The sequence below is a fragment of the Lutra lutra genome, chromosome 6 (assembly GCF_902655055.1).
Source record: "Lutra lutra chromosome 6, mLutLut1.2, whole genome shotgun sequence".
NCBI classification, from domain to species: domain Eukaryota; kingdom Metazoa; phylum Chordata; class Mammalia; order Carnivora; family Mustelidae; genus Lutra; species Lutra lutra.
The window spans coordinates 20050031-20280567 of NC_062283.1; the positions used below are offsets into that span (position 1 = coordinate 20050031).

General features: G+C 42.3%; 3 protein-coding genes and 1 long non-coding RNA gene across 8 annotated transcripts; 2 read left to right on the forward strand and 2 right to left on the reverse strand.

Annotated features, from left to right (window-relative positions):
* Positions 1-44226: 44226 nt before the first annotated feature.
* LOC125102670 (uncharacterized) lies at positions 44227-69357 on the reverse strand. The gene is made up of 2 exons (XR_007128165.1): positions 69129-69357; positions 44227-44699 (listed from the first exon to the last, which is right to left on the reverse strand). It is a non-coding gene; the product is annotated as an uncharacterized LOC125102670 (long non-coding RNA).
* A 24150-nt stretch (positions 69358-93507) lies between these two features.
* On the reverse strand, positions 93508-118967 carry RIOK1 (RIO kinase 1). The gene is made up of 17 exons (XM_047734060.1): positions 118677-118967; positions 115706-115919; positions 113838-113928; positions 112583-112652; positions 110901-110943; positions 108799-108891; positions 107932-108044; positions 107750-107830; positions 106307-106393; positions 105719-105856; positions 105043-105146; positions 104728-104834; positions 102136-102201; positions 99038-99157; positions 98164-98217; positions 95998-96150; positions 93508-95108 (listed from the first exon to the last, which is right to left on the reverse strand). Exons 1-17 carry the CDS (start codon positions 118745-118747, stop codon positions 94998-95000), a joined length of 1716 nt encoding a protein of 571 aa, XP_047590016.1. The 5' UTR covers positions 118748-118967; the 3' UTR covers positions 93508-94997.
* A 200-nt stretch (positions 118968-119167) lies between these two features.
* Positions 119168-169601, forward strand: CAGE1 (cancer antigen 1). The gene is made up of 15 exons (XM_047734777.1): positions 119168-119269; positions 120167-120384; positions 123496-123583; positions 127125-127642; positions 130499-131557; positions 138470-138580; positions 140767-140791; positions 140831-140877; positions 142845-142925; positions 157230-157334; positions 158138-158208; positions 164990-165058; positions 167949-167988; positions 168199-169301; positions 169515-169601. The coding sequence occupies exons 1-14, from the start codon at positions 119257-119259 to the stop codon at positions 168340-168342; spliced, it is 2589 nt and encodes an 862-aa protein (XP_047590733.1). The 5' UTR covers positions 119168-119256; the 3' UTR covers positions 168343-169301; positions 169515-169601.
* Positions 169602-180176: 10575 nt separating this feature from the next.
* Positions 180177-217969, forward strand: SSR1 (signal sequence receptor subunit 1). 5 transcript variants are annotated; one of them, XM_047732961.1, is made up of 10 exons: positions 180177-180356; positions 183744-183856; positions 187546-187633; positions 188953-189215; positions 190951-191027; positions 191813-191891; positions 193539-193632; positions 193905-193919; positions 203489-203552; positions 217806-217969. In XM_047732961.1, exons 1-10 carry the CDS (start codon positions 180278-180280, stop codon positions 217828-217830), a joined length of 897 nt encoding a protein of 298 aa, XP_047588917.1. In that variant the 5' UTR covers positions 180177-180277; the 3' UTR covers positions 217831-217969. The 5 variants fall into 5 exon arrangements, with proteins under 5 accessions (XP_047588917.1, XP_047588918.1, XP_047588919.1 ...); XM_047732962.1 differs by lacking the exon at positions 193905-193919; XM_047732963.1 differs by lacking the exon at positions 217806-217969 and having other exon boundaries at positions 203489-205857.
* Positions 217970-230537: the final 12568 nt, after the last annotated feature.

The window sequence follows — 230537 nt, forward strand, 5'->3', positions numbered from 1 at the left end:
TACCATCCACTTGGTACAGATGATAAGTCTGAGCCAGAACATTCCAGCAACTTGCTCCAGGGCCCCTCCCAGTTAGGTGTGAAACACACTGTAGTCTCTGGGACCAGGGCTAAGATGCAGACCCAGTCAGGCAATACACAAAAAAACTGCCTTTATCATCTGGAGAACTGTTAGATTACTCTTTAAAAAACACCATTTAAAGATCTTTATAATAAATATTTGTCCTCTTCCCAAGCAATGCCCATTAACTTACCTTCCTACACAATAAATCCCAAAATGTTTGTGAACTGAAAAGAATGAAAATGGAACTACATTTACGTGTCCTAAAGGGAGTAGTAAGTTTTCTAAAAGTTCCCATATTATAGGACCCCCAATCACACCTCACTCTTTAGGCACAAATCTCCAACAAAACGTGCTGTTCTTGTTCTTCTCAATCAACCACAGAGTTGACCAGATTAAATACCATGAGGTCAAAGTTTACCACTGTTAGCACACTCAATAATTCCCATCACTGTCTCAGTTTAGACTCCTTATTAATAAATGAGAATATGATAAATTTCAAATTCAAATGATCACACTAGCTCTGATGTACAGACAAGAACGGTGTTTCTTCTGAACATTGAATCTATAGCTCAAAGTCTTTATCAGCACAAATGGCCCATAATATCCACTGGTTGGAGGGAAGAAAAGCCATTTGGGGTGTCAGTGCATAAGGCATGTAATTTAATTTGGGGTGTTTTGTTACCTCTCTGCGTCTCATTGGTTCAGCAAATAATTATAACCTACTGTATGGAGGGCCAGTGTTAGGTTTTGGAAAATACGAAGATGAATGAGGCATTATCACCGCCCTGAAAAATATAGTAAATCTTCAATTTAAAAACCTCAGGGATTTCTTTATTCTTATGCTGTGCAATGAGAAGATCATGCAATTGCACAGGAAAATTCTCCTTAAAAAACAAGACAAATCTGTAAACCACAGTCCATTCATGACAAAAGCTCCACCTAACTCACATTGGACCCAAACGCCCCCAGACTCACAGGGCTGTTCCATCTCTTTACAAAACAGAGGAAGAGGTGAAAAATACAACCCACCAATTACACACCTCTGGCTACCTGTTACTTGGTAGCCTATCCTACAGCTTCCTGAGCTCTTTAGGGCATTTCCAGGAAGGGGATTGCTTTCAGCTAACCAAACATATCAGGTTTGGGAAGACAATGGCTTCCGTTTATCTTTCTCCAAGGATGATAAAGGAAGATAAAAAGATGAAATAAAAGATTGACATGATAGATGGAATCCAGACATATACACATGAGTTGTCTAAATGAGGTCACCTCATTGAAGGCTGGAGATCAGAAAACCAGAGTTCTGATCTTAGTGCTACAATTTACTTGGGCAGGAGATCAATTTCTTCACATGCAGAATGGAAATAATAATCTTGCCCTGCTAGTTTTATAATATATGAACATTCTTGAAAGCAGAAACATTGTATAAAGCTAAAGTATCACCCATTAAATCGAAAGCTCTTGGCTAGATAGAAATTTTAGCTTTTAGTGTTTCTTTAATCCCCCATGAGTCAATAAAACTCCCTTTTGCAGATGTTTAACCTTCATTCACTTAAAAAGCAGTTTTTAGGGGCGCCTGGGTGGTTCAGTAGGTTGAGCCTCTGCCTTTGGCTCAGGTCATGATCTCAGGGTCCTGGAATTGATCCCCGCTTCCAGCTCTCTGCTCAGCAGGGAGCCTTCCCCCCCCCCAGCCCCCGCCTCTCTGCCTACTTGTGAACTCTCTGTCAAATAAATAAATAAAATCTTTAAAAAAAAAAAAAGTAGTTATTAAACATCCACAGTGTGGGATGCCTGGGTGGCTTAATCAGTTAAGCATCCGCCTGCAGCTCAGGTTCTGATCCCAGCGTCCTGGGATCCAGTCCTGCATTGGGCTTCTTGCTCAGGGAGGGGAGTCTGCTTTTCCCTCTGCCTGCTCCACTTCTCCCTCTCCCTGCATGTGTTCTCTTTCTCTGACAAATAAATAAATAAAATCTTTTAAAAAATAAAAAAAAAAGATAAACATCTACTATGTGCTTCACAATAGGCTCAGCGAATGATCACACGAAGATGAATAACGCGGGGCTCCCTTTCTGTAGGATATCAAGCCTGCCGTAGGAAAACAGATCATTCCAGTACGTTTGATACATTATTACAAACACATGTTTATAGAATCCTGCGAGCAGAGCAGAAGGGTTTAGCCTATTTCTTATAATGAGGCTTAAAAAGTGCCCCATCCAAAATCTGGCAAAGCCCTCACTAGCTGACCTAACTAAGGTCAGCTATTTTTTTCCCCGGCCACTTGTAGATATGTCCCCTTGTACTGTTAGAGACAGATCACTGACATGTAACTTTCTCTCTGGCTGACCTTAGAGATGACCTTGTGGTTAGGTAAGAGGCATCAGTCAGATCCTGAGCATATTTTTAAAACTAAACGGAGCACCTTGATTTCAATGAGATTCGGAGGGGTCAATTTAGTTGCTCAAAACCCCGTGGGAACTCTCTCATATCTCTTTGTTGGTGAAATGATATCCCTGGGCCACAGAAAAGATCTACAGCCCATGAGTTAAAATAGCTGTTCCTCCTGCCAGGGGAACAGTATTTTAACAAATCAGAACTACAGAAGCTAGGAGTGGAACTATAATGTGAGGTAAAGAAAATACCTATTAAAATACCAGATAATATAATCTTTGGTTTAATCTTTGCTTTTTCTTTCTTGTGAGTAAATTACAATCCTCCAGAAATCATTAAAACTGGGTTCTCAGTATCCGCAAAATAAGACTGAGCTCTCCTCCTTAAAGTTGAAACTACTCATTGAAGAAGACAATTTGATAAACCACATAAATTTCATTTCGGAAGTAGGGAAATGTTGGCAAAACACATACATTAGCCCAGAACTCTCTTCATTATCCTTGGTTCAAATGACCTTCAGGAACAGGAGAATTTTCCTGTCCGTAGTGTTTTTTTTTTTTTTATTTTTACCAGGGGAAGGGGGTTAACTTTTAAAAATATTAAAAAAGCTGAGAGAAACTTCTCGAATACGTTTTCTGTCACTGTAGTGAAAAGATTCTTTGTTGTTGTTGCCATTTGTTTTGGTTTTAGCACAGGTCATATCTAATAAATGGTGCTATCTTTTATGTTTTAAGAGTCTGGTTTTTGTTTGGTTTTGGTTTTGGGTTTTGGGTTTTGGGGTTTTTTTTTTGGTTTTTGGTTTTGAGGTTGGTTTTGTTTTTTTGTTTTTTCTTTTGACTGCCTCTAACTGGATAGCACAGATATTGGGGATCCATCCATGCTTTCCCGCCCAAACCTCCTTTGCTTTAAGACCCCAAGTTGCAAGGTTGAGTGGCTGGAGGTTAAGGGTATGGATGATGGTGAGCACAGCTTTGGACCACATCAGGACCATTCACAGCCTTGGCCAAACGACTTCTCACCCGCCACGCTAAACAATAGCTCACACTAATTTTCAGTGGATAAGGTGCAAAGTCAATAAATATAATATAGGGGCCGAGTAAGTTAGCCTTTTAAATATACCCTCAAAGTAATTTTTTAAGCTTATCGTGATTGTGAGGAACTGTCGGTCGATCACATCGGGACAGGAACACTTACTTAAACTTCTTAAATAAGTCAAGATGCAGAAGATTGCTGGTAAACCCAGTTATCCCCAAACACCGCATGGATTCATCACATGCTAATAGCCACGTGAAGAAAATTATGAATACCTACTTAGACTTATGGAAGGAATTCCAAATTGATGTTCTAGGGAGAATTTCAGAAATAAAAGCTGCCTTAGAGAATCTTTATATAAATTTTAAGAGCCTTAGAACTCTCTTTACAAAGGAAGCCCTGTGAGAAACAGCCAACAGCGAGAACAGGTTGTCATAGTGTCAGACTGGTAATAGCTTGGGGGGAGCCCACTGTCCCCCCACAACACCTCTGGTGCTTTGGCCCCAGAAAGATTTCCCCAAGTCAAGTGCCATATAAATCAAAACACACATTTTATTTTACTTCATTAAGATTTTTCTAATCATTTTTTTGAGAGAGAGAAAGCACGAGCATGAGCTGGGGGTAGGGGGAAGGGCAGCGGGAAAGAGAGATGCAGACTCTTCGCTGAGCATGGAGCCCAATACGACGTCCAACCGACTGAGCCACCCAGGCGCCCCCAAAACCCACATTTTAATAAAAGAAATTAGTGAGTCCCAGAGAGGTTAAGAACCTTTTCTGAGTTGCTTAATATCTAAGATATTATAATTCTGTCTGTTTCACTATGACCTTTTCACTATGTCATGACCTTTTCACTATGTCAAAATTCTTGCACAATCAGACATGAAAGCATACATTTCTGAGCAGTAGATTGGTATCAATTTAAAACCAAGGAACTATCCTATTAATTGTTATTTTCCTACACTAGACACATAGGATGTCTGGAAAAGCAGTCACTATAAAATTATCAGCCTGTTCTACAAAGTCACACCAAAAAAAACTTACTCATTATTTTTAGTCCTATTCCTATAGGTGAGGTGAGTGTTTTACTTGGTGTCATCAAATCACAGAGCATGTTTTGTTTTGTTTGGATTGATTTTTGTACAAATACAGCTTCCATCATTTAGAAAAAGTGAAATGAGGGGTTCCTATACAAACAACCTAAAATCAGAATGGGAATGAAGCTGTAAATGATCTCACATCTAATTTGAGTAGAGTATAATGCAAAGGACATGTCACCTAGTCTCTGAAGTGACCATCTTCCAAAATTCTAGATATTCATAGGTAAAATAGGACATTCCTGCAACCATTATCATTTTATCATCAGGAAGGATTTATTGTACTTACATTGTTTCCTTGCTACAGAGAGAAATGTCCGCATGGGTTTAAAGAATAAAGGGAGTTTAAAGAATTAGCTCCTGTCTTTAATTATCTTGACATCTGAAGCATCTAACACAGTTGACAAAACATGAAACATAAACCAAGGCTAGTAGTAACAAAAATCCAAGAGTGAGCTTCTAAATAGAACAGGAGCTGGTGGGGAAAATTCTCAGCTTTAACGCATCTCATAATCTAGGGTCACAATAGTTTCATTTTGTCAGAGACTTGGTCAGATCACACATCTCAGGGAAGAAACTCTGTTCAAACTCTTGCACTGCCCATAGAAACAACGAAAGTAATGCGAAGTTGCAGTCCTTATCAGGGTCCTGCCTGTGAGGATGCGGGGGGGGGGGGGGGGGGGGGGCGGTTGTAAACCTAGATGTGACATGAGAGTTTGCTAGCAAATCACGTAAAAGTCTTGCTTAGAAGGATAAATCTTAAGTTGGGGTTTTCCCCCTGACAACTATAAAAGTTTGTTTGCTGTAAAAAACTCAGAAAACGTGGGATGCAGAGAAGCTAAGAAAATTTCATCTATAACTACACCATCCGAATGAGGCAATCACACTATGCATTTTTGGTAGATTTCCTTCCAGTTTTTTTTCAGTGAATTTTTTTTTAACCTGATGTCAGATTCTATATACAAATTTGTATCCAGCTTCTTAATTTAGCATTATACCGTGAGCGTTTTCCAACCTCATTTAAAATGTCTTATCATCAATGCTTTAAAAGATGCATGCCAGGGGCGCCTGGGTGGCTCAGTGGGTTAAGCTGCTGCCTTCGGCTCAGGTCATGATCTCAGAGTCCTGGGATCGAGCCCCACATCAGGCTCTCTGCTCAGCGGGGAGCCTGCTTCCTCCTCTCTCTCTACCTGCCTCTCTGCCTGCTTGTGATCTCTCTCTGTCAAATAAATAAATAAATAAAATCTTAAAAAAAAAAAAAAGATGCATGCCATTTTGTTGTTTGTTTTTAAAAAGGATCTTTCAACGTGGCAAGGCGCAGATCCTGAAGCTTCCTATAGGAGTGATTCACGCCGTTTAGAATTTTTCACATCAATACCAAATAGCATCCACTGTGGATGGGAAATGAGACAGGGAGAGGCAGATCTGAAGCAGTGAGCCATCATCTTATGGAGGGCAGTTACAACAGCCACCAAACATGTTTAAGAAAACAATCCTGCCCTGTGGAGGGTGGGGGCAGCAAGTCCTTGCAGGGTCTTCCAGCAATCTCTCTGTCGTGCCCAGTATAAGGGTTGCAGACATCTGAAACCAGAGGTTTTTCTCCTAAAACCTTTAGTAATCCGTAGATATTCATACTTCGGAAGCTCTAAGAGCCTGGGCTATTTCTGGTTTCCTTAATCAGCTCCCCAGGACTGAATGAACTGAACACTCATCTCCAAATGAGAAACCTTCCCTTCAGCAAGATTTGGATTCAAGAAAAAATCAGGCAAATCAGGAGGAGAACCTATAGGACTGTTTCTTCTGCCCATTGCAAGAAATGAGTACCCACTGCAAGAAACCTAACTGGATTTGATTTGTACATTTTTCATGATTTGCAGAATTTTCACCTGAAACTTTTAAACCATGCTGACATCAGACAGAAAGGTTTCAAATTTAGGAAATCATTATAGCACAGTTCCATGGCAGTTTCAACAAACCCCGTGAAGCAGTTTGGTCTTGCAAAGGTGGGTGTGGAGAGCTACACATCATTCTCATTAAACCTGTCTGGCGGCTCCCTGGAGTTTTACCTGCTTGGCAATTTGGCTTCAGGTGGAATCGAGCAAAGCATCTGGAATCCTTTCCCACCGAGGTACTGAGGAGAAATGTCACCCGTCATCTCTAAACAACCTTTTATTTTGTTTTAACAAATAAGGAAAAAATAATCTCATGATTTAACATTAGAATTACTGCATTCTTAAAACAAAAATCAATATCTCTCTTGGGTTCGTAGCCCTGAGAAAATATGTACTATGTCAAAGGATTTTCTTAAATATAATATATTGAGTTTGGTAATATACCAAAGGGTTTTTTTAAGCCTCTTTTTTTTTTTTAACTATGGAGGGATTTGTCTTTGTAAGAGGGAACTACATTAACATGGAAAATATCTCGATCCCATTGTTATCATTAAAAATAAATGTTAAGAAAATGGATGTAGTCCATTTAGATAGTCATAGATGTAGAAAGAAGACAAATGTATTGTAAAGTAAAACAAACAAATAAAAAATTGGGGGCCTTTGGCTGACTTAGTCGGTACAGTGAGCAACTCTTGATATCAGGGCTACGAGGTCGAACCCCATGTTGGGCGTGGAGTCTACTTAAAAAGAATAAATAAATGAATAAATAAATAAATAAAATTTTCAAGAGTCATTCCTTTTTTTTTTAAAGGCAACTTTTAAGCCAAATATATAGTGTGATCAGATTGTTTACATTAAAATGTATGGGTTAGAGGGGCACCTGGGTGCCTCAATCAGTTAAGCATCTGACTCTTGGTTTCCTCTCACGTCATCTCTCAGCATGGTGAGATTGAGCCCCACATGGGTCTCCTAGCTTAGTGTGGAGTCTGCTTGTTAGAATATACATTTCTAATAATAGAGCTATAAAATAAAGGTATGCGATTTTGTAGGGAAAAGGTAGCTTTTTGTATCTAAGCTTTTGTATCTCACCTAGAAAAGGAAAGTGAGATTCCCCAATACCTGAGTCTTAAAATTTTAGTATTCAACAATATGAGAATAATAATTCTAATTCCATTTATTGTACAGAAACTTACATGGGTTTTCTTCAGTTTTAAAAATTGTAATAAAAAATACATATATGGCATAAAATTTATCCTTTTAACCTTTTTTGAGTGTACAATTCAGTGGGATTATGAACATTCACAATGTGTGTGACCATCTCCGTCATCCATCATCCCTCCATCACCACCACCACCACCATCTGTCTCCAGAACTTTCTCATCGTCCCAAACAGAAACCCTGTCCCCATTGAACACTATACCTTCCTCCCCTCCCCTAACCCAGCCCCTGGGAACTCCTAACTCCTATTCTATTTTCTGTCTCTATAAACTTGACTGTTCTAGATTCCTCATGTAAGTGAATCATACAATATTTGTTATTTTTTTGGTCTGGCTTATTTCACTTAGCATAACGTCTTCAAGATTCACCCATGTTGTAGCATGGGTTAAAACTCCCTGCTTTTTAAAGGCTGCATAATATTCCACTGTATGTAATGAGCACATTTTGTTTATCCATTCATCTGTTGATAGCCTTTAGGCTATTATGAATAATGCTACTGTGTTGTTTTTTAAGTAGTAAAATTATTATAAACTTATTCTTTTCCTTACAACTTCCCCCTCCTCCCAGAATTCATAACTGTACTTTTTTTTTTTGCTTTTGCTTAGTTATCTATTATCATTAATTTGTTCCTCAACCCTCTCCTAGCTGAGTAAATATTTTCTCAACACAAAGATTCACAACAAGTATTCTATTAATTTCATCTGTTTAAAAAAATCCTTCCTGGGGTGCCTGGGTGTCTCAGTTGGTTAAGCATTTGCCTTCAGCTCAGATCATGATCCCAGGGTCCTGGGATGGAGTCCTGCATTGGGTTCCCTGCTCAGCAGGGGAGTCTGCTTCTCCCTCTCCCTCTATCCTTGCTCATGTACTCTCTCTCTCTCTCTCTCACTCTCTCTCTCAAATAAATAAATAAAATCGTACAAAAAATTCCTTCCTGGTTGGGGAGGTGGGAGGTGGGTGAAATCAGAGAAGGGGATCAAAATGTACCAACTTGCAGATTCAAAATAAATAAGTCATGAGGATGCAAGGTACAGCCTGGTGACTATACTTAATAATACTGTGTTACAATGATAAAAGGTGCTAAAAGAGTAGATCTTTAAATTTCCCATTGCAAGAAAAAAAAATTTTTTGTAACTATGTGTCGTGATGGATGTTACCTAGCTTTGTGATCAGAAAAAAAAAAAAATTCCTTCCTGAAATCTTCTGACTTGCTCTAATCTGAGCTGACAGCTCTTCAGACCTGCTTCTCCACAGTCTACCTGGGAGCTCCCTTCACTTCTTTTCCCTGCCATGTTTGTTGTACTGTCTGTTTTCTGGATCCCATGCCTTTCACTCTCTTGGTTTATTCCCTCGTTTTGATAGCACTCACGTTCCACCAACTTTACTTAGAAGAAGTGCATGGGAAATACCTTTCTGGAGAACCTGTGTGTCTGAAAATATCCTTATTCCACGACATACTTGACTGATTATTTAGCTGGGTATAGAACTCTAGATTGGAAATCACTTTCCCTCAGATTGTCAGAAGCATTGCTCCCTTCTGTTTGCAGAGCTGCTTTTGGAAAGGTCCAAAGCAGCTCTGGTTCTTTGTATGTTTTATGAAACTTTCGGTAATCAGGACATTCTCCAGATTTTAGATAAGAGCATTTAGGGAGTTCAATACTCTTCTTGTTTGGTCCCCAGTGCAGGAGAAAAAAGTGTATTATGGTTCTCAGAGAGTTACTGCCCAAACAAAGTCAGCGGTCAGTAAACATGGTGTTTATTAGAAGAAGAAAGTAGATATTTCTTTTAATTTAACAAATATAGTAAATAAATGAATGAATTCTCCTAAGGAGAAAAGAGTGCACTTTCCTTTTTTCTTTCCTCCCTCTTTCTCCCTTCCTCTTGCCCTCCCTTTCTTCCTCCCTCCCTCCCTCCCTTCCTTCTTTTCTTCTTTCTTTCTCTGTGTTTCTTTCCAGACATGGTTCCTTTATCTGGGAAAAATAATTTCCTCCACAGAGACAGACCTCTTTCTTGGAAACGTAAGAAGAACAAGCAGCTTGCTCTGACTCTACTTCCCAGGCTCAACCTGCTTGCTTCTGGTCAAATGAAAACGGAGTGGCAAAGAGAGGTCCACAAGACCACCCTAGGGACAGGAGAAGGAGGAGTGGCCCAGTCTGGCTCTCACCTCACCAGGCTTCACTTGTGCTCTCTATCACCAGAGAAGCCATCCAGCACCTGCTGTGGAGTAGATTGCGCCATTCCTTTCTCCACTCCAACCACACACCAGCACCAGACTAACCTTCCAAAAAGTTCTCCCCATATCATTATCAAACTCTTCACTGACTCCCCACTGTCAGCAGATGAGATACACAATCCCCAGCCTGGCATTCTATGCCCTCTACAACTGTATCCCAATCTACTCTCTACAAATACTGTGTTTTCTCACTTCTGTACCTTGGTTCACACCCATCCCCCTACCTTTTCCACACATTCTTCTAAGTTCACCTCAAATATTGCTCTTCATGAGCCCCTCCCAGGTCACCAAAACTTGTAGTTCCTTTTCAAAATTCATCTCGCCATCTATCTGTCTACTCTTCCATTCCTTCATCCAGCAAACATTGGTTGTTTTGTTTTGTTTTTGAGTACTTATTATGAGTCTGGCGTTGTGCTCCTGCTAGATTCTAGGGAAGCAAACATAAAGAAGTCATCCTTCTGATGCTGGCAGGATTGACAATCTAATAGAACAAATAGTAGCTACCGTTCACTTAGCAGATATTGTAGACTAGGTGTAGCAGAATGCATTGAAAACACTTCATCACAGTCATCTTCACAATAACACTGTGAGGGAGGTATTAAAATCTTGATTTTATTGATGATAAAATGGAGGTTTAGCAAGGTCAGGTTATCTGCCCATGGTCACTCACATGGTAATTAGCAGAGCCAGGAATAAGAGTCTATAAAAACCTGTCCTAATGTCCACACTCCTAGGTGAAACACTCTCTCTCACCACATTACCCAGCTCTTTCTCTCTCTCTCTTTCCCCATTCCCTCCTCCCACTCTCTCCTCTGAGCTCAAAGCATTTGACAATTGGTCATGTACTACATGTTTTTTTCTTTGCATTTTCTTAGTTCATTATTTAATTTTTTTGCATACTTATACTGTCTTTCCCCAATTAGAGTTGCAAACGCCAAGAGACAGGGGGAATTGGGAAACAATGTAGTAAAAAAAATATTGTGACTTTTACCCAGTAGGATTAATATATTTGTTCCATTTGTAATAGTTTTGTAATGTCAGCACCTCACTATTTTATGGAGCTGAGAGGAGCTCATCCATGAAATAAATATAAATCACTCACACTTCCAAACAATGACCGCCACACTTTTAAATTATGAGGACCATTTTATTGTTAAGAATTGCAAACCAGCACGTAAGCAAAGTTATGCTTCTGACAGCAACTGATGGAAGAAATACATAATGACAAAAAAACTTCTATGAATTTAATAATGCTTTTAAACTTATGTATATTTTATTCATCACAATTTCATATCTTCATACTTTTGAAAAATAATATATGTAGGTATAAAACTTTCTTTGCACAGTTATAGATAATGCTCGCAAACCCTTAACACACGCTTCTCACCTCTGCAGGCACCCACATCCCACAGACTAGGAACCACTGATCCATGAGTTTGCTGACCCTGAGCCACGAGTGGACAGGGTCATGTCACCCTGTAAAGGAGGATTCTTCTCTTCTGAGTCCAGAATTCTTTTATGGGGAGGAATCTTAACTTAGGGCAGAGCTCTGACATTTATTTGTCTTCTGTATTCAACAAGAATACAAAAAGAGCCTGTGGTCTCAGTTCACTGATTATCCAATACAAGTAGTAGAAGTGTTAATGGGATTAACAGTAGTAGATTCAGTGGGTCGAATTTATATACAATTCAGAAGTTCATTTCAACTGGTGCTTACCTCTCCATGGTGCAGATCTCAGAAAAATCTGCCCAAATGGATATGGGTTCAGTCAAAGCTGAAAATGTGCCTGTTGTCAACTGATAACAGGAAGCTTGCCACGGGAAGAAGAGAATCAACCCCCTTCCATCTCATGCCTTCTGTTGAAACTTTCATCATAAATCTTTGGATTTTATCTAAAGGCAAAGTCTATATTATCTGGCTAGAGAGTGTTTCTGAATGGACCAGCAAGAAATCATTGTAAGAATCAAATATACGATTTACTGTATAGTAGGAAAAGGTTATTCAGTACTTTTTCTCGTGTGGGAACCTAATGCTTCCTTAAAGAGGCCTAAAGATCCTCCTCACATCAGACTTTAAACCATAGGCAACACCCAGATGTAGACTATGATTCTCACTATCCTGGTAGAGCTGAAAGGAGTACATCCAGTAAGTGATTGCCTCCACAAAGAATCAGGCCCATTCATACAGGGCTGCACTACAATGTTGTTACTTAACTGACAACTGAGATGAGGTTTACTTTTAAAAGTAATAATGATAGGGTTTACTTAAATCTAACCAACCCAGAGCTTATCCTTATTTTTTAATAGAGAAACGTGCACGTGCACAAAATTATTATCTTCATCCCAAAACTGGGTTTAGACCTCTCATCAGGCGCATGTCATAATGAAAAGCAACAATCCTCTATTTTAAGGAGCCACGTGTTTCTTGTACTCTAAAGGTCAGATCTATAAATAATCCATTCGGGGTTCCAAGTCTCTATATCATATGAAGCGCTGAACCTCTCCTTGGGAAGTCCAGCCTTAACGCAATGCCTGGCACATAATAGGGCTCAGAAAATGAATTAATGAATAAGCTAATGAATGGGATGGCTATGGTTTCAGCAAACAGATGTATAAACACAGACATTGCACCATCATCTTAAGAGCAGAGGCTCAGACTCAGGCTGATAAAACAAAAAGCCATACATGCCAAAAGCTGGTTTTCTACTCATTTTCCCCTTCCAGGTATAGATTTCTTACAGCCTTTTTTAAAAAAGTCCTTCAGGGCACCTGGCTGGCTCAGTGGGAGCGTGCAACTCTTTTTTTTTTTAATTTTTTATTTTTTTAATTTCTTTTCAGTGTACCAGAATTCATTGTTTATGCAAGAGCATGAGACTCTTGATCTTGGGGTTATGAGTTCAAGCCCCACCTTTGGGTGTAGAGATTAATGAAAAAATAAATAAATAATCTTTAACATATGTTTCTTTCTCTTGTATGAAAATATACTATAATTAATATTAAAATGACACCATGGAATATTGAATTCACTGACTAGTTTTAATAATAGGGATTTAGACTAATCAAAGGTTGTCATTTTAATGGAAAACTTAATTGATGGTGACATAATGGGTTTTCATAAAACATGGATGATAGTTTTTTTTATTGAGGTGTAATTGGCATAAATATCTCATTAGTTCAGGGGTACATCATAGTGTTTGACATGTGTACACACTATGAAATGCTCCCCATGACAAGTTTAGTTACCACCTGTCACCATAAAAGTTATTAAAATGTTATTGACTCTATTCCCTATGTGATACTTTTCATTCCCGTGACCTATTTTATAATCGGAAGTTTGCACTTCTTAATGCCATACACCTATTTTGCCCAACCTCCCACTCCCCTCCCCACTGTGGTAGCCAACAGTTTGTTTTCTTTATCTATGAGTCTGTTTCTGTTTTGACTGTTTGTTCATTTCTTTTGTTTCTTAGATTCCAAATATAACTGACATCATACAATATTTGTTTTTCTGTCTGACTTCTTTCACTTAACATAGTACCCTCAATGTCCATCTACATTGTTGCAAATGGCAAGATTTCATCCTTTTCTATGGCTGAGTAATATTCCCTTTTCCATATCCTCACCAACACTTAATTTTTGCTAATAGCCAATCTGACAGGTGTGAGGTGGTATCTCATTGTGGTTTTGATTTGCATCTCCCTGATGATGAGTGATGGTGAACATCTTTTCATGTGTCTGTTGTCAATCTGTATCTCTTATTTGGAAAAATGTGTATTCAAGTCCTCTGCCCATTTTTTCAAAATGGATTGTCTGGGTTTTTGCTCCTATGTTACATGAGTCCTCTTTATATTTTGGACATTAACTCCTTTTAGGTATAAGATATGCAAATGTCTTCTCCAGATAGTTAGTTATCTAGTTGTTTCGTTGGTTTCCCTTATTGTACCAAAGCTTTTAAAATTGATGTAATTCCATTTGTTTATTTTAGCTTGTGTTGCCCTTGCCTGCTTTTACATCAAAAACAGAAGTAAGAGGCACCTCGCTGGCTCACTTGATGGAGCATACGACTCTTGATCTCAGGGTTGTGGGTTCGAATCCCACACCGGGTACAGAGATTACTCAAAAATAAAATCTTAAAAAGAAAAAAGCAGAAGTAAAAAAAGGGGGGGGGGTTCCCCGAGGTTGTATGTGTCTTTTGTGTGAGAAATAGTAGAATCGATTCAAGGCAGTGTGTGCAATTGTGATTAATTCCAGAGAGCAGGATGTGTTGAGGAAGGTTTGTATGCAAGGATAGCACAGGGTAGAAAAAGACTGTCTACTGAGGACATAAAAAGAAAAAGGAGAAGATGAACAGGAAAAAAATAGGAAGGTACACATGTGTGCACATCTTGCTTCCTCAGTGGCCAAATGATTAAACAAAAAAGACTGACCCCATCTGTGGGAAAGACTTTTCTTAGCCTTTGTGTTCTTCGGTTTTATATCAAGCTGGTCCAACTTATAAGACACAAAGAGAAGGCGAAATAACTAGCATTCTATAGAATTGAGATTGCTAAGGTAAAAATATTACCAAGGAAATTCTCTGTCCACAGGACCAGATTTAAACTGTTAAAATGGAAAAGTTCAATGGCAGAAATATTAGTGTACGGTGTTAGGATTAGGGTAGTGGCTACTTTGGGGAGTAACCAAGGAGACATCAGGGAAGAGTCTTTCTCGTGTGATGGTAGGGTTCTAGTTCCCTGGAAATAGAACTCAGTGTGTGCGTGGGTGTGAATATTCATCCAACGGTAACTCATGATTTGTCTATATTTACATATGTATACTACACTTCAACAAAAAAACTTTCTTAAAAGCTTATTTCAAGACATTGTGTTGGTAATTGAATCCATATAAAGAATAAGCAATTTCAAAGCTATACGTATTTTTCTTTAAAGAAGATGCCTGAGGGATAGATACTAACAATTAGGAGAAAGAGTGCCTATTCATGAATCAGGCATTTTGAGCTTCCCAAGGAGATGAGAAACTAGTCCCACGTAATTAAAGGAAGTATAGAGCTACACTTACTCTAGGGCCAAAACCGACTGTAGAGAGAAAAGTCTAAGCCTCTGTAGGTCACAGGGTCAGCTAACCTGAACTTCCCTAATTGTTTTCTTTTCTAGTATTATTAAAGGCCTTTTTATGGTGCTGGTAAACAATGAATACAGATTAGTGGCCATTAATCAGGGACGTGGATCCCCTAATGGGGTTGGCTCGGGGGTAGTTTCTGTTAGTCTTATTTAGTAGTTGATTGATCATCAGGGATGACGGAGGTATGACTACAGCTATACCACAGCCATGTTCTCACTCTGAGGGAAGCATTCCTCTCACTCTCCACCCCACACTTAGTGGGTGAAGAAGGCAAAGGCAACATAGCAACACCGAGGTCCCACACTCGGACCTTCAGATTTGACTGCAGCCCTCTTTCAAGCTGTTCCGTACAGGGCCCTCCTCCACTGATCTGAAGGGCAGCCTTGGGACAGCTGTCCTAGCTAGAAGCCTTCCCTGTCGGACACACCCCTTTACCTTGTTTTCTCCAATCTCAAGAATTGATAGAAGTAAATTTAAAAAAATTTAAAAAAAGAACTGGCAGAAGAGACAAGTCATTCGTCTTTATGGAAAAAAAGAAACTCTAAAGGATTTTTATTATTTTCATTCTTGAAAGGTAAAAATCGTTGCAGCATTACATGGTGGGGGGACTTTCAAGGGAAGTTTATCAGCATTCCATAAAAGCACACACGCTTCAACATGGGCTTCTTACATGAAGATTCCATGCAAGGTTTCATGAATAGAAAGGAGTTGAGTTGTGTTTTTACAAAGTTTGAAGCCAGTGGCTCTGCAGATGCTGCACTGTCCCCACAAATACCCTGCTGCTCCCCAGCATAGCTTCCGCCAAGATGCCCAGAGGAAAAGGTAGTGCAGCTCAGAAGGCAGGAAAGGGAGAGTTCGAGAACCGATAGGCCAGACGTCATCTGAACCTTCTCATGCAAACATTGATTGATGTTTTAAAAAAAATTTTTCAGGCAAAAACAAACAAAAGATACAGACAAAAGAAAAAGGGGAGCAAAAGGGAAATAAACCAAGAAATTGAAGACTTGCAGGCAGTAAACAGAAACACTAAAGTCAGGGCAGGTCAGCCTCTGATGAAGCAGGAGAGAAAGAAGCCAAATCTGATGAACGTCATGAACCGTCAGTATCAGTGGCATGTACCACCATTCTTGTACAATCCGGAAGGATTGTAGTTCATAAATAAAACCCCTTCATAAATGAAAGATTTTAATAGTACTAGAAGTAACCACATTTAAGAAGTAGAAATCTCATTCCAGGCCTTAAAAAACACTTTTTTTGATAAGTGTAAATACTTCTTTTTTTTTTTTTAAGAAGTGAGTTTGTTGGCCGGTTGTTTCTTTTTTAATAGAACTAGAAATTAATAAGATATCAAATTAAGGGAGGCTTTGATCATCGGCTGGGGCGGCCTAGTGCATTGGCCGTTTTTGATCCTGTAACAAGAAAAATAACCAAATGGCGATTTGAAATCATAATCATGCATTTAACTTGTCGTAAACATCTGCTGTTACTTAACTTTACTCCCTTGTTGTCCTTGAGTAGAATTATTTCTAAAACTGCTCCCTGATCTTGGCTTCTCCTACAGAAGTGGGTGCCCTCTGAGACCTCTCGTTCTCAGGTAACTCAGTTTTTCCTTATAAACGTGTTAATGTGCTGTGAAAGATGGGAAATGTGTGAGCACGTAACGTATGTGATATGAAGTCATGAACTTGTGGAACTTGAGACCTAGCAGATTATCAGTGCTTTAAGATCATGATATTTGAGGGCCTCTATTGTTTTCCACATTTACTGAACTGTAATTGACATACAACATTGGGTGAGTTTAGGACACACAACGTGACGATTTGATACATACATACATGGTGAAACGATTACCACAACAGGGATAGTTAACACCTCCATCATCTCCCATAATTACCTTTGTGTGTGTTGGGGGGGGGTGAGACTATTTAAGATTGGCCCTGCTCTCTTAGCAACTTTCATGTATATGACCCAGTATTGCGTTTGTGGCCACCATGCTGTACGTTAGAGCCCCAGAACTTATTCATCTTATCACTGGAAGTTCGTATCCTTTAACTTACAGCTCCCCATTTCCCCCGCTTCCAGCCACAGGGCAACCGCCATTCTACTCTCTGTTTCTACCAGTTCAGCTTTTTAGATTCCACAGTGTGGGTGAGATCCCACACTATTTGTCTTTTTCTGACTCATTTCACTTAGCATAATGCCCTTGAGATCCTTTTAGAGCCTCTTTTAAGAACAATCTGTCCCCAGATTTTAAGCTGGAAAATCAATAGAATAACTGGGGAGGGGAACTACAATCATGCAGCTTTATATAAATATATATATTTTTATGTCTTTAACTTATTTATTTATATTCAATTATATATTTATAAATATATTAAGAAGTGTAGTAAATATATCTTTTGTGAGAAAAGTCTTCTTTTTTAAAACTTGAAATTGAATATGACATACATAGAAAAATCTTAGCCTATATAAATTCATTGATTTTTTTTATTTTAAATATATATATATATATATATATATATATATATATATTTTATTTGACAGAGAGAGAGATCACAAGTAGGCAGAGAGGCAGGCAGAGAGAGAGGGGGGGAAGCGGGCTTCTTGCTGAGCAGAGAGCCTGATGCGGGGCTCGATCCCAGGACCCTGAGATCATAACCCTGGCCGAAGGCAGAGGCTTAACCTGCTGAGCCACCCAGGCGCCCCTTAAATATATATTTTTAAAGATTTTATTTTTTAAGTACTTTGTATACCCAACATGGGGCTTGAACTTACAACCCCAAGACCAAGAGTCACGTGCTCTACTGACTGAGCGAGCCAGGCACCGCTAGTTTTTCCTAGTTTCAATACTCACACTAAGAACTATATATAAGTTGATCATCCAGTTTATGTTCTGATCACAAAATAAAAACCAGTAAAGCATCAATTAAGGAAGAAAGTCTAAAAAACACTAGAGTGGTAGCCATAATAAGCAGGTGGAAAGGGGCTCCTGACCCAGAGAGGTCAACCTGACTTGTCTGACATCACATAGCAAACGTTTTGTAGCAAACCAAGACTAGAACCATGTCTTCAGTTTCCTTCATGACCTCTCAGCCCTGGGCCGTTTCCATAACCCCAGATGGCCTCCTGGGTATAACTCGTGGTCCTACGCCAGCCATGTATGACTTGCAAAGCCCAGCAGTCAGAAATGGCTTCAAATCTCGATTCCCCCCACACTTCCTAGATTGCTTATAGTAATGATTCTTAACCCTCATTGCGTACCAGAGTATCGGAAAGAGCTTTGAAAAAAAAAATACAATTGCCAGATTCCTTTTCAGAAGATCCTGACTCATTTAATTTTAAAAAACTCTCCCCAGGTAATTCTAATGTGTAGCCAATTCAATGAAAATCACTGCTCTGTGGCACCTGTTCTCATATCTGGGTACATGCTGGAATCCTTTGTTGGTGTTCTGAAAGCCAATCCCCTGGGTCTGGGGTGCAAAGCTTCCCAAGTGATTCTAACGTGTATCGAGGGATGAGAACCATCGCTCCTGGGCTCCCCAGCCATTCATCTCCCAGGGAGGATTTTAGGACCCCGATCCTTGCCATTCTTAAAATTCCAGCACTATCAAGCTTCCCATAAATGCTTGTTGATAGAGTTGCCGAATGAGGATCGGTGCTAACGGAAGAAAAAAGCTCTCTGAGCTGCAGAAACCTGCACATATAATAAACAGAGCTAAAAACATTTGTCAAAATATTAATCTTATCTTTGGATAGAGGGAATTATGGTGACTTTTATTTTCTTCCTTACACTGTCCTATGTTTTCTAAGTTTTTATCAAGTGTGTGTAGTACTTTTTAATGAGAACAAAGAAATCAGTCACTGCTCTATGCTGTGGTCCCCACCCTGGTACACATGGGAATCACTCGGATGAGCTTAAAAAGTCACCTGCCTGAGTCCCATCTTTTTAAGAATTTCAAAGACCAGAGACCTGATTTAAGAATTTACTTGCGCTGAAGCTTGGGGAATGATGGTCAAAGGCTTTTCTCAACCTGTTGGTACACTGGTGAGGAGGGGCAGGTTTGCTCTGCAGTCTGAAAATTCAGCAGGTCTGGCTGTGCTTTCATAAGCACTTTGGGGTTTTGCAATCCTGGCCATGCGCTTGCCAGGCTCAGCAAAGCTGGTATCAGACAGGGGAGGGACAAAGAAGAAGCTGCCACCAAGCAGGCCCTCTATCCATGTGTTGCCACCTCTGACAACATAGGAATGAACTAAACACTCTTTTTATTTCTTTTTTTTTTCTTTTTTCTTTTTTTTTTCTTTTTTTAAGAGAGAGATCACAAGTAGGCAGAGAAGCAGGCAGAGAGTGAGGGGGAAGCAGGCTCTCCGCACAGCAGGGGCTCGATCCCAGGACCCTGAGATCACGACCTGAGCTGAAGGTAGAGGCTTAACCCACTGAGCCACCCAGGCACCCCGAACTAAACACTCTTTATATGGGATCACCACCCTCAACTGATAACGTGAAGAACATGGAGATGTAAGGAGACCGTGCTTATAAAAATTCACGGGCCAGTATCCCTAGACACTAACACTTGACCAAGTTGCCCACAACATTTGTAAATCAGGATGCAAATAGCATATGGTTTGAAAATCAAAAGATGCAAATGACATGTGAATGAGCCTTTCAGAAAAAATCGAGTGCTGAGTTTATGTACTTGGTTTATCTGCTAAGCACAGTGAAATGGGCCAGTGGGGGCTCCTGAAGAAAACCTCAAATTCAGGGGCACCTGGATGGCTCAATGGGTTAAGCCTCTGCCTTCGGCTCAGGTCATGGTCTCGGGGTCCTGGGATCGAGCCCTGCGTTGGGCTTTCTGCTTGGCAGGAAGCCTGCTTCCCCCTCTCTCTCTGCGTGCCTCTCTGCCTATTTGTGATTGCTCTATCTTTCTGTCAAATAAGTAAATAAAATCTTAAAAAGAAAAAAAAACTCAAATTCAGAGTGAGTCCTCTTACCTTCAAGAAACAAGGTTCTCCTTCCTCAGAAACCTCTAAATTGTAAAAGCCATCTATAGGCTACTTTAAAAACAAAAAAACAAAACAAAACAAAACAAAACAAACAACAACAATAAAAACAACCCTAATGCTCAGTTTCCTTTTCCTGTTCATTTCTTCTACCTCTTTCCAGAATTTTCCAGCCTGTTGTGTTGCTTCACACAGACACTCTTCATTCAATACTTTCCTGAAATGAAATTCTTTATTTTAACATCTTCACCCCAAATATCCGCCCCCTTGATACCCACCCCATTTCATTGCCATCAAGAAATCTTACAGTCAGGAAGTTTTATTTTCTGCCTAACCAAATGCCATCTATTACAAATTGAATTGTAAGCAACTTAAGGGCAGGAATCTACTTACTCATCTGTATCCCTCCAAAAGCACATAACTACCGTAGGTTATTATGTATCTGTTGAACAAGTGAATTTCAAACAACAACAGTAGCACTTGATAATGACATCATGTGTTTATTTATATGCCACAATTTTGAAAGCATATGAAACTTGCAGTTCCAAATGGGGGCATCTCCCAGAATTGTGCAATTGACATATTTTGGGAATTTCTCACAAATGCAGTATCTTAACCTCCTGCTTCCTCTCTCTCCTCCCTCCCCCTACCCACCCCTTACCAAATCAGAATTGAGTTTTAACAAAATCCCAGACAATTCCTATTACATTGGAGTTTAAGAAACATTGGTCTCTCAACTTTGACTGCACACTGGAATCATAGGTGGACTCTAAAAATAGAAGATGCCTGGTCACCAACCCCCAAGATCCTGATTCAGTGCGTCCGGGGTGGAGCTGGGAATTAGGATTCTTAAAAGTGGTCCCAGGGGGAGCACCTGAGTGGCTCCGTCGGTGAAGCGTCCAATTCTTGATTTCAGCTCAGGTCATGATCTCAGAGTTTGAGATCGAGCCTGGTGTCAGGCTCTGCACTAAGTGTGGAGTCTGCTTGAGAGTCTCTCACTCTGCCCCTCCCCACCTCACTCTCTTGCTCTCTCTCTCTCTCTCAAAAAAAAGAAAGAAAGAAAGAAAAGAAAAAGAAAAAAAAAGTGGCCCCAGTGTGCAGCCAGAGAGAAGAACCATTCTGAGTGTCCTTGCTGGAGCTTCCCCAAACTCCTACATATTTTGTAAGCCCAGAGCCTCACCTACACAGTGATTTCTTTCTTTACAACTCAGCCTTCCCTGTAGATTGCATTGTTTCTCATCTTCTAAAACATACCTAATGGTTTCATTTGTCCATACATATATATCGCACACCTAGAATTTGTATAAAAACCAAGCCTGTCCTTCAACTTGCTTTCACCCTGAATTACCTAAATTCACTTTTCTGGCTTCTTTCCTCACTGCCCTGGTCCCTAATTTTGCAAGCATGCTCTGGTGCTAGTGTAAGTAGGGCTCGTTGTTTCTGGAGCAGAGGAAAAGAAAACGAATTACCTTCCTCCAGTTTTAAAGCAATGCAGAGATTATTCTGAGACCCAGAGACACCAACAAAAGCTGATTATATTTAAAAGGAAATATATTCTGTTCTTTATAAACATGCCAAGGCTCTCCTTGGCCATCCTCCCTGTAATGGGTAGCCCTTCTAGAAAGTTTACAAGGCCCCCCAGCACTGTGCTTTCCCTGTCTTAACGATCTCAGTTCATCCACCCAATAATGCCACCAGGTACCGCGTGCTGTTATCCCGATTGGGGGGGGGGGGGGGCGAGAAAATAGCGGCACAAAGAACTTCGGAAACTCGCCCAAGGTCACACAGTTTGTCTCCTGAAGACAGGATTGCAATGCAGGGGATACAGAGCCTGCTCAGAGCTGCTCTGTTTCTTCTCGCGAAGCTGGTGTTTTCGGGAACATACCATGATGTGGTTTCAGATTCCAGGGCATGGGGAAGCCTCTTATTCTGCCATGTTTCTCCGCAGACCATTTAGTGCCTTTTTCCACACCTTTTTCCCACTTTAATCTGCGGCCCATAAAGCTGTTTCCCAGGTGTAATGCATTGTCAGATTTAACAGGATTACATGTTTGGACAAATTCCTTCTGAAAGTTGAGCAAGATAAGAAACAAGTTCTGACTAATACAGTGAAGGGCTAACTCAAGAAGCCTTGATAGTTTATAATGAAAATTTCCCCTCCTAACCAAATCCACTTTTAAATGTTAATTGGAAAAAAAAAGAAGATACATTAAGGTAATACATGTAGCATCAGCTAGGAGATGATTTCTTTTCATCTCTTCCAGTTCTCAAAACTTACATCTCTCAACCTTGGCACTATTGGCATTTTAGGCCAGATAATCCTTTATTGTGGGGGCTCCTCTGTGTACCCTAAGATGTTTACCAGTACCCCTGGCCTCTACCCACTAGATGACAGCAGCACCCTCTCCAGCCTGTGACTTGCTACGTGCCCCCTGGGGGTAAGGAGTAGAGGAGCGAATCCCCCCCCCCCAGTTGGGAACCATTGTTCTGAAAATATTCATTGTAATACTACAATTCAAATTTTCCATGTTTCACCCCTAAATATTGTCTCAAAGCTCTCAAGTGTCCATAGTAGGTCTCCCTAGTATTTATCTGCTTTTCTCCTTGTCCTTGGCTACCTGAGTCTTCATCAGATGAACTGCCCAGATAGTCTGCAGAAGGCAGTGATCGGGCTGCTGCAGCAGGGAGCAGAGAGAGGGCCGTGGAGGGTCCACAAATGGTTTTTGTGGTCCACAAAAACCACAAATGGTTCCAGCGGGATGGAGGTGGGCTCTGCCATCCCTGCTGCCCTGACTACAGACCCAGCCTGATCTCTGGGGGCCCTCCTCCAAAGCTTACATGGACAACATGGTAACACCTCAGACATTATTCCAGCAGCTCCGGGTAGAAAAGGGATATCTAATCTTGGGTGGTGTTGATACATAAAACATCTCTGCCCTAAATGCCATCAGCCTAAGGGCCAAGCAAGACTCTGATCTTTTAGCAGAAAAGACCACATTGGACTATATGAAATGAGTACGGTGAATGGAGATGTTGGTCGTCTTTCCATATGCATGTGGGCCCTCGTGGTGCATATATTTATGAATATGAATGCATGTGGTGGGAAATCACTGGTTCCCTGCTTTGGAGCCAGTTGAAAAGGACAAGTTACACAAGGCTGCCCACAGCCAGCTTCTAGTTGACCTTCAAGCATGATGCCTGAGCACCCAATGGTAGGAGCAGCTACCACTGAGCTCTATGTACCAAACAAGGGCTGAGTGCCTCACCTGGGATGTCTCATTGAAACCTTACAATAGCCCTGAAAAGTCAGTGTCACTGTCACCTCCATGAGACAGATGACAAAGTCTTGGGTTGGTCAAGTAATTTGACCAAGCTCATATTTCTAGCAAGGAATGAAACCGGGATCCAAACCTAGATAGGTTGTACCCAGGATGTGTGTGTGTGTGTGTGTGTGTGTGAATTTTCCTTAATTGCAGTAACATGCACATAATATAACATTTGCCATTTTAACCATAAATGGCAAATAGCCTTATAGCTCAGTGGCGTGAAGCGCATTCACACTCCTGTGCCAACGCGACCGCCATCCAGCCACCACAATTCATCTTCCCCAACTGACCCACTCTACCTATTAAGCACTAACTTTCCATCATTCCTCCCTCCCCTCCCTCCCCTCCCCTGACAACCAACGCACTGCTCTGTCTTTGTGAAATTTGAGTCCCCTAGGCCCTCCCTGTAAGTGTGTGTCTTACAGTGTTTGACAAACTACACAGTGTTTGTCTTTTTATGACTACCTTCTTTCATGTGGCGTAATGTCCCCAAGTCTCCCCTGTGTCCTAGCCTGTGTCAGCATTTCCTTCCTCTTTAAGGCGAAGTAAGTTCCATTGTAGGTCTGGACCACATTTTGTTTACCTCTTCATCCATCGACGGACACTGGCACGCTTCCGCTTTCTGGCTATTGTGAATAAAGTTGCTGTGAACACGGGCGTACGAATATCTCTTTGAGATCCTGTTTTCAATTCTTTTGGACCTACGTCCTACAGTGGAATTGCTGGGTCATGCGGTGAGTCTATGTTTAGTATTTTCAGGACTCATCATACTAATTCTCCAGTGCTTGTGCCCTATTTTTACGTTTCCTAGTTCCACTTTCTCCACATCCTCACAAAGCCTCATTTTTGTTTTTGATGGTAGCACCCTGATAGACGTGAGGTGTGACCCCAAGGGTTTAAAGTTAGTCCTATGCCAAGTCTTTCCCTTCTAGACCTTTTCTTTGTCTTCTTTTTTTTTAAATTTTTAATTTATTTTAGAGAGGCAGTGGTGGGGAGGGGCAGAGGAGAGAATCTTCAAGCAGACTCCCCACTGAACACGGAGTCCAATGTGGGGATCCACGTGTGGCTCGATCCCATGACCCACGAAATCATGACCTGAGTGAAACCAAGAGTTGGAGGCTTAACCAACTGAGCCACGCGGGCTCCTTTAGACCTTTTCTTCTTAATTCGGTAGCAGTTGCATACACACACACATGCATGTACACACACACATACACACACAAATGGAAAGATTTTGATCCTAGTACGGTAACTCTTGAAGATTCCTCCTCACTGCACTCAGCTTGTCGTCTTGAGCAAGCTGGTTAGAAGGATGGGAGGGCAGGACTGTGTAATACAAACCCCCACCCCCACCCCACCGCCTCACCCACCCCACCCCACCCCACCCCTCCACCACACACCCCCACCCCCCCACCAACCTCCAGCCTCCCAGATGTCAAAGTATGCTTCTTCCTCTTTTCTCTCTTCTACAATTTCAGGGTCCTCTCTCAATGCTTAGGAAAACAAACAAACAAAAAATACATAAACCACATTTTAAGATAGATCAGCTTATTTTGATTCCATTAATTTAATGGGAATGCTCTCTCGGGAAACCTGTTCTGACTTGATCAAGGGAACTTGGTGTAGGCAAATTCTCCACCTGGCATTCAGAACTTGGGCCAAAGGTGTGGCTACCAAGGGAGACGGGAGTGACTCACACCTGCTTACGACTCAGCAGAGGCCCTACCCTAGGCATGTCCCTTTCTCCTCCTCCCTGTTTTTCCTCTGTCTGCTCCATGCTCTCAGGCCTTCCTTGCTTCCAGGCATCCTGGGAAACAGTGGCTGAAATCACAAGGTGATGAATCATAACCCATCCGACCACTCAAGTGAAGGCAGGAACCACTCTAGAATGACTCCTGCAGTTTCAAGACCCAAGGTCCCAACTCCCAGGCCATGATAGCCTCAGAGCTCTTCCAGTTCAAAGGCCTTGGACCAGAGCTGCTTGTTCAAGAGGGAGGATAGCTCTGAATCTGGACCAAAGCCAGGTTCAATCAGGATGTCAATGAACTTACGCAGCAAGTGAGCCCTGTGAATTGGGTTTTGGATGTAGCCTGACAATTTTTCTAAAACATCATCCAATGTCTGTAGCATTTTAAGGCCAAAAGGGGACTTTTAGATCTAAATATAAAAGAATTTCAGGATTAAAATATGTGTATCATTGATCTTGTCCAAAGTTGGAACTGACTGGTACTGTCTCACCCGAGCCCATTGTTAAATTTTTAGGAAATGTTTGAGCCTGTTGACTTTGGTGGGATAGTCACACCACAGAAATTAACAAACACTACAAATCAGGGCTTCTTTCTCCCCTCTTCCACCATCAAGAGCTGGTTGTTAAAGATTTACCAGCACCCCACTGATCTTATCCATGCCTTTCATTTGTGGGTGAGAAAACTGAGCCCCGGAGAGGGGACATGACTTACCTAGGGTCATAGTATGCATTAGTGTCAGAATCTAGAATCCGAATCTTTTGCATCCTATTTCCATGAGTGGCTACCTCAGGTGTAGCCCAGTCACCCAAGACCCGGCATTCTGCCAAAAAGCAGAGCCACAAGGATGTCCGCACCAATAAAGCACAGGGAGTAAAAGACAAATAGTTATCTTGAAAATAGGTTCTCGGAGGAAAGAGACTGTCCACTACGGGACCCATCCTGAAACTTCCCGCAGTCGCGAGGCTGAGTCATGAACACTCTTCTTGTCATACTTCTGTGGAATTCCACAGGGAAACCTGGACACAGTCCCTTCTTTGGAACGTCCTCACCAAGAAGAGGCTTGGTAGTCCTGGGAGCAAAAGTGGTATGTTTGGTAGATGGGGGAAACCAGCCTGGGTTCAGAAAGAAGACGTTAAGATCCGTAGCCTGAAAATCCATCACTTGGTATACGTTATTTGATTCGCTCTACGTCCCTTGTGATAAAAGTGGTTCCAAAACAGAAGCGAATGAACGTTTATGTTTACACCTTTTTTCCCCCCAGTGTGATTTTCCTGTCCTGGCGCAGCTGATTCGAAGACCTGGTTTAGGCCTTTCACAGGACGGCAAAGGTAGAGAAAGCAGGGCTCGCAAGGGAGGGAGAGATTGGAGAAATGGAAAACCTGACCGGGACACACGTTCCAAATGGGCCTCAGGAGCTGGTTGGTGCTTAGAAAGGCAGAGGGCAGTGAGTCCTGAAGGGACAGGAGGCCTCCCTTCTGCCTGGCTGTCCCACCCAGACTAGTGACCAAGTAGGGACTGGGAGCCACATTGTACGGGATGAGGAAGAAAGAAGGAATCACAGTTCTTCCAAGGTAGGAGAGGAGAGACCAGATGCCTCCAGTTTCCATCGCCTCCACACTCCCTCTGAAACCCCTTAAGGTCGCTCTGATCAATCCTTCCTTCCCACCGGTGCCCTTATCATTTTCCAGAGGACCTTTCTCTGTCCCAGTCTCCTCAACCACAACAATGTTTGCTACATCTGACTCTGGGGGAACCCTGCCTTGTGCTCTCAGACACCCCAAGCCCACACCATGTTATTTCATCCTTTCTAAGGTTTTGCTCTCTTTAACCCATCACTGTACTCTTGGCCCCAAGTAGAGTCAAGGTCTCATCGGAAGACCGACGTGATTCCTAGGGTCACTGATCAAGATGAGACATCACTCATGATGAGCAAAGGAGAAGAGGACACAGACCCAGGGTGGGGCCTTCCTGTCCAGATTCCAGATGCCAAATGCCAGAGAAGGGACTCCTATGTGAGGCGGGCAGAAGGAAGCCAGTCATGTGGAAATAGCCAGGCCAATGCTTGGAAGAGGGAAGCCCGCACAGAGACCCAAAGAAGCTATCCCACCTTTGAGGCCCTGCTGTGGAGAGCCCTACTGCCCTTTGGGAGGAAACCCACCAGGCCCTCGGAACAACCTGGGTGTGCTGGGTCAGAACCTAATATCTCGCAAATCTGCTGTTTGCCATATTCTTTTCTGGTCTCTGTTAGTACTTGGAAAAGTCTTTTATTTCCCCCAAACAATGGGTTTCACATATATACAAAAGGACTGGTGCAGAAACAGGGCAATAGAAAAATCATTTCCCCGAACAAAACAAAACACATGTCTATTGCTCAGTAGCTGTGACCTTTACAGAGTATAGGATAGGAGTCCATGACCTTCATGCAGCAAAAATATGTGTGCCATCTCATGTACAATCCGTTATAGACCCAGCTGGGGTCTTCTCCCATGTCTCCTCCTGGAGTTGTACCTGATTTTTTTTTAAAGATTTTATTTATTTGACAGACAGAGATCACAAGTAGACGGGGGCGGCGGGGGGGCAGGGAAACAGGATCCCTGCCAAGCAGAGAGCCTGATGCGGGGCTCTATCCCAGGACCCTGAGATCATGACCTGAGCCGAAGGCAGAGGCTTAACCCACTGAGCCACCCAAGCACCCCATACCTGATTTTATTAACAGAATAAATTCTGCCCCAATTCTTCCCTCAACCACCTCCTCTATCCATGGGCTGCGCCATAAGGCTGTTTCTAGTCCTTTGCTCTGTGTCTGTCCACTCTACCCTCAACAATGCGAGCCCTTGGCAAGACTTCAGTTATGACCACCAGGAGGACGACCCCAAGACTTTACCTCTGGTCTTGAACTTTCTCTGGACTAACTTTCAACCTTCCTCTGGGCCACCCTGCCTGGAGAGGTGATTGCTGTCATAAGTCAGCATTGCCAAAACCGGACTGAATTCTTTCAACCCAAGCTCAAAACTTTCAAAATGATCTTGGACGACCTCCTCATCTTTAGTCTCACATCTGGTTCTGAAAGCATATCGACCTCATGTGCACTGATCTCTCACACTGCCCTCTTCTGTCCCACATCCGTATCCCCACCCAATCCAGGCTCCCACCTCCTTTCCCGATGCACCATTGCAAACCCTCCTAGCTGGTCTCCCCAGTTCCATTCTCTACCCATCCCAAATCAACCTCGATCAACCCTGACAGATTTCCCTTCCCCAAGCCCAGCCAAGGATTTCTACTCCTCAGCCCAAAGAGCCTTACTCTGCCTGCCATTCAAGGTCACAGATGGTGAGCACACCTTCACCAAAATCTACCGCTGTCTCTCCCTCAATATAACCTCCTGCATGCCTGTCTGTTTCTTCTCTCTAGAATGTTCTCCCTTGCAACATCACCTGCCCAAAGTGCTTTTATCCTCATCTAAAATGACCTGGCCTGCTTGGTTGGACCATTTTCCCAATACCCTTCACCAGATGCCGTGCCTCACTCTTACACACCTGCTGGGGGCTTTGGGCTCCCCATGTCATAGACCCTTTTCTGCCCTGTATCAGCACACAGCCTGTGCTCCCTTCCTTTCTCCAGCTCCTTCTTCCTTTCCCCACCACAGCAAATGTCACCACCTCTCACTGTCCAGGCCAGAAACTTTGGACAATTCCAGATGCTTTCCTCTTTTTCACCCCGCACCTGGGTCCTCAAAAATCTGCCTCTGAGGTAGCCCTTACATCTGTCCTCGCTGCTCATCCTCCCTTGCTCTACGTTAGCTCTGGACACCCCCATCCAGGGAGCTGCGCTGAGGCAGGCAGCCTGCCATCTCCGCTCTGCTTGCTACCTGCATACCTCTGCGGAGGCTGCTTCAGCTTCTCTGAACATCAGTTTTCTCACCCGCAAAAGATTAAAAAATTAAACGTTTATGAATTTCTTTGGCTTGAATTAATAAAGAAATTTCCTACCTGGCCCCTGGCTGCAGGGACACAAGAATAAAGTCCAGTGCTCTCAACGCCCCCCATGAGCTTGATAAAAACCCATGTGATCCCAACTACACTTTTCCAATGCCAGTAACTGTCAGAATAAAATTTTGTTATTGCTTGTGGGTTTTTTTGTTATTTTTGTTTTTTTTTAGTTTCGGGTTTTGTTTTGTTTTGTTTTTGTGTTTTGGGGGTTTTTTTTTGCGTAGACTGTAAGGCCGTGCATGCCGTGGTGCAGCTGTTCCTCTTACTGCTCTGAGGAGCCCCAAGAGAAAAGCAAGCAGTCCGTCAAGTGTGGCAAGCCCTTGCACAGACCCAAGCCTTGCACCGGCTGTTCTCCAGGCCTCTAATCACCCCGACCCACCTCCACTTCGCTCCCTGACGCTTTCCGCATCACCTCCTCGTGTTCTTCAAGACACAACCCAGCCATCACCTGGCTTGTAGGGTTGAAGGCTGTAGGAAGCTCTCCTCTGGATTCCAGTCATCCCACACTTAGTCTGAGTGTGAGTCCCATGTGGGGGCGGGGGGGCTCGATCTCACAACCCTGAGATCACAACCTGTGCCGAAACTGAGAGTCAGACCCTCAACCGACTGAGCCACCCAGGTGCCCCAGATTTACGATTTTACACAAAGCCTGACAGTAAGGCCACATGCTATATAATTTCATCATATGACATATTTATCATGTTCAGAACCCTCCCCAGGAAACGCTCAGTGCGCTCATCTATAAGATGATGTTAGACCAGCTGACCTCCAGGGTCACGTTTAGTTCTATGTTTTTTGATTTCTTGTTAATAAAAATGACTCTTAGGCTAAAGGAATAGAACCCAGCACAGCAGTCCCAGGAAAGGGACCCCTGGTCTCTGTTTCAGCAGCACCAGGATAGAGTGGGAACGACACGGGAGGTTTGGATTCTTCACCGGTTTGAGCAGTTACCACAGCAATGACCTTAGAAAAGTCATTAAAGCCCACCCAGGTCTCTGTTTCTGTGTGTCTAAAACATGGGAGCTCCAGGCATGGCTTCTGTGGTCCTTCCCATCAAGAGTTTGAGCTCTAACTCATCCTTGCTTTCTGAAGGCAACCTAGACCAGTCTTGGAATAAAGTGTATATTCACCCACATTATAGATTTTAAGAGTTTTAGTAAAATTAATGCCATTGATGTTTTTCCTGCTAAAAATACATGGAATACTATGCATATTAAAGAGAATGTGGTAGCTTCTTCTCCAAGAATATACGGAGTGGTGGATGATGCCAATGCTGCAGGAGGGAGGTCTGGAATGAGAGGTCGCAGAGGCAACACTGAGGGCAAGGCCAAGGACCATCACCAATCTGGGTCACCTGGTCAAGGACATGAAGATCAAGTATGTGGAGATCTGTCTCTTCTTCTGGCCCATCAAGGACTTTGAGATCATTGACTTTTTTCCTGGTTTTGGAGAGTATGCCTGTGTCAAGCAGACCCATGCTGGCCAGGCAACCAGGTTCAAGGCATTTGCCGTCATTAGATTTTACAATGGACGTGTTGGTCTGGGTGTTAAGTGCTCCAAAGAGGTGACCACTACCATCCATGGGGCCATCACCCTGGTCAAGATCTCCATCATCTACACGCGGCGAGGTTACCAGAGGAACAAGATCGGCAAGCTCCACACTGTCCCAGGCAAGGTGACCAGCTGCCGTGGCTGTCCCAGGGCACCTCCCACCCCTGCCACCAGTGGCACTAGCATTGTCTCAACCCCTGTGCCCAAGAAGCTACTGATGATGGCCAGTATAGACGATTGCTCCCCCTCAGCCAGGTACTGCACTGCCATCCTGGGCAACTTCGTCAAGGCCACTTCTGACACCTTTCCAAGACCTACAGCTGTCCCACCCCTGACGTCTGGAAAGAGACCGTGTTTACCAAGTCTCTCTAGTAGGGATTCACTGACCATCTTGTAAAGACCCACACCAGTCTCCACGTAGAGGCCCCAGGCTCCAGCTGTGGCCACCCACAGTTTTTTTTGGTTGGTTTTTTTTTTTAATTAAATTTTCTATTTAAATTCAATGAAATTAGCATAGACTGTCTTATTAGTTTCAGAGGTAGAATTTAGTGATTTTTTTTTAAAGATTTTATTTATTTATTTCACAGAGAGAGAGATCACAAGTAGGCAGAGAGGCAGGCAGAGAGAGAGAGAGAGGAGGAAGCAGGCTCTCCGCTGAGCAGAGAGCCTGATGTGGGACTCGATCCCAGGACCCTGAGACCATGACCTGAGCCGAAGGCAGAGGCTTAACCCACTGAGCCACCCAGGCGCCCCAAATTTAGTGATTTTTTAAAAGATTTTATTTATTTATTTGAGAGAAAGAGAGCACACAAATGGGTGGGAGGGGCAGAGGGAGAGGGAGAAGCAGACTCCCCACTGAGCAGAGACCCTGACATGGAGCTCTATCCCACCCAGGACCCTGGGATCATGACCCAAGCTGAAGGCAGCCACTCAACCAACTGAGCCACACAGGCACCCCTAGAATTTAGTGATTTATCAGTTGCATGCAACACCCAGTGCTCATTACTTCAAGTGCCTTTCTTAATGCCCATCATCCAATTACCGTATCCCCCACCCAGCTCCCCTCCAGCAACCCTCCAATTGTTCCCTAACATTAAGAGCCTCTTCCGGTTTATCTCCTTCTTTGTTTTCATCTTATTGTTCCTTCCCTTCCCCTATGTTCATCTGTTTTGTCTCTTACATTCCACATATGAGTGAAGTTGTACATGATAATTGTCTCTCTCTGACTGACTGATTTCACTTAGCATAGTACCTTCTAGTTCTATCCATGTCATTGAAATGGCAAAGCTTCATCCTTTTTGATGGCTGAGTAATATTCCATTACACACACACACACACACACACACACACAGAGAGAGAGAGAGAGAGAGAGAGAGAGATCCACATCTTCTTTATCCATTCATCCATCAGTGGACATCTGGGTTATTTCCATATTTTGGCTATTGCCCCCACATAATTCACATAAAGTGAATTAAAACTGGTAAAAAGAAGAATGTGGTAGATTTGTAAATACTACTTGGAAGATGTCATATGAGTATCACTAGGTTAGAAAACTGAGTTACAAAACAATATGGACTGTAGTCCCCCCTTATCTGCAGTTTCAGCTTCCCACAGTCAACCTCAGTCCAGAAGCATTTGATCCTCCTTCTGGTATGTTGGCAGAAGGTTGGTAGGAGCCTAACGCTACATCACAATGCTGACATTGCTCACCTCACTTTATCTCCTCACATACATATTTGATCATGTCACACCATCACAAGAGGAAGCAGGGTGAGTACAGTAAGATATTTTGAGAGACTACATTCACCTAACTTCTGTTACAGTATATTCCCATAATTGTTTTATTATTATTAGTTATTATTAGTCTCTTACTGTGTCTAATTTATAAATTAAATTTCATCATAGGTATGCATGTATAGAAAAAAACATAGTATATATAGGGTTGGGTACTATCTGTGGCTTCAGACATCCACTGGGTTTTTTGGAACATATCCCCCATGGATAAGGAGGGACTACTGTATAGCATAATACCATTTTTATAAGAAAATAGTGTGTACACATGTAAGTACCCAAATCTTTTCCTCACTCAGTCTTTACTATCTCACTACGCACCACAGTCCACACAGCAGCTCAAGGCAAACATGCAGAAATCAGTCACTCTTGGTTCCTTTCCTTCCTTCACAACTTCGCTCTCTCTCTTCGAAGGAGATAAGGGGAAAGTCACACGGACATTGACCTTGGGAAGTTTTATGAGCTTGAGGGAGAAGACAATGCACAAAAGAGGATGTGAGAATAAATTGGGATGGATGTTATAATTGAAGGAAAGAGAGCCCCGCTGGTTGGGGTGGTCAGAGAAGAGGCCTGAGGGGTTGAGCTGGGCTTGAGGAGGAAGTCGGTCTAGATGAAGGCAGGCAGAGGAGCAGACATGTGAGGGAAGTGGAGGGAATGAGTGTGGCGTGTGAAGGGAGAGGTGCCGCTACTGAGAGACGACTGGCAACGTGCCTGTGTCCAGCCTCTCGGGCTTCCACAACAGAGTACCACAGAGTGGGGGGCATTTAAACAACACACATTTATTTTCTCCATTCTGGAGGCTGGGAGTCTAGGATCTAGGTGCTGGCAGGACTGGTTTCTCCTGGAGCCTCTCTCCCTGGTTTTGCAGATGCCTTCTGCTCTCCAGATCTTCACGTGGTCTTCTCTCTGTGTCTGTGTCCTAACTTCCTCCTCTCATAAGGACACCAGTCAGATTGGATTAGAGTCTACCCTACTGACTTAATTTTAATTTAATCGCCTCTTCAAAGACCCTGTCTCCAAATACAGTCACATTCTGAGGTCCTGGGGGATAGGACTTTGATGTATGAATTTTGAGGGCACACAATTCAGCCAATCACACTGTCTGTGCCTAAGGTGTACCAGATGGCCAGGAAATGGGTGAAAAGCTGAATAAATGTAACACATTTTAATGGCATGTTTATGGTCCTGCAGGAAGTTTGCAGGACACATAAGTGAGAAAGATCGTGGAGATCCAACCTCTAAGACACTCTTGAGCAAAGGAACACCATGATGTTGATGTCATTGTAAGCACATTCAATGGCAATGTTCTGCCCTGTGGTTTGGAGCAGAGGTGAGCCTGGGGCCAGACAGAGCAGGTGAAAGACCATCTCAGTCATTCCAGGTGTGGGATGACAAGAGTCTTGACCAGGGTGGTGACCACAGAATAAAAGCTGGAGACAGATGGGTGTGCCTGGGGGATTGTTTCAAGCACCTGCACCCAGTTGATGTGGCCATGAGGGTCATATGCTACCTTGAGAACAATGAGCCCTCTGGAAACTGGCTACCAAAACCTGCATAAGATGATCTCATAGGTCCTGGGACACCAGTGACTCCAAACAATTCCTTCTGATTCAGGGCCCTCTTAATTTGTCCCCACCCTGCAGCTGGGTCTACTCCGCACTTGAATATGAGTGGGTTGCACTAAGATTCCTATTAGTTGGCAGAGGCATTAAATTCACTCCCACCATGTCTTGGATTTTGTGGTTATCTCCCCTAATCATACCTCTTGTACCTACAAGGAGTTCCCCTCTCTTCTTCCATACTTTTGGAAATTCTACCTGGCTTTCAAGACCTAATTCATATACTTCCTTGTCCACACAACTCTCGGTAGTGCTACAGCTCATGGGGCACTCTTGGCTGAGCCCTAATCACATGTGTTTATACTACAAGATGTGTATGATATTAAATAAGGTAATATGCTCTTGTTTGTGATGTTTGGAACATTTATATGCCATGCAAACCCCCTATGAGACTCTAAACTCCTTGAAGTTATGGATTTGGAACTTCTTATGTATTTGTCATACTACAAAACCTAGTGCATATTAAGTGCTCAACAAATTCATGCTGAGACAATAGCCAACACCCCAAAGGTCCATGTAAATGGAATTAGTGGATGAAAAGGGCAGAGATAGAATATAAGCATATTCATTTCAATTCGTAGACATGGCCTCTAAGTCCCAGTCCCACCAGTTTGCTCTGCACTTCCTGAATGCTGCTCAAAAAACCATGAGCCCCAAGTCAGAAGAGATTCTTAAACCTCCAAAAGGAGATTCATGGGTGGGAACTCAAAGTTGCCTCATCCTCATGTGTATAATGTTGATAAAAGGGTTGAGTGGACCAGACTCTTGGCAGTCTGCATCCAAGGAGATGATTAACCTGTCCTGGGAAGCACCTGTGATAAGGATCATGCATGCCTGAGAGGAGCTGGCACCATGGTGGCCCTCGGGGAGGAAGGCAGTTGTTCGAGTGCTCCCCAAGGGAACAGAACAAAGGAAAATCAGCAAGGGTTTTTTGGAAAAATGTAAAAGTTGATTCTCAAGTGCCTATGGAGTTGCAAGGAGCCATGAGTAATGAAAAGAAACGTGAGAAAGAAGAACTTATCACAAAACTTCAAAACTTATTACAAAAGTTCAGTAATCATTTGAGTGTGGTGTAGGGATAAGGACAGACAGATCAACCAACGGAATAGAATGGAGTCTAAAGATAAGTTCATGTGTCTACGGTCAAACGATTTTCAGCGAGAAAGCCAAGTCCATTCAAAGGGAAAAGAACAGTCCTATCAACAGATGTTGCTGGGAAAACTGGATTTCCTTCCACATGCAAAAGAATGAAGTTGGGCCCCTATCATACACCATACCCAAAAATTAACTGGGACGGATCCATGACCTAAATTAGAAGGTCTAAAACTATAAAATTCTTAGGAAAAAAAACACAGGAGTAAATCTTTATGACCTTGGATTTGGCAATGAATTCTTAAGTATGACATCAAAAGCACAAGCAACAAAAGGAAAAATAGATAAATCAGATCTAGCCATTAAAAAATTAAAAATTAAAAAATTTTGTGCACCAGAGACATTATCAAGAAAACAAAGACAAGCTATAGAATGGAAGAAAATATTCTCAGATTGAATATCTGATAAAGGTTTGCTATCTAGATTATATAAAGAACTCCCAACACTCAACAAGACAAACCACCAAATTTAAGAAATGGGTAAAGGACTTAGACATTTCTCCAAAGAAGATACACAAATGGCCATCAAGCACATAAAAAAATGCTCACCATCATTAATCATTAGTGAAATGTAAATCAAAACCACAGTGAATTACCACCTCCCATCCATTACCTTGGTCATTATAAAAAAATGAACAAATAAAAAAACAGAAAACAACAAGTGTTGGTGAATATGTAGAGAAATTGGAATGAGAATGTAAAATGGTGCTACCACTGTGAAAAACCGGTGTTTCTCTCAAAAAACTAAGCACAGAATTATCATATGACCCAGCAATTGCACTCATAGGTATAGACCCCAAAGAACTGAAAACAAGTATTCAAACAGATACTTGTCCACCAGGGTTTACTGCAGCATTACTCAGTAGCCAAAAGTAGAAACAACCCAAGCGACTAGCCACAGATGAATAGATAAACAAAACATGTGTATATATACAATGAAATATTATTTGGTCCTAAAAAAAGGAATGAAGTTCTGATACAACATGGAGGAACCTTGAAAATATTATGCAAAAGGAAATAAACCAAACACAGAAGGTCAAGTATTGTATGGTTCCACCTATAGGAAACATCTAGAATAGGAAAATTGAGAGACGCGGAAAGGATAATCAGGGTTTCCAGGGAATGGGAGTGGGAGAATGGGGAGTTATGACTTAATGCTTATAGAGTTTCTGTTTGGGTGGTGGAAAAGTTTTGGGAGTCAATAACGGTGGGTGTGCTTAATGTCATTGAATTGTACACCGAAAAGAGGGTAAGATGGTAAATGGTGAATTCTGTTATTTACCTCTTTTTCACCACAATAAAAAAAAAACTTATAAAATGAAATGAAACAGGAATTGGCAGAAGCAAGGAGGAAAAAGAAATGCAACGTGGATATGGCGCTCTTCAAATGCGTAGTTACTGGGACAGTGTATGGTGATGGCCAGCCTTTTGTTTCAAAGATATTTTATGCTAGGCACTACATACAAAAAAAAAAAAAACACAAAAAAAAAACAAAAACAAAAACAAACGAAATAAAATAGGCAGAGAAGACTTGCTCCAGCCAATGTGGGAGAACATTGACCCTTGAAGATATGACACTGACCCATGGGCTCTCTGGGCCACCCCAAGATGCCAAGATATAACTCTAAGGTCACTTTCTATGCCCAAGTTTTATCATTCTGGTCACACTTATTTCCTCTCTCATGCTGAAGCTAAAGTCCCCTATCAAATATGGGAGTATTACTTAAAAAAAATGTCTCAGCTAACAGGTGCCTGAAAACTTGCTTAGCTCAAAAATGTTTATTTTCCCAGCCTCTCTGAGGTATCTGGGTGGCTCAGTCTCTTAAGCGTCTGCCTTCAGCTCAGATCATGATCCCAGGGTCCGGGATCGATACCCATGTAGGGCTCTCTGCTCAGCATGAAACCTGCTTCTACCTCTCCCTCTGCCTGCCACTCTGCCTGCTTGTGCTCTCTCTCTCTCTGTGTCAAATAAATAAAATTTAAAAAAAATATATTTACTCTTCCAGCCCCTCTTCTGCACAAAAAAAAAGGAAAAAAAAAAAGAAAAAGAAAGAGGCAGATGGCTTGCATACTTTTTTAATTTACTTTTTAAGTCAAAACACGTCTGCTTTCTATTCTACAGCATTACAAACTCTGCTATCATGAGAGACAGTGACACAGAGGCAGGCTTCCTTCACGATGGGATGTGACTTTAAGTCCTCCCCTGAGGGTTTTCAGGGGTTCCCCAGCTGTATCAGGATAGCGCTGCTCTACTCCTCCCTCCACCCCTGGCACTGGCTCCCAGCACCTCGGTGTTGCAACCCGACTCTAGGATGCCTAGAAATAGGACTCTAGGAGCATTGAGATAAAGTCCTCTGCAGCGCTTGGCACACAACATCCAGACTCAAAATATGTCCGTGGAACACAGACAATCCCAGTCCCTCTGAGCTGGGGAAAGAAGAAGGAGGAGGTGATTGGGAGGAGAAAAAGTGACCTCCGCAGAATACTAATGAAGTCTAAGTTCAATTTTAAGACAGCACACGTGTTTAAAAGAGAGCACACATGGCCGTTTATTTGCTTCAAGCCTCTTTGAATACATCTGCCCTTTCATCTGAATGATTTTAAACCTTCAGTTGGATTGGAAACCAATTTTCAAGGGTATCCACCATAGAACTGAGGGGCGAGCTGCCTGCAAATCGCCCATGTCCTTAAATGTTTAAACCTACTAAATCAAACAGGCCACCTGCAGGGTGCCTGGCTGGCTCCCTGGGAAAAGCATGGGACTTGATCTCTGGGTCGTAAGTTCGAGCCCCAAACTGGGTGTAGAGATTATTAACAAATAAACAAACAAACTTAAAAAAAATAATAACCAAATGAAATAATCCACCTGGGAAGCACAGATAAGAAGTAATGAGTCGAGCCATTATGATGAAAAATTGAGAGAGACTTAAAAAAAGATATGTACGTCTGTGCAAGTGACATTTGGGTAAGTTTGATGTGATGGCTGGTTTGCTGACTTTTCTTGTGTGTTCATTGCTTTCTTCTGATTTAAATTGTACTGTGCAGCTACACCCCACAGCAGGTCCTAAATACTAATTGCTAAGAGACACTCTTGTGGGGAGATGGATTCAATTAGCATCACATCTTTAATGATCCAGCATATTACATACTTCCCATGTATAATTATATATTTTACGGCATCATGCCATCCTACAGATAAACAAAAAACTTTGAGAACATTTACTAGCTTTTTTGGGAGTGTCCCCCAAAGGGTGTCATTTTCATTTGAACAAACCACTAAGATGGAATAACTCCACTCTTGAGGGTTAACTTGTGGAAGTACCTTCGTTCAGAAATTTCCCTCATGAGTTTTTTTTCTTTTACCATAAAATTGCAGAAATGCCTATCATGCCCACTTGTACAAGGGACAGCATTTATATTCAAATGTATTCAAATCTGTATTTTAGCAAATACATATACAGATTTGAATCATAATGATATACAAATTTGAATAATCCAGAGATTTCGTATTCAGGGAACTCAAGGTAAATCATGGGGTATTGGCCTATGAGTAAACCATTAAAACAAAGTCTGACAAAGGCACAGAGAGCAGAAGTGGACAGGGGTTGGAGGATGGTGATAGCCTGAGAAAATGAAATGGGAATACTGAACACTGGGTAGACGTTTTCATGGCATACAGAAGTCGGGACAATGTTCCAGAAGAGTGAGCAGTGTGTGCCAAGACATGAACAGAGTGGCGGGTTTGGGAGAACTCCCTAGAGATCTATGTTGCTATGAGAGGGAGGTGAGAACAAAAATGAAAAACTTGAGGTAAAGCCTGGGATTTCTCCTCACTACTTAATAAAAGATGCCACCACACAGGCAATTCATCTTCATCTCAAAATACAAACATAAATTGGGTTATTGGATTGTAAAAAGTGATCGAGGTAGAATGAGCAGTCCTAGGAACAACCGAACCAAAAAATCTTCAAGCTCAGCTATACTCTTCTGAGAATCAGTAACCTCAAAAGAAGAATGTCTCTTGCCTTACGACCCCCCCCCCCATCTCCATTTTTTAAACATTTTGTCAGTTTTGGAGTGCCTAGGTGGCTCAGTCGGTTAAGCATCTGCCTTCAGCTCAGGTCATGATCCCAGAGTCCTGGGATGGAGCCCTGAGTTGGGCTCTCTGCTCAGAGCGGGGTCTGTTTCTCCCTCTCCCTCTCTTCCTTCCATCTGCTCATGCTAGCTGTCTTTCTCTCTCTCTTTATTGTGCACGGGCACAACCATGGTGCATACCCACACACACACATACATACTCTCCCTCTCCCTCCTAATTTATTTATTAAATAAATAAATAAAATCTTTTTAAAAATTGTCAGTTTATTACAGGCAAGCCTGGCAGAACAAGGACAATCAGAAGTGGAGGGTATTGGGGCAACTCCTAACGGGCTGAGTGATGCTGCTTTTGGCCAGCTGGTGTCCTGGGTCAAGACTGAGAAGGTGTGGGAGAGTAAGGGGTGCGGGCAGGTAGATCTGAAGCACAAGGAAATGCAATCTGGAGAAGGGATGGTTTTTAGGCAATAGAGTTCTCTTCTCTGTTGCCTATCGGCTCTTCTGCAAGGAAGGCTGCTGCTGGCAATTCTCATTCCGCACCTCATTGCTTCCCCTGCTATGGATATATTTTCTCTTCTAATGTCTTCCAGCATGAACATGTTTCTTCCTGGGTGACGTAGCTGGTTGAGGGGCCAACTCTTGATTTTGGCTCAGGTCACGATCTCAGGGTCATGAGATCAAACCCCTTGCTGGGCTCCAGTCTCAGCAAGGAGTCTGTCTGAGATACTCTCTTTCTCCCTCAGCCTGTCTCCCCTCTCAAAATAAAGAATGTTTCTGCTAGTCAAGGTCTCAGAATGACGATTCCACACAAAGCTTCTAGTGTCTATCCTGAGCCACAAGGGGTTCCCTGCTTCTAATTCCCTGTCCCCCACCCACCGCCCCTAATCCCTACCAAAAAAAGATTAGAAATTCTCTCTGACCAGACATGGCAAAGTTCATTTGCACATTCAACAAAGTCCATTCTTTTTGTATAACAATCATAGCTTTAGGAAGTTATCACAGCATCTAATTGAAGAAAGGGATGAGGAAAGGAGATAATATTTATAAACCTGCCTGTGTTACACTCTGGTGGGTACTCTCAACATATTACCTCATTTAATCCTCTCAAAGTTCCTGTGAAGGAGGCTCGATCAACCCATTTTACAGATATGAAAACAATCACCAAGTCCACAAACTCCAGCAGCCATCCTTACCCAGCCCGGTTTTTTAATACAGTGGTTTAGGCAGGTCTCCAGCATAGGAGATGACTGATAAATGGTAGACGACTCCACGGGATCCTTGTCCCTGACTGAGTTGATCAAGGTTTACCTCGTTTTTCCTGCCCTGTGCTCTCACCCCAAGCCAGTTATCATGTCTCATCTCGGCACTCAAAACGTATATTAATGGAGAACAGAAAGTTCTTCCCACTATCTTTGGCTCTCTAAAGGAAAAGTCAACGTCTTACATGCATTTATTAATGGCCCGCTTCTTCCCACAAGGGGTTTAAAGTGATGTACCACAAAGAGGAGCACTTGGCTGGCTCAGTCAGTAAAGCGTGCCACTCTAGATCTCAGGGTCGTGAGTTCAAGTTCACCCATGTTGGGTGAGGTGCCTACTTAAAATGAATAAATAAATACATAAATAAATAAATATGTAAATAAATAAAGTGATTTGCCACAAAGATAGCTACAATAACATGACTGAGTATAAATAAGAATAAAATAATAGGATCATAGACAACATAAACATAAGTAAAAGTTAATAACAGACAAGGAACAGAAAAATCATAAATTGCAGACTATAAGGAATTATATAGTTACTGTGATTAAGCCTTAATTTTTACTTTTTGTTTACTACCAGTCAAACAGAAAAGGAAAACCTGGTCAGTTACATAGTTCTGATTGTTAAAAAAGAAAAGAAACTTTCTCAAGGGAAGCTTAGCTTTTCTAAAAATTTAGTTTTAAAATATATACCTTATGCATAATTTCATAGTCACGTCTACCCTCCCCAATTCATGATAGAGTACACACTATCCCTATCATACATTCTTACAGCAAAAGCGAAGCATTAAAGGAAAACTCTCTAGACAAGGTTAGACCCTCTGAAACACATTGCATATCCATTATATACTGCTGTGTAACAAATCAGCCCGAAAGTCAGAACCACCACCATTTTATGTGCTCATTCTTCTCAGAGTCAGCAAACTGGTTTGAGAGTAGCTGGGCAGTTCTTCTAATAGTCCTCAAGCCTCATACTACGGAGGTTCTCACTTCACTGGTGTTGGATGGGGCTCTTCATTGGCAGCTCCCTAGGTGATTCTTGGACATTGCCAAGCTTAAGAACCACCGGCATTGTGCATAACCCTAACTCACAACTCAGCGAAAGCAGTTTCTCCCAGGTGAAGTGAAGTTAAAGGACTTTAAGAAAGGCCAGATCCAGATTAGAGAAAACGATAGTGAAAACGAACAGACTCGTATTTCCTGATTGCAAAACTTACAGTTGATGTGTATATTGTACGTCACGTTGTGACAGTCGTACAATGTGAAGATATTAATGTTGCTGAACTGTCCACTTAAAAACAGTTAAAATGATACATTTTATGTTATGACTTTTCTGTTTCACAAGTGAAAAAATAAAAATAAGTAAATAAGACTGAAAAAAATTAATGTTTTCCCACTGAGACTGGGAATAAGGAAGGATATTTTCTCTTAACACCTTTATTCAACTAGAGACTAATCTCTAGCAAGTGAAATACTCAAGGAAAAAAAAAACAACGGGTATACAGATTGGAAAAGGAAGAAGTATAACGGTCTTCGTTTATAGACAACATGATCCTGTATGTAGAAAATTCTAGGGAGTTTCCCAAAAACTCACTAGAATTAGTAAACCAGATCAAGGCCACAGGATAAAAAGACCAATACATAAAACTAATTGCATTTCAATATACTAACAATAAATAATTCAAAACTAAAATTATAAAACAATTCCATTCACTGGGGCGCCTGGGTGGCTCAGTGGGTTAAGCTGCTGCCTTCGGCTCAGGTCACGATCTCGGGGTCCTGGGATCGAGCCCCGCATCGGGCTCCTTGCTCAGTGGGGAGCCTGCTTCTCTCTCTGCCTCTGCCTGCCTCTCTGCCTGCTTGTGCTCTCTATCAAATAAATAAATAAAATCTTTGAAAAAAAAAAAAACAATTCCATTCACAATGGCATCAAAAAAAAAAAATACTTGGGAATAAATTTAACAAAACAAATGCAAGAACTATGCACTAAAACCATAAAACATTGCCAAGATATCTATCTGAAGATCTGAATAAATGGAGAGACATACTATGTGCATAGATTAGAAATCTCAATATTGTTAAGAGGGTGATCCTTCCTAAACTGATCTAGAAATTACATGAAATCCCTATCAAAATCCCAGCATTTTTTCATGGAGCTGGATGACATGACCCTAAAAGTTATACGAAATGCAAAAAACGCAGTCACCTGGGTGGCTCAGTCAGTTAAGCCTCTGACTCTTGATTTCCGCTCAGGTCATGATCTCAGGATCCTAGGATTGAGCCCCATATCAGGCTCTGTGCTCAGCAGGGAATCTGCTGGAGGATTCTCTCCCTCTCCCTCTGCATTCCCCTCTCTATCTCTAAAATAAATAAATAAATCCTTAAAAAAAAGAAATGTAAAGAACCTAGAAGAGCCAAACCATTTTGAAAAAGAACAAAGTTGGAGGACTACACTACCTGATTTCAAAACTTGCTATAAAGCCATAGACATTAAGACAGTCTTGTATTGGCATGAGTACAGACAGATGGGTCAATAGAACAGAACAGAATATTCAGAAATAAACCCTTACCTTTATGATCAATTGATTTACATATCCTTCACATCTTTGTTCATATCCATAATAATATATATGAACAAAAATATATATATATATGAGCAAAGATGTGAAGGATATATATATATATATATCCTTCATATATATTCATATATATTATATATGCATGTATATATATGCACATATATATACATATAATATATATACATATATATACACATACACAGTTTAGGAAGGATCACCCACTTAACATATATACACACACACATATATATATAATATATATACACATATATATATAAGAACATATATATATTTTATATATATAAAAGAACAAAGATGTGAAGGATATATATATTTATATATTTAATTTTAATTTTATTTTATTTATATATTTTATTATGTATATATTATATTTATATATTATTTTTTTTATTTAATTTATATATTTATTATATATTTTATTATTTATATATATTATATATATGTGTAATATGTATATGTACCCTTACATCACAGTATACACAAAATTTCATTAATAGACCTAAAATTTAGGAACTAAATATTATCTATAAAGATGCTAAAATCGGGGCACCTGGGTGGCTCAGTGGGTTAAAGCCTCTGCCTTCGACTCAGGTCATGATCTCAGGGTCCAAGGACCCTCTCTCTCTGCCTGCCTCTCTGCCTACTTGTGAGCTCTCTCTAATCAGATAAATAAATAAAGTCTTTTTTAAAAAAATGCCAAAATCTACCAAAAAAAAAAAAATCCTGACTTACCGCTCTTTGCTTTATTTCACTCAGGCAAATGAAGGCGGCTAAAGATGGGCCAAGTATCTTGCACGGCATTGCCTATTATTTTTAACACGTTCACCAATATTCTTTCTGTGGCCAGATTTGTCGAGCTGAGTCCCTTGGCAGGAAAACCCCATCCCAGCACCCTGACGGACAGCTGCATTGAAAAGAAAGTCAGTGGGATTGTTATGTTAACCCTGGGATACTGAAAAATCCTAGATGGGTTCTAAACTCAGATTTTGTGTTATAGAAGAATAATTTATTTTCCATTGAGAGAATTAAATTAAGAGTTACACCAATAAATTCTCAAACGTAGCTGTAACCATTCACCCCAGCTTATTATGAAGACATCACAAGGAAAGGAAGAGCTTACCCAGGGCTTTGGTTACTGGGTTTCTTAGGCCCGAAAGTGTTCAGAGGGTCCACAAAGCCCCAAGTCAGTAGCCGTGGTTCGGGGGATTTTACCCACGAGGTGCCCAGGTGGGTACAATGTGTGTCTCTCCAGAGAGCCTGGAACATTGCTGATCCAGGACTGAGCCTGCCTCCCTGAAATGCCTTCTAGGCAAGCAGTCCCTCAATTAATCTTCTCAAGGCTTCAATAGATCTGAGAAATGAAAGAACACAGTTCTCTCTCAAGACAGACCTGCAGGTCTGCCCATGTCTTCTGGATCCCTTCCAGTTTCTGGGGAGACTTTCTTTCTTGCAAGTCTGGAATGGGTGTGGAAAGCAGCAAGGCCCTCTTCTCCACCAGTGACAGGATGTGCGTTCGCTTGCCGACACAGGCAGCCACCTGTAAGACCAACACCTTGTTTCTTTTGTTTGGAGATTTGGTGCGAAGCAAAGCAGGTCCCCTTCCCAGGAGGCTAATAAAAGGGAATTTGTATTTAAAACAAGGATCTGTGCCCCAAATACGATTTCCATCTATCTCCCTACCAACACACAAATATTCATTAAAACTAAATTCTAAAATTAGCCATGCATGTCTTTAAAGGATTAAACTCCCCTCTTAGCAAAGTAAACTTAAAAACTCTATTCAGGTTACTAGTGACCTTTCTTCTTTTTAGAATATGTCACTCTCTCATCAGAGACATCAAATCTTCTTTTCATGAATAAAGATGTCAGAATTAAGGGATGTTGGGCAGGTAGTCAGTTAAGTGTCCGACTCTTGGTTTCAGATTGGGTGATTTCAAGGTTGTGAGATCGAGCCCCAAGTAGGGCTCCCTGCTCTGTGTGGAGTCTGCTTGAGATTCTCTCTCCCTCCTACTTGTGTTCTCTCTCTCTCTCTCAAATAAATAAATAAATAAATCTTTTTTTTTTAAGTCACAACTAAGAATTAGAACTCTTAATATTTGTTTGCCCTCACGCTATAATTTCAAGATGAAATTATCTATCACATTAAAGAAGTCATTTTCCAGTAGGGCACACACACACACACACACACACACCTGTCTCTCTCAGATCTATTCCTCGATTATATGATAAATAGATTGGAGAAAATGACAGGATTATTCCCAGTTTGTGACGAAGTTAAGCTTGGCATATGATCCCTGCTTCTCCAGTGTTATTTCTGGATACTTTGCCTACCAATATTCAGTTTCCTACCATTTAAAAAAAAATACAACATTATTCTCATCATCCAGCCCTTTTCTCATATTTCCTTTCATGTTTTATTTTATTTTTTTTTAAAGATTTTTATTTATTTATTTGACAGAGAGAGATCACAAGTAGATGAAGAGGCAGGCAGAGAGAGAGAGAGAGGGAAGCAGGCTCCCCGCCGAGCAGAGAGCCCGACGCGGGACTCGATCCCAGGACCCTGAGATCATGACCCGAGCCGAAGGCAGCGTCTTAACCCACTGAGCCACCCAGGCACCCGCCTTTCATGTTTTAAAAATAGCATTTTTGAAAGTTGAAAATAGAGCTACCCTACGACCCAGCAATTGCACTACTGGGTATTTACCCTAAAAATACAAATGCAGTGATCTGAAGGGGCACGTGCACCCGAATGTTTATAGCAGCAATGTCTACAATAGCCAAACTATGGAAAGAACCTAGATGTCCATCAACAGACGAATGGATAAAGAAGATGTGGTATATATACACAATGGAATACTATGCAGCCATCAAAAGAAATGAAATCTTGCCATTTGCGACGACGTGGATGGAACTAGAGGGTATCATGCTTAGCGAAATAAGTCAATCGGAGAAAGACAACTATCATATGATCTCCCTGATACGAGGGAGTGGAGATGCAACGTGGGGGGTTTAGGGGGTAGGAAAAGAATAAGTGAAACAAGATGGGATTGGGAGGGAGACAAACCATAAGAGACTCTTAATCTCACAAAATAAACTGAGGGTTGACAGGGGGACGTGGGTAGGGAGAGGGTGGTTGGGTTATGAACACTGGGGAGGGTATGTGCTATGGTGAGTGATGTGAAGTGTGTTAACCTGGTGATTCACAGACCTGTACCCCTGGGGCAAATAATACATTATATGTTAATTTAAAAATTTAAAAAAATAAAAGTAAAAATAGCATTTTTGGGGTCCTGGGTGGCTCAGTAGTTAAGCATCTGCCTTCGGCTTAGGCTGTGATCCCAGAGTCCTGGGATCGAGCCCTGCATCGGGCTCCCTGCTCAGTGGGAAGTCTGCTTCTGCCTCTCCCTCTCCTGCTGCTTGTGTTCCCTCTCTCGCTGTCTCTCTCTCTCTCTGTCAAATAAATAAAATAAAATCTTTTTAAAAATAGCATTTTTTCAGATTATAAAATTAATACTGTTTGTTATAAAATTTTAAAATATGAAAAGTTATGAAGAAGAAAATCAGGTTACCCATAATCCCTCCACCAAGGCTTAATCCTGTTAATATTTTTGGTGTATTTCCCTTCTGTATTTTTAAGTATGACTCCCCCCCCCCAAAAAATTACATAGCAAATAAATCAGAGGCAATTTTCCCATTCTTAATCCATATCCATTTGGCATAAGACCACTTATGTTTGGTCTTGAGCTTGTCCCACACTGCCTCCAGCCCTGATATTTGGGTCCCTGCCTTGTGTTCTGTTTCTCCATCCACCCTGACCCCGAGTTCCTCAGCTGGGGCCCCACTTACACTGGATTCCAGGTTTGAGTTTTGGCTATTTGCCTTCAATGCCGTTTGACCCCATGGGCCTTTGGGAACGTGAATTCTCAAGGCAAAAACTTCATGTATCTCTGTACCCAATATAACAAAAATCAAGTAAGACTTCATGAAAATCTACATTCTTCATTATTTTTGATGCTTCTGAAACTAACTGAGAGTTTTACTTTGCCTTTTTTTTTTAAGATTTTATTCATTCATTTGAAAGGGAAAGAGAGAGAAAGAGTACAAGCAGGTGGAGAAGTAGAGGCAAAGAGAGAAGTAGACTCCCCACTGAGCAGGGAGCCCAACGTGGGGCCCGATGCCAGGACCTGGAGATCATGACCTGAGCTGAAAAAGATGGTTAACCATCTGAGCCACCCAGGTGTCTCTTACTTAGCCTTTTTTAAAAGCAGGCATTTCCAAAGACATGAGATACTAGAGAGCAGGCACCATGCTCATTTATAACTCCAGCACTTGGCCCATAGCAAGTCCTCAATAAATGACCACTGAATGCTTAAATGACATTGAACTCTTGCTTCCTGTCTGGGGAAATATAATCAAAGCAACAGTAATGACTATGGTCGGTATCTCTGCGTCCTTTATCAGCCAGAATCACTGAGCTTTAATCACTTAAACTTCTCTGTTCTTCCAGGCAGGGTCTCCCCTTCCTGGCCACTGGCCTCCTCCTCCTCCTGCCACCTTCATGCCTGCTGCTTCTCCCCTCCCTACCTCCCGCCTCCTCAGATGGACTGAGCTCCCTGGCAAGTAGAATGAGGTGCCCTAATGTGGTTCCCATTGCCTTCAATCAGCCTTCAGCGACACCCTTCATCAGCCTGTAGGTGTCTGCCACACTATTCCACCTGCTTCAAGAGAGGTAAGAGCAAAGCCTTTCCACTCTCACACACTGAGAAAAGGACAGGTGAACCGCGAGGTCATTAACAGAAAGCTATTTTCAAAAATTTTGAGGACAATTGTGACCTCTGATGACAATCCCATGTTGGTAACTCAGTAGTCATGGGGTATCTGGTTGGCTCATTCAATAGAGCATTCGACTCTCCATCTCATGGCTGTGAGTTCAAGCCCCACGTTGGGCATGGAGCCTACTTAAAAAAAATTTTCTTTTCCTAAATACTAAACAACAACAACAACAAAAATAACTCAGCAGCTACATTGCCTCGTCTGTGGTTGGAGAGGACAGAGCTGCAAAGGGGACAGGGATGGGGAAGGGAGAACCACAAGAGAGGCCTTGCAAGACTCAAAATGAGACTGACCACAAACTTGGGCAAATAATTAACTTGACCTTCTGCACCTAAGCTTCATCCCACCTTTAAAGTATCACCAAGAGATCCTAGAGATTTTATTATATCCTTTGATTCATCCAGTTATTTAAATTTGGGGCCCAAATTGCTTTTTGATAAACAGAATCACATTTTTAAATATTGCTGCTTGAAAGAACCCAGACATCTCACACCCATTAAGGTGACCTGGTTAAGAAATAAAGAAAGAAAGGAAAAGAAAAGAAAAAAACATGTTGGTGAGGATGTGGAGAAACTAGAACCAAAACAGTACAGTGGTTTCTCAAAAATGAAACACAGAATTACTTCCGGATACTAGAGTTCCGCTGCTGGACATTTACCCAAAAAGAATTGAAAGGAAGGACTCAAAGAGGTATTTCTGCACCCATATTCGTAGCTGCATTATTCTCAATGTCCAAAAGGATGGAAATAACCAATGTGTCCATCCACAAATGAATGGATAAATAAAATGGAGTATAATATTATGTAGCCTTAAAAAGAAAGGAAATTCTAAAGGAAGAAGGAGGAAGAGGAGGAGGAAAAGGAGAAGAAGGAGAAGGGGAGGAGGGGAGGGGCAAGAGGGGGAGGAGAGGGGGAGGGGAAGAGAAGGAGGAGGAAACCGACACACGAGTAGTCATTCGTAGAGAGGGAAAGTAAAATGGCGGCTGCTGGGATGTGGTTATTTTTAACAGATGCAGGGCTCCTGTTCTGTAAGGTAAAGTTCTGGAGACGGATGGTAGTGATGGTTTGACAACAACATCAGTGTGCTTAATGCCACTGACCTGCACATGGAACAGTAGGGAAGATGGAATGTTTTATGCCACCTTTATTTCCTGCAATTAAAAAAAAAAAAAAGGAGCCCTGAATGAGTCCCTTTGTTTTTTTTGGGGGGGTGGGGGTTTGCTTTTTGGGGTTTTTTTAAAGGTTTATTTATTTTATTTTATTTTATTAAAGATTTATGTATTTGTTTGTTTCTTTATTATTTGAGAGAGAGGGAGGGAGATGAGGAAGTGGGAGAGAGAGAGAATCCCAAGCAGACTTTCTGCTGAGCTCAGAGCCCGATGCAGGCTTCGATCCCACGATGTCCTTGAGCTCATGACCTGAGCCCAAATCAACAGTCAGACACTAAACCGACTGAGCCACCCAGGTGCCCCTGAATGAGTCTCTTTGTAAAACCAAAGTATCCTGTGTAAGGTGAGGAATCACACCTTTTCCTCCTAAGCTGTTTTGGGAATTCAGGCTTTTGTGTAAACCTAAAGTCAGTCGTCCCTGAGATATGTTTTGCTCTGCAAGCAGCCCGTCTGCAGTCACTTCTCCAAGAAGATTCTGTGAGAGCCATTCATATACCAACATTTGATTTCATACTTTTCTCTAAAAAATTACTTTGAGAGTCACGGCCATCCACTCACTTCCATTGCTACACAAAGGGCAGCTTAATAACGTCATTCTGGGGCGCCTGGGTGGCTCAGTGGGTTAAGCCGCTGCCTTCGGCTCAGGTCATGATCTCAGGGTCCTGGGATCGAGGCCCGCATCGGGCTCTCTGCTCAGCAGGGAGCCTGCTTCCCTCTCTCTCTTTCTCTGCCTGCCTCTCCATCTGCTTGTGATCTCTCTCTGTCAAATAAATAAATAAAATCTTTAAAAAAAAAAAATAACGTCATTCTGTCATTGCCGCCACCACAGGGAGATGAGGGGACATGGATACACAACCCTCCCCCACCCCCACACACAGACAGAAGTGAAGTGAGAAATTCCTGCTCCTCTCAGCCGGTGGTGGGAGTGCTGGGTTGGGTGAATAATGGCTCCACTGGCCACAAATGAAGCTTCCTCTGACTCATCGGGTAAATGAAGCTGCTTTATCTCCCTTGCCCCACCTACCTGCCTTCCCCATCCTTTCCTCCAGAGCAGTCAGGGACTGAGATAAAAGTGAGCGCACTGCACTCCTAGTGCAAGGAGGCTGCTGAATCAGGAGTGGGCCCAGCCCTTGCAGCATGGCCCCAATAACGCCTAGACCTTGCCTTTCATCCGCGGACCTCAAAGTCCTCAAAAGCATAAGCTGGCGAATCCTGGTGCAGGCCCTGGGAAATGATCTGGGCTATTTCCAAGTCAGAGAAACTAAGGCACAATGGGGGTCATGGTCGCATTGGGTATTAGCACAAGATCATGGTCCAACGAGAACTCAGCACTTCCATGTTACTTTTAACCACCACCCTCCCTCCTGCCTTTTTTTTGGTAATCGAACTCACATAGTCTAATGGGTGGGAAGAAAAGGAATAACAATTTTGTACAAAACGTAATCTGCAAATAACGCAGTGATTTAGGACATCTCAGAGAATGTGTTTGCGTTGCTTTTAGGAAAGCTTTTCTTCCTGAATGTCCCTGGGAGTGTCTCCCCTTTTGGAAAACCTTATTTCTCAGGACGCCAGCGGTCTTTTGGAAGGCAGTCACCTCAGGCTGTAAAACTATTTCCCCGAACTCGAACTCGCTGTACAGGAGTCACGTGGGGGATCTATTAAAATGCAGAATCCAATCCAATAGTCTGGGTGGGGCCTCAGATTCTTGGTCCAAGGACCACACTTTGAGTAGCAAGGAGCTAGACGGGGCAAGCTGCTCGCAGACAATGCCCTTCTTGAAAACGAACACTTGGAGCCTATCCATTCCCCGCCCCTCCCCCCCGCACCAGCTTTCTGGGCGCTTAATTATTCTGAGTCTTTAATCATTCTGAGTTTAATTATTCCGACTCTTTCGAGCCTAATTTGCAAATCATGCTAAGGTTGGCACATCGAGGCACTGGAGGGAGGTGAGAGAGTGGTGGTGGTTTAAAGCTTAAACAAACTAGAGAGACGCATCATCTCTGATCATACTTAACCGTAGTTAACAGACACGATCCTTTAAAAGCGTGGGACCACATATAATTGTGTGCTAAGAGCATTCCAAGGCAACACTCCGAAAAAAGGAGAAACATTAGTAGGAGGTCACTTGGGGGTGAAAAGAAAAATTACCCTCCAACCAGCCATCCCGGGTGTCTCAGGTACACAGTCCAGACACGGGAGAGGCTGCGCAGCGGATACTTATCAGTGTTTGACTTGACCTTTCGCCTCTGCGGTGTTATTCCCGGCCCCCACCGTTGTCGTGGTAACGCTGATAACCCGGTGAGGCTTCTCCACGCCTCCGGAATGTCGGAGTCCTGCGAGCAGTCTCCGTGTTTAGGTCTCCCAGCCTGTAGACGAAGAGGCAGTTGAGGCCCCGGGGCACAATTTCTAAATGATAAGGTGTATGGCAAATCCCGATTCTTTGCAGACACCGCAGACTTCAACCCACCATGGCCAGAGCTGCGCGGGAGGCAGCCGCTGCCGGAGGAGGCTTACCCGGGTTTCTGCCAGACCAGACATCAAGGATCAGAGCCGAGTGTGCATCTGGCAACGTCTACAGCCCGCGGGGCAGTCCATCCGGTGTCCTCCCCCGCCGGGGAAGAGGATTGGGGGATGGAGGGAGCAGCCCCTCCAGCTCTAGCTCCTGCCCTACAGATTCTGCTTCATCTTTCCCTCTCATCCTGGCAAATATTTCAAATGTCCAGAAAAGGGCAGATCATATTGCAAAATGTATATGCCAGCTTTCTCAAATATCGCCATTAAATATTTTGAAAGAAATCCGTGTACAGGTACAGTTAAATGTTGGCCGTGTGCTCCTTCCTGGTCCTCTTGGTCCTCCTCTTTCCAGAGCTGGTCATCATCGTGACTTTGCAATTTGTCATTTCGGGCGTCCTTTATACCCTCACTCCACATGCTGCGTGATAATGAACGTCTGTCATTGGTTTTGCGTGGCTTTCTATTAATGGCATCCCACTGAAGCCATCTTCTTGAAAATGTGTTTTTTTTCACCCAACATTATGTTTGGGACAGGTTTCCATGGAGGTACGTGTAGTTGATTCATATTAAGTTGGTGTATAGTATTCCTCAATATGGATTGAATTGTATTTATCTGTTCTTCTGTTCATGGGCATTGAAGTCCCTTAAAATGTTCACTCTTATAGACAAGGTTGCCATGATCATCCTTGCAAAGGCTCCTTGGACACATGTCCCAGATTCTTTACCTAGGAATGCAGATGTTGGGACACAGAATAGGTGTGCCTTTAACTTTACTAAAAGCAGCCAGTGTGCTCTTCCAAAGTGTCCCAGCAGACATGTCCCAAAGCCGTGGGGCAAGCTCCTATTTCTCCCTGCACATCTTCCTCAACACACAAAATAGTCAGACTTTACTTTCTGGTAGGAAGCAAATGCTCTCCCCATTCCCCTTTATAACAGCCATTGAGATACAATTGGTATACCAGACAATTCACTCATTTAAAGTGTGTATTCAGGGCACCTGGGTGGCTCAGTTGGTTAAGCATTTGCCTTCAGCTCAGGTTATGATCTCAGGGTCCTGGGATCGAACCCCATGACCGGCTCCCTGCTCAGCAGGAGTCTGCTTTTCCCTCTCCTTCTGCCCCCACTTCCCATGCTTGTACTGTCTCTGTCAAATAGTCTTAAGAAAATAATGAAGTGTATAATTCAATGACTTTTAGAAGTATATTCAGAGTTGCCTATCCATCACCACAATCACTTCTAGAATATTTTCATTACCCCCAGAAGGAGCTTTGGCTCCTTTTAGCCATCCCCCCCCCCATTTTTAAACCCCTCCCTATCTCCCTCGCCCTGAACAAATACTGATCTACTTTCTGTCCCTCTAGATTTGCCTTTCTGGACATTTCATATAAGTCACACTTTCATTCTTTTCACAGGTTCCTATAACCTGACAACATAGCACTTTGCTTCATGTCTTTTAATTCTGAAATATTTCAGTATGTGTTTGGTGCCCATCTTAATTTGAATTTCCCTAATTATTAAGTCTCATGAGGTTTTCATATGCTTATTAGCCAACTGGAATTCCTCTTCTGGAAATTAGCATCTTCCATTCTTTCATCCATAGGATTGTCTTCTCCTTGCTTATTTGTAGGAGTTAAATATTCTGTGTATGAATCCTTTTATGGTTACATATGTTATGGATATTGCTGGGAGGCAATGCTCGCTGGATGTCTCCGTGTTCCTGCACTGCCCAGACCTTTCTGAGACACAGATATTGACATGCTACAAAGACAGAGACTGCTCTCTTTCTCCCCAGACCCATTTTCTCATCATTTTCCAAAGATGATAAACCCTGAGCCAGATGTTTACATTCCAGATGGTTGTAAAAACCCAGAGACCTTCCTTGCCTCTCCCCAGAGTTTTGTTGACATTGGAGAGCAAAAGTCTCTCCTTCCACCTCCAGGGTGGGAGGAACAGATGTGTGGCAACTTCTATTCATGCTCCGAGATCCATCATATTAGAGTTCCTCACTGCGTTTCAAGCCCCGGTACATGCAGGGTACATCTGGTCCTCACTGCGTTGTCTGTTGAGAATTGGCACCAAGACCAATATGTGAACAAATCATCAGTCTGTTCTCGGATCCAGAAACTTGATGTTTCCAGCCAGTATAAATAAACATCTGCAGATAGAAAAACAACAGATATCTCCTCCTGGCCTTTGCCTTTGTGTAGGCTATATTTTTTTTTTCACTGTGGTAAAATATACGTACATTAAATTCATCATTTTGGCCATGTTTAGTGTACAATTAATTCAATGACATGATAAATTCACAGCGTTAGGCTATGACGCTGTGAATGGACGCTATCCATTTCCTGAAAGTTTTCATCTTCCCAAACTGAAACTCTATACACATGATACACTACCTCCCCATCTCCTCTCCCTCCAGTCCCTGGCAACCACCATCTACTTTCTGTCCCTCTGACTCTGACCATTCTAGGAAACCCATGCCAGTGGAATCTTAAAAGTATTTGTCTCTTTGTGAGTGGCTTAGTTCACTGAGCGTAAGGTCTTCAAGTCACATCTATGCTGTAGTCTGCGTCTGAATTTCCTTCGATGTCTTTTAATTGTAAAGTGCAAAGACCATAAACTTGAGCCCCTTACCCATTTTTAAATGCACGGCTGAGTGGAACTAAGTAGATTCACACTGTTGTGCGACCATCACCACCATCCGCTCCCAGAACGCTTTTCATCTTGCAAATCTGAAACTCTGTCGCCATCATTTAAGGGTACTTAAGCCCCATCCCCTCTCCCCTCCAGCTCACTCCTGTTTTGTGGCAGAATAATATTATAACCACTCTATATCCATAACATATTTCTTGAGCCATTCATCTGTGAATGGATACTTCAGATGCTTCCACCTTTTGGCTAGTGGGAATAATGTTGCCATGGACATGGGTGTGCGCTTATCTGTTTGATTCTCTGCTTGCTTATGCCTTCTTTTGTTGAAAAAGAAACTGAAGTTTTAACACATTTCTTTTCACCCTTTCCATTAGGGTCTGTGTTTTTTATATTCCATGAAACACCATTTAAAAAATACACCATGCTTGGGGTGCCTGGCTGGCTCAGTTGGAAGAGCGTGCAACTCTTGATCTTGGGGTCATGGGTTTGAGACCCATGTTGGGTGTAGAGATTACTTAAAGAAAATTTTTATAATATATATGTGTATACAAACATATACACATATATATTTATACACACACCATATATATACACATACCATTTTATATATTTAATATATAAAAATATATAAATCATATAATTTCTATTATATAAAGTTATAATAATATAATATATGAATATTATATAAATAAATTTTATATTTATTTTATATAAATAAAAATATTAAATATAAATTATAAATTTATAATTTATATATGTATAAATAAGCATGGCATGTGTGTTTGTATAAATAAGCATGGCATGTGTGTATACAGCTTTCTATAATGGCCAGCCTGGTTTCTGGCTCCCATTGCTCTGTAATCACAATGCTGAAGCTGTTTATCTCCACCTCAGGCTCTGGGTCAGCCTGCCTAAATCAGGACAGGCAGAGAGCTTGCCTTCTGCCCTAGGCCCTCCTGTCAGCACTCTGTGGGCCCAGCCCCAGTCCAGGGGCACCAACCTCTTCTCTGATTCATCTTGCTTAAGTCCTGTGCACTCTCATCGGCTCCTCTAAAGAATGGAGCCTTGTGCCTGAACTCAGGTTTAGGGTCCAGGTCCTTGGTGTGTCCTCTGCCTGGACCACCAGCTTCCCACTCAGATCATCCTGTTGCCTGAGTCCTAGTCGCCTGCCACAACTTCCTCCAGCTGCTTGCTTTAGGGATCTTTTGCAAGGCCCTCCTCAAGTCACTGACGTCTCAGATAACCAGTTGGGGTCAATGCCTCCCCCCCACCCAGCACTGTTTAGATTACAACCAGATGTGCGGACATTCCTTGTGTAAACAAACAGATCATTACTCCCTCTGGTCTTTTTTTTACCACCTACTATGCGCCAAGCACTGCTTGGATACAGACGGACAAGCCCCCTATCCCCATGGTGCTTACAGAGACCAGACCATAAATGGAGAGCAGACAGTAAATAAACATGGGAGCAAATGAAACAATTCCAACCTACAATAAGGCTCTAAAGGTTATGAACAGAGTGTTACACTAGAGAGTGAGGTAGCCAGGGGGCTGCCGTGGTCATTGGGGAAGATCTCATGGAGGAGGAGATAAGAGATCTCAGATATAAAGGAGGTGAGAGTGTTGCAGAAGGAGCTTGCGAACAGAGGCTTACTGTGGCCACAGGCTTCAGAGGCCAGCGAGGGATCAACAGGCCACTGCCCGGAACTGAGCCTCAGCGAAGGGGCCCTACCTCTCCAGCTGGGCCCCTCAGCTCAGCGACCAGCTCTGTTACCCCCAGGACACTGACTGTGTGGTCCCCTTGGACCTCTGGGAATCTCTCCACGGTGGGCCTCAGCCAACTTACTATGGCCATTCCCACTGCCAAGGAAGTCACTCAATAAAATTTTTTTAACAAGCATTTATTGAGGAACTAAAAGGGGACCAGCCCTGAAGATGCAAAAGTAAATAAGCAAAATAATTGAGATCAGGGTCTTGGAGCAGTATTTGTAAATTTTTATGTTCATAGCAGCACTAGTCACAAAAGCAAAATGGTGGAAACAAAGTGTCCATCCGCAGATGAAGAGATAAACAAAATGTGGTCTATACATACAAGGGGATGAACTATTACTCAGCCTTAATAAGGAAGGAAATTCTGACACAAGCTACATTATGGCTAAACCTTGGAGAACATTATGCTCTGTGAATTGAACCAGTCACAAAAAGACAAATACTGTATGATTCCACTTGTACCTGGAGTCATCAAATTCATAACGACAGAAAGTGGACGGGTGGTTGCCAGGGGCTGAGGGGAGGAAGGAATGGGGGGAGATTAGTGTTTCTTTTTTTTTTTTTAAGATTTTATTTATTTGACAGACAGAGATCACAAGTAGGCAGAGAGAGAGGAAGAAGCAGGCTCCCTGCGGAGCAGAGAGCCCGATGCGGGACTCGATCCCAGGATCCTGAGATCATGACCTGAGCCGAAGGCAGTGGCTTAACCCACTGAGCCACCCAGGCGCCCGAGATTAGTGTTTCATGGGTACAGAATCTGTTTTGCAGAATGAAAAAAGTTCTGGAGAGGGATGGTGGAGATGGGTGTACTCCATGCCACTGACCCGAAGGACTCCCATCAACTCTCTGCAGGAGAGACGCCATTCAAACACCTGCACCAAGAGACTTGACGAAACCCTGACAGGGCTTCTGGCAGCCAAGGCCCTCGTCTCTGGGCCAACCTAGCCCTCCCCTTGAGATCCTGTCTGGAAAAACTCAAGGTTGTCAAAAGAATTCGCCCTCAGTTTCAGCTAACACCTAATTAATACCTCCCTTTCTTAGAGTATGTACCAAAAAAAAAGCTTCAAATTGTAAATCTTTCCTCCGTTGAGATGTTGAGATGTATGTCTCTGCTACAACCCGGGAGTCTCCTTCTCTAGGACCTAATGGCTTTTATTTATTTATTTTAATATTTTATTTATTTGAGAGAGAGACAGAAAGAACATGAGCAGGGGGGAGGGGCAGGGGGAGAGGGAGAAGCATTCTCCCCACTGAGCAGGGAGACAGCAAACGGGGCTCGATCCCAGAACCAAAGTCAGACATTTAACTGACTGAGCCACCTAGGTGCCCAAAAGCCATTTTTTTTAAATGTCATCATCAAGAAGGATAGGGCCTCTGGTTTCCAGTCTTTAGAGAAGTAGAAGCCTCCAATAAATGTGATTCGAAGACACAGCTGTCCTAACTCCAAGTTCATTGAAAAATATTCTTACCAGCTTTTTGTAACATTTCACCTTCTGGCCCCTGCATGAGTCCCTGCTGGCTTTCCTTCCCCACTCCTTCATTCTCCCTTTATTTTTATTTTTATTATTATTTTATTTTAATTCCAGCATAGCTACCATATGGAGTTATGTTAGTTCCAGGTGGACAATATAGTGGTTCAATAATTCAGCATATTTCTCAGTGCTCATCAAGATAAGTGTACTCCTGACTCTCTCTTTAAAATCCTGGGTCAAAAAATAAATAAATAAAATTAAAATAAAATAAAATAAAATCCTGGGTCATCCCTGGCAAATCGGGAGGGAGGCTCAGCTGTTTCTCCAACCACAGTCATTAGTGAATAAGATCTGTGAATAAAAATGCCCAGCTGTGTTTAGCTTTGATGACTGTACACTTACACATGTTTAAAATAGTAAGTTTTGGGGCACCTGGGTGGCTCAGTCATTAAGGATCTGCCTTTGGCTCAGGTCATGATCCCAGGGTCCTGAGATGGAGCCCTGCATTGGGCTGCCTGTTCAGCGGGAGTTTTTTTTTTTTTTTTTTTTTTTTTTTTTTTTTTTTTTATAATTTTTTTATTTTTCAGCATAACAGCACCCAGTGCTCCATGCAATCTGTGCCCTCCACAATACCCACCACCTGGTGCCCCAACCTCCCACCCCCCACCCCTTCAAAATTCCCAGATCGTTTTTCAGAGTCCATAGTCTCTCATGGTTCACCTCCCCTTCCAATTTCCCTCAACTCCCCTCTCCATCTCCCCTTGTCCTCCATGCTATTTGTTATGCTCCACAAATAAGTGAAACCATATGATAATTGACTCTCTCTGCTTGACTTATTTCACTCAGCATAATCTCTTCCAGTCCCGTCCATGTTGCTACAAAACTTGGGTATTCATCCTTTCTTTCTTTCTTTCTTTTTTTTTTTTTTTTTTTTTTTTTTTTTTTTTTTATTTTTTTTTTTTACAGCTTTATAAACATATATTTTTATCCCCAGGGGTACAGGTATGCGAATCGCCAGGTTTACACACTTCACAACCATAGCACATACCCTCCCCAATATCCATAACCCCACGCCCTCTCCCAACCCCCTCCCCCCATCAACCCTCAGTTTGTTTTGTGAGATTAAGAGTCACTTATGGTTTGTCTCCCTCCCAATCCCATCTTGTTTCATTTACTCTTCTCCTACCCCCTCAACCCCCCATGTTTCATCTCCTCTCCCTCATATCAGGGAGATCATATGATAGTTGTCTTTCTCCGATTGACTTATTTCGCTAAGCATGATACCCTCTAGTTCCATCCACGTCGTCGCAAATGGCAAGATTTCATTTCTTTTGATGGCTGCATAGTATTCCATTGTGTATATATACCACATCTTCTTTATCCATTCGTCTGTAGATGGACATCTAGGTTCTTTCCATAGTTTGGCTATTGTAGACATTGCTGCTATAAACATTCGGGTGCATGTACCCCTTCGGATCACTATGTTTGTATCTTTAGGGTAAATACCCAGCAGTGCAATTGCAGGGTCATAGGGTAGTTCTATTTTCAACATTTTGAGGAACCTCCATGCTGTTTTCCAGAGTGGTTGCACCAGCTTGCATTCCCACCAACAGTGTAGGAGGGTTCCCCTTTCTCCGCATCCTCGCCAGCATCTGTCATTTCCTGACTTGTTAATTTTAGCCATTCTGACTGGTGTGAGGTGATATCTCATGGTGGTTTTGATTTGTATTTCCCTGATGCCGAGTGATATGGAGCACTTTTTCATGTGTCTGTTAGCCATCTGGATGTCTTCTTTGCAGAAATGTCTGTTCATGTCCTCGGCCCATTTCTTGATTGGATTATTTGTTCTTTGGGTGTTGAGTTTGCTAAGTTCTTTATAGATTTTGGACACTAACCCTTTATCTGATATGTCATTTGCAAATATCTTCTCCCATTCTGTCAGTTGTCTTTTGGTTTTGTTCACTGTTTCCTTTGCTGTGCAAAAGCTTTTGATCTTGATAAAATCCCAAAAGTTCATTTTTGCCCTTGCTTCCCTTGCCTTTGGTGATGTTCCTAGGAAGATGTTGCTGCGGCTGACGTCGAAGAGGTTGCTGCCTGTGTTCTCCTCGAGGATTTTGATGGATTCCTTTCTCACATTGAGATCCTTCATCCATTTTGAGTCTATTTTCGTGTGTGGTGTAAGGAAATGATCCAATTTCATTTTTCTGCATGTGGCTGTCCAATTTTCCCAACACCATTTATTGAAGAGGCTGTCTTTGTTCCATTGGACATTCTTTCCTGCTTTGTCGAAGATGAGTTGACCATAGAGTTGAGGGTCCATTTCTGGGCTCTCTATTCTGTTCCATTGATCTATGTGTCTGTTTTTGTGCCAGTACCATGCTGTCTTGATGATGACAGCTTTGTAATAGAGCTTGAAGTCCGGAATTGTGATGCCACCAACTTTGGCTTTCTTTTTCAATATTCCTTTGGCTATTCGAGGTCTTTTCTGGTTCCATATAAATTTTAGGATTATTTGTTCCATTTCTTTGAAAAAAATGGATGTTACTTTGATAGGAATTGCATTAAATGTGTAGATTGCTTTAGGTAGCATAGACATTTTCACAATATTTATTCTTCCAATCCAGGAGCATGGAACATTTTTCCATTTCTTTGTGTCTTCCTCAATTTCTTTCATGAGTACTTTATAGTTTTCTGAGTATAGATTCTTAGTCTCTTTGGTTAGGTTTATTCCTAAGTATCTTATAGTTTTGGGTGCAATTGTAAATGGGATGGACTCCTTAATTTCTCTTTCTTCTGTCTTGTTGTTGGTGTAGAGAAATGCAACTGATTTCTGTGCATTGATTTTATATCCTGACACTTTACTGAATTCCTGAACAAGTTCTAGCAGTTTTGGAGTGGAGTCTTTTGGGTTTTCCACATAGAGTATCATATCATCTGCGAAGAGTGATAGTTTGACTTCTTCTTTGCCGATTTGGATGCCTTTAATTTCCTTTTGTTGTCTGATTGCTGAGGCTAGGACTTCTAGTACTATGTTGAATAGCAGTGGTGATAACGGACATCCCTGCCGTGTTCCTGACCTTAGCGGAAAAGCTTTCAGTTTTTCTCCATTGAGAATGATATTTGCGGTGGGTTTTTCATAGATGGCTTTGATAATATTGAGGTATGTGCCGTCTATCCCTACATTTTGAAGAGTTTTGATCAGGAAAGGATGCTGTACTTTGTCAAATGCTTTTTCAGCATCTATGGAGAGTATCATATGGTTCTTGTTCTTTCTTTTATTAATGTGTTGTATCACATTGATTGATTTGCGGATGTTGAACCAGCCTTGCAGCCCTGGAATAAATCCCACTTGGTCGTGGTGAATAATCCTTTTAATGTACTGTTGAATCCTATTGGCTAGTATTTTGGCGAGAATTTTTGCATCTGTGTTCATCAAGGATATTGGTCTGTAGTTCTCTTTTTTGTTGGGATCCTTGTCTGGTTTTGGGATCAAGGTGATGCTGGCCTCATAAAATGAGTTTGGAAGTTTTCCTTCTATTTCTATTTTGTGGAACAGTTTCAGGAGAATAGGAATTAGTTCTTCTTTAAATGTTTGGTAGAATTCCCCCGGGAAGCCGTCTGGCCCTGGGCTTTTGTTTGTTTGGAGATTTTTGATGACTGTTTCAATCTCCTTACTGCTTATGGGTCTGTTCAGGCTTTCTATTTCTTCCTGGTTCAGTTGTGGTAGTTTATATGTCTCTAGGAATGCATCCATTTCTTCCAGATTGTCAAATTTGTTGGCGTAGAGTTGCTCATAGTATGTTCTTATTATTGTCTGTATTTCTTTGGTGTTCGTTGTGATCTCTCCTCTTTCATTCATGATTTTATTTATTTGGGTCCTTTCTCTTTTCTTTTTGATAAGTCTGGCCAGGGGTTTATCAATCTTATTAATTCTTTCAAAGAACCAGCTCCTCGTTTCGTTGATTTGTTCTATTGTTTTTTTGGTTTCTATTTCATTGATTTCTGCTCTGATCTTTATGATTTCTCTTCTCCTGCTGGGTTTAGGGTTTCTTTCTTGTTCTTTCTCCAACTCCTTTAGGTGTAGGGTTAGGTTGTGTACCTGAGATCTTTCTTGTTTCTTGAGAAAGGCTTGTACCGCTATATATTTTCCTCTCAGGACTGCCTTTGTTGTGTCCCACAGATTTTGAACCGTTGTGTTTTCATTATCATTTGTTTCCATAAATTTTTTCAATTCTTCTTTAATTTCCTGGTTGACCCATTCATTCTTTAGAAGGATGCTGTTTAGTCTCCATGTATTTGGGTTCTTTCCAAATTTCCTCTTGTGATTGAGTTCTAGCTTTAGAGCATTGTGGTCTGAAAATATGCAGGGAATGATCCCAATCTTTTGATACCGGTTGAGACTTGATTTAGGACCAAGAATGTGATCTATTCTGGAGAATGTTCCATGTGCACTAGAGAAGAATGTGTATTCTGTTGCTTTGGGATGAAATGTTCTGAATATATCTGTGATGTCCATCTGGTCCAGTGTGTCATTTAAGGCCTTGATTTCCTTGTTGATCTTTTGCTTGGATGATCTGTCCATTTCAGTGAGGGGAGTGTTAAAATCCCCTACTATTATTGTATTCTTGTCGATGTGTTTCTTTGATTTTGTTATTAATTGGTTTATATAGTTGGCTGCTCCCACGTTAGGGGCATAGATATTTAAAATTGTTAGATCTTCTTGTTGGACAGTTCCTTTGAGTATGATATAGTGTCCTTCCTCATCTCTTATTATAGTCTTTGGCTTAAAATCTAATTGATCTGCTATAAGGATTGCCACTCCTGCTTTCTTCTGATGTCCATTAGCATGGTAAATTCTTTTCCACCCCCTCACTTTAAACCTGGAGGTGTCTTCGGGTTTAAGATGAGTTTCTTGTAGGCAACATATAGATGGTTTCTGTTTTTTTATCCATTCTGATACCCTGTGTCTTTTGATTGGGGCATTTAGCCCATTAACATTCAGGGTAAGTATTGAGAGATATGAATTTAGTGCCATTGTATTGCCTGTAAGGTGACTGTTATTGTATATTGTCTCTGTTTCTTTCTGATCTACTACTTTGAGGGTCTCTCTTTGCTTAGAGGACCCCTTTCAATATTTCCTGTAGAGCTGGTTTGGTATTTGCAAATTCTTTCAGTTTTTGTTTGTCCTGGAAGCTTTTAATCTCTCCGTCTATTTTCAATGATAGCCTAGCTGGATATAGTATTCTTGGCTGCATGTTTTTCTCATTTAGTACTCTGAATATATCATGCCAGCTCTTTCTGGCCTGCCAGGTCTCTGTAGATAAGTCTGCTGCCAATCTAATATTTTTACCATTGTACGTTACAGACTTCTTTTCCCGGGCTGCTTTCAGGATCTTTTCTTTGTCACTAAGACTTGTCAATTTTACTATTAGGTGACGGGGTGTGGACCTATTCGTATTGATTTTGAGGGGGGTTCTCTGAACCTCCTGAATTTGGATGCTTGTTCCCTTTGCCATATTGGGGAAATTCTCTCTAATAATTCTCTCCAATATACCTTCTGCTCCCCTCTCTGTTTCCTCTTCTTCTGGAATCCCAATTATTCTAATGTTGTTTCGTCTTATGGTGTCACTTATCTCTCGAATTCTCCCCTCGTGGTCCAGTAGCTGTTTGTCCCTCTTTTGCTCAGCTTCTTTATTCTCTGTCATTTGGTCTTCTATATCGCTAATTCTTTCTTCTGCCTCATTTATCCTAGCAGTGAGAGCCTCCATTTTTGATTGCACCTCATTAATAGCTTTTTTGATTTCAACTTGGTTAGATTTTAGTTCTTTTATTTCTCCAGAAAGGGCTTTTATATCTCCTGAGAGGGTTGCTTTAATATCTTCCATGCCTTTTTCAAGCCCGGCTAGAACCTTGAGAATCGTCATTCTGAACTCTATATCTGACATATTACCAATGTCTGTATTGATTAGGTCCCTAGCCTTTGGTACTGCCTCTTGTTCTTTTTTTTGTTGTGAATTTTTCCGCCTTGTCATTTTGTCCAGATAAGAGTTTATGAAGGAGCAAGTAAAATACTAAAAGGGTGGCAACAACCCCAGGAAAATATGCTTTAGCGAAATCAGAAGAGATCCCGAATTGTGAGGGGGGAGAAAGGGGAAAAAAGGGGTTCAGAAAGAAAGAAAAAAAAAAAAAAAAGAAACTATTAAAAAAAAGAAAGCCGATAAAGAAAAAATATAAAAAGAGGAAAAAAATATATATATTAGATAAACTATTTAAAAAACGTTAAAAAAAGAAAACGGTAAAAGTTAAAAAAAATTCAGCAGAAGAAGAGAAAAAGAAAAAAAAAATTGAAAAAGAAAAAAAAAATTAAATTAACTGCAAGGCTAAAAAATCATGGGGAGAAAGCCATGAGTTCCGTGCTTTGCTTTCTTCTCCTCTGGAATTCCGCCGCTCTCCTTGGTAGGTGAACTTGGTCCTGGCTGGGTTTCCCGTAGATCTTCTGGGGGAGGGGCCCGTTGTAGTGATTCTCAAGCGTCTTTGCCCCAGGCGGAGTTGCACCGCCCTTACCCGGGGCCGTGCTGAGTAATCCGCTGGGGTTCGCTTTCGGGAGCTTTTGTTCCCTGAGCGCTTTCCGTAGAGTCCGGTGGACGGGAATAAAGATGGCGGCCTCCCGGTCTCCGGCCCGGAGGAGCCGAGCGCCCGGGGCCCCACTCCTCAGTGCGCCCTCAGAGAACAGCGCCCAAAGACTCCCGCCACTCTGGCCTCCGGCCACGCTCCGAGCTGACCGAGCCTGAGACCGGTTCAACGCAACCCCGAGCTGAGAGTCACTCCTCGGCTCTGTCTCTGCAGCCGGCTTCCCCGTTCTAATACCGGTAAGCTTGCGACACTCAGACACCCCCGATCCTTCTGCGACCCTGCGGGACCTGAGGCCGCGCTGACCCGGCCTGGGCTTCCAGTTAAGCCTCTGGAGCGATGTCCCTCAGCGGAACAGACTTTTAAAAGTCCTGATTTTGCTCCGTTGCTCCGCCGCTCGCCGGGAGCCGGCCCCTCCCCCCGCGGTCTATCTTCCCGTCGCTTTGGATTCACTTCTCCGCCAGTCCTACCTTGCAGAAAGTGGTTGATTTTCTGTTTCTGGAATTGCTGTTCTTCTTCTCTTCAATTTCCCGTTGGATTTGTAGGTGTTTGCAATCTTTAGATAAGCTATTTAGCTGATCTCCCGCTACCCGAAGTAGTCTCAGCTGCTACTTCTCCGCCATCTTGACTCCTCAGCGGGAGTTTTATGTTTTGTGCATTTTACCACAGGAAGACTTCAATTAAATTAAAAAGTCATAGTGGTAAAAAGTTTTTTAAAAATTTTTTAAATAAGTACACAGGTGGCTTTTATTGAAAGAGTTTGCTTTCTAGTATAGAAGAAATACAAGGTCTGAGGAAGATCGTGAAAAGTGTCATATTTGAGGTACAGAAAAGGGACAAAGGTGTCTGGAGTGGGGGTGGGGATGATCACTTCTAGTGGCAGGGTGGGGAGAGGGACAGAAATCAGGGATGCAGCCACAGGGACATGTGAAGGCAGGAGAAGAGTACTCCAGGCCAATGAATGCCTGAGCCAAAGCTCCGAGGTGAGAAAGCTCCAAGGAGGTTCAGGCATAGCAGGTGCTTCTATCTGGTTGGAATTGGAAAGGTTCAATTTAAAAGTATCCACCAAGGGTGCCTGGTGGCTCAGTCACTTAAGCAGCTGCCTGTGGCTCGTGTCATGGTCCCAGGGTCCTGGGATAGAGTCCCTGGTTGGGCTCCCTGCTCAGCGGGGAGGCTGCTGCTCCCTCTCCCTCTGCCGCTCCCCCTGCTTGTGTTCTTTTTCACTCTATCTTTCTCAAATTAATAAATAAAATCTTTAAAAAGAAAAAAAAAAAATCTACCAGAAGGAAATTTTTTAAAATAGCAGAGAATCAAATCAGAAAACATCTTGATTTTGTTCTGTAGGCCAAAGGGAGCCACTAATGGTGTTTAAATGGGAAAAGGAGTGATCTAAAGTCATACAAAAGACAGAGAAAGCCCGCTGCCTCGTGCTCTGTGCTACCTGGAGTACAGAGGTTGGGGAGGGTGAAACCTCACTAAAACTGAGTCAGAGGCCGGCAGGGAGTGCTCTCACACACAACCACGCTCCACCGCAGACCCCCCAACAAGGAGCGAGTACCTGGCAAGGATGAGACTTTACTGCACCAGCGCGAGGAAGAAAGGTTTCCTTCTTCCCCAGCAGCAGCCCAGCCAATGGGAGGCTGTCACAACTCAGCCAGTGAGAAGCCATCACACTGGGAACTTACTCCAATGGGCTTTTAGTTTATAATAACTCCCAACTCCACCCCACCTTTTCTCTATAAAAGAGGGATCCGCTCCGTGCCCACCCTTTTCCAGTGGCTTGGGCATCCCGAGTTGTGATTTTCTTCCCTGTCTGAATAAACTCATTTTTGCTGGTGAAAAACGTTCATTGTGAAGGGTAACAGAAGAAAGTTTGAGAGCTAACACCATTGTCTTGGTGAACTGATGGAAGGGAGCATAAGGGAGCATAGTGAGAAAGGCCACGTCTCAGCCTTCACATGTAGGTGATGGGAAAGATTGCCAAGGAAGGTGGAGCCAAAAGGAATGCCTGGGTTGAGGGCGGGGCAGTGATAGCTCCAACTGGACGATGAAATTCAAAAAGAGGAATATCTCTGAGGGGAGCTGAGCAGTTGAGGTTTAAACTGGTTGAGCTAGAGAAGCTAATGGGAAATCCATTAATTTATAATATAAGACTCGTACTCATTCACTGAATAAATTAAATCTGCTTTATTTCTGAAACTGGAAGGGAGAAGTCCGTGGTAGACTCCAGAGGGTTAATGATTCGAAAATTCCTGCCCCCTCTACTGAAGCTGGATCCCCTGGAAATTGGGTTCATACTCCAGATTGAATGAGACACCCCCCCCCCAAAAAAGATAGAAACTATACAATAACTGTTACTTGTAGGAGCTGCACTGCCAGTTCCTGGGTCAGAGAGTTTGGAGTTGGGACTAGACCAGTGGTTCTCAGACATTGGTAGAACTAGAGTCTCCTGGAGGTTATGCAGAGTCTGCTTGGGTAGGTGGGTGGGGCTTGAAGCTCTGCTTTCCAGCAAGTTCCCTCCCTGGTGATCTCATGCTACTGCTCTGGGAACCCTCGTTGAGTAGCAAGATGCTGGAACACACTACTGAGATGTCGAGAAGGCAGGAGGGGAAGGGAAGGGACATAACAGGAAACCTACCTGCTCCGCCCCAGAGGTCACCTGAGCAACCTCCATCCTGCAATGCCTCTGAGTTTGAGAAAGCCCCCGGGGGCTTGTGGACAAGTGGTGGGAGGGAAAGAGTGGGAAGAGCTCTGAGGTCAGACAGATCTGGGTTTTGGATCCCAGGCTCTGAGACATATTACCTCTGTAACCTGTGGCAAATTACTTCTTCCTCCAAAACGTCAAGCTGTAAGTGACAAAGTCATGGCTACATCCAAGGATGGGAGGTATTTGAGGAAATAAGCATTAAGCCCGGCTCCTGGCATGTACTAGGGATTCTGCTGTAGCGAAAAGTGTTTTTCCTTCGAAATCTGAGAAAAGCCTATTGTACACAACCCTCAATAGACTTGTTAATAGACTACAAACAGGGACAGGGAGATGCGGACAGGGGACAGATTAGATGCTGGCTAAGCTGGTGAGCTCTGGAGCCAGCCCATGGGGGGTCAACTTCTGAGCTCTGTCACTTATTCACCGTCAAGTGCTCAGGCTTCAGAGCTAAGTGGAGGAGGAAAGAATGGCGCATCCCTCAGAGACCCGTAATGAGCATGAAATGTGCAATGCCCTTCCATGTAGAAGCCCCTCAATACAGGAGAGCAGTGGTTATTGTTTGTTTCAAATTAGCACAAATGACCTTTCAGAAGGAAGTAATCAAAGACCAGACGCCTTTGTGCCCTTAGCAGACCACTTGCAATTCTAGACAAGACTCCCAAAGGGAGTTGGAGATTGGAGAGATCAGATTAGCCCAAGAAAGAGTAAATCCTTCCTTTCCCAGCCCATGCACTTCTCAGTCACCTTCCTGGTGTCCTCTCTCCTCTGTCTGCTGATCCACTCAACTGTCCTTCCCCTCTGTGCATTCCCCGTACCCCCTTCCCCACACACCTTTCTCCCTCTACCTCCTCTTTTACCGTGCATTTTCCATTCCCCCTCTGTTTGCCAACATGAGCAATCATCATTGCCAAATTAATTCATCCTGGAAAAAGTTTAGAAGTTGGCACACCCGAGCTTTCTTCGAATAGTCATTTTTGCCATGAGCTCTTCGCCTGCGGGCCAAGAGGTTTGTTGAAACCTGCCCCATCCCTCTTCTCCCACAAGTGTGGATTCGTGGTTTTTTTCAGGCCCAGGTTTACAGAGCACCCCCCCACCCCCGCTGCCACTTCCAGACTCTCTCAACAGAGTTTAGGATCAGCAGCAGCTGGAAGTGTTTAGCTCTAGATAAGATCTGGAGAAGCAGGAGGGAAGTCACACCCACAAGCACTGGGCAGTGGCGAGGGATAGGGGTGTGTGTGTGAGCACGCACGCACGCACGCACACACCACATACACACACACTCAGACTCCTATTCCCTCCAGAAAAACCTTTTTGCCAGGAGTCTCCTGAGAGTCAGAGCAAGCACAAAAAATAGGAAGGAGCTCGGACTCCCCACTCCTTCCCCATCCATCCATTCTCCAGAGAGAATCCCTTTCAAGTGCAGATAACTGGCCTCATTCACAAGGCTGGCATCCTTAGGAGTGAAAGGTCAGAGTTTCGGATCAATCCTTGCTCAGAGGCTGAGATCCTTCTATCATAGCCTGAATGAAACTTGTCTGGGTTTTTAAATTATAAATGTCATTGTCTGATTAGTGGCTAAATGCTCTTTAGTGGAATATAGACACACACACACACACACACACACACACACACACACTTACTGTATCTTTGCCTTTATATTCCCACTCTGAGAATGGCCAGCACCCTGTCTTGAGTAAACATTTGCCCGTCCCATCATCCCACAGTGACCCAGGTTGAAGTTCCGCCCATGTTTCCCCTGGTCTAAACCCGCCACATCTCCCTGTCCCAGCAGAACCAAGCCCTGAGCCTCAGCCTGCCGCATGGACACGCAAGATGTGCCCCAATGGGATCCCTGTCTGTCTTTCTCTGTTTCTCCCTGACCCACCCTCGACTCCAACTGAACAGGTTGATTCACTGTCTTCTGACTCACCCAAGCACATTCCAGTCTTAGCTCAGACCACGCTTCTACTCTCTGTCCCAGAAGGCTCTTTGTTCCCCGATTCCACACAGGTTGACCAAGTCCCCACTATGTGCCAAGAGAGGATACTTCCCGTGACGTGGCTAGGGAGGGTGGTAGAGAAGGGGTCAGACTGTCCTGACAGTGTAAGAAGTGGATAGGGGTGGGGAGCTGGGTTCTGGGGTGGGGGCAGGGGCAGAGCACAAGCCCGTGGGGGCCTCATGGAATGGAATGGGAAGAGTAACATCAGCCATACTTACTGTTTCCAATAAGTGTGGGATACCCCTCGTTGTCCCCGTTCTGGAGAGGAGGAGGGTGAGAGCTTGCAAGGGGTAGAGGTCTATGTGCTGGGAGGGCCTCCTCCAGCACCAGCACCGCCAGATCAGACAGGGCTAAGGGACCACTCCAGGCAAGCAGGAGCTCTTCCCTTCTGCATTTCACTTGGCAAGCGATGGCACGGGCCCTTGTTCTTTGCAGTGTTTTTAAAACTTCGCGTGCATGTTGTATCTTGTCTCCCCAGCTGGCTGTGTCCCTGTGGGCAGGGCACTATTTTGCACAGAGTAGGCAGCCAATAAATACCTTCTGAATGAATAAGTGAATGAAGGTACTCATAGCACCTGGTTATCGACCCGAATCATCTGTCCCCAAAATTGCTCTACAGAACAGAAAACTGCTCTTTCCGACTTCACAGGGAGGACTGCATAGATGGAAGTCATTGGTGTCCCTGATGAGACTTGAGATACTTCAGGTGAAAAAAACACTAAATCTTCCTGGATGGGGGAAAAAAAAACAAACTTACAAAATAAAATCGATGTCACTTCACCACTGGGGCCTCGATCACCCTCCTTTATGAAGCATAACATCGCATTTCAACTCAAAACAAAGAAAGTGGAGAGCAGAGAATACAGGGGAAATTTCCATTTTCTTCTTTACTGTCCTCTCTCTCTTTTGCAGCCTCTAGAAGGATTTCTGAGCTCTGGGAGCATACTGCCCAAATCAGGAGAAAGGTCCAGCAGTGCACAGCTCAGAACTGGCCTCTTTCTGAAGAGTGGGTGGCCCGCCTCCCTCAGGGCTGGGTCACTCAGCAATTAGGCTGCTAGGGCTACACCCAGGCCCCAAGCACCCTCCAGCTTTTGTCTCGGAGAGAAAACGCTGCTGAGCCCTGACGAATCTGCAAAGAGATTAAAAATAATTGAGGGAGGTCTCTAACTCTGTGCTCCTCGCCTTACCCTCGGGGCGGGTGGCTCCCCCTCCCAGGGTGCCTTTGCAGAGTGGGAGGGGGCCTTCTGGGGAGACACCCTCTCAGCGGGCCACACCTTGCTTTAAGGCTGTCCTCCCTGTGTGGAGGACTCTACACCTTTCCTTTTTCCCATTTCTCAACTCCTTGCCCGTTTGCCAGTCTCCGGCACCTTCTCCCACCCCATGCTCACTGTCCTACCTGGTGGCAAAGTTGAAAGCAAAATTCTCTTCCCTTGTCCACTCCTCCTGGAACAGAACCCCCAGATTGTCCCTCAGTTGCGCAGCAAAGCCCATCACTGACACATCAGTATGTAGCAAGGAAGGAGTTTATCCAAAAGGCCACCAGAGGAGGGGATGGGGGGCAAGAGGCTCAGAGCCGCCTCTGGAAGGGAAGAGTTGAGGATTTTTTCAAGGCAGGAGGAACAAGGTCCACAGGAGGGGGAGAGAAGCTAGTGATTCCAAAATCAGATAAGGGAAGTTACTACATCAAGGAGGGCTGGTCTCCCTTCGCTGGTCTCTAAGAGGAGGGGAGTGGTACCAACAGGTTCCATCCCGCTTCTTGATGAAACCCTGACTTCCCACAAAACCACTAAATGAACTCTTGGTTATTGGGAGCGTCAAGCAAGAATAGGATTCTTACAGCCAGAGAGCATTCTGGGAAGAGGCAGAAATGGGAAAGTTGCAGCTTTGCTCATCTGCCCTGTTAACTCTTTGGTTACTGGGTTCACTCACACTCTGAGCAACTCAATTATTTCTGGGGTCAAATACCACCACCCACCCACATGGCAACATCTGTTTGCACACGTGTCCCCTGAAAGCACCAGCTCATTGGGCCCCCAGAGTATCTGGTTCTCTTCCCCCAAACCTGATTCCGTTTCATCAAGATGGGTTGGGTCACTGTCTACCTTGCTCCTGTGGGAGCCAGAAACCCACGCATTCCTCTCCTTTCTCTGAGCCACACAGCCCCTACAGGCTGTCAAGTCTAATCCCTCCCATCCCGACCGCCACGGCCCTAGGGCAGGTGCTCCTCTCCGTCTCACTAGCCTTCAGACTGGCTTCTCCGTCTGCAATCTCTCCCGCAGTCCAACTTCCACATTTTGGCCAAAGGGATATTTCTAAAATGCCAATCCCAGTATGTTCTCGCCCAACCTCAATTCCTTCCGTGGGAATTGTACTGCCTAAAGCAGTTGTTTCTTTTTTATTTTTTTTTAATATATTTTTATTTGAGAGAGAGAGTCAGAGAGAGCATGAGAGGGAATGTCAGAGGGAGAAGCAGACTCCCCATGGAGCTGGGAGCCCGATGTGGGACTCGATCCCGGGACTCCAGGATCATGACCTGAGCCGAGGGCAGTCGCCTAACCAACTGAGCCACCCAGGCGCCCCAAAGCAGTTGTTTCTAAACCTGAGAGCTTTTGAAAGATAGAGAGGACCCGAGAAAAGCTGAGTCAGGATCTCCCCGGACTCCTAGGCAGTGAGCCCTGCCAGGGAGCTGATACTGAAAATCACTTGCCTGAAGAATCAACTTCAAATTCCTTCAAAAGACTTGGCTCCAGCTGTCATCTACTCTTCAGACATCTTTAACAATTTCATTTCCCCAGCGAGTGCACCCATGCTCTGCCCTGCTGTTCTGCTCTCCGAACACCCTCCCCACCTGAAGTCTTCCTTGTGCCCAGGACAAAATCAATTTCATCCGACCTTGGGCCTCCTCTGGACCTTGTAGTCAAGAAACCCCCTACTGTGTCACTTGTCATATTGTACCTATATTGCATTTTTAAAATATTTTTAAAGATTTTATTTATTTGAGAAAGTGGGAGCACAAGCTGGGAGGACGGGTCAGGCAGAGGGAGGGGGAGAAGCAGACTCCTTGCTGATCAGGGAGCGGGATGTGGGGTTTGATCCCAGGACCCTGAGATCATAACCTGAGCTGAAGGCAGACGTTTAACCTACTGAGCCACCCAGCTCCCCCCCCCCCCCACCCCCCGCACACCCTTCCCCACCCCCCGCAGTTTTAAAAAGATGTCTCTCTTTCCAGTTGCACTACAGACTAACTCCCTGATGAAAGTCTTAACTAGCTTTGCGTCCCTCAGCTCCCAGCACAGGGTTGGCACATCACTGGTTCTCAATAAATGTGTATTAAAGGCATGACTACATGGAAATGAAGAGGAGGAGACCCTTCCTTTCCACATGGAGAATTTTATAGAGATAGAAAAATATGAAGAGTTACGGACAATTTCTGCGGTTACTGCAAATTTCCCTGTGCTGGCAAGTCTAAGTGATGTGAGTTGGGAGGAGACTATGCCCTTCGTTTTCCTTCTGTCTCTCTAACTGCTGCTTCTTGCCAGTTTTCCTGTCTTCTTGTGATTCTTCTTTTTTTTTTCTACTATCATAGGTGAAGATATGTATGATCTTTAAAGCTTTCTCAATTAAAAAGAGAGTGACCAGAAAAAGCTGTTGACTGACGACTCGGTGCTACCTCTCCTTTGCCTTCCTTGGCCTGCTTGAAAAGATTCTTGAGAGATCATGAAGATGAAAGAATTAGGCACTCATTCAAATATAATATTTTTTATTTCCTTTTCTCACGGGCTCACACCAATTAAATAAAAGATTTCTAGGCCATTTCTGCAGTGTTTGTATCTCCCTAACTAAACAACTCTGTTAGAATTCGCAATGTACTTCTGGGTAAATATTGTGATAAGCGCATGTGCGCGCGCGTGCGCGCGCGCACGTACACACACACACACACACACACACACACACACACATCTTATTTTGTTCCCTCCTGAAACATTAAAAACAAAGCAAATAAAACCTGCATGGGAACGAGGAGACAGAGAGGGGAGACAAAATAGAACTTTGGAAGCTGGAAATGGACCACTGGCAAGTGACTTAGCTGACCTGAAAAGCTGAACACTGAACAAATGGGAAATGCTGAGCACAACCTGATTTACACCTCAAGAGTCCTTAAAACACTCCAGAAATGGCAGCACCAGGTATCTCAGAAACTAGGGGTGAAGGAGTTATGACTTCCATCTGAGGGACGACTAGGTGAACGCTGTTTAGGAAGCGGTTAACTCCATGGAGTCCCTTCTCCTGCTCTCCAACTCTCTCCCTCCCCACCACCATCACCACAGCAAAATGTGGGAATTCAGCGGAAGGCAAAAAAAAGTCTCTGGACTGGGGGACACCAGGCACAGTTAGGGGTGAGGAGACTCTACCGAAGGGGGAAGAGTGTGTGAATGTTTACACACTGATAATGAAACAATTAAAGGTGCAAGGCTTTCAGATGCTGGGAGCCAGGTTCTCACCACCAACCAGGATGCTGGACTGTCCTAAGGGGGGATCAAGATATCATTTGTCAAGACAGCATCTTTTTGTAAACTATATTGCAAAGATATGGGGAAAAAAGTATATTCATGAAAGAACAAGATCATATGAAAAAGCTGTGGTGAGAGAATTTCTCAAAAGCTATTAGAAGTCAGGATGTTTTAAAAATGAAAACTCAGTTTAAGATTAGAAACCTCCTAGAACAAAAAAGGCAGAGAGATTAAAAATAAGACAGGGAACTAGAGATCCAAGGTAGGAAAGAGGTGACAGGAACCCCATGAGACAATGAAGAGACCCCAGGATGACAGGTGTGCACCTGCACAGGGGCAACCAGGCCAAAGAACTTTTGTGAAGATGAAATTGACAGGGTATTTGATGAAAAGGAATATTTTGGGGAAGGGACCTAGACAATTAGTAGAGAATTTGGGATGGAATTAGTCATAGCCAAGGAGAAAAATAAGCAAAAAATAAATTTTTTAAAGATAGCTGGTAATATTGGGGAGGAAAAATTTCCTACACCCTCTAAGATTCTTTTGGTTGGTCTAAGAGTTAAATTGGCATGAGGCCAAATGTAATTACACATGCAAAGAGAATCCATATAAACAGAGGAGGTTCCAAAGACAGTCAGGCAAAATGAGGTATAGATCATCCTGAAGAGGAGAAGGGGGGAGGGGTCTGGAACTTCAAAGACAGGGAAGACAATTCACAGGAAGATGAAAAAGAATAAATGTTTGGTAAACACATGTTTGCTGTGGCCACTCAGAAACATTGGGAAGTAGGCAGGAATTTTAACAAACAGACTTTGCTAAGCTCCTTCCTGTCTACTACACCTAGTTTATCTTACACTGTAGTTGTCAGTGTTGACACTTCCCTTCCTGGAGCAGATCCTCTGACTAAATTCTTCCACGCAGTTAGGAGAAAGGCCAAAGGTTCTTCCCGAGCCTTCTGTTTCTTAAAAATGATAAGCCTAAAATGATCCACATGCCAAAGAGACACATTAGGGGGTGGCAAATTTTGCTCCTCTGCATTAACTGAGGGAAGAACTAATAGCTGGAAGGGAAAGAAATATGGTTCAGGCTCTTCTCTGAACAGCAGATAGCCCCACTAGCACAAATATCGGAATTCATATGAAATATAGCTGTACTGGAAATGGGGAGAAGAAAGGAAGTGTAAGTGTGTGCGCTGAGGGAGGAACAAGACGTAATTCTCATCTCTTATAGAAGAAGGACAATAACGAATGCCTGAATCTCACAATAAAGCAATAGAAATACAAGCTTGTTAACTGGAGAAATGGGGGCAAATACCCAAGAACTGACTTAAAAAATATAGCAAATACCAAGGGAGGAATAATAGGGGAGTGGGGAAAGCATAGGGAAAGCAAGCTACGACTATTTTCTGTGTAACATGATGATTTACCTAACTTTTTTAAAATAAATACTACATACACTTGACAAAAGGTACAACAAAGAAATATATGAGGTTTAATAGAGGAAAATATGTTTAAACTAAATCAACTGATTAATATAAAGTTTAGACTTTTTTGAGTAAAGAAAGAATCCTCTGGCTAACACCAAAGTGAGTCAAACTCCTCACCTTAACTAGGTAGAATTATTCATTCTTTTTTTTTTTAAGACTTATTTATTTCTCTCACAGAGGGGGAGGGGCACAGAGAGACTGAGAGAAACAGATTCTCTGCTGAGTGAGGATACCAAACAACCAACCAACAGACTAACTATGGGGCTGTGTCTCATGACCCCAAGATCATGACCTAAGCTGAAGTCAAGAGTCAGGCACTTAACTGACTGAGCCACCCAGGCACCCCTGGAATTATTCAATTGTAAGAAATTCACATTTTTGAAAGAATGGTAAAAATTACATGAACTATCTGTAGAAAATGCAAGTCATGCTTAAAGGAAGCATACTTTCTACTAATGATTTTACAGAACTAAAAGACTTTGTAAAGTCCAGTTTTTGAAAAGGCCAATTTTCCGTATATACATAAAATAGGATAGATAAAATAGGATAGTCCTTAGGAGTTTTCAACCTTGAAAGAAAATTCTCCCCAGATCTCTTGTCCCAACTGAGGTAAAAACTGACTTTCAAACTCAAAGAGTTAGAAGGGCCAGACTCTTTGAGCTATGAGTCTCCCAGCCAGGATTTGGGATATTATGTCTTTGACCAAGCTTTCTCTGAAGAACCTCACAGCAAGCATGGTTTACCAGCCATGCCACAAGGCAGATGGAACTAAAGCTTTTCTTTCTTACCTTTGGATAAGGTTATTCTCAAGACTCACATGTTAAACTGGGTTTTGGTTTGGTCTTCCCTCCTCACACCCTGCATCCATTCCTCTTAGTTCAGAGATGTGGTCAAAATCTCCCCCCACCCAGCCATATTGTTACTCCCAGTCCTTTCCATACTCGGAGGTCACTCTCCCTCTGAATGACCTCTCTCCTTCCTGTCCCCACGCAGCTCCCCACCCCCACATCCCACAAACATACACCTGGCAACTGGGACTATTTCTCAGACCAGTTACTCACGGAGCAAGTTTGAGAAACTCTGTAGGATGATCTCCTTCCTTCTCCCTTAAACCCAAGGCTACCTCCAGAACTCTAAGAACACAGTGACAGTTTTGGGGTTCATCTGCTTCTGCATATCCAGACCTGATAACTTTTTAATTTATTTCCTTTTTTTATATTTTAAAAATTTTATGTCTTTGAGAGAGAGAGAGAGAGAGGACTGGGGAAGGGGAGCAAAGGGAGAAGGAGAAGCAGACTCCCCAATGAGCAAGGAGCCCGATGAGAACTCAATTCCATGACCCCTGGATCATGACCTGAGCTGAAGGTAGACGCTTAACCGAATGAGCCACTCAGGTGCCCCAACTTCCTCGTTTTGTAAGACTTAAAGCCCCCCCCCCACAAATTCAGAAGGCTACTTTAGTCTCTAAACACCAGCATTCCATGTGGGAACCCAAGAGCCTAGCGTTCTTGTGTTTTCAGGGAAGTTTCACAATTTGGTAATAAGATCCATGTTCCCTACGTGCCTATGGAAGTGGTTCATTCTTGGGGAAATATTTGAAGAAGTGATGGCCACAGCATGGGGAAAACTACCAAAATACTGTTTGATTCTTGGGGAGTTTGCCCTTTGGAAGAGACTGGAGACCAGAAGAGACTGGAAGGCAGAGAGGAGAGACAGAGGTTACGCTTAGTCCAAACACACCGGAGTCTTGGAAATGCATTTCTTTCTGGCTGAGAGGTGGGAGCGAAGATGAGGGTAAGGTGGCTGCCCTCTGAGCCAGCCCACAGGGCCTGGCTGGTTTCTGCTGTGTACTGGAGAGGTTTAATCGTGCACTCCGCCAAACCAAGGCAGCTGCAAGAATTCAAAGGGGATGGGGTGAAGTAGAATCCCCTGCTCGATTGCACGGACTTAAAGGTTTCTTAGCCATGTGAGCTAAGTGTGTTCCCAAAGGCAACCCACAGCTATTTCTTCCTGAAAGGACCAAGTCACACACTGACCAATATTTTAGTCTAGGTAAGAGTCACAGATAAGGCCATTTGACAAAAGCACGGAAGTGATTTTATCTAGAAACTGAACACTAACAGAACACCAAAATCCTCCATCCTCGAATCCTGCTGGGCTGAACCGGGTTGTCTGCAAATTTGGGAGCACCCCACCACCAAGGCTTGCTCCCCTCGCCAAGCCTGATTCCCCAGAGCCATGTCTCCAGGTGGCTCCTGGCCCGGGACAAGAACCCCTCCAGAGGGCAGAGCAGCACTCTGATGCCCCCATAAAAGTGTGCAGAGCTGACAACAGTGTCGGATGGTTTCAAGCACTGACAGTCATCTTTAGCATTGCTTGTCCATCAAAAACTCTGTTGAAACCTTACACTCACTTCCTACCCTTCCTCTTCTTCCTGCCCAAAGTGACTAGCAGTAGGAAGTGAGGCAAAACTTTTAGTGTAGGCATAAATGGGATTTTCTTTTTAATGGAATATAAAATGGTTATAATACCTGTAAACTTTTAAAGTCATCCCATTCAGGAGGAAATGGTAAATTATATGACCCTTGCTTTAAAATAAGTCAAATAATTCCCAACCCTAATAGTTACCTGTCTTAGTCTGTTCAGGCTGCTATAACAGAATACCATAGACAGGGTGTGGCTTATAGGCAACAGAAATGTATTTCTCACAGTTCTGGAGGCTGGGAACTCCAAGATCGAGGTACCAACAGATTCAGCCTCTACTGAGGACCTGCTTCTTGGTCACAGAACACGGTCACACCGTGTTCTCACTGTGTCCTCACATGGTGGAAGGGACCAGGAAGCTCTCTTTTGTAAAGGCACTAACCCCATTCATGAGGGCTCTGTGACCTGATCACCTCCTAAAGCCCCCACCTTGGAATACCATCAATTGGGGGTTAGGTTTCAACATATGACTTCGAGAGACTCAAACATTCGGTTTACAGCACTTTTTTTTTTTAAGTTTGTTTTTATTTATTTATTCATTTGAGAGAGAGAGAGAGAGAGAGAAGGAAGGAGCAGAGTGAGAGGGACAATGAGACTCCGTGCTGAGCATGGAGCCCAACTCGGGGCTTGATCTGAGGATCCTGAGTTCATGACTGAGCCGAAATGAAGAGTCAGACGTTTAACCTACTGAGCCACCCGGGCAGCCCTCTATAGCACTTTCTTAGACTATTCTTACAGGGATTGATTAACTAACTGAGATACTCACTGCCTTACTCTCTTCCTCTCAGTAGCCTAAGAGAATAGAAACATTTCCTTCACCAAACCACTGGCATAGCTCTCTATGAAGACCAGATAGGAAGGGACCACTATCCTAACATTGCACCAATATTTAGGATAATGATCTTGCTTTCCTTTTTTTAAAAATTTTTAAATTTTTTAATTAACATATAATGTATTATTAGCTCCAGGGGTACAGGTCTGGGAATTGCCAGGTTTACACACTTCACAGCCCTCACTACTTGCTTTCCTTTATTTTACCATAGTGTACTAAATAATAGAGTTCTGAATCATTTTAAACTTCATGCAACTGTACTGTCCATCTGTGTGTATCTCCATGTCTTATTTCTTTTGCTCAATCTTTTTTTAAAAATTTATTTATTTATTTTTAAAATTTTTTATAAACATATAAAATATTTTTATCCCCAGGGTTACAGGTTTGCGAATCGCCAGGTTTACACACTTCACAGCACTCACCATAGCACATACCCTCCCCAATGTCCATAACCCCACCCCCCCCTCCCAACGCCCCTCCCCCCAGCAACCCTCAATTTGTTTTGTGAGATTAAGAGTCACTTATGGTTTGTCTCTCTCCCATCTTTTGCTCAATCTTTTTGTTTGCTGTATACACCTCTCTTTATTCATTTTCATTTGCATCATATTTCATTATACAATTCCCAGTATTTTGGGAATGAGCTGCTTTGCCCATTCTACTGCTGGTAGATAGTGAGCTACTTCTAGTCTGGGGTTAGTATGAGCAACGGGGCCAGGACCATTCCTGTATACGGCTCTAGGGACACACATGCACAAGTTTCTCTAGGGCAGTGCTGTCTGGTCAAACTTTCTGCAATGATGGAAATTTCTAATCTGTGTTGGCCAACTCAGTGGCCACCAGCCACATGTGGCTATGGGGTATTTGACATATGGCCAATGCAACCGAAGAGCTTAATTTTTATTTATTTAATTTTACTTAATTTAAATTTAAATAGTCACCTGTAGCCTAAAGGCAACCACATCGGGCAGCACAAGTCCAAGGCTGTACATAACACTGGAATTGGTGAGTCATCAGTATGGCAACTTTGACTCTTCTAGATAATGCCAAACAGTTTCCAAATCTCCTGGTCTGGCTATCTGTTCATGCAGGTGCAGAAGAAAAATGGCAACTTCTCCAAGCCTCAAGTGGCAGCCAGACTTCTTCAGAGAAATATGGATGTTGAGTCTGCAGGACTCTCAAGTGATGCATTAATGTTGGTTTATGAATAACATGTTTTAGTGACTTTTGCTAACTCCCTTAGCAGGTTATAGTGAGTGGCCTTTCCCACACTACACAATAGAAAATATTGGGAATTGTACATCATTTGCCCATGAAATCAAAGAATGGATTCAAGTTTTGGGGTTAGGAAGATATCTGAAAGTGAACTAACAATCATTGGTATAGCAAAAGGAAACCTATGTCGGATCCAAAAGCCTGACTTCCTATTCTGATGCTGCCTCTTGGTAGTGGTGCAACTTTGAGAAAGCCATGTAACCTGTGAGGCTCTGTCTATTCTCTCATTCACGGGCAGGCATTTGGTAGACACTAGGGATTTAAAGGCAAGACAAAGTCTCTGAAGTATCACACTGCGTACTTGAGGAGAGAGCCATATGAAGTATTTATTCAATCATCAATCTATTCAATTGCAGTAATGAGGATAAAAAAATCTTACACTTAGAAACAATCAGGAAGTGAAAAGAAAGCCAGGAAATGGTAGAAAACATTTGCAAATATCTCTGATAAGGGGTTAATAGCCACTATATATAACACATATATAACACAACCACGAAAATATAAACAATGTGATTTTAAAATAGGCAAAAGATTTGAATAGACAAAGAAGCGTGTCTTCTCCCACACAGATGGCTAGCACACATATGAAAAGATATCCAACATGACTAATGATGAGAGAAGTGCAAACTGAAACCACAGAGAGATCGTACCTCAGACACATTAGGATGGCTACTATCAAAAGAATAGACTAACAAATGTTGGTGAAACTGGCATCCTTCATGTATGGCTGGTGGGAATGTAAAATGGTACGGCCATTACAGAAGACCGTATGGAGGGTCCTCAAAAAATTAAGACTGTAATTGCCGTATGATCCAGCAGTCCCACTTCTGGATATATATCTTTAAGAACTGAAAACAAGATTTCAAGGAGATATGTGTCCCCCCCCCATGTTGATAATAGCACTATTTGTAACAATCAAGAGGCAGAAGCAATTCCAGCACCCATCCACAGAAGAATGGATAAAGAATATGTGGTATGCACACACAATGGAACTTATGCTGGCATTCTATTTATTTATTTAGAGATTCATTTATTTTTATTTGAGAGAGTGCACACTCACATGATGCAAGTGGGGGGGGCAGCACAGAGGGAGAGAATCTCAAGCTCATTCCCTGCTGAGCACAGAGCCTGATGCAGGGATCGATCTCATGACCCTGAGACCATGACCTGAGCCGAAATCAAGAGTCAGACGCTTAACTGACTGGGCCACCCAGGCGCCCGTTATGCAGGCATTTTATTTTTTTTTTATTTTTTTATTTTTTAAGATTTTATTTATTTATTTGACAGACAGAAATCACAAGTAGGCAGAGAGAGAGGAGGAAGCAGACTCCCCGCTGAGCAGAGAGCCCAATGTGGGGCTCCATCCCAGGACCCTGGGATCATGACCTGAGCCGAAGGCAGAGGCTTTAACCCACTGAGCCACCCAGGCGCCCCATTATGCAGGCATTTTAAAGGAAATCCTGGCTCATATTAGAACTTGAGAACACTATGCTAAACAAAACAAGCCAGATGCAAAAGGACAAACACTGCATTATTCTACTCCTGTGAAATATCTAAAGTACTCAAGAGCATAGAAACAAAAGGTTAAAAGGTGGTTGCCTAGGGCTGGGGAAAGGGCAAAGGGGCATTAGTGTTTAGTGAGTATAGAGTTTCAGTTTTGCAAGATGAAAACATTCTGGAGATCTGTTGCACAACAATGTAAATATACTTAACACTACTGAACAGCACTCCAAGATAGATAAGATGATAAATTTCATGTCAGGGTTTTTTTTCACCACAATGAAAAGTTACCCCATGGGATCCTTGTGAGAATGAAGTAATTAAACGAGATACACTGCCTGGTGGAGTACATCACATTTAACAGGTGCTCACAATTTCATTTCACAGCATTGCCTACCCTCAGCATATCTGCACATTCTTCCCAGAGCTCTCTAACTGGTACCCGTGCCATCAACCTCTCTCCCTACCAGGAGTTTCCGTGCAACGCTGAACCCAAATGTCACTTCCATTAACCGGCCTGCTCTATCACTCTCACCGTTTGCCTGTGTGACCTGTGCGGGGTGTGTAACCTTCTGGAGAATTCAGCGTGGTAATGCACTTGACATCTTTGAGCGGCACACCTAGTCAGTGCTCACTGACTGGTTGCCAACATGACTCTGATGGCTTTGCTGATTAAGCCCATGTTTCTGCGCTCAGAGAAGGCCTTCTATAACCTGGGTCACTCTTACTTCATGTAACCTCGCTAGGCACACCCTGTTGACCTCCAACCCAGCGCCATTTCCTCTTTCCCCTTGAAAGAACCCCAAGTGCATCCAATAACACATTTTCCTTTGGGTGGGGAGGGGGTGGCCATGGGATTCGGGAAAGTGACCCAGCCCTAATCCCAAGGAGAGAACCACCATTAGTCCTAGCCTTCTCCTGGGCTAGTGACTGGCAGTGAAATGCAATTCACATGGAAATCTGCAAGACCTCTGGTGAAAGTCTTCTTAGCTGATAAAAGAATGATGGGGAAAAGTCCTTTCTACCTCTGGGTATTGTCAGGAACAGGCAATACACTCCTGATAGCAGGATGAGAATACCATAAAGAACCAGGTCCTGGATGAAGACTTTGGATGGCCAAGGGAAGCATCCAGAATGGGCCTGCCTCTAAACGCACATGGGAGATAATGCATCAGGGCTCTTTCTCAGCACGTGTGTGTTATTCCATAAGGAAACAGTAATATTAAGGGCAGGAGCAGAGGTATAACCCTGGTCTATCCCCCATTAGCATATCATCTGCAGGCTTAGAATGCTATTCAATTCAGAAACACACACACACACACAAAATGAGCAAATGAGTAATATAGCTACTGTTGATTTTCATTAACTTTCTATTTGTTTCTAGGGGGATTTTTGTTTTGTTTTGTTTTGTTTTTTGTTTTTTGTTTTGGTGGGGGAATCGGTGTTGGAAAAATAAATCTAAAGTATGCAAGTAAATGTTTGTGGTAAAAATGGACTCCAAGCTCTCCAACCTCCCTTGTGACTTCAGAGCACACTTCACGTGGCCAAAGCCTAAGAATGCGACATGAACGATACATAAACCAGAGCCCCAGGAAGGCTCTGGATGGCATATCTTTCTGCTGTCCACATCTTCTACTTCAAAAAACCACCACCACAGAACCCAGAACAGACTCAGGGGACTAAGAGGCTTGTCAGGGATCGAGGGAACCAGCCGCCAGGCAGCCTGGCCATCCTTGGGGTGGGATTGGGGATGGGGGATAGTCAGGCCACAACAGCTGTTGCTCTCAGAACTAGAGCAGAGTGCTGGCAATCACATCTACAACTTTCCACTTTCCCCTGGCCTTTCTGGAATTGTGAATGACAGAGAGCATCTCAAATCCCTTCAAGAAGCCTCCAACAGGCCATTGGAAAGTGGACCCCCTTTCCACAGCTGGGGCATAGACCCTGTGATCCGCCTCCCCTGAGCTGGGGACAGCAGCCATGGCCAGGAGGTGCTTCAAGGCTCTCTCAAGGGCCTAGATCTCTGGACCTTTCTGGCCTCAGGGAGGTGACGTGATAGTGAGGAGCACGACTACCAAGAGGGGTTTGGGGGGGCCAGACCACCAAAGGCTGCCAAGCTTGGTGCACTTTCCACTCCTGCGGACGTCCGGGAGCACTGGCTGGGCATGTTCCTAAATGTCAAGGACTCCCGACGCATCCAGTCCCACCCGTTCACAAGCACCAGCGGGCCTTCTCTGGGGACACGTGGGTCGCCGTGGTGCACAGTCGTGCGCGCGCGCCGCCTCCACGTGACCACAGCACGCACCCTGGCAGCGCCGCCCGCCCCACCAGCGCCCAGCCTCCAGTTGCAGCAGCCCAAGCGCCCCAAAGACATCTGCTCTGATTCCCACCCCCCTCAAAACACCTGGTTCTGGAAAACAGACTCCTGCGCTTGCTGGGCTGCTGATACCGGCTGGCGCATCAGCCACGGTGAGGAGCCCTGGGGACGCGGCTGGACCAGACAGTACCCGCGGAGGCTGGGCGGGGCCTCCCTCGGGCTTGAAGATACATGAAGCTAAAATCCCAAACCCCAAATACAACCATTCCTTTTCTGCACTTGCCTTCTTGTAGGGACTTGCCCTTTCTTTGTTACCAAAATGTTTTCCCATTGTTAAGGTTGTTGGATTTTTTTTTTTCCCTCTTCCTCCAGACTGCCTTGTTGGCAGCAAGCCCCTCTAGTCTGAGAGCTGGATGTCCATCTCTGGGACACCTTGAGAAGCTGCTTCGCTCTGGAGAGCTGCCCCCCGAGAATCTGCTCTTTGTGGCCCATCCCTGGACTTCAGAGGCAGGACCATTTAAGCCCACTCTGGCCCACCGCAGGGACTCAGACCTACTCCCCAAGGTATAAAGTATCTCAGAGAGCTGTGGGAGGGTGAATCCAGCAGACGCCCAGGACGCTTTCTTCCCTGGCAGGCGCAGGCTAAATTTAAGCAGCACCCATCATGCGTACTCACTCTGAAACGGGAGAAGCAGGATGGAAGGTGGAATCCTAACCAGAACCCGGCTTTCCAGCAAAAGCGAGAGCTACTGGCTTTCTACCTCCCACTAAGCTATAGAGCAGCCCTGACCGAAAGCGGTCATTTTTTGCCAAAAAGCAAAAATGAAAACCAACCAAAAGAACCCAACCCACAGCTCTACTGGAGAATCCCCGTTACAGCCTGGCCCGCATGCCCAGAAGGACTCGCGGGGTGGGGCGGGGGGCCGAGGTGGCCCTGTGCGCCGCTGATTTCCCAGCCTCCGCTGCACAGCCCACCCTCTGGGTGAGCACGCGCTCGGGCACCTGGCTGGGAAGGCCGGCTTCTCCTAGTCAGCTGCTGGGTGTGGGCTCCCTGAAGCAGCTCCACCTTACCCAGGAGCGCAGGCTGCCAGCCCATGCCCCAAATTGGGAGCGGTTTCCTAACAGGATGAGCAGGTCCCCAGAGTTAACTGACTCCTCCCACTGTTTGAAGGGAGGGCAGGGCCGACTGTGAAGTCAGTAAGTTTGGCTTTTGGACTTCTCCACCCTCCCTACTCTTCACATTTCCCACTTCCCACCACACCCCAGTGCCTTCCACCTCATTAAAATCTGCTCCGCAGAAATTAGCCTTTTACAGTTGGGTGAGAATTGGTCTTGATTGAAATAAAATCCCTCACCTGCTCTTAAAAACACAGTCCCAGAAGCAGTGTTGGTGGTATAGGTCATTTCCTCAGAGATCCCCCTTCCTTCAAGGGCTGTGCCACGGACGCCATGACCACTGGCTCTGGAGATCTTGGCTTTAAAGTTCCAACTTACCCTGTGTGTAAAATAAAATATTTATTTTGGAAGAGGGCACCAGAGCAAAACTGTGGCGCTGTCAGTCAACTTGCATTCGAACTTCCTAGAATTCCTCTGGGAAACCAGCAGCGATCCCTTCCTAGGAGTCAAGCATTGGACTTTTCCCCTGACACCACATTTGATTTTCATACCATCTTCCTTTCAGGTGAAGGGACAAGTTCAGAAAGTTCGGTTTGTTCATCCTCTGATGAACACTGGAGGTGGCACTTGAACCCATCAGAATTTGTCTAACTTTGCAAGTGCTGTGCTTAGAAATGCAAAAGCCTTAGCAATCACCTGGCCCACTGGTCCTCCCCATTCTGGAGCTGAGCAAGACAAGAGCTTACAGCAAATGACTTCCCCAAGCTCACTGATCCTTTTGACCAAAAGCTCTGGAAATTCAGCCGGGCAACAAATATCTATCTGCCCATAGGTTTTTGCTGTGGCGACCTCTCCCTTCCTCCGAATGGCTTTGCTCTTTTTATTGATAGGACTGCATATGTTCCTTACTGAAACCATTTTGAAATTCTTCATAGATGGGGTATAAAGTCTAAATAAAATAAGGAGGAATATTAGGTCCCAGACTAGAATTCAGTTTCTTTCCTTTTTTTTTTAAATTTTATTTATTTATTTGACAGACAGAGATCACAAGTAGGTAGAGAGGCAGGCAGAGACAGAGGAAGGGAAGCAGGCTCCCTGCTGAGCAGAGAGCCCGTTGCGGTGCTCGATCCCAGGACCTTGGGATCATGACCTGAGCCGAAGGCAGAGGTTTTAACCCACTGAAGCACCCAGGTGCCTCTAGAATTCAGTTTCTTAATTCAAATCTGGGACTTTCTCAGTTACACCACGTGGCCGTCTACCAACACCTGCAAAAGATGAGCAAAACAAAGAGGGAAGCAGGTTTCCTACACATGAAGAGTCTGGATACAGTGCTATAACTTCATGTATGCTCTCCCACTATGGCTTACATTTCCCAAGAGAAATCCTATAGCCTCTACTCCTTCATTTTATATGGAATGGGCACGTTTTAGGAACAACAAGAGAAAAGTAACCAATACTTACTTTTTCTTATTAAACATTTATTGTGTGCTAAAGAACCTATCTGCATTTTATCTCATTTAACCCTTACTTCAATATAATGGATACTATTATACTACAATTTTCAAACAAAGATCCTGCCACACTGTCCTCACTAGCAACGGACTTTCAAATATAATTATGATGGCCCACAGGGGAACCTCAAGTTAAACTCAGAGCACAACTTCCTGGAGCATTAATGTTAATTGATTATCATTTTAAACTTTCAAAAAAGTTTTTAGCAGAAATTTAGTATGAAGTAGAATATAAAATTCACATGGATTTTTTTTTTTTAAAGATAAAATGAGATTTGAAAATGTCATGTCTGGCGGCGGTGTGGAAAGCAGCTTGGGGTCATGTTCTTCTGTCCCAGGGTGTACCTGAATTAGACACAGTAAGGGATTAACAATAATAATGCTGTAACAGAAGTTATTTGAATGTGGTTTCTCTCCCTCTAATATCTTATTGTACTATATCACCCTTCTTATTGGGATGATGTTTGATGTTAATAATGTTTGATGATAAAATGTCATGTGAGGAGAGGGAGGGAGGTGAGTGACTCAGGCATGGTGACCCAGTGCTAAGCCACTACAGACCTTCCAAGCATGCGTGGGAAGGAGGACCACCTGCTTCTGGACTGCGGTTGACCACGGGCAACTGGAACCACAGGTATGGGCTGGGGGTGGGGGGTGACTACTGCATGCAAAAGATTAGCATTTCAACGTGTAATCAATATTAAAAAGTTACTTTACATTCACTTTACATTCCTCTAGAATGTCACTTTACATTCTTCTTTTTCCATACTGAGTCTTCAAGATTCAGTGTGTATTTTGCACTTACAAGCCTGCCCTGCCACACTGCAAGGGCTCAACAGTCTCCCGTGACCAGTGGTGACCGCAGACACAGCTCTAGGACTCCGGAGTCCTCATCACTCCAATACCTTCCTTTCATAGATGGGAAAGCTGAGGCCCAGAAAGAGAAAGTGAGTCCCTAGCAAGTTCACAGCATGCCGGACTCCCAGTCTAAGGCTCTTCAGGAGTCTGTGGTTGTGTGATTGTTACTCTTCTCCAAGCCTGTGTGCTGTTTTAAAGGAAAGCAACTCCTGATTAAAGGAGCTACAACTTCTGGAAAAAATGTTACTCCTCAGTTCTTTAAGAGAACGGACTCAAAACTCAGCCACCAAACATGCACCTGCTGTCAACAAGATGGGTTCATTTAATCCTTCTTGAAGGGGAACATAAAGAGATGAACTTGACCGGTCCTGTGCACCCTGGGCAGTCTGAAAAGTCCTGGCAATCAGCAGCCTAAAGGCCTTTCATGCAGCTTACAGGACGGGTTAATAGTTAGATCTCAAGAGCACAGCTCTCTCTAGAGGCGCAAACGTTATTGCAGGGACAAGGAACAGAACTCTATCAGGAAATTCACATGGCACACAGTTAGAAAATGGGGCCTTGCGATCACGCTTCATATAAAAAGCAAACCTGCCTTGTGGGGTCACTGGCCCCTTAAACCCATTGATTGTATCTTTAATAAACAAACTCTTTTAAGAGATGCCATTCTAGCTTGGTCCCTTGGCTTTGAAAGGTCTTTTCTAAATCATTGATCTGCTACACTTCTTTATATAATGGAATTGTAAAGAAAAAAAGTCTTATGACTACCTGATCTCTCAGTCTACAGATGAAAAATGTCATTCCAAAGGAAAGTGACTCACCCTTTCCCCAGCCGAGAGAGGGTTCCCATCAAGCAAGCCGTGACAATGTTCATGCGGTGGGGTAACAGGAGGCAAGGTCCCAAGTGGGAGACTCCTGCCGGTACTGGTATCATTTTGTCATGAATTAGGTTGGGCAGGACCAAAAGATGACAATGACACCAGTGTCTTGCAGCTGGCAAACTATTTTATGCCCTATTGAAGAAAAGGACCAGGACGGTGCTTCCCTGGGGTAGTTGTCAGCCTGTCAAGTAAGCAGAAGTCTTGTTTACACTCACAACCACCTTTTAAGATAAATTTATCGGGCAGCTGGGTGGCTCAGTCAGTTAAGCGTCTGCCTTCGGCTCAGGTCATGATCCCGGGGTCCTGGGATCGAGTCCCGCCGTGGTTTTCCTGCTCAGCAGAGGGCCTGCTTCTCCCTCTGCCCACCATTCTTGCTCGTGCTCTTTCTCTCTCACACAAAAGTGAATAAATAAAAATCTTTAATAAGATAAATTTATCTTAAAAACGCTCAGTCTTTATTTGGGAAAAGATGGAGAACTGTATAAATTCTAAGCCTTAGTTTCAAAGACTCCCACTGTTATTTATTGCAGTGATTTGGGATTGAATATTTCATTAGTCAGTCGAATTTTGGCTGAGCATTTTGGACAATGGTCAGATGGTCTCACACCTTCAAAATCAAAATAACAATCTAGTTTAAAACCCATCAGTTCCATCGGCTTGAGTGCCACGGGGGCCTACAGACAAAGCTCAGGTCAACCACCTTAAAATGGACACCACTGGTCGGTGTAGGGCTAGAGAGGTACAAATCAGTCCACATCAACTCCTGCTTTTCACTGTTACAAACATGCGGGGTGCATATTGATGTAATACCCCCCCCTTTTTTTTTTAAAGAAACACAACCTACTAATCACTTACATATTTACTGAGCATTTACTCTGTTCCAGATAGCATGCTAGGTGCTGGGATACAAAATTGAACAAAGGTAAAAATCCTTGCCCTCATGAAGCTTACATTCTAGTTGGAGTTTGGGAGGTGAGCGAAGACACATGATACATATATCTGTAAATTCAATACGTAAGTTTGTTAGAGGAGCCCTAGAAAAATAATGTGGAGAAAAGGCAGTACAGGTGTGTAGGGGCCGCTGGGAAGGGGGCAGACTGCAATTCCAAATCGAGTGATCAGCAGGCCCTCTGAAGATGGAATCATATTTTAAAACAAGGATCAGTCTTCGCAGAGCTAAAACTTCCATTAGTCTTTGTTCAATATACAGGTTCTCGAACTGCACCCTACTAATAGCATCTGGATTTCAGAGCCAAAAGGTCATCTCAAGTGACACCAAGCAAGGGCAGCACCAGGAAGACATTACAATTCATATATGGACACTACTATTACGTGAAAAACCTTGTGTGTGACATACTTTTTTAACTCATATATAAAAAAAAACTTTCTCTTATGGAAATTTTAATACCTCAAAATAGAATACAATGACTCCCTATACACTCATTACTCAGCTTTAGCAATTATTAATGTTCTGCTGATCTTGTTTTGTCTACTGTAAGGATAGGGATAAAGACGAAAGTATTTTCTGAAACAAGACGGATCGGGAGGGAGACAAACCATAAGAGACTCTTAATCTCACAAAACAAACTGAGGGTTGCTGGGGGGAGAAGGGTAGGGAGAGGGTGGTTGGGTTATGGACATTGGGGAGGGAATGTGCTATGGTGAGTGCTGTGAAGTGTGTAAACCTGATGATTCACAGAACTGTACCCCTGGGGCTAATACTACATTATATGTTAATTAAAAAACAAAAAAAAGTATGGAGTATTTTCAAGCAATCCCAGACATATTTGTTAGATGCATAAAGACTTCAGTCCATAAGAGGCACAATTTTTAAAATGGAACAATACTACTATCATATCTAATAAAATTACAATTCCTCCTATTATCTAATACCTACTCCATTTTAAACTTTTTGTCTAACGAACAAAACAAGTCCATTTTTTAAAAAGATTTTATTTGTCAGAGAGAGAGAGAGAGAATAGAGAGAGGCAAGCAGAGGGAGAAGCAGACTTCCCGCTGAGCAGGGAGTCTGATGCGGGACTCAATCCCAGGACCCCGAGATCATGACCTGAGCCAAAGGCAGGCACTTAACCAACTGAGCCACCCGGGCATCCCAAAAAACCCATCTTTTTACAACTGGTTTGGTCTAATCGGGATCCAAACGAAGTCCCCAGCACTGGGATGCAGGTCTCTTTGACTGCTCTCAGGTTTTGCAATAGCTCTTCCTTTTTCCAAGAAAGACCTTCTGACTTGGATTTGGCGGACCGATTGCTCCCAGCATCAGTTATCCCGTCCCTGTGAGCGGTGCATTTCCTGTCACTGCTGATGACATCAGGAAGCTCCCTGGATTCGGGTTCGGTGGCTTCTGCAGGAGGCAAGGGAGTTCACAGGTGGTCATGTGCGCTTCTCCCTACACGGCAACAGAAGCCCCCACGTGCCTGGCTGTTCCCTTTCCAGTGACTGAGGCATGGGTCCCGGCCTCCACAAGCTGCCTGCAGCTCTCCTCAGCGTCCCTCACACCAACTCTGTGAGGTGGGCACAGCGACTGTCCCCACCACAGTCACGACATTTGCCTACTTAATGGAGCAGTTTCTGAGAATTTGAAGCCACCAATGCCACCAAGGGGCCTGTACCTGAGCTCAAAGAGACCCCTTCACACCTTTCTAAGTCCTGAAATACTCCCACGGGGCCTTTCGGAACTCCTGGTCAGACACCAGCAAAAAGCCCTGTGTCCTCGGCGTCTTCTCTGTGGGTTCCCTCTTCCTTGTCCCATTTATACTCCGGCTCTCCCAAGGGCACTGCTTGCCCTGCCACCTTGAATCTCAGGTCATGGGACACCACTCACCTCCTGGGGGCAGGCATCGATGCCACCCCCTCCCGGCCCACTTCCCTTCCTGCCCTGAGGATTCAAGCAGGGCCCTTACTGATGCTCTAAAGCGGGGCCTGTCCTAACACAGATGGTCCTGCCAAGCCCTGGCCTCAGGTCCTTGGCCTTCCAGCCTTCAGTGCTCTTGTCTGCTCCCTTCCTGCAGCCAACGACAGATATCACACCAAGGGCAACCCTCCACGAGCATGACCTTCAGTATCTCTCACCTCCTCTCTTTCCAGCTTCTGCACTCCAGCATCCTGATTCCAACAATTCTTTGGCCCCAAGGATCTTTTTCACCGACAAATCTAGAACCCCATGACGTTCACATACAGGATTTGTAAAGGCTAAAATCTCACCCAAAGTAGATGAAGTTGGTCAGCCTTTCAACAAAATTACTAAGTAGCACTAATGAGACATGGAAACCTCTCTAGAGAGCTAGAGATAGCTCTGCTCACACATTAAATGACTCCCTTACTATTCTGGGCGGGGGGAACCCCCGAGGACAAGGACAAGGCTGTGTGATTGGACTAGCCACAGGAAAGCCGCCTGCTCGTAATCACGGCCTGCCAGCACTCAAAGCAGGATGTGGAGTGATGCAGAAAATGAAGGAAAGGAAAGCCAAAAACCAGTCAACAATTCCATCCATTCAAGTTTTGATTCCCCACATTCAAGTCCAGAGGTTTCCACACCACTGTCAACGGGGACTGAGATCTCTGGAGGACACAGATGCAAGAAAGGCATCTTCTCCTCTGGAAACTAGCTTAAATGATTTGATACCCTGTACTACAATTTCCCCTGGGACAATTTTTTTTTTTTTAAAGATTTTATTTATTTATTTGACAGAGAGATCACAAGTAGATGGAGAGGCAGGCAGAGAGGGAGAGAGAGAGAGAGAGGGAAGCAGGCTCCCTGCTGAGCAGAGAGCCCGATGCGGGACTCGATCCCAGGACCCTGAGATCATGACCTGAGCTGAAGGCAGCGGCTTAACCCACTGAGCCACCCAGGCGCCCCAATTTTTTTTTTAAATTTTATTTATCTGTCAGAGAGAGAGAGAGAGAGGGAGCACACAAGCAGAGGGAGTGGCAGGCAGAGGGAGAAGCAGGCTTCCTGCTGAGCAAGGGAGCCCAATGTGGGATTCCATCTCAGGAACCTGGGATTAAGATCTGAGCCAAAGGCAGATGCTTCACCAACTGAGCCACCCTGGCGTCCCTCCCTGGGACATTTATAAATGCCTTTTTATCCAAGGCAACATAAACTCAAAGGCTATGGAAGTTAAAAACTGCAAGCAAAACGTAGGGAGTGTGATAACTCAATCTGATTGGAGACAAAACATAAAGAGCTCCTGCTTCCTGATCGCCCACGGCTAAAAACTGTGTCCATCTGATGTGGTCACCAAACATCTTCCTAGGAAACTAAACTTTGAGAAGCTGCTGATCCATGCAACTCTTTCATCATCAGAAAGTAACCCCCAGAAATCAAGGCAGAGCTCTGAGTGGGCATGGTCTCTACTTACTACGTACAGACAACGAAAAATTAGAGAACCTGTCAAGCTTTTGAAAATGAAAGGATTTTAATGTCCTCATTTGGAGTCATGACATTGGAGTTATCCTGAAACTGAACTTTTACCAGCTTTTCAAAGAATTTTTTTTTCAATTCTTCATTTTCTGAGCCAAAAGATTAATGAAATCACGGGATGGGCCTGCTACCAAGAAACAGCAAGCTACCTGCACTGAATTCAATAGAACATTCATGAGAAGAAGAGATGGTCTCAAACAACTTAGTACCAAACCATAGTTTTCCAACCTCTTGAGTCCATCTCCATTGGGTACAGATAAAGCAGAAGGAAACCTGACAGCAGCCCGGAACCCTGGGTTCCCATTTGGTCAGACTGAGGCCAAAAGCTGCCACAGTCCATGTCTCTTCGCTGCAAGGCCACGCTCAGATGCTGGGGCGGTGGAAGTTCTGTGCCCAAACTGCTTTAGCAAAGGAAGAAGGACAACTAGAGTGGCACAGGCGAGAGCTGTGATTTTGTGCTTTAAAGAAATGACCCCAATTTCTCACAGTAAACAGAAACACATTATGTGGAAGGATTAAATATCAACAAAATAGGACAGGAAATCACACACATTGACAACCGACAAAGTTATGCCCCAGCCTTTGAGTCAAGACCCAAACCCCACCTCCCCAGATGGAAAGTAACTGTACCAATAATGAAAATAATGAAGCCGTGGGCACTTCAAACCTGTCAAGCACTCAAAATTCAGCTGCAGTCAAAGTCAGCAAGTAACCCTCTAAGTTTGCTTAAGAATAGGCTCCTTCTTCCAAGCCTTCGGGTGAGAAAGACAGGAACGGGGAAACACGGTTTCAAACAAGTTTGCCAGGAATATCAGCAGTGGTTACTGGTCGGTACGGCCTGCGGCCCTGAATCCAAACAAGGAAACGGACTATCAGCAACAGTTACCAGAAGAATGTTCCTCAAATTAGAATCCCCCAACAGTCCCAAATTTTGGGGTCTTACAAGCCACTTCCTCCCCGCAGCAATGCCAATGAGAATGTATTGTTCCTGTTATCTTGCTAACACTACTTCTGCCCAGGAGACAGTGATTCCAAATTCTGTAACTGTATTAGATTCAGAAAAAGAGAGCACTGAGGAGCTTGACCCCCCAAACACACCTTGTCCGAGTAAGATCAAACACGTGCGAGAAAGGGAAGATCCTGAAGATAAAACCCCAAACACGTACAGGATTGCTAAGTCGGTTTCTCTCTGGCTAACTGTAGGCTATTTAAGAGGGGCTACTGTTGTAGCCCCAAATTTACATTTTGGATGTTGAACTTTTTTAAAGTCAGGAGGGGAGGAGAATATGAACAATAATAAGTACGACCTAAAATTTTAAAAGCTCAGCTGACTGTGCCCCGCCCTCCCCTAGTAGCCCACCAACTGTACAACCGGGTGCAAACTTCAATTTCAGGGAAACTCAATTTATTTGTAGCAACTGTTTCTGATGCAAGGGCTAAAGTAGGATTTCCAAAAGAAAATATACGGTAAGAAAAATTAAAAGTTGATCATTTCTTTGGACTTCCGTGCTCTGCTGCAATGGAAGCTTACCGCCAATCCTGCCCCAGCCACATAGCTTCCCAGCACTGGAAGTGACAACTGCTGTAGTCTCGCAGTCGCTTGGGTCATAAACCCTGAAACCGTCCCTCAGTCATACGCCTCCCATATTCCCTTAGCGCATCCAGTTCGCTCCACTCAGTTAAACCTAGAATCCTGCCACTGTCATGTCCGCTGCTACCCTGAGAACGGAGCCATCGCCAGCTCTCACGTGGGTTACTATAGTAACGGACCCCTGGTCTCCCACCCTCGCTTCCGACTCAGGTCCCCACCAAAGCCAAAGAGAGCAAGAGCCTTCCAAAACATAAGTCAGAGCATATCATTCCTCTGCTCGAAACCCTCTAAGAGCCTCGCACCACCTGATCTCTTTCTCGGTTATGGGAACCTCTTGTTTCTGGAACATTTCAGGCACACTTCTGCCTCGGGGCTTCACACTTGCTGTTTGCTTTGCCCGGAACACTCCTCTCTCCTGACACGCACATGACTCACGTTCCTCAAGTATTTGTTCAAATGTAGCTGCTCGGTGCAGCCTGTTTTTCAACTACAAACTCCCACCTCCCCAGCATTCTCTCTGTTCAGCATTATTTCTCACCACAGAATTTAACCCCTACTGATATTGTTTTTTTTTTTACTTATCTGTTGAATGTCTTGCTTTCAAAATGTAAAGTACCTGAAGGTGGTCATTTTTCAGTTTTGTTTCCTGCTGTATCCCTAGCACCTAAAACACTCAAATATTCGATGAATGAGCAACAGGCCAAAGAGATGAATGTGAGATAGCTCATGACCTGCGATGTCTTCACTCAAGAGTAATGAAGGCGAGGAGTAAGGGCATCCCAAACGAGCAGCAACAGCACAGAGTCCCAGTGGATGATGACATCAAGAGCCAACTGAATCCTCTTATAGGCGAAACTCTCTTCTATAGAAACCGTGGCCCTGGGATCAGAGGATTTCAGATGGGTCCCTGGTAGGGACGAGCAAAGCGAAAACAATCCGCCCAGGTCTGTCCAGAGTACCCTGACGTTCACGTTTAGACTGCGGATGTTGGTCACATTTAAACATTCATGATGCTTCCAAAACATTGCAGGAGAAAAAAATACATATAAAAATAAAATTATATAAAGCTCTTCATTAAAATAGTAGTTTAAATAAATCCTCTGTCAGTACCACCAGGAGGCAGTAAGAGGCTCTAGACAGGAGAGCTTAGAGCTTGTTACATGATTACAGGAGAACACGTGACCCTGTCTTCACGACCCCGCCGTGAGAATCCCTTCCAGACACAGCTCATCACGCAGGCGGGAAAAGCGACTGATTTAAGATTATTCTATGTCTCGCGTTCTCGTTCTATTTGCGCTTTTTCATCTTGGCTGTCTTCTCCTTTCTTTTTTTCACATGCTTTGGAATTTTGTTTTTTCTTTTCTCTCTCTGGGCTTCCTTGACCATCTTTTTTCTTTCCTGTAAAACAAAACAAAATAAAGAAAGAAAGGAACCTGCAGATTTCATTCAAGAGTATTCATTTTACTATTATAACTAAGAAAGAAAATATATATGAAAGGATAAAAGTGAGTATAACAGGAAAGATGAAAATGATTAGGATGTGGTGGTGCAGTTTGGTTCCAAATTTGTCTCTAGGGTTTCTTAATAGAAATTTGAAGAGTGCCCAACAGAAATATCTGGAAGGACTATTAAATGTTTGCAACTATTTCTTCACAAGTTTCATATTCTAATAGAAATAAAGGTTGGAAAGAGACAAAGTATTTGCAGTAGACGAAGAGAGAAAATGTGAGCATTAACTTGGGTATAATAACTCTCTACTATACCCAAGCAATAACTTGGGTATAGTAACTCTCTCAGAAGTTTTAGGGACCAGAACATTGTAGGGTTTAAAGGCTTAAGCTAAGAATGAACAGGAACATTTGGACAGCAATCATGTATCATTTGTCTCATGCCGATGGCTAAGAGTAGAATCAGTCTTTTAGATTCTGGAAACACCGGCTTAGTTGCAAATCCCCTGCGAAATGGCCCTTCAGTATTTCACCACGAGACAACTCCAACATCAGTTGTGTGTCAAGTGAATGACAATCATTTCTAATCAATGAATTCAGCGTGTCCTCTCTCCAGGCAGTGCCTGGGGAGCTCCTAACAGAAGCCCAATCTCCACACGATGTGACCTCCAAAGGCAAAGCTCACGCGTAGAAACTAGCACTACAGCTACAAGTACTTACTGATCAATGTTTCCAGCCATTACAATCTACTCATCTAATCATCTAATCTTGAGCACAGAGAAACGAAACTGGCTTTGCTGCCATGCTGAAGAACAAGAGAAATTCTATCCTCGGCTCACCTTTTTACCAACTTCGGTGTCAGCAGTGGGTTTCCTGGAGCAGGCCTGGTCTTCCTGCTCTTCAGCCTCTGTGTCAGAACACTCGGAGCTTCCAGCATCTTCTGAATCGGAACAAGCCTCTCCCTTAGCCTGATTGTCTAGAAGTGCAGGGACCTTGAAAATATTACAAAACCACGTTACTCTAAACCACTATTGTCCAATGCGTTAATGCTAGAATTCAGATTTTTCAGCCTTCCAGGTATACGGTGAACCACATCCTGTACTGAAACATCGAGAACAACAGAATCGACATCAGAGAGCAAGTGAGGAAGCAGCACATCAAGTGAGGCTCCAGAACACACCCAAATGAAGGAACCAGGGCTTCACGGGGTGACCCAGATCACCGACAGAACTGAGCTGCAGTTTGAAAGGATGAGAAATACAGATAGAAGTGAAGAAATAAAGATTTATTTGGATAACTTTCACAGCTGTTTTCCTATGAACTGAATTTCAAGCAACACTTACTATTAATCCAATTGAAAGGGAAAACAATATTTTAATAAGAGAAATTAATGCTTTTTCTCCCTGAGGAAGTTTAGCAGTTTTTAAACGAGCAGGAACCATTTTTTAAAAAGCAGATTTTCCTTTTATAAGAAGAAATGATCTTTAAAAGGCAATTGCACAGAAAGGTTTTCTAGCCTTCATGGGCTGAAATTCAAGGCACGACCATCCCATAGCACTTACTAGACGTAACACGTACTGAATGTGTGAGTTTTCCTAATTCAATTCTTCAAAAACAAAGACATAGTAAGTTTTCAAAAAGCAAACTATGATCCTTCATATTTAAGCCTTTAATTAAGAATATTAAAATAGGGGGAGCCTGGGTGGCTCAGTGGGTTAAAGCCTCTTCCTTCGGCTCGGGTCATGATCCCAGGGTCCTGGGATCAAGCCCCCCATCGGGCTCTCTGCTCCGAGGGGAGCCTGCTTCTCCCTCCCCCTTTGCCTGCCTCTCTGCCTACTTGTGATCTCTCTCTGTGAAATAAATAAATAAAATCTTAAAAAAAAAATAGAATAAAAAAAAAAGAATATTAAAATAGGTTCGCCTGGGTGGCTGAGTCAGTTAAATGTCTGCCTCTTGATCGCCGCTCAGGTTTTGATCTCAGATGAATTCGAGCCCCACAATGGGCTCCATGCTGGGTGTGGAAACTTTCTTTAAAGATTTTATTTATTTACTTGGGAGAGAGAGAGTGAGACAGTGAGGGGGAGAGAGAGAGAGAGAGAATGAGCATAAGCAGTGGAAGGGTGAAGGGAGGGGCAGAGGCAGAGGGAGAAGCAGGCTCCCTGCTGAGCAGGGAACTCAACTTAGGTCTTGATTCCAGGACCCTGGGATCATGACTTGAGCCGAAGGCAGATGCTTAACCAACTGAACCACCCAGGTGCCCCACGTGGAGCCTATTTAAAAACAAAACAAAACATTAAAATAAGCAAAAAGTGCCTTTGTTTTGGCTTATGTTAGTTAATCCACACCATTCTAAAAATGTAAAACAAAACAAGATTGTTTCGAGAAAAAACACTACAGGAATCCAGAACTGTAAGACTGCTAAACCCGTGAGAATGGTCTGCAACAGGTTTTATACTAGTAGAGACCAGATTCCCTTTTTGTTGTTAACTGTGAAAACATCAAGAAACACCTGGTTATCATTAAAAACTCCATAAATAAAGACCAGGATACAAAAAGTATCAATGCCTCAGCAACAAAAACAGAACAACTGAGAGACAGAAATAAACCACAAATTCCTATAATTCACTTTTCCGGTTAAGAAAAAAAAGTGAACACAGGGCGCCTGGGTGGCTCAGTGGGTTAAGCCTCTGCCTTCAGCTCAGGTCATGATCTCAAGGTCCTGGTATTGAGGTCCGCATTGCGCTCTCTGCTCAGCAGGGAGCCTGCTTCCCCCTCCCCCTCTGCCTGCCTCTCTGCCTACTTGTGATCTCTCTCTCTGTCAAATAAATAAATGAAATCTTAAAAAAAAAAAAGTGAACACAAATACAGCATTTCTGAAAATGCCCATAAACTTCGAAAGTATCTATACTAGTAATACTATTGTTAGTTTAATTCTAGTATGCAGGAGGTTTTATACGCTTCCAAAGAGTATTTGTGTAAATGAGGAGCAATACAAGTTCTTATACCTTCTGAACTCCAGACAGATCTTTCTTCAATCCTGTAACTGTCTGGTACAGAATCTTAAAACAAGAAAGACAAAAAATAAAATCAGCATAAAGCTAGACAGTGAAAAACACACGTTGCAATATTACAAGTGAACACTGTGGGCTCATAATTTTCTGTGATTATTAAAAGGTGCTTAAATTTATCCCCTGGCTAACACAGCAAGTTTATAGAGTGGTGTATCACTCTTGCCCACCAAGCATATAGGCATGAGCAACGGCCCACAGCCCACCCACAGCCTGACGGTTTTTACAAATGAACGTCTGCCACCAATTTTATAATAGAAAATTCTACCTTTGATTCTCAATTAAATGGAATGAATGTATTCTCCTCCCCCAAATAACTCCATTCTTCTCTCAGTATTCGGAATCATGAAAAGCTGTATTCAATTATTATTAAAGGGCTTTTAATTTCACCAATTTTTGGAGAAAAAAGTTTTTTTCTTATCTTATAATGACCTATATAATAGCCTCAATTTTGCTTCTTAGCCTGCAAAGTCTAAAATATTTACTATCTGGCCTTTCCACAGGAAGAAATGTTGCAGACCTTAAAATATGTATGTTAATGGACCTAGTGTAATAATTATTTACAGCCCAGACTTTACACAGATCTTCCATTTTCTGCAAATATAGTCTGTTGGACCCAAATGTGCCATTTCCTTTCACAAATACCAGTGAATTCCCTTTACATCCAATGTGCACAGAGGATCTATTAATGCAAAGGCAAACAGCCATCTCAGAAGACCAGAAGCCAACATTCAAGATGGCAGGTGTGGGACAGGAGCTTCCTCTATAAATCTGCTTAAAGATGAATCTACGTACGAACCAAGCTACTCACATTGTCTTGTTGGGCATTCATGGCCATGTCCTCTTCCTTCAATTTCATCATTATATCCATATCCCTTTCATAATTCTTTACTTCATTCAAGGTTCTAGGAATATAGGCTCGCTTAAACACCTCACAGAGAAAAGGAAAATCAAAATGGTTATTTACGTGCTTCTCTCATTCCCTGAGCATCCCACCCCCGTCCCGTCAGAGCAGTCCGTCACCATCTATCGTGCTGATTCTCAGCCAGGCTCTCTGCACACAGTGGCGTTGCTGTGTGGCATCCCAAAAGGACTTTGCTACTAATAATAAAACGTGAAATGATTTGAAGTGGCCTCTCTCCCTTGTGTGCATTCCCAAAAGCTTTTGAGCAGGCAAGAAAGGAATGGAGCTGCAGCTAACAAGTACTGCCCCGGCCGTGCCTTGCAAAGGAACATGTTCTTACCTGGAAATCTCACCTACTAGAGTGACAATTCACAAGTGCTGATAAATACAGCGTGCCTTATATTCATCCATCACACTAACAGTCGGAGAACTTTTGATAAAAAGTCCACTATAGGGGCACCTGGGTGGCACAGTTGGTTGAGAGATGGGACTCCTGGCTTCAGATCGGGTCATGATCTCAGGGTCCTGAGATCGAGCCCTGTGTCGGGCTCTGTGCTTAGTGTGGAGTCTGCTTGAAATTCTGTCTCCCTCTCCCTCTGCCCCTCCCAATTGTTCTCTCCCTCTCTCAAACAAATAAATCTCTAAAAAATAGCCTGATTCCCAAGATTAAAATAATTTTCTTTTTCACCACACATAAATATTTAAAGTCTACAATGGTACCAAAATCAACATTTAAATCATTTAAAAATTCACATTTGTGTGCAGAAATGGGCTTTTCCTTTTTTTTTTTTTTTTTAAAGATTTTATTTATTTATTTGACAGAGAGATCACAAGCAGGCAGAGAGGCAGGCAGAGAGAGAGGAGGAAGCAGGCTCCCTGCCGAGCAGAGAGCCCGATGCGGGGCTCGATCCCAGGACTCTGAGATCATGACCTGAGCCGAAGGCAGAGGCTTAACCCACTGAGCCACCCAGGCGCCCCGGGCTTTTCCTTCTTGAATCATGCTTCAATGGGTTCTTTAAAAATGTTCTATGTCTGAAGCGTGATATGCCCTAATTTCAAACTACACTGCAAAGCTATAATAAGGGACACTTGGGTGGCGCAGTCAGTTAAACATCTGCCTTCAGCTTCGGTCGTGATCCCAGGGTCCTGGGGTCGAGTCCCCCATCGGGACCCCTGCTCAGCAAGGAGCCTGCTTCTCCCTCTGCCTGCCGCCCCCCACCCCCCGCTTGTACTCTTGTGCGCTCTCTCTCTTGCTCACTCTTTGGTAATCTTGCTGGCTCTCTGGTAAATAAATAAATAAAATCTTTTTTAAAAAAAGTTGTAATAATCGAAACAGCACATAGCACTAGCACAAAAACAGACATGTAGATCAATGGAACAGAATACAGAGCCCAGAAATAAGCCCACGCATATATGGTCAATTAATGTACAACGAGGGGATACAAACATGTAACGGGAAAGGACAGTCTCTTCAGTAAATGGTACTGGGAAAACTGGACCGCCACATGCAAGAGAATGAAACTGGATGACTATCTTACAAACAAAAATAAACTCACAAAAGAGCAAAAACCTAAATGTAAGACCTAAGACTTTAAAATTTCTAAAAGAAAACAAAGATCGTAAACTTAAACACAGTCTTAGTAGTCTTTTTTTGGACCTTTCTCCTCAGACAAGGGCAACATAAGCAAATGGGGCTACATCACACTAAAAACCTTTTCAAAGCAAATGAAACCATGCACAAAATGAAAAGACAATCTACCAAGTGGGAGAAGATAATTTGCAAATGATGTATCTGGTAGGGAGTTAATATCCAAAAGATAAAAGGAACTCAAAAAACTCACCACCAAAAAAATAAATCAATAAATAAATGATTTAAAAAATGGGCAGAGGACCCAAACAGAGATTTTCCCAGAGACATACAGACGGCCAACACACCCATGAAAACATGCTCAGCCTCACTGTAGAGATACAAATCTAAAGCACAATAAGAGGTCACCTTGCACCAGTCAGAATGGCTATTATCAAAAAGAATTAAGTGCTGGCAAAAATGTAGAGAAAAGAGAATGCCCATTCACTGCTGGTGGGAATGCAAAATGGTGTAGCCACTATGGAAAACCGTACGGAGGTTCCTTAAAATATTAAAAATAGAACTACCACAAGCTTCAGCAATTCTATTTCTGGGTGTTTATCCAGGGAAAACAGAAACACTAATTCGAAGAGATACATGCACCCCTATGTTCACTGCAGTATTATTTACAATGGCCAAAGTAAGGAAGAGCCCATTAATAAAGAAAATGTGTGTGTATACACACACACACACACACACACACACACACACACTAAAACATTACTCAGTCTTAAAGATGAGTGAAATCTTGCCATTTGCGACAACATGGATGGACCTCAAGGGTATTATGTTTAGTGAAATAAGACCGAGAAAGACAAATACCATGTGATTTCACTTATATGTGGACTCTTCTAAAAAAACAAATGAACAAACAAAACAGAAACAGGCTCAGAAAAACAGAGAACTGGTGGGTGCCACAAGGGGAAAGGATGGAGGAATGAGAAGGAGATTAAGAGTATAAACTTCTAGGTTTAAGATAAATAAATCACAGGTATTTAAAACACAGCATAGGGAATATAGTCGGTAACATTATAATAATATATATGGTGACAGATGGTAACTAGACTACTCAGCAATGTACATAAACGCCGAATCACCGTACTGCACATCTGAAAGTAGTACAATACCGTGCATGAACTATTCTTCAAACAAATAAGTAAAGCTCTCCGTCTAGGACAATGTGCTAATAGGCTGCTGAGTGGAATGATGTAATGAAATGTAATTATCCAATTTGGCGCAGTTCAATTATGTACAAGGAAATATTCTCATCATCTGAAAACTGCTTCTCTCTTAAAATCAAGTTCATGACCTAGCATGGCCTTCAAAAACAAAAACTCAAAAGTGTTTCCTGCGACTGTGAACAGATAATCCATCTTACCTCTTCATCCACATGCTCTTGGCTGGACCGTTCTTCCTTGGTCCTTTGAGATGCTATTTCCATGGCCTTGGAAAGAAATCAAAAGTTACATTCCTTTATATTCGACCTACAGAAGATGCATCCATTTCTGAGTTTTAGTATAAACCTGCTCTTATCTTTCTCAGTTTCACCTCTCACTTCTGAGAAAAAGGACTCCGAGGCCTGGGGTGATACAGGTTGGCTCTCTCTGTCAGACCTCACCAAAAAGGCTGCTCTCAGCTCGAAGCTAACAGCATAAATCAAACTATTTAACTTTGGGGAATCCCTAACCCTTTCCTGAAGAGTGAAACTGCCTTTCCTAATTTTTTTTCAAAATTTTATTTGAGAGAGAGTACAGGGGGAGGGGCAAAGGAAAAGGGAGATGCAGATGCCCTGCTGGGCAGGGACCCTGGGACCACGACCTGATCCAAAGGCAGATGCTCAACCGACTGAGCCACCCAGGCGCTCCTAATTTTTTTTTTTTTTTTTTAAATAAGTCTCCACGCCCAGTGCAGGGGGCTGAATTCAAGACCCTACTTTTCCTAATTTCTAAATGATTAGCAAAAATATTTACTAAAGGACAACTGAGACCCAAAGAATGGAAGAACCACCCTTTAATTCTGTAGCAGTCAATGAAGGGAATCAAAGAGGAAAAGTGGACTGTCCTCTAGTTTCGAGCATGTGTTTCTAACGCTGCAGAAAAAGAAATTGCCAGAGGAATCTCTTTGAGCAGTGGCTGCAGCTAAGGGGACAAAGATTCTATGAGAGTCTCTGGGCTTGGAAAACTGGAGATTTGTTCTCTCCTTGGAATACATAGAAAAAAAGAACTGTACTAGGGTTTTTGTTTTTTTCATTCAGACACTAAAATTAGTGCTAAAAAATTCAGGAATAAAAACGGTATGTATTTATTCAATTAACATACATAATTGCTTAGTGAGTGCAAGGTACAGATTTGGTACTGGGTAATACAGCAATCAGCCTGCTGCCCCTTATGGGCTCGCGTTCTAGCAGAGGCTGACAACATTAAAAAGAACTTAATAACAAGAGTGCCAGGCGGCTCAGTCTGTTAAATGTCTGACTCTTGATCTCAGTTCATGTCTTGATATCAGGGTTGTGAGTTCGAGCCCCACACAGTGGGGAGCCTACCTAAAAAACAGGAAAAAAAAGTGAAAAAAAGATAACTTAATGACAAGTGAGGCAGTTTGACCACTTCTACTATAGGCTCACAAGATCTGGGATTTACACGTGTGGAAACAATGATTTCTGCCTGATTTCTCCTTGAGAAAGTTCTGTGAATAGAGCTCTAATGTGGCCAACAAGCAGGAGAAAAGATGCTCAACGTCACTCATCATCAAGGCAATGCAAATCAAGCTATGATACTCCACACCTCACACCCGTGAGGACAGCTACTCCAAGAAAAGACCAACACAGGGCACCTGAGCGGCTCAGCGGGTTAAGCCTCTGCTTTCAGCTCAGGTCATGGTCTCAGGGTCCTGGGATCGAGCCCCGCATCAGGCTCTCTGCTCAGTGGGGAGCTGCTTCCCCCTCTCTCTCTGCCTGCCTCTCTGCCTACTTGTGATCTCTCTGTCAAAAAAAAAAAAAAAAAAAAATCTTAAAAAAAAAAAAAAAGAGCAACACAAAAACAAAATCAGAACACAGTGAGGATGTATGTGGAGAAACTGGAACCATCTGCACAGTGTTGGGCCGGAATGTAAAATGATTTCACTGCTAAGGAAGACAGGATGGCAGTTTCTCAAAAAAAGTAGAACAGAATTACCAGCTAATGCAGCACCTGCACTTTTGGGTATCGCCCGAAGGAACCGAAAGCAGGGTCTTGAAGAGAGACTGGTGCACCCATGTTCAGAGCTGCATTGTTTGCAACACGCAAGGGGTTTCAGAAGCCCCCCCAGTGTCCACTCAGACGGGTGGGTGCACAGGGAGTGGCTGTTCACCATGAATGAATCTTGAGGACACTATGCTAAGGGAAACAAGGAACCAGAAAAAGGAAACAAAACAGCATGATTCCACTTACAGGAGGTACTTAGAGTAGACAACCTCACAGACAGAAAGCAGAAGGGGCTGGGGGTAGGGAGAAATGGGGAGTTAACGGTGACTGGGTACAGAGTTTGTATTTTACAAGATGAAAAAGTTCTCATGATGGACAGTGGTGACGGTTGCACAAGAGTGTGAATGTACATGATGCCACTGGACCATACACTTACACGTGGTTACAATGGTATGTTTTACACTATGTGCATTTCGCCACACTTGCAAAAGTTCTAGGATTCAAAAAGGCCTCTGAGAAACAAGGGAAAGACCAGAAGCCTAACAAGTTTCTCACTAAAGGTTCACGAACTTTGGTGGTCTAGGTGACCTTGTCCAATGCTTCAAGTCAAGAAACCTGGCTTTCCCATTGGCTCTTTACTGTACTTCTCATTCCCTATGTGTGAAATCAAAAGAAGGTCTCAAGAAGCTGTTGAAACGAACATATACTGAGCAGTCGGAGTCCCTGAGAAGTGCCACGTAAGCGCAAATTACTATTTTCTGTTCCTTCCTTTTCTCGCCCCATCTCACCTTTGAAAGGTAAGCGTCCATGTTCTCATGTGTGATGGACGGATCTGTGACAAATTCAAAGAGTTCCCGCACAGTCATCACAGCAACACTGTGCTTCAAAAAGAAATCTGTTGGAAGGAAAATACAGTACAGCCTTAGGAGGGGAAAGATTATTATTCCAACTACTCCATGGAGAAACAAAGAGAAGAATAAAAATATACCATCTCCCAGCAAAGGTAGACGTACCACTACATGAAATGATTTAGTGCCATGATTTGGTATCAGCAGAACCAACAGACACAAACAACTTGGTAGGAAACTCCAATTTCCACTCACCGTTGACGTTGGCACAGTCCTTTCTTAAGAACTCCAAGGCGTGTGGGTGGTCATGCTCTACGGACTGAGAAACGTCAATGATGTACACATCTCCGCTGTGGTACCTGTGGGCCAGACACACAGGGTCTTGGGATCGACTACTTTCCTGCACTTTTTTGTTCAAAAAAATTCTATCTTAAGAGCAAAGGAAATAGCCAACAGAACGAACAAGGTGGGTAAGGGTAAGAGGCCACTCTGACTAGCAGGAGATGAAAACTGAAACAATTTCCAAAGTCCTGTAAATCTGTTAAGGATCAGATGGTCAGTTCTGTGACTAAGTCCACTGTAGGGCACAGAACAACACATCCTACACTATGACCATGTGAAAGCCAACTTGAAAACTCTAGAATTTAAAAATGACTTCTTGGGGGCGCCTGGGTGGCTCAGTCATTAAGCATCTGCCTTTGGCTCAAGTCATGATCCCAGGGTCCTGGGATGGAGGGCCGGGTTGGTCTCCCTGCTCAGGTGGGTGTCTGCTTCTCCCTCTCCTCCCTGTTCGTGTTCTTCCTGTCTCTGTTTCTCTCTCAAATAAATAAATCTAAAAATAAAATAAAAAGGACTCCTTGCTTTGGATTTTATTTTCTTGAAGGCCATGAAGTGCTGTACAGGAGGTTCCTAAGGGTCAAAACACACTCACAGCATGTTAAATTCACTGAGATCTGCGTGGACAAGTCTGGCATCTTGATACATTCTTCTCATATACTGGATGAGCTGTAGATATAACTCCCGAGCCTTGGATTCTGATAACTGGACGTTTTTCAACAGTGGCGCTGGCCTTGAATACAAATAAAACAAACTAAGATAAAATGCCCCAGAATGAGTTTTCTTGCTTTGTACCACACATGGCCACATGGATTTCTTTTCAACAACTTATCACTAAACTATATCACTACAGATGTACCAATCTGAAAAGCTGTCTAGAAACAGGTATTCTCCCAGCTTACTGTGTAAAACATTCCTCAAAACTGGGTGAACTTTGTTATTCTGAAGCATTCTGAGACTTAAAAAGGTAGAATAAATGAGTAACTCTATGCACGAGTACAGTGGGAAAGATTCACAAAAAAAATTCCAAGATGAAAGGAGCTATTTAAATGGGAAAGAGTCCTATATTGGATAATTCAAAGCACTTAAAAATATACTTCTGAAAAAAAATTTCTTAAAAATACACCTCTGATAAAATCTTTACACCTCTGACCATGTAATTCTTAGCCTTCTACGTACTCACATGTCATCTTTACCAATGAAGCCCATGACAAGAACATGACTTCTCAGCAGGATAGGTTCTGGGCATGGGATCTGTGCTGTGTTTAGCCTGTGGTATTCAAAGACAAAAGGACAAGGGAAAAGGTGACCCAGTATCCAAAACAAATGACAACAGCTACAGAACACAAGATTAATATGGCTGTTAGGAAACAGCATCAACATGTCTCAATGGTGTTACTGCATTTCAGAAACTTGAAGACCCCAGAGATTTTGGGTAGCACCATGATGCACAACCAAGAATGACAAAACACTGGCAATTAACCTACATCTCACCGCCTCTAAGGCTCAGCCCAATTCCAGAGACGTGAAACTGTGAATTGTGCACCTTGGAATTGGTAAACTACAGCAGATCTGTCTTCTGAGTTGATTAGCCTCAACAATGATTTAAAAAAAAAACAGTTGGACTCAGGGCACCTGGCTGGCTCAGATGGTAAGAGTGAGCACGAGACTCTTGATCCTGGGGTAGTGAGTTAGAGCCCCACCCACACTGGGTGTAGTTTACTTACAAAACAAAACAGCTGGACTCATACATAATAGCTAGCTGAACACAGGAAGATTTCAAAAGTACTTTCAAAACAAGTATTTAATACTAAAATATCCAATGTATGTCATTAATGCACTGCAGATAAAATGCCAAAAAGGTATTTGAAAGAGGGGAAAAAAACTTCAAAAAAGATTTTTTAAGATTTTATTTATTTATGACAGAGAGACACAGAGAGAGAAGGACACAAGCACAGGGGAGCTGGTGAGGGAGAAGCAGGCTTCCTGCCGAGCAGGGAGCCCAATGTGGGGCTCCATCCCAGGATGCTGGGATCACGACCTGAGCCAAAGGCAGAAATGAAACAATTGAGCCACCCAGGCACCCCAAAACTTCAATTTTTTGAGAAAACTTGGTCTCAGCTCGATTAAGTTGCCCTCACCTGATATAAAAGTGTCAGCACAAAGAATGGATAAATATGTCCAAGATTGGACTGAAATCAGAAAAAGAAAACCATGATAGAGTTTAGGTCCTAACAAAATTGTCTAAAACTCCGATGCCTATAAAAAATGACAGATCAGTCTCAAAACCCGACTGCATCATTTCCCTATTTAAAATCTTGCAACTGCCCCCTACCATCCTCAGTATAAATTTTAAATGCTTTCACATGGCTTCCAGGTGCTTGGAATGACCCAGCCTTGCTAAATAAATGTAAATTTTTCCAAAAACAGAGTGGGAAAGTAATGGGTTCCCAAAACAGAGAAGACAAGGTAGTTCTTATTTGTCCAGGAATGTGCTGGACCTAACAGAAACAAACAGCACTCCAAGTACCCACTTTTGGACAGAGCCACCCTGGGATTTGTCAGCAGGAAGGAGCGACGGCCAGTATGGCCTGCCGCAGCACAGCCACACCCCCCAGACAGTCACCTGATTAAGTTCCTCATTTCTTTTTCTGCCCAGGTTTTCACCATTTTCCTGGGGTTTCCTTTACAATAGCCATGACGAAATCTTGAACGAGAAAAATATTTGTTATTCCAATCATTCCATTATTCCAGTCTGTATTTTAGGATAGAGAAATTAGGCCAACTGGAAAAAAAATCGGAGCTTACCTGAATTCCCCACTTACATACTTATCCCGATCTTTGAACACCAAAATGGAAGTTTTGTAAATTTTGATTGCTCTGCTCTCTCCATTTGCTGTGCTAGCATGGTACACATTCGCCTATTTTGCATCAAAAACAAAAGGACATTTGTGTTAAATAGCTACACATGGTATTTCAATTTTTCACTCTATTTGATTCTATTCTCAAAAGTTAGAAAAAAAGTCAAGCGAACTGAAGTAACATGTATGAGAAACACCATCATCCAAAACATCATCACCAAACGGTACAATAAGTAGGGCTCAAATTTACGTATATAGTAAGATCCAATTATATACAAGAAGCCATTCCAAACATTTTTGTATCTCAAGTAGGTGAAAAATATTTTAAGACACTCCTACATCTGATTTATAAATTGAGTTTTACTGAGAAGTGCTTCCCATAGAATGAGTTGCTAATTTAAAATGCCATGTCTGTCTTTCTCCATATCCATGTGCAAAGGAAAAACGGGAAAGAGATTGGTTGACTCACAGAAACCAGACTAAGCCCCTGCCCCCATTAGTAACTATGCAATAAGGACTCGGGCCGGCAGGAATCAGACCATCTGCACTGACCCTGGGCACCCCTGGACCCAGTGATCCAGTATTGTGACGGAGGTGAAAAGGCACAGTTGTGTGCCCAACTTCCTCCCCACCCATAAATATTAATAAAGCTGTTTTTGGAAAGAGTAAGCTATTCTGACTTGGGTGTTTTTTTTTTTTTCCTTTACTTTACTTTTTAAAGGCACCATTTATGTACCAAGTGCCTTAGTTCCCTTTGGTATCTGAAGTAAGAAAACTAACATGAAAACATTCAGGCATCCAAAGAAAAGCTCACTTCTTTTCCTGTGCTTATGCAGCCATTTATCTCGGATATGATTCCTCTAGTCAACATCTTGAATAATATCATTCGTGTTCTAGGATCCAACACCTAAAAAATTGGAAAAAAAAAGAAAAAGAAAGTTCAGAGAGACAGTACCAAATATCTGTCACTTAAAACAGCTGACCATTAATAATCTGAAGAGCTTAAGTACTAGGCCATCCTGGCTGACTCAATGAGTATCAGCTGTGGTATTTTTATTCACTCCGAATTTTAGTAAATAAAATGCGACACAAAGGCCAGAGAGACAAGAGATGAACCAACAAATTCAGTCACAGAAATCAAAGTCTACCAAGTCAAAAGGAAGCAGAATTGACCATAGACTGACATGATTAAGAGAATGTAATACAAGTCACATAACTAGGTTTACATTTTCTAGTAACATTATAAGGAGTAAAAAAATAGCAGGTAAAATTTGTTTTATTTTATTTAATCCAATATATCTAAAACACTATCAATTTCAACATGCAATTGATGTAAGAAGTTACCAGTGAGAGATTTAACACTGTATTTTTTTACACCAAGCCTTCACAGTCCAGTGTGTTGACACTGACGACACGTCTCAATTCAGACTAGCTACCTCTCAAGTGCTCAGTGGCCACTGTCCCAGACATGCAACTTTAAATCAGGGGTCAGCAATGGGACTGGGAGGGAGACAAACCATAAGTGACTCTTAATCTCACAAAACAAACTGAGGGTTGATGGGGGGAGGGGGTTGGGGGGTTGGGGTTATGGACATTGGGGATGGTATGTGCTACAGTGAGTGCTGTGAAGTGTGTAAACCTGGCGACTCACAGACCTGTACCCCTGGGGATAAAAATTCATTATATGTTTACAAAAAAATTTTTAAATTTTTTAAAAATTAAAAAAAAAAATCAGGGGTCAGCACCTTATAGTCCATGAGTCAAATCCAGGCCACAGCCTGTTTTTCTATAGCCTGAAGCTAGGAATGGTCCTTACATTTTAAAGTAGTTGTTTAAGAAAAAAAAAATTGTGAGCCATAATGCTTAAAGTATTTATTTAACCCTTTAAAGAAGGAGTCTGCACACCTCTGCTACAGATGAGTAAATCAGGGAAAGGGTCCCCTTTGAAGTCAGCGCAATCAATCTTGAGGTGGCTCCAGCAATGTTCTGATCCTCTCTATCACCTTTTCACATCAAAAATCTGGGCAAATGCTAACATCCAATCACAACTCTCTACATATGGGAAAATAAAGAAAATTCTTCTACACTCTTGAATAGAAAGAATAAAAACAAGTGTAATTTCTAAACCAAGTAATGAATTTCTAATTGAAAATTACACACACACACATACCCCCACTTTGTGGCAGATACCTATCCTTTGCAAAAGCTCAGAAAAATTCCTGCTGACCTTAAGACAAGACAAAAGATTCCGATCTTACAATGAATTCTGCTTCCCCACGGAAGAGGGAAGCACTGCATGATGGCCAGAGCGGGGCATGACTCTAATTTATCTGTTAACAGTCCTATTATAAGTACAGCAAAATGTAGATTTCTGAACTCAAAACTACAGGAAGGAGTAGTTTTAGATAACATTAGCATTAAGCAAGAAGAATGAAGGCAAACTATAACCCAAGAAAAAAGTAATGCTCATTTAAAATGAGAGCTTGCAGGGCATTTGGGTGGCTCAGTCGGTTAAGCATCTGCTTCTGCTCAGGTCGTGATCTCAGGGTCCTAGGATGTAGCCCCACATTGGGCTCCCTGCTCAGAATGGGAATCTGCTTCTCCCTCTGCCTCTGCCCAGCTCATGCTCTGTCTCTTTCTCAAATAAATACAATCATAAAATAAAATAAAATAGAATAAAATAGAATAGAATAAAATATAGAATAGAATAGAATAAAATAGAACAGAATAGAATAAAATAGATAGAATAGAATAGAATAGATAGAATAGAAAATGAAATAGAATAGAATAGAATAAAATGAAACAGATAGAATAGAATAAAATGAAATAGAATAGAATAAAATAAAATAAAATAAAATTAAATTAAATTAAATTAAATAAATAAAATAGAGAGCCTGCAGCACATTGAAATTTTACCTGTTCCACAGTTGCTCTGTCCGCCTTATCTTTGATGCGATACCTAAGCAAAAACAAAAAAGTATATGTGACATTCAACATTTAGAAGCCAAAATAAAGTTTCCAAATGTATCATTCCTTGAAATTCCTATATGGGTAGTTTCTTTAATAACAGATTTCATAATCTCATTGTAGTTTCATTGCTCACTAATGATTCCTTCATGTCCCCTTAATCATCAATTCAGTTCCCTAGAGCAAAAGGAACACATCTGCCTATTTCATTCATAGTTCTGTCCATATTTTGGAAGGATTAGATAAAAAGAACAGCTGGGATAAAGTGAACTATGCTGCAAAAGAGAAAACACCAAGTCTATTAATAATTGCCCTTAAATCTTTAATGATTCTATTAATACAGATTAAAGTCATTGATACTGCCTTCTCTTTAGAGTTCCTTTCTACAAAGACACAAGGTTTTATTATCTTAAGATATTTCCTGGGTTCTACATCAAAATGCAAACTCTGGTTGGTTTCAGCTCATACACTTAGTGACTCTATTAGCACTCATCTAAACTCATAAAGATTCAAACACAAAGATCCAAACAAACACTTCCATGAAATAACAAGTGATTATGGCAGTTCTCAAAAAGTCTGTATCTTGGGGCGCTTCAGTGGCTTAGTCAGTTGAGTGTCGGACTCCTGGTTTCAGCTCAGGTCATGATTTCAGGGTTGTGAGATCGAGCTCCCCCCAACCCCACCCTCCCACCCTCTGCACTCAGCTGGGAGTCTGCTTGAGATTTTCTCTCTCCCCCTCCCTCCACTCCAGTGGGTGCGCACGTACTCTCTCTCCCTCAAAATAAATTTTTACAAAAAGAAAAGCTGATTATCTCTTAGGTATAGCAATAAACCAGAAGAAAACTGATTTTTAAGTTCAGTTCTTTTTTTTAAAAAAGATTTATTTTAGAGGGAGAGAGAGCACATGTACATGCACAGCCTAGCAGGGGGAGGGGCAGAGGGAGAGAGAGAGACTCTGCAACCAGACTCCCACTGAGCCCAATGAAGGGCTCGATTTTAAGACCCTGACATCACAACCTGTGCCAAAATTAAGAGTCAGACACTTAACTAACTGAGCCACCCAAGTGCTCCTTAAGTTTGGTTCCAACACTACTAGTTGTATAACCTTAATATCACTTGCTAAAATATACAGTTAATGCCTTAGAGTTACTATGACGTAGAAGTAACTTAATCAACTTAATCTTAATCAGATCTTAATCAACTGATTTTGAGAAGAATAAATAAAAGCTGTTCTTAGTTATATCACTATTCAGTTTTAATCTTCCCTTGAATTTTTAAAAATATTTCATGGAAAGGAAGAAATTTTAATAAATTCTGAAAAGGGAATATTTTTATGCTCTAACGTTTTACTTTAAACTAGAATCTATATTTTAGTTTAAAACCATTACCCTCCTGAGAGTATATCTGTGAATTTCACAAAATTATAGTTTGACCATACATATCTTAAGACTCAATATTTTCAACTTATAAAGGAAAGGATATCCTCACTTAAGCTAAAAAAAAAAAAAAAAAAGGAAAAATTGGTTTAAGTATACAAAGAAATATCCTTTCCAAAAGATTTAGGACCAAGACGCTACTTTTTCTCAAATTAGTCCCCATCAGCCATGATTTATAGTTAAAATATTACTTACATATCTGCTTCCTTTTGTCTAGACTTTTCAGTGACTTTATTTATGACAGAATCAGTAATATTTAGCTTATCTGAAAATTAAAAAAACACAATGTAAACATTTAAGACAAAAAGACAACAGTCTGAATAGAATACTTCCACCCTCCTCCTTATTTTCTAAATGTTTTGTTGTATAGAGAGTATCTTTGAATACTAAAAAAAAGTTCATGTTTTTAGAGATGAGCACGACGCTGTGTCTCCGTAGTGACAAGTGTTGTCACTGTCATCACCATAGCTATGATTTCTGAGCCACAGAAACCCGGACCCAGGCATCCCCCCCCCACAAATACTTCACCTGCATATGCTGAATTTCAGACACTTGTTCATACTTTACATGACTAATACAGACAACATAACTGCTTGAATTCCAAGTCTAATTCTAAAAACTTCAAGTTTCATTTTAAATTATAGCTCAATGATGGGCTATGAGAGACGTGCTAGGTTTATAATGAGTCAATGTCTGTGAGACAAAGATGACCCTGCATTTTTCAAGAGCTGGTGGTTCAAATCAGCATTCGACAGCTCACTAAATGACTGACACCTACACACTGAGTGTCTAGTAAAGCCAAATGTACTTAGGTTCTGTATTCTAGCACAGCTGACTCTTGAACAACATGGTTTCAATTGCCCTGGCCCACTCACATGCAGAATTTTCACAGCATAGGACCGCACATGTATTTCCTCTTCCTTATGACTTAACATTTTCTTTTCTCTAGTTTCCTTTATTGTAAGAATGAAGTATATAACACATATAACATACAAACTACGCGTCTATCCACTGTTTGTGTTATCAGTGAGGCTTCCCATCACCAGTGGGCTGTTAGTAGTGAAGTTTTTGGGGGAGTCAAAAGTTATACATGGATTTTCAACTGTGTGGAGTCAGCATCCCAACTTACACATTCCAGAGTCAGTATATTTTCAACATCCTATTATTAGATAATCTTACCATAAAATCTAATACAAAACAGACAAAAACTTGAACAGGCACCTGTAACTTTATAATTCTATAGCAGAGAAAAAAACAGAACTAAAAAAGTCTAAGCTAAAGTCTCTTCCTGAAGTCAGGCTTTTAAGTCACTGAGTTTTTATCTTCTGTAAACGTTATTAGTCAGTCAGCAACACTGAATACTCTCATTTCTTGATTTAATAACACATTTTAATAACACTATGGTTTCTGAAGAACTTCCTCAGAGCCCAAATATATTTTACAAACTCACCTAGATTAATTTTATTCTCAAATTTCCGTAAGACCTTGTCTGCTGGAGTAGACATTTTGGCTGAATTGCAATTGGAAGTCTGTCGATTTGCCTAGAAGAAACGAGTTTCAGAATTGAAGGCACTAGTTTTAAATAAAGACCTCAGGCTCTTTATCACATCCCTTTTTCCTTAGCTCACAGTTAACTATTAAAGCATCAATACTTGAATGAGTACCCAAATAAAAGGTTAAAAATCAATCACATTTGTGCAAGAAATTTTTTAAAGACATCTGAAATAGGACAAAATTAGTGGTTAAAGGAGTCTGTACCATCTGCCTCTTTTTAACCTCTCTACAATGTATTCCTCATTATTATAAATAACAAATTAAAATTAAATGCATTTTTTTGTTTGCTTTATAGATTCAAAATTTGAAAATGTTCATTTATACCCAAAGTGTGTAACGAAGAGCTTAGACCAACATGAAACTAGTTCTAAGAATCTCAGTTTGGGTCTACTATCTCAAGAAAGGGAAAGATTAAGTATGAGACTTAATAACTTAGACTGGCACTATGCACAAACTTAAGTAATAGCAAAAAGAGAAGAAAAAACCCATAAATAAGAGAATATAGTACAGATAAAAAGCGCCCATAGTAATTGCTGACTTAATCCCGTTATCTCAACTTGGAAGTGTAAGGCTGACTTGTTTCTTGTTTGCACAGACCTCTTTAAAGTTTTCTACTAAATACAATTTTTAAAACATTTCTAAATACAGGTTCACAGTAGAAATCAAAGGTAAAATTTTAATCACCTATAATTCCCAACACCCAAGACAACAGTTAACATTTAAAGACGTATAATTACTTGTATTACTAGCTTTGTTCAAAGGGGTTACACTATTTCAAAGTTGAAATAGCTCAGTGTCTCACCCACAAATTAATGGAGGAGTTACCAAAACAAGACCACAAGTGTGAAATTCATCTGGTTATTTTTAATTGTTAGCATTCTAGTCCACAAAACAGTCTCAACAGTCAAAGAAATATTTTTGGCTTTTTCCCCCTCCATCTCTTTCAGAAACTGGTATGTTCCAGGAAGATGTACCATGCTAATTCTAGGACTCTGCAAACTCCTAAAACATCAAGTACTTCCAGTTGAGATGAAGATTTTATGTAGTTGGTAACTCACATTTTGTACACAGCAGAGATGGTAGATCATAAACATATGTCATTAATATAGCTTTCCACTGCAATAGATCTTAAAGTCGCATAACATCCCATCAGGGATCCTATGAGGGAAATCAGTCCCTCAGTAATTAATCAAGTTTACTTCCAATGTTTCTCTATAAGCAATACTGGAGGATCATTCTTTTAACATTATTTTTGGCACAATCCTAGAAGAACTGCTGAGTCAAAGCACTTATTTTATGTTTTAAATACTTTTTCTCACATACCAGTTTATCCTCCAAATAACTGTGCTTATTTACTCAATCAGCAATTATACTTTTGGGTCTTGGTCAGTTTCATGGGGAAAAAAATGGCATCTCTACATATTTAATCTGCACTTCTCTAATTATTAAGCAAGTTGAACTTTTTTCTCCATGCTTCCTAACCATTTGTAGTAAACTGCCTGTTTACATCCTTTCCTGTGCACATTTTAAAACTCATCATCATAATTTAAATGACTTTTTAAATGTACTCATTATGAAAGGAATCTACATCCAGGAAGTTACCAGAAATACGAAAAGGATGAAGAATGAAAATGGTTAAAACCTGGGGCTACAGGGCAACATAACCTGATGGAAATCTTTCAGTCAATCCCAGAATGACAAAAAGTTCTTTGAAAAAAAGACAACGTAAGCAGTAACAGATGTATAAAATCATTTATAAAATACCTGGGGGTTACTCCTTGCATTTGAGATGCAACTCTTGGTGAGCTTCCCAACTCCATCATCCCAGTCCCAGTCGTCATCATCATCATCATCGGACTCTTCCTCCTCCTCCTCCTCTTCCTCCATCTCACCTTCCCCCGTCTTCTCAGACACATTCTGCAGGTCTTCAAACAGAACACCATCTTGTTCTCTGCTGGTCTTCAGGTCAATGCTTTCACTAGAAATAACAATGTTTCAGCATGTTTTACACATACCTCTAATTGGATTTACACATGTATTTTGTGATACAACAGACTAAATCTATACCAATAAATCTAAAAGTTTTCCTTCCAAAGTACTTCCCCATAAAGTGCCATTCTCATTGTTTGCTTCTTCTCCTGGTCCTACTAAGAAGAAATACATCCGGTATGAAACCCACTTCTGCCTTAATGAAGCTAGGATTTACGCTGTCAACTTTCTCTGCTGAACAAATGGGACTCTGACCAATACATCAGACCCGCCTCCAGGAAAACGATTCGCAAATATGCCTTGGGGGGGGGGGGCTTTTCGACAAAATTTGAGAATAAGTCTAAAGCAGCCTTACCTTGAGCTTAGTGCCACTCCGACAAAAGGAGCTGTATCAAGATCGGTGTCACACAAGAACTTTAAATCACCCTTGCTCGTGAAGGGAAGGAATGAACAATACAAGCACCACAAATGAGAGTGGGAATATGCGTGTAATTCAGTATGAGAAGTGGTGAGTCTCGAAACCAGAGAACAGGTCCAGAGTAAAAAGGGAGCACAACCAATGGGGTGTTTTCTTGCCATGGGAAAATTCAGACCGAGTGCTACTGTATCTTCTTAGTTATTCAAGATAAGCCGGAAGTGTGGATTTTTGCGGCAAATCCTACTTAACTGGTACATTTAATTTTAACAAAACATTGCATACCAAACAAAATATGTGTCCGCAGGTCATAGTCAATAGAGGAACTACCAGTTTTGACCTCTCATGTAGAGAACAAAGACAGAACCACATAGAACAGCTGATAATGTGAACTACTAGCTTAAAAAACAGACGAGAGTTTAGTAAATTCGGATGATCAATCCTGATTATTAATTAGTCACAGCTTACAGGGCTCCAAATCTCCATAAATATGGCTGGGAAGAAATAATCATTACACACCTGCTATTTATAGTTACTATGATTCTGTAAATACAATCCTTAATTTGATCCTTCAATTGCCAGTAACCTAGAGTGGCATGTCTAAGTCATACTTCATTTGTACCAGAACTTCTCAACCTTAGCTGGACAATTTTTTTATTCTGGAAGGTCGTTTTGTGCCTCGTAGAATGTTTAAAATCCACTGGTTTATCCTCACAATATCCAGTAACGGCTGGTAAACCAGTGCACACTCATTACCGTCAACTACTCACCAGCAACACTGAGCTGGGTTTCACCTTCCTACTTCTTCCCTAAAGCCTTATACATGCTTATCTGGAAACAAAAATCTGCAATTAATTTGAAATAAAATCTTATTTTTCTGGCTAAATCCAATGTAACCTCCCAGTAATGATAATTTGCTCATGGAAGTCTTCCTTATTCCTCATCCGTTTTTCCTCTGTACTAGCTACCCAATTCTAATACAAATATCAATTGTCTAATCCCTTAATGTTTCCCCTCTTACCTACTGCAAGCCCAGTGTCAATCAGGGTGGTGTTTATCAATGCATCCCTACCCACGAATGTTAGATCTGACACACAGAAAATGATCAACATATATTAACTGAAAAAAATCCCCAACTGATTAATAAAATCTATATGTAAAGAATCCTTACTGTAAACACAAAGTAAAAACGGTATTCTTGGAATTCCAAAGGAACTCTCAATGTTTCATGTAGGAGTTATCCTTAATTCCTTTTGCCTCACAGGGTAACCCACATTCAATACACCAAATCTTATCACTTCTACCTAAAACATAATCCTGTTACCCTATATCTAGCTCCCATCAAGTCTGAACTGAATTACTTTTGTCAATTTTTTTTTTTTTTTTTTGAGAGAGAGCATACATGAGCTGGGGTGGGGGGTTGCAGAGGGAGAGACTCTTAAGCAGGCTCCATGCCCAGTGTGGAGCCTGATGAGGGACTCATCTCATAACCCTCAGATCATGACCTGAGCTGAAATCAAGAGTCAGATGCTTAACTGAGTCACCAGGCACCCCTACTGATTAATTTTGAACTGCTTCCACCCATGCCCTCCAAAACCATCCTCTCCATAACAGAGCAATTCCTTTAAATCGTAAGTCATATTATGTCATTCCCCTGCTAAAATCTCTCCTATGGCTTTCTATTAATACTTAAATATCCCAACTCCTTAACACTTACAAAGCTCTACACCATCTGGCCCCTTCTCACTTCTACATCGTACCTAGCCAATGGCCTCTAAGTCTCCCCTTCACAGCCAAGAGCGATACCAACGTTAAGCCTCTGCACTGTTGTCTTTTGCTGAACGTCTGTTCCTTCGGCTCTTCTTGAGATTAGCTCCTTTTCGTCGTTCAAATCTTGACTTAACTCTCTCCTGACATTGTCGTTAGTCTACCAACTGATTTTAATTATTTACATAGTGTCTATCTTTTTTTAAAAATATCTCTAGGTACTCAACTGTCAGTCCCTCCCAAGTACAAGGTAAAATTCATTGACAGCAGGGACTGAGTCTTGTTCATCACCATCTCCAGCGCCGAAGACAGAACCCGGCACACAGTAGGTGCTCAAATATTTCTCTACGCTGAATACAGTTAAAGAGCAAAAATCTGTGTTTCCTAACCGCTATCCCAACTGTGCGTGCCCGCGATGCTAACTCTGCCGCAAAGCAGGTTATAAAAGACCCGGCTGGGATGGAGAAAGAAGCGGAACTACCGGTCTCCCTCAAAATCCCAAGGGGGCGGTTGGCGGAGAAGACAACAGAATCCCAGCGGAGTCAGTGTCCAACCCGCGCCCACCTGTCGGAGGCATCCGCGTCGTCGAACTGCCCCGGGACCACCCGACTCATCAGCAGCCGCCGGTAGTCCATGACGGAAGCGCGCAAAGCCTTGACGCCCGGGGAGGCCGTCCGCCCAGCGCTGGAACAGGAACCCCACAGGGACAGTCCTACCCGCAGCCCATCAAACCACCTTTCGGCAGATAACCGCCTAGCAAACCACTCAGAAGCTCCGAAGCTAAAAGCGAGCGCCACGTGCTAAAAAGGAGATGCACTTGCTACGGGAGGAAGCAGGATCTCCCCGACCGGAAACTCCCGCTCGACCGGATGTCTCAGCCCTGCCGGAAGTCCCGCCCTCCACAGCCTCGCGCTGGAGGGCGGGGAGCGGGGACGAGGGCGTGGGAGCCCGGGAGGCTGAGTTCCCCGCGGAGATTGGCTGGCGCCGCGGACTGACGTCACACAGGGTCGTTCCAGCCCGCCTGCCCGTCTTCTGCTAGTTTTTAAAAGCTTCGGTGGGAGAACCCTTAAAGTGTTGGTGTTCCTCGCGCAAAACCGTACGCGGAGCGGGGAAGAACGAAACCGTTACTGCGGATCCAAAAGCTATGGACCTTGGAAGTGAGCACGCTTTTTAGACTTAAGGAGTTTGGTGCATTGTTTTGAGGGGAATAAGATAAGTGACTTTAAAAGTTTGTGATACGACTGAAAAAAATTTAAAACAAAACTAGAATTTGGGGCGGTAACTCCCAATGACTTTTTTTAAAACACCCATCTTAAAACAGCGTTACTGTCCTGGAATATCTATCCAAATATCTGAACAAATATTTTTAAAGTGTGGCATAAATCTGGTAAGGACAGAATGAAAGTGGAAAGCTTAACTTAAAATGTCAGCTGACAGATGGTGCCATATGAACAAAGTTCTAAAAGTGTAATTGGAAGTGATGATGTAAGAGGTGGAAAGAAAGCATGGGTTAGAAAAAACATTGTTAAAGGAGAGATGGATACGACTTGGTAACTGGATAGCCCAGATGATGAGGTAGAAGGATACCAAAGGTGTCTCCCAAGTTCTCCAATCCACGTGCCTGCGAGAATAGTGTCGGATGGGAAAGTGGGAGGAAACTGATTTACAATGTTGGATTTGATTTGATAATGACATAGTAGTATCAGGTAAGTAGTATAATAGAACCCGATAGTCCTCTGATAATATTTGGAAAATATGTTTTAAGTAACTGAGGGGTCCCTTCATCCTCCTAGGTCTTTTAGGAAATTATTGGATAGTAGCCACATGTGTATTGATGTGTTTTTGTTCAAATCAGTATTTACTACTACACGAAGTGACCATGGTATACTCAAACTGAAAATTTTTATTTTTCTAATAAGCTGACAATGGACATTTAAAAATTTAGGACAAGGAGTGTTGCTGCTTCCTTAATGCAAGGAGGGATGGGGGGGTGGAACCCTTTGTTTGCATATACTAATAAACATTAAAATTATGTTTTTGTTTTTTTTTTAAAGAAGCCTTCCATCATTCAACAGTTAGGAACAAGGACTATCAAAAAGTTTGGTCCTCATCTTCAGATCCTGTGCATTTTGAAACGGATGTTTCTCATGAAAAATTAGAAAGCATGTCAGAAGCAGAGGCCATGAATTTCAGCAGTGTTTCTCAAGACTTAACCCACTCACATTCTCCCTTTTATATGGAAACCAACAGTACCACTTCAGACTTGCCTCAGGTGTGCATTGCTTATAAGTTCTAGGAGGTACAGATGTATGCAGCTTTCACATTTTTTCCATATGAAAATTTCCTCAAAAATATGAGGCGGGGGCACCTGGGTGGCTCAGTGGGTTAAAGCCTCTGCCTTCAGCTCAGGTCATGATCCCAGGCTCCTGGGATCGAGGCCTGCATCAGGCTCTCTGCTTGGTGGGGAGCCTGCTTCCTGCTCTCTCTCTGCCTGCCTCTCTGCCTACTTGTGATCTCTGTCTGTCAAATAAATAAATAAAATCTTTTAAAAAAATATGGGGAACAATAAAAATTTCCAGTGGAGGCTCAGAGGAGGGGAATACAGGGTTTGGTTTTCCCAGTTCCCTTAGTGTACAAAGAAAGAGAGAATTGTACAAATAATGTTAAAACTGATCATTCAAGCCTCCATGTGAAGTCTTAAGTGTGCAACCAGGGGACATGGCCATGACAACTAGTGACAGGGGCAGAAAAAGAATCCAAGGGACCAGACATCTGATCTAGAGCGTGTTCTAACACATCAGCATGCAAATGATTCAAATGTCATTCCTGATGGCATTGACAAGACGCTACATTTCAATGATTTTCTATCTTAATGAAAATTCCAAGTGCCCTTTCTCACAAAATAAAAGGTTAGACTGTCCCAAATCAGTATTTAGTATCAGTATTTAGAACAACTGGATGTTCTAAATGTTTCACAATTATTAGCAAGTATGTAAATAATAGGAGTGAATTAAGTTGTGCCATATGTAATTGACTTTTTATAGTTCTAAAATGGACAAATATTAGCAATTTCATGTGGGTTAACCCATAAATTGGCATAACCTGTCTAAAGGGCTATTTAGTGATATTTAGAAAACGTGTTATTTTTAATTCTACCTCAAGGAAGTACGCAAATGAGATACATTCAGAATTACCCTTAATAAATAAACATTAAGGGTGCCTGATTGGCTCAGTCAGAAGAGCGTGTGACTCTTGATCTCAGGGTCGTTAAGTTCGAGCCCCAGGTTGGGTGTAGAGATTACTAATCATTTAAAATAAAAAATAAATGAACATTAGAAGTAACCTAAATTTTTATCAGTAGGGGCCTAGTCAAATTATTTCACTGATGTACACCTTACATATGTAAGGTATAAACTTTAAATATGGTAATACAGATAGAGTTGACCCCTGAACAATGCAGGACTCAGGGGTACCAACTCCCCTCACAGTCAAAAGGCTTCATGTAACTTTTGAGGCCCCCCAAACCGAAGTACTGATAGCCTACTATTGACTGGAAGCCTTAACAATAATATAAATAGTTCACAAATTTGTGTGTTATATTTATTTATATACTGTATTCTTACAATAAAGTAAGCTAGAGGAAACAAATGTGATTAAGAAAATCATGAGGAGGGGCGCCTGGGTGGCTCAGTGGGTTAAAGCTTCTGCCTTCGGCTCAGGTCATGATCCCAGGGTCCTGGGATCGAGCCCCACATCGGGCTCTCTGCTCAGCAGGGAGCCTGCTTCCTCCTCTCTCTCTCTCTCTGTCTGCCTCTCTGCCTACTTGTGATCTCTGTCTACCAAATAAATAAATAAAATCTTCCAAAAAAAAAAAAATCATGAGGAGTGGGGGTGCCTGGGTGGCACAGTTGGTTAAGCATTTGACCCAGTTTCAGCTCAGGTCTTGAACATGGCGTCTGCTTAAGACTTTCTCTCCCTCTCAGTCTGCCCCTCCCCCCTGTTTGTTCTCTCTCTCTCTCTCTGTTCAAATAAACTAAATAATTTTTTAAAAAAAATCATTAGGATAAAATACATTTACAGTACTATACTGTTTCTCAAAAAAAATCTCTTTATAAGTAGAGTTGGGCAGTTCAAACTCATGTTGTTCAAGGATGAAGTGTATATTTGTTGATATAGAAAAATGATCACATTGCTTCTCACTGGGTAGTGGGCTTTTGAGTGTTTTTTTTTTTTTACTTTCTTTTTAAAAATAATGTTAAAGATTCTTTTTTATAATGATAATTTTATCATATTTCCATTTTAAAAGAAAATTTGGTTATAGTATTATAATCAGGGTCTAACATTATGTATCAAATTATAAAGAATGAGTATCTTAAATTATGTAATGAAGTTCTCTTTCTTGGAATTCACTGAGTATTTTGTTCTTTATAAAGAATTTACAGACTAAAAGAACAAAAGGCATATTTTAGTTAAAAATAGTATTATCATAGAAGGCTAGAGTTGGAAGTGAGCTCTGAAATTTGACAAGTAGTGGAGTTCCAAGAAATTTGTGTAAATATAACATCAATACATGTGAATAATGCTATTTTATTTTTCGAGTATATTGTTCTTGATATTTTTAAAATCTCATTAGCAGGAATGGTCTAAATTAGCAAGAAGTCTAAAAAACAAATTGTTGTAAAATATAACTCAGTTTTTCTTGTACTTGAGGTATATTCAGAAAGTGCAACAATGTTATTAAAAGCATGATTGAATAGAGGTTTGTAACCAGCTGACTTTAGTAAGAGATACAATTTTTTTTAGAGCATCCTCAGGTCTCACATACTTGATACACTCTCCATGATTAAACCAACGCTTTCCTCCAACGTTCAAAATAAGACTTTCTTTACTATCTTACTTACACTATTAATTTACTTCACAAAACCTTTATCCTAGATAACATTAAGGTAAATTTGAGAATAAGTCCTCCATGAATTTTTTAGATTTCTACCAATTGGAATCATATTTCAATTCATTACTGGAACCTTGTATCTTCACTATCAAAACCCGAATAACAAGTATACTAGAAGTTGTTTAGACCAGATTTAGCAAACTTCAAAGGATGAAAAGAGATATATACATTATTAAACATCCCTATATTTATAGTAATACAATTTGACTTACCAAAAAAACCAACATATTAAAATAGCAAAATACTTGCTTAATGTCATTTAACATCATAACCCCATTAGCATGGTTTTACTAAAAAGGAGTAGGGAAGGGTACCAGAAAGTACATTCTACCCATGCAACAAAAAATACTAACAAGTTACATATCCATGTTCAGAAGAGGCTTATATTTATTTGAAATAGTAATATTAATGCCTTTTTTATTATTAATACAGAATGAAACAAAGAATGCTGAAAGGGAAGATGAGTCTAAATTCACACTTTGTGAAGAAATGTATGGCACACTAGATGATTGGTTAGGCGGTGAGTATCTCTGTTGGCAGTATGCAAACAGAGACACTAAGATTCTGATGTGTGTCCTGAGGTAACAGCAGTAATAGTAATAGTAATAGCCAAGTGCTAAATTATGCTTTATATGCACAATTACATTTAATCTATAAGCAATCCTATGAAATAGGGCTTTTTTTTTCTTTTTGAATAAAAGTTGTTTTGTCTCTATTTTACAGATGAGAAACCTGAGGCTCAGAGAGTAGCTTGAAAAGTACAAACCATAAGCAAAACATTTGACCCCATTAAATTTTTTTTAAATTTCTATGTGACCAAATTATAATCAAGAAAATAAAAAAAAAAACAAGACTCAGACTAAGATACCTGCAATATGTACATTGTCAAGATTAGTATTCAAGACAAAAACTCCAAAAAGAAAAAGACACATATAACTCAATAGAAAAATAGGCAAAGAATTCATATTAGCTTGCTAGAGCTGCCAAAACAAATCACTACAGCACAGGTGACTTCAACAATGGAAATGTATTTTCTCACAGTTCTAGAGGCAGGAAGTCTTAAGATCAAGGTGTCGGAAGAGTTGGTTTATCCTAGACCTCCCAGATAGCCACCATCTTATGTTTTTACGTGGCCTTTCCCTGTGCCTCCGTGGTGTCTTTTGTTCCTTTAAGAACACTAGTCATAATGCATTAGGTCCCCAGTTTTATAACTTCATTCAACCTTAGTTACCTCTTTAAAGGCCCTACCTCCAAGTATATTTACATCCTAAGGTAGTGGGGGGTAAGCTTTCAACAAAATAATTTTGAGGAGATGCAGTGCAGGCCACAACAGTATCTAATAGGCAGATCACAGAAAAGGAAACCTGCAAGATTATTAAAAAGACCACAGAATTCCATTTCATACATATCAGTTTAACATGCCTTGAAGGATGTAGCCGAGCAAAGAAACTTTTCTGCTATTGGTGGAAGTATAAATTGGAATGGCCACTTTGAAGAGTAATTTTGCAATGTCTTGTGAAGTTGAAGATACATATTTTCTATAATCCAGCAATTCCACCCAGAATCTAAACAAAAATTCCTAGTATACATTGAAACTTGTACAAGGATTTTCACTGAAGGGTTGTTTTTCATAGCAAAATTAGAAATGAATGTCTAACAAAAAGGAAAGAAAGTGTAATCCTTCAGTCGAATGAACGAGATCTACATGTATTTACATGGCTAAATCTGAAAAGCAAAATTTTAAGTGAAATAAAGACCCTTATATGGATATACATATATATTTTTGTATGTAATAGAGAGGTTACAAATATAATTTGATTCTAATTACAGAAAATTTTAAAACACAAAGTAATACTATATAGCCACAGTTCACCCAGGGTGCTGCAGGATATTTTGAAATATTTAGGAAACAGTGATATTGGACATCTGGGGGACCCATAAAATACTAGCTTGAGTTCATTCTTTCAATGTAAAACCATACTACAGCCCTTTCCATAAAATATCATTTGCAAAGCTGAGTTTTTGGAGGTTGCTACGATAAAAAGTATTGTATGAAAATCAACATGGAATAGAAAATGAATGCTGACATCATCCTATCTGATTCCAAGATTTGAGACATGTGGAATCCAATAGTTCATCCAAGTAGTAAGCTCAATTGTATAAGAATGATATAAAACATTGTGTTTTTCTTTCAGTTTATGTATATTTTCAAATATCTAGTCAGGGATAATACATTGAGCTTAACTACTTAATAAATGGAACTGTTAGGTATTTCTTTTGGTCTTTTGGTGCTTTGAAAAACTACTGAGACAGTAAGATGTCACAAAATGAGAAATTCTGGGAAGTTGATATGTTTTATTTAAGGTACATGGGAAAGTAGAAAAATAAGTTCATCTGTAGTTATCTCTGGGGAGGGGGAAAGGAGGGAATTGAGATAGCAGGGAGGCATCATTAATTTTGTAACACTTTATTTCTTTCCACTTTATTTATTTCTGATTTTTGAAAACCTATTAAGTCTGGATAATTTATCATATTGAGAAACAGTATAGCGTAGCATTTAGAAATAGTATTCTAAGAGTCTCATGCTCTACCGACTGAGCTAGCTGGGCACTAGAAATAGTATTCTAGATGGCTAAAATCAACAACACAGGAAACAACAGATGTTGGCAAGGAGGCAGAGAAAGGGGAACCCTCTTACACTGTTGGTGGGAATGAAAGCTGGTACAGCCACTCTGGAAAATAGTATGGAGGTTCCTCAAACAATTAAAAATAAAACTACCCTACAACCCAGAAATTGCACTTCTAGGTATTTATACAAAGGATACAAAAGTACTGATTCAAAGGGGCACATGTACCCAATGTTTATAGCAGCCATGTCCACAATAGCCAAATTATGGAAAGAACCTAGATGTCCATCAACAGATAAATAGGTAAAGAAGATGTGGTATGTAAATACCCTGGAATATTACTCTGCCATCAAGAAAAAGGAAACCTTGCCCCTTGAAACAATGTGGATGGAGCTAGAGGGTATTATGCTAAGTGAATTAAGTTAGAGGAAGACAAATATATGATTTCACTTATATGCGGAATTTAAGAAACAAAACATGAACATAGGGGAAGGGAAGGAAAAATAAGATAAAAACAGAGAAGGAGGCAAACCATAAGCGACTATAGTTAGGGGAAAAAACTGAGGGTTGCTGGAGGGGTGGTGTGGGTGATGGGCTGAATGGGTGATGGGCGTTAAGGAGAGCACTTGTTGGGACGAGCACTGGGTATTGTGTGTAAGTGATGAATCACTAAATCTACCCCTGAAACTAATACTACACTCACTATATGTTAACTAACTTCATGAGAGACTGTGGACTCTGAGGAACTGAGGGTTTTGAAGGGGCGGGGAGTGGGAAGTTGGGTGAGCCTGGTGGTGGGTATTATGGAGGGCACGGATTGCATGCAGCACTGGGTGTGGTGCATAAACAATGAATTCTAGAACACTGAAAAGAAATTTTAAAAATGAATAAATTTAAGAAAATAAAAAGAAAAGAAACAGTATTCCAGAATTGCAGCTGTACTGCTTATCTACTCTGTGACCTTAGGCAAGGAAGTGACTTAATATCTCTTATGTCTCAGTTTCCTTATCTGTACAACAGGGATGATAAGAATGCCTAGTTCATGGGATTGTTGTGAGATGAAACAAGTTTATATGTGTTTGTTATTATTCTATTGGGCTTGTGTATTCTTTGGAAACATAATCAAAACATTTTAAAATTACAGTACAACAAAAGAATTTTGAAGATACCTTAGGATTTGTTGCAGTGGTATTTGACCAGAATCACTGTAACAAGCTTCTTTGTAGCAGTCATATGAGAACTTCCAGCCCCCATGGAAAAGTAGTTCTGTTTTGTTTGCTAGCACAGAGTCATGCTGAAATCCAATCAATAAAAAATGCTGAAATTTATGTAATTTTAAATAGACTCCAGCAGTTTCATAAATGTAAATATAACTGTTAACATATAAGTTTACAGTCAGCTAATTCTTATTTCCATCTTTTTCTTTCTAATGAGATGTCAGCATTGGAAATGATTCACAGAACCTACTAACTCAGCCAGCTGACATTTCCTCCTTCAGGCAATTTGAACCCATTTGCAAATTTCATCTCAGAGAAGCACTTAATAATGGAATGATAATATCTCAAAATCCAACAGAAAGCTTACCTTACACAGAGAAACCAGAAAGGCAAAGTTGTGTGTCTAATTATGCAAAAGACACCAATGTGAAGGAAGGTTCTTTTAAGGAAGAAAATCCAGTGGGAACTGGCACCTCCACAAATGAAGACCAGCTTGCTCACGAGTATGTCAGACAACCTTCTAGAAGCCCACCTCTAGTCCACAGCAGAGAGACACTGAAATTCAGGGAAACGTCACTGCCTAAAAGTGCTTACATGGAGTCTAGTCAACCTCAAAGCTTCTTATATGAGGAGAATGTGCACAGAGATGTTGAAAAACCATTTTACCAAGAGAATAGCTTTAACCTCTTTGATCTGAGAGCTAATTATACAACAGAGGAGGTAAGATTTTTGATGGTCAGTATAATTTGTAGAGTGTTAAAATATGTGCTTTCCATATTATGCAATATAATCTAAGACTTGAAGTACTGCTAGATAATTAACCACAAGGGACATTGCTTCTCTGGGAAGATGTCTTCTGAGATCTTAATCAATTTAGAAACAAAATTTCTCAAATAAAATCAAGTCCGTATTGGAAGTTTAGCTCTACCAAATGATAATTTCCTTGAGGATCAGGGCTCTGTCTTGCTCATACTTTTTTGTATCTTAGCATCTACATAGTGCCTTGAATATAATAGGCTTTTATGTTTGGTGAATCAAATCAATTGGAATTCAGTTTATAGAAAGGAAAAGGTTGAAAAGAAGGAGAGTGATATTAGGTCATTTGACAAGAAAACTTTAAAATTTTTCTGACGAGAGATTTCTGTGACAAGCACAAAATAGTAATTTTTCTACCCAAGTGAAAATATTAATTTGTTTTTTGACCTATTCTTTCCCAACACACATGTAGTGTCCTAAGAACTCTGAAGAAGTTAATAGTATAAATTCTATGTACTCTGAAAATTTTTAAAAGGTAACAATTTTAAGGGCGCCTGGGTGCCTCAGTCATTAATTGGCTGCCTTCAGTTCAGATCATGATCCCAGCATCCTGGGATCGAGCCCCGCATCAGGCTCCCTGCTCGGTGGGACGCTTGCTTCTCCCTCTCCCACCCCCCTGCTTGTGTTCCCTCTCTCGCCGTGTCTCTCACTGTCAAATAAATAAATAAAATCTTTAAAAAAAAAAAAGTAACAATTTTAAGAATTGGTATGGGAAAATAGGTATTCCTAGAATAGCAAAAATAATACCTTTTTAAGTCTGATGAGAAAAGCTATGACTATTATGTTTCATTTGCAAATGTGAACTGTTTTTTTTTGTTCATTTATTTGGAAGCGTATGTAAAAGAGAACTTTATTTCCCTGTATTGATTCTGGAAAATGACATTTAAAAAATCTGTTTTAATTAGTGTTTCTCAAGATTGCTCTCTCCTATTTCCACTGCATTTAGTTATTTATTCAGCCAATAAATTCTTTCAGGAATATATTATGTCCTAGGCCCTATACTATGTGTTCATTAATGTTTTTAAAAAAATGTGGTTTTGTCCTCATAAAAAAACAGCTTACTAGAGGAAACCCACATTAATCATCAAAGTAAATGTAAACTTTCATCGATGGTAAGTGCTATGAATAGTAATATAAAGTGTATGTAAAGTTTGTGTATGTTATATAATATTACATATAAACTACAAACTGTAAGTATGGTAAATGCTATGTATAAAATGATGGGAATCTTACTGTTCCTAAGGTAGTGGTAATTGAACTGGGCTCTGAAAGATGAGTTAGGTGTTAAAATAACTATGGGTGGGATTAGCATTCCATGCAGAAGTAACATGTGGCTTCAGGGAGCATGGCACCCACTAGAACCTGGCAGGAGCCCAGTGTTTTGGGATCGAAGGTGGCAGGTAGTAGATGAGGATGGACAGGTAGCATGGGTCAGGCATCAAGACCAGACATGGGCATCGTGTAGGCCTCGGTAGGGATAGTTGCCTTTATCCCAGAACAATGGTAAACCATTAAAATACAGGGATCCAGTATCTCTAAATTCTAGAAAGTTATAGAGCCCACCCCTGCAGATACCTTTTACAAGGTTTTATTTTATTTTTTAAGATTTTATATATGTGTGTATGTATGTATTTCTTTATTTATTTGACAGAGGGAGAGAGAGAGCATAAGCATGGAGAGCAGCAGCAGAAGGAGAAGCAGGGGCGCCTGGGTGGCTCAGTGGGTTAGAGCCTCTGCCTTCGGCTCCAGTCATGATCCCAGTGTCCTGGGATAGAGCCCTGCATGGGGCTCTCCGCTCAGCAGGGAGCCTGCTTCCTCCTCTCTCTCTGCCTGCCTCTCTGCCTACTTGTGATCTCTGTCTGTCAAATAAATAAATAAAATCCTAAAAAAAAAAAAGAAGAAGAAGAAGGAGAAGCACTCTCCCCACTGAACAGAGAGCCCAAAATGGGGCTTGACCCAGGCACCCCCTTTTACAGGGCTTTAAATATCATACTCATTAGAACATTTTCTTACTATCACTTATTATCCTTTGAAAAAGCTGCCAAAACCTGTACTGTGGGAGAAAATCAATCACGAGGCATGTTCATCTGACATTCTTACATTCACAGGAGTCATAGCCATGAGATAATGATTTAATGAGCAGCAAAAGAAGTCTTCATTCAAAAGAGGCATCACAGACTATAGGGTAATTGATAAATTTCTTTGAATTCATTTGAAGTTAAAGAAAGTACCTCACATGTGTTCAGAAAAGTTGGTATCAAAGCTGAGTTTTTCTTCTGAAAAAGTAAATGTGATACATACCTCTATCATATAACTACTGTTTGTGCTCTGCTGTGCTATTGGGTGCTACATATACATGTAGCAGTTACTACTTAAAAATGTCTGTTAAGTAGTTATTATTATCGGGGGCGCCTGGGTGGCTCAGTTGTTAAGTGTCTGCCTTTGGCTCCGGTCATGCTCTCAGGATTCTGGGATCGAGTCCTGCATTGGGCTCCCTGCTCGGGGGGGAAGACTGCTTCTCCCTCTCCCACTCCCCCTGCTTTTGTTCCTTCTCTCACTGTTTCTCTCTCTGTGTCAAATAAATAAATAAAATCTTAGGGGAAAAAAAAAGTAGGTGTTATTTTATTGGAAGAAGACATTATCATTGCTCTTTTATGACTGAGGTTATAATTTTTATAACTAAACTAGAGGCCTAGAATTCAAAGCCAGCTATATGTGATTTCAAAACTCATGATCTTTATACTCTTTTTCACACTCATATACTCTACTTTATAGATCTCAGTGTCTTCAAAAGGAATACAGACCTTTGGGGATATTCCTGAAATGCCGGTCTGTCACCATAAGGAGGTCGCCTTGGAGGGCACGGACAGGCCATGGATGGGCTCACCTTGGCCTCCTGCAGGCACTACTTGGGGTCGTGGAGCATCTCCAGGTGATGGCAAGATGCCTGACACAAAGCAGAGCTTGGAAAGCTTACAACTTCCAGAAGAGGATATGGCTTTAAATGAAGTCTTACAGACATTACAGCACACTAACAAACAGCAGCAAACTCGGATCCAAGACCTGCAGAGTAGCAACAAGTATTTAGAGGAGAAGGTTGAAGAACTACAGAAGCACACTACCAAACAGCAGGTGTTCGTGGACATCATAAATAAGATGAAGGCCAAGGTGGAAGAATTAATTGAAGACAAATACAGAGTGATGCTAGAGAAGAATGACACTGACAAGACACTGAAGAATTTGCACGAGGTCTTAACTCAAACCCAAAAGCATCTTCAGGAAGCTAGGCATGAAAAGGAAACCTTAGAGCTGGAGCTTAAGAAGATCAAGGGCAATTACATTCACCTACAGGAAAGGTACATGACTGAAATGCAACAGGAAGATGAAACCGTCAGTCAGTGCCTAGAGATGGACAGAACCCTAAGGGAGAAAGAAGAGGAGGTGGAGAAACTGCAGCAGCTCAAGGGGGAGCTGGAAAAGGCCACCACCTCCACTCTGGACTTGCTGAGAAGGGAGAAGAAGGCCCAAGAACAAGAGTTCCAGTCTTTACAGGAGGAATTTCAGAAGCATGAGAAGGAACACCTGGAAGAAAGACAGAAACTGAAAGCAACACTCAAAAAGCTGCTCACTCAAGTTCATCATTTGCAGTCCGTATCTGAAAACGAGAAGGTAAAGAACGCCCAACTCCAGCAGCAGGTCAACGAACTAAAACAGGAAAATGCAAGGTTTCGGCGGCAGGTGGCGAGGAGCCAGGAGCCGAACGATGCCCCTGGGTTTGACACGGCCTGGCTAACGGAGCACTCTGGAGAAGCGGTCAAGGCTGATATCAAAAAGGTACCAGCACAGATTCAGAATTTTGAGCGCAGAATTTCATGAGGTGCTGGCAGTCTGCTGATGCGCATTTAGACACTGCACTCACATTTGTTGGTAGAAAGAATTATTAACGAGAAAAAGAGAGAATGGAAAATGCACCACAGGTGTACAGGTACAGGTGTACAGGTGCGGTTCTTGGGTACCCAGATAAAGAAGAGCCATTTCTGGCCTCTTGTGATTATTTTGGTAGAAGTGAAAGTTAATGTGGGAATTTTCTGGGTAGCTGTGATCAATCATCTGAAGCATCCCTTGAGAAAGGATCTTCTAGGTGGTGACCTCATTGTTTTCATGCCACATCTGCCTAAAAATGAAACTAAATAATGCAATTACGTGGTTGGTTTACAAGGTCAAACAAGCCAATATTATATCACATGTTAATTTTGTGACATTATAAACTTGGTGATTGAGATGTAATTGACATCACGTTAGTTTCAGGTGTGTAGCATGATTTGATATTTGTATATGTTGCAAAATGATGACCACAATAAGTCTAGGTAACATCTGTTAAAAAAAACAGCCTGGTTGGGGTGCCTGGGTGGCTCAGTGGGTTAAAGCCTCTGCTTTCGGCTCAGGTCATGATCTCAGGGTCCTGGGATCGAGCCCCACATTGGGCTCTCTGCTCAGCGGGGAGCCTGCTTCCCCCCCCCCCTCCTCTGCCTGCCTCTCTGCTTACTCGTGATCTCTGTCAAATAAATAAATAAAATCTTAAAAAAAAAAAAAAAAAACAGCCTGAGAGCCTCATATCAGTAGGTTTGGAGAGGATATAATATTGTATTCTCTGCAGTTCAGATGGCTTTTTTGGCAGATGAGATCTTTTTCACAAGCCAGAGCACATCTATTGTTTTTATACTATTAAAGTTTTGTAGGCCTGTTTTAAATTATTTACAGTTTAACCTTATTAATGCTGACTACTTAGAAAGAGGGCTAATCTTAACTAGAAAAATGTATGTTTATTTTAAAACTCTTAATAACAAGTTCAGCTGATTGTGTTCCCTTGAGGATGTCCTTGGAGGGCTTTTTTTCAGGAATCCTTAATTAGTATAAGTACTATTTGCAAGTAAATAGTTCTATTATTTTTTAATGATTCTCAGGAAAATATTGTTCTCTTCTGTTTAAAGAATTCTCTCTGTAATCTTTTCTCCAGAAAGAAATTAGGGTTATCTAAGCCAATGCTCCTCAAACTTTAGCTTGAGCCTTAGCTGTGAAAATGCAGCCTTAGCTGTGAAAATGCAGATTTCTGGGGCCTGCCTCAGGGTTTCTGATTCAGTAGGTGTGCTGTGGGGCCCAAGAATGCATGTTTCATTTTTTTTAAAGATTTTATTTATTTATTTGTCAGAGAGAGAGAGAGAGCGAGAGAGAGAGAGAGCGAGCGCACAGAGCAGACAGAGTGGCAGCAGAGGCAGAGGGAGAAGCAGGCTCCCTGCCGAGCAAGGAGCCTGATGTGGGACTCGATCCCAGGACACTGGAATCATGACCTGATCTGAAGGCAGCAGCTTAACCAACTAAGCCACCCAGGCGTCCCAAGAATGCATGTTTCTAACAAGATCCTGAGTCTCCCCAATGGTGCTGGGCCGAGGATCACACTTTTGAGAACCACCAACCTAAGCAGAGATGACCTTAAGTCATCTTTAAGGGTCTGTATTTTGTCTTCCAAAATAGCTGCTAACCAAATCATGATAAATTTTGTATTGGTAAACTCTGAATGAATTAGCACAACTGTATAGAAGTTTATCACAGTACATTTTTTTTTGAGCTTTCTTAAAAGAAAAAGTAAAGTTCTTTGTTTTATCTTGACAAATCAATTTCTTTAATATCCTCAAATCATCCTTACTCTGCTTTTAGTTTTGCTTTTATGAACTCTAGGTATGTTTTCTCAAAAGTATGGTCTGGTGTATCTATGAGGTCAAAGTATTTTCATAGTAATAGGAAGATGTTGTGAGCCTGCTACTCTCATTTTCACAAGTGCTTCCAGTGGAATTTTCTAGAAACTGTACGTCATTCATTGCTTTTATGTCTGACCAATGTATGAAGCAGATGTGAGGATTTTGCTGTCTTCTATGAAGTCAGCATTATAGATATTTACAAAAATATAAACAGTGCAACTCTTTTCATGAATTTTTTCTTTTGGAAAATGTGGTAATTTCATATTAAAATTGTTATTTATATTTATACAAGGGATTTATTGTTATTTGAAGGGATAAGTAAGCAAATTTTTAAGTGTTCTCGGTTGTAATATCTAACAATAAATATTGGTAGATATAACCCACATGAACAAAAGCCTTTTAGGATTCTCAAAATTTTTGAATCTATAAAGGGGTCCTGAGAATCCAAAGTTTGAGAACCACAGCTCAGAGGGTTTTTTTTTTAATAAATTTAATATTTATCTATACAAATTTAAATTTGAGTGCCATGTTTTTAGGGCTGCTCAGAGGTTTTGGAGTTTTCCCCCCATTTTTTCTTGTTTTTTTTTTTAATTTAAATTCAATAATTAACATATAATGTATTATTTATTTCAGGGATACAGGTCTGTGATTCTTCAGTCTTATATAACACCCAGTGCTCATTACATCATGTGTTCTCCTCAATGTCCATCACCCAGTTACCCCATCCCCCCCAACCCATTCCCCTCCAACAACTCTTTGCGTCTATGATTGAGAGTCTCTTATGGTTTGTCTCCTTCTCTGATTTTGTCTTGTTTCATTTTTTCCTCTCTTCTCCTATGATCTCTGCCTTGTTTCTTAAATTCCACATATCAGTGAGATCATATGATAATTGTCTTTCTCTGATTGATTTCTCTTAGCATAATACTCTCTAGTTCCATCCATGTCATTGCAAATGGCAAGATTTCATTTTTTGATAGCTGAGTAGTATTCCATTGTGTGTGTGTGTTTGTGTGTGTGTGTGTACACACCACATCTGATTTAGCCATTCATTTGTCAATGGACATTGGGGCTCTTCCTATAGTTTGGCTATTATGGACTTTGCTGCTATAAACATTGGGGTGCACACGCCCCTTTGGATCACTTTGTTCCTATCTTTAGGATAAATATCCAGTAGTGCAGTTGCTGGGTCACAGGGTATCTCTATTTTCAACTTTTTGAGGAACCTCCATACTGTTTTCCAGAGTGGCTGTACCATGTTGCATTCCCACCAACAGTGAGGAGGGCTTCCCTTTCTCTGCATCCTCCGGAACACCTGTCATTTCCTGACTTGTTAATTTTAGCCATTCTGACTGGTGTGAGGTGGTATCTCACTATGGTTTTGATTGTATTTCCCTGATGCCAAGTGATGTTGAGCAATTCTTCATGTGTCTGTTGGCCATTTAGATGTCTTCTTTGGAGAAATGTCTGTTCATGTCTTCTGCCCATTTCTTGATTAGGTTATTTGTTCTTTGGGTGTTAAGTTTGGTAAGTTCTTTATAGATTTTGGATACTAGCCCTTTATCCAATATGTCATTTGCCTTTTGTTAGTTGCCTTTTGGGTTTTTTTTTTTCACTCTTTCCTTTGCTGCACAAAAGCTTTTTATCTTGATGAAGTTCCAATAGTTCATTTTTGCCTATGTTTCTCTGGTCTTTGGAGATGTGTCTAGCAAGAATTTGCTGTGCCCAGGGTCAAAGAGGTTGCTGTCTGAGTTCTCCTCAAGAATTTTGATGGATTCCTGTCTCACATTTAGGTCTTCCATCCATTTTGACTCTATTTTTGTATATGGTGTAAGGAAATGGTTCAGTTTCATTCTTTTGCATGTGGCTATCCAATTTTCCCAGCACCATTTGTTGAAGAAACTGTCTTTTTTTCACTGGATATTCTTTCCTGCTTTGTTGATGATTAGTTGACCATAGAGTTGAATGTCTATTTCTGAGTTCTCTGTTCTGTTCCATTTATCTGTGTCTGTTTTTGTGCCAGTACCATGCTGTCTTGATGATTACAGCTTTGTAATAGAGCTTAAAGTCTGGAATTGTCACACCACCAGCTTTGATTTTCTTTTTCAACATTCCTATGGCTATTTGGGGTCTCTTCTGGTTCCATACAAATTTTAGGATTATTTGTTCCAACTCTGTGAAAAAAAGGTTAATGGTATTTTGATAGGAATTGCATTGAATGTGTAGGTTGCTTTAGGTTGCATAGACATTTTCACAATATTTGTTCTTCTAATCCATGAGCATGGAACATTTTTCCATTTCTTTGTGTCTTCCTTAATTTCTTCCATGAGTATTCTATAGTTTTCTGAGTATAGGTCCTTTGCCTCTTCGATTAGGTTTATTCCTGGATATCTTATGGTTTGGGGTGTAACTGTAAATGGGACTGACTCCTTGATTTCTCTTTCTTCTGCTTAATTGTTGGTGTAAAGAAATGCAACTGATTTCTGTGCATTGATTTTATATCCTGCCACTTTACTGAATTCCTGTATGAGTTCTAGCAATTTTGGGGTGGGGTCTTTTGGGTTTTCCACATAGAGTATCATGTCATCTGCAAAGAGGGAGAGTATGACTTCTTCTTTGCCAATCCAGATGCCTTTTCTTTCTTTTTGTTTGCTGATTGCTGAGGCTAGGATTTCTAGTACTATGTTGAACAGCAGTGGTTACAGTGGACAGCCCTGCTGTGTTACTGACCTTAGGGGAAAGCCGTCCATTTTTCCCCATTGAGCATGATATTCTCTGTGGGTTTTTCATAGGTGGCTATTATGATATTGAAGTTTGTAACCTCCATCCCTACACTGTGAAGAGTTTTAATCAAGAAAGGATGCTGTTCTTGTCAAATGCTTTTTCTGAATCTGTTGAGAGAATCATATGGTTCTTGTCCTTTCTTTCATTTATGTATTGTATCACATTAATTGATTTGCAGTTGTTGAACCAACCTTGCAGCCCAAGAATAAATCCCACTTGGTCAGGGTGAATAATCTTTTTAAAGTAGTGTTGGATCCTCTTGGCTAGTTATTTTGGTGAGAATTTTACATCCATGTTCATCAGGGACATTGGTCTGTAATTCTCCTTTTTGGTGGTCTTTGTCTGGCTTTAGGATCAAGGTAATGCTGGCCTCATAGAATGAGTTAGGAAGTTTTCCTTCTATTTTGATTTTTTGAAACAGCTTCAGAAGAATAGGTATTAATTCTTCTTTAAATGTTTGGTAGAATTCCCCTGGGAAGCCATCTGGCCCTGGGCTCTTGTTTGTTGGGAGATTTTTGATTACTGCTTCAAATTCCTTGCTGGTTATGGGTCTGTTCAGGTTTTCTATTTCTTCCTGGTTTAGTTTTGATAGTTTATATGTCTCTAGGAATGCATCCCTTTATTCCAGATTACCTAATTTGTTGGCATAAAGTTGCTTATAATATGGTCTTATAATTGTATTTCTTCAATGTTGGTTGTGATCTCCTCTTTTATTCATGATTTTATTAATTTGGGTCTTTTCTATTTTCTTTTTGATAAGTCTGGCCAGGGGTTTATCAATCTCATTAATTCTTTCAAAGAACCAGATCCTAGTTTGATTGATCTGTTCTATTGTTTTTGTTTTGGATTTCTACTTCATTGATTTCTGCTCTAATCTTTATTATTTCTCTTCTCCTGCTAGGTTTAGAATTCATTTGCTGTTCTTTCTCCAGCTCCTTTAAATGCTGTGCATTTGAGACCTTTCTCTTGAGAAAGGCCTATAGTGCTATATACTCCCCTCTTAGGACAGCCTTTGCTGTATCCCACAGATTTTGAACAGTTGTGTTTTCATTTTCATTTGTTTATGTGAATTTTTTAAATTCTTCTTTTATTTCCTGGTTGACCCATTCATTCTTTAGTAGGATGCTCTTTAGCCTCCATGTATTTAAGTTCTTTCCAACTTTTCTCTTGTGATTGAGTTTCAGTTTCAAAGCATTGTGGTCTGAAAATATGCAGGGAATGATCCCAATCTTTTGGTACCAGTTGAGACCTGATTTGTGACCCAGGATGTGATCTGTTCTGGAGAATGTTCCATGTGCACTTAAGGAGAATGTGTATTCTGTTGCTTTGGGATGTAATGTTCTGAATATATCCATGATGGCCATCTAGTCCAGTGTGTCATTTAACACCTTTATTTTTTTGTTGATCTCTTGCTTAGATGATCTGTCCATTTCAATGAGAGGGGGTGTTAACATCCCCTACTATGATTGTATTATTGTCGATGAGTTTCTTTGATTTTGTTATTAATTGGTCTATATAATTGGCTGCTCCCATGTTAGGGGCATAGATATTTACAATTATTAGATCTTCTTGTTGAAAAGACACTTCAGTTATGATATGGTGTCCTTCCTCATCTTTTATTACAGTCTTTGGCTTAAAATCTAGTTTTTCTGATATAAGGATTTCCATCCAACTTTCTTTTGATGTCCATTAACATGATAAATCATTTTCCACCCCCTTCCTTTCAACCTGGAGGTGTCTTTGGGTCTAAAATGAGCTTCTTGCAATTAGCCTATCAATGGGTCTTGCTTTTTTATCTATTCTGATACCCTGTGTCTTTTGATTGGGGCATTTAGCCTTTTTACATTCAGAGTAACTATTGAAAGATATGAATTTAGTGCCATTGTGTTGCCTGTAAATTGTCTCTGTTCCTTTCTGGTCTGTGTTAGTTTTGGGCTCTCTCTTTGCTTAGATGACCCCTTTTAATATTTCTTGTAGGGTTCGTTTGGTGATCACAAATTCTTTTAGTTTCTGTTTGTTCTGGAAGCTTTTTAGCTCTCTATTTTCAGTGACATCCTAGCCAGATTAAGTATTCTTGGCTGCATATTTTTCTTGTTTACCACCCTCGCTCAGAGTTTTTAAGAGTTGTATTTAATTCAGCATTTTACTTAAAGAGAGCAACCCAGATTCTTTATCTTTATCCTGACATGTCTGAATTGTGTACACATAGGATTCTAATTTGTTCCTGAACTGCTCACCTGGTGAAAAAAGCCTGAGTCCCCCAGATGTGAAAAGGACTTCTCAGCTGGTCTCCAAAATTCACAGTGTTCCGACTCTGATGGTAGGACTTCTCACATCCCAAGTTAATTTTTAAAAATTCATATTTTTTATTGGGGGAGGGAGAAATATCGAGGTCAGACTAAACAAAAGATGTAATCTAAAGACACAGAGTTAAGTTAAGAGATCAAAAACTGGAAGAACCTTCATTTAATACTTTTTGCATGTCCTAGAAACTCTATCAGAGCAGTAGTCTTGTCTGGCTGAGTCTGCTCCTAGTGATTGCTAAGTGTTCCTATCAGCAAGCTGCTCACCTAATCCAAAATTTAGCTTTGGGGCAGAGGGAGGGCAGTAGGGAGTTGTCTACATTGGTGGAATAAAGAACGAAGTTGGTGTCAGGTGAGTTCAAATCCTGCTTCACCACTTCCTGGCTGTGTGACTTGGCCAAGTGACTTTATCTTTATCAGCCGTAGCTTCCTCTTCCTAAGTAGGAGAAATGGTACTTGCCACTGCCCTGGGAGGTGACAAGCACTGCATTTAACGAGAGAGCATATTACAGGGAATGGCATATGCTAGCTTCTCAAATGAGCTATTATTTTTCGTCCTCTTATATTAATGTCCATCTTTCTGATTTTTTTAAAGATTTTATTTATTATTTATTTGACAGAAATCACAAGTAGGCAGAGAGGCAGGCAGAGAGAGAAGAAGGGATGCAGGCTTCCCGCTGAGCAGAGAGCCTGATGCAGGGCTCGATCTCAGGACCCTGGGATCATGACCTGAGCCAAAGGCAGAAGCTTTAACCCACTGAGCCACCCAAGCGCCCCTCTGATTTTTTTTTTAATTTATTTGAGAGAGAGCAAGGAAGAGAGAGAGTATGAGCAAAGGATAGGGGCAAAGGAGAGGAAGAAGCAGACTCCCCAATGAGCAGGGAGCCTGAAACAGAACTCATCCCAGGACCTGAGGTCATGACCTGAGCCCGAGGCAGATGCTTAACCAACTGAGCCACCCGGGTTCACCATTTCTTTGATCTTAAGTGCAGTCATCTGAGCCAAAATTGGGGGGGCATGGTCTGTGATGTTCCTGACCCAACACAATGCTTATTTTTATTGAGTTTCAGCTAAAGTTTGTTGAACACTAGCATTTATTTAGTGCTAAAACTGAGCCAAGCATTTTATGCAGAAGATCACAAAGTGGTGGCCCACCGACTACATCCACCTGAAATTTTGGTTTTACACATGTGAGTCTGAATGTGGCACAGACTCTTCTGCTACAAACCTTCCCATCCCACTTTGTTCCTTTGAACATTTGCTTACTCACCATAAGGCTTGGTTCCCCACACCCCACCTATGTCACTGGAGGCTGCTATTCTTTCTGCCTTACTTGCAGGCTGCTGCTTCTCTGTCACACCTCTTAAGGAAAAATGTGTCCTCAGCCCTCCTGTCAGTCTCATCCCACATCAAACAAACATTATTTTCTTGTTCTGGGTCTCCCACACCCACTAGGATGGAAGTAGAGGGAGGGCAGTAGGGAGTTGTGTACTTGGTACATTGTATGCCTTGTCCCTAATACAGGTTGAACCCTTAATCAGCGCTCAACCTGTCCTTGAAGACTGCTTCCTGCTTTTCATGGGTTATCTCCTCCAGTCCTTATAGTATTCTTTATATCATCAGGCTTTTTTTTTTTAATGGAAAAAATAAAAATAAAATAAAATAAATAAAATAAAACATGGAAAAACAAACTGAGGCTTAGAACAGTCAGGTTTCTCAGATACAAACTCAGGCAGTCCAACTCATGCACACATTTTTGACCCTGAGGTTATACATACACATACCTTCATTCTGGGTACCCTTGAAATATCTAGAGTTTCAGTGTTGTTGAGGATATCTGGTTACTCTGGTGTCAGATAGAGCAATTTGGCTGAAGTTTGGATTTATAAACTGACCAGGCTAGGCTAAGCAGGATGTATGTGTGAATGTGAAAGCATGTATTGTTATTATAGATGGGTATTAACTTCCCAGCGATTATACTACTCTGGCCCAATAACAGCTTATATACAAGTGTGAATCTATAAGAATTCTTTCCACACTAACCCTTTACTGGATGTCTTACGAGTAATTGAAGAATTGGGTTCAATATTTTATCTCTTTTGCTTTGGTCACTTATTCTGGAAATTTTGTGTGTGTGTTTTCTGTCTTCCCTTTAGCTTTACTGAAAACTTTTTAATACAGCTTCTCAAACTGTTCCTCTTAGGATATCACCACTCCCGATGTTGAACATTTCAAAGAGAGTGAGAAAGTTAGTGATACGATGCTACAAAAATTGAAGCAGTTCCATCTTAAGAAGAAAAGTTTAGATAAAGAGGTACTGTATTTATTGTTTATTCTAAAAATTGTATCATGTTTAGTGAAAAAATCAAAGACAAAGATAACTTCAAAGTATAAAGAAATTCTGCAAATTTGGGATTTTTTTAAAAAGAGTTGTTTTGGGCAGGGCACTTGGGTGGCGCAGTTGGTTAAACATCTGACTCTTGGTTTCCACTCAGGACATGATCTCAGGGTCATGAGATTGAGACCCATGTCAGGCTTCTTGCTCAGCTTCCGGGTCTGCTTGAGATTATCCTCCTCCCTCTGCCCCTCCTGCTCATTCTCTCTCTCTCTCTCTCTCTCTAAAATAAAAGACAATAGCAGGATGTTAATTTGTGCCACTTTTAATGTGAGAGGAATACAGAAGTGGCAAGTTTATCAGTTAATGGAATAAAAACATTGTCAAATATGGGATCTTTGATTGTAGAAACAAATTCAGTCCGATGTTATGAGGAAATTATTTCTCTGAACTGAGGTGGATAGAAAATTTGTTATGGATACTCTGGGGAATCTCTTTGTCTCCTAGCTAACCCGATGAAGGAATAACAGATACACAGAGAAAATACTGTCCTCCATTTCTTAAACCAACCTTCAAAAATAAGCCCCATTGAGGGTTGGAGCAGGATGTTACAGAAACACAATTTCAGATATTTGTGTTGTTTTAGTAAATTTACTGAAATATTGCCAGGTGAAATGATGTAGTGTCTGTAATTTGACTCCGTGAAGGGGGATTGGAGGGAAGAGAGCATGATCGGGGGTATAAATGATACATAATTGTCCACTAGCCATCAGTAGTTGAAGCTGGGTGATAATTACATGGAGGTTCATTCCATTTTTTTTCTCTGTTTTTTTAAATATTGGAAATTTTGGGGGTGCCTGGGTGGCTCAGTCAGTTAAATGTCCAACTCTTGATTTCAGTTCAGGTCGTGATCTCAGGTTCATGAGATCGAGCCCCAAGCCCTGTGTAGGGCTCCACACTCAGCAGGGAGTTTGCTTTTCCCTCTCTCTCTCTTTCTCTTTCTCTCTCAAATAAATAAATAAATCTTTCTAAAAATTAAAAAATAAAATAAATATTGGAAATAGTTCATAATAAAAATAATTCTGTGCATCACACTTTACCTCACTGATTTGGGGAGAAATATGAATACTGAATATTAAAATTTATTGTCATTTTCATAAAGGAGCAAACGAACAAATAAGAAATGATTATAAATTACATCTAGGAAAAGTTGGTAGTTTCCCCCCCCCCCCTTTAAAGAAGAATTCTGATAGCCTAACTGTGAAAACACCTGAATATTGGGATAAACTCCCAGAGATCCCAAGCCCACCCTCAGGTTCCGTGATCTGCTAGGACCCGGTGATAGTCACAGCTATGTTTCACCATGAGAAGCTACAGAGCAAAGTCAGCAGAGGGAAAAGGGGCTTGGGGCACAGTCCAGAGGAAGCCAGATTCAAGCTGCCAAGAGCCCCTCCCCAGTGGAGTCACACAAGATGCACTTTATTTTCCCAGCAATGAGCTGTGATAATACATGTGAAATTTTTACCAGGGTCTCCTTAGAGACCCAGCACCCAGGGTTTTTACTGGGAGCTGCTCACATAGGCATGTCCCCCTAGCGTGTACCAAACTGGACCTTCCAGAAGGAAAGAGGCATTCAGCATAAATGACACGTTCTGTACAGATAGGTTAGGCACAACGAGCCATTCAGATTATAGAATGATGGCACTCCTCCTGCAATGCACATTCCCAGATGCCAGTCAGGGGACAGCGTGACGAGCAGGCCTTCCTGAGGGGAGCAGTCTCTGATCTGCTGTGTGAACTTTCTTCTGCACAAGAGCTGTAAAAACAGTAGATCTTTGGAGACCAGAGACTAGACAGAGCATGGTTTGATGATTTTATTATCAATGTTATCGAATGTAGTTTTATTTCTTCTCCTTTTCTGAAATATAAAACGCTTTTTTCCTTAGCTATTAGAACATAAAGACAAAATCACAGCTTTTAGAGAGCTAATTGCAAAAGAAAAAGCATTTCAAGATCAGGTTTTTGAGGTGAGTTTAACATTTCCCATGTACTGTCTTTAACATGCAAAAATACGATTTCAAATATCTATGTTCTCTTGGTATATTTGTCAAAATCCTTTTAGCTCCAAGTTCTACACTTCTATTATTCTAGCCACTGAAGAGCTCTTTGATTGTTAAGCTTATAAAGTATTTATTATCAAGTTTCCCAAGGAATGTGCAAGTATTGGAAGTGAGCACAAATGTATTTAATCTCAGTTTACAGGTTTTGATTCAGATGAAGCCACAAGTGCTGGAGATATACCCGTCTTACTGGGAGCCAAACTGAATAGGTACCACAGTCTGAATGAAGAACCTGATTTCTTGATAAGAAAGACCTTTTGTTGATTTGCTGGCATTTTTATCCATAGCACCATTTTATTAACAAATTTAAGCCACCCACCACCATTCTTACTATATCAGACTGTTCATTAAAACAGTCACATACTGGCACTGTGGCAGTATCATTCGACCATAAAAATATAGAATTAAAGTTTGCATTTTCAGGTTTTGAAATTTTACATCTTGTTCTACCTGACTCTTGTTTAGACTAATCAGATTTATTTCTTTCCAAATGCAGTAATCAAAAAAAGGGGTGCTGTTTTTCACAGTGATTGAAACACATTTATGCTACCACCATTCTTTTTTTTTAAGTTCATTTATTTATTTATTTATTTATAATCTCTACACCCAACATGGGGCTCTAACTCACAGTCCTCAGATCTAGAATTGCATACTCTTCCGACTGAGCCAGCCACCACCATTCTTAATTTATCAGTAGCTGTTTACAACAACTATGATTAAGGAGTACTTCAGGTAATAGTTCACTTTAGATGCCGTCTAAAGTTGAAGGCATCACTACAGAAAAGAAATGGTCATTATGTGATTTGATGGAGACGTTAGCTACTGCTGTGGTGGTAATCATTTTGCAGTACAGAATGTATGAAATCAGCATGCTGGGCACCTTAAACTTACACAGTACTATGTGTCAGTTATATCTCAATAAAGCTGGAAAAAAATAAAGGCAGATGGAACAGGAAAAATATGTTATAAGAAAGTAAAAATGTGATCTTGGGGGCTGAGATCCTGGGGGTGGTTCAGTGGGTTAAAGCCTCTGCCTTCGGCTCAAGTCATGATCTCAGGGTCTTGGGATCGAGTCCCACTTCGCACTCTCTGCTCAGCAGGGACCCTGCTTCCCTTCCTTTCTGCCTGCTTCTCTGCCGACTTGTGATCTCTGTCAAATAAATAAATAAAATATTTTTTTAAAATGTGATCTTGGTATCTAGGTAGTTACAGAGTTGCAATCCAACTGGATCTCACATAAGAAAAGGTGATTAATTAATATAATTTATTCTTAATAGCAGTTAGAGAAGTCTACCATATTTCTAAATTGTTAAAAATTGGCATTCTGCAATAAATTCATAGCATAACCATTTATCTTTGAGAGAGAAGAAAAAGTCCAATGTGGTGAGGGCTCAAAAGTTTCTCATAATTCACTATACTTTTAAATTTAACAAGTAATTATTGACTTCTCACAAAAGGCTAAAAATGCTAGTCACTATGGGGGCAGAAAGCCAAATCAAACATGATCTCTGCTTCTAAGAAACCTGGAAAAGAAGATAAAATACATAAATAAGTGTTCACGAGGGATAAAAGGGAAGTTCCTTAAAAAGTGATACAGTGACCAGTGTCTAACAGGGGCAGTGTTTGTCTAATGATAAGCTCAGATGAGGAACAGATACTGTCCAAGTGGGGGAGTCATGCGACACCTTATGAAGGCAGTGGCAACTGGACTTTGAAGACTAATAAAATCTGAGCACAGGGAGATGAGAGGAGAGCCCTCAGTCAATTCTGTCATTAGTAGTTTCTGTGCTTTGGGCATAAAAGTTAATACAAGTGGACCTTCCTCTTCCCAGCAGTGGGAGGCTGGAATGAAAAAGAGGACACAGCTAGAAGCATGTCAGACACACTATGTCCTTTCTAGAATGTGCCACAGGCTACTTGTACAAACTGTCTCTCAGAAAAACTGAATAATTGATGAGGGAGGGAAAGCTCCTCACTGAAAAGGTAAGCTACTAAAAGCAGAAAAGGGATCTTTTGGGGGCAATTATAATGGCTGCTAAAACCTTACATTGAAGACTGAGGGGGAGGTTTTTTCTTTTTCTTTTTCTTTTTTTTCTTTTTTTTGAGAGAGAGAGAGTGTTGGTGATGTTGGGGAAACAGAAGGAGAGGGAGAGAGAGAGAGAATTCCAAGCAGACTCCAGATCCAGCACAAAGCCTGATGCAGAACTCAATGTGAGGTTCAGTCTCACCACCCTGAGTTCATGACCCGAGCCAAAATCAAGAATTGGATGCTTAACCGACTGAGCCAGCCAGGCGCCCCTGAGGGGAGCTTTTAATGAATGGGTCAATCTGACAAGCTCCTGAGCTTGTTAATCAATCTCAAGCCGCTAAAGGTGAGCCACGCACACCCCCTGATGTGATGCAAGAGGACAGGCACAGCAGATCTATGAAGTCTTCTCACCAAAACAGCTGGATCCAAAAGCAGACTTCTAGACCGAACTATCTTGACCGTGGATAAATATAGATGACACCATGATAACAAATCCAGAGTGGAGAAGATTTGCATCAGTAAACATTTGGCACAAGAAAAGGGAGGGAGAGGAAAGGATTAGTTGGTATAGACAGTGGAGACAACGAACACATCAACCAAATGCAATGTGTGACACCTGTGTAGGTCCTGATTCGAACAAACCTACTCTAAAAAGGTATTTGTCAGAGAGCAGAAAGGAACACATTCTGGAATACCAGAATACCAGAGAATATTAATATTTTAATATCATTATTAATTTTAATATTGATATTGTGCTTTTAGTTAATTTTTTTAAGTTTTATTTATATAATATCATAATACCCAATGCGGGGCTCGAACTCACAGCCCTCTCTGACTGAGCCAGCCAGGCACCCAAGTATCATTGTGTTTTTAAAACCCCTTATGTGTTACATATAGAAAAGTATTTATGAGTGAATTAATAGAATGTTTAATTTTGCTTTATTTTTTTCTCTTAATTTAAATTCAACTAATTAACATATAATGTATTACGAGTTTCAGAGGTAGAGTTCAGTGATTCATCATTCTTTTTTTTTTTTTTTTAAAGCTTGGGTATAAGTGAAGAGGGTAGCAGCCAGTACAGCTTCTTAGTTCTGGTTTTTTTGTTATGTTTTGTTTTGTTTTTAAGATTCACTTGTCAGAGAGACAGAGAGCACACAAGCACAAGCAGGCGGAATGGCAGGCAGAGGGAGAAGCAGGCTCCCAGCCAAGCAGGGAGCTGAATGGCAGATTTGATCCCAAGACCCTGGGATCACGACCTGAACCGAGACAGACACCCAATTGACTGAGCCACCCAGGCATCCCTCATCATTCTCATATAATACCCAATGCTCATTATATCACATGCCCTCCTTAATATACATTACCTATGATTAAGAGTCTCTTACAATTTTTCTCCCTTTCTGATTTCGTCTTGTTTTATTTTTCCCTCCCTCCCCCTATGATCTTCTGCACATATAAGTGAAACCATATGATAATTGTCTTTCTCTGATTGACTTATTTTGCTTAGCATCATACCCCCTCATTCCACCCACAGTATTGCAAAAATGGCAGGATTTTATTTTTTTTTGATGGCTGAGTATTCCATTTTGTAAATATATACCACATCATCTTTATTCATTCATCTGTCAGTGGACATCTGAGCTCTTTCCATAGTTTGGCTATTGTGGACATTGCTGCTATCAACACTGGGGTGCACGTCCCCCTTCAGTTCACTATATTCATATCTTTAGGGTAAATACCCATTAGAGCAGTTGCTGGGTCATAGGGTAGCTCTGTTTTCAAGTTTTTGAAGAACCTCCTTATTGTTTTCCAGAGTGGCCGCACCAGCTTGCATTCTCACCAACAGGGTAGGAGGGCTCCCCTTTCTCCGCATCCTCGCCAGCATCTGTCTTTTCCTGACTTGTTCATTTTAGCCATTCTGACAGGTGTAAGATGGTATCTCATTGTGGTTTTGATTTGTATTTCCCTGATGCCAAGTGATGCGGAGCATTTTTTCATGTGTCTGTTGGCCATTTGTATGTCTTCTTTGAAGAAATGTCTGGTCATATCTTCTGCCCATTTCGTGATTGGGCTATTTGTTCTTTGGGTGTTGAGTTTGGTAAGTTCTTTATAGATTTTAGATACTAGCCCTTTATCTGATGTCATTTGCTAGTATCTTCTCCTATAGAGTGGGTAGGTTTGCTTTTAAATACTCCAGGGAAATGAAAACATGGCAGAATTGGGGAGGCGGGAGGTTGGAGACAGATGAAAAGACGATGGAAAAATATTGATAATTGTTGAAGTTAAGTGATGGACACACAGTGCTTCATTATTTGCTCTACTTTTGTATGTGTTTGGAATTTTCTGAAGTAAAGAGTTTTTGAAATGCAGAAGCGTGCTCCAGAAGGCTCACTTCTCATTCTCTAAGGAGCTCTAGGCCAGCAAGACGTGGTCTGCTAGAATGAAATTAGATGGCTTATGTGTCCTTTACTATTGTCATGTGCTTATCTCGTGGCCCTTCTGACCCCTTGCTTTTGGTTCTTCACAATTCTGAACTTCCTGTTCCTTTCACCTTCTGACCTCCTCCAGCTTGAGATAGGGTCTTTGACCCCAGCTGTACCTACTGCTGGGCTCTAATAACACCGCGGGTATTTAACTGTCAGGAACAAAAATGTCTCCTGATCCTAGGAGCCTTGGATAAAGTACACCGAAGTCAGGGATTTGGTCAGAGTGAACAGACGAGAGTCTAGTTAATAGTGCTGTGGTTTAGGGTTCAGATTAGGCTAATAATAATGATTCCTCAAGGTCCTCCTAGAGCCCATCTTCAGTAAAATAGTAAACTTTTTATAAAAATAAAATTTTTTAGGGGCACCTGGGTGGCTCATCAGTTAAGCATCTGCCTTCAGCTTAGGTCATGATCCCAGGATCCTGGGATGCAGTCCCCACTCAGCAGGGAGCCTGCTACTCCCTCTCTCTCTGTAGCTTCCGGCTTGTACGCACTCTTTCTCTCTCTGTCAAATAAATAAAATCCTGGGGCACCTGGGTGACTCAGCGGGTTAAAGCCTCTGCCTTCGGCTCAGGTCATGATCTCAGGATCCTGGGATGGAGCCCCACATCGGGCTCTCTGCTCAGCGGGGAGCCTGCTTCCCCCTTCTTTCTCTGCCTACTTGTGATCTCTCTATGTCAAATAAATAAATAAAATCCTTAAAAAATAAAATAAAATATTTGAAACCGGTAATATAGAAGATATCCTTTAACTGTTATTATATAATAGTTGAAGATTAAAAAAAAACATATACTTCACTATACTTTACTATGTATATATACACACTTCACTACACAGACACACTCACACAGACTTTACTATAGTATTCTCTGCATTACATAAAGCATTTAATTTATTATTTTAATAGTCTTCACAGTTAGGTGTTTGTTTCTAGTCAAGGAAATACTTAGAAGGTAGCAGATTATTTTCATGTTCATCTCCTATAATCATAAAATAAGGAAACAAATATGATGTAAGACAGAAAATTACCACTCTAGGAAAAATGTTGTAAGGGAGACAAAAGAAAACAGTCACAACCCAGTGTCTTATGGTTCCTCTGAGTATTAAACATACCCCCCAGTTCCTGGGTTTGGACACAGTATTCCCTTGAGCAAGCTTTAGAGTTTAGTGGGCTTCTCTGCCACGGAGCAGCCTCCTGAGGAAGACTGTGGGCTGAACTCCAGCCACACAGATGAGATGGCTGTCCAGTCAGGTACAACGTGTGCTCCTCGGTTTCCACAGGAAGATGTCAACCTTACCATCTGTTTCCTTGCTCTCTCAAGCACCCTGGGCACTTATTTTATCAAGGGATGCTAAGTTTCCATTGCCATGTCCCAGGACTAGGGTGTAAGATCTTTGGGCGGCCATTACTGTGCCTACCACACCCTATTCCTCAACTTCCTGGCTTCAGTTTTCCTAAATCCTATTCTGACGCTGGTGTAAGAACCAATTCTTGCACTACGGACCCTTGTTGTGGGATCTGACATCGGCCTATTCGCTGACCAACTCAGAGTTTGTTTAAGAACTTGTCATCCCCGAAGGATTGTCTGTGCAGCCATCTCATGGCTCTCAGAGTCATGCACAGTAGAAAACACAGTTCACTTCTTGGGTCAGATACATATGTACCCCTACACAGAAGAAACACTTGTTTTTTATTCTTCTATTCCATGTCTTTGTGTTGGTCATAAATTCATTTCACTGCTTAATAAGGAGTTACAAACTGGGTCATGATTATTTTCAGCTGCTGTGTGGAAAATGCTGGCTTGGCCTTCACAGAATTGCTTTTCCCAAGCGGTGGTTGGTGCTATGCCCTCAGCAATCCTAGGAAACCCCTTTCTCCATTTCTTACAGAGATTATTGTTTCACTTAGTGCCATGGGGATAAGAGCTTCCTTTGAGAAAACAAATGTGTTTCCATCACATTAATAATGAAAACCATGTCAATGACCAGATTTCAGTTTTGCTTTATCCAAAGGGAAATTCAATCAATCAATCAATCAATCAATCAGCCATCCTTCAGATGTCCCCGTCTCCTGGGCCATTCATAACAATGATAGATAGATCTACTGTTCTGGTGAAATGTTATTTCGACATTGACACACTTTCTCTCTTAAAATGACAAGAGCAGAGTGTAAGATAACCCCATATGAGGAAAAAGTATTAATGGAAGCAAAAGAAAAATTTTTTTTTCTTAGGAAACCTGGAATTATGAACTAGATAGAGTTAAATAGCTTGACTGTATCACCGGCCACTTGTACCCCTCATCACAAAAGGTCTCAGTGATCCTAGTAGAGTGGTGTGTGGTAGGCATAGTAATGGCCGCCCAAAGATCTCCACACTCTAGTCCTGGGACAAAGCAATGGGGTTTGCATTCCTTAATAAAATAAGAAATCTAGGCACTTATGGCAAAAGGGATTTTGCAGATGGGATTAAATCAAGGACCTTGAGATATGGAGATAGACTATCCTGAATTATCAGGATGGGTCCAATCTAATCTCATGCATCCAGCCCTGTCTGAGAGAGATAGGACTGAAGAATGTAAGGGACACAACATTGCTGGTTTTGAAGATGAGGAAAGGGAACCACAAGCCAAGGAATGTGGGCAGCCTTCAGAAGCTGGAAAATCTCCCAAAAGCCTTCAGAAAGGAACACAGACCTGCTGACACTTAACTTTAGCCAAAGGAGACTTTGTACAGTTCTGTACATCAGACTTCTAACGTACAGAACTGTAGATAATAAATTTATGTTAGTGTAAGCCACTAAGTTTATGGTTTCTTACAGCACCAATAAAAAACTAATACAAGATGTGTTGACCTTATTTATTTTAGCAATCTGGATTTCAGTGCCTCATAATATACTAGAGTAGTTCATACCTTATTAACTTGGAACTAAGTCTACAAATCTAGAACATGGGGGAGGGGCAAAACAGGGACCCAACCTAGGAAATCTTCTGCTGGAGGACTTCATGACTGAACGCCCTCAGCCAGCTCTGGCAGCCAGCTGGCTTCTCCACCTCTCACTCCACCACTCAGTGCACGTCCACACATCGTGGAAATCAGCTTTCCAAGAGAACTTCCTGCTGTGCTCTGGTCAAGTGTAGGTTGCTGTGGACAGGGCCAGACATGGGTACTCTTCCTCTGCCTTACTCAACCCTACCCTTGGAACCTGCTGCTTCCAGATGATTGTCAAGGCCCATCCCCCTTGCCGTGGGTCTGCCTCTGCGCCATGCACACGTGGGCAGATGCCACGGGAGGGGAGGTGCTGGGGAGATGGGAGAGCACACCACTGCTCCTGCTGTCAGTCCTCACACACCCTGGAGTAAGGAGGTCTTGCTGGACCTTATGTAAGGGCTTTGATGCTATCTTAAAAAGTATTTATTTTAAACATTTCACAACAAACCGTGAAAAACTAATATAATAAATAGACGGGTACTTACTGTCCAGATAAAGAAATGAAATGTGAATATAGGTGCAGCCCTCTGTGTCCTCCTCCAGTTGCATTTTTCTCCCCTCCACCCAGTGGTAACCATTATCCTGAATTTAGTGTTTACCTTTACCATGCATGTCTGTATTTCCTGCTTACATATTTATCTTTAAACGATGTGCATATCGTTTTGCCTGTCTTCTTTACTGCATCTTATATATCCTTTCCTGAATTCCCCCCAATCTTAAAACTGCAAGATTCTTTGTTGTGATAGGTGTAGATGTAACTTACCCTTTTCCATGCCTTTGTAGTATCTTGACATATGAATAAATCATAGCTCACACTAGAACATTTCAGATACATCCAGTCTTTGTCCATACATTTTTACAGACTTGAAATCATACTGTATGTAAACTCTTGAGTTTTGCTTCAGTTAAGTATCCCACATTTTTACATGTTCATGCTATCCTTAGAGATTGTATATAGAGTATATATAATTTTCAGTGACTCAATAGTCTCTTCAATAAATGGTGCTGGGAAAACTGGACAGCTATATGTAGAAGAATGAAACTCGACCATTCTCTTACACCGTACACAAAGATAAACTCAAAATGGATAAAAGACCTTAACGTGAGACAGGAATCCATCAGAATCCTAGAGGAGAACATAGGCAGTAACCTCTTCCATATCGGCCACAGCAACTTCTTTCAAGATATGTCTCCAAAGGCAAAGGAAACAAAAGCGAAAATGAATTTTTGGGACTTCATCAAGACCATAGAGTGAAAATAAAATATTTTTTTAGCCCTTCCCCTTGTTGGATATTTGAGTTCTTTTTACTTTTACCTGGAGAAGTTTTTCCTTTGTATTATTTCCTTAGAATAAATTATCGAAGTGGGATTACTGCTTTTAAAGCTATAAATAAGCATGTGGATCTTTATGTACACTATCAAATGAATTTTCAAAAGACTTAAACTTTACCTTGCAGGTAGCAGTGTGTTTGTGGTACTATTTCACCAAAACCTTGCACTATTAAATAATTATCACTGAAATTTTTCTAGACAATTGGCCTTTTACTTTATACTTGCAGTAAGATGGAATGTTTTTCAGTATATTGCTTTTTCCATTATATCTGTGAGATGGTCTCACCTGTAGATTTTAATATATGTGGAGTTTAATAATTGTCATTTAACACAGGTTTCAACACATACGTTATATTTTCAAGGAATAAGAGTTATGATAGAATTAATAATATCCACTATGTGCAGATTTCACACCACCTTCCAAGCCATAGTGTTTTAAATTTGTACAATACCTATTCCTGGGCCTAATACCCATCTAAAGATTTTTTGCTTTATCTTCAATTTAGCTTGTCCCCAAATCTGATTTCTCTTCTACCTTCACTTAGTTATGGTGACTGTCTGGGGAGGCTGAAGGGGTGGGAGTAGGGGGAGGAGTTTCCCAGTGAGAGCTGAGATCCTCACTGGGGACAGCAGAGGATGCCAAAATCAAAGAACTAAGACTAAACAGGCCCAAAACCATGCATGAATGTCATGTGAAAGGCCTAGAAGGGAAGCCACAAGAATTACTGACCAAACTGGGGGGGTGGGGCAGTGGCTCCAGGCGTAGATAGTATCTATGGATCCAGAAATTTAGGGCCAGGTAGACTAGAGCCCAGGGCTTATATATCTTGTCATTTTTTTTTTTAAGATTTTATTTATTTACTTGACAGAGATCACAAGTAGACAGGCAGGCAGAGAGAGAGAGAGGGAAGCAGGCTCCCTGCTGAGCAGAGAGCCCGATGCGGGACTCAATCCCAGGACCCTGAGATCATGACCTGAGCCAAAGGCAGAGGCTTAACCCACTGAGCCACCCAGGCACCCTTGCCATCTTTTTTTTAAAGACTTATATTTATTCATTTGACAGAGGGCATGCACAAGCAGGGAGAGCAGCAGAGGGAGAGGGAGAGGGAGACAAGCAGACTCACCACTGAGTAGAGAGCCCAACGCAACTCAGGGTTCAATCCCAGGACCATGGGTTCATGACCTGGCAGAAGGCAAATGCTTAACAGACTGAGCCACCAGGTGCCTCTACCTCCTGTCATTTATTTTTTAAAGATTTTATTCACTTATTTGACAGACAGAGATCACAAGCAGACAGAGAAGCAGGCAAAGAGAGAGGAAGGGAAGCAGGCTCCCCGCTGAGCAGAGAGCCCATCGCGGGGCTGGATCCCAGGACCCCGGGACCATGACCCGAGCCGAAGGCAGAGGCTTTAACCCATTGAGCCACCCAGGCACCCCATACCTCCTGCCATTTTAAGCCAAGTACATAGAAAGCCACCTTACTAATGTTCAGTTTCTCTCCCTTCATTCAAATCTGCTTTCTTTTGGTGGAGACTTGGTGTGGGTTCAGATTTCCTAGCATTTAGCTCTGAAGCATTACAACAGCTCTGAAACATCAAGAGAAAGACATGACATCAAAGGGAAGCTTTCATTAATATTAGTTAAAGAGCCACATTCAATGTTATTTTGTATTATCTCCCTTTACCAAAGAGAAATGTTGCCACCCCCACATCCTTTAAATTATTGCTTAAATATTACTTTACATATTAAAAAGTACTTTTTGGTATGTTTTCATGAAAATGTTTTAGACATTTTCGGTAATTTGACTCTAGTACACCGTCTTCTACAACTTTCCTATTTTAGAATTTTTTTTTTTTAAGCTTTAGAATTTGAGCTCTTAATGAAAAGGCAAGCCACAGACTGGAAGAAAACATTTGAAAATCACAGATTTAATAGGGAAGTTGTATCTAGAATATGTAAAACACCCTCAAAACTTTGTAATAAGAAAATAACCCAGTTTAAAAAGTGGGCAAAAGGGGCACCTGGGTGGCTCAGTGGGTCAAGTGTCCAACTCTTGATTTGGGTCTGGTAATGATCCCAGAGTCGTGAAATGGACCCCCGTTTTGGGCTCCGTGCTCAGCATGGAGTCTGCATGAGATTCTCTCTCCAGCTCTCCCTGCTCCTCCCCATACTTGTGTGTGTGCGTGCTCTCTCTCTCTCTCTCTCTCAAAATAAATATAATCTTTGTTTTTAAAGTGGACAAAAAGATTTTAACAGATGCCTCACTAAAATGATACACGGATAGCAAATAAGCACCTGAAGAGAAACTTGCCGTCATTAAGATGCACGTTAAAATCACAATGAATACCACTACATACCTATTACAGTGTCTGTTAAAACACTGACCATGCCAAGGATTGATGAGGATGTGGAGCACCTGATGGGAATGCTGCTTATGGGAATGTAATATGGTACAGCCACTTTGAAGAACATTTTGGCAGTTTCTTAAAAAGATAAATATAGGGGTGCCTGGGTGGCTCAGAGGGTTAAGCCTTTGCCTTCGGCTTGGGTCATGATCTCAGGGTCCTAGGATCGAGCCCCGCATCGGGCTCTCTGCTCAGCGAGGAGCCTGCTTCCCCCTCTCTCTCTGTCTGCCTCTCTGCCTACTTATAATCTGTCAAATAAATAAATAAAATCTTTAAAAAAAAGATAAATATATACCATTGGTCTACTCTTGGGTATTTACCCAAGAGAAATGAAAGCATATGTTCAGAGGCTGTCCATTAATTGTCTGCTTTGGGCTCAGATCATGATCCTGGGGTCCTGGGATCAAGTTCCATGTTGGGCTCCCTGCTCAGTGGGAAGTCTGCTTCTCCCTCTCTTTCTCCCCCTCCCTACCATTTGCATTCTCTCTCTCTCTCTCTCTCTCAAATAAATAAAATATATATTTTTAAAAAGCATATGTTCATACGAAGATTTACACATGAAGTTTCTTAGCAGCTTTAGTTATAATAGCTGAAAACCGAATGCAACTCCAATGCCAACCAACAGATGAATAGATAAACCAACAATGGCATGTCCACACAGTGGAATACTACTGAGCAATGAAAAGGGAATGAACTACTGATACACATGCAACATCGATGAATCTCAGAATTGTGTGGAATGACAAGAGCCAGACAACAATAAATACTGTTTGCTTCTATCCCCTAAAATTCTAGAAAAGACAAATCAACAATGACAGAAAGCAAAATTGGTATTTGCCCGGGGCTCGCATAGAGGGTGGGAGTTAGGGAATATAGGCAAGCAGGAGGGAGGAATTACCAAGAGGCAAGAGGAGGAGCAGTGATGGATATGTTTATTATCTTGATTATGGTGATGGCTTCATAGTTGTACACATATGTGAAAATTTAACAAACCATACTCTTCTTAAATACGTGCAATTTATCATGTGTCATACTCTTAAAGCAGCTAAACTTTCAATGCTTCAGCAAAAACTTCAAATGTTGATTCTTTTTCACCATAATTCAAAAAATTGCTTTACAAGAGTTATTCCTTTATTTCTAAGACAAATATCCCTTAAAAATGTTTTCCTCTTCTTCCTTTAATTTGAGGTTAGTAAATTTAAAAATTCAACCCAAGGACTTAAAAGTGTTCTTATCTTGAAACCCATTAAAGAAATCCAAATCCTGCCATGAAGTCTGTAATGAAAAACAGAAGTGAGAAGCAATTCCATATTGCCTCAGTAATAGGTCATTAGCTATATGAATCTCCAGGTGAGGAGAAGCAAAGGACTAAAATGGGAAAAGCCCATTTTTATGGTTGATAAATATGGATTTCAGTCTTTCCACTTCTAGACATACCTTTCAAAAACTTTTAGATTTTCTTTACCTTGATTTCATCTGTTAAATTAAGGTAGTAATATCTGTACTCCCTGCCTTCAATAATGTATGTAGTCAAAGGAGTAGGACCACTAACTTGGTATTGACCCCATTAATTTAAAAAGAGTAGGAATAAGGGGCACCTTGGTGGCTCAGTTGGTTGAAGGTCCGACTCTTGACTTTAGCTCAGATCATGATCTTAGGGTCCTGAGATCAAGCCTCCCTCTGGGCTCTTTGCTCAGCACAGAGTCTACTCATCCCTCTCCCTTTACTCCTCCCCATGCTCATGTGAGTGCGCTCTCTCTCTCTGTCAAATAAATAAATAAAATCTTTTTTAAAAAGTAAGAATAAGAAAGTTGCTGTTTCTGCTGGAAATTTGTTTTGCCATTGCTTCTCCTAGGAGATTTCACTACAGACACTTAAGTATATCTAAAATATTAGAAGATTGATGGCCATTCTTTTTTTTTTTTAAAGATTTCATTTATTTATTTGACAGAGAGAGAGAGATCATAAGTAGGCGGGGTGGTGGGGGACAGGCTCCCTGCTGAGCAGAGAGCCCGATGCAGGGCTCCATCCCAGGACGCCAAGATCATGACCCAAGCTGAAGGTAGAGTCTTAACCCACTGAGCCACCCAGGTGCCCCTTAACATTGGTGTTTAATGGGGACATTTTTGTAATTTTTCTTCTCTAATTGAAAATTAAAGTAACTGCTAAGGGAACTTGTGAATACCCTTTCTTGATAATCAATCCAAGACGTCACTTTTAGAAATACAATTTTTTATTTTTATTTATTTATTTTTGCAACTAAACATTGGATCTTAGGTGAGAACATGACATATGAACTGAAACTTTTTTTTTAAGACTTGCCGTCATTGGGCGCCTGGGTGGCTCAGTGGGTTAAGCCGCTGCCTTCGGCTCGGGTCATGATCCCAGGGTCCTGGGATCGAGCCCCGCATCAGGCTCTCTGCTCAGCAGGGAGCCTGCTTCCTCCTCTCTCTCTGCCTGCCTCTCTGCCTACTTGTGATTTCTCTCTGTCAAATAAATAAATAAAAAAAAATCTTATAAAAAAAAAAAAGACTTGCCGTCATTAATGCAAGTTGAGAATATTTATCAAGCCTGAAAATGCATCCTCAAGCACATCAGTGCTTTAGACAGAATCAAATATGTTTATGTATTGGTTATAAATGAAAAGAGGGTTAAAAAAAAAAAGAAAGAGAGTAGTAGGATAGTAAAGATTTGGGTTGACATTTGGATTCACTAACAAGTGTTAAATTATTTGCAAAGTTGTTTCATAGTGTTAAACTGGAGAGAATTATAACTAATTATAAAATTATAATTTCTGCTTATCTGTTCTAAATGCAATTTAACTAGGATTAGCATCTATTGATTCACTTACGGTACAACTTGGTTTAAGAGAATCCTGGAATAAAGATTAGGTCACTGTTTTCATTTATTCTCAGCCTATGGTTTCCATGACAGTTTTTAGGTTAGTATTTTTACTGATGTTTCTCCATAGATTGCAAAATTGGGAAATCTTCTAGAATCAAAAGAAGACCACTGCAGCAGACTCATTGAAGAAAATGACAAATATCAAAGACATTTAGGCAACTTAATAAATAAGGTATAAATTTTCTTATAGAAATCTTTGTTTTTAAAAACTATGCTGGCTTAGTTGGTTAAGTGTCTGCCTTCAAGCTCAAGTCATGATCCCAGGGTCCTGGGATCAAGTCCTACATCAGGATTCTGCAGGGAGCCTTCTTCTCCCTCTGCCTCTCCCTCTCTCTGTCTCTCATAAATGAATGAATGAATGAATGAATAAATGAATGAAATCTTTTAAAAATAATAAAATTTTAAAACTATGCCAAATACTAAAATAATAGAATTTTGGTGCTGCAAAGTATCTGAGGAGTGATGGAAATATTGATATTGATTCCTTTTACTTCTTAATGACATTATAAAACCCTCTCATTAGCTTTTTTAGCTGACAACCTAGCAAAGAACATTCTGTGTATCTTTACCTCTGCCATCAGCAATTTCAAGTCTTAGTGTTACAATTTCATTTTGAGGGTAATTATAAATCTTGCCAACTTAACATTCTAGTTTACCTCCTAAAAGCTGCATTAACTTTAACCAAACAGGCTCTGACCCTTAGTGGATACATCCACCGCTTGTAAGGAAGATAACTGGATTATAGTTGACCCAACAGTTGTCCTCTTTCTGACAGTTCACTCCTTCATGATGAGTAGGCACTTTATAATTCTATTTCTATTCACATTCCTGATTTCAGAACTATAAGAAAGTTGTTTTGCCTACTGTAAAACTACTGGTGGGAGTCACATAATTGAATGTCAGGATGTAGAGTTTTTTTAAAGCAAAAAATAAAAACTCTATGTCAGAGAATAATTTTTAGCTTCTTTTCTCAAGGTTACATCCTACGAAGAAATCATCGAATGTGCTGACCAAAGGCTCACGAGATCCCACTCCCAGATTGCACAGTAAGTTGAAAAAGCATAGTTTTTAATTTTATAAACATGTACTCATATTGGGTTTGCTCTCTGGCTTGCCAAGTTCCTGTTCTTAAACTCCTAGGAGGAGGAAAAATGTACAGTTTTTGTACACTAATACCGTTTCTTCAATGAAATAGTAATGCGTAACGTCTGACTGCTTGAATTACTGGATTTTCATCTTTCTTTCTCAGAGCTCCCTTTGATTTCAGGGAGGTGGGAGGTGACGGACTTAGTGAGAGATATCCAAAAATTTCAGAAGCTATTCCCTGGTATTCAAGTAAAATAACCTTGCAATGCTTAGACTTTATCCACAAAAAGTTTCTGAATGCACACCTAATGAAACATGCATGTACATTGATCAAGAACCAATTAAACTCTCACTAGAATGGGATTCAGCTTGAAAGTACTCCAAAATTCGTGTTTTTAAATTCTGCATATTTTTCACTCATTTCTTATCCTCATTTCTCATAAGCTGTTTCCTCATCCTTCCCACAATTTCATTTAGACTGTGCTATCACTAGAGCTTAAGCAAAAGGTCTAATCTTACATAGGAAGATACCCCAGATATGAAATTTCTACATGGCTAACTCACATTTGAGAAGATATAACATCTCCACTGTGGCTGAAAGCAAGGCAGGGGGAATGGCAAGAGCAATGAGAAAAGCAGGCAGAAACCGTATCCTGAAGATACGGCAGGGAGCCCGCTTCCCTTCCTCTCTCTCTGCCTGCCTCTGCCTACTTGAGATCTCTGTCAAATAAAATAAATAAATCTTTAAAAAAAAAAAAAAAAGAGGGCACTGTGATGAGCACTGGGTGTTATATGTAAGTGATGAATCACTAAATTCTACTCGCCTGGATCTGCCTTTGGCTCAGATCATGATCTCACCATCCTGGGATCAAGCCCTACATCAGGCTTCCTTTTCTGCAGGAAGCCTGTTCTCCATCTCCCACTCCCCCTGCTTGTGTTCCCTCTTGCTGTGTCTCTCTTGTTAAAAAAAATTTTTTTAAATCCTTAAAAAAAAGAAAAACAATGTAATCTTAACATTAAAACAGACAATGACAGCCTGAGAAATAAATGATAAGCTAATTTCATCATAAATATAGATGCAAGAATTCTAAACAAAAATCATAAATAAACTGAATCCGGCAATGAAAAGAAAAACCAACAGTGCATCCTGAGCAAATTGAATTTATCGCAACAATGAAGGGTTCATCATTAGAAAGTCTATTAATAAAGTCCACCACATTAACTGATTAAAGGAGAAAATATCATTTCAATACGTTCAGGAATTCTACAGCAGTATACAATAAGAATTTTTTTTTTTTTAGAACTCATAACAAAAATACAAGAAAGGAAATCTTCTACTTTTTGATAAAAAGTTACATTCCCATCCCTCCATCCAAAAAAAACCACAGCCACTATAATAATCAGTTGATACACTCCCAAGTACTTCATCTAAAAATCCGGAACAAGATAAATAAACCCATGGTTGTTGCCAATTTTATTTAGCGTTATGCTAGCAGTCCTCACCAGTGCTATAAGAAGAGAGGAAAAAAAATCCTAAAGGTTGGTATGAAAATAACAAAACTCATTATTTTCCAACGATATTATTGCCTGCAAAGAAAGCCCAAAACAATCTACATATAAATTATCGATATTTATAAATGACTTTAGCAAAATTGACAATTACAAGAAAAACTTCCAAAGTCAATTGAATTTCTGTAAATGAGCAACACGTTGTAAATAAGTCCAATTTTTAAAACTTTCTATATAATAGCAAACAAAAGTTCCCTACCAAAAAATATGCATGAACTTTGGGAAGAAACTTTAGTCCTTATTGGAAGATTAAAGAATAAGTAAGTGGGGCACAGTACAATACCCATGGAATAATGGTTAGAGGGTTATTAAAAAAAAAGTCTCTGTTCATTTCTTATCCTGGCCTCCCATGTTCTCCAGCCATGCTACCTTGTTATTCTAGGCGATCTTCCATTTTTATTGTCTGTCCATCGTGGTCCATCGTGGACCATTGTAGTCTATAGGCTTTGAGGGCATTTGTCAGTGTCCTTTACGTTAATGTATTCACTATTTATCATCCAGAGTACCTACTGCATCCTTGAAGCATACTTCCAAGGCCATGCATGTCTCTTAAAGACAACACTGCATTCAAGGATAATAGTTCCTGCCCTTTCACAGCACTGTGGTTTCTAGTCATGTGAAGTCCCTTTTTTTTTTTTTTTTGTGCAAAACCAAATCAGAAGTCACAGAAAATTCCAGAGTGTAAATCCATAACCTTTCTTCCTAATTCCATTATAGTCTAAACACAGGGTGATCAATAATATTTTCCTGGCTTGAACATGCGTTTAAAAATCCATAGTTTTTTTAAATGCCCATCACCCAGTTAAAAACCCATGGGTGGCTCAGTCAGTTAGGCATCTGACTCTTGGTTTCAGCTCAGGTCATGATCTCAGGGTGATGTTATCGAGCCCTGAGTCAGGTTCCGTGCTCAGCAGAGAGTCTGGTTGAGATTCTCTCTCTCCCTCTCCCACTGCCCCTCCCCTCCAAGTAAATAAATACATAAAATCTTTTTAAAAATCCGTGGTTTATATATCTTGATCACAGAGAATAAAGTGGACAATTGTTAACCTTTAAGACTTGTAACCCCAACAAAATAGCCACATTTAAATATGTAACATATTAAAAGAGCATTGACACTGCTCTATAATCACAATTCCATTGTATTTCTTTGTCTTCTTTTTTCTTTTTTTAATGAAAAAAGGTTGGCATGAGAAAAAGAAGAGGTAAAAGTAAATGGCAGGACGGGACTGGAAGAGATTATGCTGAGTGAAATAAATCAAGCAGAGAGAGTCAATTATCGTTTGGTTTCACTTATTTGTGGAGCATAACAAATAGCATGGAGGACAAGGGGAGTTAGAGAGGAGAAGGGAGTTGAGGGAAATTGGAAGGGGAGGTGAACCATGAGAGACTATGGACTCTGAAAAACAATCTGAGGGGTTTGAAGCGGCGGGGGCTGGGAGGTTGGGGGAACCAGGTGGTGGGTATTAGAGAGGGCACGGATTGCATGGAGCACTGGGTGTGGTGCAAAAATAAGGAATACTGTTACGCTGAAAAAAAAAAAAAGTAAATGGCAGAACAGTAATCACGGCAGAGGAAAAATGGCTCCCTACAAGATAATAACATCCTAATCCCCGAAACCTGTGAACACTACCTTATATGGGAAAAAAATGGGGGGGGGGTCAGCTCTATGTGAAGTAATCCTGTTAACATAGGACAACATACGAAAAATTAAAAAGGAAAAAACATGTGATCATTGGACAGAAAAAACATTTCACAAGAGCCACTTCTGATACAAACACCAAACAAACTAGGAACAGAAGGGAACTCATTCAGTATGATGAAGAGCGTCCATAGAAAAAATACTATTAAAGTCCTACTTGAGGATGAGAGACTGAATACTTTTTCAAGATCAGAAATGATTTCTATTCATATTGTACTTGGAAGTTCTGCCCAATGCAACCAGAAGGAAATAAAAGGCATTCAAGTTAAAAATGAACAAGTATGAATTTTTTTTAGAATTTATTTATTTATTTGATAGAGAGAGAGAGATGGCGAGAGAGGGAACACAAGCAGGGAGAGTGGGAGAGGGAGAAGAAGGCTTCCTGTAGAGCAGGGAGCCAGATGCAGGGCTCGATCGCAGGACCCTTGGGATCATGGCCTGAGCTGAAGGCAGACACTTAGTGACTGAGCCACACAGGCGCCCATGAATTTGTGGTGTGTTTTTTTTTAATTTTTGTTTGTTTATTTTTAATTTCTTTTTAGTGTTCCAGAATTCATTGTTTATGCACCACACCCAGTACTCCATGCAATGCGTGCCCTCCATAATACCCACCACCAGGCTCACCCAACCTTTCACCTCCCGCCCCTCCAAAACCCTCATGAATTTGTTTTTTAAATGACCTGATCATCTGTGTAAAAAATCTGATGAAATCTACAAAAAAGACTATTTTTTAATTTTTTATTTATTTTTATTATTTATTTGACAGAGAGGTCACCAGTAGGCAGAGAGGCAGGCAGAGAGAGAGGGAAGCAGGTTCCCTGCTGAACCCTGAGATCATGACCTGAGCCGAAGGCAGAGGCTTAACCCACTGAGCCACCCAGGCGCCCCTACAAAAAAGACTATTAAGAGATTAACAAAGTTGCAGAACATGAGATCAATAGTATTTCTATATACTAGCAATGGGCAATCAGAAATCTAAATTAAAAAATAAAAATATTTCTAAAAGCACTGAAAATATGAATTACACAGGGATAAATTTGACAAAAAATGTGAAAGACTATACAAAGTATAAAACACTGTAGAGAGAGGATAAAGAAGACTGAGCTAAATGAAGAGATATGCCTTTTCATGGCTCTTCAGAATCATTCTTGTGAAGCCTTCGTTTCCCCTCATGCTGATCTACAGATTCAATGGAATCTCAATAAAAATTCAGCAGGCTTTCAAAATAGAAATTGATGAGCTGATTCTGAAATTCATATGGAAATTCAAAGGACCATAGAATGATCAAAAGAACTCTGAGAAAGAAGGACAAAATGATAGATTCAAGCTGTTTGGAAACAGAGGGCCTATTTAAGATTGTCATCTCCTCCTGGATTGGACAATGTCTCCTCTCTAACCTTGGAAAACAAAAGCCTGGTATCTCTGGACAGTAATGCAGAGGCTTCAAAACGCCACTGTGCATGTCTTATCCTGAGACATATGCTTTGTTTTGCCCATATAATGCTTATTTTTGAAATACTGCCAATACTTAAAAAGGAAGATTTCCAGGGCGTCTGGGTGGCTCAGTGGGTTAAGCCTCTGCCTTCGGCTCAGGTCATGATCCCGGGGTCCTGGGGGTCAAGCCCCGCATCAGGGAGCCTGCTTCCCCCTTTCTTTCTGCCTGCCTCTCTGCCTACTCATGATCTCTCGCTCGCTCGCTCGCTCACTGTCAAATAAATAAATAAATAATCTTTAAAAAAAAAAAAAGGAAGATTTCCTGTAAAAATTTCGATTTCCATCTCCTCTTTAAAAGTAAGATCTGCCATCGTTGCTGTAACATTCCCACTAGGCAACATCAGGCAAGAGGCAAGTAGCAACTTTGTCCTTCTGGCGGATTATAGGTGTGGTGTCTCTCCCCATCAGATGGGAGCCCCCAAATGTGGGGTGACCTGATCTGGCGGAAGCTGGGGCTCTCAGGCCGTGAAGGAATTCACTGGAGGCAGAACAAAGGAGACAGGAGTTTACTCAGTAAATCCAACTGAATACACTGCAGAGAAGCAACAGGCAGGCCATCAAAGCAGAGCCTGTCTGCATTGAGGTAGTGGGTGGGAGCTGTATTTAAAGGAAAAAGGAACGAGGTATGGGACATTTGGAATTTTCCCTTTTTGGGTAACTGTGTTTGGTTGTAAGTAGCCCATTGGTTAGTGAGGGCTTATGGATATTTCGAGGTGAGTTGCCTCCTAGGTTTGTCTGTATTCATTTCAGGGGTTGGGGTCACCTCAGGCCCTTTTGCCTTCATCAATTTTCTGTTGCGCAAACCTGTTGTCTAGAAGAGACCTCTGCAATAGGGGTATACGCTCTCTGGGTTGCCCCAATCCCCCCTTAGCTGGCTGCACTCATTTCACATACTTGCCTGACTCTTCCATAGGCATTTGCATTTGCGATTATGACTTCCGCAAGAGAATTTCCTATCTCTGTGGTAGGCTGAGTAATGGCTTCCCAAAGACAGCCACATTCCCTGGAACTTGTGAATGTGCCCTTATCTGGCAAAAGGGACTTTGCAGATGTGATTAAATGATGGATCTTGAGATGACAAGATTATCCTGGATTATCCAGGGGAGCCCTAAAGACAGTCACAATTGTTGTTATAAGAGGGGGGCAGAGAGAAATTTGATGAGGGAGGAAGGCAGTATGACCGAACTAGCAAGCAGGCAGGCAGAAAAGGCGATGTGCTGACGAGCCGGGAACCACAGAATCAGGACTGCAGCCAGACATGATGGGCAAGGCGAGACAAGAATACTGCTTCGGAGCCTCTGGAGGGAGCACGTCCTTGCTGACACCCTGATTTTAGCCCAGTGCATCTGATTTCAGACTTCTGACCTCCCGAATAAATGTGCCTTGTTCCAAGCCACCAAGGTTGTAGTAATCTGTTCAGCAGCCGCAGGAAAGTGAAAAACTGTCCCTGGCTGGGAAAGCGAGTTTGGGAAGGGACTATTTTAATTAATTTGCCCTCCTAGAGGCAAGAAGGGAACCTGCTAGTATCGCTCTTATTGGAAGCCATTAAAGTAGAACACAAGTAAATCTCCGACAGGCCTCCGAGTGCTGTGATCCTTCCTATGACACTATTACGTATTTCCCCACGTTCAAGCAGTTCACAGTTCAGGGGCTGTGCTTTTAACATGTTACCCCCAGGATTATGTTGGCAGGGATCAGTTCTCTACCCACAGTGTGTATAAATGAATAGGACATCAAACTGTCACTTCATGGATTTACCTCCTCACTACTGGAACCCCTAAAGGGAGAGACTGATTAAATCATTGGAGTTGCTAGGAAAGAATTCCAAATTGTCGTATACTGAAGTAGATGGATGAAAGACTTTGCCAAAAAGCTAGATTCACCATTTATATTCATCTCAAATCCTCCAGTGCGTCCAACAAAATATTACTTTGGAAAAGTCAATTTTAGTCATAAAATTCAATTGTTCCTCCCTTCAGTTTAGAAGAGAGAAATAAACATTTGGAAGATTTAATTAGGAGGCCCAGAGAGAAAGCAAGAAAACCACGGTAAGTTTTTCTCTCTTTTTTTTCTAAATAACAATGTTTTTAACTTTAAAACTTAAGTATAGGGGCACCTGGGTGGCTCAGTGGTTAAAGCCTCTCCCTTTGACTCGGGTCACGATCCCAGGGTCCTGAGATCAAGCCCCACATTGGGCTCTCTGCTCTGTGGGGATCCTGCTTCCTCCTCTTTCTCTCCCTGCCTGCCTCTCTGCCTACTTGTGATCTCGGTCTGTCAAATAAATAAAAAAAGTCTTTAAAAATAAAAATAAGAAAACATAAGTATATAGATAATACATCAAAAAAAACCTTTTTTCCTTCTCTTAACTTAAGATAAACTATATGCAAGTTCTTGGTATTTTACCTAGCATAAAATAGTTGCTTGATAAATGTTTTTGGTAGGACTTGAATTGGAAAGTCAGAATACCTACCCTCATGGAACTTACAATCTCCTCTAAGGAAGATACCATAAAGATTATGAGCTAAGATTTCATCTACAGCAAAACAGCTTACATTTGTATTTTATGACCAGACTTTCTTATACTAATGTTAAACTTTCCACCCATTATTTCTGTGGATTTGATGCTGCAAGGGATATGCACAAACCGTATGGGGTTGACTAAGACCATAGTAGGATATTAAAATGGGATTCTTCCTGGCCTAGTCCTTGAGGTGTTAATAAAATAGTCACAAGTTTTTTTTTAATATTTTATTTATTTGAGAGAGAGAGAGCATGTGCACAGGAGAAGTAGAGGGTCAGAGGGAGAAGCAGACTCCCTTTTGAGCAGGGAGCCTGATGCGGGACTCGATCTTGGGACTCCAGGATCATGACCTGAGCCAAAGGCAGTTGCTTAACCAACTGAGTCATCCAGGAGCCCCCAGTCATCAGTTCTTAAAGTGAGAGTGAGTTTTCCCCGTGTGTAGGGTTTCTGAAGGAAATTTCAAATAACCTGTTTCATGACTCGTATCTTTTGGCCAGATCCCATATATAAAAAGTGTGGAGAGTAGGGAAGACTAGAGAAGAAATTTCTTTGAATCCGTCATGTTGTGGACTCCCATCGCCCCCAAATAATTCTACCTCTTTTATTGAAAGCCTGGTGAGGGGGTTTCCAGAAGATCACCTGGAGAGCTTTGATCTGCATTTCCTAAAATTTGGGGAACAGGGAATCAGTGATGCACCCTACCTGAGAAAACTAAAGCAAACCGTGGCAACCCCCCAGAGGGGCTGTGTGAGGTGGCCTGTTCTCTCTGAGCTTGTCCCCAGGACAGAAGATGTGTGTGATAGTTTGTTAAGAACCAAGCAGGAGGGAGTTGAGTTATCTTGGGCTCTGCCCAAAGCCACCTGGAAGGACACCAGCAGCAAGAGGCAGGAAGGGAATACCAAATTCTTACGAGCTGATGAAGGAGTATCAAGTGACCAATAGAGGAGAGATGCATCAGCCTCAGTCAAGGGCAACTGTAGGACAGAGGTCCTTTGCCCTGGCTAGCTGCACAGAGAAAGACTCAGCTTAGCTACTTTCCAGGCCCAGGGACTCTGAAGCCACCAAGCCAAGTAAAAATGTCCTATCACCTTGCTTCTTCTCCCTCCTCCTGCAAATGGACAAGGTCGAAAACCTAGAGAGAGCAGAAGTTGACCTCCAGTAGCAGATGGTGTCCACCAACTACAAGGCTTAGCTTAGAGGAGGGGATGAGAAATCCTACTTTTGAATGACGATTAAAGGATTCACATTTAAGTCTTGGACATTCTGCTTACCAAATTGAGACTGTGTGCCTGCCTCACGGGGAAGACTGACCTTATCTCAGAGTAAGCAAAACCTCACTGGGCCTGCTGCACATTCAGCCGACGGCAAAGGAAAATCTCCCCTGAGTGCAGAAAGTCTAAAGTAGAAACGGGAGGCAGACATTAAAGTCACATTTGGACTTCGTCGCAAGTCATGAACGTTCAGCATACTATTTGCAATACAACTACGTTTTGAAAATTAAAATCCCTTAGCAGATTTATACTAGTGTTTGCAAAGTGATAGGTTAACTATGAGGGTTTTTTTCCCTAATATGAAAGAACATGATCTGATGCCTGGCATATTACAGATGCTCAGTAATTCCTGATTTAAACTGAGTATGAGTCTTCTCTGAGTTGCTGACAGAAAGTGTGGAATTTTTTTTCCCCCGGAATCTTTTAAAATAAGAAAATTAATATATAAATTCACACATTTCACTAGTTCAGATAGTTGTTCACTGATACTTAGTCAATTATAAAGTGTTTGAGGCCCTTTTGTATAGATTATACCGGCCTTGAAGCCCAGGGGTGGGGGTTGGGGAGGCAGCTGAGCCGAAGACCTCGCAAGGCCCTTTCCAGCTGATCAAGGCTGTTTCCTAGAAAACTGGAGACTTACAGGAGCCTTCAGCCACCATCCTTGAAGCTTCCCACGGGCCTCAGTAAATTCAACCATGGGAACGCGCTTTAGACTACTTCCGCACCGTCTCAGAATTATAGTGCTCCTGGTGCTGATTGTGTTCAGGAGTGGAAGACTGGGAAATAGGGAGATAAGAGCAATCCCAGCATGTTAATAATTTCAGATTTTTTTTTTTTTGCCTCTAGTTCTTCATCACTTTCAAGGAGCCATAATCTTATCCTAAAGAAATCCATGAGAATGTTAAAACATAGCAAGACCGTGGCTCAGTACGTTTATTCAATTGCAATGAGACTGATCTGTATATGACATACACTGAAAAGCTTCATCTTTTAGGGTCTGATAGTTCTATCCTAAGTGGCAATTTCTCCTTGAAAGTGAGGGCACGAATTTATCAAATAATGGGGTCCTTGTTCATTAGGTTCACTGTTTAAGCCCTCCTTGCCACCACCTGGTTTTTTTTTTTTTTCTCCTTCTGTCTCCTACAGGCCCAGAAGATTAGAAAATCACCCAAAGTCCTTGACCACGGTAAGTCACATTGATGATTGCTATAAAGAATGTTGTATCTCCATGTAATTTGACAGTAGCACAAGATTAAATTTCAGGACTGTTCAGCTTAGCTTTCCTTTCTGCCCTCAGATGAGGCCTCTTCGGCCTCTGATCATCATACGTCCTCTAACTGGGAAGCCCTCCCTCTGAAATTTTCCTTGTATCGGTGTCTTCACATCATCCCTACAGCTACTGCTTCATGTCGGGCCCTCATCATTTCTTATCTGGCGGATGACAATCATCTACTTGGTGTTTCTGCCTCCAACTGGGTGCCCCTTCCTTCTTCCATCCTCCACCGAGCAGACCTCGATCTTTCAGAAGCAAATAAGATGAAGCCCCTTCCCTATATAAAACTTTTCGATGGTTCCCTGTTTTCCGGATCAGTTTGAGCTCCCTAATACAGCACATGAGATCCTCTATGACCTGGCCCTTGCCTTCCTATCCAGTCTTCTCATTCACTGCTTCGTTCTCACCTTCTCACCGTCATACACCCAACCATATCAAACCACTTGCCCCTTTCCAAACATGCTATGTTATTTTCATGCCTTCCTGATATTGCCTATACAGCTTCCCCTGCCAAGAATGCTCTCTCTCAGTTCCTTGTGTCCCCTTACTTTAGTTCCCACCTTACAAACTTATCTGCCAGCTCAAGCTCAGCTTGACAGGAACCCTTTGAGTGCAGGGATTATCTCGTATTCATTTTGGTATTCCCAAGCACCTACCCCAGAATAGGTATGAAATAGGAGGGAGACTCAGAACCCATTACCAATGCTACCGGTGCTGGAGTAATTCTTAATAGAAGATACAGCCACTGTTGCCCATGTCCCACCCTGGGCCGAGCGTATGTATTCATGAAAACCCATGGTTTATATCTGGCATAGCTTTGTGGAAGAGGGTACAGTCAAAGGGCATGTCTCTATATGCCCCACTGAGCCCCAGCTGTTCTAATAGTTGAGTTATGAGAATACCTTAACACTACCAACTCTTCGTTATACTGTACTGATGAGTCACTCCATGAATTACTTAGATGTTTGCTTCTGTTCTTTTGTCTTCATTCTGCCAACTGGCAGCCAAACCAAGGAAGAGGAAATTCAACCATCCTTGTTCCTTGTCATGTTCCTTAATGGAAAAAAGGTTGAAACAAACAAAAATCCTTATTAAAATATAGTATTGGTATTATCCGAGAAGTTCATCTATCTGTAGGTTTTCATCTGTTCATCTGTTCATCTATCTATAGTACCCCTTTTCCATGTGTTTAAGAATTAGCTGTTTATGGAATAAGAATTGTATGTGTAGGGACGCCTGGGTGGCTCGGTTGGTTAAGCAGCTGCCTTCGGCTCAGGTCATGATCCCAGCGTCCTGGAATCGAGTCCCGCGTCGGGCTCCTTGCTCGGCGGGGAGCCTGCTTCTCCCTCTGCCTCTGCCTGCCACTCTGTCTGCCTGTGCTCGCTCTCTCTCCCTCTCTCTCTGACAAATAAATAAAATCTTAAAAAAAAAAAAAAAAGAATTGTATGTGTAATCAAGAATTCCACATGGAATCAAGAATCAGCTGTTCTATCACTGAATGCCTGTGTTTCCTAAAAATTAAAGATATATTTTTTCCTTTCACTTTTAGATGCCAGTTGTTTTAGAAGAAAATATAAATTATTTAGATTAAACAGGACTGAAGATTAAACATTAATCATTTTTGTCAACCAATCCAGGAACAGAGTATAGAAGTATAGAACCCAGGTCCATCATATAAATAATACATTAAAATCTACATAAATGATAAAACTTTACATTCCAAAAAATGTGATTACTTTTCTTCTAATTTATTCTCATGAACAATGAAACATATTCTACTTTAGCATAAACAGGGGAATGCAGTGGCTTCTTTTCCAAATGTCTATTTTCATTCACACAGAATAGCACTTCCATATTATCAATTCTTGGATGACACATAAAAATAGTAATTTATCTCATTTCAACTGTTTGTTTCCCCCTGGAGGAGATCCTTTTTCTCTCTAAGCAGGCAGGCTCTTCCTACTACCAACCAAATTTTAAGACACTAATTCTGAAATCCTCTGGAATTAAAACCCAGATGAAAGGAGAGGACTGGTCTAAGATGTAATCCTCATAATTCTACTTTAGCACAGTTTTCAGGAATTAGTTCTGAATTTAAACAAAGGAACCAGCGGCAACTGATTTTGTGAGATTGAGATGTATCAGAAAAACAAATATACATACATGCATATTATTTTTTTGATAAATCTTAAAGCCAGGATGGCGAGGTAGCTGTTGAATCAACTATTGGAAGGGAAGAGATGATTTTAGCTTGCTGAAATTAGTTTTGCACTTAAATTACTCAGGTAAGTACAAGAGGAAAATATACAGAGAATATATATCTGGCCTTAAAGGATGTACTGAATAAATAAAAGCTATTATTATTATTATTGTCATTTTGCTGAGGAATTCTGTAAGACAAAACTTAAATGTGAACTTCGCAAAATTCAGCAAATTGCAACACCTTTTAAGATGAATGATGAGACATGCATAGCCCATCTCAACTGAGACAGTGGTGTGTTTCAGAACATTAAGCTCTGAAAGTTTTGGAAGTGATTCAAGTTTTAAAAAGATACATTATTGGGGGCATCTGGGTGGCTCAGTGGGTTAAAGCCTCTGCCTTCAGCTTGGGTCATGATCCTGGGGTCCAGGAATCGAGCCCCACATTGGGCTCTCTGCTCAGCGGGGAGCCTGCTTCCCCCTCTCTCTCTCTGCCTGCCTCTCTGCCTACTTGTGATCTCTGCCTGTCAAATAAATAAATAAAATCTTTTTTAAAAAGACACATTATTAGTAGTAGTTTTAGGAGATCCTCTAAGAAAAATTAAAATACGATAGGAGAAGGGCAAATATTAACGTAAGGATGGCTAAGGCAGTTCTGGGATCCACACACGAATATGATGAAGCAGTTGGAAAGGAAGGATTAGATAGGTCGTCTGCAAACGAGCGCATGCATAAGCTTTACGTTTGCAGTGTACATTATTAGACATTTATGATCTTTTACCCACAGGTTGTCTCAACATGAATGTACCTCCTTTGGTACCTGACTGAAGGACACAGAGTCTAAGCCTGTGCTTCTTTCAATAAACATTTAGAGACTTTCAATAAATGATGTGACAGCATCAGTGTTAGATGCCAAGGACACAGCATAACCAGGCAAAGATACTCAAGGACTACGTCATCTACTGAGGGAGACAGACTCTATTCTAGAGTGGGGTGCTGGCGTACCTGCCCAGGGTGCTCTAGAAGCATAAATGAAATGGCTCAGGACTATGTATGGGAAACTCAGGAAGATTTTCCAGAGAGGGTGACACATGAGCCAGATCTATCGCGACTGGATAGCCCCCAGACAGATGCAAGAGGAAAGCCACAGCACACTCAAAACACGGAGGCACACTCGGAGCACACTGTGTTACATCCCCTGAACCACAAGTCGTGTCTAAAACCCATGTCTGCGACACCTGGGTGGCTCAGTAGGTTAAGCATCTGCCTTTGGCTCAGGTCATGATCCCGGGGTCCCGGGATGGAACCAAGCATCAGGGTCCCTACTCAGTGGGAGCCTGCTTCTCGAAAACACTTCCTCTGCCTGCCGCTCCCCCTGTGTGTTCTTTCTCTCTCTCTGACAAGTAAATAAAATCTTTAAAAAATAATAACAAATAAAACCCACGTTTTCACGTGGCAGGAGACGAAGATGATGATGAATAGCATTGTATGCCTTGCCAAAAAACGTGAACTTTATCCTTATGAGAAGCTCTGAAAGATTTTAAGTCAAGGAGTGATGTGGTCAGATATGCCTTTTGAAAGTTCACCCTAAAAGTGGGGTGAAGGGTAGGGTGGTGACGGATGATGCCAGAACTGGGAGCACCTGTTGAGAGACAGCTACAGGGCTCCAGACAAGGAAAACTGATACCAGAAACTAAACTCATGACAGTGAAAATCAAGAGGAATATATGGATGCCCGGCGATGTCAAAGGTAAAGTGAAAAGGATTTGGTAATTGGTTAGCTGCAGAGCTAAAAGACAGAGGAGCCTGGGAAGCCTAGCAGAGTTCTGGTTGTGTTGTCCTAACTGAAGTAGAGAACACAAGAGGGACAGCTGATTTGCAGGGAAAGATAGCACGCGTGTGAGGTTGCCGTGAAACATCTAGGAGATATTTAAGAAGTCGTTACATATATGCTGAGAAGGATCCAGAGGCCAGGGAAGGGACTAAAGATAAAGGGGAGAGCAGGGTTAATTGATGAGTCAAGGTTTCAGGAGCGGAAAGAGAGAGACTCAGTTCACCAGCACCTCATAGAAACAGGGACACCTCTTCTGCTGAGCATGGAAGAAAGGAGATCAGGATAGGCATGCTCAGGGCAGCCAGGGGCTGTGCTGTCGTTAAGTGGGAGCTCGTGGCTGAAAGCTTCACTGTCTTCTTGCAGTTGGAGGCTCAAAAGGGGAGGCGAAGTTTTGAAATAGGCACAGCCTCTGCCTTCACAGAGCACAGCTTTGGGTCTCATCACAGGATATGACAAGGAGGTACAATTTCCTCTCTGCCTCACAAGTTCTGTTTTTCTCCACTTGGTTCTCCTTCCCTCTAGTTCCTTGTTCCTGTGATTTGGACCCATTGCATCTTCTTCAGGACTTGCCTCATCCATTGTTTTGATTCTCTCCCACCTTTAGTTTGTAACTCGTCACTGAATTCTTGCTCTCACCTGAAAAACATCCTGCCTGCAGTCCTCTAACGCTGTCGTGGTTGCTCTTTTCATGCCCTGTTATACCTTCTGAGAAATGATTGACAGTTTACAAAGCACCTGATTTTAGCCAACCAGGCATCTCGACTCATCGTGTTTCCGGATGAATGTTCTTCTATATTGGCTGTCTCAATATGCCAGTCTCAATTTTAAAGACTGTATAATATTTCATGGAGTTTATGTGTGTGTGTGTGTGTGTGTGTGTGTGTGTGTGTGTGTGTTTTGTGTGTACCATAATCTACTGAATTATATTTTAAGGACGCAGTTTCAAATTCTTACTTTGTAATCCCACATCTATTGCTTTACATGCTCTGGCCCCATCCTACTTGTGTGCCTTCTCCCATCTTGTTACCTTTTCTGGGAATGCCCTTCCCTGCCCTAACTCAACGAAAACTTCCTCCCTTCCCCACCCCCACCAACCAGTTCCTCATAGTTAACACATTTGTACCCTTCAATGCCTAATTTAAATATCACCCTCATCCTTATCTGAAAGCAATCAGTGTATTTATTTGTTTGTTTATTAAAGGTTTTATTTTTAAGTAATCTCTACACCCAGTGTGGGGCTCGAACTCACAACCCCAAGATCAAGAGTCGCATGCTCCACTGACTGAACCAGCCAGGCGCCTCTCCTCTATTTTATCTGAGACTTTCTAATGGTATTTAGCACCCTCTTCTCTAAACCACAGCACATGGAAGACAGTGTGCTTCAGGAAAAAGAGCCCTCACCACAGAATCATAAGATCTAGTTTCAAGACCCAGCCTCCCCGTAATAGCTTTGTAAGAAAGGAGTTCATTGTGACGTTATGTTAAGAACAATTATAGGACTGTGTTAATATTATTGCAAAAATGTAAATATTTTGTATATTATGTCTATCTTTAAAAGACAGTGATATTTGCCTATAGAAACAAAACTCTGGGTAGGAGCCAGTGACATGTGTAAGTCAAACTAGCAGCTCCACTCTGAAATACTTACAAAGGACTCTGGGAGTCAGTATAAATTCATGATGGTACCTCAGGGGTAAGCTGTGAAACTAAACACATATACTCTTGTATTTAGCAAGGCCAAGCTTGCACAAAGAACAATTAGAATATATATATTTTAAAGGTTTTTTTAAAAGATTTTATTTGTTTATTTATTGAGGGGGGTGGGGCGGGACAGAGGGAGAGAGAATCTGGTCTGAGCACAGAGCCCAACGAAGGAATATACAAAAGTTTCAGGTGCTTTCTGACAGGAACCAGGGCAGAGACCAGTATATATAGTCTCTATTATTTCACAAGTAAGTATGAAAACTACAGTGCATAAATGTACAAGGAATTACTACAATTAATAAATATGTCTTTTCAAATATACTCTTCCTGGGATGCCTGGTTGGCTTAGTCCGTTAAGCATCTGCCTTCAGCTCAAGTCATGATCCCAGGGTCTGGGGATCAAGTCCTGTATCAGGCTCCTTGCTCGGTAGGAGCCTACTTCTCCCTCTGCTTGTGTTCTCTCACTGACAAATAAATAAAATCTTTAAATATACTCTTCCTTTTATTGAAGGATGATTTACATGCTGTAAAAGTTCTCTGTTGTTAAGTGTAAAACTCAGTGATGTACGAAGTAAATTTAAGGTCATGCAGTAAACACCACAACCTAGTTTTAGAATATTTCCATCACACGCCACCCCCCCCCCCAAATCTCCTCCAGCCTATTTGCAGTCAGTCACTGGTTATGGCCCCATTTCCTCAGGATTCTGGTCAATCTTGTTCTTGGGGAACATATAAGAGAAGGGTTAGTAGGACAAACTATGATCAGCTGCTGGGCTAAAGCATGAGGCGGTGGGGCTGCTACTTGGTGACTTTTGGTACTTCACTGTTACCTGCCACAATCCATCTAGTTCTTGGAGGGGCCAGCTGGCAAATTAAATTGGAATTTGACAGAGCCCACCACCACTATGGGAGTGGCACACACCTTCCCCTTCCCCTGGGATTGGGTGTGCTTTTAATTTACTATCTCTGTTGGGAAGGGAAGTGGTAGTGTCAGTTTGAGAAGCTTCCACTTAGCTTCTCCTACACATTATACTCTTTTTTTTTCTAAGATTTTATTTATTTGAGAGAGAGAGAGCATGCATGAATGGGGGAGCGGACAAGGGAGAGGGAATCTCAAGCAGATTCCACACTGATCGTGAGCTTGACTCAGGGCTTGAGTTGATCTGAAACCAAGAGTCGGACAATTAACCAACTGAGCCACCCAGACACCTATCCTAATACTCTTGATGGCTCCGCTAGGAACCAATGTAAGCGTTCTTTCAACCACTAAGTATGTCCATTCCATTTGTACTTTGAGGGACCAAAAATGGGTGGGTCTGATAACCTAAAGGACCCACTGTTGGCTGGACTCGGGCTGGGACTCCATTTATTGCCTGGCTCCCTTATACTTCTACCCTAAAATGGGGCTGTGTTGGTTCTGGATATAACATCAGTTCAGACCGTATGTCCAACAATCCTCCAAAGGTCTGGGTGTTCCCCTTACTCAGTGCATGATTACTGTGAGCAAATATCAATAGGCCCCCTCAAAGAAAGATGGCGCATTCACTATTGAATTGTGGTGTTTCAGGGCTCCTCATCATAGCACCCTGGCTTCTCTTCAGTTACTGGATTCTGGAACTGAAAATTGGCTCATGCCCAGATGAGGAGGGGATCATGACTTTACTGGGCAACTGCCCTCAGCCTCCTCTTGATCTTTCTTGATTTCTTTAATGGTATAAGTTAACATTAAGTTGGGTAGTATTATTGATCTTAGTAACCACTGTCTCTCTCCAGGTTACTCCTCCTGCCTGTTCTCCACTCTTTTCCCCTGTTCAGACTTTGCAGCTCCTGGTGATTACTGAGCCCACCTTGTTTCTGATGGTTAAGGGGTCCCACCTGGCTTCCATTCATTTTCATCCTTTCATCCTCATTGTAATCAGCCCCATTCTGTAGTAACGTCTCTAACCCTCAGTTGGGCTCCAGAGGTCAGCACACCACTCATCTCAGTGAGGCTGGAGCCCTTCTCACCTGTGCATTCCCTCTTTCTTTGGTAGACGGAGTGTCTTCCAGGCCCTCTCAGAGAATGGGAGCTGATAAGTTTTCCAGCCTTACACAGTATATCTGTTCCAACATTTAGGGGGCAGGCAGAGGAGAAGGAGGGCCCCGTGAAGCGGGAAGAAAACTGGGAGAGTAAGCTTGTCACTGTGCCTAGAAAAACAAGTGTGAAAGACAGCAGGGCTCAGATGAAGACTTTGGGGTTTAGCAAGATGGAGACGTTTTAGCGGTGAAAATAAAAGCCTAATTGGAAAGGTGGAGGAGAAGATTGAAAGGTGAGATAGTGATGTTTTACTGAGTCAGAAAGCAGAGAAATGAGGCTGTTGCTGAAGGGGAATAGCGGCCACAGGGAGTTTTGTTTAAGATGGGTATGTTTGTATGTTGACGGGAACAATGAATTGGAGAAATAGAAATTTATTATGAGGTAGAGAAGAGAGAGCTAGTCTTAGAATCACACATTTCTGAGCAGGAGATAGGACAAAGTCTACAGATGGTGGGTGCCCTTTGTGGGCCTATAAACATTTCTAATCTTAACAGAATGGAGGGTAGAGGCCAAGTACACAAATGGAGGTTAAGTGGCGGGTTTTGTAGACAGTGATCAGGTGACTATGCTTTTGTCCATCGGTTCTTTTCAAGGAAATCTGATCTAGGGAGGTTTGTGAATTGTGTAGAAAGAGAACCAGATGGGACGAATGCCTGGGAGGCCAGAGAGGGAATATAAGCCCTCCTTCTAAGTGAGGAGCCGGGCTGGAGAGCCAGGACTCCTTTGAAAGTCTTCCTTATTTTCTATTTCTTTTTCCTGTAGTGTCCTCTTTGCATGAGGATTTTCTTTCAGGGGTAAAGGATAGCACAAAAAAGCCAATTCTTTTCTTCAGCCCTTGCTAGGTGAAAGAACACTTAAGTCTTTGCTTGCATGCAATAAACACAACCTTTTTTTTTTCATTTCCTATTAAGCCTTCAACTAAACTGAGGTTATAAATTTGTGGAGAAAAGATGTCACTTGTTGCAATACAACAAAGTCAACAAATATTTTCTGAGTTACTCAGAGAGAGCACTCTTCTGTAACATTGACTCAAAGGCACAAAGATCCCTGGTCTCCAGATGTTTACAAACAGGACACATAACCAACTGTATATATTGTGTGAGAAATTAACAAGTGCTGTGAATGAAGGAGAATAGAAAGAAGGGAATAGAGAGTGTGGGGGAGGGAAGGTTGGAGAGCTGTGATTTTAAATTAGGCAGTGAAGGTAAGTCCCACTAACAAGGTAACAGATAAGCAGAAATTTATGGGGCATGAGGAAGTTCCTCAGCTATGTGGTAATCTGGAGGAATATAACAGAACAAAGACTGGTGCTTAATGAGCCATTTGCCAAGGATGCTGAGGGGAACACAAGTAATCAGGGGAAAAGATGGCTCTGCTTCTACAAATTCCAAGGGAATAAAATGCCAAAAGTGGAAAATCAACTGTAGATCTGCCTAAGCCATAGGAATGAGAATAACCAGGATGTGGTATATTCCCGGAAAACGAAGATCTTTAGAGAGGTAGGTGCAGAGGTGAGAGAGCGGGAGAGCATGGGAAAATATTTGGAAAGATCTAAATAACTTAGTAGAATTTTTTTTTTAAATTTTATTTTTAATTAATCTCTATACCCAACGTAGGGCTCAAACTCACAACCCTGAGATCAAGAGTCACATGATCTACTGGCTGAGCCAGCCAGATGCCCCTTATATTAATGGAGAGATTCTTAATTCCATGAATCAAGGATTGGAACCAACTAAGGGGGAGAGCTCTGGGTGGGTACCAAGGGAATGCTTATTATAGGGAGAATATAGATCATAATACATGATACATGTGAGCATGCAGATCAGGATGAGTATTTTACTTCCCTGATCCACAGGCAACTACTTTTTATTTTTATACCAGTTGGATAGTCACATATGTCTCTTTGTTTCCTGGTTGTATGTTTTTATTTTCCTTAAATTCTGCATGTCAATCACATCCAGAATAGGCACATTTTATTTGTCCCTGATGATCATTTAGCAGCTGGTTATCTAAAATTCAAGTCCCAAATAAAATCCATTAGTAATCATTTAATACCTGGTGTGGCAGTCCCAGTTTAAGCCTAAACTGGATTATCCTTATGGGTTCGGGCTCTGTCTAAACACGTCCTGAGAACTGGGGAGATGGACCTACTAGGAATCTCATTTTAATTATAATGAGAATCCTCCCCATTGGAAATAAGTCCTCTGAAGGGAGAGGAGTCAGTGAGCTATCCTTGGTCCAGAAAGGAGAGAAGAGGTAATTCTGAGTACTGTATAATGTCTATTTTCTGGAGACAGCAGCAAGTTAAATAGAAGGCTGTGTTTGTCAAAAAAACCTGTCAGACATCAGGCACTCAGAAAAGGCCTGATCTGAAACTCATGAAACAGAAAGCTGAGGAGGGAGGGTCTTCCCTTGCCTGTTGAGTACTCGGCAAGGTTCAGCACAAAGTAATGGCCGAGGCCTTCGTGGCTTTGGCACAGAGTGGCGGCTTCGGCAGCCGAGCATAGAAACGGAAGCAGCAGCCCAGTGGGAGGGTGCCCTCTGCTTCTGCCAGCTGCCTTAGCCATGTTAAAAAACCAAAACTGAACCAAGGAAATTCAAAGATCTGCTTGGCTTTATTGTGATTCATGGATTGGGCAGCATTCCATCTAGAAATAGAGGGCAGCTCTGAGGAGGAGTTATTCAAAATGTGTTTTTTTTTTTTTTTTTTAACAGAGAGAGAGATCACAAGTAGGCAGAGAGGCAGGCAGAGAGAGAGGGGAAGCAGACTCCCTGCTGAGCAGAGAGCCCAATGTGGGGCTCGATCCCAGGACCCTGGGATCATGACGTGAGCCGAAGCAGAGGCCTAACCCACTGAGCCACCCAGGTGCCCCAAATGGAAGGTTTTTATAGGAAGAAGGGTGGAACAAGAAGTTACTAGCAAAAGAAACGATTGTTTCAGGCACAATCTCTGGCTCCTTAGGGGGAAGACAGGCCCTCTTATTAGGTTGATTACCTTACCTTCTTTTGGAGGTTGGAGAAGGGCCCAGGTTGACAACATTCCTTATTGTTGCTGATCAGAAAATTCCTGACTGGTTAAGACTCCATTTCTGAGGGAAATTGAAACTGCAGTTAAGTTGCTAATCAAATCTACATTTGGTGATTTGGCCTAAGTGATGCCATTTTGGGCCCGTGATTTTTCTTTTTAACAGCAGCAGGGTCAGGTGAGTGGCACTGGTGGCCTGGTGGAGTGGCGTGGAGCTGAGTTGGTTCAGCCCAGCACGGTCAGGTTGTGGTTTTAGCCAACAGAATTAGTGGCAACAGCAGCCACAAGCTGCTTTTACAGGGTCCCCAGGCCAATGAGGCCTTGAGCAGAGCCCATGCAGGAGAAGAACAGCAGATGGTTCTAGGCCACGCAGTAGGAATCTCGAACCAGAATGCCACATTCAAGTCTTGCATCTGCCTTCAACTAGCCTTTAAGCTTGGGTAAATTACTGTGTTTTCTTCTCAGCAAATAATATCCAGCTCATAGGGATTTTTAGAGATTATATAGGTTATACATGAAAGCACAGCTCTAAGAGATAGTGATTGACAAGAGGAAGCATGCAATCAAGGTTTATTTATTCTATTATCCGTATGACATCTCACACTGGCCCAGTCCAATAGTACTTGGTTCACATTGTTGCGTGGCATGAAATGCTCGAGTAGCAACCTAAAGTCCAACCAGATGAGAAGGAAAGTGAAGGACAATGAACAGCCATTGTTGCCTCTATTATATATTTGCCAAATGTTTACCATATGCCAGGCACTGTTCTAGGTGATTTATAATTCTGGAATGTCAAGAATTTAAGCACTCACTGTTTAACTGTGGGTGAGGGTGTGGGCAGATAGGAGTCAAAATTTTCCTCTGTTTTTTATGCTTTTTGCGTTTTTTGAACAATTATAAAATACAAAACATTTTTGCTTTTCAATGCCACATACGGTAGTTCACGTTCCTCCTACCACTTGAAATTATACAGACTACCGCGCCAGGAGCCAGGCGCATCGTCATTCAAGTAAAGTAACTACTTATAACGCTAATTAATTGGAACCAACGGGCAAGCGGGGCGGGGCGAGCAACAAACCTCAGGTTGCCAGCCCGCGGGTACCGCGGAGGCGGACTTTCGCGGGACTGTCGGAAGAGTCCCGCGGCCAGTCACGTGACTCCCGGGGCTGCCCGCGCTCCCCACCCCTCCGAGCCAAGCAGCCACGTTGGCGGCGTTCCTCGGCCAGAGGAGGGGGCGTGGCAAGGGCCCGTGCGTGATGCGTGCCCCGCCCCCTCCCGGAGCCCGGATGAAGAGTAACGCCATTACCGCCGGAGCCGCGGAGAGCACTGGCGGGCGGTGACTGGACACCGGACCGGCCACGCCATGAGAGTCCTCTCCCGCCTGCTTTTGCTGCTCTTGCTCGTATTCCCCGCTACGGTCCTGCTCCGCAGTGGCCCTGGAGGTGAGGCGAGGGGGATGGGCGGCGGGTCTTGGCCGGGAAGAAGACGCCAGCGACAGCAAGTTTGAAGCCGGAGGCGGCAGCGGATCCTGGGTCCGGCATCCGTTCCGCCAGCCTCTCCCCACCCCTTCCCCGACCCCCGGCTTGTAGTTGGGGGGGTTCCAGCGCGCGCGGAATCCCCGCTGGCGCCTCCGCCCCTTCCACGCGGAGCGCGGGGCAGTGCCGGGCGACCTTGCTTGGTGGCCGCCCGTAGCCTTGCGTTTCTCTGTCCCGGGACCCGCGCCTGCTGCTGTGGCCGGAGTTGGTGGGTCTTGGGCACAGGGAAGGAGGCGAGTGGGCAGTGGGCACGGCTGCACCCCGAGCGCGCCGCAGCCCGTTGTATTTCTTCTGGCCGCCTCCGCTCCACCCCCTCGGCTCTGGGCTGACGTGTCTTTAGCTTCCACGTTGGGAGCCCTCCTTCATTCATTTGCTGAAACCCGTGGTTTCTACACGCCTAAACTCTTAGAGCGTCTCTTCCCGCTCCCCCTTCATGGTCCTCTCCCTGTTTATCAGCCCCTGCACCCTGTGTGTTACCAGGAGTCTTCATTTCAGAAAAACTCCCCATCTTCGCCTTCATTGTCCGCCCCTACTCCCAGGCCAACTGAGGAACTCCTGTTACTTGAGCCCTCGTTTTTCTCCCGCACCCCCCCCCCGCTTTTTTTTTTTTTTCCTGTAACTGTTTTTTTGTTTTGTGGAAGCATCACATTGCCCTGGGGAAGAAACATCGAATTCGACATTATACGACATTATAGTTTGTTTGTTCTTTCCAGCAGTTAATCTGGTGTGAAAATAACCGGACATTAAAGATGGGGAACCTTGTCTTTTTGTCCTGGTTCTGTTAGGAACTTCAGCTTTCTGATCGGTAAAAGTCAGTCTGACTAAACGATCCCTACAATTCCTTTCATTCTGTGAGTTTAAGCGAGCTGTGTGGCAAAACGAATGATAATGGCAGGTATCCACCAGCGCTTTTGCAAAGAAGAGTGAAGGGACTGGTTTCTCTTTAGTGGATAAAAAAACAAGTGAGAGAATTAACCAAACCTCTTAATGAATTCATTTGCAGGCTTAAAGAGGGATTCTGTTCCTTTATGAGTTGCTTGCTGGTTTGTTCTTTACTGGCTTTTAAAAAAACATTTGGGGGCTCTTGGGTGGCTCAGGTCATGATCCCAGAGTCCTGGGATTGAGCCCCGCATCGGGCTCCCTGTGTGGCAGGAAGCCCGCTTCTCCCTCTCCCACTCCCCCTGCTTGTGTTCCCTCTCTCGCTGTGTCTCTCTCTGTCAAATAAGTAAATCAAATCTTAAAAAAAAAAAAAAAAAAATTAAAGAAAATTTGACAATTGTACTTAGAATCTAGAATATGTTTTTTCAGGTTTGAAACCCTTTTTTTTTTTTTTTAAGAAACGTCAATTGTATCTAAACCTAACTGGATGGCTTTAAACATTTTTTTGTGAGGAATGGTCTTTCTTTCAAAGGATATTTTTAATTTTTGCAATTGAGAATTGCTAAACTTTCTAGGCACAGAATTGTCACTGATTGATATTAGTATTACTGAAATGCAGGGTGAAAAGCCATTGTACATATTGAGAACTCCTGAAATTTAAGTCCAACTTAAAATTATGATGTCAGGATAGGTATTTTTCTTACTGGTTTTAGAAAGTGGCTTGTAAATTATGAATGCGCTGTCTTTGTGCAGCAAACAGTAGAGGCTGTTTTTCAGTTCATGATGTGTGGTTCAGGGTTCTTTAATGTTTTACGTAAATCTTAACAGCCGGTAAAAATTCAAGGAACTGGAAAAGGCTTAAAATGCAGAGCCTTAATACATACTGTTTTCCTGGGTATTGCAGCATGTACACATGCTTCCTTTCCCACTTTTTTTCCCCACTCTGAATTGCCACATCATCATTCTTTCTGAGAAATGTTGGAAGAGTCGGTAGAACTTTGAAATTTCTTTAAGTGACTGTCTTGCCTGAAATAGATTTAATATGACTTATTTAGAGAACTTTTGCCTATAAAATTTTTTATTGGCCTTAGTTATGCTTAATTTTTCAGTGTAGGAGAAATAAAAAAAGTACTTAAGACATGTTTGGGGGCACCTGGGTAGCTCAGTGGCATAAGCCTCTGCCTTGGGCTCAGGTCATGATCTCAGGGTCCTGGGGTCGAGCCCCCGCATCAGGCTCTCTGCTCAGCAGGGAGCCTGCTCCCCCCCCCCCCCCCCCCCCGCCTGCCTCTCTGAGTACTTGTGATCTCTGTCTGTCAAATAAATAAATAAAATCTTAAAAAAAAAACATGTTTGAAACCATATGCAAAAATAAGTGCATGCTTTCAGTGCTTTCAACCCTGAAGTTACCAGTATAGTTGTTATTTTACTAAATGTGCTTTATGCAAGCTAGTTTTTACCGTGGATGCCATACAAATATTTGTTCCTTGGATTTACATTGCTATCAAGTTCTAAGAGTTTGAGCTGTAGTTAACTTTAATAACAAATGTTTCTTGCCTAGTTACTGAGATTGCTATTTTCCTTTAGACCCAAACAGGGTTTTGTTTTTTGTATGGTTAATAACAGGGATTAAATTCTGGAGCTTCTTTCTTATATTTTTTTTTATGAAATTTTATTTTTTACAGAGAGCATGTCTGTGCGCACACACAGGCATGTGCGCACAAGCAGATGGAGGGGCAGAGGGATTGGGAGAAGTTAGGCTCCCCTCGAAGTAAGGAGCCTGATCGGGGGAGGGGCGGCTAGGTACATGGATGTGGGCCTTGATCCCAGGACCCTAGGACCATGACCTGAGCTGAAGGCAGATTCTCCGCCAACTGAGCCAGCCAGGTGCCCCTGGAGTGTCTTAGTTTTAAAACCAACTTATTTGTAGTTTTTATTCAAGCTTCAAGGCATTTTTAGTTTCAGCAGTTCATTTTCCCTGACAAGTAAGTGCTTTTGAAAATTAAACAGCATTTCCCATTAAAGTTAACATACAGTTGCTAAGACTATTTTTTTTTTAATTTTATTTATTTATTTGAGAGAGACAGAGAGAGAATGCACACAAGCAGGGAGGGCAGAGGGAGAAGCAGGCTCCCTACTGAGCAGGGAGCCTGATGTGGGAGTTGAATCCAGGACCCTGAGATCAAGACCTGAGCTGAAGGCAGATGCTTAATGACTGAGCCACACAGGTGTCTCTGGTAAGACTATTGATAAGATAAAATCATGAATATTCTAGATGCATTGTAATTTGGCATCTTTCAAGGGAACTGGGAGATTGAATTACTCCAAGGGGAAAGGTGTATTCCCTATACCAGGGACTGAAAAAACATTGGTATGCCAGCGGTAAAGCTTAACTTCTTATTTGTGTTTTATTGTTAGGCTCATTAGCTGCAGCTCAGGATCTTACAGAAGATGAAGAAACGGTGGAAGATTCAATAATTGAAGATGAGGATGATGAAGCAGAGGTGGAAGAAGATGAACCCACAGATTTGGTTAGTGTTCTATACCGTGTTATGTACTTCTATACAGTGTTCTATACAGTGTAGTTCATGTTTATATCATTTCTACAATTTATCTTTTTTTTTTTTTTTTTTTTAAGATTTTATATATTAGACAGAGAGGGAGAGGGAGAAGCAGAGTCCCTGCTAAGCAGGGAGCCTGATACGGGGCTTGATCCCAGGATGCTGGGATCATGACCTGAGCAGAAGGCAGGCGCTTAACCAACTGAGCCACCCAGACGCCCCTAGAATTTATCTTTTTATAGACCAATTTGGGATTAAAATTCTTGCTTTTAGAGGTTTGTTACTGTGATCAGAGTGGATTGAAGTTGGGAAAAACAGGCCAGTCACTGAGGATGGATCATGAATATTTTCTTGCACAAGGAGGGAGGCATGATACAAAGAACAATTAAAGATCATATAGACATGAACCTGAGAGGGTAACAGTGGGAATGGCACTGGACCAGTGTTGATAGATTTGGGTTGCATGCTACTTAGTTTTTTGACTTTGAGTAGCTTCTCGCTCTAGGTCTCATTTTCCTCCTCTTTTTCTCCTTCATTCAGTAAGGATATATTTACTGGGTCCCCACTATGTGCTAGGCACTGTTCTTAGTCCTGCAGTAAACAAGCTAGGTATTTTCTCTGCTCTCATGAAATTTCTGTTCTTAGGGCGGTATATATGTGTTTTGGTGGCAGGCAGTGAGGAGCAAGGAGTAAACAGTGTATAAAATGTGCCTTGTGAAGAGGAAGGGGCTTAGAGAAGATCTCTTAAAAGTCCAGTTCTGAAATTTTTACTATAAAATTACAGTAAAACAGTAAGAATGTTGGGCTAGAATCAAGATCATTGCAGCATGCTTCTAGCTCATTTTATTTCCTCTCTTGGACTACTATAATTTATCTTGCACAAATTTTTACTCCAGAATCAGTCCTCCTCACGGAATTAGCAACACAGTGCCTTCAGTGTCCGAAAACGAAGGCCATCAAGTATGAACTGTATCAAATTTCTACTTCTGAATATATTATTCACTCATCCTTTTTACGTTTTCTTCTTTAAAAATAGTGAGTTGTCTGTCTTTACTCTTTCTAAGGCTAGCCCTACCACCTGCGTTCTTGTCCCCATCTCGCCCTGTGGGATTTTGTATTATTTCCTTCTGTAACTTCATTGTTCCTTCTCATTGACTTGATTCTGATAAGCTATGCGTGTATTTCCATATGCCACTTCGTATTCCTCCACCTTAAGTTGCTACACGTCTTTTCGTTACCAGCACGTATCTTGAAAAGAATAAACGGTACCACTTCACATTTGTACTGTGGTCTCATCTGATGTAGCTAGTAAAACTGTTCTTGCTAAGTCACCATTGACCTAATTGCGAAATTCTGGCCTGTTTTTCATTGTTATCTTGTTTGAGCTCTTGGTAGCATTTGCGGAGTACCCCTTCCCTGAGTTCCTTCATGTTGGCTTCTGTCCCCCTGCCCCTTTAGTTTCCTCTGCCCAGCTGCTGCTGCTTGGTCTCTGTACCACCTTCTCTCCCTCTGCTTGGCTCCTTCGTGTTAATGACACCGTGGTGTCAACCAGCACCACCTTTTCTTGATGACCTTCAGATCCTCTCTCTCTAGGTATTTACCTTCCTGAGCTCCATACCTTTATTTCCAGCTCTCCACCAAATAGCACCATCTGGATACTCCATTCGTACCTGAAATTTTATATGTTCAAAATGGAATTCAGCTTTTTACCATCCATCCCGCCTCCATAACTATTTTCTGTTTTGATACGGCTCTAGTGATTCAAGCTCTTGCCTCATGACTTTCATTTCTTTTTATCCCACAACCCATTGATCAAATCTTCAGGATGATTTCTCTGAACCTTTTCTCAAGTCTACTCCTTTCTCCTTATTACAGTTTATGGTTCCTGCCTTCTTGTCTCTGGTCTCTATTTGTGGGTCTCTTTTCTCAAAAGTAGAAATTCACTAACTCTTACTAAATGAATAGTATCATTAAGGATACTTAATATATAACATCAAACAATTGCACAGTCGTCGAACAAATGTTTGAGTGTCTTCTCTTAAATATATGACCTGGGTTTGAAGAATATTTAAAGTATAAGACAGTCTTTGCCCTTGAGAAGTCTGTCTATTGGGGGAGAGAGTGTTTTACATGAGTGAGAAGCGAAATGCCAGTAAACAGTGTTGCCCTTAAGCATCTCAATTTGTTAAAGACCTGAACACTTCAAGTATATGACTATCTCTGTAATCCTCATTGATGAGTAGAGAAGTGCTGCACCAAGGATTAAAATTTTTAAAAATTTTTTAAGGTAATTTTTTTTAACATTTTATTTATTTGACAGAATGATTTGGGGAAAGGGGCAGAGGGAGGAGGGGAAGCAGGCTCCCCACTGAGCAAATAGCCAGATGCTGGTCTTGTTCGCAGGACCCTGGGTTCATGATTAGAGCTGAAGGCAGATGCTTAACCAACTGAGCACCCAGGCGCCCTGAGGGTTAAATTTTTACATTAAAGTTTGTTCATATTTTTTAACTACTGTATGAAGATATAATTTACATATCATACCATTAACCTGTTTTAAACATATAATTTAACAATCTACAGTAAATGTACCAAGTTGAGCAGCTCTGAATTTTAGGACCTTTCCATCATCCCAGTGTGATCCTGGTCACTTTTTTTTTTTTTTTTTTTTAAACCACTTCTTCTGGGGCGCCTGGATGGCTCAGTCGGTTAAGTGGCTGCCTTTGGCTCTGGTCGTGATCCCAGGGTCCTGGGATCGAGCCCCACATTGAGCTTCCTGCTCAGCGGAGAGCCTGCTTCTCCTTCTCCCTCTGCCTGTTTCTCTGCCTACTTGTGCTATCTCTCTGTCATCTAAATAAATAAAATCTCTAACCAAAAAAAAAACCACTTCTTCCAAGTTGTGTGACATCTTCTCACAGGAAAATTGTTCTATTAATTTGGGATGATGACAAGATTGTCTAGAACAGAAGTCAGCAAAATGGCTGTGGGCTAGGTCTAGTTGTCCTTATTGTTGTACATACGGTCTGTGGCTGCTTTCGTACTGAAGCCTCAGAGTTGACCAGAGGGACCTTGTGGTTCCCAGAGCCAAAAATATTTGATATCTGGGTCCTTGGGTTGGTGCTGCTTTCAGAGTCCTATTTCCTTCACCCTTGTGGGAGGATGGGGGGTGGGGAGACTGAGTTTGAGACTTTTTCCTGTGAGGCGCTATTCCTGGCATTTAAACTGAGAGGGAAAATAAATACTGTTTAACTTGTGAATTAAGTGTTCCTTTGAAAGACGCTGTTTTTAAAATTTTTTCAAACTTGACAGATAAAGTTCACCAACCCATGTTCAAGAACCTTACAGTTCGGAAGTGTGGTTTGAGTACCTGCAGCCTTGGTATTTCCTGGGTGCTTTTAGAAATAGGGTTTCAGGCTTTCCCTGGAACTGAATCAGAGCTGCATAAAAGCCCCAGGGGACTGGTGTGCATATTATTCTTAGAGATGACGACTAGGGAAGTTTTTATGCTAACTGATGAGATACACTGAAATCCATACCACTACTAACCCCTAATCCCAGCAAAGCTTGGGAGAAGCAATATTTTGTTCCAAATCTAGTGAAGTCGTTACTTTTAATTGATGTATTTTCCTCCAAAATTATCTTTTTAATGTTGTTTTTGTTAGGCTGAAGATAAAGAGGAAGAAGATGTATCTGGTGAACCTGAAGCTTCACCAAGTGCAGATACAACTATCCTGTTTGTGAAAGGAGAAGGTAATAGAGAAATGTTAGTTTTAACTCAGACATGGGAATTTTTCAAATGACAAGCTCACTTTCGGGGGGAAGCATTAGTAATGTTTAAAATCTTTATTCATTTTCCTCTTTCTTACAAGTATGGTATAAATACGTATTTGAAAAAAATCCTCTTATATGTGTGGTTACCCATATCCATACGGTAGTATTCCTGGCATTTAAACTAAGGGGGAAATTAAATAGTATCTCTTTTAATTAGAAGTTAAATATTCTTTTGGAAGATACTGTTTTTAAACTTTTTCAAACTGCCACAGTAAACTGACTCATATTTTGAGTGTATAAATATTAGTGAAATATTAAATCTGTATAGTTAGGCCTGGATTAGAGCCTAGTTTCATTAAAAGAAAACATAATGTCTTATATTTATGGGGAGCTATAAACATAATGTCTTATATTTATGGGGAGCTATATATTGTTCTCAATATTTTGTGTGCATTCACTTTATCTTAACAGAAACTGTATGAGGATAGTTACTGTTAAACTGAGATTTAGAGAGATGAAGAACAGGTCTAGAGTTACTCATCTATTAAATAGATTATAAAGATGGATTCAGATGTGTCTGTCCCAAAGCCTCTGCTAACTGGTTAAAACTCAGTTCTGTAGGCCACATTTAATTATTGAAGAATTTTCTTTTTGATGTTATTATCTTGGTCTTCTCAAGTTTTGTTTTATTCCCACATATATTTGAATTTTATGCCTACAAAAAGTATGATTTGATTAAGAGATTTCCCCTCTTTTTTATAGCTTCCTCATTGGGTTGTTACTTCAAATTTTGTGTTTTGACTGATTGCTTAAAATGGTATGGGTTACCTGGTTAATTTTTTTTTCAATATTTTAAAAGATGCTGCAATTTTCAGGTGGACCTCTTAGACTTACCTTTCTGTCATTCTTTTCTTGTCTGCACAGATAACAGATATAAGTTGGAGGTGACTTCAAGACAAGTAGTCCCACTGCAAGATAATCTGACTGCTAAAAATACACAGCTCTTTCTTTGACCACATAGCATCAAGTGATGTAGTCTAACGTTGAGATTCTGTGTTCAGTTATGAAGTTGGAGTGCTAGAGTACAGAGAAGCGCTCCAGTTTATACACCAGCTGTAATCAGTTACTAGTTAGTAGGAAACTGGGGTGCCCTACTGAAAAAGGTTCTGAAACCACGTCCATTTGTAGGAAAGGGTTGCTCAGATCCTTAGTTACGTCTCTTTATTTTGTGTGCTTCGAGCGTTTTCTAATCTTCTGGTTTCTTTTTTTTTTTTTTTTTTTTTTTTTTTGTTTCTTAGACTTTCCAGCAAATAACATTGTGAAGTTCCTAGTAGGCTTTACAAACAAGGGTACAGAAGATTTTATCGTTGAATCCTTAGATGCCTCATTCCGTTATCCTCAAGACTACCAGTTTTATATCCAGAATTTCACAGCTCTTCCTCTGAACACGGTGGTGCCACCGCAGAGACAGGCAACGTTTGAGTACTCCTTCATCCCTGCGGAGCCCATGGGCGGAAGGCCCTTTGGTCTGGTCGTCAACCTGAACTACAAGGATTTGAATGTAAGGCCCGCTAGACATTTTTTTTAAAGTTACAGGCGGATGAGAACAATTGACATTGCTAAATGAATACTCGTAGATTTATTCATTCAGGCGCCTGTTTATGGTTGGAGCTGAGATGGACAACAGGGAGGCAAAACTAATTCGGTCATAGTTGTCTTCAGGTCTAGAATCCAGCAAGGCAGATCGATAAGAACAGGTGATAGCCCAGCATAAGTGAATCAGACTAGAGATAAGTAGTAGCCTGTACAAGCAAAGAGGGTGTGACTTGAGCTTGAGCTTAACAGGACAGTAAGCCACACAGTGGACTCTACTTCTTACTAAGATGGTAAAATATATAGAGTAGTTTGTTTTGTACCTCCGTTTGTTGCTTCTATTTTGCCCATTTTACTGCTTTAATTTTAAGTCTTAAGGGCTTTCGGTAACTTTCCATCATTTTATATACTCGTAGATAAAAATATAACTAAATATTTTTAGGATAGAGCAGTGAGGTTTATGGTTTATGAGAACCAAACAGTCTTATACAAGCTCTGTTGTCTTTCTTGTGGTTTTTAATATATATATAGTATGTCCAATGAATGAATGAGAGAATCCCACTAGAATTTTACTGGGATTTGGACCTCTAGGTGCCAGCTATTACATCTTTCAGATGAGAGCACATTTAAACCATTCCCTTCTCAAAAAGTTTTCAGAGAAGGAAATTCATTCTCTCTTGGAAGTTTACCCAACCTTTTTCTTCACGTAGTGTCAACATGTTTACTCATGTCTAAGGTAAATCTCTCATGTTGCAATTAAGTTTTCTTTCTTTTTTTTTAATTAGTGGGTTTTTCATCCTTCAAAATAATATATTAACCTTCCTCAATATTATAGTTATGCAGTTTGAATAATTATATATTTTGTCTTGTTTTCAAGCAGACTTAAACTTAATCCAACAGACACGTTGCAGTTTTAGTACCATTTTGAATGTTAGTTTGTATCAATGTATTCTGATTCTTGGAATTGTCATTGGAGCAATGCAGGTAGAAAGATTTTGAAGTAAAACTTACATTATTACAGTTTAGCAATAAGTGACAGTTCTGAAGAGTACTGCCTTTGTGTGAAGCATCAAACACGGGAAACAGCTACCTATGTATTATCCCACTGATTCTTGTATTTGAAAACAAGTTGTGCTGAACTGACAAATTGTTCCAAGATTGCCACAGAAAAATATTTTGATACCAAAAATTGCATTTATTGTAAATTGATTTCCAGTCCATTATAAATTTAGAGCATGGATTTGACTTCTGTTCAAGTCTAGTTCTTAAAATCTGCTACTGCAGCTGCTACTGTATACATTTTCATACTCTTCCCTTCTTTTTTGGAGGATTATACTCAGCAGAAGTTATGGCTTCTAGTTTATGGGTATTCTGTGGGCTTTGTTTCTTTCTGTGCATTTTATCCCCTTTTTATTTTACTTCCCTGGTTTCTCACACATTTCCCCTTCCCCACCTTCACAAAAGCAGAGGACAACTTTAGCAAAGAAGGAGGCATTTTTTATTTTGTGGAAGAAAGTAATATTATAATGTTGAGTCTGAATTACTTGCATAGTGCAATTACATGTGACTTTTGAGTCTTATTGACCTAAGTGATGAGAAAGCTGTTTTATATCTATTAGGGTAACAGTTTTCAGAAACTGAAATCTTACAATCTTCTATTTTTTTTTTTCAATGCTATTGACATTTTTGTGATTTATTAATAGGGCAATGTATTCCAAGATGCTGTCTTCAATCAAACAGTTACAATTATCGAAAGAGAGGATGGGTTAGATGGAGAAACGTAAGTGAAGTTTGCAATTTGTAGATCTTGATCTCACAGGGCAGTCCTGGAAGGCTTGCTCCTGTCAACTTTTGTTTTAATAATGAAAATAGACCAAACTAAGATTTCTGTGAAATCCTGCTTATGTAAATCCGTATTTTAGGATTTTATATTTTATAACTATTAATAGTGAGTTAGGAAAGATAATAGAAAATGATCAAAATTGTTTTAAAAAGGTAGTTGGCTTTCTGAATGTCCCTTCTTTCTAAATTCTTACCTACCTCATGCTCTTGAGCAGATCACCAGCATCATCTAAGTTACATACCTCTTCAGTTGCTATTAAAAATATAAACTAGATGTTCTCTTAGAAACTGTGTTCTTGAAGAATGATGAGTCATTTGTCACTGTATACCCATATGTGTAGTTGACCAAAAGCAATTTTTAAGTTAAATTATGCAAAATAATTTAATATTTAAGGGAGACAAAACCTAATGCAGTTGTTTTAACTGAGCTTGAGCTTGAGTGTAATAAATTGTAATTGTATTTACTTTAGATCATATAATTGGCTTTTTTTGACTAATTGTTCTTAAAGATAAATCTGTGAAACTTACAGCCTAGACTTAAGTAGAATATAAAATATTTTTTTCCTTTGCTCTACAAGTTATTTGGAAAGCATATATTGTGTTGGAATTTTAGTTGTAATTACAGCTGTGGTATTTTTTTAGTTAAAGCAGGATTGTAGTTTTAATTAGTTGTGATGTTTCTTAGGAATTAAAGCCAGTTTGCTTTTTTTCCTTTTCTATCAGAATCTTTATGTATATGTTCCTTGCTGGTCTTGGGCTCTTGGTTGTTGTTGGCCTTCATCAACTCCTGGAATCTAGAAAGGTAATTCTAGATGAGTGACTCTTACAGCCATACTTTAAAAGTTGTTGCCGTACTAAGTATAATCTAGTTTTTTGTGGCTTTTTGCTCTCAACTGTGGGTTTGTGCATTTATAGGTTTATTGCACCTTTTTCAAATAAAACCTGAAGATGAGATCTTGGATACATGACTTGTGTCTGTTCAGACTTCCATACACAAATGTATTTAGGGTCTTTTGGCTACATCTTCCAGAATAATCTTTACTTTCATATCATATTGTAATTCTAAATTATGTTAGAATTTTTATTCCTTAAACTCAGACAAGATTTCATTGTTCTATTTGCTTTTTTATGGCTGCTACTATACCTTTAAGCAACACAGCTTTTACATTTGCCTTAATACTATTAACTCTAGGAATAATTTCCAGTTAGCAATTAATTGAGTCTTTTCATTTGAAAAAGAAAGAATGAATTTGGCCGTATTCCATCAAACTTTTGCTTTCTTGTTAGGGTAGTAAAGTGGCAGCACTGATGGACTTGCTATAATCCTGGTTTCTCTTTCACTGTGTTTTTATCTGTCCTCCCTGCAAAGAAAACAGAACAGCCCATGTTCCTCTCAATGGAAAGTATAACAAGATTTGTGTCAAAATTTATATTAAGTACTTGCTCTTTAAAAGAGAAATACTTAGTGCTCAGGTATTACTTTCCATAACTTTCTTTACCTCATTTTCATAGTAGCATTTTTGCTATAAATTTGTGTTAGATACAAGGACATCTCCAGTTTTTTTGTTTGTTTGTTTTCATTTGAAGCCAGTTTCTAGTTACTTTTCACGTATTCAGAGTCGTTTTTGGACCATATACCTAATACTCTTACATAAATGATTAGGTTTGTTGTTTAAGAGCAAGACTAAAGAAGGAATTGAATCCCTTTCTCCCTAGTCGTTTTTTTTTTTTTTTAAGGTTTTATTTATTTATTTGACAGCCAGAGATCACAAGTAGGCAGAGAGGCAGGCAGAGAGAAAGAGAGGGAAGCAGGCTCCCCGCTGAGCAGAGAGCACGATGTGGGGCTCGATCCCAGGAGCCTGGGATCATTACGAGCCGAAGGCAGAGGCTTTAACCCACTGAGCCACCCAGGCGCCCCATCTCCCTGGTAGTTTTGATGCAAATACTCTAGGAACAAAGTTTGAGGTTGTTAGCTTAAATGAGATTTAAAAGTTTTGTTTTATCTGTGCCAGTTGTTTGCGTTTAGTTAGCTAACAGTGCAGAAGTCTACCTGCCTGCGTGCAGCATTCCAGTAATTATCTTGAATTTTGTTGGATGTTAAAATAAATTTATGATTTGATTCCCAAAGGGAGAGAAAAATCACTGTATAAATAGAAGTTTTTAGTCGGTCCACCAGCCCACAGACATACAAAGTTTTGTAGCAGAGGAAATGTCCTTTAAAACCTGAAAATAAATCATTGTTAGGAGGTTTTATTCCTTATCACCTATTCTTTATAATGGAGTTAGGCATGAATTTATCCTTCTAATTAATAAAATACTTAAGTAGGAGTATGTTTTGAAGAGGACATATTTGTTTAAGATATTTAAATTAGGTAACTTAATACACTTTTTTAAAATTATAGTGACCATTATAATAGAACTCCTTTAAAATGTTTTTATGCTCTTTTAGCGCAAGAGACCCATACAGAAGGTAGAGATGGGTACCTCAAGTCAGAATGATGTTGACATGAGTTGGATTCCTCAGGAAACTTTGAATCAGATCAGTAAGTACTCTTATAAACTTAGCTGGAAAAATTTTCTCTTAAATGGAAATTAAGTATTTTAGATATAAAAATGCTTGGTCAATGCTGCTTAACACTCATCTTTTCCATTACTTGTATAGAATCAAGTGTAATATAAACACTTTAAAATTTTATTCTGAGTAGTATTTTTAAGCTTTAATTTAGAATGCTTCCAAATCAGCAGTTTTATATACAAATGTGTGAATTCTCTGTATTCCTAATCCTTTCCTATCTCTTTTTTTCTGTTGCTTCAGTGCAGAGTAGAAGAGGTGAGGCAATTAATTTTTTTAATGGTGTTTGCTACATATAGTACTGGATTTTGTATAGCATATGAATACTTCACGGGAAGTTTAATGAGTAAAGGAAGAGTTTTTTCTAGCACTGTATTTATTAGAAAAACTGACTACTAACTGCCCACTGTAGTTTGAAAGAATAAAACTGAAACATTGCTTGGTAGTTTATCTAACATATATTTCAGTTTCATTATGTATGTGATTACCTAAAATACTAATATTTATGAAAGAATGAAAGACTTTTTTCCTCTAATTGTAAATGGACTGTTTTTGTTTTATAAGATTTATTTATTTACGTTAGAGAGTGAGCAAGCAAGCTAGTGCAGGAAGGGGCAGAGGGAGAGAGAATCTCAAGCCAACTCTGTGCTGACATGGAGCCTGATGCGGGGCTCGATCTCACGACCCTGAGATCATGACCTGAGCTAAAACCAAGAGTCTGTTGCTCATCTGACGATGCCACCCAGGGGCCCCGTAAATGGACTTTTAAGAAACATTCATTATAAGAGTACTATGGCCTCATATTAAAAACATTAATAAATAGTACAGAAGTGAAAAACTGAGATCACCTCCTGTCTACACTAATTTCATTTTCTATAAATAATAGGTGTTTGTTATTCTAAGTATTTTCTGTACATTTACCAGTACGTATGTCTGTTGTTTATGACTATTTTATACAAATGACATCGTATTGCATACACTGTTCTACTTTCTGAGTTTTCATGTCTTGGATTTTTTTTTTTTTTAAAGATTTTATTTATTTATTTGACAGATAGAGATCACAAGTAGGCAAAGGGGCAGGCAGAGAGATGGGGGGAAGCAGGCTCCCCGCTGAGCGGAGAGCCCTATGCGGGGCTCAGTCCCAGGACGTGGGATCATGACCCAAGCTGAAGGTAGAGGCTTTAACCCACTAAACCACCCAGGTGCCGCTTGGATTTTTTTTTTATGGTAGTGACTTATTTACCTCATTCTTTTTAATAACTGGATAGTATTCCTTTATCTAAATGTGTCATGATAAGTTAAACCTATTCTGTATTGAAGGATATTTATTATTTCCAGTTTTTCATTGTTAAATTAAAACTATAATGAATATTTTTATATAAAAATGTATGGGATAATTTCTCATTTTTTAATTGAGTTAGTTGACATATAACAGATTCACATGCACAGTGTAATGATTCAGTATTTGTATATATTGTAAAGTGATCACCACAGTAAGTCTATTACCACACATAGTTAAAAAACTTTTTTTTTTTTTTTTTTTTTTTTTTAAGAATTGCTTTTTTAATTGAATGCATGCTTACAGGCAGGGGGAGGGGCAGAGAGAGTGGGAGAAGCCGACTCCCCACTGAACAGGGTCCCCAACTCAGGGCTCTATCACAGGATCTGGGATCATGACCTGAGCCGAAGGCAGACCCTTAACTGACTGAGCCATGTGGGCACCCCAGATCTTTTTTTTCCTTGTAACAAGAACTTTTAAGATCTACTCTCTCAGCAAACTTTCAAATATATAGTGCAGTATTAAAAATTATAGACAGCGTGATATCCATTACACCCCCATGACTTAGTTATTTTATAGCTGGAAGTTTGTACCTTTTGACCTCCTTCTCCTCTTTCACCCACCCCTGTACCTGGGATACATAATTCCTTAAAAGTAAAATGGTTACATACATTTTTATTTTTATTTTAATGAAAAGTCCTATTTCCCTTTCAAAAGATAGTTTATATTCTCAGCAGTGCACAATATTGCCTATTTCTTTTTCATTCCCACCAATCTTAAGTATTTGTTTTTAAAGATTTTATTTATTCATTTGAGGGAGAGAGTGAGAGGGAAGAAGGTCAGAGGGAGGAGCAGGGAGCCCAATGCAGTACTCCATCCCGGGATTCTGGGATCATGACCTGAGCCGAAGGCAGTCGCTTGATCAACTGAGCCACCCAGGTGCCCACCAGGCTGAGGTATTAAGTATTATCAAATGTTTTAATTTGGCGGTATGGTACGAAAGGTTGTCTTTCATACAGTTAATAAGGTTTGACTTCTTTACACATATATATTGGCCATTTAGTATCTACTTTCTTGTGAATGGGCAGTTCATATCCTCTCCAGGGTTAATGAAGTGAATTGTTTTCATTATTACTTTCAGAGAGCTTTCTCTATTGAAACATAGTTATGATATGGTACTTCCTTTATTAGAAGTGGGTACAAAGCAATAACAGCATAGGAGGGAGGGGCCTTCGTTCTCTAGGAGAGAGTAGGGGAGTCATTCATGAAAGTTGACTTTTGACCAGAGTCTTAAGTTAGGTGAGAAGGAATCTTCAGTTTTATGTGCCAGGCTAAGGACTTGGCTTTTCTTCTTGATAAAAGGTAGCCATCAGATACTTTGAAGCAGAGAAATAAATTTATATTTTTAAAAGAAATTATCATAGTTTTGTGGTGTATGGTTTAGCAAGCATAGCAAGCAGGAGCCACTAAAAGTTGGGATACCAGTTAGATGATTTCAGAAAAGCATCTGAGAAATCCTTAGGGCCTAAGCTAAAGCAGTAGTGATGTGGAGGAGAAGAAACTAGAAAGGTATTTCAGAATTGGAGCAGATTGGGCTTTGGGTGGCTTTTTGGATGTTTGAGGGAGGAAGGAGGGAAGAGTTAGAGTTTTAGGCATCTGGATGGAGGATGATCCTGTTACTGTTAGGGAATATAAGAAGAGAGGCACAGTGCATGAAGGGAGAGGAATTAGAACTAGGTCTGTTGATCGTGAGGATCCCTGATGAGGATGTCCAGTAAGCATTTGAAAGTTGTATTTAGAGCAGAGGTGAATCAGGATTTGGAGACATTGATGGGGCAACCAACTGGCTCAGTCTGTGGAGTGGGGTTGTAAATTCAAACCCTGCTTTAGGTGTAGAGACTATTTAAAATTCAATTAAAAGATTTGGAGACATTGGGACATACAGCATAAGGGGTAGCTGAGATCCCATGAAATAATTTATCTTCAAATTTAAATCTTTATTCTTTGCTGTTTAAGGACAAGTTTTCCATTTTATCCTGATATGGATAGCAAAATATGGAATTGGGTTGTAGGGTAAACTGTGATCTCTTTATAATGCATCAGAATTACTTATGTAGTCTGGTATGTTTAAAATAAGGGTTCTTCATGAATAATTAAATTTTAAATATCTTACACAGAATTGTTTGAAATGTTGTAAAGCATTAAAAGTCACAATTGAAAAGTAAAGTTATTATAAGCTGTGGGGCCACCCCTCCCAAAGAATTTCTGCATGACAAATAGATTCTGGGTAGGGGAGTGGTTTTATAGTATCTTTCTCCCTGACATTGTTGTTCATGAACTTAAAGCTGAGAATTATTATACTTACAGAGTGTTTGTATTTATGATTGTATTTTCATCAGCAGGTGTCAGGTGTTTAGTCTGTCATAATACTATGCTATGTTCTCAGTGGGCATGTTGAAAAGAAGAATATTACTGGTTTTTTTCAGGAGTTTACATTTCCACCTGAGGAAAATAAAGCACATTTATGAAATATTTGAGTAATCAGAGATGGTATCTGATATGTGATAGAGTGAATTATATGGACAACTTCTAAGTTAGGAAAGGGGACCATATTAGGACCTAAGGAGGCCTTGTTGAAGGACTGTTGAGAACCTCCTTATACTGGGCATTCTAGAACACTCTGCAAGGTGAGGTGCTGTCTCTATTTACTGATGAGAAACTGCTACTGAGAAAAAATAACCTGCTAAGATCCTCAGCTGGATTGTCACATTCTGAAGCCCATGTGCTTTCCCAGGAAGACTTAAGACTCAAAGAAGGAGAGCGTTAAAGTCCCTAAATGTGTTTTAATGGTACTGGTCTTTCTTGCTCAAAATCTGATTTTGTTTTGGGTCCATGTCTTAACCACCAAAGATACTTGTATTATTCCTTTTTCCATTTACATGAAACCCCTCATTTTGGAAAAACTTCATAAACAACAGTGAAACTTCTGAACAGCATTGATATAATCTGATTTTCCAGTTAGGAAGATAAAAGTTTTTATCAAAATCAGGGTTGTGATTATTGCCCTCTACAGACATATTGAGAGAGAGGCATGTTATTTATAAATTGTTATTGAAACTTGAAAATAGGTGGAAGGCATGTAATACTCATACATAAACAGTCCTTTTTCACCATTACTATTAGCAAAGCCTGGGAGCTAAGAGGTCCTAGTTGGAGCCTCATCCTGTGAAATCAAAGGAGTCCTGAGACCATTTCAGAGATTGGGGGCATAGTGAGAGACTCTTAATGATAAAAAACAAACTGAGGGTTGATGAAGGGGGGTGGATGAGGGATGGGTTAGATGGCAGATGGGCATTAAGGAGGGCACTTGTAATGAGCACTGGGTGTTCTATGTAAGTAATGAATCACTGAATTCTACTCCAGGAGCCAGTATTGTTCTCTATGTTAACTACCTAAAATTTAAGTTTAAAATATACATATATATTACTTTGAATAAAAGAAAAAAATTTTCAAAATGGGGGCACAGAAGTTAAGAAGGAAGAAGGGTATTAAAAGATACATGTGATCAGTAAAAACGTGATCATTTGCCCCCCCCCTTTTTAAGTAATGTCTACACCCAACATGGGGGTTGAACTCACAACCCTGAGATCAAGAGTCCAATGCCTCATTTATTTATTTACTTATTTGACAGAGTAGGCAGAGAGGCAGGCAGAGAGAGAGGAAGCAGGCTCCCCACTGAGCAGAGAGCCCGATGTGGGGCTTGATCCCAGGACCCTGGGATCCTGGCCTGAGCCACCCAGGCACCCCGAGTCCAGCGCTCTTTTAGCTCAGTCAGTCAAGCATTCTGATTATCTGCTCTCTTAGAGTTAATTTTTTTTTTTTTTTACAGTGCCACACTACTTGCAAGAAAATTTTGATTTGCAAAGAAATAACTCCCTTCCTGATAGAAATAACATCACATTTAGAGAATAATGAATTATTTTATTTATTAATAAATAATCATGTTGAGATTTCTTCAGTGATTTCAGAAATATCCTTTACAACTTGTTTTCCAATATGGGACAATGCATTGCGCCTGGTAGTTCTGTCTTCAATACCCCCCCACCTTTTTTTAAAATCCCTTTTAATTTATAGCAGTTCAAAAAGTTTGGCCTTTCGGCCTGTGGAAAGTGGCTTCTCATACTTTAATATGTGTAAAGATCATTTGAAAATCCTGCTGTGATGCAGGTTCAGATTCAGGTGCTTTAGGCTGGGGCCCAAATGTTGGTGTTTCTAACAGGCTCCCAGATGGTGCCAGTGCTGCTGACCCAGTTATCACCCCGAAGGATGAGACTCGAGAAAGTCCCATGTTCCCGATTTCTCTGATTGTTTTCTCTTGGTGCCTTTTAGTTAAAATTTCTTTAACTTGGAAGATAAATCTATAGGTTTGATTAGATTGAATCATTTTTGGTTGATAGCATATATCATAAGTACTTCTCCCTGGATCACATCAAGAGACAGTCTCTGATTTTCCCATCATTAATGATCCTGAATTGAGCACTAGATTAGGGTAGGAGCCACATGACGTTCCCATGTAACCGGGAAACGGTGGTGGTTTTGCTTGCAACCTTGAAGTTATCTCTGTGGCATTACTTTGGCATCACACAGATACCCAGTTCTCCAAACCATTCACCAGCTTAAATCCTTTCATGAATCAATGTTTCAGAAGTTGTGTTGATTTTTAATTGAAATTTCTTTAATTTTTACTAACTGCCCTTCTTTTGTGAAGTAGAGCTCTCCATCAACTGGGGCTTTTTGGTTACTTTATAGAAAGCAGGTACTGTTGGAAGAGGAGGATAAGTGCTTAATTTCCCTTTACTTTCCAATTTTCAAAGAGTTAACTTAAAAACCACCCAGTGTGACGAAAGAGTTTTTCTAATTTTCTCTTGTTTTTTGATTATCATGTACAGACTCAGTTTTTCATAGAATCAGCCTATTTTAGCTGTATTCTTTTTTCATGCTCAGATTGTTAACAGTTGTGACTGCTGGTTGCCTTTCTATGCTTGATCTCAACCAAAGGGCTGAGATGGGTTTACCGATTGCCTTTTTTGAACCACCTCCATTCTCACCCTTTGGATCTTTGAATGACCCCTTCCTTGCTGGCTCAACAGGATAATGCAGACATTTTGTAACTGCTCTAGGCATGGAACAAGCGGTTTCTCCAAGGGCTCCTGGATGATACTAGAAATGAAAATCTAGGCTTTAGGAATGTCACTGATACTGGGTGACATTTTTTCTAGGCCCATTCTGTGAACTGAGCTAGAAAGTACATATTTTTTCAAACCCTGAAATCATACTGATATTTTCAGTTCAATTTAAAAAATACTTTTACTTAATTTTGTATGCTTGTATTTTGTTTCTCTTAACACTTGATTCCTTACAGCCGTAGTTCTCAAAACTAGCACTCAAGAACCACCTGGCCAGTTCTTACCCTTGCTAGGCCTCACCCCCTAGAATTTCCAGTCAAGTAGGTCTGGGTGAGCCCCAAGGATTTGCATATCTATTTTCTCAGGTGATTTTTGAGGCTGCTGGTCCAGACCACACTTTGAGAACCACCCTTCGAACACGGTTTTCTCAGAGTAAAGGGGTTGAGCCAAATTAAAGATAATTTAGGAAAAAATAGCCCGATCCTTCAAAGATAAGACATATGCTTTTCATATTTGAGAACAGAGTGGAGAAAACCAAGAGAAAAATTAAAGATAATGAAACAGGAGGTGTGCATGGTAGTGGAATTCTCTCTGGCTTCCAGGAATGTTGGAGAGGGGTAGTGTGAGAACAGGCAGGTTTCAGGGGCCACTGTTTAATTTGGCAAGAGATTTTTCTCGTCTCTGTCTCACTCATCAGAATGTAAAGAAAGGAGGGGTGGTTTGAAACGATTTGAGCCTGCTACAAATACATTTTTTCCCGATATGTTGTGCATTTCAGATTAGGGTGCTTCTGTTTCCCTCAAGTCTTTTTAACTGTAAATGACAGGTTAGGTGCTATTAATAGAACATTATAGGTCCTTTGTTTAACACTAGTGTTTTAAATGTATACGTAAGGCAACCTGATCAGAAACTTAGAAAGATGAAGTCTTTCATGTAATTTGACTTTCTTTTAACTTGGGGATCCATTAGAAAGCTTGTAATTTTTATCTCATTACTTTAAAAAATTGATCTGATAGCTATTAATATAATATGACTCCCCCAGGTGTAGTAGGAAATGGGATAGATTGTGCAGTCTGAGAAGGGGTTGGTGAGGGACAAGTTTAGGTTTCTGCTGACATTTTGCCTTTGTCTTTTTAAAAAAGAAAAAAAGTTGCAGCTTTGCCTCAATTAGGTGGTTTTCTATAACACCTTTCTTTTAAAATAAGGGCAGCTTGGGCATTTTCAGATCTGCCCCATTTACTGAATCTCATTAACATCATGTTCCAATGTTTTTTGTTCTTTCAGTTAAGTGATTTCTTATTTCATATAGTTTTAAGCTTTGCTCTTAAAAGTTGAAGTATTTTGACCTTAAATAATATATTAGGTTTTTGGGTTTTTTAAGTATATTTTAAGGCTTTTGGTGGGGCAAGTGGTAAGAGGGGGTTGTTGTTTTTTTTCCTTGGGCTGAAAAGCATTACACACATCAGTTACTGTTTTTTGCTGAAGTAAAATAAAATACTGCTTTCTAGACCCTTGAGGAATTTGGAGCCATTATCCCAAAAGCCGAATGACTCTAGAATGCTGTCTTACTCTGTTGCTCATGTATCTGCTTCTTAACTTGGCTGTGCTGGGCTGGTGGATGTTTTTAGACTTCTTGTTAGGGTAGGCAGAGTTGGCTGCCTTATTGGGAGTCCGGTTGGGGTGTTGAAACAGGCATTGAAGGTCCTCTGCGGCTCTTTTTTCATGTGTTCTATTGAAGACCCTGCTGCAGATGGTTGAAATTGTTGTGAAGTGCTGATTACTGACTTCAGTTTGCATAGTAACCACTATGTTCATGCAGAGGGCTGTTTGATTCTAAAGTCCTTTTTGGGGCATCTGGGTGTCTCAGTCAGTTAAGCATTTGCTTTTGACTTGGGCCATGATCTCAGGATCCTGGGATCGAGCCGCACATCAGGCTTCCTGCTCACTGGGGAGTCCGCTTCCTCTCCCTCTGCTGCTCCCCCGCTTGTGCTCTTGCTCTCTCAAAGAAATAATCTTATAAAAATAAAGAACATTTTGAGGAATGCCTGAGTTGGTTAAGCCTCAAGCTGTTGATCTCAGCTCAGGTCTTGATCTCAGGGTCCTGAGTTTGGGCCCCACATGGAGCCTACTTAAGTAAATAAAGCTCAAAGATAATATTCAGCATTTTGTTTATCTTAAAATATTATCTAATAATTGGTCAGTTGCATAAAGGCAGTAGTTTTAGTCTAATCTTTCTGAAATCTGATGAAAGTTGCAGGCTTTTTCCATCAGAAAAATGCTTCTGTGCTCAGTTTTGGGTGAGTTGAGACCCCCCCCAAACACTTCATTAACTAACCTATCTTAATAAAGTATCGGGGTCAGTTTTCTTATGATTTGCAGACTCAGTATTTCATAGTCATTAAAGCATATTTTTGAAAAGGAATTTAGCTGCTAAGTATTCTTGATAGACATTTACTATATATTTTTAAATTACAGTTTTGGGATCTGGCAATTTTAGAAAAATTAAGATCCTCTAGGTAAATTTTTTTTCATACCATTGTTTATGAAATGCTTACAAAATAAACCCCATACTTTGGTGTTAAATATTTTTTTCCAGCCCTTCATTTTTTTTTTTTTTAAGCTGGAAAAATAATTTTAATTTGTAACTTGTACCATAAAGGGTTTTACTTCCTAATATGTAAAGTGCTCCTAGAAATTAAAAAAGTAGTGGTCAGAGAAGAAGATAGCCTTACTTAAAGAAACATACAGGTGACTCCTCTTACTGGATCAAAGTAAAAACTCACCACTAAATTTAGCTTTTGTTTAATAGAACCTACTAGGAAGATAATGTAAGGAAATAAAGAGAAAAAAGTATATATACAAAGAAGGCTTGTGTTTGCAGGATGGTTTTGATACTGATCTTCTAAAAATTTCCTTTAACCTGCTGTTCGTTGCAGCTAAATTTGTGAAATTGCCAAAAATTAGCAAACTGCATGGTTTAATTTGTAGGCAGTATAGGTGTTTTTAAGCTGCAAATTTCATAGCTTTGACACTATCTCTAAAGCACTTACTTACACATGTATAAATATATTACATTGTAGAATTTAAGATTTTGCTTGGTTGCTTAAATATTCCAGTAATTTTTTCCCACCCTGGTCACAAAAAGTTTTGTTTGACTTGAGTTACTTCTTGAAGGATTATTTTAAAGGTTAGTTTAACAACCTGTACTACATAAGAGGCATTTATACTAGGGTGTTTTTGCATGTGTGTTCTTTTGTTTCTTTGTAAACTTAGTGGTAAAGTTGAAGGAAAATGCTTTTTAAAGGTCTTTTGAATCCATCATATTTACAATAAGCAAGTTAAAACTTTCTCTTTTCTTCCAGATAAAGCTTCACCAAGAAGGTTGCCCAGGAAACGGGCACAGAAGAGATCAGTGGGATCTGATGAGTAAATGTTCCTTTGTGCAACAATTCAGTCTTTACTTAACCTGCCCTAATGTTTTTCGGCCTGATGGGAATTAGTGCAGAGAAGCCATATCACCATAGAAGGCAACTACTACTTATGTGCGGACTGAGCAATCAGAGTCTGTGGCGATAATATTACTGAAAATGCACTGCATTCATTTTTCTAAAGTAACAAATTTGGTTTTTTTTAAGCCATTAAAATCTATGTGTGTGCGTGTGTATGTCTGTGAGCAGTTGGTGTTACCAGAGTCATTGTTGAACTACCTGAAGCCTGCCTTTAGAATACTAAGTATAACGCTGTTGTGTCTCTTTCTGACATTTTCTGGTACTTCCCCCCCCACCCCCTGCCAAAACTCAATGAATATTTGTCCAATATGATTGTAAATGTCCTGCCTTAGATTGTTGTAAAGAAAATCGTTTGTTTCTCTTTTAGAATTGCTCAAATCCAGTTGGTGGAGCAAATTAGTATTTTTGTTGTTGTTGCTGTTTTACAACTAGTATTCTAAAGGCACAAACAGGAGTAGCTGCTTTTTAGCAATAGAATTGTTTTGGTATTTTGCTGCTGTTTACCATAATGCACACCTTCAGAAAACTTCCAGATGAGTCCAAGGAATTTGGGGATTTCTAGCAACAAAATTGTGAAGCATGAGAATTCTGCTGATTTTGATATATAAAATCCACCCCTTTTTCTTTTTTTACTTTTTTTTTTTTTTTTTAAGAAAATGGTACATTTGTGGGACCTGAGTTGTGTTATCCTTTGTTGTTTTCTTTCTGACCCACTTAGGTTTTTTTGTTTTTTTAAGAGATCATATTTTTCCCTTAATAGGAGTATCTTGCTTGAAAAAAATTGCCTTGGTCTATAGACTAAGCAAAAAATCAGTTTATAGGGGCAGAGATATATTACAAGTAATACTAATCTTTTAAAAAAAAAATAAAAAATTGGCTATTTTTTTAAGTAACCAGTTGGTTTTTATCTAATATTTTTGGGTAATTTGTTCAGAAAACCTTTTTTAAATAAATCTGAAGAATTCCAAAATTTTAAGCACTTAAGATCTCAGTACCAAAATTAGATTGGACTTTGTAAAATCCTATTAGAGTCACTCTTGTCCCAAGTAGTAAATGAAGTTTGGCATTATTGTCAGACTGGATAAAGAGTAAAGTAAAATAGTGTGAACAGTTAAGAGGCTTTTCCCCTCTGTCTTTAAGCCATATTCTCCCACATATATTTTGTAAAGAAATGGTAAATGAAATTCTAGTGGCTGTTTAATTCCTGATCTGTCTTTAATACAATGGATTTACCCCTCCTGCCCTCTTCTTTATAATCCCCGCCCATTCCCACACGAAACAACAGCAAAATAAGACACACAAACAAAAAAATCTCACCAAGTTCTTTAAGTATTTAAACATCTGAGCCAAAGCCTATGACAATAGAATAGAAGTTATTGTTGTATAGTTGTTAATCACTTCGCAAGTAGGGGCTAAGGTGTCAAATTCTCTATATTGGCATTGCTGAACTATAAACTTTCTATATCTGTAATATAAAGTGTTTTGAGTTTTTAATTGGGCTGTATGATCAGTAGCTTATTTTGAAAAAGCTCTATGAGCTGTAAAAACTGCATGTTTTTTGTTTAATGTAATATAGGAGACCCTCCACCTTCTCAAGGAATATATTTCAAAACATTATTTTGTGAATTCCTAAGTTTTTGAAACTCCTAGAACCATAATGCAGTGAGGTGTAATTACAAAATTTAAATGGTTTCTAGACAGTTTCATTGACTACTTGGTGGTACTTAGGCAGTGGCAAAGCCACTGAGTTACAGGTGCCAGCCCTTCTGATTCCTAAGTAATTTGCCTTACATGCTAGCCTGTCCACTGCTGAGGTTCAGATTAGTACCTCAGAAATGATTTGTCATGTTGTTTAGTTTTTTAGCATTGATTGGGAACAGTTGAAAACTCTTAAATCCTCAGCTGCCGGGGTCTTCTATAGTATCAGTGTGTGTTTAGCAGAAAACTAACTCCATAATGAATGGAATTCAATTCCACACATGGTTTGTTCAAGCACACTTAATAAGTAGCCTATTTTTTAAATGTCTTTTTTAAATGTAAATATTTGGATGAAGTTTTTAAAGTTTGTTTTGATATATTCATTTGCTACACCAACCATGGTTTCAGAACTTACCTTTTGAGCAAATTGGTTTCAGAATCTGTAAAATGAACCAAGAATCTTGTGTACCAAACCTGTCACGCAGACATGTGAGAATAATGTGTTCATAAAGCATGGATCTTGCTTTGGTTGTTTAGCTTCATCATTCATTTCACGGTCTTACGTAGTGAGTAACTTTTCAGACCACCCCTGCCCTCTGAACAGTGCGGTGGGGCGGGAATGGGACCTGCGAGGTCCTGAGGAAGAGAGAAGTCAGAAGAAGAAGAACATGGGCTTGACTTTGGTAGTTTTTAGTATTAAGTCAGTTTCAGAAAATAGTGACTTTGATAGGAGGAAAAGGCAGATTTAGCTCTTAAAAAAAAGAACAACATTGAAAGCCACTGCCTTAAAGGTATATTTGCAGTGCATTAGCCTCTAATTGTATTCGTCTCTGTTGAGGAGTAGTCAGTGGTGGTAATGTGACCTTGAAATCTTTATTTAATGACTTAACATTATTTTGGAGGTACAGTAGTAGGTAAATGTAATATGTCAGTCTCATATAACATTCATCTTTTTTGGTAGAATGATTTCCATACCCTTGGTTGGAAGAAAAAAGAAACTTGGTTAGTGAATTTACATAAGGAAGTAATTTTTTTTTTTTTTTTTTAATCTTGAACTTGGCAATACACATTGTCTCTCACTGGGGTTCTGATAGGTTACAATTCTTGGTCTTTCATTCTTTTAGTTCCAAAATTAGATGTTAGCTTAAATTTAAAAATTATAATCAATATTTCCAGCTACACTTGAAATATTCGCCACATACTTGGACGGCATGATTTTTAGCTGTAACATCAATACATTTATTCTAGTTTTACTAAATAAAATCCTACTTTGAACTAATCTCTCCAGCTTAGTGAAGAGCAACCTTCAACTCCTCACTGCTAGCATAAGCGGCATTTTAGTGTAGTACGGGGCAAAGAACAAAGCTGACCTGCAAACTTGCCAGCAATTTTAGGCCTCTTACAGAACTTTGCCAGTTAATATTTGTAAGCTTTTATTCTTTGTTTACACAAAAGCCTAGACTTTTATAGTAATTAATTCTATATATAACCTGAAGTTCTGGAGTTTTCCCTTTTTCAGACTTTGGAATTATTTAGGAGTATGGCTCTGAGGTTCAGGTACCAATACCACCAATACCACCTTTTTAAAGGCGATGGAAAAGGAACTCATTTGTTAAACATCAGCCATGGACTGTGTTCTCTTGGGCCTCTCCTTTCATCATCTAATAAAGCTTCACAACAACTCGCTGAAGGAAGGGGATTCTCACTTTACAGAAGGAAAAAAAAAAAACCTCCTGAATTTAATTAGCTTGTTCAAGGTGTTAAAATCTGATTTTAGATTCGGAGCTTTTTCTAAAACTCCCACATTCTTTCCCCTGCACTATGTTTAAGATGGAAATTTTATAAAACCAAGCATTTGGGCAGCTTACTAATACTTGGTTTTCCAGAATTCAGCAGCTGAAAAGCTCCAATAAACTCAATAGTTAATATTCCTATATCTCTACTTATACTGTACAGTAGTATATAAATACCACTCAACTCCAGAATACTAAAAAGTAACCCCAGAGAGTCTGAGCTGTTACAAATAGATTTGTGTGTTAGTTTGTGGTGTATCCATGTAATTCAAAATTTATATATGATAATTGAGTCATCCACAGTACCCACCTTAATCTCAATAATGACACTTCTTCACACTTGACTAACAAAATCATGGTCTTTAAAAACTTTTTTTTTTTAAGATTGATATGCTAGTTTGGCTGGATTTTTAAGTTTTAAAAGGTTGAAGATTCATCTTCGTGTTAAAAGATGAATGTGAAGTACAGTTGACCTCTGAACAATGGGTTTGAACTGCATGGGTCCACTTACATGTGGATTTCTTTTTTCAATAAACCCAGTTCTGTAAGTGTATTACCTCTAACGATTCAGTCTTTTTTCTAGCTTTATTTATTATGGGGAGTCGTATATAATACATATACAAAATATGTGTTGATCACCTGCATTATTGATGATGGTTCTGGCCAGCAATAGGCTAGTAGTAGTTACATTTTTGAGAAGTCACAGGTAGTGGATTTTTGACTGCATGAGAATCCGTACCCTGAAGCCTGCATTCAGGGGTGAGCTGTACTCGTGCTTTGGTTATACAACTACACAAAACGGGGATTGTAGGTTAAGCTTCTGTCTTCTTTCTGTTCAAGTGTGGATTTCCCTTAATGGGCACCATGGAGCATCAGAAAGAGAATCCAGTATTCTCTAGAAAACATGAAGAACAACCCTTACGTAGATTTTTTTAATGCCTGTGATGATCTGTCACTTCGGTTCTCTGTTTCTTGGCGGACTGTGAGTTCTGCATCTTATTTGTTTTTTTATCCCAGTTTCTTGCTTGCAGTTTTCATGTGGAAACCTAATCACAAATGTTTAAAGAAAGAATGAGAAAATGTGGGCCTGTTTTCTTTTGTCATTCTTCCGTGGAATTGTGTTCGCAAGTGTTCTTGGTGATAACCCGGGATCATTGGCCATTCTGTGAGGCTGAACAAAGAGGTGGTTTGGTGTGCTAGCCTTTGGACTGGGACTGTAGCCCACCCTGCCCTCTAAAGCCGTGTGAACCTGAGAAGGCAGCTCATCTGTGGAGTCTTGAAGTGTTCTTTTTAAATTGAGAGATACTTGAAGTGTCCAAATTGATTCTGTTACCTACAACCCTTATTACAATGTTACTAAATGATTCTTGAATTTAGCAAAACCAGAAAGAACTAAGGTATGGAATGGACTCCTCTGTGGCTGCCTGGGTTCAAATTCAGCTGTTAGTTAGAGTCAAGTTACATCATCTCGTTGGCTTCCGTTTTGGGTGCCTACCTTTTAGAGTTGGTAGCCGTTCAGAACTTTGCCTAGTGCCTCGGAAGCTACGTCAGTGATTGCTTCTGCTGGTGTAAAGCGCCATATTGTAACATCCTGTGAAACCTATCGGTGGGAGGTGTACATGGTACTTTTTGGACTTCAACATGGATAGTAGTTAAATTCTACTGTAGAGGAAAGCTAAATAGTGGTATTTTCTTTTTTCTTTTTCTTTTTCTTTTTTTTTAGCTAGAGAGTGAGCGTCTTAAGATGGACGTGTAATGGAGCTAACACTCTGGATATAATGAGGAACCAGAGCAGTAGGGCCGCCAAGGGGAGTTTTATTATCATCTGTTAGAGCTTGCCCATCAAACTGAGAATTTTCTTTTTCAGAACACTTGGAGCAGCTGCCATGTTTTCCAGTGATGGCATTGCTGTTCAAAACACTTTTAACATTCCCCTCATAATTTCTTTGAGCTTCACACACAGCTACCCAAAGAGAATCAGTCTTACCTGTGTATTTTCAGAAATCCATGTGTCTAGTCATCTATCTTACATTTGTCAAAATAGGTGCTGAGGTTCTAAAAGCATGTGAGAAAGGAGTATGAAATATTTTCATCAAGAACAGTGTTCAGATCGAGCAGGTGTATGTATATCGAACATGTGCTCTGTGTTCCACATACATTCCTATTCAGTCCTCACAATTGCCCTAGATAACCCCATTATCCGTCAGGCAGCCACTTCAGGGAGCCCAGAGGCACCCACGGTGCAGATTGGGTCCATTGCTGCCTCCAGCTTTGCTGGAACGAGACCTGTGACTCCTCGGAGCACCTTCGCATTCATGCACAGAATCTACTTACCTGTGCTCTAGTTGTTCAGGGTCTAGTTGGATTGCTCGATACTTTCCCTGAGGTAGATACCTTCTTCTATCTTTCTGTGTTATCACAGCCAAAAGTCAAGGTAGATTTATCAATACGCTGGACAGTGGCTTTTTTTAAGAGGACCTGTTGCCATCATCCATGGTAGAAAATGTAAAGTCATTGGTCCTCAGTATGCATGAAAACAGGACTTCGTCCCTTGAACTCTCCTGGGTGGTTTATTATTATTAGAGTCACGTGTGTTTTAAGGTCTTGTATTTAATACCTCAGACTGTTCATAATTGAGTGAGCTTTTTGTGGCTAAAAATATTGGTTATGTATTTCAGTTTACCCCTGCAAGTTGCTGGCATTCTGTGACTCCACTCAGCGGGAAGCAGGATCTAGAGCAGGCTGTGGTCTGCCTGTCCTGAAGCCGCCTGCAGAGAAGGTAGTGGCAGAGGGAGGAAGGACTCCGAGGTGGTCTGAAAGTGGTCTAGCTTGACGCCTTAGTTTAATTCCACCTGGGTAACCCACATCTGGTTTAGACTGAAGCCCCTGCCTGGCAGTAATCTCATTTCGGGAACCACAGGTAATATCCTGTGACCCTGTGGTCCCTGTGGTGACTTCACGTGCCTGATGGCCCGATAGTCTGGTGTCAAGGAAAATTCCTGGTTGGGTGCCATCTTGGTCTGTGCAATGAGACCAACACCTTGTCTTGGTCTGAACAAGGTGTTCAGAGCTGTTACTGGGGTTACTGGGCCTTCTTCATTGTCACCAGTCCCATCTTTCAGATTCCTGAGACTTCTGACTCCAGATGTGCACCTCCTTTCCCTTCGTCCTCACCATCTGTGACTTTTCCCCTTTTGTGCACACCTATACGAAAACCCTCCTGTCTTTTGCATGATTCTCTTGTTCCTCTAACTACGTTCCTGTTTTGTTTTCTCTCTTTGTCAACGTATCTCTTAAACTACTGGATTATTTTTCTTCAGTAGGCTTTCAGTCTTTTAAATTTCTTTTGATTTAGCTTCTGCCCAAAAAAAACCGTTCTCAGGATCTCATGGTTCCCTATTTACCAGCCTTCTGCACTCTGAATTCTCTGGCATCGGCTTGTGTGATTAACCCGCTGACCACCAGCGTACCCCCAACCCCTGGCCCCGCGCCAAAGTTCCTCTTCGCTTCTGTGGTGCTCTTGCCTCCTTTTCTTATCTCTAACCCCAAACTCAACCTCATTGTCTTCCTCTCTGTACTAGGTCTGGAGAGGTTTATTACCTCAGTCCTTGCTTCTTTTCCTGGTGCCATTCTAACCACCTGTGATTGGTTTTCACTTAAACTTTCTATTGTAACCCGGAACATACAAGTCACAGATGTTTGTTTCCCTCTGTAAATCTCCCCAGTCTGACTTCTCACCATTCTCCAGTAACATGGCTCCCATTTGTCCAACACGAAATCCAAGTACAGTCATTTGCACATAAGCATTTAACAAATTCTTACTAATTTTAGCTCTGCTACGAAGTAAATTAGATTGTAATTCTCTCCACTTCATAATCTAACAATTTCAGAACTTCAAAGACATCTGAACTCATTCATTATAGGCAAAATACCTCTCGTTCCAAATATTTCTTTTTTTATTTCCTAATTCATTGCAGGAGGTCTTGAGTTTGCTCTTTTAATTCTAGTGCTTTCAAACTCGGAATGTGATTTCTGCGTATTTTCATCAGGTTACTTACGACAGCTTTCTTCCTCAGGTTTTACTTGGTGACTGTCAGGGACGTTCTCTGGCTGTCGCTCAGGACTGCTTAATGAAAGTGGGGCCTGATTAATCCATAACTTCCTTGTGAGCCTTTGAAAAATGTTGCTGCTCCATGAGTATCTGGAAATCAGTTTTTTCAGTTTGGTAAACCCAAGAGCAGCCATTTTCTTTGCTATTTCCAGTGGTCTAGCCTACCACCTAAACGGGTCTGCTGTCCTGTAAAATGCATTTTAAAATATACATACGCCTCAGTTAAAGCTGGTCTTGAAAGTATTTGTACGCCGTACAGAATGTTTCCAGAATTGCTACTGCGTATCATTGCTGGGTCTTAAAGATGAGAAGCTCAAAGTGAAACTGAAATGCTAAGCAAAAAAAAAAAGAGAGAAAAAGCCTCCCACATTTTCTGCTTTTAAAATTCTGACATTTCAAGCAACAAAGTCTTGCTTTAGAATAAAGATGATTTAGGATAACTTTCACTTGTGCTGTTTGTCAGCTAGTTGACTTTTCAGGTGATGGTCATAAGACACTCCCCCCATCCCAACCCCCACCCCTGCCCAGTACTCACACACATTGAGAGTTTGGGTTCCCAGTAATTGTACAGACTGCATATCCTGAGCTCGTTAACATTTTTAAGCAAGCAGAGAGGCATCTTTCAAATTCCTCATCTATGTTGATGGGTCAGTACCTAGAATTTACTTTTCAAGGTTTTATGGTAAGCGATAGAGCTGAATTAATGTTAGTTCTTCATAGAAAAAGTATGGAGGTCTCCAAAAAACTTTGAAGATGCAGTGTTTATAGCTATGTAATGTTTTTAGTCTTTCCTAAAGGAAAAAATGAGATATCAAAAAGTATTAGGACAGTAAGAACCAGCATTTAATTTCTTGTCCACAGTGCTTAAAACACTCAGTATTAAATAAATGTCGGATTAGTCGGAAGTCCGAAGACCAGTATACATACAAGACAAGATGCTAAAGCAGTTTTTGTGGTAGGGTGTTAGACTTTTTTGTCCCTTTTCAAAATGTTTTAAAAATGTTTAAAAAATGCTTCTATTTTATAATGGAAGAAATAAATGTTAAATTTATCTGAGCCTCCTACAATGAATATAATAATCACAATAGTTGTGGGCAGCTTTGCTGTAGCTCAGAAAATGAGCCAATTTAAGAAACTTGGATGTATTGTCACTTTACATATTCAGAGAAAATTAAGATTATTGGTGGAAAATCCTTGAGAGTATTTTTCCTTTTTTCCTTAAAGGAACTCCCAGCTCCCCCTGCATTGTTTTTTCAAATTAATAAACTACATCTGCGGATGGCTTTGTGCCAGGCCCCGTCTTGTGTGCTGCCCCTCCTGCCTCACTCTGCCCAAGTTGACCCAGTGAGTCTAGTCCTGCCCCTCGTGGCCGCTAGTCACACTCCAGTGATCATGGAGACCGCTGTCATCCACGGGCGATCTGGTCCTCCCCGACCCGCTCCCCTCGTCGGAGCCATCAGGGTGGCATCTGCGTCCCAGCACTGTTTCTGATTGTCCACCCTCACCACTACCTGAAACTACCTTGTCCTTCCATTGTCTGTCACCCCTTTTTGAGGAATTGTATTTACCAGATCACCAAGGCTTAAAATAGTACCTGACACATGGTAAATGTTTTAATAAATATGAATTATTATCCCAACCCTACAGTGAAGTATGTATATCCTCATTTTGAAAATGAGGAACCTGAATACACAAGTAACTTACTAAACACCACTCAGCTACTAAGTGACAAAGCTGAGACAGGAGCACAGACATGTCTGTGTCCAGAACCTTCAGGATTCTCCTGCCTCCCTCATGATGTGGAAGGTTTCCAGGTAGGAACCCAGTCACCATTCCCTGAAAACCCAGGAGAAAATAGGTTGAATCGTGGTGCCCGCGTCTTGGCTTCATCTGTGCACACACGCACAAGACTTGCAGGCGTATGTGGCAGACGACCGCACCTGGAGGATTCTAGAGAAGGGGCCGAAATGGCCTCTTGCTTGTACATAGGGAGCATTCACCAACACAAACCTCAGGAGACTGGCAAGCAAGCGCCCAAGAGTTGCTGGAAGGGCGGTTCATTACACTGTGAAGTCCCGTAGGTGAGTTCTAGAGAAGGAAGTGGGACAATAGAGAAATTACAGCTGTAGCTTCAAAATGAAGTCAGTTCCCAAACTGTGAGTGAATCATACCTTAAATATTTCTTTGTTAAATTTTTTTGTATGACTTAGCAGACTATACCAAGTCGAGACAGTTCAGTTAGCTACTGTAGGTGCTCAAAAGCTGCTCATCAGCCATTACACCATCACTGTGAGTGAGGAAAGACGAAAATAGAAGTGCAAGCCCTGCTCAAGTAGTATTTCATGTCGGGAGACCAGCTGTGTTAAGAGCTTTTCAATTACTAAGTTCGTAATAAGGGAATGATTCATTACTTCTGCATTTTGGGTTTCATCATTTTAAATCAGTAGTACTCTTCTAGAACTCTCCGAATGATAGGAAAACCCTTGAAAGCCTAACCATTATTCCCCGGGCCAGCCTTGGTACTTGCCTGCGTGAGTGTGTTTTGCTGCCCTCTGCTGCTAACCGTTGGTGCAGCAGTGAAGGTTTCCTTCCCAGGGCTGCCCCTTGGCATTGCTAGAAAGGTGAGGAAGGACTGGGAAGAAGCCAAGTCTGTGTTAGGAATTCTTCTCTCCTAAACAAACTTCTGCTCCAGCCCATGCAACCCAACCAGCCTCTTCATGCCCGTGCTCCACCCCCAAACAAACATCAAAGTGAAAAATACTGCTTTTGCTAAGATGTCAACGGAATGATTCGGATTTTTAAGTTACTTAAATGATCGTGTCAGTGATGAATGCTGTAGCCCTGTGTGTCACCCGTGGTGCTGGCCAGCCACCGCTCTGCTCTGCCTCTATCATGTACACACACACGTTTACTTCAGATGAACTAACCAAATATTTTTACTCGGACATCAGTGCAATATGATGGTTAAGAACTATTGGAATTAGATTTGGACTCAAGGCTCACCCGTTTAGTGGCTGGATAACCTTAGACGAGCCACTTAACCTGGCCGCAGCCCGCTTCTGTAAAATGGGATAATAGTGCTGAAGTTATTAGTTGCTAATATTCAGTGAATATTTATATAGCCCTCACTGTATGTCACGTGTCCAGCTTTTTGCTCAGTGTAGCACTCTCTGCTGGAACCCCCTCTATGGACGCCTCCACTGGCCCGGCCCCCGCTCCCATCCTTGGACAGCTCAGCTCAGACCATTCTTTCTTCAACCCAGATCGGCCTCTTCGTGCTATGTTGCAGTTCCACTTTCCAGATCATCTTAGAAAAAAGATGTTTTCCCTTGGGACAGCCCCATACATTTGAAAAGACCTGTCACTCCTTCCTTTATTGAAAGGCACCCTTTAACCAGGTTAAAGTAAAAAGTAATAATAATCACTTCAACCTACCTGGATTTTTTTTTTTTTTCTAAAATCGTCCTGTAATTTTTTTTTTCCAAGGGAGCACTGTCTTTATCAAGATGATGGGAAGTAACGTAGCCACTTAAAATCTTATGTTTGTTATTGAATAATGCCAGGGTCCAAAGTGATGCTTTGTAGGAATTAAGAATGGAAAAAATTCCCTATGTTCTCTCCCTCCAAAATGCATTACCTCAACAGTTACTTGCCTTCAGGCAGCATTCACGAAAGCAGTTGCCCAGAAGATCGCCCCAGGGAGACTGGCTTACAGCTCAGAGTTCCGGGTTCTGTCCCCAGAGCCTCTGACTCTTGCTCTGGGCTGGGGCCCAGGAATCTGTATCTTTGATAATAAGCCTACCCAGGGCTCCCACGGACTGCAGCGTGCCCCAGGAGAGCCGGGGGTCCCAACGTGAAGACACTGCCGGGTGCAGAGTCGCAAGCCCATTTGCCCTGTTGCCTTTGGGAGCCCCTAACTCGCCCAGTGGCAGGATGGCATTTATACCACAGAGGGCCATGGTTTGCAGGCCCTGACCACTCTGCTCCTGCGCACACAGAGATGGGGCTGCTTCCCTTGCCCCTTCCTATGGCTCCCGCCCTCTTGCTGGATGCCACGGGGGTGGGGACAGCTGAAGGCAGCGGCGGTGGTGGCTGACCCTTGGAGCACTTCCTGTGATCCAAGGACTCTTCTAAGCATTTTACTGGTGTTCACGCGCGTCATTGCCAGGACCCCCCGCCCTGTGTAAAGGGTTCTAATCCCATCGTGTTGCAGCCCAGTAAAGGGAGGCAGAGATCGAGAAAACAAATGGATCTGTCATCCGGCTTTTGAGATAGGCCACCCAGGATTCAGACCTGGGCAGTGTGACTCCAGGAGCCCTGCCCCAGCACCCAACCTCTCCTGGGGCCATCAGACCCACTGGCCAATTTGCACATAAGCATTTAACCAGTGCTTTGGGACCAGTGTCCCAAAGGCACCTCAAACTCAGCACGGAAACTGGTCATTTTCCTCCCTAAACCACTTTCTCCTTCAGTCTTTCCTGTCTCAGTTGGTGCGGTCACCGCCACAGGAAACTCCCTGTGTACAGGTTACCCCCCTCCTACCTCTTACCACTCTCCTCTCAGCTTAGTTCCTGCACTTGACAAGCACAATTGCCCCATATGGGGGGTGGCCGTGCTGGCCTTGCCTGCAGTGCTGGGACAGCACTGACCAGTGTCCTGCCAGGCTTAGTCCCTTCAAGCCTGCCACCCACATGCTGCGCTGGGCCTCCTGATCCATCACTCTGCCCTGCTTCAAACCTTGCTGCAGTTCCCCACAACCCGCAGGACCAAGACCATATCCTCTACGGTTTGTCTAACCTGACCTTCGAACCTGATCGCTCACTAGTCCTGACCTTGAACTTGGGCCCCCGTTGAACTGTCTGTTCCCTGCGCACACGGCACCCTTGCCACCTACCGGCCCTCTCCCCAGATGGAGGATGCCGACGCCAGGCGTCTACCTGCTGGCTGAGTGCCTAGCTGGGGTAACCTTTCATTCTGATATTTCAAACTTATGGAAAAGTTGCAAAATACTATAGATTCCCTATAGCCTTAACACTCACCCTGATCGTTACTCGTGAACATTTTGCCACATATATATACATGCACACACTGTACACTTTTGCTGACCTGTTTAAGAGTGAATTGCAGACGCGCCCCTTTGCCCCTGAACACTCCAGTGTTTATGTCCTAACTACAAACACGTGCTCTTAGACAACCAAATGACAGTTCTCCACGTCAGGAAGTATAACCCTGAGGAGAGAAACAATGGTCGGTTTCAGGAACTGTCTCAGGGATGCTCATAGATCACAGTAACATTTAGTTGTTATGTCTCCTTACTTTTTAAAAAAATTTTATTTACTTATTTGACAGAGAGAGGAAGAGGGGGAGCATGCACACGAGCGGAGGCAGAGGGAGAGGCGGAAGCAGGCTCCCCGCTGAGCAAGGAGCCCAATGCGGGGCTCGATCCCAGGACCCCGGGATCACAACCTGATCCAAAGGCAGAGGCTTAACCCACTGAGCCACCCAGGCACCCCGTCATGTCATGTCTCCTTAATTTCTTTTCACCTGAAACCTTCCCTCAGTCTCTCTGGGCTTTTAAAGCATTCGTAAGGAGCACAGGCACGCCGCTTTGCAGAGTGTCCCCCAGCCCGAGCCCGCGCGCTATTTCCTTGTGAACAGGTTCAGATTATGCCTTCCTGGCAGGAATGGCACGGCACTGATGTGGAACCTTCTCAGTGCAGTGAGGCAGGAGGCCCCTGGGGCTGCTGGCTTGTCCCGTTACTGTCATGATGATACTGATGGTTTGGGAAAGGTGGGGTCTTGGTAGTTTTTCAACCTCGGTTTTCAGGTCCCCTCTTCAAAGGAAGTTTTCTTAGCCTCCCCCACGCCCCTTCCAGGCACCCCCCCCCCGTTAGGAATGGGCTCTCTGTCCCCATAAGGCCCTTCAGTGCCATTGGATGGAACACTGGTGTCGGCGTGCCTGTCCTCCCCCTTCCCCTGCGTGCTCGGAGCTCCGGGAGAGCGAGGACCACCTCTGGCTCCCGCTGCGGGGGCGCGGCCCAGCGCAGGTGCTCCACATGCTGCTGCGTGAGTGGAAGGATGAGTGAAAGGATCCGGGAACCCACTCACTTACAAAGCAAAAACCCCAGCTCTCTCCACCTCAGGCTTCGTGGCTTTTTCTGCTTTACTCGTGGAGCATGGCTAAGCTAAGTGCTTTATTTCTGTGTCCGCCGGGTTCTCACCGAAACCATGGGAGTCTCACTAAATTCCCGTCAAGAGGCACCCTGTTGATCCTTCCTTTGCGGGACACATAGGATGGACCAGTTTTAAGAAACTTCGAACCCCACTTATACATGCTCCCATTTGTTTCTTCCTGGAAGGCTGGGAGAGGGGAGGAGGGAGATTCTCTGGGTCTCTGATCCGATGAAATATTCGTACCCGAACGAGTGGGAAGCGTCTTTGGGCGGGGGAAAGCGGGCGCACAGCCCCGTCCACTCTGTCCGGCCCCTCACTGCACCGTGGGGAGGGGCGTGATTCCGGGCTGTCCTGAAGCCTCTCAGGAGGTCACTCTCTCCCTTTGTTGTTGCAGACGCAGGAGGAAGGAGACGCACTGATGCTGTCGTCAGACCTCTCCTGCAGCCTCCGCCCTCTCCCGGTGTCCAGGTGCCCGGGCTGCGCACTCCGCCGAGGCCGCCGCAGGAAACCCCCGGACGTGCGGGTCCTGGAGACTGGCCATCCTTTCTGCACCGTTTTGCTCTCTCTGACACCTAGGACCGCACCGACCCGCTCAGCAGGATCCTCCCCCGGCTCCCGCTGAAAAGTCACCCCCCCCCCCCCGAATGGCTGTGGGACCAGGGCTCTGTGGCTTCTGATTGACAGCTGTCGTGCGTTGTTTCTGGGTGGAGAGTTCCCGGGAAATTGGGCCTCCCCTGCCAGCAGGTAGGATGAGGGTGTGGGGACCCGCCAGCGAGGACCGGGCGAACTGGAGGACCCAAGCAGTAGATTCCTTTAGCTCAGCTTGCTCTTACCCCATTACGTAGACAGCGACGAACGTCAGGAGACCAGCCGCTCTGGGTGAAGGGACCTCACCAGCCCCTGGGACACGATGGTTGCGACACATACCTTAGCAGCTTCCGGTTCCATCTTAGGGACATGGTCAAAGATGAGCTGGGCCCAGAGGGGCCTCGGTTGGGGTTGGGCAACCGCAGCTTGCGGCCAGGCCTCGGGAGCCGGACGAGCTGAGTAAGGCTTCCCGGGAAAGCAAGTCCCCAAGCCTTATCAGTGAGCGGCGTCCCTCCACCCACCCCAAGACCTGCTCTCCGTGTGCTGGGGCTCTTCATAGGCTCCCCCGGGCTCTCTCATGATGCTGGCACGAATTAAGTTGAATGGCTTTGAGTTGCATTGGACTGAGCTGAATTGGACTGAAAGGCCTACAGCCAAGTATGCCTCTTGCTGAGTGCCAGGCCCTGGGGAATTGCAGGCTCGTAGTACGGTTTCGTCCACACCCACGGGGTCTCTATAGCGATAAAACTCCGGACTCATGGCAAGAACATGGGATGAGGAGGGGCAGGAAGGGCAGGGAGGGCCTGGGAGGCTCCAAGAGGAGATGCTCTTTGAGCTGAGCCTTCAAGGACAGAGTGGGAGCTTTGGAGAGAAGAGGATGAAGGCAAGAAGGACATTACAGACCAGGGGGGAGCGAAGCAGAGGGTGTTTGGGGAACAGAAGGGAGATGGCAAAGAAGCCGATGACCGCGGTCCAGCTGAGAGGTGATCCCGACATGCACGCGCATAGATAGAGTCACCCGGAGGAGATGCTTCACAACCTCCCGGAACATCCCCCACACCTAAAGCAGAACCCCAGGGAGTTGGCCCAGGAATCTGCATTTTAAAACCAGCGCTACAAGTGAAATCCGTGTTTGAGACTCACAGTCAGGGGCTGGGGTGAGCCTCTGCTAGGTGACAAGTTCTGGTGTCAAGTAGGTAACTGTCACCCTTGGAGCAGGTCAGAAACAGCTGGCCCCAGCCTGAGATCCTGCGTCCGCAGGGCTGGGCTGGGGCCTGGGTATTTGCCTTGTTGGGCATATGTACCCAGGTGGGGGATGGGGTGCTGCTGGACAGCCAGTCTGAGGGGAGACCCCGCTGACATGGGTTCCAAGAACTCAGCCCACCGGCCCATCTGAGGCTCCAGTCCTAAGATTTGAAGCATTCACATTTGATCAGCTGCGTCGTCATCTTTTTTTTTTTAAAGATTCATTGATTAGAGAGAGGGAGGGAGTCCCAAGCAGACTCCTCAACGAAGCATGGAGCCCGACGCTGGGCTCCAGCTCATGACCCTGGAGATCATGACCCGAGTCGAAACGAAGAGTCAGGAGCTCAACGAGACTGCACCACCCAGGCGCCCCGAAAACCTTATTTAAATGAACTAGGGGTCCCACCCACCCTGAAGAGAACTCAAATCATAGGTATCTAGTCCTAGGCCGTGGGAGCCCTTTGTTTTTCCAAACAAAAAGAAATACAAAAAAGCAAAACACTTTTCTTATGTCTCCGAATTCTAGAAAGATACGTGTAATGAGAGGTGAGGGAAAGACAGTGAGACCAAGGCTGACCGAGCTTGGCACCGCAGGAGCCCAGCAAACAGGTCCACGTGATCCGTAACTCATGGGGCCCAGTCTTGGGAACATGGGCCTTGTGCTCTCCTGAACATCAAGGGAACGCTTCTCCTAGGAATGCTGGTGGGAATCCCTCACGCTTCTGGGGAGCTTACCCCGTGCCTGACCCTCTGATGCCTGCTTCGCAAGCAGGAGCCCCTCTGCGCCATTTTCTTCCCTCTCCCGGGACCCTATCACGACCCGCATGTCCATGGTGTCAGGCACACAGAAAAGCGATCGAGGGCAGCGTGCTGGCCTCCTCGGGCTGCCACCACAAATACCACAGCCTGGGTGGCTTTGGTGACAGAAGTTTATCTGCTCACAGCTCTGGAGACTGGACGTCCGAGATCAGCCATCAAGGTTGGTTTGTCCTGAGGCTTCTCTCCTTGGCTTGCGGACGATCGCCTTCTCCCTGGGTCCTTGAGAGGCCTATCCCTCCTGTCTGAGTGTCCAAATTTCCTCTTCGGATAAGGACACCAGTCAGATTGGATTAGGACCCCCCCCTTAGGGCCTCGTTTTACTTCCATGACCTCTTCGAAGGCCCCGTCTCCATAGACAGTCACGGTCTGAGGTACGAGGGGGACATGACTGAACGAGCGAATCTGAGGGACACAATTCAGCTCACAGCAGGCAGGATTTCCTTTACTATAATCTTGAATATACGTGTGTGTGTGTGGTTAAGAGCTTTGAATGACGTAAGAAGCTCCATCTGTCAAGCTTAAGCTGTCCTTTACCTCACGACGCAATTTATTGTCAGATAAATGTTTTATTTGCAGCCTCCTGAAAACGTGCGAAGTCCCTTCCATTTTTAGGATTCGAAGCAGCTTCCTGGTGAGCCTTTCTCTAGTAGCATTCAAAACTGAATTCTGGGCCCCGAATTTCCTGGCTGTCGCCACCACTGTGATGTCATAGAATGTGGAGGACCTTGTCCAACAACACTCGGGACACGAGACCATGACGCCCATCGGCAAATGTTCATCGCACACCCCCGGGGCCTCAGGAACCTGTGCCTCCCACGGGCAGTTTGTGGGAAGGAGAAAGGCACCCACCACCTCCCAGAGAGCTGACGGGATGTCTGGCAAGGGCATGACCTTTCTTGGGGTTTGGGTGGGGGGCACCACCGGGAGTTGCCAGCAGAGGGACCGCACCCCCAACGGCAGTCCCACTTCCCAACACAGGGTCCTTGCTCCCTTTTAGAACATGGACAACCCTAAAATGAATAGATAATAGAGGATTTTGTATAACATGTAGAAAGAGGCATTGAGGTCAATTTAGAGGAAACATGAATCCTTTTCTCTCTAATCAGAAGTAAAATTAAGTCCTCCCCCAGGCCCCAGCTCTGTGAAACAACTATGGCTCCCATTGTCTGCACCGGGAACCCCTTGAAGGGGCTTCATTGCCCCCACATAATCTTGGATATGGGAGACTATGGGTCTATCTCCATGAAGGCCTTCAGTACTCAAAGAGGCCTGGGGAGTATCATTCCAGGGGGCTTGTACTTGTTTGAAGCTCTGTATGCACCTTACATTCTGAGCAAGAGGCCTGTTATACCCATTTTCAAGATAAGACACCAAGGTCCAGAGGATCCCAATCAAATGCAGGTATCAGGGCTGGGATTTGAACCCAGGGCTGTTTGGCTCCAAATCCTGTAAGCTTTGTGCTGTATCTCACTGCAGGATACTGGGAGAGGGGTGAGCGCCAGCCTTCTGCACATCAGAAAGTTCCAGGGAGCTTTTAAGATTCCCAGTGTTGGGCTGCCTGGGTGGCTCAGTCGTTTGAGCGGCTGCCTTTGGCTCAGGTCATGATCTCAGGATCCTGGGATCGAGTCCCGCATCTGTCTCTGTGCTCAGTGGGGAGTCTGCTTCTCCCTCTCCCGTTCTCTCTGTGCTTTCTCTTTCTCGCTGTCAAATAAATTAAAAAAAAAAAAATCTTTAAAAAAAAAAAAAAGTCAAATTCCCAGTGTTTAGTTCCACTCACAGAGACTGATTCAGCCTGGGTGGGTCACCCAGAGTCTAACAGTCCCGAGGGGATTTGAATGAGTAGCCCAGACAGAGGACAAATGTCTTCCAAGAAAAGCGGGAGGGAAGGTCAAAGCTACAAAATGTGCAGTCAGAGAGCTGGGCAGGAAGTTAACTGAAAACATGCCTATCTACCTGGCCTGGGCAGCAATGCCCGTCCTGGCACTGGCCTGCATGAGAGATGAGGCCAGACCCTATGTCCCCCGCCACTGCCCAGACCACACAGCCCCTCGAGACTGCGTATCAGAGCTTGGCTTCCATCTCTGAGAGTACAGCCGTAGACTAGCTCACATGTGCAGGGTGCTGGGCTAAATTTTGGTAGGGACACACACACAAAATACTTGTCCCTGCCCTGTTCTTTCGCCTGGCTGAGGAGGCAGAGTTCAGCTAAAGAAAAGAAAAGAAAGTGTTAAAAAAAAAAAAAGGACAAATATATTCCATTTTGTAAGAACCGAGTGAGTGATCTTCCCAGAAGGGCTGAGCAGTCTGGGAGGGCCTCCAGGAGGAGGCGAGACTGAGGAGTGGAGCCCCACTGTAAGTGGTCTGGGGGTGTGCTCATTTCAGGGCCTGGTGGTGCAGGAGATGGCCGGGTGGGTTGGGCCGGCCGGGTTTGGGAAGTGAATTTGGGGTGTCATTCTCCCAGCTCCTGGGGCCATCGGAGGTGTAGGGTGGGGAAGCTGCTGGAGAAAGATTTGCTGGGTGTGTCCAGCTTCACTGGGTCGGAGGGTCCCCTCCGGAGGGCCCTCCAGAGCCCCACACTGGGCCGAAGTGACGGGTGGGGCCTGGGAAGGAAGAGACAGGTGTCGCTATCAAGGGACAGGTGATGCTGAGCCCGGTCTGAACACTCCACTCCCGGGCACTCACACTCGCCAAGGCTTCAGCGTGATGTGGCCTCATCCAGCCGCTAAGAGGGCAGTTTCCCGGGCAGGCCCAGGACGAGACTCGAGGCTTCTCTGCTCCCAGGCTAACCTGGCACTTCAAACACCCCCTTTTCCACCTGCAGGCAGGGCAGGGGTGGGAGCACACCAGTCGCCCCCTGCCCCTCCAGGTCTGGCCCTGACTGGGGGAGGGGCTGGCCAGCCTCTGCTTCCCCAAGGCCTGTCTTCGGTGCCAAAGAGAGCGGCCCCTGGGCCTTCTTCACGGGGCTGCCTACCCCTGCCCGACAGCTTGAGCTCTGCTGCCCTCCCCTTCTCCCCCCTTCCTTGCCATCTCCCAGCGGGGAAGACCTTCCTGAGTCCGCTGGCTTTCTCCTGCTGACTCTCCCTTCTCTGAAAACATCCAAGTAAATACCCAGGGGCTGGCCGGTTCTGGCTTCAGTCCCTGGCCCTGACCGATCCAGGGTCAGGCACTGACCCTGCCAGGCCAGTAATCAAATCTGCTTGCCTGGGAATTCCAGAGGTGGCAGGGAGAGACCCAGAGTCCCCAGGGGCGCCCTGCATAGGCCCTGCCTGGACTGCCGTGGCAAGGCCAGCCACAGACCTTTCCCGCTGGTTTCCGTTCAAGAGACTCAGCTACTCCTACTGGTCCTTCCCCACCAGACCACCTCTCCCTTTTGGGCTCACCTGCCTCCTGGCCTGGCCTGGCCTCCAGACTCAGCCCTTCCAGCCCTGGGTGAAGGCAGTCAGCAGCTTGGGTCACTGCACTGAGCAACCCCATTCCTGGACACTCCCAAGAGGGGTAGAGGGCTGTGGGATTTGCCTCGAACTGAGCCACATTCTGTGTTGTAAAGCCAAGCAGCGGGCTCCATGCTCACCGGAGTCCCTGCGGATCAGCCCTCCCTCTCCTTGGGCCCTGTCACCTGGTCTCCCCGGGGCTGCTTCGCCCCTCCCTGCCCCCTACCCCATTCCCACATCACCCTTGCCCCCCACTCTGCTCTTTGCAGACAATCTCTGGCTTCCTGGAAACAAGGAGGCCTTCTAACTGGAATTTCTCAACTTCCTCCTCTCCCTGGTGGGGTCAGTGGTCTGCATTTTCCTCTCTCCTGGGTTCCCATCTGTTCTTTAGAGCTTGGTCATCTGGCCTGGCTATGCTTGAATCCTTCCCTCTGTCCCTCCTCCTGGTCCTTGGTCAACCACTACCCACTTTCTTGCCTTATCCGTGATACTAACCCCCTTCTAACCCCAAACACAGACTCTTCCTTTATCCTTAAGTCTTCCCAGACCCCTGCCATCCCCTCTGGTGACAGTCTTAGGTCACTCCTTCCCTGGTCCCCAGACTCCCTGTCTTCACACCGCTACTGGGTCCCGGCTCCCTCCACTCGTGATGCCAAGTTTCATCTCTGCATTGTTCCGGTAGTTTCCTCGCTGGTTTCCCTGTCTCCATCCAACCCTCTGCTTTGCAGCACAGCCCTGAGACACCAGCCACCTTCACCAACCTGCCTTTGCCTGGAATCTAGGTCCCTTATCCAAACTCTGCTCATTCCCTCATTCATCAGCCACGAGGTTTTCACTGTCCTCGCCGTGGGTCAGGGAGCGTCCCCACCTACCCATCAGCCAGTAGCCCACCCCACTCTGGGGGGTTCTGCAGCCTGCCTGCAGGCTCCCTTCACTGTCCCTGGGCCTCCCGGGCTGCCTCACCCACCACCACACCCTACCGGCTGAAACCCCCCCAAGAGCCAGCCTGCGGGGCATCGGGGCCCCCAGCCAGAAGTGCGCCCTGCCTCTGAGCACCCACAGTGGCCTGCGCTCCTGCTCCGTTTGACAACAGCACTCTTTTCCGAGGGTCGCTTGCCTGCGTCTTTCTCTCCTAGACTTTTGGAGAGCAGGGTCGGGGTCTCCCTCATCTTGGGACCTCCTACAAGTACCTGCCCCTTCTGGGTGCTCAGAGATGCTTGCTGAGTGAACAAAGCAAGATCTGTCCTGAGCTCCAGCTCCCCTCCCCACCCTTGACCAGGCCTCCTTCCAGGTCGTGGGCCAGGAAACCCTGGTTTTCATCTGCTGGGCCAGGCTCCCCACCAGACCTCTTCGGGAGATCATTGCAAAACTCACCTCCAGCAAGCCAATCTGCAGACCGTTCTTGCTCTTTTCTTCCCCCCACCCCTAAGGAAATACGAAAGTTTGAAACTACCCTGGATGGTGCCATCATGGCGGACATACGTCCTTATACATTCGCCCACATGCACCGAATGTACAACTCCAGGAGTGAGTTTTAGGGTGAACAATAGACTCTGGGTGACGATGACCTGTCGGGTAGGTTCATCCTCTGCAACAACTTCCAGCTCTGGAACGCCTGGGCTAAGTGTCTGCTTTCAGCTCAGGTCATGATCCCAGGGTCCCGGGATCGAGTCCTGCATTGGGCTCCCTGCTCAGCAGGGAGTCTGCTTCTCCCTCTCTCTCAGTTGCTCCCCCTGCTTGTGCTCTCTCCCTCTGACAAATAAATAAATAAAATCTTTTAAGAAAACAAAACAAAAAACCCAACTTGCAGCTCTGGCTGGGTGTAGATGCTGGGGGAGGCTGGGAGTGTAGGGACAGAGGGTATATGGGAAATCTCGGCACCTTCCTCTGTTCTGTTGTGAAACTAAAACTGCTCTAAAAAAGAGTCTTTTAAAAAACATTTAGTGATTCATCATTTACATATAACACCCAGTGTTCATCATAACAAGTGCCCTCCTTTAAAAAAAAAAAGTCTTAAAAAATGATAGTATATTACAGGGAAAATCAGCGTGGTATAATTCAGTTTCAGTAAGAAATTCGTAGGTGTTTTCCTCCTTTTGTATCTACTCCCATATCCTCTTCCATCCATCTCCGCTCCCACTCTCCCTGGCTTTTGCTTTCACTGTTCCTTTCGTGCTGACAGGGCCCCTCTCCAACTCAGAGGCAAAGCCTCCTCTTCTCCCTTCCCTCACCTCACAGACCAGCCCTACCTCTCCCCTGCAGCATCCAAACTCTGGCAGTCAGCACTTACCTCAGGTGAAGGAGGGCTGGGCTGCCGCTCCCGTGCCAGTGAGCTGAGAAAGAAAGGCAGGTGGAAATGGTCTGGAAGATTCTGGAAGGATGTGGGCAAGGTGGGGGCGGGGCAGGTCTGTTGGTTCATAAGGCCCCTTGTGGGTCCTAGAGCTGGGTACACACTGCACAAGTCAGAGTTCTGTGCTTTCACCAAGAGCTCGGGGCAGGGCTTGGCACGGACCTGGTGCGGTGAGGTTGGGAAGGCCAACCCACCATTAGTGCTGGCTTGACGGAACCTCACTGGTTCTGATCGTGAAACTCAATGCCACTCTCAGTAGAGCAGCGAATACAACTGTGTACAGACCAGGATGAGCGACCAAGTCCTGGGCTTGAGGTCAGTGGTGGGGACGGTAGCCCTCAGGAACTCAGCGACCAAGCCTGAGACACCAAGGGGGTGCTGGGACCCATGGAAACACCCAGGCTGGGTTCTGGACCTCCAAGACAGGAGACTGGAACGGTGTTCCCTTAACCAGCAGGGCCACGAGGCTGTACTTAGGAACTTAGGACTGGGCTGAGGGGCTGAGGCCGGGGCGCGTCCTGGGAGTGCATCCAGCCCTGTCACACAGCTCAGTGTCCAGGGCTCTGAGGCGCCATCTTGAAATTCTTTATGATTGTGTATTTGAACTGGGCTTTGGGAATGAGGTCCGATGGGACAATGGAGCATGCCCTAGGGCTTGGGGGCTTGGAGGCTTGGCTCCTGTGTGGTCCTGCTTTCCTCTGCCTCCTTCCTTCCTAGAAGGGAGTCTTGGTTGTCTGCCTCCCCCACTTCCCAGGTGGAGGCCTGGGGGCAGACACAGGGAAGGTGGGTGTGTTGGTGTGTTTGCTCCTCACTGGGGGCGGGGTGCTGCGGTGTGGGGGCGGTCTCAGCCGCCTGTAGGCACCTCCCCACGGGATCCCCCCCGGCCTGACACAGTGTGGTCTTAAACAGCAAATAAGAAACACCATAGAGGGGGCAGCTGGGGGAGAGAAGGAAAAGGTTCTTTCCTGCTTCTTTTTTTTTTTTTATAAGATTTTATTTATTTATTGACAGAGAGAGATCACAAGTAGACAGAGAGGCAGGCAGAGACAGAGAGAGAGAGGGAAGCAGGCTCCCTGTCAAGCAGAGAGCCCGATGTGGGGCTCGATCCCAGGACCCTGAGATCATGACCTGAGCCGAAGGCAGCGGCTTAACCCACTGAGCCACCCAGGCACCCCGTCTTTCCTGCTTCTTGAGCAAGGGTTCTACAGTTTGATTTACACTGGATCCCACAGGTGCTGCCACCAGCCCAGCTGAGGGAGAAGCAGGTACCAGAAGACGGGGCAGCCCGAGGTTCCAGGCAGGTGAGGAGAAGCAGGTACCAGAAGACGGGGGCGGCGGGGAGCTGAGGTTCCAGGCGGGTGAGTCAGGCGGAGGCACCCGCTCCCATGACGGGGAGGCAAGGCTGAGCCCTGGCACAGCTTCTTAGAGCTTCCCTCCCTGGGGTCCGGGGTATGGCCCCAGGCTGGGGTGGGGTCCCTGGGCTGATATTGGCCCCTGAGCGGCTACACAGGCTAGAAAAACAGGCCCCGCAGGGTTGCTCCAAGGAAGGTTCGATGCATTTCCTAGATTCTGAGAGCACCTATGTGCAAACGGTTTGCCCTGCTGTGAGCCAGAGGGGCAGCCCTAGGAGCCTGGGACCGCCTTTAGTTTCCGGAGCCCTGATTTTCAAACTTCCTTAGGCTTCAGAATTCTCTGGGGATTTGCTGAAGATGCCTATGGCCCGGTCCCACCCCCTGAGATCCGGAATCAGTAGGTCTGGCATTGGGTTTTTAACAAGCAATCCAGAAATTTCTCTTCAGTGGTTGGGTAACGCAGGTGGGAAGACCCACAGTGAGGTTCCTGGCAGGAGGGAGCAGAACACACCCATCCTGGAGGGCCTGCCTCAGCACACGCCTCATGGGGCCGGGAACGGCAGTCCCTGCAGAGCCCAGCCCAAAGTGCCTGATCCCGACCCTACGTCCTGGTGGCTTTTGCCTTGTGGCGAAAGAGCTGGAAGAGGTGGGAATGCACGGAGTGACTGTGACGACACAAGGATGGCATCCACGTCACATCTGCATTCCCAGTGTTCAGCAGACAGCGCACACCCTCATAGACACCCCACGCCTCCCGCAATATGTCTCAGGGTTTCTCTAGTGGGTGATGGCATCCGAACAAGGCCACCCATGAGCTGGCTGGCCTGGGCATATCATTTCAGCTCCTGTCTCGGCTCTGGGACGATAAGGACTGTTTTTCCTTTCCAGTTCCCTAGATGTGGGTGAAGACGAGGGAGCAAACCATAGGGTCTCTGCAGTGTGCACACGGCTGCATAAACACGTCCCAGATGAGGAAGGGGGAAGAAAGTAGCCCCCCCACCCCCAAACAGCACTATTCAATGAATAAAAATAGCATCTGAGGGGGGCCTGGGTGGCTCAGTCATTAAGCATTTGCCTTTGGCTCGGTCATAGTGCGAGGGTCCTGGGATTGAGCCCCACATCGGGCTCCTGCTCCATGGGAAGCCTGCCTCTCCCTCTCCCACTCCCTCTGCTTGTGTTCCCTCTCTATCAAATAACAAATAAAATCTTAAAAAAAAAAAAAGGCGTCTGAGCAGCGAGCTGACTGCTTTAATTTTTTTTCTTCCTATTTTCCAGTGGCTCCCCAATTTTTTCCACTGAGCAGCTATGGGTTTGATTTAAAAGCTCCATCTGAGAGCTGCGCAGGGCGGGGCGGGGGGGGCGGCAGGCTGGGCCGGAAAGCAGCCAGCGGCACCCAGCCTGGCCTCCGGGGCCCACAGCTGCGATTCCTGCCCTGACCGCTGGGCCGGCCCCGGGGAAGGGGACAGCGAGGACCAGACACGTCACCGCCACGTTTGGCTGTGGCTTCCTTCAGAGTAAAACGGGAAAGGCGAGTCCACTGGTTTCTTATTTGGGACACTGACCTTGGCAGCCTAGAATCTGAGGGGACTGTTCTGTTTTTGCTAAAGAGCAACCTTCAATTTTCAGTTTAAAATAAACTTGGTTGCCCTTCCCAGTTCACAGCCTCCCAGGGAATTTGTGGAACGGGGGGGGGAGGGGGCCTGGGCCGCTTGGCGCCCAGGCTGGGGAGTGGGGAGCTGGCTGGCAGGGGCACCTTGGAGTCTCCTTCTTGTTTCTCGGCCCCTTCAAGGAGCCTTGGGCTCCCATGAGCCGGGCAGAAATGCAGAAACTCCAGAGGATCCAGAAATCCGAACACTCTAATCCTGTCTGGGCTTCACATCCCTCCTCCTGAGACGGTTTCTCTCTCTGGAGGGCGAGTCTCCAGCTGTGTCAGCAGCGGCTGGCACCAGTGTGCACCCAATCCCCCGGGGCTCTTGCTGCAGGATGGAGGCTGACCGCAGGTCTGTGGGCCCCGGGGGCTCCTTGTGGCAAGGTAGTGAGGCCTCCATTGGATCCTAGTTTTGAGGTCTACACTCCGTCCCCAGGAGGCCCCCCGGGAGGCAGACTCCAGCCTTCCCTGCGCCAGCGGGGGCTGTGAGGCAGGGCCTCCCTGGGTGCTGAAGGAGGAGCTCGAGGGGTCTCCCTCCCAGCGACTCTGGTGGTGGGGAGGGAGGACTGCTACACACCGAGGCCCTGTGGAGTCCCCGGCCACCATAAGCGGTGGCGTGGAGGCGCCCAGTGACTGCCCTGCGGAGCCCAAGGAGGCCGGCCGCCCTCTGGGCCCCTCCCACTTTGCCGGGAGCATCTGGCTGGTTGGACAAGGTCAGGCCCCTATGTTTCCCCAGCCCTGGGCAGCAGAGCAGGGTGGCCCAGGGCAGGTGGTGGGGAGGACCCTCTGTAGGGCCCTTCCTCTTCCTTCAGTCAAACTTGAGTAGACCAGGCGGCCGAGAGAGAGAGACAGAGAGAGACATGTGTGTTCTGGGGCCCTGGGCTGAGTGTGTGCAGAGTGGGTCAGGGATCAGGCCTTCCCTCCGGGGAGCACCTTCCCTGCTTGTCTGGCTCTGCTCCCTCCAGGGAGCCCGCAGGGCTCTGAGGAGGCCTAGACCTCTGGGGCCTCGAAGCTCAGTCGTCCCCCCAAAACCCTTGGCGGGCGGCTCCCTGCAACGTCTATGGAATGAAGGTGTTCTGCGGCCGTTCGGCCTGCTTGGCTCCCTGGTAACCACCGGGGCCTCCTTATGGGGAGCATCAGTAAGGAGACACTCGGACCCTCCTGCCGTGCTTACTTGGTAGCAGGTGCTGTTCCAAATGCCTGATGTAGCATCAGCTCTTCTAGTCTGCATGGCAATCCCACAAGGCAGGTAGTGATTCTTATCCCCTTCTTAGGGAGGGGGAAACTGAGGCACGTGATCATTCACTATGCCCAAGAGGCAGAGCTGGGATTTGCACGCCAGCCAGCTTGCCCTGAGACCTGGCTCTTGGCCGTTCTCTACCCTGCCTCTCTGACACGGGGACAGACAGTGTCTTCACTGTGTCTTCAGGCAGAGGGACCTGAGGTTTGGGACCCCTCCCCCAGAGCCTGGCTCCCCTCTGTCTGCTACCTGGATAAATTCCACACAGGCAGGCTGGTCCTTCGTCCGAGCTCCCACTTCACAGGCTCTCAGGACATGTGTGTTGATGAAATTCTCTTTCAAACATGAGATGTTCTTTCTACTTCTCTGAGGTTCCTTGAGGAGTCAAGTTCACAGAGGCAGATGGCAGAACAGGGCTGCCAGGGGCTGGAGGAGGGGGAGTGGGCAGAGTGC

Bases quoted from the DNA above. Each gene is read 5' to 3' on its own strand.
- RIOK1 (XM_047734060.1), bottom strand. From the start codon at position 118,747: ATGGACTACCGGCGGCTGCTGATGAGTCGGGTGGTCCCGGGGCAGTTC. The intron at 105,857-106,306 runs GTGAGTACGTAG...TTTGTATTCAAG, and splicing joins TTCATTGGTAAAGATGACAT to GCCAGCGCCACTGTTGAAAA. The intron at 104,835-105,042 runs GTGAGTGGAAAT...TCCTTCCAACAG, and splicing joins GGACTGTGCCAACGTCAACG to ATTTCTTTTTGAAGCACAGT.
- CAGE1 (XM_047734777.1), top strand. The intron at 123,584-127,124 runs GTGAGTATCTCT...CTTTCTAATGAG, and splicing joins ACTAGATGATTGGTTAGGCG to ATGTCAGCATTGGAAATGAT. The intron at 142,926-157,229 runs GTGAGTTTAACA...GTTTCTCCATAG, and splicing joins TTCAAGATCAGGTTTTTGAG to ATTGCAAAATTGGGAAATCT.
- SSR1 (XM_047732961.1), top strand. From the start codon at position 180,278: ATGAGAGTCCTCTCCCGCCTGCTTTTGCTGCTCTTGCTCGTATTCCCC. The intron at 183,857-187,545 runs GTTAGTGTTCTA...TGTTTTTGTTAG, and splicing joins AAGATGAACCCACAGATTTG to GCTGAAGATAAAGAGGAAGA. The intron at 189,216-190,950 runs GTAAGGCCCGCT...ATTTATTAATAG, and splicing joins TGAACTACAAGGATTTGAAT to GGCAATGTATTCCAAGATGC.